The sequence below is a fragment of the Schistocerca gregaria genome, chromosome 9 (genome assembly GCF_023897955.1).
Source record: "Schistocerca gregaria isolate iqSchGreg1 chromosome 9, iqSchGreg1.2, whole genome shotgun sequence".
NCBI classification, from domain to species: domain Eukaryota; kingdom Metazoa; phylum Arthropoda; class Insecta; order Orthoptera; family Acrididae; genus Schistocerca; species Schistocerca gregaria.
Genome location: NC_064928.1, coordinates 115,630,030 through 115,918,387, shown reverse-complemented (window position 1 = coordinate 115,918,387; position 288,358 = coordinate 115,630,030). Strand labels below are relative to the sequence as shown.

Below are 288,358 nucleotides of genomic sequence, written 5' to 3'. Positions count from 1 at the left end.
CAAACTCTAGAAATTATTCTCAGTGCAAAACATGCTGAATTGAGTTTTTTGGATATGTATGTGACATGGTCTTTTCAGCTCAAGTGCTGATCAATGTATCTGCCCAAAAATTTTGTAGACCAGACTTTCTGTATTTTGTGGGCACTCAGTGATAAATGGTGATCATTCTTCTCATTTACTTTACCATACTGTATGTAATTTGTTTTATTTAAATTGAGTGTTAACTTATTAGTGTAAAAACACTGTTGCACACTTTTCAGAAACTTTTCAACTGTCGTGAATAAGGATATGCTGTCATCACTTATAATTATGCTTGTATCACCTGCAAATAACATAATTTTTGAAGATCTGTTGGGCCTTTTAATTTCATTTATATAGATTAGGAATAATAGGTGGCCAAGAACTCTACCCTGAGGGGCACCTATTTCCACTTTCTTAGCATCAGAAACCCACTTTATTTACTTTATTTTTTGCTTATTTTGAGATGTGAGTTCCACAACATGAGTTCTCTCTTGGAGATAGAAACTGGTACCACAATGGTAAAAGATGCAAGTTCATTTGTGGATTCATTTATTTTGCTGCCACAAAAGTCTTTGGGCACCTACCAAACAGCATCAAAAGCCTGACAGATAGCCAACTAACATTTAAAAATAAATTAAAAGAATTTCTAGATGACAACTCCTTCTACTCATTGGCTGAATTTTTAGATATAAACTAAGTAAAAAAAAATCATTAGTGTCATGCAATATTTTGTGTAATGTAATTTCTTGTACAGACATCTTTTATTAACCTGACACGTTCCACATCATTATGAAGTGTCGTATTTATGATCTATGGAACAAGTATTAATCTAATCTAATCTAATCTTGCTTCATGTACTAAACTTTTTGGTAATAAAGTTATTGTGCAATACTCTCTGATCTAATTTCAAAACAAAAAATAATATGGAAAAAGATATCCAGTATTTTTGGTGTAATGCAGTTTACTATGTACGCTGAGGTACCTGTGTTAAACACTTTGTACACAGATTATAGATTGTAAAATCTCAGTAAAGTAATTGGTGATAAGTGAAATTAAATGGAGATATTTTAGAAAAAGTCTGAATTTACACAACTGGTTTTGCTAAGAAAATATTGCCATCAGGCATTTGAGGAAGATTGTTCTTGTTCTGAAGGATCTCACACAAAATATATGATGATTGTGAGACAGTTAAGCTGCAAAGATAGGGAAAGTACAGGGGTCATACATACAGGAATTTCGTCCTTGCTCAGTAGACAAAGAGGGCAGCAAATAGCTGTTACTGGTTTAAAGTCCCCACTCCCACATACTGTGCTGTGGCTTGCTCTGTATGCATGAAGATGTAAGTGTAGGTTAATGGATTTCTATCTATCTGAAGACTGGTTTGTGGCAGTCCCTTGGTTTTGCCATAACCTGGTTTATAATTGTTTTGTGGGAATAATGTTGTTAACTTCACACATATTACTCTAGAAAACATGTAATTAAATTTGTATTGCAGTAAATAGCCGTGGTGAAAGCTTTGTCTCCCTTATCTGTCCATGTCAACTTAAGCAATGTGACTGGAACCTGCCCTCCTCACTATCTTGAAATGTGCAACTTTCCGCTCCCTCTTTTGTGACTACATTCTTGGCCAGCAGGGGGCTTCAGCCCTTCCTTTCTGTGCTGCAAGCCAGTCCTTCTACTACTCTTCATCCCCCCTCCCTCCTCCCACTCCCTGTCCCTATGTCTTTCCACTGGATGGTCTTGTAGCTGATCTCATCAGTACATAAGCAGCACTCAAAAAGTTTCTTTCCTTGATTTCTAGGAAAAATGTGTGTTTGTAGATATCATATCCAAAAATAACTGAAAACTGAGGAGTTTTCGCTATCATATCATCAATTTTGAGTCAGTTCTGCACAATGAATTTTAGGGAAGATTGCACTGAATTGCTGTTGGGAGGGGGAGGGATATTGATCTAAAATACCTTAGTCTTTCATTATGGGTTGTACATGAGCAACCTGTCAAATGAGCCAAATTGGTTGATCATATTTGAGGTGTTCCTCTTGTTAACACTCACAATTAAGTGAATCCAGGCGCACCCTTTAGATCTCCAATCACTGACACATTGACATTATTTCCATCACTGACTCAGTTCAATAAGTTTCTTGTACCGTGGTTAGTAACAGAACCCAGCAGGCAGCACAATTAAAAGCAAAAATGAATTGTGGATCAGTTTTCTGCTTTCACTTCAGGTGTGACATGCTGGTCTCGGTACATGAGTCCAATTTCCAGTTCAGATAAGTCTGATTATAAGTCTGATAGCAATGGACATCTCTGTCCATTCTTAGTCAGTCTCCCAGCCATTGTGTCCTATGACAGTGCATTGTCCTAAACTTCCAGCAGATTTTGTTGCAGCATTGTACCTTTTCAAATACAGTAAAATGTTAGCACAAGATACTCCTCTTCATCAATGGGCCTTGCCATTCTATTTTGTCTACACTGGCATTGTGCTATTGTTCCATTATACGTGATTTCAGCTACAGATGCACAAGAAATCTTAACAAAAATTTGTGAACATTTTATTATAATTAAAGCTATGTAAATCCTGAAATTACTGAAATAAAATATTACTCACATCAGGCGTATCTCAGATAATGATCAAAAAATGAAGGTGGCCGGAATCTGAGCAACATAATAAATATTATTCCAGACACTGAAAGGACGCATCACATATGACTTGTTCAATATTTTCACTACTAATCTTGTAATCCTTGTCAGTAATACGAGAGGTGGTATAAACCTGGAGCAGTGGTTTCTTCACTCTTACTAGTTAGGTTATGGACCAGTGTGCTCCTACTACGTTTTCTAACTATTTGGGCTGTGTATTCACCAAAAGTGACCAAAGATTTTAGATAAACTTACTCATGAACAGTTTTTTCCTGGCTATTTGAATGGATCTAATAAAGTGATTAAGAGTGAACTAAGTATTTAGGGGTAATTAAGAGAAGCAACGTCAAATAGAACAATTGTGTGCATCTTATGTTCCCAGAACCCTTCCAACAAATCTGCTTTTCTGATACCTAGTTTACTTCTATTTATGTTACCTAACAGAAATCGAATAGAAGAGATTAGTGCAGCCAGTTGTTGCAGTGTAATATGGGATTCTTTGGAATAACATGTTCCGTATTTATCCTCTTAGGCCAATGAAAGCTGTTGTGGAAACTGAAAATGTAGTTTAGGCTTGCTTATTCCTTGGACGTCATGGCTTGGCAGTGCCTTGGACGCTAAGGAGAAAAATGGTACATGCAACAACGTAAAGAGTAAAAAACAGTGGAAAAATCATTGCGAAAACTGTCATTGATGTGATAGCTCAGGTGGAAGCAAGCCATATATATGTTGTTATCTGCTATTAAGCTATAAAGTTACAGAAGATTTGACGCTGTCCAGTTTTAGTTAAATAGATGTATTCACCTGCTATTGTATTTTATGTGCACTATTATATTTGTACAATCTACTAAATGACATATACAGTTCAGATGAAAGCTCTCTTCCAGCACCCACACATCAAAACAAGATGAAAAAGACGAACAGCACAGGTGTGAAAACTTCTTGAAAAATCACAAATTCTCTCTCCTTTTGACGACAATAAGAGAAGAAGGTATGGTACTCCAAGCAACCGGAGTCAACAACCAAGCATCGCAAGTCAACAACGGAGAAGATACAGAAGGGCATGTGCACTGTTGTTGGCTAAAGCGATTTGATTAACCAAGAAGAAGAAAGTTTATTTTGTGCTGAAACTGACAAATCACTATTTAATATTACAAGTTTTGAAAAGAATATTTGTTGGCCATAGCAACGAGGTCAGTAGCAGTATATATTTGCATGCTAAGTGATCACGGACAGGGGTGATAAGATGAAATTTGTTGTCGACTTGGAAGAATCCCAAGTCGGGACCACGATACTACAGTTACAGCAGTGATCTCCGGCTGCATCTCTGAGACAGCTGACCATCAAGACCAGAATGCAGCATCGCCTCACAGTGCAGCTGGCTATGTGACGAGTACGCAGTGACTCACCTCTGCATCACTTTTCCCACACATCTGCAGAGCGGGCAGCTAGCTGTGCAATTAACTGGGTGAGATGTAAATATCAGAGATTTCAGACTGTCTTTGAAACAGTTCTGTAAAGAACTGTAGTGAACTAATTTACTGTGTGTGTGTGTGTGTGTGTGTGTGTACGTGTGTGTGTGTGTGTGTGTGTGTGTGTGTGTGTGTGTGTGTGTGTGTGTGTGTGTGTGTGTGTGTGCAGTAGTGTTTCAACTTAATATCTTCTCACTAGTGACTAAGTACATACTGTCTTCACTGTGTGCCCATCACCACACACAACAACATGAAATGTCTATTATTTTCGGCTAAACTGCTTTTTGTCTGATGTTTTTAATTTTTCTAATAGAAGTTTTAAAGCCCTTTAACTCAAGTTAAAGGGAAGGCCTCATTAGCATATATCCGTTTCTGCAGCAGTGGTGTCCTTCCTCATATGCAGCAACCCATTGAACAGTTTTCAAGCTCTCGGTCAGTGCTACCCTCGCACAAATCTGAAGGCTGTAAATTCAACTAAATACTTAATGATTACAATTACAAATAAACTAAATTTGAACGATCACATAGATAATGTGGGTAGAGCAAACCAAAGACTGTGATACTATGGCAGAATACATAGAAAGTGCAACAGGTCTACTAAAGAGACTGCTTACATCAAGCATGTCCACCCTGTTCTGGAGTATTGTTGTGTGGGGTGGGATCTATCAGGTGGGATGGATGGATGAAATCGGAAAAGTTCAAAGAAGGGCGGATTGCGGTGAGATAGTGCCACAGACATGATACGTGGATTGGAGTTGCATTCATTAAAGAAAAGGCATTTTTCGTTATGATGGGATCTTCTCATGAAATTTCAATCGCCAGTTTTCTCCTCTGATTGCGAAAACATTCTGTTGGCACCCACCTACATAGGGAGAAATGTTTCCCCAAGAAAGTAGTTAAATCTAATTATAAGAAACAATGCAAAAAAAACCGTGGCTTATTAAAGGAATAAAAATATCTTGTAACCACAAAAGGGAACTGTATCTAACAACAGGAAAGAGTAATGACCCAGAAACAGCAAAATATTATAAAAACGACTGTGCTACATTAAGTCCAGAAGCATGTGCATCATGCCTGGGATGAATAGCTCAGTTTTTTTTTTTTTTTTTTTTTTTTTTTTTTTTTTTTTTTTTTTTTATCAGTCTACTGACTGAATTGATGCGGCCCGCCACGAATTCCTTTCCTGTGCTAACCTCTTCATCTCAGAGTAGCACTTGCAACCTACATCCTCAATTATTTGCTTGAGGTACTCCAATCTCTGTTTTCCTTTACAGTTTTTGCCCTCTACAGTTCCCTCTAGTACCATGGAAGTCATTCCCTCATGTCTTAGCAGATGTCCTACCATCCTGTCCCGTCTCCTTATCAGTGTTTTCCACATATTCCTTTCCTCTCCGATTCTGCATAGAACCTCCTCATTCCTTACCTTATCAGTCCACCTAATTTTCAACATTCGTCTATAGCACCACATCTCAAATGCTTCGATTCTCTTCTGTTCCAGTTTTCCCACAGTCCATGTTTCACTACCATACAATGCTGTACTCCAGACGTACATCCTCAGAAATTTCTTCCTCAAATTAAGGCCGGTATTTGATATTAGTAGACTTGTCTTGGCCAGAAATGCCTTTTTGCCATAGCGAGTCTGCTTTTGATGTCTTCCTTGCTCCGTTCGTCATTGGTTATTTTACTGCCTAGGTAGCAGAATTCCTTAACTTCATTGACTTCGTGACCATCAATCCTGATGTTAAGTTTCTCACTGTTCTCATTTCTACTACTTCTCATTACCTTCGTCTTTCTCCGATCTACTCTCAAACCATACTGTGTACTCATTAGACTGTTCATTCCGTTCAGCAGATCATTTGATTCTTCTTCACTTTCACTCAGGATAGCAATGTCATCAGCGAATCGTATCATTGATATCCTTTCACCTTGTATTTTAAGTCCACTCCTGAACCTTTCTTTTATTTCCATTATTGCTTCCTCGATGTACAGATTGAAGAGTAGGGGCGAAAGGCTACAGCCTTGTCTTACACCCTTCTTAATACGAGCACTTCGTTCTTGATCGTCCACTCTTATTATTCCCTCTTGGTTGTTGTACATATTGTATATGACCTGTCTCTCCCTATAGCTTACCCCTACTTTTTTCAGAGTCTTGAACAGCTTCCACCATTTTATATTGTCGAACTCTTTTTCCAGGTCGACAAATCCTATGAACGTGTCTTGATTTTTCTTTAGCCTTGCTTCCATTATTAGCCGTAATGTCAAAATTGCCTCTCTCATGCCTTTACTTTTCCTAAAGCCAAACTGATGGTCACGTAGTGCATTCTCGATTTTCTTTTCAATTCTTCTGTATATTATTCTTGTAAGCAGATTCAATGCATGAGCTGTTAAGCTGATTGTGCGATAATTCTCGCACTTGTCAGCTCTTGCCGTCTTCGGAATTGTGTGGATGATGCTTTTCCGAAAGTCAGATAGTATGTCGCCAGACTCATATATTCTACACACCAACGTGAATAGTCGTTTTGTTGCCACTTCTCCTAATGATTTTAGAAATTCTGATGGAATGTTATCGATCCCTTCTGCCTAATTTGTCCGTAAGTCCTCCAAAGCTCTTTTAAATTCTGATTCTAATACTGGATCCCCTATCTCTTCTAAATCGACTCCTGTTTCTTCTTCTATCACATCAGACAAATCTTCACCCTTATAGAGGCTTTCAATGTATTCTTTACACCTATCTGCTCTCTCCTCTGCATTTAATAGTGGAATTCCCATTGCACCCTTAATGATACCACCGTTGCTTTTAATGTCACCAAAGGTTGTTTTGACTTTCCTGTATGCCGAGTCTGTCCTTCCGACAATCATATCTTTTTTGATGTCTTCACATTTTTCCTGCAGCCATTTCGTCTTAGCTTCCCTGCACTTTCTGTTTACTTCATTCCTCAGCGACTTGTATTTCTGTATTCCTGATTTTCCCGGAACATGTTTGTACTTCCTCCTTTCATCAATTAACTGAAGTATTTCTTCTGTTACCCATGGTTTCTTTGCAGCTACCTTCTTTGTACCTGTATTTTCCTTCCCAACTTCTGTGATGGCCCTTTTTAGAGATGTCCATTCCTCTTCAACTGTACTGCCTACTGTGCTATTCCTTATTGCTGTATCTATGGAGTTAGAGAACTGTAAACGTATCTCGTCATTCCTTAGAACTTCCGTATCCCACTTCTTAGCGTATTGATTCTTCCTGACTAATGTCTTGAACTTCAGCTTACTCTTCATCACCACTGTATTGTGATCTGAGTCTATATCTGCTCCTGGGTACGCCTTACAAACCAGTATCTGATTTTGGAATCTCTGTCTGACCATGATGTAATCTAATTGAAATCTTTCCGTATCTCCCGGCCTTTTCCAAGTATACCTCCTCCTCTTGTGATTCTTGAACATGGTATTCGCTATTACTAGCTGAAACTTGTTACAGAACTCAATTAGTCTTTCTCCACTTTCATTCCTTGCCCCAAGCCCATATTCTCCTGTAACCTTTTTTCTACTCCTTCCCCTACAACTGCATTCCAGTCGCCCATGACTATTAGATTTTCGTCCCCCTTTACATACTGCATTACCCTTTCAATATCCTCATACACTTTCTCTATCTGTTCATCTTCAGTTTGTGACATCGGCATGTATACCTGAACTATCGTTGTCGGTGTTGGTCTGCTGTCGATTCTGATTAGAACAACCCAGCCACTGAACTGTTCACAGTAACACACCCTCTGCCCTACCTTCCTATTCATAATGAATCCTACACCTGTTATACCATTTTCTGCTGTTGTTGATATTACCCGATACTCATCTGACCAGAAATCCTTGTCTTCCTTCCACTTCACTACACTGACCCCTACTATATCTAGATTGAGCCTTTGCATTTCCCTTTTCAGATTTTCTAGTTTCCCTACCACGTTCAAGCTTCTGACATTCCACGCCCCGACTCATAGAATGTTATCCTTTCGTTGATTATTCAATCATTTTCTCATGGTAACCTCCCCGTTGGCAGTCCCCTCCCGGAGATCCGAACGGGGGACTATTCCGGAATCTTTTGCCAATGGAGAGATCATCATGACACTTCTTCAACTACAGGCCACATGTCCTGTGGATACACGTTACGTGTCTTTAATGCAGTGGTTTCCATTGCCTTCTGCATCCTCATGTCGTTGATCATTGCTGATTCTTCCGCCTTTAGGGGCAATTTCCCACCCGTAGGACAAGAGAGTGCCCTGAATCTCTATCCGCTCCTCCGCCTTCTTTGACAAGGCCGTTGGCAGAATAAGGCTGACTTCTTATGCCGGAAGTCTTTGGCTGCCAATGCTGATTATTTATCAAAATTTAGGCAGTGGCGGGGATTGAACCCGGGACCGAAGACGTTTGGGTACATCATAATACCTCTGATAACAAACTCAAAACAATTTTGAATATTGTTTCACAGGAGACAGGACAATGAAAAGTACAGGATGATGGCATTACGATCCAAGTGAATGGGTATTTGACAAACAACAAGCCGGAAGTGGAAACATTTTGAATCATCATTGTTTGAATGTTGTAGAGAAAATAGAATCTAAATGTTGATTAGAAGAAGCAAGGCAATTAATGGAAGAGGCCTTATTCACACCATTTGATACAATTGAAATTCCACCCACCTGTTGATTGTGTAAATCATGGAATACTTCTAGATAAGCTCAAGTATTGTGGTATGAATGGGACAGCGCTAAAATGGTTTAAATCATACCTAACTGGAAGAGTGCAGGAAGCTGAAATAAGCAGTTCACATGATATGCAAAATGCTGGTGATTTCTCAAACTGGGGAACAATCAAGAATGGGGTGCCACAAGGTTCAGTCTTGGGTCCTCTGTTGTTCTTAATATACACTCCTGGAAATGGAAAAAAGAACACATTGACACCGGTGTGTCAGACCCACCATACTTGCTCCGGACACTGTGAGAGGGCTGTACAAGCAATGATCACACGCACGGCACAGCGGACACACCAGGTACCGTGGTGTTGGCTGTCGAATGGCGCTAGCTGCGCAGCATTTGTGCACCGCCGCCGTCAGTGTCAGCCAGTTTGCCGTGGCATACGGAGCTCCATCGCAGTCTTTAACACTGGTAGCATGCCGCGACAGTGTGGACGTGAACCGTATGTGCAGTTGACGGACTTTGAGTGAGGGCGTATAGTGGGCATGCGGGAGGCCGGGTGGGCGTACCGCCGAATTGCTCAACACGTGGGGCGTGAGGTCTCCACAGTACATCGATGTTGTCGCCAGTGGTCGGCGGGAGGTGCACGTGCCCGTCGACCTGGGACCAGACCGCAGCAATGCACAGATGCACGCCAAGACCATAGGATCCTACGCAGTGCCATAGGGGACCGCACCGCCACTTCCCAGCAAATTAGGGACACTGTTGCTCCTGAGGTATCGGCGACCATTCGCAACCGTCTCCATGAAGCTGGGCTACGGTCCCGTACACCGTTAGGCCGTCTTCCGCTCACGTCCCAACATCGCGCAGCCCGCCTCCAGTGGTGTCGCGACAGGCGTGAATGGAGGGACGAATGGAGACGTGTCGTCTTCAGCGATGAGAGTCGCTTCTGCCTTGGTGCCAATGATGGTCGTATGCGTGTTTGGAGCCGTGCAGGTGAGCGCCACAATCAGGACTGCATACGACCGAGGCACACAGGGCCAACACCCGGCATCATGGTGTGGGGAGCGATCTCCTACACTGGCCGTACACCTCTGGTGATCGTCGAGGGGACACTGAATAGTGCACGGTACATCCAAACCGTCATCGAACCCATCGTTCTACCATTCCTAGACCGGCAAGGGAACTTGTTGTTCCAACAGGACAATGCACGTCCGCATGTATCCCGTGCCACCCAACGTGCTCTAGAAGGTGTAAGTCAACTACCCTGGCCAGCAAGATCTCCGGATCTGTCCCCCATTGAGCATGTTTGGGACTGGATGAAGCGTCGTCTCACGCGGTCTGCACGTCCAGCACGAACGCTGGTCCAACTGAGGCGCCAGGTGGAAATGGCATGGCAAGCCGTTCCACAGGACTACATCCAGCATCTCTACGATCGTCTCCATGGGAGAATAGCAGCCTGCATTGCTGCGAAAGGTGGATATACACTGTACTAGTGCCGACATTGTGCATGCACTGTTGCCTGTGTCTATGTGCCTGTGGTTCTGTCAGTGTGATCATGTGATGTGTCTGACCCCAGGAATGTGTCAATAAAGTTTCCCCTTCCTGGGACAATGAATTCACAGTGTTCTTATTTCAATTTCCAGGAGTGTATATTAATGACTCATTCTGTATTCACAAAGATGCATAGCTGGTACTTTTTGCCGATGATACAAGTATAGCTATCACACCTAACAGACAAGAATTAACTGGTGAAATTGTAAATGATGTTTTTCAGAAAATCATTAAGTGGTTCTCTGCAAATGGGCTCTCATTAAACTTTGACAATACACTGTACATACAGTTTCACACAGTAAATGGAATGACACCATGAATAAATATGGACTTCGATCAGAACTCGGTAGCTAAGGTAGAATATTCAAAATTTCTAGGTGTAGCAACTGATGAGGGGTTGAACTAGAAAAACACACGGAGGATCTGGTGAAGCGTTTGAGGTCGGCTACTTATGCTATTAGGGTCATTGCAAATTTTGGCGATATACATCTCAGTAAATTAGCTTACCACACCTATTCTCATTCTCTGCTTTCGTATGAGAGAATGAACATAGGTGTGGTAAGCTAATGGGATAGCTCATCATTGAGTAAAAGAGTGTTCATTGCACAAAAGCGTGTAATCAGAATAACTGCTGGAGCTCATCCAAGATCATCCTGCAGACCACTTATTTAAAGAGCTAGAGATCTTCACTGTAGCCTCACAATATATATATATATATTCACTTATGAAACTTGTTATTAACAATCTGAACGAATTCAAAAGTAATAGCAGTGTAAATGGCTACAACACTAGGAGAAAGGATGATCTTCAGTAATCAAGATTAAATCTAACTTTGGCTCAGAAGAGGGTAAATTATGCTGCCACAAAAGTCTTTGGTCACTTACCTAATAGCATCAAAAGTATGACAGATAGCCATATAGCATTTAAAAGGAAATTCCGTAGAAATGTCGGAACACTTGAGGCAATACTGACCCCACGACTTCTTTTAGAGGAAAGATTAAGGAAAGGCAAACCTACGTTTCTAGCATTTGTAGACTTAGAGAAAGCTTTTGACAATGTTGACTGGAATACTCTCTTTCAAATTCTGAAGGTGGCTGGGGTAAAATATAGGGAGCGAAAGGCTATTTACAATTTGTACAGAAACCAGATGGCAGTTATAAGCGTCCAGGGAAGCAGTGATTGGGAAGGGAGTGAGACAGGGTTGTGGCCTGTCCCCGATGTTATTCAAAATGGTTCAAATGGCTCTGAGCACTATGAGACTCAACTGCTGTGGTCATCAGTCCCCTAGAACTTAGAACTACTTAAACCTAACTAACCTAAGGACATCACACACATCCATGCCTGAGGCAGGATTCGAACCTGCGACCGTAGCAGTCGCGCGGTTCCGGACTGCCCGCCTAGAACCGCGAGACCACCGCGGCCGGCCCGATGTTATTCAATCTATATATTGAGCTAGCAGTAAAAGAAACAAAAGAAAAATTCGAAGTAGGAATTGAAATCCATGGAGAAGAAATAAAAACTTTGAGGTTCGCCGATGACACTGTAATTCTGTCAGAGACAGCAAAGGACCTGGAAGAGCAGCTGAACGGAATGGACAGTGTCCTGAAAGGAGGATATGAGATGAACATCAACAAAAGCAAAACGAGGATAATGGAATGTAGTCGAATTAAATCGGAAGATGCTGCGGAAATTAGATTAAGAAATGTGACGCTTAAAGTAGTGAATGAGTATTGCTATTTGGGGAGCAAAATAACTGCTGATGGTCGAAGGAGAGAGGATATAAAATGTAGACTGACAATGGCGAGGGAAGCGTTTCTGAAGAAGAGAAATTTGTTAACGTCGAGTATAGATTTAAGTGTCAGGGAGTCGTTTCTGAAAGTATTTGTATCGAGTGTAGCCATGTACGGAAATGAAGCGTGGACGATAAATAGTGTAGACAAGAACAGAACAGAAGCTTTCGAAATACGGTGCTACAGAAGAACGCTGAAGATTAGATAGGTAGATTACATAATTAATGGCATTGGAGAGAAGAGAAATTTGAGGCACAGCTTGACTAGACGAAGGGATCGGTTTTTAGGGCATATACTGAGGCATCAAGGGATCGCCAATTTAGTATTAGAGGGCCGCGTGGAAGGTAGAAATTGTAGAGGGAGACCAAGAGATAGATACACTTAGCAGATTTAGAAGGAAGTAGGCTGCAGTACGTACTGGGAGATGAGGCAGCTTGCACAGTATGGAGAGCTGCATCAAACCAGTCTCTGAACTGAAGATCACAACAACAACATCTCAGAATGAACGAAAGTGGACTTGTACCACTATTGAAATAAGCCCTTCAACTGTTATTCAAGATAGAGAAATTTTATATCAACGAACTGTTTGTTTCACGTGCTTCCCACCTGTCACGATTGTAGTCTCGCACAACTGAAATGGATCGACGATTATCAGCAGAGGGACGTGAGAGCTCGTGTGGACCACTGACAAAAATGTGATTTCTGACAAAAATTCATAATTTAACTCGCTGGTAGGAGCTACGGAGTGTTTGTTTCTATCAAAAATTCGTTACAGATAAGGGTCCTGTCGAGGTATCATAAAATACAGCAGTTCACTGCTATCTTAATCTGACGCATATGTAAGATAGGGGCGAAAGCATTGTCACTTTAAGTCACGGTGTTCTGTGGTACGTACGGATAGGTATGCATTATTTCTCCGCCGTTGAGAGGAAAGAAAGGACCCTGATAACGTTGTTTCTCCAGATGAGGGCATACACTCCCAACTGCAGGCACTCTTGTCTCACGTTATGGTCGCTGCCATATTGTGGAAAGGTACACTGCTGCCCTTACACTGAATGAAAGAAAGAGCGTAAGGGATCTCGTGGGGTAAAAGCCTACATCTTCATTTGTAGCGGAGAACGGGGCATGTTCTCCAGTGTATAATATTTAATTTTTGATGAGGTAGTGTTTACTCTTAACTTTTCTGTCAGTGGTGTATCTCTTAATACACTGAGATGACAAAAGTCATAGGATACCTCCTCATATTGGGTCGGAACTCATTTGCCTGGCGTTAGTGCAGCAACTGGACGTGATATGGACTCAATAAGCAGTTGGAAGTCCCCTGAAGAAATACCGAGCCCTGCTGCCTCTATTGCCGTCCATATTTGCGAAAGTGTTGCCGGAGCAGGATTTTGTGCATGAACAGACTTCTCGGTCACGTCCCGTAACTGTTCTATGGGATTCATATCGTGGGATCTAGGTGGACAAATTGTTCGCTCGAATTGGCCAGAATGTTCTTCGTATCGATCACGGACAAGTGTGACCCGGCAACATGGTGCACCGTCATTCATAAAGAATCCATCGTTGTTTGGGAGCATGAAGTCCAAGAGTGGCTGCAAATGGTGTCCAAATAGCCGAACAAAACCGTTAGAAATCAACGATCGGTTCATTTGGATCATAGGACCCAGTCCATTCCATGTAAACCCAACCCACAACATTATGTGCCTCCTAAAAAATTCAGTGATACAAACAATCCCCAAAGCGAAAACGGCAAAAAGATGGTTCGATGCTGAATGCTAAAGCAAAAGGAACACTGTTCTAAGAACGCTCCACCGACTAAGAAACCAGCATGACGAGGAAACATACAAACTGTACGCAGAAGAGAGGAGAATCTACAAAACTCTGATAGAAGAGAAGAAAAAAGAATAGATAGAAAGAGAGGCAAAAAAAAAAACTGATGAAGCAGAGGAAGACGCATACATAGCAGCAAGACCAAGAAAAATGGCTCATACACCAAATATAGACATGAAGGAATGGGAAGACCACTTGAGTAAGATACTGAACAAACAAGGAATCAAAACACCCCCAAAGAAGAGAAACAACATCAAACTAAGGAAAAAGACAATATATGGGAACCTCTAAATGAAGAAGACGTGAAAGAAGTAATAAAAGCACTGAAGAACAAGAAAGAAGCAGGACCCAATAATATATACAATGAACATATAAGAGATGCAAAAGAGGCCCTCCAACACATATGGACCAAACTATGCCTGGAACTTGGAAGAATTCCGACACAATGAAGACACTCGACAATAAAAGTTCTCTACAAAGGTAGAGGAGACGCAATGGACCCAAACAAGTACAGAGGCATAGCCCTGGAAAATACTCAATTCAAGATGTTTTCAAAGATAATAACACAAAAAATTCAAGCCTCTGTGGACAGTCATCTCCCAGAAAGACAAATGGGTTTCAGATCTGGAAGATCAACGCTTACGGCAGTCAGGTTTCTTCCAAACGACATCGACGAAGCGCTACAAAAGAAACAAATGTTCTACTCAGTGTTCATAGACTTTACCAAAGCCTTTGAGCTATTGGAAAGAGATCTCATAGTCCGAAAACTGGGGAACACAATGGGAGAAGATAGCGTATGGGCAAGAATTAGCAAGTTAATCCTCGAATAAAACTTAATCACAATATCAGACAACCTCTCTTTTTAGAACCCCATCCTGCAATCGAACGGAGTCTTACAGGGTGACTCAATGAGCCCTTTGCTGTACATTCTTGCCACTGAAGAAGTACTCCGAATTGGAGAAAATGAAGAAGATGTGTATGTATATGCATACACTGACGACATAGCTGTAGGTTCAACAGATATACAAAAGCTGGAGAGAATCATTGAGAAAATATACAGATGGTGCAGTGAACACAAACTACACATAAACATAACAAAGACAGAAATGGTAATTTTCAGAAAAGGAGGCAAAACAACCAAGAATGCGAAAATCAGCATCAGAGGACGAAAAAAAATACTTTAAATACCTAGGAGTGACATTGCAACCAACAGCCAAATGCTTCACAAAACATACAACAGAACGTGCAGCCCAAGCAATAATAGCAATAAAGGACATCAGAAACATCCGCCTACTCAGTCTAGAAACTGCCATGAAATTATTCAACACAAAAATCTTGCCAATCCTGGCCTGTGGGATAGAGGTTATATGGGACCACCTGACAGAAAAAATTTAGAAACACTAGAAAAGCTAAAATCGACCTATCTAAAAAGACCACTAGGTCTCTCAAAGACAACAAGATCTAGACTAGTGTACCTGCTAGCGAGAGAGACATTTCCTAATTGGAGATATCAGACTTCGATATATGATGCCACACACCAGGGATTCCAGAAAGCAACTGAAGATCATGGAGGATAAAAGAGAAAAAGTATGGTCGGAGTTCTATGGCACCGAAGCAATGACGAACCGTTCATATACAGAACCAAACTGCGACCTGCGTTATGTCGTAAGTAGATTTTCTACTCACTGCTTTCACCATCTAATTTGCGAAAGCAAAACTTATCACGACCCAACCATAACATGTGTATGTGAACTGTGTAACGAAGCCTGTGAACAATATCACATAGAACTGTGCAGTAAAAGAGTGAAATCGATAAATGAATATGCAAAAATGTAAAATTATAAGAAAAGTAACTGTATATGGCTATTTGGATACAATTTCATTAAATTATGTGTCTTGCTGACAACTTGGGTCCATGGCTTCGTGGTGTCTGCGCCACATTCGAATCCTACCATCAGTATTTACCAACTGAAATGGGGATTCATCTGCCCAGCCCACGGTTTTCCAGTCGTGTTGGGTCCAACCAATACGGTCAAGAACTTAGGAGAGGAGCTGCAGTTGACGTCGTCCTGTTAGCAAAGCCATTCTCGTCGGTTGCCTGCTGCTATAGCCCATTAACGCCAAATTTCGCCGCGCTGTCCTTAACGATACGTTCGTCGTACGTAGAAAACTGATCTCTGCGATTATTTCACGCAGTGTGGCATGTCTGTTAGCACTGACAACTCTATGCAAATGCCGCTGCTCTCGGACGTCAATTGATGGTCGTGGGACGCTACGTTGTCCGTGTGCTGAAGCGGAGTTATTGAACGCAGTTTTCCGAAATTCCTTCAACAGGGAAGACAAATGGAATATTCCAGAATTTGAAACACGAACAGGTGCTAGCATGAGTTTCTTAGGGGTTGCGAAGCAACTCAAATCGCTTGATACGGGCAAGTCTTCAGGTCCAGATTGTATACCGATTAGATTCCTTTCAGATTACGCTGATACAATAGCTCCCTACTTAGTAATCATATACAACCGCTCGCTCACCTGTACCTATAGATTGTAAAATTGCGCAGGTAGCACCAGTGTTTAAGAAGGGTAGTAGGAGTAATCCATCGAACTGCAGAGCTATATCATTGACGTCGGTTTGCAGCAGGGTTTTGGAACATATACTGTATTCAGACGTTATGAATCACCTCTAAGGGAACGATCTATTGATACATAATCAGCATGGTTTCAGAAAACATCCTTCTTGTGCAACGCAGCTAGCTCTTTATTCGCACGTAATAATGGCCGCTATCGACAGGAGATCTCAGGCTGATTCCGTATTTCTGGATTTCCGGAAAGCTTTTGACACTGTCCCTCACAAGCGACTTCTAATCAAGCTGCGGGCCTATGGGGTATTGTCTCAGTTATGCGACTGGATTCGTGATTTCCTGTCAGGAAGGTCGCAGTTCGTAGAAATAGACGGCAAATCATCGAGTAAAACTGAAGTGGTATCGGGTGTTCCCCAGGGAAGCATCCTGGGACCTCTGGTGTTCCTGATCTATATAAATGACCTGGGTGACAATCAGAGCAGTTCTCTTAGGTTGTTAGCAGATGATGCTGTAATTTACCGTCTAGTAAGGTCACCCGAAGACCAGTATCAGTTGCAAAGCGATTTAGAAAAAATTGCTGTATGGTGTGGCAGGTGGCAGTTGACGCTAAATAACGAAAAGTGTGAGGTGATCCACATGAGTTCCAAAAGAAATCCGTTGGAATTCGATTACTCGATAAATAGTACAATTCTCAAGGCTGTCAATTCTACTAAGTACCTGGGTGTTAAAACTACGAACAACTTCAGTTGGGAAGATCACATAGATAATATTGTGGGGAAGGCGAGCCAAAGGTTGCGTTTCATTGGCAGGAAACTTAGAAGACGCAACAAGTCTACTAAAGAGACAGCTTACACTACACTCATTCGTCCTCTGTTAGAATATTGCTGCGCGGTGTGGGATCCTTGCCAGGTGGAGTTGACGCAGGACATCGAAAGGGTGCAAAAAAGGGCAGCTCGTTTTGTATTATCACGTAATAGGGGAGAGAGTGTTGCAGATATGATACGCGAGTTGGGATGGAAGTCATTAAAGCAAAGACGTTTTCCGTCGCGCCGAGATCTATTTACGAAATTTCAGTCACCAACTTTCTCTTCAGAATGCGAAAATATTTTGTTGAGCCCAACCTACATGGGTAGGATCGATCATCAAAATAAAATATGAGAAATCAAAGCTCGAGCAGAAAGGTTTAGGTGTTCGTTTTTCCCGCGCGCTGTTCGGGAGTGGAATGGTAGAGAGATAGTATGATTGTGGTTCGATGAACCCTCTGCCAAGCACTTAAATGTGAATTGCAGAGTAATCATGTAGATGTAGATGTAGAAGTTTGGTATTCTAGTAACACTCTTGACCCTGTGGATCTCGGATTACTGAATTCCCTAACGATTTCCGAAATGGAATGTCCTATGCATCTAGCTCCAACTGCCATTCCGCGTTCAAAGGCTGTTAATCCCCGTCGTGTGCCCATAATGGCGTTTGAAACCTTTTCACATCAATCAACTGAGAACAAATGACAGCTCCGCCAGTTCATTGCCCTTTTGTATCCCCGACGGTCTGTTGGTTGCGGAAGTCCTTGAAATTAGCTGTTATGGGTTGTAATTTATATGGCACTAAAGGCATTGGTGTATGTAAATATTGCTGCATTAAGAATAGAAAAATCAGTGATATTGATGACGCAGCAATACATATTTAAGACCAGTTTTGAAACTGAAATAATAATTTACGTAAATATTTAAGAAAATATTCTGTATTAGTACTTTCGAGCACCGTCTTATATACTCAGGTGTATAAAAGTTGTTTTTCCTTGCGGTGCATAATTCGTGCGCCACCTTCTTACATTCTATACACTGCATCCATTTTTTGTTGCTCTACTGTTAGCGGAAGTTCTGTCTGGCGTCTGCACTGAAGTACTGCTCTTTTCGTTCATGATACAAATTTTGTGTCTTCGAAAATAATGCTTTCAGAAGACTGTTGTCAGACTATTGGAAAAAAGAAAAAGAAGGAAAAGGAAAGGGGTTCCACAGTTGTTTGGTTGAAGCTAGAAGCTAAGAAAACCATCTCAAGTTTTCGTGACGAAAGAGTGAGTTGTCTTTTTTCTGTTTTTCTTTTAAAAAACGGCCATCCTGTCATCTTCGGCACGTCGATTATCCTACTACGATTCAGAACATTTGACCGAATTTGTCACGCAAATATCATAAGGCAATGTCTTGACTTCTTTAGGCATTAAATTGTAGTGAACTTCCGCTGTTAGAAGATCATGTTACTTTAATTCCTTCTCTCTGTCATTGGAATCTTTTTCTATTTGCAATATGTGGGCGCCAACAAGATACACTACCGCCCATTAAAATTGCTACACCAAGAAGAAATGCAGATGATGAATGGGTATTCATTGGACAAATATATCATACTAGAACTGACATGTGATTACATTTTCACACAATTTGGGTGCATAAATCCTGAGAAATCAGTACCCAGAACAACCACCTCTGGCCGTAATAACGGCCTTGATACGCCTGGCCATTGAGTCAAACAGAGCTTGGATGGCGTTTACAGGTACAGCTGCCTATGCAGCTTCAACACGATACCACAGTTCATCAAGAGTAGTGACTGGCGTATTGTGACGAGCCAGTTGCTCGGCCACCATTGACCAGACGTATTCAGCTGGTGAGAGATCTGGAGAATGTCCTGGCCAGGGCAGGAATCGAACATTTTCTGTATCCAGAAAGGCCAATACAGGACCTGCAACATGAGGCTGTGCATTATCCTGCTGAAGTGTAGGGTTTCACAGGGATCGAATGAAGGGTAGCGCCACGGATCGTTACACATCTGAATGTAACGTCCACTGCTCAAAGTGCCGTCAATGCGAACAAGAGGTGACCGAGACGTGTAACCAATGGCACCCCATACCATCGCGCCGGGTGATACGCCAGTATGGCGATGACGAATACACGCTTACAATGGGCATTCAGCGCGATGTCGCCAAACATGGAGGCGATCATCATGTTGTAAACAGAACCTGGATTCATGCGAAAAAATGACGTTTTGCCATTCGTGCATCCAGGTTCGTCGTTGAGTACACCACCGCAGGTGCTCCTGTTTGTGATGCAGCGTCAAGGGTAACCGCAGCCATGGCCACTGAGCTGATAGTCCGTGCTGCTGCAAACGTCGTCGAACTGTTCGTGGAGATGGTTGTTGTCTTGCAAACGTCCCCAGCTGTTGACTCAGGGATCGAGACGTGGCTGCACGGTCCGTTACAGCCATGCGGATAAGATGCCTGTCATCTCGACTGCTAGTGATACGAGGCCGTTGGGATCCAGCACGGCGTTCCGTATTACCCTCCTGAACCCACCGATTCCATATTCTGCTAACAGTCATTGGATCTCGACCAACAGGAGCAGCAATCTCGCGATACGGCGAACCGCAATCGCGATAGGTTACAATCCGACCTTTATCAAAGACGTAAACGTGATGGTACACATTTCTTCTCCTTACACGAGGCATCACAACAACGTTTCACCAGGCAACGCCGGTCAACTGCTGTTTGTGTATGAGAAATCGGTTGGAAACTTTCCTCATGTTGGCACGTTGTGGGTGTCGCCATCGGCACCAACCTTGTGTGAATGCTCTGAAAAGCTAATCATTTGCATATCACAAAATCTTATTCCTGTTGGTTAAATTTCGCGTCTGTAGCACGTCATCTTCGTGGTGTAGCAATTTTAATGGCCAGTAGTGTATTTTACAGGAGGACGTTGGTGATTATAAATTTCATGAGAAGATCCTGCCGCAACAAAGGACACCTTCGTTTTAATGATTGCCATCCCGATTCGCTTATCATAACTGCGGCACTATCTTCCCTTTACCTATGTCTTCCTTCGACCCTATTTGATGCCGATCCCATAACGTGCAGCAGTACTGCAGGACAGGACGCACAGTTGTTCGGTAGGTGACCTCTTTAGTAAACATATTGCCACTTCTAAGTATTCTCTTCTTGTCTAAACTATTTATCGTCCATGTTTCACTTCCATACATGACTATACTCCATACAAATAATTTCATAAACGACTTCCTGACATTTAAATCTATACTCGATGTTAACAAATTTTTCTTCTTCAGAAAAGAAGAAATTCTGAAGAAGACCAAAGGCTATCACGTTTCTTTTTTTTAATTTTTTGTCTTGAACATCTCTGTTCTAAGCTTCGACTGTCGCCTTCTTGCGATATAACTTCAGGGTTTTTTAAATTTTCATTCTGATGAAGACATCCTTACAGGTGTCGAAACGTAGGTAAATATATTAGACAATTATTTGCGAGCGTTTGGCTGTGTTGTTTCTCCATTGAAACATATACGGTTGCTGAAAGACAGACGTGTTCAAATACTTTACATATACAACCTCTGACAATAAAGTTCAGAGAATGAAGTCAGAACGGTCGATCAGGCAACACTGGCGACTCACAACGCTGCACCTGCGTAGCGGCCGGTGTTGGCAACCTGCTCCCACCGTAGTTCAGTTGAGCATCGTGAGTGTTTCGTGTTAGACCTGTTGGACGAAGCACTTCTTTAGTGCGTTGGTTCTAAACTGAGAACAGTATAATGAACCAGCAAAGGATCAATTTAAAGTTTGGTTTTAAGCTTGTCAAGACACCAAAAGAAACACATACAATGCTGGTACGCGTTTACAGGGATCAGGTTCTGTCCATGAAGTATATGTACGAGTGGTTTGCACGTTTCCGAGGACGCCGCAAAGTGTTTCTGACAATCACCGCAGCGGACGACCGGCGACCGCCGTCAGTGACGAAAACATTTTGAAAGTCAGGATATTAATCACGAACGACCGCCGATTAACTGTGCGCATGATAGCTGATGAACTGCAGATGAACCGTGAATCCGTGCGACAAATCCTTACCCAGAAATTAGAGAAGAGGAAAACGTGTTGTCGCCCCACATCACTTGACTGACGATCAGTAGCAGGCATGTTTAGAGGCTTCACAGGATTTTGTCGAAACGGTGGATGCGACACCCCATTTCTTGAACCGTATCGTCACTGAGGATGAAACCTGGTGCCTCCGGTACGACCCTGCAACGAAACGCAAAGCATGGAATGGCGTTCTCTGACATCATCTCGTCGGGAAATGGACAAAACAATGCTCACCACCTTTTTCGATAGTCAAGGCATTATCCACAAGGAATTTCTACCTGAGGGAACGACGTTGAACGCTGCACGGTACACTGAAATTTTGACATGTCATGCAACGTCTATGCATGGTATGACCCCAGTACCAGTAATAAGGTTCCTGGTTTTTTGTTCACGACAAGGCTCACGCACACACAGCCAATATCGTCAAACAGTTCCTCACAAAAAATGGGCTGGTGTTACTTGAACATCCAACATACTCGCCGCATCTCAATCCTCCAGGCTCCTTTCCACTTACTCGAATCAAACTCGCTTTGAAAGGAAAGAGATTTTACGATATTCCTGACATCCAACGAAACTTGACACGACTTTTGAATACCACCCCAAACGAAGACTTCCTGCAAAGTTTCCAGAACATGTATCACAGAGCTCAGCTGTGCATAGTTATGGGAGATGACTACTTCGAAGGACAGTAAGGTAATTGTAGTTCATAGTTGGTCTACATTAATGTATCACAGTCATTATTACATTTACTTACGGAAGATATCCAATACTGTGGTGTGCGTACTGTAAGACCTTCGGTACACACACCATCAGATTATTTGACTTGTCGCTCTAACAAAGTAGGCGAGCATCAGCAATGTGTCTCGTGGTCTTATCGTGGCGTGTTTATCTTCTGCTGTTAGGTCAGACGATAGAAATGCCACTTGCATGCTTAGAGTAGCAGATTGACAGTGACCAACTTTAAACAGAACTTGATTAATTTTCACACACATTTATTAAAACAACAACAAGCATAAAAATTACTGAACTTAGTTCTGGATGCTATTTACAATTGACAATCTGATGTTCCTTTGGTAATGGTACGTTAATCTTATTCTCACATATCTCTGATACTTGATAAAGTGTCTATTCATTTATCTTCATGGCTGTGTAGAGGAATATGATAATCTTATTAGGCACAGACTGAAACTTGACTATAGACTAATGCAGACTGACTAATCAGAGGTCTGTACACTCGCTATAATATCTCGATCGTTCAGGTATCACTGCGCAAGTGTGATCCGTGAGGAGAAAAGGTTCTACGTTAGCAGCAATCTCATTGGCTGTGTTACATATTAATACGCGGATTGGTGGAAGCAGAATTTGGTCCATCTCTAAGACAGCGCCATCTCGTAGTGTGGAGATGGACGAGCGCTGCGCCTGCGCTGTTGTGCTTAGTGGGGCGTGCTCTATTGGGAAAGTTGTGTACGCACTGACTATGTGGAACTATATACACAACAAATACTTCCTCAGTGTTCATCACTCATGGACATGCATCAGTGTCGTCCATTTAAATGACCATCTGTTACCCTGCTGTATGTCATCAGACTGTTTAAGGTTGAGAAAGGTCTCTCTGCAGCGCTGGTTGTTACAGGAAATGTGCTCGACAACTGACTCTGGCCACTGCAGCGCCTAGCTCTTTTATAGGCTTCTACTGGAGGCCTTACCATATTTTTGTTCATTTTCTGCCAAATTTTTAGCACTCGCTTCAAAGCTACATTACGAGGGAGGTCGTCTTTGTATGGTTCAGCACTTTGCAAAACATTCTCTATATCACTAAGCTTTTGCTAGAACAACTTTTGTAATGTCCGATTTTTTGTAGCTCAATTCTATTTAGAGAGTCTTAATGACAGTTCCTTTAACAAATGATAGGGAAAACGTATGAACACTGACAGGCATTAGTACTCTTCTACTGACTGTCTGAAAATATGGTCTGTTGGTCTGTTCAAAGCCCAGCTGTACACTGTCACGTAAACGGAGTGCTACCTGTAAGCATTTCCGAGAGTTCTCCATCGATTAGTAACAGTGTCCATTTATGTATTCAATTAGCTTTTACTCTCGGCTTCGTTCGCGTATCTGTAGTATTGTTATGATGAGCAAGTATCGGAGAGGCACAGCCAGCGACGTACGCCGCCCTCTTAGCTGCCCCATCGCTAGAAGTCAGGTGTTACAAGTTTGTCTTTGCATATCTATGGAATCACAGCACCGACGCGAATGCATCGATTTAAACGTAGCTGTTTTGTTTATCTGAAGCCTAGCTTAATCAGAATTGTCATGCCATATGTTCGATGAAAGTTTGCTCAGCTGCTTAAAGGTAATCTGCTACACTAAGGTAGCTGAGTGATAGCCGGCACAGTAGCTCAGTGTGTTCGGTCAGAGAGCTAGTTGGCCTCTGTAATAAAAAAAACTGAGTGAAACGATCAACAAACGAACTTAACTGGATGTCATGTGACGTCCATCCTAAGGGCCTGGGTTCGATTCCCAGCTGGCGCGGAGATTTTATCCATTCAGGGACTGGGTGTTGTCATGTTCTAATCATCATCATTTCATCCCCATCGACGCCCAAGTCGCCGAAGTGGCGTCAAATCGAAAGACTTGCACCAGGCGAGAGGTCTACCCGACTGGAGGCCCTCATCACATGACATTATTGCTAAGTAAGTAAAGAGCTTACCGGCAGCAACACAATGCAACTTCACGCTGTGTTCACAATCCGCAGAGTCTGAAGTAAATCAGGTGAAGAGTGACAGAATGAAATACGCCGGCCTCCGATGGGAACGTAGGACCAAGGAATTTGAAGTACTCTCCTGGGAGATAGAATTCCGGAAAAATTGGTCTTTGTGCAGACACTAACCTTGATAGGTGGCCTGGGAGGAGTTTAATAGCAGAAGTTGAGAGGAAGGGAGATTTTGTGGGAATTTGTTCACTTCCCATAGCAGGCATTGGTTGACGCTGGGAAGCAACACATAATTAACGCGACTTGCTCTGCAACTGGCGTAAGTGATTTTGCTGGAGGGGAAACCGAGGTGAAGAGCAGACTGGTAGAAGTCTCCATAGCGGTCTTCCGATCCCAGCTTTCCTACAGTGCAGATGTGGCGTTCTTTACTCAGCTTGTCTGAGAGAGAGTGAACATCTTTGCAGTTTAGGGCTTAGCAAATGGAACGAACGAGCTTGGAGATAGGAAGTTTTGGTTCAGCTATGTACTGAGCAAGATAGCTAGGAGTGAATAAATGAGCACAGCCTTGCAGCACCACGAGGGTCAGCCGACGTCTGCACAATGACACCGCTCCGTCACACTGAATTCGGTGATATTGTGCCCACTCTGGCCACTGATTAATTTGTTGTATCACGTCGGCAAAGTTTTCACGAGGGTTTCATGGGCCAGGTATTGTAGAATTCTTCTCTTACGCGTGGGTGAGTCGATAGGAATTACTTTCGATTTATCGCACTTTACTCCATGCAAACGCAATTTATTACCACTGCCTGTTAGGAGAGTCATGTAATGTAATGATTGAAGGTTGTGAGTTAAAATAAATCTGTGCTAATCGATTGCATCTGTTTTCAATCAAGTAGTTGAAATCCCAAGTCACTTTCTTAAATAATTTTATGTTCAACATTTGCATCTGGTGTTCAATAGATGAATATAACATCAATGTGCACCCCTTTTTAATTAAAAAGGATCAATTCTGAATCTATTAATGTCAACACTGCCACCGCAGTTCAATCAGGAGTCACAGGGCCTTATTATTTTCTTTGCGTTATCCGACATTGCGGCAGTTTTGTACTCTCTGTTGATCTGTTAGTCAATTACCTGGGGTGAACACACACCACAACCAGATAAGTGATGGGTGAGGTGTTACAGTTGAGGCCTGATGGTAGGCTAAGTGAGCACTCGACTTTAGAGTCCAAGATCAGTGGGCGACGAACTTTGTAACCCTCATAAAAAGAACCTCACAACTGAAACCACACGTGCACGCTGACAGCGGCCCCGGTCCGATTATGCACGACGGGGACGTCCTCGCTGCTCTGCACCAACCGACCGACCGCCACACACTACACACCCGGAAAATATATCCCCCACCCCAAAGATATTAAGGCAGTAGTAGTATCGATACACACTGCTGCTGCCACTCACGGAGAGAAGACAGCAAGGTTATTGCGGTAACCGAAGAAGAAATAAGATACGCAGGGACTGCAACCAATGATAATTTAAAAAAAGACATGACACGAGCCAGCCACAGCTCAGTGTGACCTGTGCAAATTACCACTCTTTAGATATTGAGTTTTCGTCGAGCAAGCGACTGTACAGGGCGAGGCAAATAAAAGTGGCCAAGACGACAATGCCAACATTTTGAAACAATTTTTGGCCACGTTAATGGATGAGGAAAACACTTACAGTTACTTCCAACACGATGGAGCACCTGCCTATACTGCCGGCCGAACCTTGGAACACATTTACACAATCTTCACGCTTGACAAAGACGTTAGCAGAGGTCAGTCTAGTCACGACCTACCATCTCAGGCAGGTCTCCTGATCCGTTAGTGCGCGATTACATTTTGTAGGGAGCTCCCAAGTCTAAGGCGTATCGCAAAACCCTCATAGTGTTCAAGAACTGCTACAGAACATATCGTATGAGACGGCAGCAGTATTAACAGTCGAACTTCCATCCACCTCCAGCAACTTACTAACCATGGCCCATAAGTACCAAGAGATGAATAGTGGTCAATTTCAACATGTGCTTCTGTCACGTTAGTACTGTATTTCCTTCGCTGTATTGCCTTCTACCCTGAAACTCTGAGAGCCGCTTTTATTTGCCGCGCCCTACATATATATAAAGGATCCTAATTGGTATAATGTCTATACTGGAACCCTTGACTTTATTAAGTAATTTGAGCTCTTTTGCTACACTCGTGATATCTACTTCTAAGTTTCTCATGTTGGCAGTTGTCCTTGATTATAATTCTGGAATATTTACTTCGTCTTCTCTGGTGAAGAAATTGCAGAAAACCGTGTTTAGCTAGTCTGCTTTAGTGGCACTGACACCAGTAACATCACCATTGTTATCGCGCAGTGAAGTTATTGACTGCGTCTTGCCACTGGCCTACTTTACATTCGACCAGGATCTCTTTGGGTTTTTTGCCAGATTCCTAGACAGCTTTCCGTGGTGCATCCTGAATCTGCACTGGGTTACGCAGCGGTGTGCGTGGCGACAACGCAGCGTCTGGCAAAATGCTTTGAGTATTGTGGTGGCCAGCTGCGTGGTACTGACCAGCTTTTCTCTCTAAATTCTCTCACACCCATGTTCAGAAATAACACAACACCTGGAACGACTGGAGATAGGACCTTCACTTTCGCAGGACATGTACATTAGCATATTCTGCAGAAGTGGTTAGAATTTCAGTCACCTCGGTTCACCATGTGTCCTGTTGCCTAGTAGGAGCAGGGTCCGCCATGAACCCCGATAACTTATTCTATGTATGATAGCATCGGCGAGTATAAGCCGCGGATGTCGTCTTGTGCTGCAGCGATCCATGCTGCATTAACCTACCTCGGAGGTTCGCCTGTGGTGGCTGGCATTGGTCAAAGTGTTGCGTCGTTTCACTATATCTCACACATTTTCGATTGGCCCATCCTGGTAACCTGACGGTCCAAGACAAAAGGCTGACATCGTGTGACACCGAGACGGCACGTGTTCGGACAGCAACATGTGGTCTGCATTGTCTTGCTGAAAAATGGCGTCTGGTGTGTTGTGCAGAAAGGGTGTGGCTACGTGTCGTAGTACGTCATTAACGTTGGTCACACTGGTCACAGTGCCCGGATACGTGGCAGCTGTGATTAGTGGTTGTACCCTGTTGTGTGCGTACTGTAAGACCTTCAGTACACACACCATCAGATTATTTGACTTGTCACTCTAACGAAGTAGGCAAGTGTCAGCAATATGTTCCGTGGTCTTACCGTGGCGAGTTTATCTTCTGCCGTTAGGTCAGACGATAGAAATGCCACTGGCACGCTTAGAGTAGCAGATCGACGGTGACCAACTTTAAACAGAACTTGATTAATTTTCACACAAATTTATTAAAATAACAACAAGCATAAAAATTACTTAACTTGGTTCTGGATGCTATTTACAATTGACAATCTGAATTTCCTTTGGTAATGGAACGTTAATCTTATACTCACATATATCTCTGATACTTGACAACAGTGTCTATACATTTATCTTCATGGGCTATGTACAGGAATATGGTAATCTCATTAGGCGCAGACTGAAATTTGACTATAGACTGGTACAGACAAAGGTAGAACTCGTACAGACTGGTACAGACTGATGCAGACTGGTACAGACTGATGCAGACTGGTACAGACTGGTGCAGACAAATGCAGACTGACTAATCGGAGGTCTGTACACTCGTTATAATACCTCGCGCATTCATGTATCACTGTGTGAGTGTGATCTGCGAGGAGAAAAGGTTCTACGTTAGCAGCAATCTTATTGGCTGCATTACATGTGTGGATGTAGTCACAGCCGAGTCTCACCACAAGGAAAAGACCTAGAATGAAGGACAAGCCGCCAAAGAGCAGTGGAGCAAGAGCATTTGACTGATGAATAGCTCTCATATTGTTGAGCACAGGCTATGTTGTGACATTATGGTCACCACTTGCTCGAGTGCTGTTTTGGGTGAAAACCTACAATTAATGCCAGGCAGCATATTTTTTACATTGCACACATCTTTTTCTGCGTTTACAGCGTAGGCAGATGCACAAACATCACTGTAAAGTGCTCCATTTATCTTGGCTGGCACATCTTCATTTTAATGCACACTACGAATTTATTACCAATTTCGAAATTTTCCGCCCCACAACTGATATTTTGCAGAATATGCCTCCATACCAATATCTTAGACTGTCCAAGTATCTTATTTCCGAATATTTACGATGTATATACAGTGTCTGTATCGCTTGTGGTATATACACCAGAACAGCTCGCGTGTGTGTGTGTGTGTGTGTGTGTGTGTGTGTGTGTGTGTGTGTGTGTGTGTGTGTGTGTGTGTGCGTGTGTATCTGTTTTCTGTTGTTGATTGATAGAGTTGAAAAAATACAAAAAAATGTATGGCATATTTATTTATATGTAATCATCAATTTACGACGGACAATTACAGTAATAGCCGGTAATTGTCATTCTATACTCTTCCTGATTGACTGATGGTCCGAACAAGCTCGATGTAGAAGGCTGCTACTGTGGTGTGTGGAACACCTCCGCGTTCTGGCCCAGCAGTGCATTTGGGGAGCTGTGCTACGACACAGTGGGACGACATCGTGTCTGATAGGCCAGGCAGACATCCTGAGGCACCGGTACGTCGCAGAACACAGCCATGTCCCCGTCTGTACCAAGCACAGCTGTGGAGAACTTCATCACTTAGCAGGAAGATGTGCATGATGTCACATGCCCGGCAATAGCCTCCGCGAGTCTCATTTACATCTGCATCTACATCTCCGTGATTACTCTGCTATTCGCAATAAAGTTCCTGGCAGAGGATTGAATGAACAACCTTCAAGCTGTCTCTCTACCGTTCCACTCTCGAACGGCGCACGGGACAAACCAGCACTTAAATTTTTCTGTGCGAGCTCTGATTTCTCTCATTTTATCATGATGATCATTTCACCCTATATAAGCGGCTGCCTATGTTTTCGCAATCGGAGGAAAAAACTGGTGATTGATATTTCATGAGAAGATCCCGCCGAAAGAAAAACGCCTTTGTTTTTAATGATTGCCACTCCAATTCACGTATCATGTCTGTGGCACTGTCTCCCCAATTTCGCGATAGGACAAAACGAGCCGCCCTTCTTTCAACTTTGTCGATGTCATCCGTCAGTCCCACCTGATGCGGATCCCACACCGGACAGCAATACTCCAGAATAGAGCTGACAATCGTGATGTAAGCAGTCTCTCTAGTAGACGTGTTACACCTTTTAAGTGTTCCGCCAATGAACCGCAGTCTTTGGTTTGCTATACCCACAACATTATCTGTTGTTGTTGTTGTTATTGTCCTCAGTCCTGGGACTGGTTTGATGCAGCTCTCCATGCTACTCTATCCTGTGCAAGCTTCTTCATCTCCCAGTATCTACTGCAACCTACATCCTTCTGAATCTGCTTAGTATATTCATCTCTTGGTCTCCCTCTACGATTTTTACCCTCCACACTGCCCTCCAATACTAAATTGGTGATCCTTGATGTCTCAGAACATGTCTACCAACCGATCCCTTCTCCTGGCCAAGTTGTGCCACAAACTTCTCTTCTCCCCAATCCTATTCAATACCTCCTCGTTAGTTATGTGATCTACCCATCTAATCTTGAGCATTCTTCTGTACCACCACATTTCGAAAGCTTCTATTCTCTTTTTGTCTAATTTATTTATCGTCCATGTTTCACTTCCATGCATGGCTACACTCCATACAAACACTTTCAGAAAAGACTTCCAGACACTTAAATCTATACTCGATGTTAACAAATTTCTCTTCTTCAGAAACGCTTTCCTTGCCATTGCCAGTCTACATTTTATGTCCTCTCTACTTCGACCATCATCAGTTATTTTGCTCCCCAAATAGCATAACTCCTTTACTACTTTAAGTGTCTCATTTCCTAATCTAATTCCCTCAGCATCACCAGAGTTAATTCAACTACATTCCATTATCCTCGTTTTGCTTTTGTTGATGTTCATCTTATACCCTCCTCTCAAGACACTGTCCATTCCATTCAACTGCTCTTCCAAGTCCTTTCCTGTCTCTGACAGAATTACAATGTCATCGGTGAACCTCAAAGTTTTTATTTCTTCTCCATGGATTTTAATACCTACACCGAATTTTTCTTTTGTTTCCTTCACTGCTTGCTCAATATACAGATTGAATAACATTGGGGAGAGACTACAACCCTGTCTCACTCCCTTCCTAACCACTGCTTCCCTTTCATGTCCCTCGACTCTTATAACTGCCATCTGGTTTCTGTACAAATTGTAAATAGCCTTTCGCTCCCTGTATTTTACCCCTGCTACCTTCAGAATTTGAAAGAGAGTATTCCAGTCAACATTGTCAAAAGCTTTCTCTAAGTCTACAAATGCTAGAAACGTAGGTTTGCCTTTCCTTAATCTCTCTTCTAAGATAAGTCGTAAGGTCAGTATTGCCTCACGTGTTCCAGTATTTCTACGGAATCCAAACTGATCTTCCCCGAGGTCGGCTTCTACTAGTTTTCCATTCGTCTGTAAAGAATTCGTTACTATTTTGCAGCTATGGCTTATTAAACTGATTGTTCGGTAATTTTCACATCTGTCAACACCTGCTTTCTTTGGGATTGGAATTATTATATTCTTCTTGAAGTCTGAGTTTATTTCACCTGTTTCATACATCTTGCTCACCAGCTGGTAGAGTTTTGTCAGGACTGGCTCTCCCAAGACCGTCAATAGTTCTAATGGAATATTGCCTACTCCTGGGGCCTTGTTTCGTCTTAGGTCTTTCAGTGCTCTGTCAAACTCTTCATGCAGTATCGTATCTCCCATTTCATCTTCATCTACATCCACTTCCATGACATTGTCCTCAAGTACATCGCCCTTGTATAGACCCTCTATATACTCCTTCCACCTTTCTGCTTAGAACTGGGTTTCCATCTGAGCTCTTGATGTTCATACAAGTGGTTCTCTTATCTCCAAAGGTCTCTTTAATTTTCCTGTAGGCAGTATCTATCTTACCCCTAGTGAGATAAGCCTCTACATCCTTACATTTGTCCTCTAGCCATCCCTGCTTAGCCATTTTGCACTTCCTGTCGATCTCATTTTTGAGACGGTTGTATTCCTTTTTGTCTGCTTCATTTATTGCATTTTTATATTTTCTCCTTTCATCAATTAAATTCAATATTTCTTCTGTTACCCAAGGATTTCTACAAGCCCTCGTCGTTTTACCTACTTGATCCTCTGCTGTCTTCATTACTTCATCCCTCAAAGCTACCCATTTTTCTTCTACTGCATTTCTTTCCCCCATTCCTGTCAAATGTTCCCTTATGCTCTCCCTGAAACTCTGTACAACCTCTGGTTCTTTCAGTTTATCCAGGTCCCATCTCCTTAAATTCCCACCTTTTTGATTCCTAAATCTCTGTCTTACAATTATATAATCTATCTGATACCTTTTAGTATCTCCAGGGTTCTTCCATGGATACAACCTTCTTTCATGATTCTTAAACCAAGTGCTAGCTATGATTACGTTGTGCTCTGTGCAAAATTCTACCAGGCGGCTTCCTCTTTCATTTCTTATCTCCAATCCATATCCACCTACTACGTTTCCTTCTCTCCCTTTTCCTACACTCGAATTCCAGTCACCTATGACTATTAAATTTTTATCTCCCTTCACTATCTGAATAATTTCTTTTGTTTCATCATACATTTCTTCAATTTCTTCGTCATCTGCAGAGCTAGTTGTCATATAAACTTGTACTACTGTAGTAGGTGTGGGCTTCGTATCTATCTTGGCCACAATAATGCGTTCACTATGCTGTTTGTAGTAGCTTACCTGCGTTCCTATTTTCCTATTCATTATTAAACCTACTCCTGCATTACCCCTATTTGATTTTGTATTTATAACCCTGTAGTCACCTGACCAGAAGTCTTGTTCCTCCTGCCACCGAACTTCACTAATTCTCACTATATCTAACTTTAACCTATCCATTTCCCTTTTTAAATTTTCTAACCTACCTGCCCGCTTAAGGGATCTGACATTCCACGCTCCTATCCGTAGAACGCCAGTTTTCTTTCTCCTGATAACGGCATCCTCTTGAGTAGTCCCCGCCCGGAGATCCGAATGGGGGACTAGTTTACCTCCGGAATATTTTACCCAAGAGGACGCCATCATCATTTAATCATACAGTAAAGCTGCATGCCCTTGTCTGGCCTCTCAACAGATACCCCTCCGTTGTGGTTGTACCTACGGGTCGGCTATCTGTATCGCTGAGGCACGCAAGCCTCCCCACCAACGGCAAGGTCCATGGTTCATGGGGAGGAACATTATCTATGTGATCGAATTTAGATTATTTGCAATTCTAATCCCTAAGCATAAAGTTGAATTTAGAGCCTTTAGATTTGTATTACTTATCGTGTAATCGAAATTCAGGGGATTTTTTTTTAGTACTCATGTGAATAACTTCACACTTTTCTTTATTCAGGATCTGTTGCCACTTTTCGCACCATACAGATATCTTACCTAAATCAATTTTCAAATCTGATTTTACCAAGACGGTAAATGACAGCATCATTTGCAAACAATATAATAGGGCTACTCAGATTGTCTCCTATGTCATCATTATAGGTCAATAACAATAGAGGGCTTATCATTACACCTCCTTGGGGAACGCCAGATATTACTTCTGTTTTACTTGATGACTGTTCCTCTATTACTACGAACTCCGACCTTTGTGATAGGAAAGCAAGAATCCAGTAGTACAACTGAGTCGATATTCCATAGGCACGCAGCTTGGTTAGAAGACGTTTGTGAGGAACGGTGTCGAAAGCCGTCTGGAAAGCTAAAAATATGGAATCAATTTGACATCCCTTGTCGACAGAACACATTATTTCATGAGTATAAAGAGCTAGTATTGTTTCACGAGAACGATATTTTCTGAACCCGTGCTCACTATGTGTCACTAAATCGTTTTCTTGCAGGTAGTTCATAATGATCGAACTTAGTATATGTTCCAAAACCCTACTGCAAATCGACGTTAGTGATATGGGACTGTAATTCAGCGAATTACTCCGACTTCCCTTGTTGGCTATTAGTGTGACTTGAGCAATTTTCCGTCTTTAGCTACGGATCTTTCTGTGAGCGAGCGGTTGTATATAACTGCTAAATACGGAGCTATTGCATCAGTATACTCGGAAAGGAACCTAACTGGTATACAATCTGCACCGTAGGCCTTGCCTCTATTAAGTGAATTAAGCTGCTTTGCTACACTGAGGATATCTACTACTATGTTTCTTATCTTGGCAGTTTGTTCTTGATTGGAATTCACGAATATTTACTTCGTCTTCTTTGGTGAAGGAGTTACGGAAAACCGTGTGCAATAACTATGCTTTATTGGCACTGTCATCAGTGACTTCACCGTTCTGAAGGTATTGGTTGTGTCCTGCTATTGGTGTGCTTCATGTATGACCAGAATCTCTTTCGGTTTTCTGCCAAATTCCGAGGCAGACTTTCGTTGTAGAAATTATTAAAAGTATCTCGCACTGAAGTACAAATCTTTGCAAACCTTTGGGATTTTGCGTTCTTTTAAATTTGGCATGCTTGATCCCAGCGCAAAGTAGCGAGCAATGAGTCTACATCCCGACGTACGTATGTTGTATACATGGCGTAATTCTGTCCTATAGGTCAGCGTTATGCCAGTATGATATTTTACACGATATACATAATGTGAGGCAGATAATTATTTACATTGCAGACATCTTTTTCTGCTTTTACCCAGTAGCCAGATACACGAACGTCCGCTCTAACAAGGGGAAGGCCTCAGAGACGGCCAACCGATTCGACACAGATTTGGCAGGTCGATTGTGAAGGAATCTAAAATATTTTGGGTCAACACCCCAACATTTTTGAGAAAATCACCCCTAAAGATTATGACGAGCGATCGACTCAAAATTGTCGGGGTCGATAGATAATTGTAAATAGAGCATTTTTCATCACGAGTATTGGGATCCGAAAACGCATACTCTTCCAGAAATCGAGGTAAGAAACTTTTACAACTGCCGCGTCTGTACCCACATGGTCAACGCTTTTCGCCGACAGCACCGATGGCGTAACGGCCTAGGTAACTGGCTGCGAATCTCGAACTGCCACTGTGACATTGGTGTGACACCGATGCTGCACTGATGTGACACCGCCAAATGGTTTGAATACTTCTGAGGGAAAAAGAAAGCTGTTATAACAAACGCCCAAGCACTGAGCTAGAAAGGAAAGCACATCGTTCAAAGGGAGTGGGAGCCCCCTCATTCTCTGGTACGGAGAGTGAAGAAATGATGGTGGTCTGCAGTCGATTATAAAAATTAAAATTTCATAGAGTGTGTGGCTGCGCTGGAGCACCATTGGTGCCCTGGAGCCCATCTGCGTTTCCGCAGGAACGCATAACGCCATTAACGACTGGCAAACGGGTTGAGGGGGGAGAGGGGAACTCCTGGGAATAATGGCGCTGTGTCTCGCCAGATGTGGAGTCAGCGAAGCGATTGTTGACTAAGCGCTGATGCTGATATCAGTTGCAGGAATGCTGATGCTGATATCAGCGACTTGAGGTCATATTGGAATTTATGCTCTACTCTCAGTGTTTCATTGGCATGGTTCTATTGGGTATAATGTGACACTTCATTATTTTGTTAGGGAATGAAGCTGGAAATTAAAGCTAAGAAAACCATGCCTCCTGCTTTCTGTGCCCCCGAGAAGAGAGACAGATATTACATACCATCATTCTCCTTGTGCAGAAGTAACTTTGTGCCAGGTTACTTTGAATGTAACCCCTTTAGAAACTGTAATTATTGGCAGTCGCCAAGGTGGTGGCGAACGTTAGAGAGGCTCATTGAATTGAAGAAGGGTGCCAGGAACACAGGTTCGGAAATAGTTGTCTGTTACGACCAGCCTGGTAGTACCAGGTTGAAACGTCCGCCCCCGTTAGCTGAGTGGTCAGCGCGACAGAATGTCAATCCTAACGGCCCGGGTTCGCTTCCCGGCTGGGTCGGAGATTTTCTCCACTCAGGGACTGGGTGTTGTGCTAATCATCATCATTTCATCCCCATCGACGCGCAAGTCGCCGAAGTGACGTCAAATCGAAAAACTTGCACCCGGCGAACGGTCTACCCGACGGGAGGCCTTAGTCACACGACATTATTACCAGTTTGAAACATCTGGAGACTTCCCTCGGAATGCGTTCGTACGACAGAAACAGCTTTTTGTAGGGAGACTGTTTAGGATAGTAGTTAAAAACGCAATTTCTACATTGAGAGGCGGCTGTATTCTTGTTGGGCCATGGTTTTAAATAGAACGCAGTGAGGTCACTCAGCCTCACATCCGCGACTGGCTGTCAACACGTACCAACCACATAGTCAGTGTTCGCAATGGTAGGCGAGGTGCCATGTTATCGGGGATAGTTTAGCGAGCAACCCCGTAATTTTCACAACAATAAACGTTGGCAGAGGTGAATGAAGTTATAAGAGACAGATAAAAATCCTAATACTGGTCGAGGACTGGAATGGGGATCCTTGGAACCATAATCTGTAACATTTTTCCTGGCGTGAACAATAGCGCATCATTATGTTGTCTGTACGGAATACCACAGTATTCTAAAAGTAACAAACATTCATTCTGTTTTTCCAATCTGTTTTCAAGTAACTAAGAGATTCACACTACTCCTGTAGTAATTATAATGCCTTAATTCTGGCTACGTGCGACCACCTGTCAAAAGGCTGCAAAAACCACCTTCTTCACTGCAGACCGCTGCGACACGTGCAGCTAGAGAGCCAGTGAGGTCCTGGGAAGTACCGACAGGGCTATGGAGCCTGATCGAGGTGGTCCCACAGCTTCTCGGTTAGGTTTAAACCTGGTGAGTATGGTGGAGAGCGAAGTATGTCAAACTCATCCTGATGCTTTTCGAGCCACGCACGTTAACTGCGAGCTGTGGGACATTTTGCGTTGCCATGTTGGTAGACGCCGTTGCCCTGAGGAAAAACAAACTGCGTGCACCGGTGGACACGCTCCCTAAGGATAGATGCTTACTTGCGCTGATCCAGAACGACGGGATCACCCAGGGAATGTAACGAAAACGTTCCCCAGACCATTGCACTCCCTCCTCCAGCCTGAATCCTTCTTCTGAATGTTGTGGGATGTTTGCTTTCAGGCACTTCACCCCACACACGTCAACGGACGTTTCATAAGGCCATCTGTCGCCAGGCAGTGGACGTCCAATTGAGGTACTGGTGTGCAAATTCCAGCCTTTGCCTCCCAAGAACAACAATCAAAATGGGTGGAAGAAGCAGACACCTACTGCTGAGATCTGTATGCAGAATCATTCACTGAACGGTCATTGAGAAGACTTCGTTGGTAGGCTCTTGGTTCATCTGAGTAGTCTCCCGTACACATCTCTGCCACTGTTGTTCACCTTTCACCTGTGTCATCTATGCCTGTTGTACACCATAATTGCCTCAGTGCCAGTTTGAGGTACCGCCTACTTGCCATGCACATTATACTTTAACTATGGTGGTATTCGAACAGTTTACAAGACTAGCCATTTCGTTTGGCTTGGTCTAAAAGCCAATGATACTGCCCTTTTGGATGCCAAGTAAATCGCTCCGTTTCCGTATTACGGTAATGTTGTCTACATAGTTCCACGTAGTCAGCGCGTACACAACTTTCCCACTACAGCGTAACAGTGTACACCTGGGCTTTGAACAGACCAACAGACCATATTTTCAGACAGTCAGTAGAAGAGTACTAATGCCTGTCAGTTTTCATACGTTTTCCCTATCATTTGTTAAACGAACTGTCATTAGGACTCTCTACAATAGAATTGAGCTGCAAAGAATCGGACATTACAAAAGTTGTTGTAGCAAAAGCTTAGTGATATAGAGAATGTTTTGCAAAGTGGTGAACCATACAAAGACGACCTCCCTCCTAATGTAGCTTTGAAGCGAGTGCTAAAAATTTGGCAGAAAATGAACGAAAATATGGAAAGGCCTCCAGTAGAAGCCTATAAAAGAGTTAGGCGCTGCAGTGGCCAGAGTCAGTTGTCGAGCACATTTCCTGTAACAACCAGCGCTGCAGAGAGACGTTTCTCAACCTTACACAGTCTGATGACATACAGCAGGGTAACAGATGGTCATTTAAATGGACGACACTGATGCATGTCCATGAGCGATGAACACTGACGAAGTATTTGTTGTGTATATAGTTCCACATAGTCAGTGCGTACACAACTTTCCCAATAGAGCACGCCCCACTAAGCACAACAGCGCAGGCGTAGCGCTGGTCCGTCTCCGCACTACGAGATGGCGCTGTCTTAGAGACGGACCAAATTCTGCTTCTGCCGATCCGCGTATTAATATGTAACGCAACCAATGAGATTGCTGCTAACGTAGAACCTTTTCTCCTCACAGATCACACTCGCGCAGTGATACCTGTACACTCAAGGTATTATAACGAGTGTACAGACCTCCGATTAGTCAGTCTGCATTTGTCTGCATTTGTCTGTAGTCAAGTTTCAGTCTGCGCCTAATAAGATTATCATATTCCTGTACATAGCCATGAATATAAATGAATAAACACTTTATCAAGTATCAGAGATATGTGAGAATAAGATTAACGTACCAAGACCAAAGGAACTTCAGATTGTCAATTGTAAATAGCATCCAGAATCAAGTTAAGTGATTTCTGTGCTTTTCATTATTTTAATAAATGTGTGTGAAAATTAATCAAGTTCTGTTTAAAGTTGGTCACCATTAATCTGCTACTCTAAGCACGCAAGTGGCATTTCTATAGTCTGACCTAACGACAGAAGATAAACACGCCACAGTAAGACCACGAGACATATTGCTGACACTCGCCAACTTCGTTAGAGCGACAAGTCAAATAATCTGATGATGTGTGTACCAAAGGTCTTACAGTACGCACACCACAGGTAACTACTCCTTCCTACCTCCCTCCTCCCTCCTCCCCCCCCCCCCCCCCCATCACATGTTTTGTGTACCCTCCAGTGTTTGCGCTGCCATCTGTCGTCTGTGAGTGGTCTCTGCACGTTGACGTTCAACGTAGGTAGTGAACACTTAAATATAACTGAGCAGTGTATGTACAGGATGATTTACGAAGAAATGCAAATATATTAATATACTATTCTGCAAGTAAAACTGAAGAAAAAAGATCATGTGAAGATAGGTCCGCAATTGCTTAGCTTCGGAGCTATGGCTAATAAAAGATTTTGCATGAAATTTAGCAACTTCTCTAACATGTAGCATGCACAAAACAGTACGAGGTTAAAGTAAAGCACGATTTCCATTTATTTTGTTGTTACTGGTCTGGTGATTCTAATAAAACGTGTCCCAGACGCGTATCTACAGTAGTTTTCCAGAACATCCAAAGAAGCAAACAATTTAATTTCGTAAAAGTTTTAATTTATTAACTACTTGGCCCGATTTGTTTTCTTTTAAATTCCAGACAATTGCACAAAGTTTTCAAAAGAACTGTAGAGAATTTAAATTTGGAAAAATAATGATAGTAAACACCATATCGATCTATTCCCGCGTCATAAATTTGAAAGGCACCCCTATTTCATAAATACACACAATAAAAAATGTTTGGCTTCACCTCTGTTCCTAGAGTTCCACAACCTATTGGAATAGAGATCAACATAAATATCACTTCCGCCACTTTTTATTGCTCACGAAAACTACATGTTGCCTGTTGTACCACGATACCGCGAGACATTCAGAGATGGTGGTCCAGATTGCTGTACACAATGATACCTCTAATACGCAGTAGCATATGCTCGTGCATTGATGCATCCCTGTATTCGTCGTGGCATACTGTCCACAAGTTCATCAAGGCCCTTTTCAATCCATCCCACACATGTTCGATAGGGTTCATGTCTGAAGAACATACTGGCCACTCTAGACGAGCGATGTCGTTATCCTGAAGGAAGTCATTCACAAGATTTGCACGATGGGGACGCAAATTGTCGTCCATGAAAACGAATGCCTCGCCAATATGCTGCCGATACGGTTGCACTGTCAGTCGGTGGATGGGATTCACGTGTCGTACAGCCGTTACGGCGCCTTCCATGACCTCCAGCGCCGTACGTCGGCCCCACATGATACCACCCCAAAACATCAGGAAACCTCCACGCTGCTGGACTCGCTGGACTGTGTGTCTAGGGCGTTGAGCCTGGCCGGGTTGCCTCCAAACAGTTCTCTAACGGTTGTCTGGTTGAAGTCATTGGTGATGAGAAGGTGATGCCAATCCTGAGCGGTCCATTCCGCATGTTGTTGGGGCCATCTGTACCGCATTGCATGCTGTCGTGGTTGCAAAGGTGGACCTCGCCATGGATGTCGGGAGTCAAGCTGCTAATCATGCAGTCTATTGCGCACGGTCTGAGTCGTAACACGACGTCCTGTGGCTGCACGAAAAGCATTGTTCAACATGGTGGCGTTGCTGTCAATGTTCCTCCGAGCCATAATCCGTATACAGCGGTCATCCACTGCAGTAGTAGCATTTTGGGGGCCTGAGCGAGGCATGTCATCGACAGTTTCTGCCCTTCTGTATCTCCTCCATGTCTGAACAACATCGCTTTGGTTCAGTCCGAGACGCCTCGACACTTCCCTTCTTGAGAGCCCTTGCTGGCACAAAGTAAGAATGCGAACGCGTTAGCACCCCGGTATTGATCGTCTAGACACGGTTGAACTACAGACAACACGAGCCGTACACCTCCTTCCTGGTGGAATGATTGGAATTAATCGGCCGTCGGACGCCCTCCGTGTAATAGGCGCTGCTCATGCATGGTTGTTTACATCTTTGGGAAGGTTTAGTGATATTTCTGAACAGTAAAAGGGACTGTGTCTGTGACACAACATCCATAGTCAACATCTATCTTCAGGAGTTCTGCGAACTGAGGTCATGCAAAACTTTCTTTGATGTGTGTAATCTTCCAACTACAACTGTTACTTTGTGGTTTCACTTAAATACACTGTAGTTATTAAGTTCTCTTATGAACAGTACAGAAATCCAACTCGTCTCAAGGAAACGACTGAAACAACTCACTAACGGTTGCTAACAATGCGAACTTAGTTAAGTGACACACTTGTTGATTTGTCAATGGTGCACTGCTCTAGATCTGTATTTCTTATTGTTTGAAGCCTTAACAAGATGTAACATCAGCAATGATCCAACAATGGATTGAAGGAACCAAGATGCAAGGTAAACATTCACTGGTAATAACCACAAGTGATACAATGATTGACAATTTGTATAGAAACGTGAATGATACCCAAATCAAATTACATCTTATATAGTGTGAACATATAAAATGAGAATACTGGAGAAGATTCCAGCACATTGCAGAAAATTCCGGAAGTTTCTTGTGCCTTATTATAAAACTGTTGTACCTGCATATAAGTTTCTGGAATCCATGCCTTGTTTTATAAAACAGACATACCTGCACATCAAATGTTCAGAAATTCCTGGAACACGTGCCTTGTTATAAAACAGTCATACTTGCATATCAAATTTTCAGAAGTTTCTGGAACCCATATATGAAACAGTTGTACCTGCACATCAGAGGAGCAAAAATATCATGGTGTAAATAATCTGTACTAACAAATCACATCACAAGTGTCTTGACGTTCTCCAGCACACCCACTGCCAACACGGTAATACATGCGGTAAGTGTAACAGCTTAGGTTTCTTTTAATCTATTTTAAACACCTTATATGGAAAATTACCATTCCACTTTTTCAAGCCACTTTCAGCAAAAAATGTGATCTTTTCAGTGGTGTCAATAAAAAGAAGATCAGCGTTGACAGCAATACAGAAAACAGATCCTGAAAAGTGCTAGACAATTTCAATTTTCAATTTGACACTTGAGACAAGGGTCAATAAAATCAGAACTATTTACTCATAAATGCTAATATTGGTGTAGTATAGTGAGCAGCTGGTTGTTGGCTAGCAACCCAAAAATCAATGTTCCAGCTGCTTTTCCCTCATAGTAAAGGATGGTTAAAGTAGGGCCTGAACCTTTCGCGATACATTTTGCAATTTCAGACCAAGTAGCATAATGGATAGTCATTCCTAAGGAATTTGAAAGCTTTATCTGGATTCAGCAACAAAAGTTGTACTAGGATACAAAAATTCAGAGGGATAGATATTACAGAAGATGCACAAAGGTATAACAAAGTTAACCAATTCTTCACACTCTGCACTTTGGGACTTGGTATAGGTTCAGTAAGTTGGCCATAGCTCTGGAACCACTATAACAATTGAGCCAAAATTTTGCACATTGACCTAACACATACACATATATGCAAAAACAAGTTTTGAATGGAATCTGATGTGATCGAGTGGGGACCATTTTTTATTTTAGGACATTTGACATGGAATGATCCTTCTTCCAGCTGTTCTTCCAGTAAAGCTACTTTTACTATGAAGGAGAACAGACATATACTGTGGACTAAATCTGGTTTATTGGGAAGACTATAACTCAGACTCAGTTTACAACTCAGATTACGACTTAGTCGTTTCACAAGAACATCTTGTCTGTCAAATTTCTATCGTCAGACTCTTCTTTTTTCTTCGTTCGATATACATAATTCTACGTTGATAAAAACTGTGGGACCTCGCCACAGAGGAGCTCCATTGCGGGAAGCACGGTGCTGCAGATTCTGAGGGACTGCTTGCGAGTGTTGAAACTCATGAAGCGGGTGTCTCTCGTCACCGCACGATGCCCCAGGAGCACCCAACGCCAAAAAAAACCCGAATCGTCTCAATACCTTAACTAACAATAATAACGGTGCCTAAAGTTAGCTGAATACCAATTATGAATGATTACTCAATTATACTAACTGCTAAGGGTAAAGCTGTTTCACAAAACCGGTGAAATACACTGACGGAAAAGAAATGGCTGTACCAAGAGATAATTACATAGAGTAATAAAATTTCGGGATTACTGTTGTCTAGGTATTATATTTAAGTGATTATCATTACAAGATCACCAGTTAACGTATGCGCGATTGCAAATGTGAAATGCTGGTACATTTATAACCGCCAGAGCATTGAATACAAGCATGCAAACGTGCTTGCACTGTATTGTACAGGTGCTGGATGTCAGTTTGTGGGATGGGGTTTCATAACTGTTGTATTTGGTAGGTCAAGACATGGTTGGTTAATGCTGTTTGTGGATGATGCTGGAGTTGTCGGCTTATGATGTCCGGTATGTGGTCAATTGGAGACAGATCTGGTGACTGAGTGGGCCAAGTCAGCACGTCGGCATGCTAGGTTACGAGAGAAGTTTGTGAGTGGGCATTAGCCTACTGGAAAACCCCCCCTGGAACGAGAAAATGGCCATCTTGCACAAGAAATACCAAGAACGGATGAAAATATCACGGGAGCAAAATTGCGGTGAGATTTCTACAGCACACGAAACCTTGTTGACTCTAAGCCAGCAGTAAAGAAGCACCCTACATTCGATAGCACTTGCTGTAACGCCAGTCCAATGAGTCAGTCGATGCCTTCTGTGATATGATCCGTCTGCCGCGACCATACAGGTATAAAGGAAAGGAGAAGCCGACTGATACTCAGGTCTGCCCGGAGAGTGTGGTCAGAAGACTCGTTTTCACCTGTACTACTGTGCAGAGCTGCAGATTTTTTACTTGATAATTCCGACTTGTATTCATAGTCATTCCACTCCAAACGGTGATATGGTACAGGATGGAAATCATCAAAAAACGATTCATGGTCAAAAACTTTAATGGCACATAGGAGCGCAATACAGCTGAAGAACTCATAATGGCATGCAGACACAAAGATGAAAAAGGAAGAGTCATAGATATACGATCAAAGATACACGATAGTGCTCCATTGGTCGATGGTCGCCATAGAGTCTCCCCTTCCCCTAGGAATTGCAGAGCACTGGCAGGTGCAGAGCAGACGATGCCATCTACGACAAAACCTCACATCCACTCAGATCGACAACTTGATGTCTCATGCGGAAGCTTGGTAGGTCATTGGCCGGAGTGATGTCGAATGGGGACGATGATAGACAGCTGTAAGAGAAAATTTTCGCTAAACTAAGATCCAGGTCGGCATAGGATGGAAACTCTAAAAAGTTGAGGAAGCGGACATGCATGGTGGAAGTATCGTCTCAATGTGGTGGTGAGATGATGATAAAAAGACTGCCCACTCCTGATCTCAATAGAGAGGTCGTTGACATTGACACCAGTGACATTAACACTGAACACAGCGGGAGTCGGGAGTGTAGTGGTTTTAGGAGGGAGGTTGACACACAGTACTTCACTATTGCTGCACACATCAGTCAAAACACTGGGGGACAAGGTGGAAACCTCAAGGGGGTATGACTCACTGTCAGAGCACATATTGTACATCATATGACGGAAAGACAAACCTGAGGCTGTGGAAAGAGGGGAGGGATTGTCGGATGTGTCGAGAGGGACAGTAGGTGTGGAATGAGTAAGGTCAATGGAGAGTGACCAGCTGGGTTTTAATTGATTCACCAAGACCATGTGACGTTTGCCTCTAAGTATGTTGTCGTAGCTGTTCTGTCTGTGAGTGAAGATTTTGTGAGGATCTGAGTAAGGAGGATGGAATGAAGCACAAACAGAGTCATCACAGAGCATTACATAATCACAAGTAGCTTGTTCTTTGTGGACAAAATCATGGGGTAGAGAAGGTGGCTGTGGAGGCGACATAAGGATGTGCTTGATGTTTGTCTGTGTATCCAGAAGCTCATCATTCTGTGGAGGAGTAACAGGGGCAATGGTTCACCACACAGGATGTTTGTGAGTGTCATCTGGAGATCCTGCTTGTAAACAGTGTATATACCTAAATGGCTCATGGTAGTGTTGCTGACCATGAACTGCTGTGGCACTTAAATGTCACCTGAAGTGTGCCATTGTTCATGAGAGCATTGCTCTGTGGGTAATGTGTTGTGAAAATGTGAACAGCGCGCAGTTCGAAAAGTTTTGAGAAGAGCAAGGACTCAAATTGGCGGCCCCAGTGAGTGGTAATTGAGGAAAGGCAACTGAAGTGGGCAATCCAGGCGTTAATAAAAGCATGGGTAACCATTTCAGTTGTAGTGTCAGAAAAGTGAATGGCTTCAGTCCACCACATAACTTGGCCAACGATAGAATACAGCGAAAACTATCTTGAGGCACTATTGATCCCACAATGTCAATACAAATGTGGTGTAGGTGACTCTTGGGGATGCTGAATTGTTCAAGAGGGGGCTGGGCAGGCCATCCCACTAGACTCCTCTGACATGGAATGCGTGTGTCTGTTTAAGCATGACATTCGTTTTTTTTATTCCTGGCAAAACGAAGCATTCTGCGATTATTTTCGTGGTAGTTTTGATACCCAGGTGGGGCTGTCCTTGCAGGGATATGAAGATCGTCTGGTGTAGAGGGGCAGTCACGACTGGGCTGTGCATGCTTCCCAAGATGTCATGCATGGTGGGTGTGGGGAACCCTAGAGGAGTTGACGCTTCAGCATTAAAGAGTATTTTGTGTCCACCACCATTTCAGCTACCTCAGCATTGTTTACCTGTGAGTGTGCCAACTCGTTCATGTCGAGCAGTTTCTAGATAATGTTTATGTCGGACAAATAGCCCATGACAAAGTAACTGGACCCACGTATATACTGTAAATTTGTGGAATACTGGCAGATGAGGTCCTGAGCCTTTGAGGAGGAATGTCCTTTCCAGGGTTGTGGATGGCGTCAGCCAGCAGATAGTTGTTTGAACAGATGGTGAATTTGCATCCCTCGAAATCATTGTGAAGGTGTTTAATTGCCTTATAGATGGCAAAAAGTTCTTGGTTGAATGTTGACGATTTATGGTGAGAGGGCGAAAGTTTCTCAGAAAATAACTGAAGAGGGTCAGTTGCTTCACCAGTATGCTGCTGCAGTACTGTGCCAATCGATGTGTCACTCGTACCTGCGGTAACTGAGATGTGACCTTCAGCCACTGGGTGAGCCAGTGTGACAGCATGAGTGAGGGCGATCTCGAATAACTCGAAAGTTGCGATCATGTCGTTTGTCCATGGCACCATCCTACTGCCTGAGGTGTTCTCACCAATGAGGGTGTTGTCAATAAGGGGGTCGTGGATAGAGGTGGCATGTGGGAGGTGGTGGCGGTAAAATACCGAGGAAACTATACAGTTTATGGTAGTTTGCAGGTAGAGATTGGTTGTGAATGAGCTCTACAAGGTCAGATATCAGTCGAATGCCGTCAAACAAAATGGTAAAACTCAGGAAGGTTACACTGTCACACGTTAGTTGTGACTTTTCATGATTGATTTCGACGCTGTTGCGGTGCAGCGTCACTTTGACCAGTGTGTGCTGTTCATACTCAGCAATGGAAGATGATAAAACTAAAATTTCACTAGGATAAGTGTATGCGAATGCAAGAGAGAGTCAATAAATCCCTGCCACGTTTTGAGGTCATAAGGCATGAAGCGGAATTTCTTAATCTTGAAGACGTGATCAGTGCGGTTTTTGGAATGTAATTAGCGAACATAGGTATTTGTGGTAAGCTTTGCAGCAGTCCAGAACACTAAGTACCCATGCAGTGTTAAGCAATTGAGCAGAGTCTTCAATGTGAGAGAATGAGTAGTTATCTATGACAGTTCGAGAGGTCAGGATCCAGTAACCACCGCATAGACGAAACAAGTCATCATTCTTCTGGACAAGATGGATCAGGGAAGACTAGTTGCTGTCTGATGAGCGATTGACTGTGGCGTCGATTAATTTGCTGATGATTGACTTGGAATGTCATAACTTTTGGGGGTTAAAAGGCAGTGCGCCTTATGACATGTGGATGGACCTTCTGTTGTATTAATTCTGTGGCGCATGCCATTAGAGATCGCTGCTGGGTTGATAGCATAGAGCACTCGGGGACGGATCGTGGGAGGGATCTTGTGTAAGCAGCATGGAAGGGGCAGTGCCGAACGAGCCTGGAATTAGTACGCCAGATGCTTGGTGTAGCAGTGAATGTAGGGAGAAAATCCGAAATATCTAAGGAAGTTGATGCTGAGCACCAGTTTGTTGACGTCAACAACATGAAATGTCTGTGGGAAACACAGTTCAGATGTGAGATAGATGTGGAGATCCACAGTGCTGAGGACTTTGATGCAGGAGTTGTTGATTGTGCACAGTGTCAGCTTGGTAGCGAATATTGGCACGTCCCGTGAGCGGTCTAGACGCCTAATGACATAAGAAAAGGGGAGGATGGTCCGTCCAGTTAAATACATGGAGAAGGCTAACAGGATGTTTTGAAGGAGTATGGAACTCGGTCGGAAATATACGAAGAAACAAACAGGGCTTGGATAACTGCAGTCTTTAATTGCTCGTTGGAGCAAAACTGAATGAATGATACACTAATCCTGTCCTTGCAAATACACCTATGGAGGGAGCTACGAGGCTAATTCAGAGATGCGAACAGAGCCAGAGCAAAACTACACAAGTCCCGAGCCTGACTTGCACGGAGTTCCCTCCTGGTCCGCTGTCAGAAGTTAAATTTTTTTTATTGATTTTCAATTCCCCCCGAAGGGGGGCGGGCTGGCAACAGCTTAGTACGCTGCTCTACAGCCTACAGACTTTTTGGTAAGAAAATGAAGAAGAAAGAAAACAAGGAAAAACAGGAGATAAAATGACGACTTAAAGTGAAAAACGGCGAAAAATGCGGAAAATTAAAACAGAAAGCAAAAGGGGTTGGCAATGTCAATAAAATACACTGGAATCGGACAAGTAACACAGTAGACACACAATTAAAAAAAAAAAAAAAAAAAAAACATGGCGACAATCTGATTTATGTTCGCAAGAAATAAAAAAAAAAATCACACACAGCGACAGTATGATGGCTGTTCGCTACACGTCCATAAACATTTGCTAGCTCAAATCCGACACAAGAACAGAGTGGAAGATCACCAGAAATCAGGCCACCAGGAGGCTGCTGAATCGTTTACAGAGAGAGCTAAGGGCAGCGCTCAATCAGCACAGAAACAAGCAATGACGAAACCGCCTCACAGCCCTCAATGTAGACCTTCACACTCTATGGGAAGGAACCATGCAATTCATCAAAAGATGCGCTAGGGCGCCGCCACTGCACGGGAAGCAGGATCTGGCCTGCAGCCATGCTGAAAAGGCCAACGCCCTCGCCGACACCTTTGAGAAGCAGTTTCAAGCAGGAGAACCCCAGGGTAATGAACACAAAGAGGTAGTCCGTCGTCAGCTGGCTGTCTTCCTCAATGCTAAGGAGGACCCAGAGGACGAACCCCCACTTTTCCCCCCCCAAAGACGTGGAAAAAGTAATTAGGCCCCTCTCTTGAAAAACAGCTAGTTAAAAACCTCCAGCTCTCGGCTATTCACCTCGCGAACGTCTTCAACGAGATTACTCGTACACGCGAGTTCCGAGCATACTGGAAAGAAGCAGAAGTGGCATCGATACACAAATCAGGGAAAGACCCTTTATTCCTGGAACACTACAGGCCAATTAGCCTCTTGCAAACTCTTAGCAAAATCTATGAGCACCTCCTGCTTGTTCCCATACGAGACCACATCACCAATCAGCGACTTCTGCCGGATTTGCAATTCAGATTCCGACAGAAGCACTCTGCCCCACAACAAATCATGAGCCTGGTGGGCGCAGCCACAGAGGGCTTCAACCACAGAGGCTACTGCAGGATAGTGCTACCTGATGTAGCCAAAGCCTTCGACTCAGTATGGCATAGAGGGCTACTCTACAAGTTATACACACAGGGGTTCCCTGGGGTCATAGTCAGGTTAATCCAAAGCTATCTCACGAACAGAACTTACTTTGTCAAGGTAGAAACAGCCACCTCCACCAAAAGGCATATTCGTGCTGGGGTGCCACAGGGATCGGTCCTGGGGCCCGTTTTGTACAGTCTGTACTGTACCCCCCTCCCCCTGGTGCACACCGCACAGTATCCTCATGACACAGCCTTTTACACTCGTAATGTGAATATGAATCTGGTCATTCATAGGCTACAAAGGGTTTTTAGATAACACAGAAACCTGGGCCCATCAATCCTGAAAAGACACAGGCTATGCTGCTCACCCGGAGACTCGGGAGACTTGGGCCTCCCTTAACGCCCCTTCCCCTTCACCTGCACCTACATGGATCCCGACTCCACTGGCGCAGATTGGCCAAGTATCTCGGCGTAACCTTGGACTCGAGACCAACATGGAAACCCCACATAGACGAGGTCCACAGGAAGTCTATGCAAGAATGTCCATCCTATACCCAGTCCTCAACAGAACCAGCTCCCTTCCCTGTTCTGTAGCAGTAAATGTCTATCATGCCCTTATACAGCCAGTAATGGTGTATGCGTGCCCTGTCTGGGGATACATGGCGATGCAGGATCTGGACAAACTCCAGAGGCTGCAGAACCGCGCCCTCAGGAGGGCACTGCATCTACTCATGTGATCCCCACCGACGATCTGCACGCTGCTGTCGAGATACCCCTCCTCAAAGAAATATTCCATGATCTGGCAAGGACTTTCTGCGAGAGCACTTCCAGATTTGGAAATAACCTCATCCACTCCTTAGGTCCGTATGACATGTCCTGTGATAAGCAAAACGCCCTATGACGATCTTTGATGACTAAGTCGAAGAGAAAAATCCTAAAATCTCCAAGTCCTAATACCAATCCTAAATCCTTAAATTAACCAACATCTCGCCAACCTCAGGCAAGTACAAGAAATCACCAGAGCACCACCACAATACACAGACAGCCAAACATTCAAAGATAATCACACACACACACACACACACACACACACATTGTGGAGTAAAAGCCAACAGGCTACAAACTCCTACATACATTTCCCCAAGGAGGGGAAAGTAAAAGGTTTGTGTGTGTGTGTGTGTGTGTGAGAGAGAGAGAGAGAGAGAGAGAGAGAGAGAGAGAGAGAGGTGACAGCAGTCTGACGTTGCGATGTGTTTAACTTCAGTATTCCTCGCTTGTGTAGTGCACAATAGCTCTGCAGTTATTTTCTGTTCACTATAATCTAACTCGCGAAATTCGGTTTTTCATTCTAGATCATCTTTCAGTTCCGAGGCTCAACAGTAAGAATTTGCAAGGCCTAATGAAGTTTTGCCGTACTGTTATTATGAAGGTACTCAGTCATCCATCACACAGATAAAAATATGCGATGTATCTACTATCGCTGTATTATCATAATCATTAATTGGTGTTGTCATGGTTATTATGGAATTATTAGGTTTGTGTCGTTTCACTTACCTGTTTCTTTCCCCTCACAGAATAACATTTGACTGCATGTTGCCAAATTACTTCATTCTGGAAGTGGATGTCAATAACGCTGTTTCCAAATTCACTGTAACCAAGATGATTAATTTATGAAATAAAAATTATTGGGTATACTTGTATATTGATGTAATCTGAGATCAACACTAAAATCTCTTTTTCTCGAGGTTCATAAAAAGACTTACATTGCTTTTTTTCCCCTGACCCTCCAATGCAAATGCTGCTAAACTCTCCCACCAATACGAAGGACAAATATCCTCAAGTGGAGTTCCTGATTTGTATTCAGAACCAGATCAACTGTTTAGTTACACTATAACATTCCCTCATTCTCGAAACTGCAAATTGTAATAAAATTTTACTCTTCTATTTTAGAATTTTTTCTTTAGTTGATACATTTTGGTTTTTCAACATTAACTAATAAAAGCAGCTAACAGTTGTTATCTCACCTCCAAAACAATATCACACATTTCAACAATAAACTTTTCATGTTCTCTACTTTGTATAAAACCATGTTTGTTCCCTAAGCGCCAATAACTATATTTCATTTGACAGAGCGTTTATAAAGCTGTCAAGCTATCAATGATGATACACATTTTCGGAATATGCAGCTCATGCTTACAATGTCTATAATCATTTATAATCGCAGAGTAGTGAAATTTCTTTCTTGCTGCAGTAATATCTTTGGTGAAGCTGCCAGTTGTTGGTGTCAGAAGTGTGTAGTCTTGTCAGCTGAGTGTATTTGTGTATTCGTCTTCATGTCGAGTGATGTTATTGTCGGTTAATTGATTGGTTCAGAGCCTGACTCCAGTAAAGGATAAACTGTTATGGATTTGTAATTATTGTGCTTGGAATGGTTTTTTTGTTTAGAAACATTGGTCTCCGATATGTGAATTATGTTTGAACAACTTGGAAGGTACCGTAGTATAAATTACGTCGGCTATTTGTATATGTATAGGGCATTTTTTTTGGATCCTCTTTTGACTGTCAGAATTTTTACGTAAGAAAACTTCAGATTCTAAATTAAGTGAAATTCATACTTCTCCTGGAATATTGTAAAATTGACACTGTAATACCTTTTTAGAACATAAGAAACTTCAAAATACTTGTAGCTAATAATCAAACTGATTTTTTTCTGTATAATAGCAACTGTTATCACCCACAGAGTAATATAGTATGGAAAATCAATGTCTTTTTTTTTTATTAATTTGTTCGCGTAAGGATCCGGTATTTCATGTAACAGTTTATTGATAATTCCCGGCGTTTCGTGAATACGTTAGTTTGACAGTTTCCTGCTGTCTTCAGCCCTTTACATATACTTTCCATACGTGATTGATATTTCGGATTTTGTATTTGTAAATTGGTAATCTTAAGGATGAATTCCCGGGTACCGTAAATTTCCCACACTGCAATTAATAGTAGTCTAGCCTTGTGTTAGAATGATGTGAACACTTTGATTGTTGTGACGATTTATGTTTGCGCTGAACTCCAGTCTGTAAAACAATATTTTAAGAGAATGTAAAAATATTGAAAGAGAAAATTACTCAGAATAATATGATTAACCCCAAATGGACACTGAGATATTATGTGTTTGTAACTATAGGAATGCTGTTTCCTCTATCAAATTACTGCCTGTTATACTGTCAACTAGTTTTCAAGTTTGCCATATTCCTATGGATCACCACTCGTTGTGAACACATTTACTGTTAAGTGTTAACCACTGTATGTCTCACACATAGTATTACGTTACGAAAGTGACAAAAGGTGTGATATTGTTTTGGAGGTGAGATAACAACTGTAACGTGCCTTGTATTAGATATTGTTGAAAAACCAAGCTGTATCAACTAAAGAAAAATTTCTAAAGAAAGAAGAGTAAAATTTTGATTACAATTTGCAGTTTTTAGAATGAGGGAATGTCATACTGTAATTTTGAAAAGCTCAGGAGTGGGGAATTCAGACAAACCATGTAGGACACAGAATCTCCATTAAACTAGACACACGTCTAATGATGAAAAGCATTATCTAAAATCTGATGCAAATCTATGTTGAAAGTGTTAAAAGATCATAATTCCAAACCACTGAAGAAGAAGAAAGAGTCACGAACCACATTTTTGTGTATTTGCTCTGTTAAAAACAAACTTCAAGTAGTATCTGAGAAAAACTAAGTTGTGAAATGCAATAAAATATTATTATATTTACAGACTTATTGCAAGGTTGACATTGGCATGAAAAGCTGCAAATGTGTGAAGAGATCAGTTGACAGTTTTTCCACGATACAAAAGAAACACTAAATGGAAATCCTCATTCCAAAATTAAGGCTTCTTTCATTTAGCTGAACTCCCCTTTCAAATTCAACCTAGTTATTGTGATCCTCAGTCTGAGGACTGGTTTGATCCAGTTCTACACACTAGTTTGTTCTGTACAAGTCTTCCTCTCTGAATAACTACTGCTACCTTCATCCTTTTGAACTTTCTTATGGTATTCATCTCTTGGTATCCCTCTATAATTCCCCTCCCCCCACCCCCTCTCTTCCCTGTGCTTATCTCCAGTACTGAGTTGGTCTCTCTCGATGTTTCAGAATATGTCTTACCAACCAATCCCTCCTTTTATTCAAGTTGTGAAACATATCTTTTCTCTCCCATTCTATTCAATACCTCCTCATCAGTTATATGATCTATCCTTTGATCTTCAGCATTTGAAAACCTTCTATGAACAGTTGATCATTCGTGTTTCACATCCATACAAGGCTACACTCCAAACAAATCCCTTCAGAAAAGGCTTCCTAAATGAATATTTGACATTAACAAATTTCCCTTTTTCAAAAATACTTTTCTTGCTGTTGCCAGTCTGCGTTTTATATCCTCTGTTCCGCCACCATCTGTTACATTGTTGCCCAGAATTGCAGATCAGTCCTATTTTGTCTCTCATTTCTTGATATTATTACCCCAGCTTTACTCATTTTAATTTGACAACATTCTTAACCTTTGTTTTGCTTGCATAGGTATTCATATTATAACTTATTTTCAAGGCATTCTTCACTCTCTTCAGGTGCTAGCCCAAGTCTCTTGCTGCCTCTGATGGAGAATTTTTATTCCAAATCTCTCCTTTATTTTCTTCGTGTTTGGTATATCTTGAATAAAATGACATTTTGATTGACATACTGAAGTTTACCTTCTTGTCACTTATGTTGACCAGTGAAGGCAAATTCCAGAGTAATTTCCTTGAAAATGTCACAAATTTCATTTGCCAATTGGGGCTAGGCTTCATCCACAGTTGTGACTTCGTTCATGGAATTTCAGTTCGTACCTTTCCAGATTGCCTCGCCATTGTTGGAATATGTGCCATAGGAGGCATCATGTTGAAAAGTATGAAAAAGTTTTCACAAGCTCTGAGACCAGCATTTGTGAAAATGGGTCATTTATGTTTTAAAGATTAGAAACTTGAGCATACCTGTAATCAGTGAATTTGAGCATTTCTTTCAGTAGTTAAAAAACATACTAAGTAATGTGCTTATTTTTGTAGTTATGGACAGTAGACGTAAGTAATGTGCTTAAAAAAAGTCTTAGTAAGTGCGCAGTAGTGCGGATAATTTATGCTCCTGACATTGATGGGTCAGTATTTATTATAAATATGTATAATGTAAACAGCACTAACAAATGTTTCTTTGAAGAGACTGCCTAAAATTTAAGATTCTTGTGCAAAGTATACATATAAAAAAAAAGTCAAGTCAAGCCTGTGGCACTCAGCCTGTGGACTGGCATTTGGCCAGAGAGTGTGCATAACACAGCCTTTTGTATGTCACGGCACTTGAGGAGGGGGGGGGGGGGGGTGAGTCCATCACTCCAGCTGCCTCTTACCTTCCCTGGGAAAGAGTGGCAGTATTCATTTTGATAGCAGTCAAGGTAGACCAGGGACCACCCTGGAAGTTCTAGAATTCATTCTCTCATCTGCTGAGCATTGAACCTGGTATCTCCATTGCCAGTATCAAGTACTGTACTCTATTTTCCAGACCACGGCCACCCATATTATAGATACCATGAAAAAATATGTAAAATTTGTGGATAAAGATCATGTAAGCATTGCTAAAATCTGCATAACTCCAGCGTGCTGTGTAGAGTGGGACAGCAACTCATTTTTAGATTGTTATGCAAAAAGAGATGCCTAGATTTGCAACTAAAATCGATGTTTATTTAGTCAGTGATCAGTTTCTGGCGACACCCATTCTTAAAGCAACCTATGTATGGAAGTCAAAATTACAATTCATCCAAACACATTGTTTAATTACTGCAAAGCATAAATGGATAGCATATCACAACCAATGCATTCCGATGTTTGCCAGGTAAAATGTCTTATCACAATAGCAGTAAACAGAATCCATACAGAAGCATATCGTCCTAACTAATGTTTGTTAACAAATTACACTAGTCAAGTCATAAGCTACTAGAAAACCTAGGGAAGATGGTGTCGTCTTCTAGCCATGGTCAAGGAAACCTAAGAGAGCTGGTGCCCTCTTTGGGCCATGATTCTTTTATTTCGGGAAAGGTTGTTTCCATAGCAATGCATAGTGTTCAAAAACAAGCAGCATACAAAACTATTACATAACATATGTGCCACATACATATATTTTGTATGTGTGCTTATGTACATGCACAAAATATGATGTAAATACTAAGCCTTAATTTAGAGATCCACAGAGGGTAAGGCCTGTATGCCATAAGGCATGAAAATGTCAATAGTCGTCATAGAATTATAATGCAGCATTGCTATATTGTAGCCTACATAGTATTGCCATTACGTATCACAGTTGTGGCCAAGTTGCCAAACATGAGCATAGATCACAAACAAAGTTTTACAAAACATGCCATGTAAAGACATGCACAAGCATAGTTATATTTTAAACTTTGGAATTAAAAATAGACCAATCTGTATCATGCATAGAGAGAGATACAACGATAAGATTATCTGCAGAATTAATTACATAAAATAAACAGTAATTATACAAACAGTAGCATCCGAGTATCCAATACAATGCCCAGGGTGTGATGAAAGGGTTTGAATGTGGCGGGCGAAACTCAGAAACAAGGGGGAAGGAAGGAGATGGGAAAAGGTGGCAAGGGGGAGTCTAAATTGAGGGTGCTAGCAAAGTAAGCTGCAATGTTTATTTCCAAATGCACAATCCACTGATAAATATACCATATAAAATATAAGCTATGCATTACCATAAATATTTTCCACAATTAATACGTAAAAATATTTTTGGAAAAACTGTATGCGTACCATGATGTAAAAATGACAAAACATAAAATGACTGGGACTTACCTCTTTCAGGCACAAGTTGCTCTCAAGGCATATAGGACAAACATTCCAAAAAGTATTGTGAATGCCCACAATGTTGAGTGAGTAAGCACACACATTTTTCTGGAAGGCATGGTCTTACCAAAAGTAGACTTAGTAAGAGGCACCCACATTACGCCGTTAGTGATTAAAAGTAAATAATTAAATTGTGTTGTTGTTGTGGTCTTCAGTCCTGAGACTGGTTTGCTGAAGCTCTCCATGCTACCCTATCCTGTGCAAGCTTCTTCATCTCCCAGTATTTACTGCAACCTACATCCAACTGAATCTGCTTAGTGTATTCATCTCTTGGTGTCCCTCTAAGATCTTTACCCTCCAATGCTAAATTTGTGATCCCTTGATGCCTCAGAACATGTCCTACCAACCGATCCCTTCTTCTTGTTAAGTTGTGCCACAAACTCCTCTTCTCCCCAATTCTATTCAATACCTCCTCATTAGTTATGTGATCTACCCATCTGATCTTCAGCATTCTTCTGTAGCTCCACATTTCGAAAGCTTCTATTCTCTTCGTGTCCAAACTATTTATTGTCCATGTTTCACTTCCATATATGGCTACACTCCATAGATATACTTTCAGAAACGACTACCTGACACTTAAATCTAGACTCTGTGTTAACAAATTTCTCTTCTTCAGAAACGCTTTCCTTGCCATTGCCAGTCTACATTTTATATCCTCTCCACTTCGAGTATCATCAGTTATTTTGCTCCCCAAATAGCAAAACTCCTTTGCTACTTTATGTGTCTCATTCCCTAACCTAATTCCCTCATCATCACCGGAGTTAATTCAACTACATTCCATTATCCTCATTTTGCTTTTGTTGATGTTCATCTTATATCCTCCTTTCAAGACACTGTCCATTCCGTTCAACTGCTCTTCCAAGTCCTTTGCTGTCTCTGACAGAATTACAATGTCATCGGCGAACCACAATGTTTTTATTCCTTCTCCATGGATTTTAATACCTACTCCGAACTTTTCTTTTGTTTCCTTCACTGCTTGCTCAATTTACAGGTTGAATAACATCGGGGAGAGGCTACAACCCTTTCTCACTCCCTTCCCAACCACTGCTTCCCTTTCATGTCCCTCGACTCTTATAACTGCCATCAGGTTTCTGTACAAATTGTAAATAGCCTTTCGCTCCCTGTGTTTTACCCCTGCCACCTTCAGAATTTGAAAGAGAGTATTCCAGTCAACATTGTCAAAAGCTTCTTCTAAGTATACAAATGCTAAAAATGTAGGTTTGCCTTTTCTTGATCTTTCTTCTGAGATAAGTCATAGAGTCAGTATTGCCACACGTGTTCCAACATTTCTACGGAATCCAACTGATCTTCCCCGAGGTCGGCTTTTACCAGTTTTTCCATTCATCTGTAAAGAATCCGCGTTAGTATTTTACAGCTGTGACTTATTAAACTGATAGTTCGGTAATTTTCACTCCTGTCAACACCTGCTTTCTTTGGGATTGGAATTATTATATTCTTCTTGAAGTCTGAGGGTATTTCACCTGTCTCATATATCTTGTACACAAGATGGTAGAGTATTGTCAGGACTGGCTCTCCCAAGGCCGTCAGTAGTTGTAATGGAATGTTGTCTGCTCCCGGGGCCTTGTTTTGACTCAAGTCTTTCAGTGCTCTGTCAAACTCTTCACGTAGAATCATATCTCCCATTTCATCTTCATCTACATTCTCTTCCATTTCCATAATATTTTCGTCAAGTACATCGCCCTTGTGTAGACCCTCTATATACTCCTTCCACCTTTCTGCTTTCCCTTCTTTGCTTAGAACTGGGTTTCCATCTGAGCTCTTGATATTCATACAAGTGGTTCTCTTTTCTCCAAAGGTCTCTTTAATTTTCCTGTAGGCAGTATCTATCTTACCCCTAGTGAGATAAGCCTCTACATCCTGACATTTGGCCTCCAGCCATCCCTGGTTAGCCCTTTTGCACTTCCTTTTGATCTCATCTTTGAGACATTTGTATTCCTTTTTGCCTGCTTCATTTACTGCATTTTTATATTTTCTCCTTTCATCAATTAAATTCAGTATTTCTTCTGTTACCCAAGGATTTCTATTAGCCCTCTCCTTTTTACCTTCTTGATTCTCTGCTGCCCTCACTACGTCATCCCTCAAGGCTACCCATTCTTCTACTACTGTATTTCTTTATCCCATTCCTGTCAATAGTTCCCTTATGCTCTCCCTGGAACTCTGTACAACCTCTGGTTTAGTCAGTTTATCCATATCCCATCTTCTTAAATTCCCACCTTTTTGCAGTTTCTTCAGTTTTAATCTACAGTTCATAACCAATAAATTGTGGTCAGAGTCCACATCTGCCCCTGGAAATGTCTTACAATTTAAAACCTGGTTCCTAAATCTCTGTCTTACCATTTTATAATCTATCTGATATCTTTTAGTATCTCCAGCATTCTTCCATGTATACAACCTTCTTTTATGATTCTTGAATGAAGTGTTAGCTATGATTAAGTTATGCTCTGTGCAAAATTCTACCAGACGGCTTCCTCTTTCATTTCTTACCCCCCAATCTATATTCACCAGTGGTTTTTTTTATTTTATTTTTTTTAATTTTCCTTTTCCTGTTGTCGAATTCCAGTCACCCATGACTATTAAATTTTTGTCTGTCCGCACTACCTGAATATTCTTTTATCTCATCATACATTTCATCAATTTCTTAATCATCTGCAGAGCTAATTGGCATATAAACTTGTACTACTGTAGTAGGTGTGGGCTTCGTATCTATCTTGGCCACAATAATGCGTTCACTATGCTGTTGGTAGTAGCTAACCCGCATTCCTATTTTTTTTTTATTCATTATTAAACCTACTCCTGCATTACCCCTATTTGATTTTGTATTTATAACCCTGTATTCACCTGACCAGAAGTCTTGTTCCTCCTGCAACTGAACTTCACTAATTCCCACTATATCTAACTTTAACTTATCCATTTCCCTTTTTAATTTTTTCTAAATTTATAAATGAGGAAAGGCATAGGGAGCAGATGGAGGGAGGCTAAAGTGCTAAAGACATCTAGGATGAAGATCATAGCTAAGTAAGGTGCAGTTAGTATTTAGACTATACAGGATATAAATGAGCATAAATTACAATTCGAATACAATTAAATAAAATACCCACTGTAGCAACTGGTATACAACCTCATGTGGGCGGACGCGCATTGTTGCATAATAATGGGAAGGAGGCAGGCATAGTCGGTGGAGAGTGAGGGCAGAGAGAAAAGATAATGGAGATCCTAAAGAAAGGACGGGAGAGGAGAATGAGAAACAGGAAGGCTGGGGAAATTGGGTTGCAGTTGGGGGGAAGGGGGGTTCATAATGAGAAGGAAAAGTTTTGGGAAATAGGACATATTGAAAGTGGGAACACAGGGGTAATAGGGAACCCATGGGGAGAGGGGGGTGGGAGACAAACATTCTAAATAATTGCAGAAAAATGGGTTACAGCATATTCATGAAGAGAGTAAAGAATCTGTTAAACTGAAAATCTACTTGTTCGTTTAGAATTTTGTCAGGTTCTTTTCTTTTGTTCTTAAAATTTCCAATTGTCACTGACAACCATCTGCATCCTCCTTGTTGCATAAGGCTTGACTTCTAAAGTACAATCTGTATTATCGATGGAAGGGTTCCCCTTTAGGAGATGCTAATTGAATGTGGCCTTATTGTTCGGTTTAAAATTCTCTTTATAACAGATGATAAAATTTCTACCTGTTTGGCCTGTGTAGTAGGTGATACACTTCAAGGAACCAAATTCAAATTGAACTTATAGACTTTTTGTTTAACAGATCCTTTGCTCTCTCTAGGAATGTGCTATAATCCATATTTCTGCAATAATACAGGGTGTACATAAAGTCTGGGAACACTTTCAATTATTTACTGCACAATAATCAAACATTGTACAGATATTATACATATGTCATTTTGAAGAGAAACCCTGAAAGCTTGTTTTCGTGTATACCGCCACAGCGTAGTTTGGTAATTTGCCGATAGTAAGCGCTAGTCGAAAACATGCTGAGTTCAAGTGTGGAGTGAGCTGTTTCATGAAATGGCTCCCCGATCACCAGCTCTCACTCCGTGTGACTTTTTTCTGTGGGGACTTATTAAATGTATCGCCTCTACCATGTGATGTAGCAGAGCTGCGCGAGAGAATATGGGAAACGACTGCCACAGTTGACGATGCCATGCTGGGAAGGGTATGGCAATAATTCGATTACTGTATTGACATGTGCCGGGTCACTCATGGTTTGCTTATCTAATTGAAAGGGTTCCCAGACTTTACGTACACCCTGAATAGAATGCCCCTCGTACATTCCGCGCCAACCACCACCTGCTGCCAATCACCCTTTGCACCCAGTTTCCCTTTCTACAACTTTTCCTTCTTGTTCCCCCACCCCCTGCCAGTTGCAACAGCAATTTCCTCACCCTTCCTACTTGTCCTTTGCTCACTTTTCCTTTCTCCCCATCTTAACACCACACCACAGCCCACTTCCTTAGAGCCCTTTGTTACCTTTGAAAACCTCCTGTGGATGTTGATTGTTGAATCAGTTTGCAGTAAGAAGTGTTTGAGGTGATCTAGTTTTCCAAGTGTCATTATGTTTTTAGCCTTGAGAATGGCTTATGCACGTTAGATTGTGTAGCAGTTGCTACAGTGTGCTATTTTATTCAGTTTGATGTATTCATTATATTCAGATTGTAATTTATGCTCATTTATATCCTGTTTAGTTTTGAATACTTATTGTACCCTAATAGTCTATATCTTCATCTTAGAAATCTTTTGCACTTTAGCCTCCCCTTTCTGCTCCCTATTTCTTTCCTTATTTATAATTTTGTTATTTACTTTAATCACTTAATTATATAGCTGTGATGTCTTATCTTTGGTAGGATTATACCTTCTTGAAAAGATTTGTGTTCTTACTCGCACAGTGTTGCGGGTATTTACAATGTAGTTTGAAATGTTTGTCCTGTATACAGTGAGAGCAGCCTATGCTTGACAGTGTTAAATTCCAGCCATTATGTTCAGTCATTTTATTTTATGGTACACTGTTTTTCTAAAAATAATTTTATGTATAGGGTTAAATTTTCAAACTGCTGTAGAAATAACACCACTGGTCTTAATGATGTCAAATTGCAACAGAATATTACCAGAGAAGGGGGAAATGTTTGACAGAAGAACAATAAATAGTTACAAAATGCAGCTATAGATGGTGCTGGAAGCATCATAATTTAATAGTGGTTGACTAAAAAGACAAATGAATCATACAACAATGTCTAAGGTGTACGTCTGACATTAAAAGGATTGTATTACTCAGTGTGCATGGGTGTGTAGATGTGATACTGTTAGCTATGCAAGCCCATCCACCATGGCTAGGTCATCTCTCATCAAATGGGAAAAACTCGGTTTTTAACTATCCTGAGGTAAAAAGATCACAAAAAGCATCACTCACATCAGTTTTTAATTGTCCTGATTCCAAAAACTACATAAAAAGCATCAATCAAATTGGATTATTAAATTCCATGTGACTGGTGCAAAACATGTTCTGTATGATGTCCACTGTTCACTGCAAAACGTTGAAATCGAGAAACAGCATGTTCCACAACTGATCAAAGTGTTTCTAGGGTCACATTCAGAATGTTTGCGCAATTTATGCCTTCAGTGCAGCTCAGTTTGCAAGCAGGACACTGACCACAACATATTTCAAATAGCCCCACAGCCAGAAGTCACAAGGATTAAGACAGGTGATCGGCACAGCCAGGCTATAGGGAAATGGTGGCTGGTAATTCTAGCATTTCCATAATGGCGCTACAGCAGCTGCTTAACTGGAGTTGCTATGTGCGGAGGTGTGCCATCTTGCATCAAAATGATCCCATCTATACATCCACGCTTTTAGAGAGCTGGAATTATGTGGTTGTGCGAAATACACTCATTGTGCTTACCAGTGACGGTACAGGTAACAGGACCAGAAGCACCTGTCTCTTCAAAAAAGTATGGCCCAATGATAAATGATGCCGTAAACCTGCACCACACAGTGGCCTTATCAGTATGAAGTGGTACTGGTTGATCTGCATGTGGATTTTCCTTTGCCCATATTCGGCAATTCTGTGTATTGACATATCCTGTCAAATGGAAGTGGGCTTTGTCTGTCCACAAAATCTTCCACAGCCAATCATTGTCCACTTCCATGCGAGCAAGGAATTCTAAAGCAAAGGTCTCTCTTGCTGGAAGCTCAGCAGGAAGCATCTTGTGCACATGACTAATTTTGAATGGATATCAAAGAAGAATGTTTCATAGGATTTTATGCACTGTGCTCACGGGTATGTCCAATGTTTAGGCAGTTCTCTGTGCACTACACATTTGCACACCACCACTCATCTCCTCCTGCGTTGCTGTGGCCACTGCTTCCACTGACATCAAATCAATTCGTTTCCTCCCTCTACCAGATTGCACACCAAAAGAACTCGTCTTTTCGAATTTCCGGATCTTTTTCTCTAGACCCATGGCAGTCATCAGACGAATGCCTTTTTTCAAACCCTTCAGTGTTCAGAACTTCTGCAGAGTGATGTGTGCACAGGCATCATTCTTGTAATACAGCTTTACAGATACAGCATGATCATGCATTGAGACAGTTATGGCAAATGTCACAGATGCAAAAGGAGGAAAAGCCATGTACTCAGTGTGTTTATACCAACTTTAATGGGTCTCTCGCATGACAGGTGTTTTCATTTACATATTCTGAAATGTACAGCACCATCTATTGATCAATTTTCACATTATTTTTTTTTTCTTCTGCTTATGTTTTCCCTCTCCTCCAATAATATTCCATTGCAATTTGACCTCATTGTGACCAGTGGTGTTATTACTAAAAATTTTAGCTTTAATTATAATCACCCCATATAACTGTGGAAAATGTTTATTGCACATTTGTAAATAAACGTTACACCTTACTTTGGTAGAATCCTCTCAATTTGGACTCCTTCTTGTCACCTTTTCCGGCTTTCCAGGCCGCCCCCCCCCCCCCCCATGCACACGCACACACCCTCTCCCCTCCGCTCCCGAGCTTTTCTTGCCCTATTTTAACCCTTTCAGCTCATCCACTTCGTTTCCATACTGCTTCTGCTTCCCTTTCCACCGCCTGCTTCCCTTTCCACCGCCTGCTTCCCTTTCCACCGCCTGCTTCCCTTTCCACCGCCTGCTTCCCTTTCCACCGCCTGCTTCCCTTTCCACCGCCTGCTTCCCTTTCCACCGCCTGCTTCCCTTTCCACCGCCTGCTTCCCTTTCCACCGCCTGCTTCCCTTTCCACCGCCTGCTTCCCTTTCCACCGCCTGCTTCCCTTTCCACCGCCTGCTTCCCTTTAATCCCCCTTCCTCCTTCCTCTCATGCTTCCTATCATAGGAATTGTATTGATTGCTCAGATGTTACTGTTTACTTTTTATTTCATGTAATTACTTCTGCATGTGATCTTACTGTTGTATTTCTCTTTATGCATGACATAGACAGGTCCATTTTTAATCTAAAAGTGTAAAAAAAATAACTAGGCTTGTAGATATCTTTTAGTGGCATGTTTTTTTAACTTTGATTAAACATTTGTTTGCGGTTTGCGCTCATGTTTGGCATCCTTGCCACAACTGTGCTATGGAATGGCAGCACTATGTAGGCTACAATGTAGCAATGCAGTGTTGTAATTTAATGAAGACATATTGACATTTTCATGCCTTATGGCTTGTAGATCTTACCCTCTTTGGATCTGTAAGTTGGACCTTAGTATTACATCATATTTTGTGTGTAGATAAGCACGTATACAAAGTGTATGTATGTACCACACACATTATGTAATCTGTTTCATACACTGCTTGTTTTGTAAGACTGTGAATTGCTATGGAAACAATCTTTCCCAAAATAAGATAATCACAGCCCAAAGAGCCCCCCTGCCCCCCTTCCTTAGGTTTCCTAGTAGCTTCCAGTTTGACCAGTATAATTCGTTAACAAATGTTACTTGGGACCATACGCATATGTATGCATTTCGTTTACTGCTATTTTGTCAGACATTTTATAGGGCAAACATTGGTATGTAGTGTCGTGATGTGCTGTCCATTTATGCTTTGCACTCATATTCAAAGCAAACATGTGTTTGGATAAATTGGAATTTTTACTTTTATACATAGGTTGGTTTGAGAATGGGCATAGCCCAAAACTGGTCAGCTACTAAACAAACACCCATATTAGTTGCAACTCTGACTGTCCCTTTTTTGCACCACAGTCACTAAAATTCCTTTATTGATTGATAGTTTCACCTCATTGTGGAGCCCTCTTCAGATTAAAAAGATAGTAAATAGCATATAAGAGGAGAACAATAGTGAAATTCCTTTGATATTTAAAGTTACATAATTTGATACGCACCAGTAAAAATTATTACTTAATTCTGTGTCTGTCTGCCACCAGACATTACACATTGTCGTAATGTGTTGAGCTGAATCGCTCTTATTGTCATGTACATACTGAAAAATGCATAGGTTGTGACAAAAATAAAGATGTGCCAAAGCATATTTGGATAAGTGGTATGTTCGTATTTTTGATCACGATCTAGAAAATTTTCCAGTGTGTACATGACAACAAGAACTATTCAGCTCAACAGGTGGTGGTGGTGGTGGTGGTGGTGGTGGTGGTGAAAATGCCTGGTGGCTGATACACACAGAATTAAGTAATAATTTTTATTGATATGTTTCATGTAATGGAAGTTTGAATATTAAATGTATTTTTCTATTGCTCATCTCTTATATGATATTCCATGTATTTGAGATCTGTCATTGAGCTGAAACTAGTACGGTAATTAATAAGGAATTTTAGCAAACTTGACCTAAGTTTTTTATCCACAAATTTTGACACTACGGATCACACTATTTGACAGTGGCAGATGACATAAAGTTATGCAAATAGTTTGTTACAAAATATAAAATGCAATGGCTGAAATTCAATAATTGTGGAACATATAGAATTACTAAAGAACTGCATGAGTACTTCACTGAGAACTATTTAAGCAAATAATTTGAATTAAATCCACTGAACTGAAATGGATGGAGACAAAAGCAATAACATCAGCGAAGATGCAGTGAATGAAGTGGTGTCAGTGAAATCTATTCAGAACTACTGAACATACAATTTAGTGAAAATGTGAGTAATGAAATTTTTTCCAGAGTTCCTGCTTCTCATGAATCATTAATTGCTGGTTGCTCCGGAAGTAGTGGAGAGATGCAGAGTGAAAATTCGTAAGACAGCAGTTTATATGCTGCAAATGCGGTTGATTTATTTTAAGTATGTTGTGTGTTGTACTTATTGGTAACACAGTTTTTTGTCTCCCAGGAATGTAAGGAGGTAATTGTTACTGAAATAGTGTAGTTAGTGGTATTGTTCTGAAATGTAAATAGCTGTACCAAGTGTTTATTTAATCTAGGTTAAAGTGTATTTACAGTAATTGGCAGTTCTTGTGTTGTGTGGTGATATTGGCAATTAACTGGTGGTGGTAGCAGGCAACCAGGTTATAGTGTACAGTAGTCAATGAGTAAGTCTGTATCTAATGACTGCTTTTGGCAGAAGATATGAATCAGTTAAGTTTGTTTTCAATATGGAGAGTGCCAAAAATAACTTTTACTGTATTTTTAGGTTGGTTACTGGTTTTTGCATTTAGCTACTGAATGGAATAAAACTATATGCTGACAGACTGACCAGTAGTAAGGACGAGCCAATTTTGGCTTGGGAAGTGGAAATTTGCCTGTCAGTTTGTGAAGCCAACGAATCTCAACATGAAAATAAGATTGCTGTAATATATGGATGTGTAGGGTAGCCCAAGATATATGTTCATCATTGCAGTAACTCCACGTATGTTGTATTTTCAGTTTTGCAATGATGTGATTAGATTCTGGTGTAATTGATCAAAATACTACCTAATTTTATTACGAACCATAAAGAATTATAAATGCACATTGTAATTTCATATTGACAACTGACTCGCAATTTGTTGTATTTACTTTCCACAACACATCACATCACACAAGTTGTTACTGTCATTAGCATGCAAGACAAGAGCCGTTTTACCCTTAATGTATCTACTGATGAACAATTTTTTAGTTTGTCCGGCTATTACTGCTTTGATTTCTTGATATAGGAATTTCTGTTTATTACTGCAATCTTGATGTGGGAACTCATATTGCTGTAAAGAATTTGTTACTTCTTTGTACTTTCCTGCAAGTCTCTTTGTCTCCAGCCCATTATTTCACTTGTTGCACTTGATCTAATACTATAAAAAATTAGTAATAATATATGTAAATATGTAAGTGATCAAGAATATCACTTCCTGGAGCAGAATACAGTACTAATAATTTAAAAACCACCAATATGAGTTATAAATTAAACTATCATAAATATATTCTGGGAAATTTAAAGTAAGCTGCATGGTAGATTTGCAGACAGTATACACTTATTCTTTAGCTTTATGCTAAGTTATTGGTCATTAATATGGGCATGCTGTTAACAGCTAACATTTTATTGATTATATACTGCAGGTCTTAAACTGCCAATATGAGACGGTATAGAGTCCAATATGGAACCTTAATACCGCAAGGGAATAAGAGGGGTATCTGTTCACGTGGCAGGATGTTCCGGTCTCGGTCCCCGGAGCAGCTGAAGACCAAGAAGACTGGGTCATGGTATCCATGTTCATCGAATTCCAAAGGCCTCGCAGCAGGTGATGTGGAAGTAAGTGTGACTGCTTTCAAATCATTCCTGGACATTACTGAGACTTCAGCACTGTTCCATAATTCTGCCTCTAGCAGAGTGTTTACACATGCCCAAAACCTACCTACACATATCTCTCTCCCTCTGTGTGTGTGTGTGTGTGTGTGTGTGTGTGTGTGTGTGTGTGTGTGTGCGCTAACGTGTGTGCGCGTGCGCTAACGTGTGTGCGCGTGCGCTAACGTGTGTGCGCGTGCGCTAACGTGTGTGCGCGTGCGCTAACGTGTGTGCGCGTGCGCTAACGTGTGTGCGCGTGCGCTAACGTGTGTGCGCGCGCGCTAACGTGTGCGTGCGTGCGCGCGCGCGCGAACGTGTGCGTGCGTGCGCGCGCGCGCGCGAACGTGTGCGTGCGCGCGCGCGAACGTGTGTGTGCGTGCGTGCGTGCGCGCGCGCGCGCGAACGTGTGTGTGCTTGCGTGCGCGCGCGCGAACGTGTGTGTGCGTGCGTGCGTGCGCGCGCGCGAACGTGTGCGTGCGTGCGTGCGTGCGCGCGCGCGCGCCAACGTGTGCGTGCGTGCGTGCGCGCGCGCCAACGTGTGCGTGCGTGCGTGCCAACGTGTGCGTGCGTGCGTGCGCGCGCGCGCGCCTGTGTTTGTGTGTCCGTCCATGCGTTTATATATGACAATAAGTAACAGTAGCAGATATTATTTCAAAAACAAATGTCTGCAGTTCTTCGATAAAAAATTATCCAAATTGGCCCTCAAATCTTCTATAATATTTTCAAACCTTCAACATACCGACTGTCTAAGTAAGGGCACATATTGCTGCATTGTCAATGGCAAAAATATTGATGGTCCCAAAATATTCTCAGTAATTTTCAATACATGCTGTGCTTGTGAGATTGGATATTGATGATTTGACAATATTCACATTTCAGATGGTAACAGAGCTTCATGAACCAGGCACATTGTATTAGTGTGAACTGTTGGTTTTCAGTTTGTCTTTATTCCTTGTTCTAGATGTAGGTGGTTCACTGCTCTACTTCTTAAAATGAGCATCGAGGTGATGCTTGAATTCATAGTGTGTCACTCAGAAACAAAGTCTCTGAGCAATTAAGTCTTCAAAGGAATACATATGAAATTTCTGCGTATGTGGAATTGAAAGACATGCACGCAAGACAATTTTATGTGCCTATGTGGGAGTAGCCATTATATTTATAATTGTAGGGTGGTCACTGAAGCGTTCATTGTGTCATGTCTTTAGTTATTTGAAAACATAATATTGTCTTGTTTAATTAAATGGCAGTGTGGAGAAGTACTTCCACTTCAAAAAGTACATCATATGCAATGATTAGTAAGATGTGTGTGAAATGCATGTCAGTTTCACCAGATAACTGAAGAATGTTTTAAGGTAATTACCTGAATATATTCTCCCTGAGCATAAATGTTTGCTGCATTTTCCATACCAATTTTCCTAATTGTGTTTGCTAATGTTACAGCACTAAACTTCGAGCATTTGATTGACTTACATGTTGCTAGAAATCTCAAAGTTGGCTCCTAATCTCTAGTCAAATGTGATTGCATCTCTCAGTATATTTTGCTTCATTGTTTTACATCTTATCAACAGCAATAATTCATCACACAACGCACTACTCATCCAAAAATAGTTTATGAAATATTTTTATTTATTTATTCATACAGGGATTAACTCCCAGTGATGGGACCATGTGCAATGAAAATATACACTGAGGGGACAAAAGTCATAATATAGTGATACGCTAATATGCAGATGGTGGTAGTACCGCATACACAAGGCACAAAAGGGAAGTGCATTGGCGGAGCTGTACTCAGATGAGTCATGTGAAGAATTTTCCGACATGATTACGGCCACACGGTGGGAATTAACAGACTTTGAACAAGGAATGGCAGTCGGAGCTAGACGCATGGGACACCCTATTTCAGGAATTGTTTGGGAATTCAATAGTCTGCAGTTCACAGTGTCAAGCGTGTGCCGAGAATACCAGATTCCAGGCGTTACCTCTCGTCACTGACCACAGACAATTCAATGGTCGACTGCTTTCACTTAACAAGTGAGAGCAGTGGCATTTGCGTAGAGTTGTCAGTGCTAACAGACAAGCAACATTGCATGAAGTAACTGTAGGAATCAATTTTGAATGTATGACAAACATGTCCACGAGGACAGTGCTGCAAAATGTGGCATTAATAGGCTACGGGAGTAGATGACCGATGCCAGTACCTTTGCTAACAGCACAGTGTTGCCTGAATTGCCTGTCCTGGGCTGGTGACCGTATTGGTTGGACCGTAGGTGGCTGGGAAATTGGGGCTGGTCAGGTGAGTCTTGATTTCAGTTGGTAAGAGCTGATGGTAGGGTCTGAGTGTGGCACAGAGCCCATGAAGTCAAGGACCCAAGTTGTTAACAATGCACGTTGCAAGCTGGTAGTGACTTTGTAATGGTGTGTACCGTATTTACTTAGAATGGATCCAACTGAATTGATCACTGACTGGAAATGGTTGTATTGGGCTAATTGGAGACTATTTGCAGCCATTCATGGACTTCCTGTTACCAAACAATACAGAACTTTTATAGGCGACAACGTACCATGACACTGTGCCATAATTGTTCGTGATTGGTTTGAAGAACATTCTGGGTAGTTCGAGTGAATGATTTGGTCACCAATTGAACATTTATGGGAAATAATCAAGAGGTCAGCTTGTGTACAAAATCCTGCACCGGCAACACTTTTGCAATAATGGACAGCTATAGAGGCAGCAAGGTTATATTTCTGCTGGGGACTTACTATGACTGGATGAGTCTGTGCCACATCGAATTTGTGCACTATAACGAGTATAAGGAGGTCTGATACAATATTAGGAGATATCCCATGACTTCTGTCGCTTTACTGTACACACAAATAGTATATATAAGTGTGTTTTTATGAGGATAGAACGGGTGATCAGCTAAGACCTTGCTGAAGGAACCATTTTGCCTGATATATATAGGAGAACCACTGAAAATTTCAATCACTGTGGCCAGACAGAGGTCATTGTCTGAACAACTGCACTGTCTCATTCACTTGGTTCCTATTGTACAATGTTCTCCTAATTGTCCCCAGTTTGCACCAGATAACTTATAATATGAAACCAAGTTTATCACAGCAAACACTGTTGATGTCTGCTGATGACACCTGTACCATGAACGTACTGCTATGCCACTTGCACTTACCCTAGTCAGTTCAAAAAACTGACTTCAGGCTGACAGACATGCAGCTACCTCCCATGCATGTCTTCATGTCCTTTCTTCAGTCTGAAAACTTGAGTCAGCATCACCCCCCCCCCCCCCCCCTATCCCCCATGATTAGTGATGTGGTAAGCTCGGGAGAATGACTAGATATTACTATCATGCACTATAGATCTTGGAACATGATTTTCTTGTAAAAGCATTACATTGTGCTTGTGTATTGTGATGTGATATGGTGATGCACATGCCCTTTCATTACTGACCATTACTGCGAGTCCTCTAAGTAATTTGTAATTTTGTAATATGCATAAGTTGTGCAGTGTGTTTTTAGCTGCATTTTTAAACAGTCGTATTTTAGTAATATTTTCCCTCTCCTTGGGCAATTTGTTATACAACTTTACTCCCTAATAGAAAATTCTATTTTTGAGTTATTTGCTTGTTTTTACATTGTAAATGTAAGCACAACTGGCTCATCCATGGTTATGTAAAGTACTGTAACTGAAATACTTGTGTTTTTCCCGACCTTTTAGGTCACTGGTTCTGATTTCAGTCACTAAATTAACATGTGACAAGTTGTTCCTTTTTTCTCAAACAGTGGAAACTCCAGGTAGGAATTCGAGCAAGCGAGCGCATGCATCTTGGACCGGAATGCAACTGGGAATGTTACTATCACATGAGAGGAAAGCAGCAATATGGAGGGGCAGGGAAGGGGAAGGGATAGTAGTGTACAACTGGGGAGAGAGAAAACACTGTCCAGTGGGGTGTGCAGGTACTACACTGCCAACAGGTGTAGCGTCAGGAGGTTGTGGGGCTGGGAGGAGGGGGAAAAAGGAGAATAGCAAAGAAAGCCAACAAAAAAGGAGGGAGATAAGAATGGGGAGGAGATAATAGGACAGAGGGGGTGGAAACTGTTCGATGGAGATTGTGGGAACAACGTGTTACCATAAGCAGAGGCTGGGATTATTATGGGAACGGAGATGTTGTAAGGCTAATTCACGTCTGTGCAAGTCAGAAAAGCAGCTGGTGGAGGGAAGGATCCAGGTGGTTTGGGTAGTGGAGCAGCAATTGACATCAAATGTGTCATGTTCAGGTACATGTTGTGCCACAGGTTGTTTTATTAGTTTAAATAGCGTGTGGTTGCTGATTTTTGTCTGTTCATTTATTATGTGTTTCTTCTCAATAGCGTCTGGTTGCTGATTTTTGTCTGTGTTCTCTATCATTGCTTTTTGAATTTGTAAGTTTTCTTGTAGGTGTAGGAGATGTTTCTTGTTGCTGAGGCTGACTGCTTTCATGACCTTTTCCATTGTGGTAGGTTGGTGGTTTTCTTGACGGAGGTGTCCTGCAAATTATGAATGGCTGGTGCCATATTTCCATGCTCTTTTGTGTTGCTTATACCTTAGCTCGAAAGTTCAGCTTGTGTGTCCTAGATACTGAGCATCACAGCATTTGTCTTCCCTTTTTAGACATTTCTGTAAAGAGTTGTTGCTTTGGTGTGCTATTTTTGTTTCTTGAGGCTGTTTCCAGTTCTGTGTGCCAGTTTGTTTCTGTATGCGAGTGTGTACCAGCTTGTCTGGTAAGTTTCTGTGTTGTTCTCTCATTCTGGAGTGGTGGCGATGTGTGTGTGTGTGTGTGTGTGTGTGTGTGTGTGTGTGTGTGTGTGTGTGTGTGGCGGGCACGCGCGCGTGTAGCGAGTGATGTCCATCTCTGGATTTGTGCATTTGTTTATTTGTTTCCTTTTTTGTATTTTTCTTTTCTCTGTTTTGTTGGTATGTCCAACTCCTTATTATAGTTGTGTCTGTCAAGTGGTAATGTGTTTAATCTTTGCGTCATATATCTGAGGGCAGATTCTTTTTGGACCTATGGGTGGTTAAATGATTGATGTAAGATTGTGTCTGTTGTGTTGTTTTTCCTGTAAATGATAAATGAGTGTCGATTAATTTTGTTTGTGATGAATACATCTAGGCCCGTTTGTTCTGTCCCTAAGGTGACTTTAAATGAGGGGAAAAAAAAAGTACTTTACAGGTTACAGAGAAGCCTCCCCCCTCCCCTCCCCCCCTTAAGGGCACACACATGCACACACACGTTTGTGTTCTCTCTCTCTCTCTCTCTCTCTCTCTCTCTCTCTCTCTCTCTCTCTCCCCCTCCCCCCATCTCCCCTCACCCCTCTTTCCCTCCCGCCCTTAAGCACCAGACTAAGAGATCGATAGCAGGCTCCTCGAGCACTATCAAAGCAAACAAAACACAAACACATCACACAATAACAAAACCAAATGTGCAAACTGATGATAGGACAATGCACAGAAGTGTAAATGTGTGAACTGGAGTGAAACTGTGTTTTGCAAAAGCAATGCAAATACTCAACACATACACATGGAAGATGAATAAGACTGGAATAGACAATAAAAAAAGTGAGCAACAGAAAGAACAAAAACTGTTTACAGTAATAAGTAAGGCATGTGAAATGTTAATGATCAAAACAAGCGAAGTCGTAAGAGACTGCTGAAGACACTTTAAAATAAAGTTAAATGCATCTGGTGTGAATGACTTTTTTATTAAAGTTGCTAAACACAGCAAAAATTTATACAGCTCCTAAAATATTTAAGCTTTCGGACGAAGTGCTTCTTCCGAAATAGAAAACACACATACATTCACAGAAGCACAACCCAAACACACACAACCACTTTCTCTGGGCCACAGCACCCAATTAATATTTATTATTATTATTATTATTATTATTGTAACTTGGCAAGATCAGGTAATAAAATTTTCAGGTGTGAAATTATTTAAAATTTCCATCTTTTGCCTGATGATATTGATGCACAGTTGGAGTTAGTCGACATTCAGGATTCAGTGAGCTTGTGTAACTTTTCGAGTTGTTCACCAAACATTCAAAATATTGCTGGAAAAAAGATTCTTCAGAAGACCATAGTTCCTTGCAAAGACAGGTAAAATCATCATGGTCTTTCAGTTTACAGTTGATATGATATAACCTTTTTCTTCACTTTCTCAAGGAGAATACAAAAAAAGTGACTGTCAATTGTCATCATTAATGCTAATTGCACAGTATCTGAGTCACTCTTAATGAGGACCATTTAACAACCATATCTCTAAGCCCTTCCCACATTCTGACTGCAGCAGGCAGTAGTATGTTCTGCTGGCCTGGACAGCCCACTCGGTTTGGCACTTAAGCTGAATTTCACAAATAAATTTTTAACAACAATGCATCTTGGAGTAACTATCTTCCACAATGCACTTTCTGCAGTACAGCCTATTATCTAAAGAAATTAATGCCATTATGGACTTTTAGTGTCATTAATTTAATAGTCGAACCTTATCCTATAAAAGTACACAGAAATTTTTTTCTATTTTAACCAGCCACAGATAGGAATACAAGTTTCCTAGCTTTGACTATTCATCTGAAACCATTATCTACACCTAATTTAATTTGTAATTGCTCTCATTATCAAAATTGGCATTATCTTTGGCAAGTTATTTTAAATGCACACTCTCATTGTACATATTAACTTAATGTTTCAAATGTCTCTTTGTATTCCAAAATTTTTAATGTATGTTTACTCAGCACCATACTAAATTCAAAAGATGTATGCCTGTGTGAAATGGAAGGCACTGCAGTGATATTGTTTTGTAACTAAAATTTATAAGAACAACTCCCAATTAGAGGATGAACAATAATACAAATGTTTAAGAGCTACAGGCTACAATTTTTGTAGCTGTAATTTTGGTTTTTGTTAAAAAATATGAGTTATGTCTTACATTTGTTACATTCCAGTTTTGTGTATTCGTTTTTGATTGGTAGTAAGTTCTATTCTTAACAGTAAAAGTAAAAAGAGTATTACAACTAATACGCAGGGATGCAATATTCAGCAGCTGAGCGCACAAATGAAAGTGTAGCATTGCATGCTGTATTAACATTTTATTCTCATTTCTTTCCAGCTATTTTGTGGAGTAAGTTTCATTGGTAGGTTCATGTCTGATCGGGGATGACACCAAGACTGTTAGGAAAGTAATTATGGGAAACTTCAACCTTATCAATGTATCAACTCTTGGTTTGCTCTTTATTGTTGGTATGGAACACAGTCATCTGTTTTACGTGGACTATTGCACAGAAACAAAAGATGTTTTTTAAGTAAAATGGACAAGGTGTGCCAGAAACACCTGACAATTTTTAAACTATCTTTCACGGACACATACTGTGCGGCACTATAATACTGTGTGCCATATTGGGCCCTGTTCTCTGGAATTCAGTTAACATGGAATGCTAACCTGGGAAACAACACATTGCGGCAGTAGAGGAGTTTATAAAGACGAAATTTATCACAACTGCATGATGCAACTTTTAACACAGGTCTAATCAACGTGATGACCGTAGTCACAGTACTCTGTTTGTATGAGTATTGAAATGGTGTCTAGATGGAACTGTGATGGACAGAAAAAGGTTCCGGATGTCCTCGTTCCATACATAGACCGGAAAGACTGTGGACGTGATCGTCCATAGTCTTTAATGATCAGGTCACGAGCAAGCTATCGCATTTAGGTTTGAGGATACCGGCATTCTCTGTATAATGCACGAAGATCTTCACTATCGTGAGTATGATACTTGAGTTGTCCATACGCTTACTGACAGGGAAAAGACCACAAGACATCATTTTTGTAATGGGTTCTGAAGAGCTGCAAAACGTATTGTGAACAGGTTACTGATGTCAGTTGAAGCACATTTCCACTTGACCGAGTATGTAAACAAATGGAACTGTTAATTCTGGGCTGCACATACTCCATGTGAATTGCTGGAATGTTCTATGCATAGTGCAGAAGCTATAGTATTGTGCAAAATTTTATCCATGCTTATTATCAGTCTTCTTTTTTATGAGCGAGCCACACTGTAGCAATAAATTCTGAGTGTCACGCAGCCCTTTTGTAAACATTTCAGAATTGTGAAGTAAATTACGTTCCAGCAAGATGGGGTAACAACCCATACTGTGGGTTTTCATATGGCAGTCCTGAATGAAATATTTCCAGGAATAGCCATTTCTCACCTAGTGGACATCAACTGGCTTGCTCATTTGGTCAACCTGATTTTGTGTGTGTGTGTGTGTGTGTGTGTGTGTGTGTGTGTGTGTGTGTGTGTTTGTTTGTTATCTTAAACAAAGAAAGTTTATGAGCAACTCTCAACCAGTATCGATGAACTGAAAGGTTGAATTCATGAGTGCATTTGGGAGGTCCCAAATAAAATGTAGCAGTGCATTATGTTATCTCTTCCAGACAGAGTACATGAACGTGTTACTCAGAATGATGGATATTTATCATATGTTATTCTCAGGATACAGTGATACTAATTCTCCATAAAAAAGAGAATGTATCTTTACCAAGAAATGTGTACACTTTTCCCTGATTGTTGTTTTTATTTTCAAAACCATCAGATATTTTGGCACTCCCTCCCCAGCAGTCAACCAGTTCTGCATGCGTGCGCACGCACACACACACACACACACACACACACACACACACACACACAAAAGTTTCCCCATCACCCCAGTTCCCACAACCCCCGAAGATAGATGTTGACTGTGGATACTGTATCACACACACAGTCCCTTTGACTGTTCAGAGATGTCACTAAACCCACACAAAGATGTTAACAACCATGCATGAGCAGCAACTATTATAAAGAGGTGGCAGACAGCCGATTGGTTCCAGTCATGCTACTGGGAAGGAGGTACACAGCTTGTATTGTCTGTTGTTCAACCATGCCTAGACAGTCAATACCGCAGTCCAATTGCGTGTGCATTGTTACTTTGTGCCAGGAAGGGCTCACCCCCTGCGGATTCGGGGGTTAGAATAGGCCCGCGGTATTCCTGCCTGTCTTAAGAGGCGACTAAAAGGAGTCTCAAACTTTTCGGCCTTGTATGATGGTCCCCTGTTGGGTTTGACCTCCATCTCTCAAAATTTTCCGAAGAGCGAGCCGATTGGGGAAGGGCGCCTTACTTGGTGCATTGTGTCCATCTTGCGATCAGACCTTTCGCCAGCTTATACACCGTTGAACTGCAGTCCTGTCCGCTCTCCATCTCTTGGGCATGACTCTTTTTCTGCGTGCCGATAACACCTTGCACTGTGCAGTGCCTCTTTCTGCACCGACGGCGACCATGGGCCACATGTTACCTAACATCCAGCATGGTAGCCAGTCCGTTGTGGTGGGGCCGCCATGTACCCTGTTGGTTGTAGCCCCCTGACAACACAGGGATCGCTCTACTGATGCCTGCGCCGTTAACTCCCCACGTATGCCAAGGAGTAGATGCCTATCCTCCTGGGGTATCGGGACTCCCGGCAATGGCCATCCTGCCAGGTGGCTCTTGCCGTGGCTGGGTGGCGCCCGTGGGGAGGGCCCTTGGTCGGAGTAGGTGGCATCAGGGCGGATGACCCGCAATGAAGCGTGGTACATCGTCTCGTCTCTCGCTGGTGGCCAGCCGCCAGCAGTCTCTAAGCATTCTCGGGCTCAGTTTAACGCTCAGAAGTACGATCCGAAAACATTCCCCTCCCTGGCCACACCGTGGGAGGAACATAAGTCTCAGGATGGCAGTAGCAGTTATTCACCCCGCTTCTTAGTTTGTACGAGGGTTGATGGGGAGTCTTTTCTCTCCACAAAGCCTCAGTTCTTCGTCGAGCATGTAGAGGACAAGTTTGGGGAGGTGGAGGGCTTGTCAAAAATGCTCTCTGGGTCAGTCCTGATACAAACGGCATCCTCTGCCCAGTCACGACGGTTACTCGCTTGTGACAAGTTGGGGGATGTTGCCGTTACGATCACACCCCTTAAGAGTTTAAATATGGTCCAGGGAGTTATTTACCATAGGGATCTTCTTTTGTAGTCTGATGAAGAGCTGCGCGCCAATTTAGAGCGCTGAGGTGTACATTTCGTCCGGCGCGTTCATAGGGGTCCAAAGGAAAATCAGATTGCTACCGGTGCCTTCATCTTGGCCTTCGAAGGGGATACATTACCGGAAAAAGTCAAGGTGATGGTCTACCGATGTGACGTTAAGCCCTATATCCCTCCCCCGATGCGGTGCTTTAAGTGCTGGTAGTTCGGCCATATGTCTTCTCGCTGCACTTCCAGCCTCACATGTCGAGATTGCGCACGCCCATCACATCCCAATACTCCATGTGCCCGGCCTCCCATCTGTGTCAACTGCGGGGAGCACCATTCACCTTGCTCGCCAGACTGCCGAATTTTCCAGAAAGAGCGTAAAATCATTGAATACAAGACCCTGGACCGACTAACCTATACTGAGGCCAAGTGGAAATACGACCGACTCCATCCTGTGAGAATGACATCTTCCTACGCTGCTGCTACAACACCTGTGCTAGCCCTGTATGTTTCTCCAATTGTGGCCGGATTGACGAGTAGTAAAACTCCTCCTGCCCCCTCGCCAGTGGGGGGCTCTACCCACCGGGTTGCTCCTGCGCCACCTACCTCAGGAGCAACACCATCCCACCCATCAGGGACATCTGTCCCCACATCTAAGCCGGAGTAGTGTCCAACTTCACGATCCTCCTCCGTCCCGGAGACTGAATCGGTGAAGCCCTCCCAGCCGGTGCGACTCAAGGAACGGCGTGAGAAACCCAAGAAGAGCTCTCAGCCCAAGGAACTCGCGGTGGCAGCCATCCCACCGCAACCTTCCAGCTCTGCGTCTGAGGATGCGGTGGAGATTCTGGCGTCCGCTGAGGACCTCGATCTCGCCGGTCCATCAGACGCCATGGAAAGCACTATCACAGGTGCTAAATCGGAGGCAGCAGGTGACCCAGCGGCGTAATCTCCCTTCGCAGTCCCGTCAAGCCTTTCTCAGCCATGGACAACACCATCCTCCAATGGAACTGCAGCGGTTTCTTCCACCATCTAGCTGAGCTCCGCCAACTTATCAGCCTTCATCCTTTCCTCTGCATTGCTCTGCAGGAAACTTGGTTTCCGGCAATGCGATCCCCTGCCCTCCATGGCTATCGGGGTTATTATAAGAACCGGGCAGCTTATGAAAGGGTGTCTGGTGGCATCTGCATCTATGTCCCGAACTCTCTTCACAGCGAGTCTGTACCTCTCCACACACCTTTAGAGGCTGTCGCTGTTCGAGTGTGGACGCCACAGGCTGTTACCGTCTGCAGTCTTTACCTTCCACCGGATGGTGACGTCGCGCAGCATGTCCTGGCTGCTCTGATAGCTCAATTGCCTCCACCTTTCCTGTTACTGGGCGACTTTAACGCCCATAACCATCTATGGGGTGGGTCAGTGGCAACAGGTCGAGGCGCCATCGTTGAGCATTTATTGGCGCAGCTCGATCTCTCGATCTTAAATGATGGTGCCTTCACACACTTCAGTGTGGTGCATGGCACATAGTCCACCATTGACCTTTCCATCTGTAGCCATAGCCTCTTACCGTCTGTCCAATGGAGAGTGCATGACGACCTGTGTGGTAGTGACCACTTTCCGATCTTTCTGTCACTGCCACAGCGTCAGTCTTCTGGGCGCCCTAGCAGATGGGCTATGAATCAGGCTGACTGGGACTTGTTCTCCTCCACTGCCGCTATTGAGCCTCTCTCTAACGATGCCATTGATGCAGTGGTTCAATCGGTCACCACCGGCATCGTTACTGCCGCCGAATCTGCCATTGCCCGTTCTTCTGGGTCCCTTCGGCGGCAGACTGTGCCTTGGTGGTCGCCTGAGATCGCTGAAGCGATTAAAGCTTGCCGGCGGGCGCTCCAGCGTCACAAGCGACATCCCTCAATCGACCACCTTATCGCCTTCAAACGGCTGCTTGCGCGAGCCCGCTGCATTATCCGCCAACGCAAGCAGGAGTGCTGGGAGCGGTATGTGTCCACCATTGGCCTCCATGTCACTCCATCGCAGGTCTGGGCCAAGATTCGCCGCCTCTATGGCTATCGGGCCCCTGTCAGTGTCCCTGCGCTCTCACTGATAGAGCAGTTTGTACTGACTCCGACGTCATTGCAAACCGCATGGCAGAGCACTTTGCTATGAATTCCGCTTCTGCCAACTACCCCTTGGGCTCTCGCTCCATTAAGGAGCGGATAGAACGTCGGAGTCTTTCTTTTCGCACTCACCATCCTGAATTGTACAATGTTCCATTCAGTGAGTGGGAATTTCGAAGTGCCCTCGCCGCTTGTCCTGATACCGCTCCTGGGCCAGATAGCATCCACTCTCAGATGCTGAAACACCTTTCAGTGGACTGCCAGCGACGCCTCCTTGATCTTTACAACCGCATTTGGGTCGAGGGTGAGTTTCCGTGCAATGGCGGGAAAGTCTTGTCCCCATTCTGAAACCAGGGAAGAACCCTTTGGAGGTGGACAGCTACCGTCCCATTAGCCTCAACGTTCTTTGCAAGTTGCTTGAACGGATGGTGAGCCAGCGCTTGAATTGGGTACTGGAGGCCTTCTGGCTTCGTCTCAGGGTGGGTTCCGTAAAGGCCGCTCCGCCGCCGACAATCTGGTGAGCCTGGAGTCGGCCATCCATACTGCCTTTGCCCGCCGTCAGCATCTGTTTGCTGTTCTTTTCGACATGTGGAAGGCGTATGATAAGACATGGCGTCATCACATCCTTTCTACGCTTCATGGATGGGGCCTTCGGGGCCCTCTGCTGATCTATATCCGCAATTTTCTGTCGTATCGTACCGTCCGCGTGCACGTCGCGGCCTCATATAGTTCCTGCCAAGTCCAGGACAATGGTGTGCCACAGGGTTCTCTTCTCAGTGTGTGTCTGTTTATAATAGCTATTAACGGGCTCGCTGCGGCCGTGGGAAATACTGTCTCCGCTTCCCTGTGTGTTGACGACTTCTGCCTTTACTACAGCTCTATTGGCATTGCAGCTGCTGAACGTCAGCTACAGGGCGCAATCCGCAAGGCGCAGTCTTGGGCTGTAGCACATGGTTTTCAGTTTTCCGCAGCCAAGACCTGCGTTATGCATTTCTGCCGGCGACACACTGTTCACCCGGAGCCGCGGCTTTATCTTGACGGCGAGCTTCTTAAAGTGGTGGAGTCACATAGGTTTTTGGGGATGGTTTTTGATGCCCGTTTGACTTGGCTGCCTCATATTCGGCAGCTTAAACAGGCGTGTTGGCGGCATCTAAATGCTATGCGATGCCTGAGCCACACCAGGTGGGGCGCCGACCGATCTACTCTCCTACGGCTTTACCAGGTGTTAATCCAGTCCTGTCTGGACTACGGGAGTCTGGCTTATGGCTCAGCATCCTCTTCTGCGTTGCGGGTGCTGGACCCAATCCTTCACAGCAGGATACGCCTTGCCACTGGTGCCTTCCGAACCAGCCCTGTGGACAGCATACTTCTGGAGGCAGGTGTCTCTCCACTGCGGTTAGGACACCAACAATTACTGGCTGCTTATGCTGCCCATGTTTTTAGCTTGCCCGGGCATCCAAATTATCATGTCCTCTTCCCGCAGTCAGTCGTTCATCTGCCAGAACGTCGGCCCCGGTTGGGTTGTCCGATCGCCGTACGTGTCAAACAGCTTCTTTCCTGGCTTGGGTGTTTCCCTGTTCCACCTCCTTTCCGGGCCCCTCTGCGTTCACCCCGTGGTGTGTGCCTCGCCCTTGCCTTCGGCTCGACTTGGCACATGGCCCGAAGGACTCAGTCCCTCCGGAGGCCTTCTGACGCCACTTTTATTCCATCCTGGCCACGTATCAGGGCTCTGGCGTTGTCTACACCGACGGTTTGATGGTTGCTGGTCTAGTCGGTTATGCACTAACTCTAGGGGACCATTCTGAACAACGTTCGTTGCCGGCTGGCTGCAGTGTTTACACTGCTGAGCTGGTCGCCATCTTTCGTGCCCTAGAGTATATCCGCTCCTGCTCAGGTGAGTCCTTAGTTATCTGTAGCGATTCTCTGAGTGGTTTACGAGCTCTCGATCAGTGTTTCCCTCGTTCTTGTCTGGTGATGGCTATTCAGGAGTCCCTGCATACTCTCGCCCGTATCGTCAGGTCTGTGGTCTGTCTTTGTTTGGACCCCAGGCCATGTTGGTATACCCGGCAATGAAACTGTTGACCGCCTGGCGAAAGAGGCCACCAGTGCGCCATCTCTGGAGATTGGCCTCCTGGTGGCTGATTTGCGGGCAGTCTTACGCCGCAAAGTTCTCTCGTTTTGGGATGCTGAATGGCGCGGTCTGACCACCCCTAACAAACTCCGTGCCGTCAAGGACACGACGACTGTGTGGCGGTCATCCATGCGAGCCAACCGCAGAGACTCAGTCGTCCTTTGTCGGCTCCGCATTGGCCACACCCGACTCACGCACAGTTATTTACTGTGTCGTGAGGATCCCCCTCTTTGTCGTTGTGGGGCGTCCTTGACAGTGGTCCATATTCTGTCGGAGTGCGCCCTTTTAACTGTGCTCAGGCAGGCTTTTGTAATGCCTGACACGCTTTCTGCTCTTTTATCAGATGACTCTGCCATGGTGGACTTGGTTTTGTGTTTTATTCGGGCAGGGGGTTTTTATCCTTTAATTTGAGTTTTTTTTTTTTGTGGCTTTTAGCCTCTGATTTTAAACTGAGTTTTTAAAGTGTTCTTGGTGGTTGGCCTTTCCTCTTTTTCTCTACGGTCGGCCAACCACCGTCACACTGTGTGTTTTAATTTGTTTTGTCTGGTCTCTGTCAGAGTATTTCATGTCCTGTTTCGTCTGCTGTCTTTCCTGTTGTTCGTTTTTTATTCTCTTCGGGTGGTTTTAGTTTTTATGGAACAAGGGACTGATGACCATAGTAGTCTGGTCCCTTTAATCCCACAAACTAACCAACCAGGAAGGGCTCTCAACAAGGGAAGTGTCCAGGCGTCTCGGAGTGATCTATGCTGAATCGCCATTGAGGAGTGGGACAATCCGGACCAACAGTTCCTTGATGGATATCATGCCACAGTGAATACAGCCGTGCATCAATGCAAAGGACATGCTGCTGGGTGTTAGAGGTACCGGTGTGTACAGCAGTCTGGACCACCACCTCTGAAGGTCTCGCTGTATGGTGGTACAACATGCAATGTGTCATTTTCATGAGTGATACAAAGGGCCAAAATGATGCTTATGTTGATCTCTATTCCAATTTTCTGTACAGGTTCCGGAACTCTTGGAACCGAAATGATGCAAAACTATTTTTTTTTATGTGTGTATATCGTGTGTCACCACGGCCTGGTGCAAGTTGAGCAATTGGACACCACTTTGTTGAATTGTGTGTCCTTAAAACCAACGGTGTACATTTTTCCCCTGACAGTCATCAATCCAAGTACTAGCCAAGCCCATAAACAAAGATCAGTGTGCTCACTCAGCACTAAAGACTCATCAGACATGTAATAAATAGCTGCTCTCATCCAAATTCAAATGATTAAATTTTGTTAATAATAATTAGAAACTGGTGATCAGTTTGATCCATTACAAGCTGTTTGTGGAATCCTGCAACTGTGTAAACAGGGGGTCGATATATAAATAACTTTTCAGGTACCAGACACAATTTTGTGTTATTTATATTTTACATGACCTGTTTTGGGAAATAATTCCCCTTTTTGATGTATGTTTCTTCTCTGTGTACTATGCCATTTTTACATAATGTCTTCTTTTTATGTAATGTTTTTTGATATATGAGGTTCTGCTTTGTTCTGTTGACTTTACTGCAATATATAAACAAAGATGCAATTTTTAGTTGCTTATCGATCTTTCCTCCCCCCATGAACCATGGACCTTGCCGTTGGTGGGGAGGCTTGCGTGCCTCAGCGATACAGATGGCCGTACCGTAGGTGCAACCACAACGGAGGGGTATCTGTTGAGAGGCCAGACAAACGTGTGGTTCCTGAAGAGGGGCAGCAGCCTTTTCAGTAGTTGCAGGGGCAACAGTCTGGATGATTGACTGATCTGGCCTTGCAACTTTAACCAAAACGGCCTTGCTGTGCTGGTACTGCGAACGGCTGAAAGCAAGGGGAAACTACAGCCGTAATTTTTCACGAGGACATGCAGCTTTACTGTATGATTAAATGATGATGGCATCCTCTTGGGTAAAATATTCCGGAGGTAAAATAGTCCCCCATTCGGATCTCCGGGCGGGGACTACTCAGGAGGATGTCGTTATCAGGAGAAAGAAAACTGGCGTTCTACGGATCGGAGCGTGGAATCTCAGATCCCTTAATCGGGCAGGTAGGTTAGAAAATTTAAAAAGGGAAATGGATAGGTTAAAGTTAGATATAGTGGGAATCAGTGAAGTTCGGTGGCAGGAGGAACAAGACTTCTGGCTGACCAGGGTTATAAACAGGGTTATAAACACAAAATGAAATAGGGGTAATGCAGGAGTAGGTTTAATAATGAATAGGAAAATAGGAATGCGGGTAAGCTACTACAAACAGCATAGTGAACGCATTATTGTGGCCAAGATAGATACAAAGCCCACACCTACTACAGTAGTACAAGTTTATATGCCAACTAGCTCTGCAGATGATGAAGAAATTGAAGAAATGTACGATGAAATAAAAGAAATTATTCAGATAGTGAAGGGAGACGAAAATTTAATAGTAATGGGTGACTGGAATTCGAGTGTAGGAAAAGGGAGAGAAGGAAACATAGTAGGTGAATATGGATTGGGGCTAAGAAATGAAAGAGGAAGCCGCCTAGTAGAATTTTGCACAGAGCACAACTTAATCATAGCTAACACTTGGTTAAAGAATCATGAAAGAAGGTTGTATACGTGGAAGAACCCTGGAGATACTAAAAGGTATCAGATAGATTATATAATGGTAAGACAAAGATTTAGGAACCAGGTTTTAAGTTGTAAGACATTTCCAGGGGCAGATGTGGACTCTGACCACAATCTATTGGTTATGACCTGTAGATTAAAACTGAAGAAACTGCAAAAATGTGGGAAATTAAGGAGATGGGACCTGGATAAACTGAAAGAACCAGAGGTTGTACAGAGTTTCAGAGAGAGCATAAGGGAACACATGACAGGAATAGGGGAAAGAAATACAGTAGAAGAAGAATGGGTAGCTCTGAGGGATGTAGTAGTGAAGGCAGCAGAGGACAAAGTAGGTACAAAGACGAGGGCTGCTAGAAATCCTTGGGTAACAGAAGAAATATTGAATTTAATTGATGAAAGGAGAAAATATAAAAATGCAGTAAATGAAGCAGGCAAAAAGGAATACAAACGTCTCAAAAATGATATTGACAGGAAGTGCAAAATGGCTAAACAGGGATGGCTAGAGGACAAATGTAAGGATGTAGAGACTTATCTCACTAGGGGTAAGATAGATACTGCCTACAGGAAAATTAAAGAGACCTTTGGAGAGAAGAGAACCACGTGTATGAATATCAAGAGCTCAGATGGCAGCCCAGTTCTAAGCAAAGAAGGGAAGGCAGAAAGGTGGAAGGAGTATATAGAAGGTTTATACAAGGGCGATGTACTTGAGGACAATATTATGGAAATAGAAGAGGATGTAGATGAAGACGAAATGGGAGATACGATACTGCGTGAAGAGTTTGACAGAGCACTGAAAGACCTGAGTCGAAAGAAGGCCCCCGGAGTAGACAACATTCCATTAGAACTACTGACGGCCTTGGGAGAGCCAGTCATGACAAAACTCTACCAGCTGGTGAGCAAGATGTATGAGACTGGCGAAATACCCTCAGACTTCAAGAAGAATATAATAATTCCAATCCCAAAGAAAGCAGGTGCTGACAGATGTGAAAATTACCGAACTATCAGTTTAATAAGCCACGGCTGCAAAATACTAACGCGAATTCTTTACAGACGAATGGAAAAACTGGTAGATGAAGACCTCGGGGAGGATCAGTTTGGATTCCGTCGAAATGTTGGAACACGTGAGGCAATACTGACCTTATGACTTATCTTAGAAGAAAGATTAAGAAAAGGCAAACCTACGTTTCTAGCATTTGTAGACTTAGAGAAAGCTTTTGACAATGTTGACTGGAATACTCTCTTTCAAATTCTAAAGGTGGCAGGGGTAAAATACAGGGAGCGAAAGGCTATTTATAATTTGTACAGAAACCAGATGGCAGTAATAAGAGTCGAGGGGCATGAAAGGGAAGCAGTGGTTGGGAAAGGAGTGAGACAGGGTTGTAGCCTCTCCCCGATGTTATTCAATCTGTATATTGAGCAAGCAGTAAAGGAAACAAAAGAAAAATTTGGAGTAGGTATTAAAATTCATGGAGACGAAGTAAAAACTTTGAGGTTCGCCGATGACATTGTAATTCTGTCAGAGACGGCAAAGGACTTGGAAGAGCAGTTGAACGGAATGGACAGTGTCTTGAAAGGAGGATATAAGATGAACATTAACAAAAGCAAAACAAGGATAATGGAATGTAGTCAAATTAAATCGGGTGATGCTGAGGGAATTAGATTAGGAAATGAGACACTTAAAGTAGTAAAGGAGTTTTGCTATTTAGGAAGTAAAATAACTGATGATGGTCGAAGTAGAGAGGATATAAAATGTAGACTGGCAATGGCAAGGAAAGCGTTTCTGAAGAAGAGAAATTTGTTAACATCGAATATAGATTTAAGTGTCAGGAAGTCGTTTCTGAAAGTATTTGTTTGGAGTGTAGCCATGTATGGAAGTGAAACATGGACGATAACTAGTTTGGACAAGAAGAGAATAGAAGCTTTCGAAATGTGGTGCTACAGAAGAATACTGAAGATAAGGTGGATAGATCACGTAACTAATGAGGAGGTATTGAATAGGATTGGGGAGAAGAGAAGTTTGTGGCACAACTTGACTAGAAGAAGGGATCGGTTGGTAGGACATGTTTTGAGGCATCAAGGGACCACAAATTTAGCATTGGAGGGCAGCGTGGAGGGTAAAAATCGTAGAGGGAGACCGAGAGATGAGTACACTAAGCAGATTCAGAAGGATGTAGGTTGCAGTAGGTACTGGGAGATGAAGCAGCTTGCACAGGATAGAGTAGCATGGACAGCTGCATCAAACCAGTCTCAGGACTGAAGACAACAACAACAACATCGATCTTTATAGGCAGTCAGTGGAGAAATTTGGGAGAACTTGTACCCACAATTTTCTTATTTGTGCTAATAAAATTTTGTAGACTGCCAAAGAACATTGTTAATTTAATAACAGTTTAGCCGATTACACGTTTTTTTTTTTCTCTCCATTATATCAGTTGTAATATAAACAGTAAAGAAAACGACTGTGTTGAAAATTTAAAAAAACTGACGAACAGGACTGAATCCAGTGATTAGAGGGCTTGAACGCTAACCACTTGGCTGCCGCCGCTTCATGGTAAAAATGACCACGCACAGGTATATATTTGACGACCGAAATTATCTTGTGATTTTCTCAATAACGCTTGAGAAGTACGCACTACTGCTTACACATTTTGTTGTCCTCATGGAGTACTAAAAGTGTACAAAGTTTACAGTAAAACCACGTTCCAAACATTGTGACCTCCCCTTGTTAGATGCGCTTGACAGAGATTATGTTATAGGTCTTCCATGAAGTAAGACATACCTTTGTATAAAGGATATTTTATCTTAACAATCAACATTTGATTGTATCCATTTCTGTGTGTTACTATTGAAGCGTCTGAAGAAACTCAGCGATTTACTTTCAAGTTTTTCATTTAATATTTTATTTTCATATTTTCTGTAATGTGAATATATCTCCAGTTCTTCCAACAAATCCATTTTATGCTCTTTGTTTACTTGGAGGCATCCTGTATTATGTAATTGTGTATGTCTGAGGCTTTTGCTGAGTGTGTGTGTGTGGGGGGGGGGGGGGGGGGGGGGCCATGTTGGCTTAAATGTGATGAGCTTACTTCGCCATTACATCTCCAGTATTTATTGGTGGTATATAGTATTATGTTAAGAAGCAATGATAGTTCCGCGGGACAGAGACAGAGACCACACTGGCACCACTGCAATGTATTCTCCGTATCTCTCTGCACAGAATCCATTGTGTAGCCAACCTCTCAAGAACACAACACAATAATAGAAAAATTACATGTTTCATAGTTATGTTGTGGTCATACATCAGCTAGTTATTTCTTTATCTACACCTATTGCTGTCAAGAGTAAGACAGTGCACTGGCACTTGTGGAAAGCCAATAGTCATTACCAGTATGCATTTTATATAATATAAGTGGTAGTGCAAAGAAACACTCAGCAATGTTTGTCAAGATGTCTTATACAGCCCATGTTAATGATGCACCTCTGGTGATTTTCAGTGTAACAATTAAGAAAACAAACTAATGTCTAGTTTAACAGTGGATGATGATATGTCATTTACATCCATTAAAAACAATGATGGAGCCAATATTTAAGTCTGTAGTGTTCCTGTAATGAAACAAAGAAAATATGGACTTGTGTACGCAATGGAATTGCTTAATATGACCTGCTGATTATTTCTCAAATATAAAGGAATCTGATTATTGATTGTTACTTTCTTGAAGTCCTAAGGTTTTTGTTTTGCATATTCCGAGAACTGGATAGCAAGGTTCTTTCTTTAGCAATATGCATTTTTTTTTTATGAACCTGACACTTCTAAACCGAACAGTCAGTATTTTTAACATATATTTTTTACTTTACTTTTGCCTCTGTGACATACACTAAACTGTGAGGGTTAAATTATACAAAGGGTGTATACGAGTGGGAAATCTGGGGAAAACCCAGGAATTTTTTCATCTGGCAGAAATCAAGGAAAAATGCAGGAATTTTTTTTAGAATTCCGGGACTTTTTGTTGTTTTAGTTTTCAGTTAAATTTTTGCAATTTTGACTTTTGAGAACTGATACTCTTAACAGAGAATTTGACTTTAGCCTGCTACTGCAGAATAATACTGCACAATAAAGCATAAACAAGAGAATAACACCAAAATAAAACTTCAGTTGCAAAGAAAATGCACCATTTACAACAACAAAACATAGTGCACACATCAGCATCTGCCGAGAGCAAAAGTGTCACAGACTATACAATACTTTGTAACAGCAAACTGCTCTCGATGCGTCTTTCTCGTGGGCCTCGTTTTGATGAGTGTGATGGCACAACGTTTACATTTCAAACAGGTGGTGGAAAGATATTGTGAATGGTGATTTGAGAAGTGTGACTTTAAAAGTAAATTTCCTTTGAAGTGAGATGAATTATGTTATGTACGAGAATGTGCTGTGAATTTCTTAAATCACGGAGTGTTAGACTTTCATTAAAAATTTAACACTGCGGACCAGGCCCCAAAAAAATTTTAGAGCCCAAAAGACCAGCCATTTATGCCAGTACTTAAAATTTTACTGTCACATTTGTGTCTCATATCTTAAAGGGTAAGACACGCTAAAAAGACAAAGTTTAAAGATTAAATTGTCATATTTCTTTTAATTCTTTCGTACTGATAAATATTATATCTGAAACCTTAGTTTTTCTTGTAGATATATGTATACACGTTAATTCAAGCCATTTACTTTTCTCATTTATGTGTTTGCACTGCTTACCAATGATGTTGATATTGGCTGACTACACCACATGTCCTATCGCTCTGAATATCTGCTGTCATTGTCTGGCGAGATCACTTGACATGAACTGCAATTGGCTGACAAAAGCACGTCACAATCTAAATCTCAGTGCTTCGGAAGCTGTTATGCTGTATTTGGTGGAATTCATGTTTATACTGTCTTAATACGAAAATATGCACTGTAAATCTTATCACACATCAAAGATCTTTACAAAACATGTTGATTCTTGCTGGGTTTTGTTTCCTAAAGTGCCAGGAATTTCAATGCCGATATATAAAAGCTTCACTATTCAAAGGATTGATAAGCTTCACAGTGTCGAGGGAAAGCATATTGTCACTTGAAACGGGAAAAATGTGCTTCATGCAGGAAAAAGTGAATTTTTACCGGGGAAAAAGCATATTTTTAACTGAGAAATCCTGGAATTATTATTTTTCCCCCCTCCTTGTCCGCATATGCTGTATACAGTGACCATTATAATTATCGTTTTTAAACCATGAATAAACCTTGAACCATTCTCTATTAAACTTGGCTTTAAATCTCAGCTTTCACTTCTTTCTCAATACTGGTAATTCACTATGTTACTGTCTGACAATGAGACCATTTGTAAAAACAATTCGTTAAGTGTAAAATGTACATGTGCTGGTTTACCAACTTTGCTTTCTGTGCGCTAAAAGCTGTATTTTTATTTCAGTTACATTTACAAGAATGCCTCTTAATTTAAACTCTAGTATAATGAACAGACTATGTTATACTCATTTCTGATGTTATCATGATTTTTACATATGCTGATAAAGTTAAATGGGTAGTCTTGTTATCATGAGGAAAATGAGAACAATTGTGCCTAAATCCAGATTGCTGGCTCTTATGTGTGACATTTTTAGTGATACAGTATGTTAGACAGGTCACAGAAAATTCCAGCGGCTGACATTTCTCACCAGAATTTTTCTAGTCTGTGATTATTGGTTTAATAAATAGTATTTTTTGGAGAAAGACCCCCCTTGGGCTTAAACTTTGTCGTAGTAGGTTATTCTTTTCTGAGATACACGTACCTTCTCAAGCACTACAAAGGAAGTATTGAAACATGGTAGTGATGTTTTTTGTTTTAAATTCTATTATTTGGAAATAATTTCATTAATGTGCAGTACACAGTTCTCCATACTTTCATCATGGCTACCATTAATTGTTTCATGTTAGGTGTAGAGGCAAAACTATGTCTAACAATGTATCTGTGGGGGTTTGTTCTTATGACACAATGCTTCACATTCCACCTCCAGATTTTCGTAAGAATTATGACATTTTCCTTCTTTGACACTATTCTTCTGGCTGATTTGATGTGATCCACAACTATTTCCTCTTGTCATGAAATGTGACAGCATTCATCTAATAGCAATTTGAATGCTAAATAGTAATAGTAGAGATAAGATGACTTTTCTGGTGTCAATCTTCTGACCCATTTCCTTTTCATTGTCAGTCTCATCGCTGAGTAGAGCTTATTCCTAATGCCCTTAATTATTATTTGAAGAAACCCAATATTTATCTTCCTCTACAGTACTTCCCCCCCCCCCCCCCCCCCCCAAAAAAGCAGCTTCCTGTATTATCGAGGAAGTTATTTCTTGTTGTCTTAACTAATGCCTTAGTGTCCTGTCCCTTCTTCTAACATATCTCTACCACATTATTCTTTCTTGACTTATTCTGTGGAAAGTTGCCTCGTTTTTCATCATCCTACCAGATATCTACATCCAAAAATAGAGTGAGGGGAAAAGACTGCCTATACACTTCTGTGCAAGTCTTAATATCTCGTATCTCATCTTTGTGATTCTTACAAAAAATGTATATTGCCAGCAGTCGAATTGCTGTGCAGTCAGTGTCAAATGCTGGCTCTCAAAAATTTTCTCAATAGTTTCATGTGAAAAGAATGTGGTCTTCCCTCCAGAGGTCCCACAAGTTCATGAAGCATCTAAGTAATACTTGTGTGCTGGGGATCCCAAACATTTGAGTAGTACTCAATAATAGGTTCCACTTAATGGTGTAAATTCCAGGGCATTTATAATTTATATTTTTAATAATATATAATCACTGACTCAGTCACTCACTCCTTTCCTCTTGTTCTTAGTCATAAAGGCAAGTGTAAACATTTATTAATCTTCAATATCAGAAGTATCTTCCAATTCCATTATTTTAATTGGTAAATTATACATTGTAGTAGTAAAAAGTTTGAAAAGTACTTTTTTTATATAAATGCACTGCTTTGGGCAAATTCTTATGCAAATTTCCATTTATAAATGTCCTGCACATTGGGCATTCATCTGGTCCACATCATTATTCCCATTACTGTTCTATAAGTACTCTCCTTTACAGGTGTGAACCGTACTTTCCCAAAATTTTCCCAATGAAACGAAATTGACCTACAACAACCCTTGTGCTCATTCCATTTCATATCCATCTGCAACATTACACATAGATATTTAGTAAACCTGACTGTGTCAAGCAGTACATACTGTAGCTGTATTTGAATATTAAGGGATTGTTTTTGCTGTTCGTCTTCATCAACTTATATTTTTCTCCATTTAGAGCAAGCTACCATTTATCAGACCAGCTATTTATTTTGTTTACCGAATGCCTATTCTTCATCACCAGTTTCATCCAATTTTATGGTATATGCAAGGCTTTGCTCTAAATGAAAGTGACAGAAATAGGAGATCCAGACTGCAAAATGTTAAGAAAAAAAATATCATTTTTTTGGCACACATCAGGCAAGGCATGAGCCACTTAAGCTACCATGGTTTCCTGGTAGCAGTTTGCATAACAGTAAAGTACAGAATTGCAATCTAAAGATCATGGGATTGAGTCCATATTTAGACTTTTTTTTAATTTCCGATTTTTGCATATTTTCGTTGCAAATACACTGAAATAATGCTCAGTGCATAAGAAACATGAAAAGGTAAGGGAAAGGAAAATTTGGGCTAGCAAGTAAATTTCCAAGAAAGGACTGTCATTTCATCATGCATGAGGATTCTACAAAAATATGTCCTAAAAAAGACTATGAGGCATACATGACAAGTTCACATATAAAATTGGATCCTTTTATTGTGCTATAGTTGATGATTTATGCATTCTGGGGCTGTACTCTTTGTGAAATGGGAAGCAGTCATCATCTCAGCATCATGCACATGTTATGAATGGCGCATTTCTGCAATTGCTTGGTTGTTTTAAGGTTTCTGTAGAAAACAAATTTGGTATACATTCCTCAAAGTTCCCTCTGATGATGCAAATTATGTGTAACACTCCTCAGAGGTTAATATGAAAGTAATGGAAAGTAAAGTCATGTACGCTTCAATTATACTCCTGTCTTGGAAAGTTATTTGCAGTCACTGTGGATACTGTAAATAAAATCCCTTCTTGAGATTTGCTGTCCCAAATTTTACTTTTTGTGTGTTTATGAAAATATTAAGAAATAAAATAATTTCCCTTCTTCTGGTCAAGTTGTGCCACAAACTTCTCTTCTCCCCAATCCGATTCAATACTTCCTCATTAGTTATGTGATCTACCCATCTAATCTTCAGCATTCTTCTGTAGCACCACATTTCGAAAGCTTCTATTCTCTTCTTGTCCAAACTATTTATCGTCCATGATTCACTTCCATACATGGCTACACTCCAAACAAATACTTTCAGAAATGACTTCCTGACACTTAAATCTATACTCGATGTTAACAAATTTCTCTTTTTCAGAAACGCTTTCCTTGCCATTGCCGGCCTACATTTTATATCTCCTCTACTTCGACCGTCATCAGTTATTTTGCTCCCCAAATAGCGAAACTCCTTTACTACTTTAAGTGTCTCACTGCCTAATCTAATTCCCTTTGCTTTTGTTGATGTTCATCTTATATCCTCCTTTCAAGACACTATCCATTCCGTTCAACTGCTCTTCCAAGTCCTTTGCTGTCTCTGACAGAATTATAATGTCATCAGCGAACCTCAACGTTTTTATTTCTTCTCCGTGGACTTTAATCCCCACTCCGAATTTTTCTTTTGTTACCTTCACTGCTTGCTCAATACACAGATTGAATAACATCGGGGAGAGACTACAGCCCTGTCTCACTCCCTTCCCAACCACTGCTTTCCTTTCATGCCCCTCGACTCGTGTAACTGCCATCTGGTTTCTGTACAAATTGTAAATAGTCTTTCACTCCCTTATTTTACCCCTGCCACCTTCAGAATTTGAAAGAGAGTATTCCAATCAACGTTGTCAAAAGCTTTTTCTAAGTCTACAAATGCTAGAAACATAGGTTTGCCCTTCCTTAATCTAGCTTCTAAGATAAGTCGTAGGGTCAGTATTGCCTCACGTGTTCCAACATTTCTACGGAATCCTAACTGATCTTCCCCGAGGTCGGCTTCTACTAGTTTTTCCATTCATCTGCAAAGAATTCGCATTAGTATTTTGCAGCTGTGAGTTATTAAAGTGATAGTTCGATAATTTTCACTTCTGTCAACACCTGCTTTCTTTGGTATTGGAATTATTATATTCTTCTTGAAGTCTGAGGGTATTTCGCCTGTCTCATACATCTTGCTCACCAGATGGTAGAGTATTGTCAGGACTGGTTTTCCCAAGGCTGTCAGTAGTTCTAATGGAATGTTGTCTACTCCTGGGGCCTAGTTTCGACTTAGGTCTTTCAGTGCTCTGTCAAACTCTTCACGCAGTATCACATCTCCCATTTCATCTTCATCTACATCCTCTTCCCTTTCCATAATATTGTCCTCAAGTACATTGCCCTTGTATAGACCCTCTATATACTCCTTCCACCTTTCTGCTTTCCCTTCTTTGCTTAGAACTGGGTTTCCATCTGAGCTCTTAATATTCAAACAAGTGGTCCTCTTTTATCCAAAGGTCTCTTTAATTTTCCTGTAGGCAGTATCTATCTTACCCCTAGTGAGATAAGCCTCTACATCCTTACATTTGCCCTCTAGCCATCCCTGCTTAGCCGTTTTGCACTTCCTGTCGATCTCATTTTTGAGACGTTAGTATTCCTTTTTGCCTGCTTCATTTACTGCATTTTTATATTTTCTCCTTTCATCAATTAAATTCAATATTTTTCCTGTTATCCAAGGATTTCTACTAGCCCTCGTCTTTTTACCTACTTGATCCTCTGCTGTCTTCACTACTTCATCCCTCAAAGCTACCCATTCTTCTTCTATTGTATTTCTTTCCCCCATTCCTGTCAATTGCTCCCTTATGCTCTCCTTGAAACTCTGGTTCTTTTAGTTTATCTAGGTCCCATCTTCTTAAATTCCCACCTTTTTGCAGTTTCTTCAGTTTTAATCTACAGGTCATAACCAATAGATGGTGGTTAGAGTCCACATCTGCCCCTGGAAATGTCTTACATTTTAAAACCTTTTTCCTAAATCTCTGTCGTACCATTATATAATCTATCTGAAACCTGTCAGTATCTCCAGGTTTCTTCCATGTATACAGCCTTCATTTATGATTCTTGAACCAAGTGTTAGTTATGATTAAGTTGTGCTCTGTGCAAAATTCTACGATGCGGCTTCCTCTTTCATTTCTTTGCCCCAGTCCGTATTCACCTACTATGTTTCCTTCTCTCCCTTTCCCTACTACCGAATTCTAGTCACCCATGACTATTAAATTTTCATCAATTTTCACTATCTGAATAATTTCTTTTATTTGATCATACATTTCTTCAATTTCTTCGTCATCTGCAGAGCTAGTTGGCATATAAACTTGTACTACTGTAGTAGGTGTGGGCTTCGTATCTATCTTGGCCACAATAATGCGTTCACTATGTTGTTTGTAGCAGGTTACTGCATTCCTATTTTCCTATTCATTATTGGACCTACTCCTGCGGTACGCCTATTTGATTTTGTGTTTATAACCCTGTAGTCACCTGACCAGAAGTCTTGTTCCTCCTGCCACCGAACTTCACTAATTCCCACTATATCTAACTTTAACCTATCCATTTCCCTTTTTAAATTTTCTAACCTACCTGTCCGATTAAGGGATCTGACATACCACGCTCCGATCCGTAGAACGCCAGTTTTCTTTCTCCTGTTAATGACGTCCTTTTGAGTAGTCTCCGCCCGGAGATCCGAATTGGGGACTATTTTACCTCCGGAATATTTTACCCAAGAGGACACCATCATCATTTAATCATACAGTAAAGCTGCATGCCCTCGGGAAAAATTACAGCTGTAGTTTCCCCTTGCTTTCAGCCGTTCGCAGTACCAGCACAGCAAAGCCGTTTTGGTTATTGTTACAAGGCCACATCAGTCAATCATCCAGACTGTTGCCCCTGCAACTACTGAAAAAGCTGCTGCCCCTCTTCAGGAACCACACGTTTGTCTGGCCTCTCAACAGATACCCTTCGTTGTGGTTGCACCTGCGGTACGGCTATCTGTATCGCTGAGGCACGCAAGCCTCCCCACCAACGGCAAGGTTCATGGGGGATGGGGGGGGGGGGGGTAAAAATACTATTGCACTAAAATATGGATAGATAAAAAAATCTACTCACCAAGCGGCAGCAGGAAAAAGTACAAAATTTATGGTATTAAACAAGTGTTCGGATCCAGTGGCTCCTCCTCCTGTCAGAACGGTTGAAGGAAAAGGAAGTGTGAAGAGAAAGAACTGATGAGGTTTAGGAAATGGCGAAAGTTATAGAAAAATCATCCAGAAGAATGCTAACTTTTTATGAAACAGCCTACGTTTGTTTCATTTCTGCGTACGTGACATTTTTGAACTTGTATGCCAATGTAATGTGATACAAACTCTGTTGCTATAAATGTTGTCCTACTTGTGTTCCTGGAAAGTAATTTTGTGGTGTTAATATTTGTGCACTTTTCTCATATTTTAGGTGGATAACTCTAACACTGTGCTGGAGAAGTTGTCGACACTGTACGCAGAGCACCTCATGAGCGATGTGACTCTCGTGGTGTCAGGAGTTGAGTATCCAGCTCACAGGCTCATACTGTGTGCATCCAGTGAAGTTTTCCAGGTACGTAGTTATTGGTCAAGGTCTAGCAGCTGACAATTAACGTTCTATTTTTAAACATGTCACCAAACAAAAAACTGCATCAGAGTTAAAGCTGCCCTATGATCATTTTTCATTTAATATACTAACTTGGTACTTCTTACAATGGCTAATGGAATTGGAGATAACTGCACCTACTCTCCACAAACCACTTCGAAATATTGGCAAAAGCTAATTCCCGTTGTATCAGTTATTAGGGCTTCTTCCAGTTCCATTCATTATGGAGCACGGGAAGAATGATTTAAACTCCTGCATGCTGTAATTTGTCTGATCTTGTGTTTGTGATCGATAAGGGAACAATGCATAGGGGTCATAGTACAGGGTGTTTCAAAAAGAACATATTTATTTTGAATGCATATACTAGTGTGGCTTGATAAGTATGGTACAGTTCCAAGAAATAATGGAACATTTTTATTGTGCTTCAATGTTTGGTAAGCCTGAGTATTCCAAGAATCATATCAAGGATTTCAATTATGTACAGTGCATTGTTGACAGCTGTCTGAATTTGCGAATGTGTTAACTGCAGTTGAAAATGTAGAAAACAGTGTTTTGTGGTGTTGTTAAACATTTTCATTTGAATCGTAGGACTACAACACAAATCAAAGCAGAATTGGATGAAGGTCACAATTACTCTGCTCCATCATTGAAGACAGTTTACTTTCGGATTAATGAATTCAAACATGGGTGGAGTTTAACTGTGGGCATCTTATCTGAGTGAGTGCATAATACCCTGTACGGAGAACTGGCTGTGAAAAAGCTGTGTGTGAGGTGGGTCTCATGATTGCTCACAATTGGGCAAAAGCGTATCTGGTATATTTCATAATCACAATCAGCAAGACTTCGTGTGTTGATTTGTGTGACTGTTGATGAAACCTGGATCCATCATTATACACCAGAGTCAAAATGGCAGATAAAACAAATGGACAAAGGCTGGTGAAAGTGCACCGAAGAAGACAAAGACCATTTTGTCAGCTGGTAATGTGAAGGGCACAGTTTTTTTGCAATTCCCAAGGAATAATCTTGATAGATTATTTGGAAAAAGGCAGAACCATGATTGATCATTGTTAGATTGTTTGAAACTTGAGTTGGCTGAGAAAGACCAATGTATGCAAACAAAAACATTCTCTTTCCACCTCACACATCAGTGATATCTATGGCAAAAGTGCACAAATTGGGTTTGAATTGGTTCCTCATTCACCCTGTTCACCAAACTGGGGCCCAATTTACTTCGTGTTCCCTAACTATAAACTTTGGTTTACTGGGAAGAACTTTTCATCAAATGACCAAATGTTGGTTGCAGTCAATGAGTATTTCACAGAACTTGACAGAACCTATTTTTCTGGTGGAATGAAAAAGCTGGAGAATTGTTGAACCAGGTGTACGTCCTGCAGAGGAGACTGTCGAAAAGTAGGGTGATTTTTTTTTTATGAAACATACATTTTTCCTTGCTATTTCATGAGTTATCAATCTGCCTTTGTATTATTAAACTGTAAGATGTACAAGTATGAAACTTGGAACACATATTTACAAATCTCCCAAATTTAGGTTACAGATGTTCAGAATGTCCCCCGCTAATATCACCACCTTGATTCTTGAACTCCTCCCATACTTGGGTTAGCACATCCATCGTCACTGACATTATATCAGTACAGATCTGGTTCTTCAACTCTTCTAGGATCTTTGGTAGTGTTGGCCTTAATGAAACTCCACAGGAAGAAGTCATAGATCACCAACAAATCTGATAACTGTGGAGGCTAGCTGAGAAGTGCTAAGTCACTGACTGTTTGGTGACCACTCCAGCAGCTCAGTAGTGTTTCATTCACATGCCCTGTCTTGTTGAAAAGTGAAGTTGTGCTCGTTCAGCCCCAGAAACAACCAGTTTTCTAACACAGCAAGACACTGCTAACCATTAACCGTGTTTCCATCAAAGAAGAATGTGCTTGAGATACTGCACAAAATGCATTGACTTTGGATGAAACTTGTACACATTGAATGTCTGGATGTGGGTTTCTGTAGACCCGAAATTTGAACATTGTGTTTGTTTAATTTCCCACCAAGGTTCACAGTTGCTTCATCACTGAACATGATGCAGTGTGAGAAAGTGTTATAATTGTCAGTAGCACTCAAGCTTGTCACAAAATGCCACACACTTGTGTTTGTTGTTATGACCTAGAGCTTGTAACAGCTGTCACTTGGAGGGCTTCATAACCAACCGACATCTCAAAACGCACGAAATTGTTGTTTTAGCCAGTCGTATCTCCCAGCTGGCACAAGAAGTTGATTTTGTAGGACTACGGTGGAAAGTGGTTTGAATTTATGCAACATTTTTGTCATTAACACTAGGACAGCCCAGACTCTTTCCTTTATGTACATATCTAGTGTCTAAAAATGGTCAATACCATCTCCAAATGTCCCATCCATTCAGAGGGTCAGTTTGGTTCTTCACCATGAAACTGCTTTGTACTGTACTCTTGGAATTACTTCAAACTGGAGAAAACACAACAATTTCTGATGAGGAGTAGCCGTTTTGGAACCTTTGACAGTAAACAACAGAAGACAGCTGACATGTAGTGGAAATGAATAGAAATGTCACAGCATATTTGTTTCTCCAGTAACTGAACTGTGGCACAATGATCAATAGTTTTGACAGTATAATAATTGTGTAATACTTGTATTCTTTTTTAAAGGCTCTGTGTATTCCAAAATTCCTCATTTAATTCTATTTCATGGAACTTTGTAAGTAGACTTTCATGGGATAATTTGCTTCTATCTTCAAGTGCCAAAAAGTTGAATTTTTCCAGCTTCAGTGTGATGTTCTCCCATGGTTCAAGCAAATATATGATCATTCATGCTGTTCTTCTTTGTGTACTTTCAATACTCCCTGTTAGTCCTATTTGATACAGATCCCTTAAATTTGAGCAATATTCTAGGATGGCTCGCACCATTGTTTTCATAAGCAATCTCCTTTGTAGTCTACTATTTGGCTTGTATGCTGCAACAGCTGTAGTTACGACTCTTTTCTAATTGAAATTCATGTAGATGTGGTTAGCCACTAATGTATATAAAACTATGTTCCATCTGCTTTTGCTACAAACTGATGTGCAGTGGCTTGTGTATGATTTTAATTATTTTAATAAAGTCTTTGTTTACTTGAAGCTCTCTTTTAGTGAATATTCACATTCAAACTTGACTCATGGTCTGTTTGGAATTGATTCATTTCAAAATTGCACTCAAACCTGATTACAAAATGGCAGTCTGTAGAAATGAATTCAATCTGAAAAGCAATTGCACTTCTTTTGTAAAATCCCACAGATTCTATTGTTTCCATTGTTTTTTGCTGGCATCCATCAAAATTAATTCACGTGACAAATCCACTGCAGCATGTCAAATGCAAATTCTTCGACTGTGATTAAATTGTAGCTTGTCAGTGCACACTAGTCGCATGGGGAATGCTCAGATAATGGCCAGAGTGGGGAGAATATAGATTGTAGACTGCCAATAACAAGTAAAGCGTTTCTTAAAAAGAGAAATTTTTTAACATCAAAGATAAAATGTTAGGAAATATTTTCTGAAAGTATTTGTCTGAATTGTAGCTTTATATGGAAGTGAAATGTGAGCGAAAAGCAGTTTAGACAAGGAGACACCACAAGATTTTGGCATATGGTGCCACAGAAGAATGCCGAAAATTACTGGGGTAGATCAAATACTAGGTTGGGGCATAAGTTTGTAGCATTTTTGTTTTGCCTGTTGGTATTCTGCTATGGGTTTTTATTTGTACCAGTCTCTGTTTGAGTTTGTGTGTTGTCATTTGGAGATAGTGAGTGGAGCTGTGGATACTAGAAAATGGAATGCTAAGTGGAGAAATCAGAACATCCATATCATCCTGTTTGAGTCCAGTAGAGGGGTGACAGCAGCAGACGCAGCCAGAAATATTTATCATGAATGACAATAATGCCATCGGACAGAACACAGCAAGCAAATGGTATTCTTGTTTTAAGATGGATAGTTTTGACATTAGCAGATCTCCACATTCAGGAAGGCTTTTGGAGTTCGATGAAGATTGTTTAAACTGATTAATCCACAGTGGTCGAGTCATTGTACCCGGGAACCGACAGATGTGATGAACTGTGATTATTCCACTATTGTGCGACATTTCATTTGTTGGGAAAGGTTCAAAATATGGGTGTATGGGTACTGTGTGCTCTAAGCCAAAATGACAGAAATCAGGAGATTGCTTGTGAACAACACTGGCTATTTCTGTAATTTATTGTTACTTTTGATGAGAAATGATGTCTTTATGTCAACATAAGGAAAAGAAAGGACTGATGAGCCAAAAGAAAGCAGCAGCTCCCCATACAAAGACCTGCATGCATATACAAAAGATAATGTTATACATCTGGTGGAACAGCAACTTATTGTCTTTCCAAGGTGTAACCGTCACTGCTGAAATTTATCATCAACAACTGAGATGTCTTGCAGAAGCAGTCCAAGAACAGCGAACAGCAAGACTGCATGAGGTGATGCTACTCTACGATAATACCCGCCCGCGCTCTGCTAGGCTGACAAAGAATGTTATACAGGGGTGGGTTGGGAAGTCATTGTGCACCCACCTTATTGACCTGATCTTGTGCCCTAATATTTTCACCTTTTCCGCTCTCTGTCAAACAACCTTTAAGGAACTTTTCCAGATGAAAATGCATGCGGAACAGGGCTTGACGTGTTCTCCACACAAAACCACTGAGTTCTACAGTTGCAGAATTGAAGAATTAACCCAGCATTGGTGGACTGTTGTAAATAGTGAAGGAGAATATGGTACTGATGACTGAAATATCTGTTATGTTTGTTAAACTTTTGGAAAAATTTATGTATGTTTGCAGGTGGGTATGTTCAGCCACCAAATAATTGTTAAAATTCTTGGTGAACCTACAGCTGTTCTTTATTTTGCACAATTCGCGTCACTACTAGTTTCGGTCAAATGACCACAATCAAACATAAGTTGGCATAAATGGCTGGAAAGAATACCTTACAAGAGTAGTGTGCTCTTTTGAGCCACTCATAGTAGTAAAAAAAAGTACAATAATAGTTGTGTGCAATAGTTTTCGTGAAGAAGCAAAGTCTTCATCAACAGCTGGTGACACATGTCATTTGACCAAAACTAGTAGTGAAGCAAATTGTGCAAAATAAAGGACAGCTGAAGGTTCACCATGTATTCAAATAACTAAGGAAAAATGTTATGAACTTGTGCACCAGCCCAATAACTTTTGAAGTACTTAACCGAATTGGGGGGGGGAATAAATGTTTGCCACAAATTGACTAAAAAAAGGTCATTTATAGGACACATCCTGAGGCATCCAGGAATTGTCAATCTGGTAACGGAAGGAAGTGTGGAAGGTAAAAATCGTAGAGGGAGGAAAACAATAAATTAGAGTAAGAAGATTCAAGTGTAAGTAGGTTGCAATAGCTGTGCAGGGATGAAGAGGCTTTCACTAGATAGGATAGCATGAAAAGCTGCATCGAAGCAGTCATCGGACAGAAGACCACAACACCCCACCACCACCACCAACAACAACAACAACAACGATAATAATAGTCTGGCAACTGAGTTCATCATCATCAGCAGCATATTACCTTGTTGTCTTTAGTTAGTAATTAATTTACACTGTCTTTAATGATATTTGTGTATTAATGGCTTCCATTTGTTTTGCTTGATAAGGAGCACATTCTTTCCACCCTCTTGTAAAATTAGCCATGATGTTTGTGTCATTTACAGAGTAACTTACTTTTGGTTTGGAATACCTTGTGCCCAGGTGATGCTGATGAAACGAGAGTGGAGTGAGTCGCAGGAGCGTCGCGTCCGCTTGCAGGAGAGTCCGGCCTGTGCAGCAGTGTTCGCTAGCTTCATGCGTTACTTCTATACTGGCCAGATACGCATCAACCACAGTGTGGTTATGCCTATCCTCGCACTGGCTGACAAGTACAATGTCAAGGTACAGTTTCTTACATTTTCTCAATACTCATTTCTGCACAGTTGTTGTAATAATTTTCGTTTGCGCTACGTGTGAACTAGAGATTGTGGCCAGAGCTGTATTGTTAATTCCCTTTTGCACAAGGTACTTTTTCGTTTCAAACGACTGCTTGCAGCAAGTGAGTGTACTGCAGTGCCCCAAGCCTGTACCGAGACTGGGTTGTCAAGAGTTCCCGTTTGTCGAATTTCCTTGTATAGGTGCTAAAATTGTGTGTTTACACAGAGGTTGTAGTGGTACCCCCTTGTCAGTCTCCATCTGCGATTAACTGCTCTTGGCTCATTGATTTCTTCAACTTACTGGGTCTGTATGACAAGTCGAAATAATTGTAGAAAATACGGTCTCCTTTATAAGTCATCAGTGTTCTGACTGGTTTGACGCATCCCGTTCTGAATTCCTGTCTTGTGCCAGCCTCTTCATCCCATAGTACCATTTGCAACCTACTCCCACAGTTATTTGCTCCATTTATCCCAATCTCTGCTTTCCTTCACAGTTTTTACCCTCTGCAGCTCCCTCTAGTACCATAGAGATTATTTCCAGATGTCATAATAGGTGTTCTATCATACTGTCCCTTCCTCTTTTCAGTATTTTTCTATATTCCTTTCCTTGCCAATTCTGCGGAGAAACTCCTCATTCCTTACCTTCTCACTCCACCTAAATTTCAACATTCTTCTGTAGGACCACATCTGAAATGCTTCAGTTCTCTTTTGTTCCACTTTTCTCTCGGTCACCGTTTCACTACTGAACAATGCTCTGCTCCAGATGTACATTCTCAGAAATTTCTTCCTGAAATTAAGGTCTATGATTAACTACACATCCAAAAAAACAGCATTAGAAATTCAATATAAATAATATAATACGGCCAAGAATGTGTAATATGGTCCCTGACAGCTCACAGCTCTTGCCAGTTTTCAACTGAGGATGCTAATGGCTGCAGGCGAAAACAGTAGCCGTCTACAGATTATAACGGTTCTTTCACTATAGCTTACCCCTACATTTTTTCAGAATTTCAAACTACTTGCACCATACAGTCACCAGATTAATATTACTCAACGGATCCTTTGAAAGATTAACCGTACACCTTAATCGAAGTAAGTGCTCTGGCTCGATGAGCGTTGGCTTGGCCTTCTGTGCAGGCTCGAACAGCAATTTTGTGACTGGATCGATTCCGTAGCTGGTATAGCAACACATGATCTGTCATTTGGGTTGATCATGCAAAAGAACCAATGGACACAGGAATTGTGGTAAAAACTGCATATATTATACAGGGGCTTAAGTCAACTGTCACTCATTTAAGGGCAATGCCTGTACATGGCTATCTTTATTGACATTGTTATGGTTTATGATGCAAATGTGATTGCAGTAGTTGAGTTGATACCTGAGGTGCAGTGAGCTGGCCACAACAGCTCCGCAGGCCTATCTCAGCCAGTAACATAATGTGATTTCGTAAAAGTGTTTTCGGCAATGCCTCAGTCGTGTTACAGCTCTGTAGACGGCTACGGTTTTCGCCTGCAGCCATTAGCATCCTCAGTTGAAAACTGGCAAGTGATGTGAGCTATCAGGGACCATATAACACAGTCTTGGCCGCATTATATTATTATATTATTTATATTGAATTTATAATGCTATTTTTTGGATGTGTAGTTAATCATTAGAAGCTGGGAACTAATGACTTAAAAATATATGTAACAGATAACTGAACTTGCACACACCTTCTTAACAAAATTAACATTATTTTGATTGCATACATTACAATATTTATATTTCACAATACTAATGCATAACTGTCCAAAGATAGTCAGTGTTTGACAGACCATTCATTCATCTCAGCTCTTGTTCTTTATAGGCCACTTCAGAATTTTTCCATAGAAGGAGAGATGTTCGGCAGCAGATAGCGTTGGGAGTTTTCCAAGGCCATGATTTTATTGGACTTAACTGGAATCTTTCCAGATGGGTCAGACATTTGTCTGCTTGTGTCTGTGTATGTGCGGATGGATATGTGTGTGGGGGTGTGCGAGTGTACACCTGCCTTTTTTTCCCCCTAAGGTAAGTCTTTCCGCTCCCGGGATTGGGATGACTCCTTACCCTCTCCCTTAAAACCCACATCCTTTCGTCTTTCCCTCTCCTTCCCTCTTTCCTGAAGAAGCAACCGTTGGTTGCGAAAGCTAGAATTTTGTGTGTATGTTTGTGTTTGTTTGTGTGTCTATCGACCTGCCAGCGGTTTTGTTTGGTAAGTCACATCATCTTTGTTTTTAGATATATTTTTCCCACATGGAATGTTTCCCTCTATTATATTCATGAAATTATATTCGTTTACAACTAATAGTAATCAAATGCAAAATGTAGTTGTACTTAAGAACACTTACAGAAATACTTAGAAACGAAGCAAAATTTGTTTCTTAAACTTATTTACAGTCTCAATGTGAAAAATATATTGTCGTTATAACTCACCTAATCCCTATACATACTCTATCCAAAATAAATAATTCTGTCGGTAATGTCAGGACGCGAAACCCACTGCTTGGTGCAACATTTGTCGGTAAATGAACTGATTATATTTCAAAGACGTTGAGAAGATTTTGAAAGCTTTCTAGTGTTAGCCTGCACGTGGAGATCTTTTTTACCACATTAATTCGTGTCAGAAGAGCTGTATAACAAAGAGGAAATAGACAACATGGAAGGCGAGTGTAAATCCTATCCGACTGCAATACAGTCTGCATTTCGACAGTAACTCGCGAGAAACGTTTGTGTGTGATTTTTCATTTATTTCATTTTGCATATGATTTTGAGAAGTATCCCTACAGTAGAAATAAACTTGGTTTGTAGAATTACAGGAGCTAATCTACATTCTTCGATTCACACAACTGAGAACCAAATACCGAAATTGTCATCCAAACATTTAAAACACATCATTCATTCGCTCAAGAATAGATATACATACAAACTCATCAGACAACATTTAGAAGGCTGTACATTGCACCTTTTTCTTTATTCTTTATATCATTGATTTCTATCTAAATACCAAATAGAATCAAAGAACTTTAGTAGACTGTTGAAACAACTTTTATTAATAAAACATTTTTTATGTATTTACGTTCTTATTTATGCACAGTGTAGGCTTTTTCCTTTGTACAGGTATTGTAAAACCTGTAGGAAAACTCTGATATGAAAAATATCATGTCCTGATACAGCCTTTGCAATGTATCACAAAAACAAAGCATAAGTGTCAAGAGACAATTTTTTGAGATACAGTACAACCCCACTTTACGTTTCAGGAATTAACATTTTCCTGTTGTTTGCAACCTATTTTAATGCTCTGTGTCAAATTTCCTATGTTCATAACATTAATTTGCACCCATTTTTGCATTAATATACATGTAATTTTCCCACAATTTATACTTTATGAAACAATGTTCATGGAGAAGGAACTGATGTAATTGACAGAAAATTATGCTGACTTTCAAGTAGTATTTATAAATGTTCAAGTGATTAAAGATATCGCAATCTGTCACAACAGTTTTCAAACTGTCTATAGTGCATGTGTCACTTTGTGATCATCATAATACCTTCGCAAGTTTTTTTGTTTAGCCACTAATACTGCTAGTTGACACTGCTGCTCTCCTTCGTGCTGCTTAAATGTTTATGATTTAAATAATGAAGCACTTGCACCAGTTATGTATTTTTCCATGTTTAGCGCAATGCATTTGAAGAATATATTCTCCTCCCCCCATGAACCGTGGACCTTGCCGTTGGTGGGGAGGCTTGCGTGCCTCAACGATACAGATAGCCGTACCGTAGGTGCAACCACAACAGAGGGGTATCTGTTGAGAGGCCAGACAAATGTGTGGTTCCTGAAGAGGGGCAGCAGCCTTTTTAGTAGTTGCAGGGGCAACAGTCTGGATGATTGACTGATCTGGCCCTGTAACACTAACTAAGACGGCCTTGATGTGCTGGTACTGCGAATAGATGAAAGCCAGGGGAAACTACAGCCGTAATTTTTCCCGAGGGCATGCAGCTTTACTGTATGAAGAAGCTTGCACAGGATAGAGTAGCGTGGAGAGCTGCATCAAACCAGTCTCAGGACTGAAGACCACAACAACACAGTCAATATGTCAGTAGCAAACAGTAAGGACGGCTGCAACTAATACTACTGCAAGGTGACGCTTTGTCAAGAAAATCTTGTACTCCCCGTTTTCCGCAGTTTGTACGTATTTGTACACCGTGAAAACATTTAACTGCCAGCACTGCGCTGGTATATGACATGGCTGTTTTCACATGTGGCCCCGCTTCTGACAGGGTTTGTATGTCTGTGACAGGACTGGAATAGGAAATACTGTGTGTGGGTGGATTGGGCAGGTCTTGCACCTGGGTTTTCCGTAGAGATATTATCCATGTGGTAAGCGTTTCATGTTGGGAGTGGCATATAGTTGGACTAGGATGTTGTGGAGGTTGGATGGGTGATGGAGCAGCGCTTCAGAAGGGATGGGAAGGATCATGAGTAGGAAGTCCCTCATTTGAGGGCATGATGTTCCAGACTGGAGTGATGTTGGGCAACGAAAGAGGTACTCCGTTGTAGCTGGTGCTTGGGGATGATACGAGGATTGGGGGCTGTGAAAATGTAACTAGGAAATTCTGTTTGCTGAGTAGGTTTGGGAGATAATGCCTGTATGTGAAGGTGTTTGTGAGACATTCCGCGTAATGGGCAAGAGAGTTCTTGTCACTGCAGGTACATCATTCCCAGATGACCACATTGTTTGGGAGGAATTTTTTGGTGTAGAAGGGATTACAGCTAGCTATGAAAATTCAGGCACTGCTGGTGGATTTAGTGTGGACAGAGGTGTGGATGTAGTCATCAGAGAGGTGGTGGTCAACTTCCAGGGATGGGGTACACTGGCTGGAGGAGGACCGGGTGAAGCGAATAGGAGGGAACATGTTGAGGTTGTGAAGGAATGAGGAAGATGTCTCGACCCAGAGTCCAGAGTATGAATATGTCATCAATGAAACTGAAACTGAACCAGACCGACTTTGTGGTTTTGGGAGGCTTGAAGGTTTCCTCTAGATAGCCAATTGACATGTTGGCATAGGAGTGTGCCTACAGGTGTGCAGGGCTGTGCTACAGATTTGTTTGTATACCTTCCCTTCAAAGAGTAGTAATTTTGTATTAGAATACAATTAGTAAGGTGTATGAGGAATGAGGTAGAGAGTTTGGAGTTTCTAGGATGTTGGGGGTAGTAGTGCTCAATAGGTGCAAGACCGTGGCCACGAGGTATGTCTGTGTAAAGGAAGTGGTGTAAATAGTTACTAGTAGGGATCCAGGAGGTTTAGGGGGTGCGGATGGCGGAGAGTAGGTGGAGGAAGTGGTTGGTATCTTTGGTGTGAGAGCTCATCTGGAATCATCACTCCACTACCAGTTTTTCTCAACTACACGGATAGGAGTTATGTTATCAACACATTCTCATGTAACCATCCCAGTGTCAACTTATGGTAAACTACTCTCTCAATATGCCTCCAGTTAACAGTGTCTGCCTTCTGTCGTATCAGTGCCTCTCAATTCTCCTTACCCTCATTGTGTGCCACTTGTTACCAATGCACTCACCAGACTTTTCCCCTCCTCAGTGTTTCTCTTTGTCTACTTGGCGACCTCCTCTCACCCCACCCACCCTCTTTTCTTCCACCTAGTCTCCCAGTGCTACACCTTGCAGCCTTGTCCTGCCATCATCTAGTCCCTGTGTGCTCTTCCAGAGAGCACTGACTTTTCTACCCCAAAGCCTATGCTGCTATCCCTTCCCCACCCAACTATGAATTTCTGCTTCCATTCGGCTACACAGTTGGATTCTTGCCAGAGAATGCAGTCATGTGGGCATAAGGTGTGTGTGTGTGTGTGTGTGTGTGTGTGTGTGTGTGTGTGTGTGTGTGTGTGTGTTTTTTCCTATCTGCAGAAGGCATTGACTGAAAGCTCAAATGCATAACAGTCTTTTCATTGTACCTGTCTGCAGCTCATCGTGTCATCTTTACGGTGAGTAGCAATGTAATGTTTTCATAATTTACATCAAAAGCTATTCAAGTTAACTTAAGTCATAATTACTAATCATACACCATCTTCCCCAGACATTATGAGACTGATTTTTTCCTGGTGTATAAGCAATGTTTGTGAAATAACTATGGTGGCAGCTTGAACTGACAATTGTAAGCAGCAGATGTGCATTCAACCAGCCAGTTGTGAGTGGGCAGTGTTATGTAGTGCACATGTGGACATAGTATGTCAACATTGTTATGTCGCAGCATCTCTGAATCGTGTGTTAAAGACATTGTCCAGAATGTTTTGATAAAGAGAAAAGTGTGTGTAAAGTCTGACCATCATCAAAGAAGGACTTTTCTGACAGCTTCAGGTGGTTGCATGAACATTTGTGCACATTGTACTCAGGTGGGGGGAGACTGGGTACAACATCTGAAGCTTAAAACCACCATCTTAACTTTTTTGTCAATGTTACTAGGGCAGCAAAAATTATGAGTCATAATCTATAATTAAAAAAAAAAAATTGTGACTACCAACCACTTAGGCTATAGGTGAGTGATGTGCAGTGTACAATATGTATAACAGTGCATAGAGGTTGCTAGCTTTTGAGCACAACTCTATTTCTAGTTTAAGTATAGTATCTCCCACATCCAAGCATACAGACAATTATAAATAGCCTTCATAGGTTTGCCGCCGGATGACATTGTCTAAATTTAACAATATTTCCTCAGAGTAACTGTCAGACATTTTCAAGTGGTTCAACCTCACTGGTGGCTAGGTGCGACTGACAGTATCCGCACGTTGATGCCCTGTATATAGAACACGCGTGCAAAGAATGCGAAGGCGATGAAATTGCGCATGCACTATGATTTGCAGATGGCATCATACGAAAATGCCCCATGCCAAAATTCTTGGTGAAAATTCCACAATATTTCTTCAGGGCAACTGTCCAGCATCTTCAGGTGGTTAACGTGTCGCACCTAGCAACCAGCAAGGTTGAACCACCTGAAGGCAGATGCTCCAAGAAAATATTGTGGTATTTGCACATCATCATCCGACGGCAAACGTGGAGACTATTTATAACAAATTTGCCATGAAAGCTTGAAAAGTCACACACGGCAATTGGTCAGCAAATATCACAACCCCAGCCAGATATCAGCTAGCTATGGCTTGGTGGTTACCTTTCCTCGTGTTTGTTCGTTGATTCCAAGTTGTAAAGTGAATGCTCTCCTTCCTCCCCCCCTCCCCCCTCCCCACCCACCTACCACACTTCGACTCGCCTCACCTCACCTCACTCCTCACCTCTTCGTTGTGATTACATTATTGAGATAGTATTGTTTATAAGTAACTGTGTATGCCTGTTTCAGGATCTGGTTGGACTGTGCACCAGTTATATGTGCACTCACACAGCACTTGCCGCAACGAACAATCATCTTGTCTCTTGGCTGCAGTATGCCCTGAATGTGGGTCACTATCGAGTTGCACAGGTACATTTGCTTTTTAGTCCATAATTGTGTCTGTTTCTATCTTTTCTTCTGTTAATGTTTAGTCTGCATCTCTTCTAAGGGCAGCCTACGTTACAAACTAGTTAATTACATTGGAAGGTGAATTCACTGGAGAAAACTGTGAAGTTACAGTTAGTGAGAGTGACTTGCCAGTGCTTCCTTCCAGGAAACTAATTTCCAGTTCCCAATACCATCATCAGTTACATTAAAAGTAGAATACAAAACTATTTCCTTCTCGATGGAGAAAAGAGGGTTGGATTTGAGGAGGAGAGGCAGGTCACTCACAAGAGGTTTTTGAAACCACTTGTACAGTGGTGCAAAGTAGGTTAGGGTCCCAGGTACCACACTCTTTTCCAATTGACCTTGGTGGGCCCTCATTTGTGAGTAATGACAGAAGATAAGTTCTCATAGTCCACTAGATGGCATGGTTTTTCAAAATGGTGTCACAGACGAGTATAAAATACCGAGCGATTGTGCTTAATGTTGTGGATTTTTAGTTTAGTTGGGGGATAGTCTTCCCCGAAATGAGTGTGATCATTATTTAATTCAGTTGATTGTTTTTATCTACTTTTTTATATTCAGTTTCTTTAATCATCATATTAACTATTAATTGGATCTCATTTTTTCTTTCTTTTATTCTTTTTTCATTTGGAATTTTTGTCTATGTGATTTTAATTTTTTTTAAATACACCTTAGTAGTTTCAGCTTTTTTACTAGTGCACATCTGTACCAGTCAAGGTATCAGCTGATTCAGTTTTTGACACACATTGGAGAGTGTAGCCACTGTGGCGCAAATGGTCTCAAAATTGCACAATGAAGACAACCTTTGAGTGGGCAGGGACTGTTAAGTCTCCAGGCCAGTCACGAGAAGATAACACTTGAAATCCACACAGTGTATTTCTAAGTGGAAATGACACTGTCTTATTTGGAACCAGGTGGGAAGATCTGGAAGAATTACTGAACACTACTATTGAAGAGAGCAATGTCTTGGGTCTATGTTTAAACATCAGTGAGGCAAAATTGGTGGTTGTCAGCACAAGGAGATATGAAATTGGGTACTCTTTACTCGGTAATGATAGGTCTTAAGAGTGCCAAAATATATGTATTTTGGTTGTCAAATCAATGAAAGTTAGCAAATATTACAGTTCGCACTCAACTACTTTGTTGCTACATGGTCGGTATCCTAATTGTGGAGTAGATTCAAATGGCTCTAAGCACTATGGGACTTATGATCTCAAGTCATCAGTCCCCTAGACTTAGAACTACTTAAACCTAACTAACCTAAGGACATCACACACATCCATGCCCGAGGCAGGATTCGAACCTGCGACCATAGCAGCAGCGCGGTTCCAGACTGAAGTGCCTAGAACCGCTCAGCCACCGCAGCCAGCCAGTTGTGGAGTAGAGTCGTGAACACTTTCTGCAGTGTAGGGTAAGAAACTGGAGGCAGTTGAAATGTGAGTGTAAGAACGGATACTGTGACAGATAGTCACAAATGTAGCATATTGCAGGGTATGAACAATTATTTAAAAATTCTCCATACAATTGAAAGAAGAAAACTCAAATTTTTTGGACATTTAATGTGCAAACAACAAATACAACCTATTGAAACAAATAACTTCGAGGAAATATTCATGGCAGACATGGTCCGGAACATAGAAGTTATCCTGTCTAAAGAACTTAAGCCTGTGGTTTGGATCGAGCACAGAACCACTGTCGATTGTGCTGCCAATCGCCAATGTCTTGGAGGACGAGGCACTTAAAGAGGAAGACAGTAATATTTAAATATTTGAAAATAATGATCTATTGGTAAAAAAAAGAGACAAAATAATGTATTTAATTGGCTGTGCAGTGGTGTCAAAAACTTAATAGATGGACATTATATTGAAGATAATCATTATACTGTCATTTAAAACATAAATTCTTTTCGCACTGTGGACATAATGAAAATAATAAAGATGAAGATTTTATAAATAAAATCTGAGCAAGGTAAGTAATACTATTAACTATTACAATAACAAGAAAAAAATATAAAATGATGAAAATGGAGAAATGGAATTGATGTATGAACATAAAAGTAATTAAAACCACATGGGCAGAGATTCCGGATGAAAAAAGAATAAAAGGAAGAAAAAGATGAGAGCAAGTAAAAATCTAATACAGCGATGAATATGGTGCAGCCAAGGTTTAGAAATGGATATAATGATGTTTAAAACAGTTAATTGAATGAAAAGAGCCAAAGCAGCCATTTCAGTAAGTATGTAAAAAAAATAGATGGCAGCCCATATCCTTCAGCGTATCATCAGATAACTTAATCCTTAGGTAAAAATCTTGAATGCTCGGAGCTCCGCACCTCCCGGATGTTCATTGAAAGACATCTTCTACAGAACACAAGCTTCAATTACACACTTCTATAGCAGTACACACTTATCAGTTAATACGACAGGATCTGAAATAGGTCCTATAACATAGTACACAGTTTTTCATGAATGTCAAGTTTTTGGCATTGACAGGTCTTGATACTATTTGACATAACTGTTGTATAAAATAAACATAAAATTTGACTGCAATAACACCATGACAAACTGCATAGTATGTTATAAGACATATTTCAGATCTTGTTGTGTTAACTGACAAGCATGTAATGGCTATAGACGTGTATAATTGCAGCTCATGGTGTGTAGAAGCAGTCTTTTAATATTAGTCCTTAGGCTACTGTGCCACTTCAAGTATTGGCATTAATATCAGAGCAGTAGTGGGTCACGAGAAATATGGTATTGTCGATTACTCACAAACTAGGCCCCACCAGGGTGTCTGCATGCAGCAAGGTCTGATATCTGGGTCCATAACCTACACTATCATATAGGTAGGTTCAAAAAGTTGAAAAAGTCAGTCTCATCCCTGGAGCCCTCTCCTTCTTCGGCCTCATGTTTAGATTAACTCAACTGTTAAGAGGATGAGGGAAGTCGGGGACTTAGATGGAGGGGCAAGCAGAGACAGCTGAGAGTGCGTGAGATCAGACACAGGAAAGATCCAAAGATGATGGGGCAAAGTGGGGAGAAAGATAGATTGAAGGGAAAAGGAAAGCATTTTTTCATCTTTTAATGTCTCTGTCGGCAGTACTGGATTTGCCCCATGATGTAAGTATAGGCGAGCTATTTGTCTCCTAATATGGGTTGATAATTTTGTGTGGGAAACTTCAAAAGTCTGGCATTCTGAGAGAAATTAAATTCACACTTCATAACTATTGAAACACACAGTTTGTCAACAGAAAGTAATATTACGATTTGCACTTGAAATTGCTTTGGAAACAATTGGCAGGGGAGTCACAAAATGAAAGGTGAAAAAGGTATTTAATTGTTGTAATCCATTTTGCTAACTCTGTCAGACTCATTAACCTCAGGAATCTTCATAATGGTCGTGTGTTCTCGGACTCCATCCTGGTGCATGATTTTGAGCACGATCTAGTGTTAATATGTGCATCAGAATGTCACACATAATTGTGATTAGATTTTCATACAAAAAGAAAGATGGATTTTGTAATTATACAGAAAAAATGGATCTGTATTTGGACACATGTTTTTTGTAGGTCAGCATTAAATATGCAAGCTTCACTTCTTTTTTACTAATTTCATTGTAAAGCAGCACTTGCTAATTTTCTAGGGGTATCATATCGAGTCAGCAGTGCCCATAGTGTGAAGAATGTACAGTTCTGAATGTAATGTTACCTTTGCTATCAAAGTCTGTTGATACTAAACTCCAGAAATGATAAAACATCAAATCTCCAATGTTGCTGGGGCTGGAAAGAGATCCTCCAAGAACAGGACCAACAACGACTGAAGAGAATTGTTCAACATGACAGAAGTACAGCCCTTCCGGAAATTGCATTGCTGCAGATTTCAGTGCTGGGCCATCAACAAGTGTCAACGTGCGAACTATTCAATGAAACATCATCTATATGAGCTTTCGGAGCTAAAGGTTCAGTCATGTACCAGTGATGAATGCTCAACACGTAGCTTTATGCCTCGCCTGGGCCCATCAACACCGACATTGGACTGTTGATGACTGGAAACATGTTGCCTGGTCAGACAAGTCATGTTTCAAATTTTATCGAACAGATGGACGTGTACAGGTATGGAGACAACCTCATGAATCCATGGACCCTGCATGGCAGCAGTGGACTGTTCAAGCTGATGGAGGCTCTGTAATGGTCTGGGGTGTGAGCAGAATGAGTGGTATGGGACCCCTGATACGTCTAGATACGACTCTGATAGGCAACACGCACATAAGCACCCTGTCTGATCACCTGCATCCATTCATATCCATTGTGCATTCTTATGACTTCGCCAATTCCAGGAGGACAATGTGATATCTTACATGTCCAGAATTGCTACAGAATGACTCCAGGAACACAACACTTCCACTGGCTACCAAACTCCTCAGAAATGAACATTATTGAGCATATCTGGGATACCTTACAATGTGCATTTCAGAAGAGAGATGTCCACCCCCTTGTACTCTTACGGATTTATTGGTAGCCCTCCATCACTACTTCAGACATTAGTCGAGTCCATGCCACATTGTGTAGGAACACTTCTGCGTGATCACAGGGCCCCTACAAGATATTAGGCAGGTGTACCAGTTTCTTTGGCTCTTGTATTTTCCCCTAGTTAAAGTGTTATTCTTCACATCAATAAATATCGTACACTATGCACTTTCTAAACGTACCTCTGTTCTTCCTCAGGGTTCAAGCTGCCTCCTTGCCAAACTTCATTGAAATTGGTTCAGCACATTAGTCATGAAAATGTAACAGGCAGTTACTTTTGCATTCATAATATTAGTATGGATAAAACTTTCAACTATTTGACTGCAAAAACACCTTGTACATTCATCTAGTATTTTTGGAGAAGCACGTTCAAACCTACAGACATGACAGTTTTACAGATTTATTTGCTTCTTTGTGGAAAAATATTGCATCAGCATAACTGGTGGTACTTAATAATGACTTGGCCTATCATTGTGAGCACCAGTATTAGAAGTGGTGCTTACAGACTGGCCCTTTTCAATTTCCGTTGTATGAACCTATCAAGATTTCTAAATATTGTTGAGTACAGAACATTTCTTGTAATTTACTAAACCACCAGTAGATCAGTACATAGTGATAAGTCTTGCCTGGTTCTGTTCTCGCTGATATCACTTTTTGTAACTTGAGTTCTACATATATTGTCAAGCGAAATGTGAATTAACAAATAAGACACCTAGTATCAAAACCAGCCACATCACAAAATTTACAAATATGAGTTATCATTTTAGGGAAAAAATATATCATCAGAACATGCTTCAAAATTGGCCATGTCTTTGTGTTAAAAGAGTGGTGTATTCTTGGTCGTTCAGATGAGTGGGTGGAAGACATTGAATTCATAACTGTCCAGGTTAAAGGATGGGCAACAATCGCCAGGTCATAGCATTTGTGTTTCAGATCTTGTGTCGTTAGATTACTCAACAATGTTACCGCAGTAGTAGGCAAAATAAGTCCTTATAGCGTATATTGTTTGAAGTCATATTTCGTATGTACATTGGCAACACCAGTCTTCTGCACTAATTTCAACATTGCAGGCTTCTTACAATAACTGGTGCAAAAGTTATCCTATTTCCTGTGTGCTTTTATTTTTTCATTATTGTGTAGTGTAACATGAAATGCCCGATATAATATAAATGAGAGAAAATTGAAGACTTAAAGCAACAATATCTATCAGTATGTGCGAACAGTATCTATCATAACAATGATTTGATTAACATACTATATTATTTGCAGATCATTTTCGTTTTGTAGTGTTAAAGATCTAAGTGAACAACAAACTTTTAGTGAGAGAAATCATAATTTTTCTCATCAGCTTTCATATGTTCTTCTTGATATGTTATCCAGTTCTGTTGAAATGCCTCTTTTATTGCTATAATGAAAAGTAATTGCAATGTCTCCATATTTTCATTTAATTGCTTTTTTTAGAAGATTTTGGAATTTAAAAAGTGTAAAGTCTTATGAATAAAAAGTAAAATTATATAAAATTGCACCAAAAACAGCAAAATCAAAACTTAAATTAACAAAGAAATCGGTTCATTTTAAAGCAGATTTCACAAAACAATGGAGTTTTAATATTAAGTCATTAAGGATGTAGCTATGAAAGAAAAACTACATCTACATCTACATCTTCATCCATACTGCGCAAGCCACCTGACGATGTGTGGCGGAGGGTACCCTGAGTACCTCTATCGGTTCTCCCTTCTATTCCAGTGTCGTATTGTTTGTGGTAAGAAGGATTGTTGGTATGCTTCTGTGTGGGCTCTAATCTCGGTGATTTTATCCTCGTGGTCTCTTCGCGAGATATACGTAGGAGGGAGCAATATACTGCTTGACTCTTCGGTGAAGGTATGTTCTCGAAACTTTAACAAAAGCCCGTACCTAGCTACTGAGCGTCTCTCCTGCAGAGTCTTCCACTGGAGTTTATCTATCATCTCCGTAACGCTTTCGCGATTACTAAATGATCCTGTAACGAAGCGCGCTGCTCTCCGTTGGATCTTCTCTATCTCTTCTATCAACCCTATCTGGTACGGATCCCACACTGTTGAGCAGTATTCAAGCAGTGGGCGAACAAGCGTACTGTAACGTTTGTGATCATAGTTGTTTTGTCTGTAGAGGTGTTTCATACTATACGAGGTCTGTTCAAAAAATTCTGGAACTTCGTCCACAAAATTTTTCAGCACATACCTTTTATTTATTGTGCGTGTTCTCCTCTGAAATACTCTCCTTCACAATACATACACTGCTCCCAATGCCATTACCACTTCCGAATGCAGTCTTGGTAGGTCCCTTGCTGGACCACGCAAAGCACTGTCTGCGAATTTTCTTTTATCTTATCTCATCTCGTGTTGTTGACCTTCATCCTTTTAAAGGGGTTGTCAACTTTGGAAATTAAAGTAAGTCCTTAGGTGCCAGGTCTGGAAAATAAGGAGGATGAGGCAGCACAGTGATTTCATTTTTTATGCAATAGTCACGCACCAACAGGTTTGAAAATGTGGCTGCATTATTGTGATGCAAGAGCCATGAATTGTTTCACTCACATTTCAAGCTGTTTCTTTCTCAGGATTTCACAACATGATCCAACTGAAATTTTACATTCTTCCGCAATCTCTTTAACAGTCTGTCTTCGATTGGCATGCACCATTTCATCGACATTCCTGACATGAGCGTCGTTGGTAGATGTTGAACAGTGTCTTGAATGAGTGTCACCTTTAATGCCCATCCTACCATTTTAAACTGTGTTAACATCCGTAACACCGAGTAGGCTTAAGCACTTATCACCTTAGGTTTCCAGCACCATTTGATGTGTCTCTGTAAAAATTTTCTTGGGAGTAATGCAAAATTTAATGAAGATGTGTTGCACCTCTAACTGTGCCATCTTGAAATTCACAAACCGTGCGAGACATCATCATACTCAATACAGCACTGAACAGTAACTAACAGACGAACAACTGTGAAACTTCCAACAGTTACACATTAAACACAGATGTGTGCATGGATGTCGCACACCATTGGGAATTTTTTGAACAGGCCTTGCACACCTTAAATAGTGAATCATAATTTTTTTAAATAAAAATGTCATTTTATTTTCAGTTATTAATCACAAAAAATGCAAGTATTCATGATAAATTCAACTTTACCACAAAAAATAAATTAGAAAATAAAGATATATTAAAAACAAAGATTCCAAGACTTACCAAGCGGGAAAGCGCCAGTAGATAGGCACAATAAATAAAACACACAAACACACACACAGAATTTCTAGCTTTCGCAACCGACGGTTGCTTCTTTAGGAAAGAGGGAAGGAGAGGGAAAGAAGAAAGGATGCGGGTTTTAAGGGAGAGGGTAAGGAGTCATTCCAATCCCAGGAGCGGAAAGACTTACCTTAGGGGGAAAAAAGGACAGGTGTACACTCGCGCGCGCACACACACACATATCCATCCGCACATACACAGACACAAGTAGACATTAGAAAATAAAGATGTTCACATTTTGTTTGCAAAGAGGGCAATGCAAAAAGGCAAGGTATTGAAAATTAAAATATTTCACAACATGCTCTTATTTTCAGTGCAGAAAAGTCATCATCCATCCCTGCCCAAAATTCAAAAAGTGATATATTCCAAAATTGTATTTTGATTTGACTAATTGTTGAGGGTGTTGGAACAAGGGGTGGAGGAAAATTATGATTGAAAATTGGGTTGCAAATACTGAATGATTGAGAAATACTGTATTAGATGATATCAGCCGTAATCAAATATTTTTACTTACCACAGCTTCTCATGCCCATACCCACCCCTATTGTCCCTTTCATAATGATTGAACCCTGACTTTGATCTCTCACTCTGATCATATTGCTTATGAACAATATGATAAACCTTGCCGGAACCGTGGAAATGTCTACTTTTATCTAGTGTATGATGTTACATCTAAGTTGAAAGGCGGGCGACATATGTGGTAATTTTGAAGAGAAATTGTGCTTTTTCTAGCAATTTCAAGAATCCATAAGAATCGGACCAAAATTAGGAGAAAAATTTCCTTTGCGCAGTTTAAATACACAACCTTGTTCTATTTACAGGCTGGTTTTTGTTGTATTCTGATTACTCACTTCATCACTATAATGTCAAATGCAAGATGCTGTGGTTGAGCTTACTGTTGGAGCTGTTGTGATGGTACTCCTCGTGTTTGTTAGTTAAGAGTTTTTTAAGCAATAGTGTTAGTAGCTGTGATATGTGCGAATCTGTGGTGGAAGGCAGTTTTCACACCACCATTGCAATGCCCAATAAGCGCCTGTTCATCAGCAAAGAATGGTAACTTGGTTGTCGCATTTCAATACAGCATACAGTATTGCCATGTTCAGTTTTTGTTGTGAGTGGAGCGAAATAATACGGGAAATAGCAAATAAATGTTTGATATGCAAGTAGCTCACAATAAATGAGCATTTGTATAGCACTTTCCAACAGTAAATGGAAAAATCGATCATCTCAAATAAATTTTGCAGTAAAGAATGATGACTGAAATGAAACCTACCTTAATAGCTTTCGCTGCTGGCTGAGGTATCGCTTTTCCTATTTCAGTTGTCTGCTTGGATCAACAGTGGTTCTATTGCTATCTCAATACTTTGGGCTCTATGTGCATAACTGTTGTCAAATTTGTATACATGACTCACTGAGTTTCTCCAGAGACTTTGGGGAACACTTTCCAGAGCACAGTAACACAACTGTGAAGTATCATTTATTTTAAAATTCTTCTTCTCCTTTGTTACCTTGTTCTTAACAAATGCCCAAATAAATTCAGTGGTGTTCAAATGGCAATGCACTACAGGCAGCCGCACATGTTTAATTTCATCATCCACTGATCGCAGTATACTTTCCAAAAGGTATTCCTGCACCCTGAATTGCGGTCGCACTTATTCCACTAGGCCAGCTTCAGTATATTCCTCATATGATGGAGGTTGGAAGCTCTGCATTATTGCTTTCCAGCCATTCAATAATATAATTGTTTCTCCACTTTGTAGATGGCTTTCGTGATGTTGGATTCATCGTGTGACATGGAGCCTGATCTAAAACAGATCTGTTTGGTAATTTTCAGAGAACTCTCCTAAACCACTATTTGGTAGTGTCTGGCATTCATTTCAGAATGATGATCTGCACCTCCCTTTTTCACAGTAAAACATAAACCAGCATTTTCCACAAACCCATTTTCATTCCCAGTGTGTCAGAATCAGACAATGTTTGAATTCCTCCTTTCCTGCCATTCCACTCTTTAACACTTCCTCTGTGATTACCTTATACGTTTTCTGATTCATAAGACATATTTTGTTCTTGCACACCAACAAACCTCGTTGAATGATTTGCATCATGCAAAAGCTCATCAGTTTAATAAATAATCCATCCAGTGTTGCGCAAATGTTTTATTTCCCCACAAGCACTCATCTATTTTTCCTGCTACTTGGTTATTTTCCATCAGCATAGGTTTTTTGTTGAACTTTTTGTGTCTGCAGTCCAATTTTCGAATAGCACGCCAAAGGGTTGTTTCACTCAATCTGGAAAATCTTCCATGTCGGTCTCTTAACTTTTCCAGTAAAGCTGCCACTGTTGGAAACCGTTTTTCAACGTGGAAGTCATGGATTTTTCTTCTATGACTCCCTTGTAAACTCATCTAATACAGACGTCTGTCACCTACCAAAACTCGTTTTGTTATACAAGACAAGAAGTTTGTCTGTATTCTCTCAGAATTCACTTCACTGTACTTTCACTAATATCGAGACATTCAGAAATTCTCTTCACTCGCTGTGATACAGAACTGCTTGCGTGCTTATCATAGACTTTTTACAAATTCATAAATGATGCATGGTTTCACAGAAAAAATAAATTAATTAAAGATTCAATATTAGTAATCTTCCTGAATTTATCAGCATAAAAACATAACAGCTGTGTAAGGCAACAACAGAGCTTGCATTTACACATTTTGTCCTGTTAATAAGTATCACCATTCGGCAAATTGCAGCAATCTATGCCTATCTTTGCTAGGACAAAACAACAATTGGAAAGTAACAACACATCATCTGGAAGTTGAGTAGTGTGTGGTCGTATCTTTAAACTGTACAAAGAAAATTTTTCTCCTAACTGCGGTCAGACTTCTATAACTCCTCAAATTTGACACTCACCAAGAAATGATAGAAAAAGTACATTTTCTCTTAAATATTAAACATATGCCACCATCTTTTCAACTAAAATGTAATAGTCATACACCAAATAAAAGTAGACATTTCCATTTTCCAGCAAGGTATAACACGTGGATATTCGTCATGCTCTATGACCAGAACATGAGCCTGTGCATGAATGGATAATAGGGGTTGTTTGTAGGGGTATATTGCCCACATAGTATTTTTATAAAAATAATATATATAATAGTCATGTATATGGAAAATTTTGTTGAAATTGCTGCAGACATTCCTGAGGTATGCTTCTATGCCAGCCCCAACAGCTTATAAGGCAAGCAGTTCTTACTCACAGTGTTCTTCTTTCCAGATAGTAGATAAGTGTACAAAGCTCAGTCAAAATTGATCCAATAGGCGCAATAGACCGTACATTCATTTTTATAATATGCACTGTTCAAAAGAATTAGGGGAACACGTATCGGCATCCAGTTTATTAAATCCTTTTCATACAGGCAACCGTTGTCCGGAGAGGCCGAGCAGTTCTAGGCGCTACAGTCTGGAACCACGCGATTGCTACGGTTGCAGGTTCAAATCCTTCCTCAGGCATGGATGTGTGTGATGTCCTTAGGTTAGTTAGGTTTAAGTAGTTCTAAGTTCTAGGGGACTGATGACCTTAGAAGTTAAGTCCCATAGTGCTCAGAGCCATACAGGCAATACCTCTGGTTATATTACATGGCTTTAGATCTTCACTTTCAGTGTAGGCAAAAATTAAAATCATTCACCATCTGTTGGATGTGTTATGTGGTTACTGTGTTGTTACAGTGTCACGTGACCTTTCAGAAGGAAGTGAATACCTGTGTCCTAGTGTTTTCTTGTGAGGTACACAGGTGTCAGTTGTTATTTGTGGATGTTGTGTTTGACCAAGCTCATAGATTGTGACATCTTAATGTAGTGCAAGTTGCAAGGCGGTCTGTTTGATCCAAAAAGGATGGACTTCTGGTTGTGTTGCTGCAGATACCATTGCCTCTCCATGGGTCATCCATGGGTTGTGCCCACATTACAGAGAGACAGGTCAGTACACAAGGCAAGTTGGACAAGGTCGCCGACACATGACAATCCCACATGAAGACCGATATCTGGCCATCTCTGCTTTGTGGCATCGTCTGGTTATTGCCAGAGTGCTGCAAGATGGTCTCAGAATGGTCATTGGAGGCACTGTTTCCAATCAGATTTTAATGAACAAGTTACGAGAAAGGACTTTGGACTCCAGATACCGTGTTTGAGGAGCGTGCTTGACATATCATCTTGCAGCTCTACTTCAGTTCTGCCATTCCAGTGTCAACTGACAACTGCATCACTGGCAAAACATGTTATTCACACAAGAGTCCAGATATCCTCTGATGGAGGGCAATGGCCGTGTTTGTGTGTGGAGAACCACAGTAAGCCGTAACTGCCAAATGCTATTGAGGAAAGCAAAGATTTCCAGTGTTTTGTGATGTGGTGTGGAAGCATTATTGATGACAGCCCTACAGATCTCGCCATTGTCCATGGTCACCCTATCACAGGCAGTACATCAAACAGGTCCTGTTGGACCATATGGTGGCTGCTGTCCCTGAATTCCTTTTAATGCCAGATCCCGCGTGCCGAGCTTTGTCAGAGATGTCCTGCGAAGTGTGGACATTGAAGTAACGGAATGACCAATGGTGAGTCCGGACCTAAACCCCATCGTGCACATGTGAAACATGCTTGACAGACATGTTTGTGGTAGTCCTGCTCCAACACAGACTGTCCATGAGCTCTCATGGGCTCTAATTGAAGAATGGGAATGGATACCACCAGGCGACCTTCATAGACACATATGGAACATGCTGTATAGATATCAGACAGTGATAAATGCTCACGGAGGGCATCCACATTATTGAAGCTCTGAGAGTCCAGTGAAAAACATGTAGGATGATGGGATGGAGGATTGCTTCCACTTTGTTTTTGAAACCTGTTGAACTGGACATTTCAGTTCTTTTCATGTAAATGGTCGAGGATGTGATGGTGTTCATTGTGTCCCAGTGTTTTCTGGTGAGGTAATATACACAGGTAGCAGTTGTCATTTGTGGACATTGTATTCAAGCACACGCAGCGCGATGTCTTAATGCAGTGTGAGTTGAGGGTGGCCTGTTTAATCCACAAAGAATGAAAATATAGAGGTATAATTTGGTAACGTACCTCAATTATTGCTCAATGGGATATAGCAAAGCCGTGTTCGCCTATTTCTTTAGAGTAATGCATATGGATTATGATTCATTACTCATTCTTGAGCATGAAAATGCTGTTGCAGAAATTTTCTACAGTTATGTTGTCATTCTACATAATGTCTGAGAACCACTGAAGCAAGATTTTTAATGATTTCCAAATTAGCATATGATTTTCTTCTTTTTACAGATTTGTCAGAATTTTGTCAAGTGGAACATGGAACTTGTTGCTCGGTACTCTGACTTTGGCTCTTTTGAACCAGAAATCCTACAGCTTCTGCTGCAACAGAATGACATAGTAGCACATGATGAAATGGCAGTATACAAGTAAGATTTTAATTTAGATACAGTACCGTGATAAGTAGCTTAATGAATGGGAGCAGCCAGCAAGGCACAGATGTTGGGGCTGTGGACAGAAATATTTTTATACCTACCATAAATCAGAAGCTAGATTGCTCCCCCCCCCCCCTCTCTCTCTCTCTCTCTATCTATCTATCTATCTATCTATCTATCTCTATCTCTTTTACAAGCATCACAAGCTATGCAAGTTTCCAGGTCCAAGAGATCTACGTCCTTGAGGCCATTCTGTACGTACTTGGTTCATTTTCTTCTCTTCAGGGGATTGAAGCATTTATGTTAGTTTTCCCTATTCTGTTGTGTTATCATGAATCCTGCCAAATGTCTTTCTCAAAATTTTCCTTTCAAAGATTTTTTGTTTCAGTTTTTCTGATTGTGTTAAAATCCAAATCTCATGAACATATATTAGAAAAAATGTGATAAGAGTTTAATGTTTGTGGATTTTTTTAATTTCTTAAGATAAGTGTACTTTTTATTTTACTCAGAAATGCACGATTCCATGTATTTTATTTTTCTACATTATTTATTTGTTCTTTGATATTTTTGTATGTTGTTAAATTGTTTTCAGGGTAAGTAAACTGATACTCTTATTTGCGGCACTAGGCTAGTTTTCTGTCACTCAATTGAGCATAAAATTGTGTTGCTCCATGGTGGGTTTATTCCTTTTGTCCTTGAACAGTTTGTTTTAAAATATGGTGATGTAACATGAATTGTCTGAATATTTTGGCATACTAGGCAATAAAAAATAATAATCAATGCTTTCTTTGAAAATTCAATGAGGAAAACATTTGTAAAATCACGTGTGTCATGTATTATTTCATGTGGATTGTCTTCTGATTTACTACAACATACTTGATGTCATGAGAAACAGTAATGAATAAAAGCTTGTTCTTATTTTACTTTTATCTGGTAGAAATGCTAGCAAAATGTCGTGGAGCTTGCGCCTCATATTTTATGGTTTAAAAATGGAATAATAACTATTGAAATACGAAGAATTGGTGCAGACTATTTCACTTTTTGTGTAAAAAGACAGTCTTTTTCCACTTGCACAACATAGGTTGTGGGTGCATTTTATGCACTTTTAGTTCTTCTGTTGCAGTGCTCATATTGACTTATTCATGGTGGCAAAATATGAGTCACTTTGGACCAGTGATCATATCCATTTTATCACTTGTCCAGACTTGATTTTTGCAATTTTGTATATTTTGTCCCTTTTTGAGGTGACTAGCTCATTTTCTAACAGTGCCTCATGCTCTTTTGTTGTCTTTGTGTGGAATGAGACAAAAGAGCTTCTGACAGAGACATCCAAAATTTAGGAAGATCCATAATGCACTATTTCACAATGTGCTTTTAACACCATAGAAACCAGCAGTTGACAAATGAAATGCCTACATACTTCAGTAAACACTGGTGAAAAACCTCTCAAATCATATCCCTCTAACAGAGAATGAATCTGATCTTCTATTATACCTGCATACAACACAACTCCTCCCCCCATGAACCATGGACCTTGCCATTGGTGGGGAGGCTTGCGTGCCTCAGCGATACAGAGAGCCATACCGTAGGTGCAACCACAACGGAGGGGTATCTGTTGAGAGGCCAGACAAACGCGTGGTTCCTGAGGAGGGGCAGCAGCCTTTTCAGTAGTTGCAGGGGCAACAGTCTGGATGATTGACTGATCTGGCCTTGTAACACTAACCAGAACAGCCTCGCTGTGCTGGTACTGCGAACGGTTGAAAGCAAGGGGAAACTACAGCCGTTATTATTCCCGAGGGCATGCAGCTTTACTGTATGGTTAATGATGATGGCGTCCTCTTGGGTAAAACATTCCGGAGGTAAAATAGTCCCCCATTCGGATCTCCGGGCGGAGACTACTCAAAAGGACGTCATTATCAGGAGAAAGAAAACTGGCGTTCTACGGATCGGAGCGTGGTATGTCAGATCCCTTAATCGGACAGGTAGGTTAGAAAATTTAAAAAGGGAAATGGATAGGTTAAAGTTAGATATAGTGGGAATTAGTGAAGTTCGGTGGCAGGAGGAACAAGACTTCTGGTCAGGCGAATACAGGGTTATAAATACAAAATCAAATAGGGGTAATGCTGGAGTCGGTTTAATAATGAATAAGAAAATAGGAGTACGGGTAAGCTACTACAAACAGCATAGTAAACGCATTATTGTGGCCAAGATAGACACGAAGTCCACGCCTACTACCGTAGTACAAGTTTATATGCCAACTAGCTCTGCAGATGACGAAGAAATTGAAGAAATGTATGATCAAATAAAAGAAATTATTCAGATAGTGAAGGTTGATGAAAATTTAATAGTCATGGGTGACTAGAATTCGGTAGTAGGGAAAGGGAGAGAAGGAAACATAGTAGGTGAATACGGACTGGGGCAAAGAAATGAAAGAGGAAGCCGTCTGGTCGAATTTTGCACAGAGCATAACTTAATCATAGCTAACACTTCGTTCGAGAATCATAAAAGATGGTTGTACACATGGAAGAATCCTGGAGATACTAAAAGGTATCAGATACATTATATAAAGGTAAGACAGAGATTTAGGAACCAGGTTTTAAATTGTAAGACATTTCCAGGGGCAGATGTGGACTCTGACCACAATCTATTGGTTATGAACTGTAGATTAGAACTGAAGAAACTGCAAAAAGGTGGGAACTTAAGGAGATGGGACCTGGATAAACTGACTAAACCAGAGGTTGTTCAGAGTTTCAGGGAGAGTGTAAGGGAACCAATGGCAGGAATGGGGGAAAGAAATACAGTAGAAGAAGAATGGGTAGCCTTGAGGGATGAAGTAGTGAAGGCAGCAGAGGATCAAGTAGGTAAAAAGATGAGGGCTAGTAGAAATCCATGGGTAACAGAAGAAATGTTGAATTTAATTGATGAAAGGAGAAAATATAAAAATGCAGTAAATGAAGCAGGCAAAAAGGAATACAAACATCTCAAAAATAAGATCGACAGGAAGTGCAAAATGGCTAAGCAGGGATGGCTAGAGGACAAATGTAAGGATGTAGAGGCTTATCTCACTAGCGGTAAGATAGACACTGCCTACAGGAAAATTAAAGAGACCTTTGGAGAAAAGAGAACCACTTGTATGAATATTAAGAGCTCAGATGGAAACCCAGTTCTAAGCAAAGAAGGGAAAGCAGGAAGGTGGAAGGAGTATATAGAGGGTCTATACAAGGGCAATGTACTTGAGGACAATATTATGGAAAGGGAAGAGGATGTAGATGAAGATGAAATGGGAGATGTGATACTTCGTGAAGAGTTTGACAGAGCACTGTAAGACCTAAGTCGAAACAAGGCCCCGGGAGTAGACAACATTCCATTAGAACTACAGACGGCCTTGGGAGAGCCAGTCCTGACAAAACTCTACCATCTGGTGAGCATGATGTATGAGACAGACGAAATACTTTCAGATTTCAAGAAGAATATAATAATTCCAATTCAAAGAAAGCAGGTATTGACAGATGTGAAAACTACCGAACTATCAGCTTAATAAGTCACAGCTGCAAAATACTAACGCGAATTCTTTACAGACGAATGGAAAAACTAGTAGAAGCCGACCTAGGGGAAGATCAGTTCGGATTCCATAGAAATATTGGTACACGTGAGGCGATACTGACCCTACGACTTATCTTAGAAGCTAGATTAACGAAATGCAAAGCTACGTTTCTAGCATTTGTAGACCTAGAGAAAGCTTTTTGACAATGTTGACTGGAACACCCTGTTTCAAATTCTGAAGGTGCCAGGGGTAAAATACAGGGAGCGAAAGGCTATTTACAATTTGCATAGAAACCAGGTGGCAGTTATAAGAATCGAGGGGCATGAAAGGGAAGCAGTGGTTGGGAAGGGAGTGAGACAGGGTTGTAGCCTCTCCCAGATGTTATTCGATCTGTATATTGAGCAAGCAGTGAAGGAAACAAAAGAAAAATTTGGAGTAGGAATTAAAATTCATGGAGAAGAAGTAAAAACTTTGAGGTTCGCCGATGACATTGTAATTCTGTCAGAGACAGCAAAGTACTTGGAAGAGCAGTTGAACGGAATGGATAGTGTCTTGAAAGGAGGATATAAGATGAACATCAACAAAATCAAAACGAGGATAATGGAATGTAGTCGAATTAAGTCGGGTGATGATGAGGGAATTAGATTAGGAAATGACACACTTAAAGTAGCAAAGGAGTTTTGCTATATGGGGAGCAAAATAACTGATGATGGTCGAAGTAGAGAGGATATAAAATGTAGACTAGCAATGGGAAGGAAAGGGTTTCTGAAGAAGAGAAATTTAACATCGAGTATAGATTTAAGTGTCAGGAAGTCGTTTCTGAAAGTATTTGTATGGAGTGTAGCCATGTATGGAAGTGAAACAAGGACTATAACTAGTTTGGACAAGAAGAGAATAGAAGCTTTAGAAATGTGGTGCTACAGAAGAATGCTGAATATCAGATGGATAAATCACATAACTAATGACGAGGTATTGAATAGTATTGGGGAGAAGAGAACTTGGTGGTGCAACGTGACCAGAAGAAGGGATCAGTTGGTAGGACATGTTCTGAGGCATCAAGGGATCACCAATTTCGTATTGGAGGGCAGCTTATAGGGTAAAAATCGTAGAGGGAGACGAAGAGATGAATACCATAAACAGATTGAGAAGGTTGTAGGTTGCAGTAGGTACTGGGAAATGAAGCTTGCACAGGATAGAGTAGCATGGAGAGCTGCATCAAACTAGTCTCAGGACTGAAGACCACAACAACAACAACAACAACAACAACATAACACAACTAATGTGCATCAAAGCTCTCCAATAAAAAAAAATGTACAAAAAGCTGTGCTAGAGCAAATGTACCGTGTAACATTACAGGATATATTGGGACATATTGAAGTATTCGATACTGTAGACTTTTAGGGGATGTCGATACAGATATGCAAAACGTAAAGGGAAACTTTGAATATGTTTAAATATTGTACTGTGTCAATATTAGGACATTTTGCACAGAAAGAACAAAAGTAGAATTAATGTAAATATATATTAGTGTTAGTAACCTATTTTCATTCAATTTTGTAATTATATTTCATTTTGTAAAAGAAAGACTCACTGTTTGCTGCAGCTCTGATTAATTGTATAAATTATCAGTTTTGAGCTAAATTATTTCGTATAATATGGACAAGATACTTTTAAAAACTCACCAGCTAAAGAGAAAGTCTGTAAATGAACATTTAATGCACACTTCTGGAACTTTCTATGGAGAAATTCTATATTATGATTGCAAAAATACGAAAACTTGTGAAAACTGTTTCATAACCTAATTTCGAAAGACGATTTGTATCAAGAAATATTGCTAAAAAGATTTATTTACATTTTGAAACACGATTTAAATCTTTTTACATATAAATAGTTGTTCTAAATCACTCAAGAAATGTCCAGAATCAAATGTCAAGATATTTCTGGAAACATCAGTACAAACCTGGTGAAGGTTATCCAGAAGCTGGTAGAAAAATGTTATAAAATCTATTTGGAAATTATGCTTGTAAGAATTTATATGTACTGATCCTTTTACTTACTTTAATCTGTACTAAAATTCTGTAATGTCTAATTTAGTTTTAAGTCGTGAATTGCTATCGTATTGTAAACAAAACATTGTCAAAGACTCTCATTGTTTGGAAAGATATTAATACACCTAGGAGTTGTCAGTTGCCAGTTCGGATATGCAGTGCGGTTAGCTCTGAGAGTCAGTTGTTGAGTCTGTGAAGTCTGTCAGTTCTTTTTGTAAATAAACGTCTGTAATGAAGAATTACTTGTTGTCGTCAATATGAACTCAAGACCTTTTGCACGAAGCAGACACCTCCTAATGCAACGTTTTAATTTGGCTGAGGAAGCTGGGATCGCTATAAGTGCAAACAAATTGAAGTGGAACGTGTTAATTTGGTGTTAAAGGAGCTGAAATGTTATAACCGCTTTGTCCGTTATGGTCTAAAGTTGTGCAGGAAACACCTAATTTTCATTATCGTGCTAGTACAAATTTAAAGCAAAACTATGTTTCGACGTGAGATTACTGATAATTGCCAGCAGTACAACATTATATACTCTTGCAAAACAGTATTACACACCAAATCAATGAAATGTCACAGTTCAACACACTTTCAAGCTACTAGAGCTGGCAGCTGGTATGGTACTCTCACCTTGACAAAACACATATATGTTTGGCATGATATGTTGGAACTGAATGGCAGCTTAAATGAGAGAAGTGGGTAGTGTAGAAAATGCACAATTGTTGCAGGTCAGTTAGAAGCAGTGCGAGAGACTCAGTCCGGTAGGGGGGGAGGGGATCAAACCCACACAGTCATGTGGGTTTGGTTTGAGTGGAAAGGGTTAGCCACGATGAGGTTTTGAAACTTGTCAACTCCATCTCCGAGGGTCCATGTCTGGTTGCCTGTCAAGTCTGGCCGAGTGTGGGTCCCTCTCCCAGTTTTGCAGTGGGTGTCCTAACTGAGGAACCCAGGCCTCTGTGTGTATCTTATTGGTTCCACCGCTATACTGCAAAAACAAAACACCTATTTTGCAACAGATTAAACTGGTTGTCCCCATTTTGGACAACCGCAGCTGGAAAACTATGTTGTAGTAGCAGATGCAGGAAGAGTTGCCAAAATATTTCCGCCTTGGAACAATGGAGCTTCACAAGAAAAACATTAGCCATTGTCTCTGGTTCTGCAACCACTAATGTTTCATGTTCTGTGGCGATGTGTCTTGTTAATGCATTTTGTGGCAAATATATTTTCTAAGACTGTTGCATTGAGGAAAAGTGACAACGAAATGAAATGAGACTTACATTTCTTTTAATGTTCTGATGAAACAAAGAACTTGAGGGACCTAAGAACAAAACATGAATAAATTAAGGTTGCGGTCCTGAAACTGTAGTATATATTTTGGCAAAATTCACATTGAATTTGTTTCTGTTTGTAAATGATTAGACATGCAAATTTAAAAGGTTGTAGCACTGTGTGCCTGAGACAGTCATAGAGCTTAGAAATTGTTTGTTATGGAAGATTGTTGGGTGCTTTCTAACTGGAGTGTTTGCTTTTGCAAAAACCTCAGCAGTTTTTCCCAGAATGATCTTTATATTTTTTTTTTTTTTTTGCTCTATTTATGCTGGCAACAAATCCTTGTTTCTCTAAAGAAGCAGCAGGATTTTTCTGGTGGTGAACAGAGTGCTTCTCTGATTTAAGGTAATTTGTGAGATTATTTTCCTTTTCGCACCCAAGTTGATGATTACAGAATCACAAAATATTGATTTGGACCTGTTGTTGCCAATTGATAGCCGTCTGATAAGTATGTGACAGTGATACAGATAGAACCGACATTGCTGTTGTGCAAGAAACTAACTATGTTCACACATTAGAGGAAATTCTTTTGCATGTTCGAAATACATTGACAGGTTTTGTTTTCCAGTCGCAGTAGTGCAGAGTGTGAGTACCGTGAATTGGATGTCGAGCACAAGTGTAAAAACCGCTGAGGGGTGGTGAGTGGTGCCATGAAAAATGCCCTACCCCGATCTCGGAGAGCAGCAAGCCTACACCTATGTCCTGTGTTTCTCTGGAAGCAGAACTGACACTCAATTGCAGGGATCGCCAATCCCTCCTGCTGTGTGAGGGTCATTATCTAACTTTGTGATGGACCAGGGTTAGTCTCTTCACTAAATTCGAAAATAGGAAAACAATAAGCAACACTGGCAGTGTCGTAAATGAGGTAGTTCAGGACCAAACTCTACCAGTATTTGACACAACTACAATTCAAAAGATTGGCTGTCCTAAACTGCCACGTAAATGCGTTTGCGTTATACCAACTTCTGAACTTTAGCTAGCTAACAAACATATGTGTTTCTTTGCCTTAAGATCCTGTTTCTCATGGCTGAGGCCTAAGTTGAATCACCCAGTGTGTTTATTGTGGGGACTGTTGAGCCACCCACAATTGATGTGGAACCAGAGCATCAAGCGGACCTATACATCATAGCATTTGTCCACTTCTTATTTTGCAAACATGTTCTTCCACACACTGTCTTTCCAAATTGGGGTTTGCCAGATGATTGGATATATGTTCAATATTTGTATACAGAATATAAAGCTATTTCAATCTGGCATTGGTGGTGGTGGTGGTGGTGGTGGTGGTGGTGGTCTGTCCGAAGACTGATTCAATGCAGGTCTCCATGCTACTGTATCCTGAACAAGCCTCTTCACCTCCAAATAACTTCTGAAATACACATCCTTCAGAATCTGCTCACTGTATTCATCTCTTTGTTTCCCCTCTACATTTCTACTCAGCACACTTCCCTCCAGTACTAAATTGATGATCCCTTGATATCTCAGAATGTGTCTTATCAACTAATCCCATCTCCTAGTCAGGTTGTGCCGCAGGTTTCTTTTCTCCCCAATTCTATTCAGTATGACCTCTTTAGTTATGTGATCTACCTGTCTAATCTTCAGTATTATTTTGTAGCACCACCTTTCAAAAGCCTCTAGTGTCCTCTTGTCTAAACTGTTTATCATCCATGTTTCACCTCATTACATGGCTGCATTCCATACATATACTTTCGGGAAGAACTTCCTATATTCGACATTCACAAATTTCTCTTCACCAGAAACCCTTTTCCTGCCCTTGCCAGTCTAGATTTTATATCCCCACCATTTCAACTATCTTCAGTTATTTTACTGCCCAAATAGCAAAACTCATCTAGTACTTTTAGTATCTCGTTTTGTAATCTAATCCCCTCAGCATCAACTTATTTAATGTGACTACATTCCACTATCGTCGTTTCGCCTGTATTTATGGTCATTGTATATCATCCTTTCAAGTCACTGTCCGTTCTGTTCAACGGTTCTTCCAAGTCCTTTACTGTCTCTTACAGAATTATGTATCATCAGCAAACTTCAAAGCCTTTATTTATCCTCTCTGAATTTTAATTCCTACTCCAAATTTTTATTTGATTTCCTTTAATGCTTGCTGAATGTATAGATTGAACAATGTTGGGGTTAGGCTATGACCCTTACTCAGTCCCTTCTCAACCTTTGCCTCCTTTTTATGTCCATCGACTCTGAATAACTGCTGTCTGATTTCTGTACAAGTTTTAAATAACCTTTCGCTCCCTGTAATTTACCCTGATACCTCTGGTATATCAGAGAGAGTATTCCAGTCAATATTGTCAAAAGATTTCTCTAAGTGTACAAATGCTATAAACATATGTTTCCCTTTGCATGTTCGTAAATTTCTCCAGAGTCCAAACTGGTCTTTGCCGAGGTTGGCTTCTACCAGTTTTCTCATTCTTCTGTAAAGTATTTGCGTTAGTATTTTGCAACGAAGACTTGTTGAACTGATAGTTCAGTAATATTCACACTAGTCAGTACCTGCTTTCTTTTGAATTGGAATTATTACATTCTTCTTGAAGTCTGAAGATATTTCACCACTCTCATGAGCTGTGCACTCCCAGGTGGAATAGTTTTGTCATGGCTGGTTCTCCCAGGGCTGTTAGTAGTTCTGACAGAATGTTGTCTGACCTCAGGACTCTTGTTTTGACTTAGGTCTATCATACTATCTTTAATAAGATAGTTCATGTAGGTACAGTTCGCTGTGAAGTAACATATATGAGGTAATTTCACATTTTTGTATTTTGAGGCACAATTCACTTCTATATTTGTATTTATTGCAGATGCGAATTTTTCAGGTTCATAGTTATAATCGATGCAACCACACAGTGAGCTTTGTTTTCAGGTGATGTTTGAATCGAATCGGCTTGTTTTTCTTCACAATTTTATTCACATATTCAACATAAAAACCTCTCGAGGTTAATAGATACTCTTTTTCTTGCTCTTTGCATATCATTTGCGAGGTTTGCTTTGATAGTTGCAATGACTTGTTTGTCTCAGGTGTGGCTATTGCCCTGATTGCATCAGTCGTTCCTTCTGTTGGTCTCTCGGGTGATTTCTATCATCGGGGTGGTGATCTTGGGTCGTATCCTCGGCGTGGACTTCTGGTTCGTGTGCGTTTTGAGCTGGTGCGCTGGTTGGTCCACAGTTTGTGGAGGGGATGCAATCCCAGTTTGTCAAGTTAATACACTGCTTTAAGTAGAGTTCCCCCTTCCCACTCCCCACCCACTGCATGGGCTGTAAAAATATCGAGAGTATCCGCTCCACCGAATATGCTGCAACTTCCTGAGCTCTTCGTAGCGTAGCTAATGTTGGGTATGTCAAGAGGTATTTTAAGTACTCAGGTTGACACGAAGTTTCGATTTTAGAATTAAAGATTTGTTGCTTCAACTGGTACACGCACAAAAACCTGTTACAAAACTGGCTCTCTCATGGCTTATTTGCCACTGCTTAGATATCGGTTCAATAATTAGAGGTAACATCATCCGACATTGCAGACTGAAAATTTTAAGATTACAATCAAAATCATGTTGGCATTCACAAACAGGATATTAAAAAAATAATTTGTTGTTTTTATTTTGGAATGATAAGTATTCCTTGGTTCTTCATTTCATAGTAAAACATTACAAATACATTCACACAATCAATTTGTTTTACAAATGACCCTTATAGTGAAAGTTATTGGCAGGAAATATTCCTAACATATACATAAGTTCTTCATATAAATGCACATGAGAAGGTAGTTCATCTTGTGTAACATATTCTAGAATTACAAAATGAGAATTGTTTATGATTTATATTAAGTGTTGATTAGTCGAACCAGAACAGAGGTATTTTTGCACACGATAAAACTGAAATGAAGTAGTGAAAAAATATGAAGCATTATAATAAGTTGAGTTTTAAAATGACCAGGTAAATGAAACAAGAATGTTACAAAAACTGTATAGTTTGTAAATGTGGTAGCTTGGACTACACAATCTTCTCATTGCATAGCTGAGGCAGTCCTCTCAGAAGTGCTTTGGCTATCATCTTCATCTTCTGCAGCATTTTCTCCAGTGCAGGTGTGACATGCTCATCCAGTGAAGGTGAGAGAGCCTTATAGTTGGACCAGTTGTCCAGTCAGAGTTCCTGAAGGATGTCATTGTCGATACAGGTAATGCTGACTTCACCTTTCACTGTGCCCTCTAGCAGCAACCCCCCCCCCCCCCCCCCCTCCTTGTATCAGATTTATAATGGGAGAATCGGCTCGTCTGGCAGTGAGCTGCTCTCCCTGGGACCTCGTGGTCAGCAGTCAGCTGCAGTTCTTCTTCTGCAGGACAGGAGGTGTCGATTATGTCAGCAAAGTATTCACTAGCAGCACAGCCCTGTCCAGCTTAAAAGTTTGCATGCTCAATTGACTCTCCAGGCAGCCTCCCCAAGTCACAGTCTGCCAGTCGGACTCTTTTCCGCTTCCCGAAGTGTCTGCCCTAACCATTGTGATCATAAGCAACACAACAATTTGCTGTATTCGAGTCTCCCGTGGACAGTTGTTCTCAGCTTATCAGTAGCACACTTGGTGATACCAGTCTGCTCATTAAGGCTGCCTGAGAGGAACTGTGCCAGGGTTGCCACAAGGTCTGGAACTCAGGGAATATCAAACATGTCAGGGAAATAAGGGAAAACGCTGGAAAAAATCTCATTTTTGACACAGTAGATGAAATGGTTTGTTTATTGAGATGTCACTGGCTGAGTGCAGCTGAGTATGTGTGTCACTTCCCTACTCCCTCATTCTTACTGCTTTCCCCTTCTTACCACTCCCCTTAGCTTGCAGTCAGTGTTGCCACCACTTCTTGCCACTAGCCTAGCAGAAACAAAGAGTCAGGGAGGCAGGAGGAGCAGTTTGTTTGATTCTGATTCTCAGAGATTGTTGACGCAGGGGTCAGAGATGGCTGTCATGTACGCATGAGTTGTGAGTGTCTGTGTGACCTTGTTTTATGACAAAGGCTATGGCTGATAATTTAGTTGTGAGAGTGTCGTCGTCTTTTCGACGTGCCCGTTTGGGGCTCAGCGATCATCTTTACAGTGAGTTGCTACGTATCCTTATTAGTATTGATTCTCAGAGTATTTGTGCAAGTTATCTGTTGATTGGATTGATCAACACAGTCTCATTTCATCAACATGGTGTGTGCGACACGTAAATAGCTCTTGCATGATAGGCCAAAACCGCAGGCTATTTCTGTGGGTATCTCTAACAGATCGGGCCTGCCGATCTGAAGCCCATCAATTCCCACTAATGTGCAAGCCCTGCCCTTCAGATCTAGTCTCACCAATCTGCCTGCAGTCCAAGTCTGTTTGTGTGTGGTGTGATGCAGTGGATTTTCATGGTTTATCCGAGGAGCCAGGACTGCGTTGCTCCTCGGCTGGCCAGAGGCTAGGGGCGATGGATTTTAGGAATTGCAACGATATCGCTGCAAGTAGTTTGTACAGTGCTACATTTTATAGACATTTTATTTATTGTAGTACATTTTGGCACTTAGAAAATAATTTATATATTAAAAAGTACCTCCCCCCCATGAACCATGGACCTTGCCGTTGGTGGGGAGGCTTGCGTGCCTCAGCGATACAGATGGCCGTACCGTAGGTGCAACCACAACGGAGGGGTATCTGTTGAGAGGCCAGACAAACGTGTGGTTCCTGAAGAGGGGCAGCAGCCTTTTCAGTAGTTGCAGGGGCAACAGTCTGGATGATTAACTGATCTGGCCTTGTAACAATAACCAAAACGGCCTTGCTGCTGTGGTACTGCGAACGGCTGAAAGCAAGGGGAAACTACAGCCGTAATTTTTCCCGAGGGCATGCAGCTTTACTGTATGATTAAATGATGATGGCATCCTCTTGGGTAAAATATTCCGGAGGTAAAATAGTCCCCCATTCGGATCTCCGGGCGGGGACTACTCAGGAGGATGTCGTTATCAGGAGAAAGAAAACTGGCGTTCTACGGATCGGAGCGTGGAATGTCAGATCCCTTAATCGGGCAGGTAGGTTAGAAAATTTAAAAAGGGAAATGGATAGGTTAAAGTTAGATATAGTGGGAATTAGTGAAGTTCGGTGGCAGGAGGAACAAGACTTCTGGTCAGGTGATTACAGGGTTATAAACACAAAATCAAATAGGGGTAATGCAGGAGTAGGTTTAATAATGAATAGGAAAATAGGAATGCGGGTAAGCTACTACAAACAGCATAGTGAACGCATTATTGTGGCCAAGATAGATACGAAGCCCACACCTACTACAGTAGTACAAGTTTATATGCCAACTAGCTCTGCAGGTGACGAAGAAATTGAAGAAATGTACGATGAAATAAAAGAAATTATTCAGATAGTGAAGGGAGACGAAAATTTAATAGTAATGGGTGACTGGAATTCGAGTGTAGGAAAAGGGAGAAAAGGAAACATAGTAGGTGAATATGGATTGGGGCTAAGAAATGAAAGAGGAAGCCGCCTAGTAGAATTTTGCACAGAGCACAACTTAATCATAGCTAACACTTGGTTAAAGAATCATGAAAGAAGGTTGTATACGTGGAAGAACCCTGGAGATACTAAAAGGTATCAGGTAGATTATATAATGGTAAGACAGAGATTTAGGAACCAGGTTTTAAGTTGTAAGACATTTCCAGGGGCAGATGTGGACTCTGACCACAATCTATTGGTTATGACCTGTAGATTAAAACTGAAGAAACTGCAAAAATGTGGGAAATTAAGGAGATGGGACCTGGATAAACTGAAAGAACCAGAGGTTGTACAGAGTTTCAGGGAGAGCATAAGGGAACAATTGACAGGAATAGGGGAAAGAAATACAGTAGAAGAAGAATGGGTAGCTCTGAGGGATGAAGTAGTGAAGGCAGCAGAGGATAAAGTAGGTAAAAAGACGAGGGCTGCTAGAAATCCTTGGGTAACAGAAGAAATATTGAATTTAATTGATGAAAGGAGAAAATATAAAAATGCAGTAAATGAAGCAGGCAAAAAGGAATACAAACGTCTCAAAAATGAGATCGACAGGAAGTGCAAAATGGCTAAACAGGGATGGCTAGAGGACAAATGTAAGGATGTAGAGGCTTATCTCACTAGGGGTAAGATAGATACTGCCTACAGGAAAATTAAAGAGACCTTTGGAGAGAAGAGAACCACGTGTATGAATATCAAGAGCTCAGATGGCAGCCCAGTTCTAAGCAAAGAAGGGAAGGCAGAAAGGTGGAAGGAGTATATAGAAGGTTTATACAAGGGTGATGTACTTGAGGACAATATTATGGAAATGGAAGAGGATGTAGATGAAGACGAAATGGGTGATACGATACTGCGTGAAGAGTTTGACAGAGCACTGAAAGACCTGAGTCGAAACAAGGCCCCCGGAGTAGACAACATTCCATTAGAACTACTGACGGCCTTGGGAGAGCCAGTCATGACAAAACTCTACCAGCTGGTGAGCAAGATGTATGAGACTGGCGAAATACCCTCAGACTTCAAGAAGAATATAATAATTCCAATCCCAAAGAAAGCAGGTGCTGACAGATGTGAAAATTACCGAACTATCAGTTTAATAAGCCACGGCTGCAAAATACTAACGCGAATTCTTTACAGACGAATGGAAAAACTGGTAGATGAAGACCTCGGGGAGGATCAGTTTGGATTCCGTCGAAATGTTGGAACACGTGAGGCAATACTGACCTTACGACTTATCTTAGAAGAAAGATTAAGAAAAGGGAAACCTACATTTCTAGCATTTGTAGACTTAGAGAAAGCTTTTGACAATGTTGACTGGAATACTCTTTTTTCAAATTCTAAAGGTGGCAGGGGTAAAATACAGGGAGCGAAAGGCTATTTACAATTTGTACAGAAACCAGATGGCAGTCATAAGAGTCGAGGGGCATGAAAGGGAAGCAGTGGTTGGGAAAGGAGTGAGACAGGGTTGTAGCCTCTCCCCGATGTTATTCAATCTGTATATTGAGCAAGCAGTAAAGGAAACAAAAGAAAAATTTGGAGTAGGTATTAAAATTCATGGAGACGAAGTAAAAACTTTGAGGTTCGCCGATGACATTGTAATTCTGTCAGAGACGGCAAAGGACTTGGAAGAGCAGTTGAATGGAATGGACAGTGTCTTGAAAGGAGGATATAAGATGAACATCAACAAAAGCAAAACGAGGATAATGGAATGTAGTCCAATTAAATCGGGTGATGCTGAGGGAATTAGATTAGGAAATGAGACACTTAAAGTAGTAAAGGAGTTTTGCTATTTAGGAAGTAAAAAAACTGATGATGGTCGAAGTAGAGAGGATATAATATGTAGACTGGCAATGGCAAGGAAAGCGTTTCTGAAGAAGAGAAATTTGTTAACATCGAATATAGATTTAAGTGTCAGGAAGTCATTTCTGAAAATATTTGTTTGGAGTGTAGCCATGTATGGAAGTGAAACATGGACGATAACTAGTTTGGACAAGAAGAGAATAGAAGCTTTCGAAATGTGGTGCTACAGAAGAATACTGAAGATAAGGTGGATAGATCACATAACTAATGAGGAGGTATTGAATAGGATTGGGGAGAAGAGAAGTTTGTGGCACAACTTGACTAGAAGAAGGGATCGGTTGGTAGGACAGGTTTTGAGGCATCAAGGGATCACAAATTTAGCATTGGAGGGCAGTGTGGAGGGTAAAAATCGTAGAGGGAGACCGAGAGATGAGTACACTAAGCAGATTCAGAAGGATGTAGGTTGCAGTAGGTACTGGGAGATGAAGAAGCTTGCACAAGATAGAGTAGCATGGAGAGCTGCATCAAACCAGTCTCAGGACTGAAGACCACAACAACAACAACAACAACAATTAAAAAGTATGGACTAGAAGAAGAAGAAGAAGAAAACTGTGGCAGTCACTATGTACTCATATATTTTGCAAGAGAAAAATCATGCAGTACCTGTAAAATAATAGACATAACACAGTGATTAATAACAGACAATAATGAACTTAGTAGAACCAACATTGTATTTTTGGTCATCCCCAGAGTTGGTTTACACAACTTTCTTGCCTTCTATACTGTGGCTGCAAGGAAATACATACTTTTGTCACAAATGTGTTTCATTTTCTTGAAATAAAATACCAAGAGTGGTCTTAATGAAACACATATACCATTTGTCTTGCTTTCTTCGTCTAAAAGCAGTTCATTACAAAAGATGTTCATGTTAGTACTTAAGATTTTTGCTCACATAAGGGAGAAATCAACCACGGGGCCTCAGCCTTTGCAGCGTCTTGTCCCTGCCATGCAGCATGTCTATCATCTTGATATTCTTTTTCCCCTCCCTTGAAGAACATGTCTGGGGTGTTTTGGGGTATGTTCCACACTGTCTGTAGCTGACATAAGGACATCCTTACCACTGTTTTATGTTCCTTTTTCCTTTCTTCGTTCACCTTCTCCTATCCTTCCTCCGCTTCGGTGTTTCAGGGGACTCTTTTTTTTTTTTTTTTTTCTTCTTCCTCCCTTGTGCATACCTGAAGGGCAGCCCACGCATCTGATGCGTGACTTTGTAATGTGTATTTCCCAGCCTCGGATCAACCGGTAAGGTTCACACGTACCCCCTCGTACAGGACAGGTCCAGGAAGGAGTGGTTTCCAGAGCTGCTACCTTCCCAAACTGTTGATTGGCCCCTCTGTCAGATTTTCAGGAGGTATGACCTCAAGTGTGAACAACCACCTAAGGCGGGTGCACCTTGTTGTGAAGGGGGCCCCCAGTTGGAAGGAGCATGCATCGGAGACACTGGCAATTGTGGGATATTTTCTCACAATGAGCCAATCATCTTCACAATCCACGTCTACGAGACGTAAATGGAATGAGGCTAACAATACAAAGACCCTTCCCGCTGCACCACAGTTCCTCATGGTTTTGCATACTGAAGATGGTCAGTCCTTCGCAATGGTAAATCCATTTATTATTCAGAAAGATGATGCAATTGCTGGCCATGTGAAATCCTGCTCTCATTTATGAAATGATACTTCGTTTTTGGAGACTGCTTCTGATTTTCAAGCACAATTGCTTGCTACTTCGCTTCTCCACATCTATCCTGTTTGTGTTGAGGTCCATAGAACTCTGAATTCTTCCCACAGTGTTATTTACACTAGGCTGCTCAGCAGTCTGACCGAGGCCGAAATGCAAATATACCTCTCTAATCAGGGTGTCATTGCCATCCATCAAGTGATTAAAAAGGTAGATGCCTCCTTACTGCCCACACACACTCTCTTTCTCACCTTTGATAGAGTGGTGCTTCTGTCCAAGATCAAAGCAGGCTATGAGGTTCTCACAGTCAGACTGTACATTCCGAAGTCAATATGCTGCTACCGTTATCATTGTTTCAATCACACTCGAATGTCTTGTCAAGATCTGGCTAAATGTGTAACCTGGGGTAGGGATGCACACTAAGGCAATTGTCCGTCTCCTCGTCCCTGATGTATCAACTGCAATGGTGACCATGCCACCTCCTCTTGAGACTGTCCCATATAGTCGCAAACCACGTGTTCTACTGTGTGGCACTTATAGTACTGTTCCTGCTGTATCTCGTTCCAAGAAGTACGTAGCCACACAGACATGCGACCTCAGATTCAGCTCTGAGGTTGTGAAATCTCTCACTGTAATGGTAACATCGGCGAAGTCACTAGCTAGACAACTGGCAGGTTGGAAAGTACAGAAGGAATACTCATGTGAGGATTTCATACATCCCTCCAGCCAACCAACACCTGAGTCTTCCTCTGCTAACCTGGAAGGCTCAAAGGTATCCAACAAAGGCAAATGATCTTCTCCTTCGCCGACTCGAAGATCCTCTTCGACGGTGTCGGCACGTGATACCTTCACCCAGTCGGTCTCCTTGTTACCAGTGCGCACCACCAACCGTATTTTTGCATTGCACTCTGCAGACCGACAGCAGAAGAAAGCAGACATTTCTGTGAACCTTGCGGAGTGAGATCCTCCTGCCTCTGTGCCCTGTAGGGGCAAGTCTTCACAGGCAGCCACTGGGGTGACACTCCTTCATTTTTTCCTCATCATGACTCTCCTCCAGTGGAGTGCTCATGGCCTTCGATCCAACAAAGAGGATTTACAGATGATTTTAGAATCACAGTGTCCACTTGTACTCTGCCTTCAGGAAACAAAATTGCATCCGCACAACCGCTTTGAGCTTTTGCATTTCTACCTGGTCCGTTTCGATCTTCTGCCAGAGGTCGGCTTCCAACTCGTGGGGGAGTCTTGTTACTCATACGGTATGACGTTCGTAGTCAACCTGTCTTTTTCCTTCCTCACTTGATCTTTTTACTTTGCACCACTTACATCCCTCTGTCATTTGATGTATCCAGCGCCAGCTTCCTTCAGCTTATTGGGCAGCTACCTCACCCATTTCCACTGCTGTGACTTTAATGCACACCATCCCATTTGAGGTTCTTCCAGAACCTGTCCAAGAGGTACCCTCTTGGCTGACCTTCTGAATAAACTTAACCTTTTCTGTCTTAACACAGGAGCAGCCCCCATTCCTTTCAGACTCCTTGCACACCTATTCCCATTTGGACCTGTCCTTCTGCACTCTCCATCTTGCCCATCGCCTTGAGTGATCAGTTCTTTCTGACACCTACTCGAGAAACCATTTCTCTGTGCTATCCGTTTGCTGACTCCATCCCCACCGTTGTGCACACCCAAATGGCAGCTTACTAAGGCCGGCAGGAGACTCAACTCCTTCCTGGCGACCTTTGATGAACACGATTTCCCCAGTGGTGATGACGAGGTCAAATACCTTACAAACATTACCCATACCGCTGCAGAATCTTCATTTCCTTGCATTTCCTCTTTACCACGCCTTGTCCCGATCCCTTGGTGGACTGAGGCGTGCCGCAATGCAATTCATGCATGGAGATGTGCTCTCCCTGTTTTTAACCATCATTCTATGATGGCAAACTGCATACATTATAAACAGATGCATACACAGTGTTGTCATGTTCTTCAGGATATTAAAAAAAAGCTGGATTTCATTCACTAGTTCTTTTAATAGTTCCAGTTCTTTTAACAGTTCCACCCCTCTCTTCCATCATGTTGACCAACATACAATGGGTCTCTGGAACCTAGATCCATTCCACAATTACCGGCCTGACAGTAGCAGACGATGTCATCATGAACCCTGTTGCTATCTCCAACACCTTGGGCTGCCATTCTGTGGAAATTTTAAACTCCTCGTCCTGTGACTGTGTCTTCCTCCATTGGAAACGAGCTTAGGAGGCTCGGGCGATACCCTCCTCTTCTCAGAATTGAGAGTGTTACAATGCCACCTTTACTTTGAGGGAGCTAGATCATGCTGTCACTTCATCCCGATCCTCCGTCCCAGGACCGGACACTGTTCACATTCAGATGTTGCACCACCTTTCTCTTGTTGGCAAACATTTCTGCTTAATATGTACAACCACATATGGACAGAGGGCACATTTCCCAGATGTTGGCGCGAAGCCACTGTCATATCCATACCTAAGCACGGTAAGGACATACACCTTCCTTCTAGCTACCACCCCATCTCTTTTACCAACTGTTTGCAGGGTGATGGAACATATGAATGATGCCCGGCTCGTGTGGTAGCTCAAGTCTCACCATTTACTAACAACTGCACAGTGTGGATTTTGAGCATGTCTTCTACAGTTGACCATCTCGTCACTTTGTCCACCCATGTCATGTATGGTGCCATTAATGGTTTCCAGCGGAAATCCCAACATGTGGCCATGTTTTTCGATTTGGAGAAAGCCTACGACACCCGCTGGAGGACTGGTGTCCTCTGTACTCGCTACATGTAGCGCTTCCATGGCTGCCTCCTCTGTTTCCTTAAGAAATTTTTAAAAGACTGGGTTTTCAAGGCACATTTGGTTTCTGTCTTGTCGGGAACTTTCATCTAAAAAAATGGTGTGCCTCAGGGTTCCATGCTGAGTGTCATTCTCCCGACTGGCATCACCAGCTCCCTTTTTGTTGACGATTTTGCCATCTATTGCAGTTCTTCACAGACCTGCCTCATTGAATGGTGTCTTCAGTGATGTTGCGATCGTCTTTACTCGTGGACATTCGTTTTACTGCTGACGAAACCGTTTGTATGAATCCCTGGCAGCGCAGTGGGTTCCTACCACCATCTTTACATCTTGAGGGCTCCTGCCCAAGAGGAAACTCCCTTGGTCCTCCCACATGTCTTACCTGGCAGTCCACTACACACTGTCGGTCAATGTCCTACTTGTGCTTAATGGTACTTCCTGGGGTGCAGATCGAACCACCCTCCTCCGTTTGAAACTAGACTATGGGTGCTTTGTTTATGCTTTTGCACGTCTGTCCCTCTTACACCGTCTCAAAACTATCCACCACCATGGCATCTGTTTTGCCACTGGCACCTTACACTATCCCGTGTCTGTATGCAAAGCTGCTGAACTACTGCTGTCTTACTGCTGAGTTTCTCCACAGGAAATATGCATTCCGTTTGTCTGCCGTTCATAGCCACCCATTCTATACTGCTTCCTTTGATGACTCCTTTGATCACCAGTATGGGGTTTATCCATCTTCTTTGTCACCTTGTGGAGTTCACTTTCGTCTCTTGCTCCTGCAGATTAACTCCATGCTCCCTGCAACCTTCCTGGTGGATGTGAACTCTTCACCAGCTTGGCTTCGTGCGACGGCCTGTGTTCACTTGGCCTTCATTCGCTTCCCAATGGCACTACACTAGCCTTGCTCTATCACCTTCTGTTTCACAAACTTCACATGGAATTTCACTATAGTACCTTTGTGTACAGTGGTGGCTCTCAGACTGATTGTAGTGTTGGGTGTTCCTTTGTTGCCGGGCGCTGGTGGCCAAGCGGTTGTAGGCGCTTCAGTCTGGAACCGCACAACCGCTACGATTACAGGTTCGAATCCTGCCTCGGGCATGGATGTGTTCGATGTACTTAGGTTAGTTAGGTTTAAGTAGTTCTAAGTTCTAGGGGACTGATGACCTGAGATGTTAAGTCCCATAGTGCTCAGAGCCATTTTGTTCCTTCGTTGTTGGTGCAGACGCTTTTCAGTATCGGCTTCCAGCACACTGCTCAGTATTTACAGCAAAGCTATTCGCCCTGTATCAGGCCACAGAGGACATCCAGTGACATAGGCTTTTCAATTGTGTCATCTGCTCAGACTCTCTTAGTGCTCTTCAAAGCCTCTGTGCACTTTACACCATCCATTCCTTAGAGCAACGAGTCCAGGAAAGCTTTCACTTGCTCGCTCTTGATGGAGCCGCTGTGATGTTTACGTGGGTCTGACAGGAAACAAGGCTGCTGCCAAGGCTGCAGTCCTCATACCTCAGCCCACTATTTATTAAATTCCCTCTGATGATCTCTATGTTGTCATCTGCCAGGAGGTGGTGTCACTATGGCATTGCCGCTGGTCCTCCATTCCAGGGAATAAGTTCTGGGTTATTAAGTCAATCCCAGCAGCTTGGACGACCTCCTCTCGACCTTCCTGCTGCAAGGAGGTCGTTAACTATGTTGCGTGTGGGGCACTGCCTTGTTAGCCATCACCATTTGCTGGGTGGCGCCCCCACACCACTTTATGCACATTGCACCAAGTTTTAACTGTCCACTATTTCCCAGCGGAATGCCCTCTGACAACCATACCTCCATCCTTGCTACCCTCCCTGTTTTCCTTTCCCTGTTGCTTCATAACCTGGGTTGTGAGTAACTAAATCCACTTTCCCCTCTTCCCTTTCTTTCCCCTCTCTCCTCCCTGACGAAGGAACATTTATTCCCAAAGCTAGCAACGTAAATTTTCGGTTGTTTTTTGTGTATCTATCGGCTGTACTGAGCTGAGGTAAGTACTGTCCAGCCCCTCTATCTCTTCGTTAGTATTTGTTACAAATGTAATTTATACTACTTTGGTGCTCGCCACCCAAAGGATCAAGTTCCACACTAAAATGGAATGGTGGGTTGTGTTCTTCATCAAAATGAGTGTGATGCAATGTCCAGTTTCATTACTACATTGAATCCTAATCTTGCTTTCTTCCTGAAGTGGAGGGAAGGCCCCTCTGCTTTCCAGACTTACAGTAATTTTCAGTTTTTTCATTTCCTTTTTTAGTGAAGTGGTAATATGAGAATGTGTTGCAGCTGTGTCGTTCGCTGGCTGGATCTACAGGAGCAACGCCTTGCCGGCGAAGAGTCAAAGGATGCGCATATGGAGCAGCTGGTGGTGGCCATGATGTCACATGTGCGCTTTCCTATGATGTCGCCTCGTCAGTTGGCAGAGCTCCTGCTGTCCCCCCTTACCAAGAAGCACAAGGAGTTCTTCATGGAGAGGATGGCAATTGGAATGGCTTTCCATTCAGGTTACTATCGTCATGGTCATGACTATTACTACACTAATGGATGAAAGATCACTACCCTGAGCCGCTATTCACACATGTATTTATGTACTAGCTGAGCATGTGTAGCCTGGGCATGTATTTGTTCCAATCTTCTATTAGTCCATGTCTTCCCCCCCCCCCCCCCCCCTCCTTTTCCATCTCCTTTTCTATCACCCCACTGTCCATTTCTTCCCTGCCCCCCCCTCCTTTTCCATCTCCTCTTCTATCACCCCACTGTCCATTTCTTTCCTGACCCCCCTCCCTCTCCCCTCCTCCATCTCTTCCTTTATTTCTTTCTCTGTCCTGTCTGTGTTTGTCTCCTCTTCTTTCCTTTCTCTGTTGTCTGTTCTCCTTCACTGTCTTTCCATATGCTCCTTCACCCTCTTTCCATCTCTTCCCCCCTCCCCCCCCCCCCCTGTCTTTTCTCTTTTGTATCTCTATTTCTTGCCCCCACTTCTCTGTCCATCTTCTCCTCTTCCCTTTCTCTGCCCATTTCCTGCTTCCTCTCTCTGTCCATCTCCTCATCCCCCCTTGGTCTGTACATCAGCTTCTCCCCCTTCTTTGTCCACATTATCACCATCTCTACAATAGCAAGTCGTTATTTTTTTCCCCACAGTATATATTTCCAGTTAGTAAGAATGTGTGTACCAAGTTTGGCTGAAATTGATAAATCGATCCAGGCATTTAGGAGGAACTTTTTACATGTGGTTTTGCCCATGTGCGCACTTTTCACCTATGTTTAACATATTTCCGCTGTATCATTTATTGAATTTAACACTGCAGTTTTGTTTTCTTGCAGTTCAGTGTTTGTGACACCATATTTCCTGAACTATGTGTCATACAGATGTTTTTGCAAATGCATTCAGTGGTACATGTTAATACTGTCTGCAAAATGTGTTGCAAATAACATTAGTAGTGAAAAAGTAATAAATTAAAAGATCATGCCAGATATGGCAATTTTACTGCATGAACAGCAAAAACATAGTAAGTGATAAACATATTCTTTCCATCATTTTGTGGGAGGTGCTGGCGAGAAAGTCTCATAAAAGTTTTGAAATTATGTGAAAAGTTGTTCCAAGTCTCTAAGTGCTTTCATTCTCCAATATTGGATGACTATAGTATTGGTGTTTGTGCATCGTCACCTTAATCACCCACACCCCTTTGATTGGGGGAGGGGGTCAGTTCTTTCCCTCATAGTGCTTCTTTCTAGACGGAAAGTGGCATGTGCACCAAGGTTGGTAGAAACTGATCTGTAGTTTAGGAGGAAGTGTGGAACGTAACATATATACAGAGTGATAATTATTGAATTATACGGAAAAAAATGTAAATTAGTTACAAACCGCAGTGTGCACACACTTGATTCATCATGTAAACATCACTACAGATATTCGGATTTATGTTATGACTTGTTCGATATGCCTGCCATCATTACCAATGATGTGGCGCAGATGAATAGCGAAATTCTGCATGGCCTGCTGAAGTGTCAGAACATTGATCCTGTCTATGACCTCCCAAATAGTTGTTTTCATCTCAGCAATGGTTTTGGGGTTATTGCTGTACACAATGTCTTTAATATAGCCCCACAAAAAGAATCGCATGTGTTCAGATCTGGAGAATGTGGCTACCAATCAAGGACCATGCAGTGACATCTGTATACATGAGAGCCAGAATGCAGTCCCCAAAGTGCTCCTCCAGGACATCATACATTCTCCTGCTTCAATGGGACAAGCTCCATCTTGCAAGAGCCACATCTTGTCGAAATAAGGATCATTTCTGATAATGAAGATGAAATAATCTTCCAAATCCTTCATGTACAGTTAAGGTAGTCACCGTGACATCAAGGAATGTTGTACCGATTATTGTGTGACTGGACATTCCACATCGCACAGTCACCGGTTGAGGGTTTAGAGGCTTCTCGATCGCAAAATGCCGATTCTCAGTCCCTCAAATGTGCCAATTTTTCTTATTGACTAACCTATCCAAATGAAAGTGGACTTTGTTGCTAAAACAAACCATACAGCGCATACTAACTTCTACCATTCCCCATGGCCAACCGTGCAGTTTGAACATCCTAAAGCAAGCCGTTTAGAAGTTATGATGATTTTATTTTCAATGTCACCCTATATATAAATAAAATAGAAAGAAACTTCCACATGGGAAAAATATATTAAAAACAAAGATTCCAAGACTTACCAAGCGGGAAAGCGCCGGCAGACAGGCACATGAACAAAACACACAAACACACACACAGAATTACGAGCTTTCGCAACTGGCAGTTGCTTCGTCAGGAAAGAGGGAAGGAGTGGGAAAAATGAAAGGATGTGGGTTTTAAGGGAGAGGGTAAGCAGTCATTCCAATCCCGGGAGCGGAAAGACTTCCCTTAGGGGAAAAAAAAGAACAGGTGTACACACACACACACACACACACACACACACACACACACACACACACACACACATATCCATCCGCACATACACAGACACAAGCAGACATATTTAAAGGCAAAGAGTAAGGGCAGAGATGTCAGTCGAGGCGGAAGTACAGAGGCAAAGAAGTTGTTGAAAGACAGGTGAAGTATGAGCGGCGGCAACTTGAAATTAGCGGAGGTTGAGGCTTGGCGGATATCGAGAAGAGAGGATATACTGAAGGGCGAGATCCCATCTCCGGAGTTCGGATAGGTTGATGTTGGTGGGAAATATCCAGATAACTCGGACGGTGTAACACTGTGCCAAGATGTGCTGGCCGTGCATCAAGGCATGTTTAGCCACAGGGTGATCCTCGTTACCAACAAACACTGTCTGCCTGTGTCCATTCATGCGAATGGACAGTTTGTTGCAGGTCATTCCCACATAGAAAGCGTCACAGTGCAGGCAGGTCAGTTGGTAAATCACGTGGGTGCTTTCACATGTGGCTCTCCCTTTGATCGTGTACACCTTCCGGGTTACAGGACTGGAGTAGTTGGTGGTGGGAGGGTGCATAGGACAGGTTTTACACCGGGGGTCGGTTGCAAGGGTAGGAGCCAGAGGGTAGGGAAGGTGGTTTCGGGATTTCATAGGGATGAACCAAGAGGTTATGAAGGTTAGGTGGACGGCGGAAAGACACTCTTGGTGGAGTGGGGAGGATTTCATGAAGGATGGATCTAATTTCGGGGCAGGATTTTAGGAAGTCGTATCCCTGCTGGAGAGCCACATTCAAGGTCTGATCCAGTCCCGGGAAGTATTCTGTCACAAGTGGGGCACTTTTGGGGTTCTTCTGTGAGAGGTTCTGGGTTTGAGGGGATGAGGAAGTGGCTCTGGTTATCTGCTTCTGTACCAGGTTGGGAGAGTAGTTGCGGGATGCGAAAGCTGTTTTCAGGTTGTTGGTGTAATGGTCGAGGGATTCAGGACTGGAGCAGATTCGTTTGCCACGAAGGCCTAGGCTGTAGGGAAGGGACCGTTTGATATGGAATGGGTGGCAGCTGTCATAATGGAGGTACTGTTGCTTGTTGGTGGGTTTGATGTGGACGGATGTGTGCAGCTGGCCATTGGACAGATGGAGGTCAACGTCTAGGAAAGTGGCATGGGATTTGGAGTAGGACAAGGTGAATCTGATAGAACCAAAGGAGTTGAGGTTGGAGAGGAAATTCTGGAGTTGTTCTTCACTGTGAGTCCAGATCATGAAGATGTCATCAATAAATCTGTACCAAACTTTGGGTTGGCAGGCTTGGGTAACCAAGAAGGCTTCCTCTAAGCGACCCATAAATAGGTTGGCATACGAGGGGGCCATCCTGGTACCTGTGGCTGTTCCCTTTAATTGTTGGTATGTCTGGCCTTCAAAAGTGAAGAAGTTGTGGGTCAGGATGAAGCTGGCTAAGGTGACGAGGAAAGAGGTTTTAGGTGGGGTGGCAGGTGATCGGCGTGAAAGGAAGTGCTCCATTGCAGCGAGGCCCTGGACGTGCGGGATATTCGTGTATAGGGAAGTGGCATCAATGGTTACAAGGATGGTTTCCGGGGGTAACAGACTGGGTACGGATTCCAGGCGTTCGAGAAAGTGGTTGGTGTCTTTGATGAAGGATGGGAGACTGCATGTAATGGGTTGAAGGTGTTGATCTACGTAGGCAGAGATACGTTCTGTGGGGGCTTGGTAACCAGCTACAATGGGGCGGCCAGGATGTTTGGGTTTGTGAATTTTAGGAAGTAGGTAGAAGATTGATGACATCTTCATGATCTGGACTCACAGTGAAGAACAACTCCAGAATTTCCTCTCCAACCTCAACACCTTTGGTTCCATCAGATTCACCTTGTCCTACTCCAAATCATATGCCACTTTCCTAGACGTTGACCTCCATCTGTCCAATGGCCAGCTGCACACATCCATCCACATCAAACCCACCAACAAGCAACAGTACCTCCATTATGACAGCTGCCACCCATTCCATACCAAACGGTCCCTTCCCTACAGCCTAGGCAAACGAATCTGCTCCAGTCCTGAATCCCTCGACCATTACACCAACAACCTGAAAACAGCTTTCGCATCCCTCAACTACCCTCCCAACCTGGTACAGAAGCAGATAACCAGAGCCACTTCCTCATCCCCTCAAACCCAGAACCTCTCACAGAAGAACCCCAAAAGTGCCCCACTTGTGACAGAATACTTCCCGGGACTGGATCAGACCTTGAATGTGGCTCTCCAGCAGGGATACGACTTCCTAAAATCCTGCCCCGAAATTAGATCCATCCTTCATGAAATCCTCCCCACTCCACCAAGAGTGTCTTTCCGCCGTCCACCTAACCTTCGTAACCTCCTGGTTCATCCCTATGAAATCCCGAAACCACCTTCCCTACCCTCTGGCTCCTACCCTTGCAACTGCCCCCGGTGTAAAACCTGTCCTATGCACCCTCCCACCACCACCTACTCCAGTCCTGTAACCCGGAAGGTGTACACGATCAAAGGGAGAGCCACATGTGAAAGCACCCAAGTGATTTACCAACTGACCTGCCTGCACTGTGACGCTTTCTATGTGGGAATGACCAGCAACAAACTGTCCATTCGCATGAATGCACACAGGCAGACAGTGTTTGTTGGTAATGAGGATCACCCTGTGGCTAAACATGCCTTGATGCACGGCCAGCACATCTTGGCACAGTGTTACACCGTCCGAGTTATCTGGATACTTCCCACCAACACCAACCTATCCGAACTCCGGAGATGGGAACTCGCCCTTCAGTATATCCTCACTTCTCGATATCCGCCAGGCCTCAACCTCCGCTAATTTCAAGTTGCCGCCGCTCATACCTCACCTGTCTTTCAACAACTTCTTTGCCTCTGTACTTCTGCCTCGACTGACATCTCTGCCCTTACTCTTTGCCTTTAAATATGTCTGCTTGTGTCTGTGTATGTGCGGATGGATATGTGTTTTAAATATGTCTGCTTGTGTCTGTGTATGTGCGGATGGATGTGTGTGTGTGTGTGTGTGTGTGTGTGTGTGTGTGTGTGTGTGTGTGTGTGTGTGTGTACACCTGTCCTTTTTTTTTCCCCTAAGGGAAGTCTTTCCGCTCCCGGGATTGGAATGACTGCTTACCCTCTCCCTTAAAACCCACATCCTTTCATTTTTCCCTCTCCTTCCCTCTTTCCTGACGAAGCAACTGCCAGTTGCGAAAGCTCGTAATTCTGTGTGTGTGTTTGTGTGTTTTGTTCATGTGCCTGTCTGCCGGCACTTTCCCGCTTGGTAAGTCTTGGAATCTTTGTTTTTAATATATTTCACCCTATATATATACACACATCTTTATAATGTGTACAGATTATGCTGCCTTGTGCACTGTAAGCATCACATCACATAGACAGATTGCTTTTGGCAATTTCATTCTCTTGTAAGTCCTTCATAGTGCAATCCTGCTCTCATCCATGGCAATGAATAGAGAGCTGTAAGTGGTATTGTGATGTGCCACAACCTTAGTGGATGCAGCTCTGATAATGATACCAGCCAGGGTAGTCAACGAACATCTCAGGGAGCTGATTGGTTTATATGAGAAATGTGTTGTTGGGCATAGTCCTTGTGGGCTACATTAGGATTGAGATGAATGGCGCATTGTTCAGTGTTTGCATCAAAGGCAGATTCAATCAAGAAATCTAATAAATTATGAGGCAGAGTTGATAGCCAGGACTTTATTCCGGAGGCAAAATGTTTGGTGCTGCTGGTACACATGTTTGAAAGTAAAATTGATGACATTATTGAAATTGTTACATGGTTCATACGCCTCCTTATAATCCTTAAAAAGTCCATATTTCAGCTACTAAATTTGAAGGGTCCATAAAAACTCCTTATTTTTGTCTGTCTTCCAAAAATTACTATTGTTCAATGCCTCATTTTGTGGAATAATTTACGTATACCCATTTTATTTTATTACTTCTGAAAATGACAATTTGGTGTGTCAGGTCTACATAGTATGCGAGTAGCATGATGTCATTTTAAGCTACCATACAAAAAAACTATACACACTATGTGATATCACTACAAATGTTGTAGTACTTGTTACGAAATTTTGAGTTAAAGGACTCCATCAGCATGTACAATGACTTCTATGTAAACACAGCTCATCAGTTCTATTGCAGGTGAAGATTGTGCCGGGTGCTATGAATTTTGTTTTATCAGTAAGCTGGGTTGTAAGGTTTTGGTAATATACAGGGTGTCCCATTTATCTTGACTTCCCTAAATAACTGTATAGATGCAAATTACAAAATGTTTCAAGCCAATGTTCTTTGGCCATCAGGGGGACATCAATCAGCATGATTTGCCTTTGTTGTAGCTTTGTCTTTTACAAAGATATGAACAGCGGTATGACTTTTTTAAATGGCACCCTGTACTTTTTATTTGGTAATTCATTTCCTCTCCTAAAGACCTATTCAAAAATGTATCACAGTGTACCATTCACTGAAACACAACATTGTTAATTACACAACACAACATTGATGTTGACACTCCCAGCACTTAGTGCAGGTACTCGGGATAATGGATCACATCCACGTGCTGACGTTGACAGACGACAAATGTAAACATAAGTAGAATGTACACCAACGAAGAGAAGGTAGTAATGCTACTCACCTACGGGGAATGTAAGTTAGCAGGACAGTAATTGCAATACTGTTTTCTTATGTCTACTGCATCGACATAATGTTTCTTTTATTGTTGTTGTTGTTGTTGAAGGTAGGCAAATTGCTACGCAGGCAGCGGAACTGTACAGAGAACGATAACCTGACAAGAACCCATCTTCGCAACTGACATTTTCTCGTATTGTTGTGGCACTTCAGGAAACGGGAAGTTTCAATCCACGACAAGGCAATCGTCATAGCACTCACGCAAATGAAGCTGCCGAAGCTACTGTTCTCACTTCTGTTGCTATGAATCCACATGTGAGCACATGACAACTTGAACACGAGATTGGCATGCCTAAAACCAGTGTCCATCGTATTCTTACCTGTCAGTGGTTCCATCCTTACCATGTGCACCTACGTCAAGAATTGCATGGGAATGATTTCCAGAATTGTGTACAATTATGATTACGGGAATACATTTGTGTAGGTGACATATTTAAGTGATTAAAATTGCAGGATCTCAGTTTAAAGTAAATGTGATACATGCCATTACTAATGTGAAATACTGTTACATTAATAACCATTGTAACTGCCAGAATGTTGAATGCAAATGTGTATGCATTGTGTTGTACAGGTGCCAGATGTCTGTCCGTGGGATGGAGTTTCATGCATGTTGCACATAGTCAGTCAGTACAGGGACAGCTAACACTGTTTGCGGATAGTGCTGGAGTTGTCATCCGATGATGTCCCATATGTGCGTGATCAGAGACAGATTTGGTTATTAAGCAGGCCAAGGCAACATGTCAAATCTCTGTAGAGCATGTTGGGATACAATAGCAGCAGTATGTTGCAAAACACCCACTGGTGTGTTGTTCATGAATGGCAGCACAGGATCAAATCACCAGACTGACGAACAGATTTGCATTCCAGGTGCATGGGATAACCAAAAGAGTGCTCGTGCTGTCGTACAAAATCGCAGCCCAGACCATAATTCCGGCTGTAGGGTTAGTGTATCTAACAAGCAGACAGTTTGGTTGGCCCTCAACTGGCCTCCTTCTAACTAACACAGGACTATCACTGGCACTGAGGCAGAACCAGCTTTCATCAGAAAACACAACAAACCTCCATCCTGCCCTCCAGTGAGCTCTTGCTTGATACCACTGAAGTTACTGGCCATGGTTTGGGGTCATTGGAATGCACGCTACAGGACATTTGGCTCAGAGCTGTTCTCGAAGTAAGTGATTTATAACAGCTCGTTGTGTCCTGTGGTGCCAACCGCTGCTCAGATTACTGCTGCAGCGCAGTACGATGCACAGGAGCCTTACACCGAACACGGTGGTCTTCTCTCTCGTTAGTGCCACTTGGCTGTTTGGAGCCTGGTCTTGCAATCGAACATTCATGTGACCACTGCTGCCAGCAATCGTGCACAGTGGCTACATTCCTGCCAAGTCTTTCTGCAGTATCACAGAAGGAACATCGAGCAGCTTCTTATAGCCCTATTGTGCAACCTCATTGAAACTCAGTGAAGTGTTGATAATGGTGTCTGAGGTGTCAGGTCATAGGGGTGTTATGAGCATGATTTCGACACAAGGCAGCTCAATAGGCTGTAGAGTGGAAGGTGTAGACTAGCAATAGAACAGTGCATCACCATTGACTAGACACTCATTTATTGAACACATAAGTCAGGTATTACTCAAAAGGAACAATCAGTACAAATTACAAAATAATATTCTTTTCCTTTAAGTCACTCAAACATTTAAACAGGCAAGTAGCAATCATTTAACTAAAAGCCTTTTAAGAGAGCAAGACTAGAAAATTTGAATGATGAGTTAAAATAATATTTAAATAGGCTCTGACCGAGCACATATTTTAAAATGAAATACTTCCTTTAAGGAACCAGTGATCAAAATTAATTACGTAATCCTCAACAACCGTGTTACATCCAAGACATTTAAGATTAAACAGTAATATATAACATCAGAGAGCTGCAGTCCCAAGTTTTAAGCAGCACATTGCAGATGTACTGCAGTGCAATACAAGTCCGTCACAGTATCTCCCCACACAGGAAGTTATTGCCGCAATCGGCAAAATATCATCATTATACCATGTACAGACCTAAAACAAACTAAAAGCTCTCTTAAGTTTGGTACAGTTAATTCCCTTGCAACATAACATACATCACAAGTGTAGCCCTAGGACGGCACTGACACCCCGCAATTTAGCACGCGAAAAACTACAGCGATGCACTCATCACATATCCTTACAAAATCCAAGAACAGAGCACCGGCTTCCCAATAGCGGAACATTTAACCACGTGCAGCATGCGGGTTTGCGGGATGCTGATCTCGCCCTTTACCTCAACACCATTTCAAATTCTAGTCAGCCTACAATCTTGAACCACCATACACATTCCTTAAGTTACTGCATAGAAAGCCAATGTGATAGGCAAACAGACCAGTGTATGATAAAAGCTTAAGCAATTTCCTTACTAGACAACGCTTATGAATAACAGCCGTAATTTTGAGTTAGCACACCCACAATCAAAAGACAAACAAAGCCAATCATAAGGACAGTAGCACATAAGCAAGAAGCAATGGTAACTTCCGCTTAGATTGGTTACAAATCAGCGCTTGATTTAACACACGAACATAACCATCAATACAATAGCAAATTACTCACACGTGTACTCCCCTACGATTTCGATTCACAAAGCCATAGACACAATTTGGAGAATGCATCACTTGGACCAACATAATGGTGCTCCCTCAGTTACCCCAAATAACTGTCTCCCTTAGTTGCACAGCAAAGAACCAGACCTAATGAAACCACCACAGTTTTCGCCTCTAAATTGTCACAGTACAAGTGAGACTCAACCACAAATGTAATATTACATTACCAGTTCCCGTATAGTCAGTACAAGCGACCGATTTTCACCCGTTTATAACGGCAGGCAGCAACATCATACGGAAAAGAGCGTAGACACAAGCTCTTATCAATTCTCTTCTCCGAAAGCAGCCACCGCAACTCTCGGGCACCACTGGGACATCCAATGCAAAAATCGTTACTCCTTCACACAAATTACAGGACACCCGCTTCCCACTGCTTGCTATGGCGCCTTCTGTTCAGAGCCAACTTGTATATCTCCAAGCAATATGTCCGGTCCCACACTCGCTGAGTCAACCCAAAAACCGTCTTCCACCACGTCCCGGAGCACACCCCCCCACAGCACCTCACCTCGTTACTCCTCGTGTAGGCCCCAGAGGGCGCTGCTTACGGCCCTGACCGTGGCAGGAAAGATAAACCACCAGAGTGGCACTATCAATATGAGCCACCATGGCTCAGTGTCTTTGTGACCTGAAAGATATTCTTTACTAACACTTAAGTCATCACATCCAGTCTCAAAGGTAACACGCTCACAGCTCGAAGGTAACTAACACTAACAACTGTTACAGCCTGCATTTAAAGCAAACCTGATTTGCATCCTCGTAGCAGTGTTACTAGCGCAACTCTCATGTGAATGGCACAAAATTTTCATAGACATCACGTTTTAGGTGTAGAAATATGCCTGCAAACTTTCATTTGTGTTGCACCGCTTCTTCTTGGTGTTGTGATTTTATTTTTGTCGGTGTATTTGGTTAAAAACTTAAGTTTTTCACATCTTATGTATTCACGTTGTAGCTTGCATTTATTTAGTGGGCTTAGTTAGTATGATGTTTTGAAATTAAGAAACATACACCAGTTAATTCACAGAGCTTTCGATAAAAGATGTATTCGCTTTACGTACAGTGGACTTTAGGTCTTATGAAACTTGAAACTTCGTGGCAGATTAAAACTGTGTGCCCGACCGAGACTCGAACTCGGGGCCTTTGCCTTTCACGGGCAAGTGCCCTACCATCTGAGCTGCCGAAGCACGACTCACGCCCAGTACTCACAGCTTTACTTCTGCCAGTATCTTGTCTCCTACCTTCCAAACTTTACAGAAGCTCTCCTGCGAACCTTGCAGAACTAGCACTCCTGAAAGAGGTCTTATGTTACTATACATGAAATGCAGCCCACATACCGAAATTGTTCTTATGGTTGAAGGAGTGCCAAATCTCTCTGTGGTATGGAGTAAATAATGTTTACGTTGTGTCAAAGTTGTCCCTGCTCACTATGCCGAATTCGTTTGTGCTTTTCTGTTTCTTATGCAATTCATCAGATTAATCTCATCCACAGTCTTAAGTTGGCATTACAGTTACAGTGTACTCAACATGATCAAATGAAATGAAATTGTTGTCTGTGTGGCAGATTAGTGCAAGAGTAAAGCACTGGACCAGTAAAAGAAAGATTGCGAGTTCTAATTCATATTTAAACTTTTTTTAAGTTTATGTGTATTTTTCTCTTAGAAAACTGTTTTCTCATAGTATTCGAGCCATAAAATTATTGGCTCTCATTTTAATTAGTATTAACTCTTTGCTCATTATAACAAACTGCATGTCTTATTACCTTATTTCTGCTTGTTAGAATGTAAAACACAGAGTATGTAAATCACTGGTTTTAGTTGCTGATTAATATATTACAAGGCAATAGAGATTTGTCTCAGCTAAAAGCATACAGAATTGGAATCTGTAAATTTTTTTCTGTAGCCTTTGTTGATATCAAAGGAAAAGACATTTAATTTTATAGTAATATCAACTACATGGAAGAGTTCCCTTGGTACCAAGTCGTCAGGGACTATTAATAGACATTTAATAAGGCATATTCCTACTGGTAAATTAGGTGAACTGTGTATTAGAGTCAAAACTTTCAGAGGAATTACTCTAATAGACTAATTCTGGAAATGGAAAAGAAGCAGAATTTTGTTTAAGAGTCAGTAGGATGTAGACTGTTACAGTCGGATGTAGACTGTTAAGGCCTCACAGATAGGCTTTGGTTTTGCTAATGGTTTTCACAGTAAGAGCCTGCTGGTTTGGGTGTATTTTCTAGCACCATAAGGAAAGTCCGGGGTAATTTCACCTCCTCGCCCCCTTGTCTCCCACACCTTGCTGCGTCCTTTGGTTTGCCAGAGCTGATACCTATCAATTTATAGCTGTTATATATGGGTGTCTGAGGAAGGGACATGGAAATCATCTTTGAAACTGCATTTACTGTAGTATGGTTGCTTTCAAAACCCTGCAACCTGGGAGAGAAGAAAAACACTTGTGGCTACAAACTGAGCTTTGCTCCACACTCGAAACGTACATTGGTTGTGTAACAGTTACTCTGTGCATTGCTGCAGACTGAGTTGTGTGAAATTTGTGAGACTTACTTCGATTCAAAATATTTCAGTGTCATAAGGAAAGAGGGAGAAGACATCCAAGGGTACGTGCTGTGCAAGAGAAGTTTTTATGTGGTCAGGGCACCAAAATTAGAGGGCAGGCTTGTTGACTACTGCAATAACGTTGGGAAGACTTGCTGCCTATCACTAAAGTATAGACTGTGGATGAATTAAAAATTCACAAAAACACTGTTGTGAGGATAGAGAAGTAAAAGTTCAGAGCTGAAGAAAATCAAGCTGTACCATCTCAACTAAACACTTCAGGAATAGAGAGAGAATTTGAGAAGCGTTTGACAAGTATGGATGATTTTCAGGCAAATGCAAATCGACATCATATTTACAATTAGTATTTGAGAAAATAACATCCAACCTTCAATAAACTGAAAGCTTCCTGAGAAGAAGCAGAACTTCATGGAGGCAACAGATTGTCGGTGGGAAATGTAGTGCATAAAAAAAATTGGCAGAAGAAAGCTCATAATGGAGAGAGATGATATTGCTGCATGGTGGTGCTGATTTTTGAAGACAGTATCAAAAGAAAACTTTGACTGGAACTTGCTGGCAGATTAAAACTGTGTGCCAGACCAAGACTCGAACTCGGGATCTTTGCCTTCCACGGGCAAGTGCTCTTCTGACTAATCTACCCAAGCACAACTCACAGCCCATACTTGCCAGTAGCTCGTCTCATACCTTCCAAACTTCGCAAAAGTAACTTTCAAGACTAGTTCTCTTGGAAGAGAGGATATTGCGGAGACATGGCTTAGCCAGAATGTGGAGGATGTTTACAGAATGAAATATTCACTCTGCAATGGAGTGTGAGGATAGGTTGTGAGTCATGCTTGGGTAGTTCAGTTGGTACAGCATTTGCCCATAAAAGGCAGAGGTCCCAAGTTCGATCTCCATCCAGCAGACAGTTTTAATCTGCCAGGAAGTTCCTTATCAGCGGATGCACCACTAGTGTGAAAATTTCGTTCCAGGAACATCCCCCAAGTTGTGGCTAAGCCACGTCTTTGCAGTGTACTTTCTTTCAGGAGTGCTACTATTGCAAGTTTTGCTGGAAAACGTTTGTGATGTTTGGAAGATAGGAGACATACTGGTGGAAGTAAAGCTGTGAGGATGGGTTGTGAGTCAAATTTTTGGGTTGCTCAGTCAATAGAGCATTTGCCCGCAAAAGGCAAAGGTCCTGAGTTCAAATCTCAGTCCGGTACACAGTTGTAATGTGCCAGGAAGTTCCATATCAGTTCACACTCCGCTGCAGAGTTAAAATTTCATTATTGTTTGACGATGTTGGTTGGCTTGACGAAACATTGGTAAAGGCAAGCCCTTCAAGTACAAGTACAGGCTGGACACATGATTCAGTAACTGTCACCTGCCATAACCGTCTGGAAAGAGTAGTAGATTAACTCTTCTCCATGCATGTAGATCTGCTGTATTCGTGAAAATCTGTATGTTGTTATTTAGATTTAAAAGAATAGAATTGCTGAGAAATGAGCAGAGTCACATTTCATTGGTGGTTTAAAAATTCACTTTGAAGAAACTTGGGCAAGCCTTCAGTGATAATTATAGGCAATGCTTTGTATCATTCGACTGTCCTTGCTAATGTGCATACAGTAGTCTATAGAAAATGTTATTGACTGGCTACAGTGAAAAAACATTCCCGTACTATATGATTGTAGAAAGGGTGAATTACTGGATCTTGTGGCTCAGAATAAAAAATGGCAAAAGAAATATGACCATAGGGTCCTCAGAATGCCACCATACCAATGCCACTTCAATTCCTTTGGAGCCATATGGGGCCAAGTTGTAGGTTGTGTGTCATAAAGAAAGAGTTGTTAGCCGAAGTGAACCTTGTCATGAGACTGGCATAATGTTGTGACACACACGGAGGGAGCAATAATGAAAGTATGGGAAAATGTATAATGAATATGACACTGAACAGTTTCTTGTTTCATTACATTCTAAACGCTGTTCTAGTGACTACACAGACAAAATAGTGAAAGTATTTCAGTTACAGATGGCGTGCAGCTGTTAGTGGAATAGTGTGTTACAGGGCGTGCGCGCGCATGTGAGTGAGTGAGAGTGAGAGGGAGAGGGAGAGGGGGGGGGGGGGGGAGAGAGGGGGGGGGGGGGAGAGGGCACATGCACACAACTGTCGATTGCATGAGCTTGTGGCGTGTTGTGTACGAGCCAGTAAGTCTGCTCCCAACCTCTGCCTTTTGTCAGTTACAAAGTAATTTTAAACAGATTGGCATTTTGATGCTTATTTTTCCAGCACTTTTTTCTAAGTGTTTGGTTTGAAATGAAAGTGTACCTATCAGTCTAAATACCAAACGACGAACTCAGGGCACTGCCACCTAACTGTGGTTGCTGATCACCTGTCTGACAGTTTTATTTTCGTTATTTCATACAATTATTGACCAAATCTCAAAAGTTAAAATGTTGTCAAAGTCTACTCAGGCAGAGATATAATTTTGACATTAAGGGTTTAACATGTGAACTTTGGATGCGTCTTGAGGCAGCATAGCTCACAGCATGCAAATACCCAATGTTTGATAATCAGAGAACCTAAAAATGTCTAACAAACTTTACACGTAATTTCAAAGATTTTTGAAACTTTTTCTCTGACAGCCCCCACAAAATGAGAAAACAAATGTTTTTTGCTTACTACAGTGAAACCCGTAATTTACGTTTTCATGCGGTCCAGACTTAAAAAATACAAAATTGATGAAAATGCAGAATGGAGGAAAATATTTTTAAAAACCCAAAAAGTAAGCAAAAACACATGTAATTGGTTTACATGACTAAAATCGCAATCTCCAATTCATTGTATAAAATCTAAGTGAAGGAAATTAAATGTACAATACAATGTTTATACAATAATTTGTGGCAATGAATATAATCAGTTCTTAAAAATTACAGATGTGTAAGAGCAAGTAAAAACCAATCAAAAAATTGAAATTGGTATCTAGATACACGGTCATCGAGCTATCTGAGATGCTATGACCACAGATTATATGTTAAAGACACGTGATTTTGAGAGATCGACCTTTGTCCTTTCCCAGAAAAAAGCAAAAATTGATGAACATCTCAAATTAAACCAAAAATATCACAGCAGCTAAGTATTTAAGCCATAAGCATAAATACAGACATCTGCTTAATAACAAACTTTGTCACCATTGCTGTTAGTATTTAATGCTTTTCTTATGAGCTGCACTTCATATGCTCACCGCTGTTTAAGTGTTATTTTGGGCTTGATGAGAGAAACAGAGATGAAAAACTAAGTTTACTTCCCCAGTTGACATTACAAGCTTATTAGAACTTGGCCCAGAGAAATTCTGTACACTGTGTAAAATGTAAATTTGAAAGAAAGCTCAGGTGCTACAGTTTTGCTTCATGCCCTCTATCACCGCTGGCAAACTTTACGATCTACAGTGTGTGGTGCAAAGTATATAGGTGAGTAGTGTATGTAGTTGTTGCAACTGTATCACGTCAGATTTGAACATGAACGTGCTTAAAATAACACATCGCAAAACCATTCTTAGTTTCTGTGTGACATCTCTGTCGTGTTAAATCATTTGCATGAAAAGTATATTTTCAGCTCTTCACAAAATGCTTTCACCCCTACCTGCACTCCCGTCATTAAAGGGCCACTTCATCTCTCCATGCATCCAGTAGACGAGCTCATTATGTGTGTGTTAGTGTGGTGTGGTGGCTACTGGCTATTGGGTGACTTACAAAGTCACCATCCAATTAGAGTTCACTAGCTGAAAATGGGTGACAGTTCCTTCCTTATGACTGAGCATATTCTTCGAGACTCAGCATTTGAATGTAAAACGTTGACAACTGACATTGTTGCTGAATGCAGTACATCAGAAATACATGTAAAAAGATGAGGCAGAGTTATAAGGGCACAAGAGAAGGTGGTGGCTCGTTCCGAAACACTTCACATTGATTATCTTGGTTTTCCATGGCGCAGCAACCTAACAATAGTAGTATCATTATTGCACGATGAAGCTAAATTGTTGCAAGTTGTTGTGTCTCTATAACAGCCTAAAATATTCTTTTAACTCCGCCACCACCTCTGTTGCTAACCATCTGCCTTTTGTGCCACTTATAACTTGTTCAGTCATGTCGATAGGAAGTAAACGGGACAAAGTCAAGTGAAACACCAAGTAAGAACTTCGAATCGAGGTAAACATTTCTAGGACGAAATGTGAAATTGGGGCATTTTAGCATTATCTTATGGGTCTTTCACATGGGCTATGAATTTTTGGTGTAGAATTGCAAAAAATATAAAACCTGAGAATATAAAATTGAAGTTCCAGTGCATATTTTTGCTGTTCGTGCGATAAAACTTCAGTATCGAGCATAATGTTTTGTTTCTTCTTTACTATTAACTCTATTTGCAACACATTTTGCAGGCAGTATCCACATATACCACTGGCTGTACCTGCAATATTATATTAGTACTTCTAATTCAGGAGATATGAAATCATAAACGATGAGATGCTTGAAAAATAAACCATTAATTATCGAGACTATAGTCATCTGGTGTTCGTTAAAGAGGGCACTTCCAACAAACTTTAAACATAATTTCAAACATTTTAGAAGTATCTTTCTCTCTTATGCTTAATGTCAAATAGTCATTTGTAAACTAGTCAGGAATTTGAAGCTGTTTTGTACACAGAATTTGATTCTTCAAAGATCGGTAGTTTACTGGTTAGATTATATTTATTGACAGTCAGATACTACAATGTGGTTTGCAGAGTATACATGTGTATATGTAGTAGAATTTTCTCAAAATTCTTGGTAGATTTATTTGTAGTTCAGGTTGTTCATATAGGACGTTCCGTAGTTGTTTGTCTGATAAGGTTAATATTTTGGTTTATTGTATCCCCTTTCTCTGCCCCTTGAAGAATTGTACATAATGTTTCTCTGCCTAATGAGTGCAGAAGAGTTGCTTTCACTTTTATTACTTGTGTTCTGTGTCTTATATTTGTTTCCTGTTTGTGCAGGTGCCACTTGACAATTAGCACAGTTTGGAATTAATAATCAAAACAAAGAGAATACAGTTTCAGTGTTTGGTGGAATTACATTTTCCAAGCAAATTGAAAAAGATGAATTGGAGCTAAGGTAAAAACTCCGTGATTAACAGAGTCATTGATTTTGAGCTGGAGTGTGCACCCTCGCTCTCTCCTACCTCCCCCGACCCACACACACACACACACACACACACACACACGGCTAGCAAAGTTTTCTGTGCCTGTCAATGACTCAGCATCTCTACTATTCAGCGAGTTGTTACTTCTACTGCAAAAAATGTTTTTCTATTCTTTCAGTACTTTCCATTACCAAATTAAAAAAGCTCTACACAAGCACAATATGCAAAACTTTTCAGAGTTGACGAATATACCTCATGCACCTCGTAGATGGTAGGTAGGTAGGTAGAATAACAGTATTTGCATCAACTAAGCCTGTTACATGTACATCCTACAGGCCAGCAAGACAGAGTGCACGAAGTTGTGAAGATGGAGGACGGCCGCATGCTCTTCACTCCACGGTTGTACACTGCTGACACGTGGAGCACCCCGCTCTGTGTGGACAACTTCCATGCCTTGCCCCCATACCACGCACGCACACTCGTCTTCTCGTCGCGAGCGTCGACTGCGGAGCATGCCGGTTCGCGTACGTCGGAGTGGGTAGTGGACCTATACCCGAAGGGAGTCTGGTTCAAGAAATGTTACCTAATTGTCTGGCAAGGGACTGTGGAAGTACCTGAGCAAGTGCTCAGGACAATTCGTGTGTCGGTAAGTTTGATGACGTTGCCACTGTTCCTGTTTCTTCATCTCGCATATTCGATGGCATCTGTTAGTGACATACAACTTAGTTTCATTGGTAGGAAATGCCGTCCCCTTCAGTTGAATTATTTCACACATTTGGCGAACTTGGCTTTTGGGGAAAAGACAATGGTCTAAGGCATAGTTTTGTGCCCAAATTTTCATCTTGTGCTGAGGAGACATCTTCGAGGGTTATGGAAGGTATACTGTTTTTACCTGAGTGTAAGACAAGTCAGAATTACAAGCTGTTTCACTAACATTAAGTACCTACCTAAAAGTCTACATTTTCATAAAACAGGGAGTGTCTACCAGTGAAAGCTGACTTTGCATCTCTATGATGTTTTTGTCCTTATTAAATTAATGTGTAATGAAATGTGCTGCTCTGTTGTGGATCTTCACTATTTTCTCTGTAAATCATGTCTGTTAAAGGTCCCAGACTGATGAGTAGTATCCGAGTATTGGTCAAACAAAGTTTTTGTAAGCTACCTCATTTGTGAGTGGACTAAATTTCCAGAGGATTCTTTCAATGAATGTGTGTGGCCTCTGCCCCACCTGCAATTAGTTTTAAGTGGTCATTCCACTTCATATCGAGGTATTTCATACATGTGTGACTGCTTTCACTGATAGTTCTGCAATCAGATGACCATAGGATAGTGCGTGTCTCTGTCTATTTATGTGCAATATGTTACATTTGCTTATGTTGAGGGTCAACCAACTGCCAATTGCTTTACCAAGCATCAGGCGTCTGGAGGTCTTGCAAAAAATATAAAACCTGAGAATATAAAATTGAAGTTCCGCTGCGGAGGAACGAACTGAGCTCAGTTTCACACAGTTGCTTTTTTCTGAACATGCATTGCTTCCTACAGAGGAGATGTCATAATGCACGAGTATAAAACCTGTCCCAAAAGTCCTCCCTAGGGCAGTGTCAGAGATATAGGCCTATAGTATTGTGTGTCCATTCAATGACACTCCTTGAAAAGAGGAATAACCTATGCTTCTTTCGAACCATTAGGAATGCTTCATTCTTCCAGCGACAGTTGGTAAACTGCTGCTAAAAGAGGCGCAACTTCTTTCCCTTTATCTGTGTAGAATCATATTGGTGTCGCATCAGATCTAGTGGCCTTTCCCCCGTTGAGCTAGTTCAGTTGCTTTTCTATCCCACGGTCATTTATTTCGATATCTGTCATTTTTATGTTTTGTCTGTCAGCTCCGAGAAGGAACTGCTGTATAATCTTCCTAAGTGAAACAGTTTTGGGAGAAGATGCATAGTATTTCAGCGTATCCCGTGTCATCCTTCATTTTTGTGCCATAATGGTTATAAGGGTGTCTGGACAGATGGCTTTACCCCATTTACTAATTTAACACAAGACCAAAACATTTAGGGTTTTTGTCAAGTTGTAGGTAGAATTTTACTTTCAAATTCTTTTAACACTTCACATATGGCTCTCCTTACGCTACCTTTTGTTTCGTTAATGTTTTTGCCTGTGAGGCTTTGACTATGTTTAAGTTTGAAGCAAAGCTCATCTTGCTTTCATAGCAGCATTGTATCACGGCTGTCGAATCCTAGTGGGTCTTTCCTGCCTCCGTTTAAAGCTTATTGTATACTAAATCTTAACTTTGTCCATTGATTATCTGCATTGTCAATGGTTATCTACACACTATTGGGCCAGCATTTACCTGGATAAACAGGTCCTTGCTGTTGTTGATACCTCATTGTAAACTCCCTCAGTTATCAAAACTTTCTGTTTGTATTTGCACAATGGCAGACTCCTGACTTCTCACTGATGGCGAAGATCACAATGTTCTGCCGACATATATTATGGAGCTTGTATAACAGAACATGTGGTGCTATTTTCTTTATTTGATACTGAGGCATGCAAATTATCTAATTTCAGTCCTGCTCCCCATTTTCTGTTAAAATTTATTTTATATGTTTGAATTTCTGTGGCATTTTTATAAATGCTATAATCATTGGGCCTTGATACAACCATAGTGTCAGTTAATTGAATTTCATGTTCCCTGGTGTCACTGCTTGATCTGCACTTGTTGATTTATCAGTGTTGCCCAGGTGGCAATTGAAGGCAAATGGGAAATGTTGTAGTAGCCAAAAAAAATTGTATTTTCATTTTTTGCCTGTAAACCACTCAGCATGCCGTGGCTAATAACTTGTGATAGGTTGAAAGTAATGGGTAAGCCTCTTTGTACTTCAATATATCTCCACTAGAGTTAGCATTCTGTAAAGCTGGGTTCATACACACAACTAAAGTGACACCACAGATAGTGGCTTCCTGCAGTGGCACCACAGCCGAACGTGTGAAGATCCAGTGTTCAGTATCGTCACTCATGAGATCCAGCCTTTGCCAAGTTAAAAAAAGTTCAGCACAGATGTGTTATGTGACGTCACTTACTTTCCCCACCACTGAACATCATCATTGAACTGTTCCCTGATTACTGTATTTTGAAACACCAACATTCTGATGTAGTTATATTGGATTAATTACTGCTGTACTCCATTTAATTTCAGTGTGTTTTCATTTTCTTACTGCAGAAAACATGAAACATTAGTCTGCAGGTACACTACTGCAGCTTCTGAAACTGCAAGAGCAACAACGTGATATTACTGTTACAGTATTATAAAAAGGACAATTGCTGTGCACCTTACAGTACTAGAGATGCTGTGTTACAGATAGGCACAACAAAAAGACCTGCTCACTTTCTGACTGTCTCTTTGTTGTGCCTCTCTGCGACTCGGCATCTCCACTATATGGTGACTAGCAACTATCCTTTTCATAATATTCCATCATTGCAAATTTGCCATAGCAGGCAGCAGTTTTGCCTTCAAGTATTATTTGTTTAATAAATGTATTTGTTGCCCCTACTTTATTTCTGCATGAAATCTAGTTTCGGGTCCAACATTCATGTTTCATTTTCCTTGTCTTTAATTCTTGACACAATTCTGATGCCAGGCAGCAGGAGATCAAGTAGGTAAAAAGACTAAGGCTAGTAGAAATCCTTGGGTAACAGAAGAAATATTGAATTTAATTGATGAAAGGAGAATGCAGTAAATGAAGCAGGCAAAAAGGAATACAGATGTCTCAAAAATGAGATCAACAGGAAGTGCAAAATGGCTTAGCAGGGATGGCTAGAGGACAAATGTAAGTATGTAGAAGCTTATCTCACTAGGGGTAAGATAGATACTGCCTACAGGAAAATTAAAGAGACCTTTGGAGATAAAAGAACCACTTGTATGAACATCAAGAGCTCAGATGGAAACACAGTTCTAAGCAAAGAAGGGAAAGCAGAAAGGTGGAGTGAGTATATAGAGGGTCTATAAAAGGGTGATGTACTTGAGGACAATATTATGGAAATGGAAGAGGATGTAGATGAAGATGAAATGGGAGATGTGATACTGCGTGAAGAGTTTGACAGAGCACTGAAAGATCTGAGTCGAAACAAGGCCCCCGGAGTAGACAACATTCCATTGGAACTACTGACGGCCATGGGAGAGCCAGTCCTGACAAAACTCTACCATCTGGTGAGCAAGATGTATGAGACAGGCGAAATACCCTCAGACTTCAAGAAGAAAATAATAATTCCAATCCCAAAGAAAGCAGGTGGTGACAGATGTGAAAATTACTCAACTATTAGTTTAATAAGTCACAGCTGCAAAATAATAACGCAAATTCTTTACAGACGAATGGAAAAACTAGTAGAAGCCGACCTCGGGGAAGATCAGTTTGGATTCCGTAGAAATGTTGGAACATGTGAGGCAATACTGACCCCACGACTTATCTTAGAAGCTAGATTAAGGAAGGGCAAACCTACGTTTCTAGCATTTGTAGACTTAGAGAAAGCTTTTGACAATGTTGATTGGAATACTCTCTTTCAAATTCTGAAGGTAACAGGGGTAAAATACAGGGAGCGAAAGGCTATTTACAATTTGTACAGAAACCAGATGGCAGTTATAAAAGTCGAGGGACATGAAAGGGAAGCAGTGGTTTGGAAGGGAGTGAGACAGGGTTGTAGTCTCTCCCCGATGTTATTCAATCTGTATATTGAGCAAGCAGTGAAGGAAACGAAAGAAAAATTTGGAGTAGGTATTAAAATCCACGGTGAAGAAATAAAAACCTTAAGGTTTGCCGATGACATTGTAATTCTGTCAGAGACAGCAAAGGACTTGGAAGAGCAGTCTCAGGACTGAAGACAACAACAACAACAACAACCTGCATTACAACATTAATATTTGCTCATATTATTTCAGTTGACACCAATGTGCAATTAGCTGGAATTTGTTGTATCCTATGTGAACTGAAGCTCACAGTGTTACTACAGAATGCCATGAGCTGTGGCATCAGTGTAGTTGCAGGTATCAACCCGGATTAAGTCCGTACAAATAAAAGTCATGTGATCGTTAGCAAAACCAGCTCTCTGCAACCGCTTTAGATATCTTCAGTGCCTTGAAAATTGTTGCCCTTCAGGAGTTCTTCCATGTTGGTTCAGAAACAGATAATAGTTCTAGGGGGCTAGGCTCGCAAGTAGGGAGGCTGGTTGACTTCTTCGAAGTCCAGGGTTGTCAATTTGACAGCCACAACTTTGTAAGAGTGTTGTTGCTGTGCAACAAAAGAAGCCCTATGGCCGACTTTCCTCGGTATTTGTTTTCAATTGCCTCCTTCAGTTCTAGTACCAGGTTAGTATAATATTGTCATCTTGTAGTAGGTCCACGAGATATAGTCCACCAAACAGAAAGCCATCTTTGTCCCAGAAAAAGAACTCTGTCACTTTTTGGCCAATTTTTAGGTGTAGAGCTCCTTTGACCTTGTCTTGATTTCACAATCATAAATGTAAAGTCAGGTTTCATCCTCAGTTACTGACTTTGCCAAACGGTTTCTGGATCAAAATGAGGCAAACTGGCTTTCAATGTATCAGTGTGGTCTTTCTGCTTATCACAGTTCAGACATTTAGGCACCCATTTTGCTGAAAGCTAAAGTTGTGTTGACAATGAAACCAACACGTTCCCAGGAGATGCCCAGTATCTGAGCTATCTTTTTGTCAAATATTAGTTGGTCCTAAAGAATCATCTCACGAACAGCATCATGTGTTCCAGTGGTGGTTGCAATTTGATGGTGACCACTGCCAGACTCGTCTTCAACAGTGAAACTGCCAGTCATGAAGTGAGATAATTAAGTTTTCACTGTGCTCTATGAAACACACTTCTCTTCCAGTGTTTGTGGACATTTCAGTGTGAATTTTATTTGCGGACTTTCCCTGGAGAAACAAAACGTTTGTGATGGCTGCAAACCCACTGAGGAGAAACTTGCGTGTGGCTTTGCCATGTCAACTATCACCTGCGACAGAGCAATTAGTACAAATAGTGAACACTTGTTATTTACAGTTACATGTTAAGATTTCAAACTTACAAATGAGTACCCATGCCCTTTCTCTTTCTTTTCGTGCCCCCCCCCCCCCCCCCCCCCCCAATATAAGAAAACAAAGCCAGGAACTTTTCAGTAGTGCCTTTGTGTCTCAGCATCTTACTATTCAGTGGTGCACTTGAATATCATCCCTTCCAATTCTATCACACATTTATCCACCAAGATGGATCAAAAATTTCAAAGGGAAAAATATTTGCACCAAAGTTTTCTATAAGCCTTCCTTTGTGCATTACTACGGCAAGGCTACCAACACAAACATACATGGAACAACTCTTTGGACTGACTCTATAGTAACACTAGGTTGGTTAACCCTTTTGCTGCTGCACATGTGCTGTCTGCACTTTGTGCTAAGGCTGGCTTTTGTTATGGCTGTACTGCTTGGCAAATGCTGATGCCTGTGCTGGGAGATGGGCTTCTGACTAATATGAAATACTTATCCGATTTTTCGAAAACTATTTGGTGAAAAAATTTGGTTTTTGCACATCTTACAGTCTGATACCTTCACTTGACAAAGAACTGTGGTGCATCAAAGAAGTAAACATTGCACGAACTTTGTAAAAATTCACAGAGGTAAAAATGCATTGCGTAAACTTTATGTATACGTATAATTGATTTTAGCTCTTACATTGCAGTGAATGAAATGTTGGTAAGATATACCAATTTTATTTAAAACAGAGAGCAGAAGGATATCTCATTTCGTTGCTCAAGTGATTGCATTTTATATCCAAAGGAAAGTGGTGCGCAACTTGCCCATTCACATCCTTGCGCATCGCGAATTGTGTGGTCAACAATCATCACTTTTCACATACAATTCAAGATATTGAAACAAGGTTTATTGCAAATGAAAGCATGCAATGAGGCACACATGCTTTATGATAAATACTTGAAGCTTTTTTATTCATCGAGATAAGGAAGTAACTCTTTCACATTCATTGTGAAGGATAGACTCAAGACATTGCCAGTGGAACCCAAGCCACCTGTTGTAACAGTCTTCACACGAGAATTCAGACTCAATCAGAAAAGAGAAGACAGTTTACCTAAAGCGGAACACCAAAATGGAAGTTCACTGGTGGTCCAAGTCAGTGACCTTGTCCATCTGCAGGAAGTAGTTACCTTACGGCAAGAGTGCAGGAGCTGAAACAAAGCAGAAATGAAGTCCCTCATGCTGCCATTTTTGTCACTGCCAATGGAAGTCACCTCAACAGGCCTGTGCAGCTGATCGTACCCCTCTAGGCAGACTGTGGTGAGAAGGGTATGGGGGTAACCAAACAGCATCTCTGATTTGTATTTGTATTTCTGGGTGTGTACTTAAAGGCATTATGTAACTACATTGATCAATATTTTCATCTGGGAGAAAACCGGGAAAAGCCCGGGAATTATTTAGAATTCCGGGAACTTTTCATTGTTTTAGTTTTCAGTTAAATTTTTGTGATTTTGACTGGTAAGAACCAATACTCTAACAAAGGATGTTATTGTATCCCACTACTGCAGAATAATACTACAGCAACAAAACTTGAATGGGGTGGGGGGGAGGGGGGGGGGGACTTAAGTTACAAAGGAAATCCGCCGTATACAACAAAAAAACAGTGCTCATACAAGTGTCTGCCAACAGTAAAGTGTGTCAAACGCTTTAGGAACACTATAGAATGCTTTATAACAACAAATTGCCTCCTCTGATGAGCATGATGTGACAACTGTTTGAATTAGATTCGTTTGAGCAGTTGCAGGCGGGCTCGTGCACATGCGCAGTTGAGTCACGTATTAGTAGTACCTCTCCCGCTTCTGGTTACGGATGTGTGGCTGGGCGCCACTACTTAATATTGCCCCAGTTCGGAAATATCATAGATCCGGGGCTGATGCACAGAGCAGTCTGAGTAGTAGTGGGGAGGTGGGTCGTCTCCACGTGACCTGTGTTCACGTTCAGTGATTTTGTTGTTTCCTCTTCGTTTATTGCTCTCGCGTTAAATGATAACAAAACGGATTTTTGTGGCCGGTAGCTATCAAAGGAATTAAAATACGTTCGCATAATTACGGCAGCCTAAAATATGTCAATAGTTTCAGATTTTATTTGCACCTTTGACAGTCAAGCATTAATCGCCTTAGAACAATGAAGTTATTTTTGTCGGTTTGCTAAAGAGATTTGGCTTTTATTAACCCTTTCTCCTGAGGCAGTCAATGTATTTTAAACGAAGTGTTTAATTTCACACTATTGGCTAGTTTCAACTGTTCGCTGGATTTCAAGTGCATGTATGGCATTATGCTATATTAAAGAACGAAACATGAGTACTGGTACTCCTAGGAAATTTACATACGGATGTGCATTTTAAGCCAAATTATGCGAAATCCCGACACTCTTGAAAGTATCCTTTGATGTCTTGTTTCTTTTATTACATAATGTAAGATCTTTAAATATTTTACACATACAAACATGTGGGCTTCCTGCGTCATTGTAGGTGCGCAAGCGCGGTGACGCCAATTATCTGGCGCTTTCTTGCAACTTCTGAAACAAACCTATTTGTAACAGTTCGCGGGAAAATATTGGGAATGGTGGTTTGAAACGTATTACATTTAAAGCAGATTTCCTTTTACACAAGATGAACTATGTGCAAGACTGTACGATGAATTTCTTAAATCACAAAGCGTTTGACTCTCATTGAAAAATCACATCTTTGAGGACGACCATTTAGAAGAATTTCGAGCCCAGATCAGACATTTGCCTCGTTATTAAAAATTTTACTGGCACATTTGTGTGATGTATCTTAAAGTGTAACACACGCAAAAAGATCATCATCATATGTGGAAGCTTAGCTTCCCTTCCAAATTATCAATCTTCGAGACCAATATTATATGTGAACACTATGTATATTATTTTAAGCCATCAACGTATCTTATTTGTGTATTCGCGCTACTTAAGAGTGATCTTGCTATTGGCTGACTACATCACGTGTCCTATTGCTATCATCAGCTGGCGAGATCACGTGAATGAGCTAAGATGCTTACAAAAGCGCATTGCAACTCGATTTCAATGCTTCAGAAAGTGACATGCGTTGTTTGGTGGAATTCAAATTTATACTTTCGTAATACGAAAATATGCAGCGTACATGTTGCTGCACATGAAAGGTCTTTAGAAACTTGTTTTTTCCCCTGAGTTTCGCTTTCTAAAGTGCCGGAAAATTCTACGTTGGTATATAAAACCATAAACATTCAAAGTATTGATGACTTTTACAGTGCCGAGGAAGAGTATATTGTCACTTAATACGAGAAAAGTGTATTTTCTCCCGGGAGGAAGTGTATTTTTAACCAGGAAATCCGGGAATGTTTTTTCCTTGTCCACATTTGCACACTGCAGAAGAACTATGTAAATAAGGCAGTTTGTTGACTGATGTTAAATCAGTTTCTAATTTCTTCCACAGCAACGATTACGATTGTTGAACATGATTATAAATTATTCCTCTTCGCTAAGAAAGTCCTTGACTTAATTTTTAGACTATTTTATATTCTTTGTGTTCATTGAGTTTGATATTTGTGAAATATTTGTTTGAAAACTAAGTTTCATATTTGTTGCATTTATAAGTAATTGTCACTATTAACATCTTACAAAAGTTACAACTTCTAACATACCCTTAACAACTTTGGGGAACCACTACTACCGCTCTTTGGCCCGACACTGGGCCTTACATAGATCCTTGAGAGTCAACACTTTTTATGATGTTGTTGTAATTACAATTCCTTATGACATTCAATGTGAAGAACTTTGTTCAAGTTGATATAAAAGTGGTAACAAATTCAGCACCAAATAACAACATATTTTGAATAAATTGTACTGTAAAATGCAAAGCTTTACAATGCGAAATTTCAAAAAATGATTAGTTTCAACAGTTATTGTTGAAATATATAAATTTCACGAAAGTGCATTAAATATTTTATTTCCCTACAATACTGGCAACTCCAATGCTATAGTATTATTATTTTATATGAACGTCATTATTTCAAGTTACACTGAATATTAACGATATCTTAAATATTTACATTTTGATCATTCGATGATATCATTTTGTAAGGATTGGTCATAAATTCTGTGAAAGTATTTTCTACTGTAGATTGTAGATTGCTTCAAATGTTGTTAAAGAATGTTTAGTATAAGTTGAAAAACAAAATGCGATCATAAGTATACAAGTCAGGTAACAAGTATTATGGTGTACCATGTTGTTTAGTAAACAGATGCATTGTACAGCTCTGTAGAAGAATCTGTCTGTCAGTTTAAACTATGTTTCGCACTGTTTGCAGGTGACATGCCGTGACACATGTCCGACACGCGTTTTGGTTGGCGTGCTTGTGCGGGGCCAACAGGACGGGATTGAACACGTGACATCCGTCTCGCAGCGTTACCACCGCTTCTTGGATGAAGAGCGCGTTCTCAATTTCGACAACCTGTTGCCTTTTGACTCTCTCAACCCTGGTGCGACAGCTCATATTGGTACTCCTTGTCCAGCAGCTAAGGTGACATCTACCAGCTCGGCTCCAAACGCGACTTCTGCCAGTGCGGCTGCTAATGCAGCTTCTACCAGCACTGGTTCAAATGCGGCCTCTACCAGCTCTGCCACAAATGCGTCTTCTTCCAGGTCGGCCGCAAATGCTGGTTCTAGCAGGTCGGCCGCAAATGCTGGTTCTAGCAGGTCGACCCCAAATGCTTCTTCCAGCAGGTCAACGGCAAATGCATCTTCTAGCAGGTCAGGCGCAAATTCAGCTCCTACCGGTTCAGCCGCAAGTGCGGCTTCCACCAGTGGGGCTAAAAGAGTGCCTCCCGGCCATGGAGTTACATACTTTTACCCCTGCAGCCACCGTATGGCCACATCACCGTACTTGATCGGCCCAGATCGCGACAATTTCAAGGTGCACATAAGTATTGCTCCTCTGTCGGACGTCAGTTGCCTTACTCCTCCACCCTTCCCAGGAGGCCGTGGATTTGCTTCATGGGCTTCTGACTCCTAGCCCGACCCGATACTCTACTGGATAAGGTCACCGTGGTGGTGCACCTTGGACCATGTGTTGGACTGTAACAGGTTGAACTGAGGGCTCTCTTTATTTCTTATGAAAAATGGGAAAAGGGGTTGGGGGGGAGGGGTGAGGACAGCAAATTGATATCCATATGGGATGGGAGCACACAAAGTTATTATCCCTCACTGGTGTGTTGTTTGAAATGAATCCCTTCCAGAACAGTAATAAAGACATTAAGTGTTACTGTGAACTCCTATTAAGCTTAGTGTTTGTGAATTACATACCAGAAGGGTCAAGAAGGGAAAGAGAGTACAAATATGTGATTGCTGCTGTGTGGAAACCTTGTAACTGCATTTGAGGGGATTATTGATTTAAGAAAGAAGGCACTGTTGTAGAGAATAGTGCATCACTAATTATAGTGTAGTCCAGGGCAGATGAAATTAAAAAACTTTGTGATTCTACAATGTTGTATTTTGACAGAATGCTACAGACATTTTGCATTCGTGTGGGGTAAGAAATAATAGATTGATGTGGTATTGCTTGTGTGTAGAAACACACAGTCTGCAGCTACGCTACATGGTTACATTTTGGTTGGTTATTTTAATGTTGTTTTTAACACAAACGTGTGTTAAGTTGTGTAATTGTGTCTTACAGCAAATGTAGCACTCATTTTCCATGTGTTACATAAATCAAAAATCTGAGGAGGAGTTTTCATTGTTACAAAGTCAACACTATGCTTCTGGTAGCCATTGCTGCATTTTGTTGCGCTTATCAAAGGTCAGGCAGAAAGTCGTGCACAATCAATCATTCTTCTGTGAGAGATAATCTGCTAGGGCTGGAGAAATGTTCTATTCATGGCCTAGCACTGCTTCTTTTGTAATGTTGATACAATGCCATGTGGCCATCTTTCTTTCCAAAGCATTAATATGTGGTTGTAAAACTTCGTTGGCCATTATTTTTCCATGCATACGAAGTAATCTTCATAATCTCAAAACCATTTTTCATGCAAATAATTGTTCCATCATCCAGGTGGATAACAATCTCATGTAGCTTGCTTATTATTGTAGGGGAGATGTGACACCACTGCCCATCGCTCATCAGCAGTCCACAGTCGTTTGTGGCAAATGTTGACAGTTGGCATTGAATGTGTTGCTGCTGCCTTGCCAAAACCTCCAGTGTCATCAAAATATTTTCCTTTGATTGACTGCATTACACACATGGACTGTCAACGGCATGCTGAGTAACCCCCAGATCTGTAGAGAAATTCAGTCTCTGCACATCAGCAGGTGCCACATTGTGTGGTGGCTTTCTCCAGGAGCAGAAAATAGATATAAGGCAAAGGTGTTTGGTGGGAATAGCCAATGATTAGTAGTTGCAATGTTTCTTTTTGTAGTGCTTCTCGTTACAGGATTACATTGGATTGTCCGTTACTTTCACATACCTTGGTGTATTTATTGTTCTAGCTGTCTTACCTCAGTGATTGTAGTATTGAAAATGGTCATTTACTATTGATTTTTCAAAATATTGTCTTGAACAGAAGGTAAAATAATTTCTGTAAATGAGTTTTATGTGCAATGTATATATTTTTCTGAGATAATTTCAGCAAAATATTATTTAGTTTAACAAATGTGAATGTCAAATGTAAAGGTATTATAAAAACTGTGTTAATTTGCTTGCAGCCATAATGTTATTTATTGTTCTTTTTAAAAAAATCTTGCCAAGGATTTGTGACAGTTCGTAACTGTTTTGACATGAAGATCACAACTGGTAACTGTTCATTCTGCAAGTGTTGCAGAATGAGGCGAGCCATTTGTTGACTCGTGGACTCTCACAGACCTTCAGTCTGCGGTGAAGTGTGACCCCGTTTGTTTTGGTTATTTTCTGGGTGGCACATTCTGTTCAGAAACATAATTATTGTTGTAAGTGTCAGCAGAGCTTTATGAATATATTTCTTGGATCACATTGTTTGGTGTCATTTGTCTATACAATTTAGCAACTGGCCAAAAGGTATATTTTTTGGGCATGAAATTAATTTTAAACGTGTTGTGACCAGTATGAGACTATTATCAGGAATTTCTTATGGAAGCAGTTCACATAACAAGGACCAGTGTCTGTGCGGCCCTGCCTATATCCTTTGAATTTGTTCTAGATGTCTCACACCTGTTCTTCACACGATTTGGACCTTCAGTCCTGTTAGCACGGTTTTTGCTTTTAAAAATTATTATCAGGTGTTATAATCTTGTGCTTTGTGTTAAGAGTGTAACATGATTATATCTTGTATAACTGTTAAATTGTTTAGAGAAATGTGTCTCATCAAAGTTGGGCCTGCATATGCAGTGTTGCCTGAAGGCTACACATCGTTCAAGTGTGCCCTTACACACAAAAATATGAGGCTACCATAAAAGTAACAAAATTTTGACATCAGCAGATGTTCACTCTCCAGAAAGTAGGGGAAAAAAGAGAGTCCTCTGTGTTGTGTTATCGGTGTATTGTATTGTCCTACACTTTCCTTCTGTTTGCTACCAGTTTGTTTGAGGACAAATTAAACACTACATTAAGAAGTCTAAAATTAATTTTCATGAGTGATTTTAGCAGAAGTTGGTAGTTGCCGGGGAACATTTGTACAGATATGTCAGTAATTGATCTACTTCTGAACAACTTAGTCAGAATTGAGAAACTTATCCAAGCTTTTCTATTGTCATTTTGATGGCTGAAAATGTTGACCAGAGCCGAATTCCTTTACGAGTAACTTCTCCTTTTGTTCTCAACCGTAGATTTGCAAGCAGCAGTTCTTGTTCTCCATTTGTCCCAATCTTCTGCAAGTCTCTTCAGTTCAGAGCATGTTGTTAGTTTCAGATCTTGTTTTTATCTGCCTAGGTACTAAAGCTTTGGTCTCCTCGGCGCATTCTTCTCGGGCATTTTTCCTTCAATTGATTTCACATTGAAGGGACAATTTATATGAGTCCAACAAACTGGTTCCTTGACAGTCCTCCCCAATGACCTTCCTCTCCCTATTTTCATTGGTCATTCTCTCTGCCCGTGAAATTTTTAGCATTCATACATGACATGATGCATCAAAAGCCTTTTCCCTTATGGCTCCCCTACTGTTGATGTCAGTGACGCACGCAGGGTTACACTCCAAACAAAAATTTTTGCATATGATATCTTGATGTTTAGACCAACATTTTTCCGTGTTATTAGCTTCTCTTTCTTGTTGAATGCTGTTTTAGCCTGTGCTATTCTGCATTTAATCTCGCTTCATAATATACCATCTTATTCTACCCTACTGTCATCATTATTTCTCTGCTCCAATTTCCTGGGTGTGATGTACACATCCTGTCATCGTAGACCTCCTCTTCCAGACATCTTCCCACTGGAATCTTCTCTGATTTCACTGTATGTATTCAGCATTTTCTGGGCATTCCACAAAGTCTTTTCCTTTTGACATTTATTCTGAAATATTTCCTGGCTGGTCTTCCATCATCAATTCTTGTAATGTGTCCACACCACCGCAGTCTGTGTTTCTTAATTTCACTTGTAATAGGGTCTTCGGCTACATTCCTCGTCACCTCACATACAATCTTGTCCTATTTAGTAGTTTGGTTCATAGTTCCTGTGAATCTCATTTGAGTCTGTAAGTGCTCCTGAAGTCTCCTCCCCCCCCCCCCCCCCCCAAATAGGGTACATCCCTCTAAACCATAAGTGAGAATTGGCACAAATTACGTGTGGCACATACGGTCCCGTAGAAGGTTTCTGATTTACATTTCCTGGTTAATAGTGTTGTCCTTGGAAGCTTTGCTTCATAATGGGAAAACTAATTCTAATTCCGCCCTTTTCCAAATGTAAGTTCGAGCTTGTTACTTCCCTGTTGTTTCTAAGGTCTTGGTATAGCTTATCTTCAGGCCAAAATTTTTAAATATACGGTTTCATTCTGTCAGCTTTTTTTACACCTCATCTTCTGTTTCGTCAGCAAATACTAGGGTATTGGATTTATGGTCCATTTAATCTTGTCCATTACTATTTGAACAAGAGTGGCAATAGGGCAGTTTCTTGCTGGACATCTCCTTGTCTCGGACCATTTACAATTGTGCACTGTGTGTCTGGACACAGCTGTAGCAATTTTGGTTACTTTTTCAGTTAAGTACTTTGGCAGCTTGAGAGCTTCCAGACTTTCTCAGATCTTGTTTTGAAGAACACTATTGTAGATTTTTTCATTGTCCAAAAATGCAGTCAAAAACTCATTTCATGTTCACAATACTCTTGTCAACATCTGTACTGCAAAAATGAGATCCGTGGTTCTGTGATTCTTCCTGAACCCATATTGCTCCTACTTGAGTAGAGCTACATCTCTATTCTTAAGTCCTTTTTTTCCATCGTCTTTTCTAATAGCTTTAGGATATGTGACAGTAGTGTTATGCCCCTGAACAGTGGAGTGATGAATCATTTTGTCCAGTCTTCTGGGATTATGTTTTCTTTCCACATTACTGAGAGCACTGTACATAGCCAATTTAAGCCTGTTACTCCAGCTGCCTTTATCATTTCCAAGCTTAGATCAACATAACCTGGTTACTTACAAATATATATGTTTTTTAGTCCAGTTTCAACTTCAAGCCAAGTTAGGTGGTGTTCATCATTTTACGTGTCTTTTACTGCAGGGTCAGTTGTGGATGGGTAGCTCCCATCTCTGTTCAGCAACATATGAAAATATCTCTCTTTATTTCATCTCCCATTCCTTCCTCTGTTCTTATTAAGCTTCCATTGTCTTGTTTCCAGTGCAAAGATATTTACATATTCACTTCCTTTATTCTACTACTTAGGTACTTAAACCTGGTGACTTGCTTCAGATTCTCTCCATCCAGGTGTAGTTTTGCTACTACTGGCTCTATACTTGAGGGTGTTTTAAATGTTTTGACGATTTCAAATTTGACTAAGACATAAGCTAATAGCAAAACAAAGTTGAACCATTTACACCAGATAGAATATTTGTCCAAGTTTACTTATGAAATGCTACATCAGACAAATTACAACCATGCACAAATATACAATATTCAAGGTGTTTCACCCAGGTTTTTGGACACACATCTCATAACTGCTGAAGAAATTCTGGAAACGTTATTGTGAATTTGACCTCTTAACTGTTGTAAGCTTCTTGGTTGTTCTGAATACACTGTGCCTTCAACTAACCCCATAGCTAAAAGCCTGGCACCAAGTTCAAACCGGTTTCCGAGGGCTGGTTGACTTTAGATTTAATGTACTGCCAGTTGCACAGAAACTTCTTACTAATTTCAATATTGTTCCACAAGCAGGAATTTGAGATGGAAGTTGAATCTTGAAATTCTTATGAGAGGCATGTTGCATGACAGATTTGCTGTAGCAAAAATAACACTCCACCACAAATGCACTCTACCATTACGATATGATTATTTACCTGTGCATGGAATGAAACTTCGACACTATGCTCTACTTATAGATGGCGCCACCATCATTGTATCTTGTTTTCAGATTAGAAGTTTGACACCTGTTGTGTTATGGTTGTAAAGCTGTTAGATTATTTCGCTGCTGTTGACATTCAACTTAATGGACATTAAACTTTCCATCGTTTTAGTCCAGTCTATATCATCGGAAGCCTTTTCTGAGTTATTAAACTGTGGAAATTGATGTGAACAAGGTCATTGCCATGAGATATACAATCAGACAGCTCCTAGCACAAAATCTGCAGAAAATATGTTGTGCACTGCGCTTTTCTGTGGATCAGCACAGTTCCTTCACAGAGTGGTTGTGTGTCTTCATCAGTGTGCCATATTCTACCTTTCAGGGTCATCACAACAGCCCCATTAGATCATCGGTAAAAAATTCCCAGTGTGTGTGGTCTTTATTGTGCATATTTTCACAACTTCATAAAATTGCCTGCACTGGCAATGTGACATCTGTTTGCTCAAGATGTCGGGACCAAACTGAATAGAGACGGTGATAACTTTTTATTGTTGCTGTTATTTGCACTTAAAGATACCACTGCAGATTAACATCACAGTTGATAAAAGACAATCACAGGCACCCTATTGAATGAATAATAATTCTCTGCTACAGCAAGTTGGTTTAGTTGTGTTGGTATACGCATCCAGAGTTCTTGATTATGGCAATTCAAATTTCATTTGTATTGATATGCACATGCCTGAAGATGAAGTTACTGTCCTCTGAAATCAATAGCAAACAAATCAAAACAATAAACACAGCTGACTGCAAAAAATAAGAGTAAGAAAATAGCCTTTGTTCATTATAACAAAATGTTGTTAGTAGTTCTCAGTAATGTGGCTTTAACCAAAGCCACTATCTCACATTTAAAAGTGCCAAAAATAGTAATAATGAGTAATTTAGGCTCAGTGGAAGCCATCATCTTTTAATTAAAAGACTCGTAAATATTTTTTTCAAATGTTCCTGCAACTTGAGATGTTAGCAGATATGAGATGCACTTTGTGAAACTGGAACAAAGGATAGATGAACCGTGACTAACATTTCAGTTTCATTCGGTGTCATATGGTGGTTTCTGATATTGTTGTTTCAAGAGTAGCTGTGTGAGCAAGACAAATGTGCACGAGCTGGATAATGAGCTTACATTTCTGAAGCTTTCTGACAGCTGCACTGCACTCATTCGTTGCTGTGAGCAATGGTGTTTATCATTCCAACCTTCATTCTTTTATACAGAATGATTTACTTTACGTTCATAAATTGTTTAAGGTATTGGAACAAACTTTTCAGCAAATAATAGCACACACAGGAGCACGTAATATTGTTTTATGAGAGGGAATACCCTTATCTTTTGTGTCAACCAAGATATTGTAGCAGATATTTTCATATGTGAAATCTATCGACTTTAGGGTGTTACAACATTATTTATTGTGTTTGCAGTTTCAACACGAGGTCTTTTTCAAGTGCTGTGGAATGTTATAACTCTCTCTCTAATATGAAGCTGTGATATGTGTGTAAGAGTAGCTGCATTTGGTGGTGCGAATGTGTCTGCTGTACCATGTACCACGTACACATTAGGAAGCTTGTGAAATAATTATATGAATACTTATGTTTAAATTCATGTAGTAGCCATGGTAAATGTACCAAGGAAAGTTATTGTGGTCCATTTACCACACCTGCTACACGAGATTTAAACTGAAATGTTTATATCATTATTTCACCGGCTTTCTAATGTGTATACAATATTGAACAACACTAAATTCACTCTGCCATGCAACTGCTTGTGCACAGCATGTCACAGCTTTACATTGTTGAGTGGGTTGCAACATCCCAGAATAATTTAAAATGACCACCTGTTGAAATTGCAGTGGCAGTAAATAATGTTTTAACAGAATAAACTGAAACGATTTTTAATTTCACAGAGGCTTTCGAACCAGTCATCATTAAACTTCTAAATATTTCCTAATGAAACTATATACTTTTCTATTGACATTCAAAAGCTTTTGAATACAGTGTTGCAACACTTGTTAATGTCGACTTTGAAACTTCGTAAAAGTATCAGAGAAATGTACCAAAATTGAAAGGTGATGTGACAGGAATTGGCTATTGTAGTATAAACACTGCGGTGTGGGGCTCATGTGCAAAAAGTTTTATATCACTGTACTCCCAGAGACACTCCCCCTCCTTCTTCTTCTTCTTCTTCTTCTTCTTCTTCTTCATGTTGATCCTGTCTAGTACATGCTCTGCTACATTCAAGACTTTGGAAATTTATTTTATTAAACATTGTAGTTGGATGGGCTCCCTGTCACACCAGTCGTCAGTTATCTGAGGGAGGAAGGCTGCGTGCACCACCTCTCTTCGAAAAATGTACCTGTCTCTGAAAAATGTGAGCTTTACTATGTGTGTGATGGGATTTTTACCATTTCCCTATTGTACTTCTTGAGGTGGAAATTGGTTACCAGTGCAGCTTTTGCCTGAATGAGCTTGGGAAACTGCCTAAAAACAAAACTGCCCAGTGGACCAGCCACGATTGTTAATCCATCACACAGATTCAGTCTGGGTCTGGATCACTTTAGTGTCTCAGTAGCTACCACTGGTGCACATTATATTTTATGTGCACGGTTTTCAAAAGCTTCTGAATACCATTAAAAAAAGTATGAAGTTCAATTTTTAAAAAGTATTTGCTTCAGTATCTCAGTTGACGCAGAGTATAAAACATACAAGAAGTTACATGCTCCTCCTGCATACTGACATTTGCCAAAAACCTAGTTTCAGTATCTTGAACCAGTTAATAAAGTATTATATCTTACACTGCTCGCCCTGTATATTGCAGTGAATGTTTCATACCCTCATTGTAAAAAATCGTATAGAAAGCAGTTCTTGTTTGGTCTGAATTCTCAAGCATCCATCTCTTTACATCATAGTATTACATTGATCTTCCACCACTCTTAGTGTATTATTTGTAACAAACATTATCATTTAGGAAGTAAGGATACAATTTAATTTGGAGTTTAAGATCTGGTACAGGTAAAATCTCTTGAAGTACATATTATTTCACCTACATTTGGTTATGCAACATGTTTCCATCATTCATGGATGGCTGTTTATTGACCCAAGTCTAGAGTTCTACACATTCTTATCCATTTATCACAAAACTGCACAAATCACTGACAATTACAGCTCATCTTCACATGTCTCTCATAGTTTGTAGAGACCATCAGTACTCAAAAAGTTCTGTCTCTTTTGTTGTCTTAGGGTAATCTCTCTTTTTCTTAGTGTCACCTAACTCAACAAATGCAATAAAGTTGATGGACAGATTTAATTAGCAGTGTTTATGTTTCAGATAATTTATATCACTTGCAGATAGTCATTTTACTTGAAGGGACGTGTTTGTATATTGATAAAACTCTGAGTTTGCGGCTTCCAAATTGTAATGGCATTCTTAAAATTGAATTGTTCAAAAGGTTTCAACACAAGAAGTAGTCTTTAAAATTTATTCAATTACCAGACACTATATCACTCCCATTCTTAGATAGGTGCTCCTCAAACATACTGGTGACATTTGTATGCAAGATTGTGTGCAAGTGTCTGTCTCTTCAGTAGTGCCATATTATGATTGTAACATTTTGTACAGAACGTGAGGTGTAGATAAAACTTTAAATGTGACCCATTAGAAGTAATTGTCTGTATCTGTTTTAGAGTAACAAAGGTCTTTTCTTAGGCAACAAGTACCGTGTTTGTGTTTATATGTAGTAGTTTTACATTCTAGTCCATTACCAGCTAGCCCTTCTTTTCTTATCAGTGTGTCACTGAAGGAAGCAGCAAATGTACCTGTTCACTACTCTTACCCACTGGTTGTGGGTTTCAGCTGATTTTATAACTGAAGTCATCTGTTACTGCTCAGTGCAACTACAGTGTTAACTTGCTTTATGCCTTGTATAATGATGAACTGTTTTAACTTTAAACCATATTGATAAAAACCTTGTTTTCAGCATCACTTGCATGATTCTTCTGTTTCAGGTGCTAAACGTTTTATAGACATGCACATTGTTTTGAGTTTAAATGAGCTTTTTTTATATAATCATACATATGTATAATCAATAAGAAAATATTTTAATCCTGCCGTTGGCAGTAAATGTTTAATAAATGTTGTTGATGTGTATTGCTTGAGTTTTTTGTCACATTATGCTCGTAAACTTCCACGTTTCGCACTGATTCAATGCATTTTATACTGATACAGCAAGAAAGAGGAGCAGTGTTTCTTCATGAGCTATAAGGAGCAGTCATACGAAAACGAGACTGAGAGGGGAAAAAAGTAAGCAACTTTTTATTAACAGTGTCCAGTTACATCGATGTGACCACCCGTCAAAAATCCTGAATAACCACATTCTGCACTGTGGGTTGCTGCAGCACATACAGGAACAGTGTCACTGAAGTTATGGAAGGTACCGACAGGGATGTGGAGCAATGCCAACTCCAGTGCTGTGGCCAGCTGTGCTAAGTTTATCAGATGTAGACCCAAGCTGTAAACAGCCCGGTTGAGGTGGTGGTCCCATAGATAGGTTCCTATTGCTCCTTGAGCCAAGCACATACACTGCAAGCTGTGTGTCACACTGCATTGTCCGTCTGGAGTGAGGACTCATGTTCATGGGGAAGTGTGGTCACCGGTTCTGCCACATCTTGTCCAGTGTAAAAAAGTGTGTGATTAATGTTAACCTGCAAAAGGAATGGAAATTTTTGAAATTCTGTAATGACAGTAACAATGAATGGGTTTATTGTACACAATGTAGTGGAGAATTTTCTGCTGCACATAAACGAAAGGGCAATATTAAACAGCATGTGAAAACAGCTAAGTATAGGACTGTTGCTAATGCTACAGCTTCACTGAATGTAAGAGACTTTTTTAGGTGGCATGGCAATAACAGTGATCTGGAGTCTACTGCTTTCCATATCACACTGCTAGACACAAACTCAGTTTCAGAACATCAAACTCCATATTTAAAATGGTTATGACCCAAAATTTTCATCTGATGAAACAAAAACTGAGGCAGTTATTGTTAACAGTACTTCACCATTTATACTTGATAAAGTGTTGCGTTCTTTGTAAAATGTGAATAGCTCAAACAGAAGTTGAAGTTAAACTTCTAAATTTTGATAAAGTACCATATGAAACTACTCAAATTTTGACACAGAGTCTTTTGCAGTCTGTGAAAAAAATACAAATTTTTTAAAAAAAGTTCGGTCATATAAAGAGAAAAGAGACTGAGAATGTATTCAGGAAAGTTCAAAGTGATTTAGATAGATCTGTTTTATGTCTAGTTGCTCACAATTCACTACAAACACCATGTGATTCTGTACCACTGGAAACTTAATGCATTCTGTGAATGTTGGTAACAGATAACAAAAAAGTTGTTGTAGCAGCACAATGTTCCTTAGTTTGTTACGTACAACAGAAAGAATTTATACCGTTGTTAATGGCCTAAAACCGCGCTTCTTATCATGTAACAAATTCCCAAATTTATTATTTGATTTTTTGCAAATTTCGACAATTTGAATTTTTTTGAAATTTTTACATGTTACACTACAATCATTTGATAATGTAGTTCTGAAATCGGAAGCTGATTCCACCACAGGAACAGAAGCCCTTCAAATGCATTCTGAATTCATGTGTCAATTAAGGAAAGAAAAATTCACAAAAATGGACACTTAGTCTTAAACTCAAAAATTTAAGAAAAACTTTTAACAAAGAACTATATGTGTTTTATTGTAAAACATGATTCAAAACTGTGTTTCTCAACTCCTGTGAAGAGGTCGTGGGTCCTGAATAAGCGCAATATTGGCACTAAATCCAGTGTTCTTCTAACTTAGATCTGAAAATATTTCTTTGCAATACATGCACTCTCTTTATTTTCTAGGGCTCGGTTTCCTTTTTCTTTTTACTTAAGTTTTTCCACCAACACACAGTTACCAGGAGCCATTGCTAAGATGGCCACCTTGGCTGCATTGAAGCCAATAAATACACAAACTGACCACTTACCTTACATCAGGATAACTAAAATCCACAAGAAATGTTATAACTCTGAGGAGCGACACAGCAAACAGGTTAGACTTAATGATGTGATTGGACCCTCCAGAGAAAAGAAGTTAAAGCATTTCCCACGTCAAGCCAGCATCTTATAGCCCCTAGAACCCCTGAATGGCTGCCTCGCCCAGCTATTCCCTACCCCAGTCAAATGTGGCATGTAACCACATTTTCACTAACATCTCATTTGCCAACCCATTTTTAGCATAGTATATGTGCTTGTGTTATTGTATACTTTCAACCACATAATTTTTCATTATTATGATACACACTATAAAAACATATAGAAAATGAAAACAGCACCTTAAACTGGGCAAACGTTCACCCCACTTATTCTGGTTTTTCAAGATAACAGTTTATTATGTCCTTCATTTTCCCTTCCAAAAATGCAAAACAATTCTGGCATAAAAGTGATGGTTTTCTCAGTACGTTTTGACACAGTGCATAATTATTGCTTGGAAAAATAGCTTTTAAAAAAATGAAGCCAATGTTGCACCATTGTAGGCCAACATGAGCCTATTTGCAGTTTTATGTTTTGGAAAATATTTTTTGATTGGTTAGTCAATATTGTACATAATTCTTGAATAAATATTGCAGGTTCAGTAAGATAATGTAATGCATAAAAAAGGCAGTTCAAATTACTCACTGATAATGTTATTGATTGAAAATGTTACACATGGGAGTGTAACGCAAACAGGGGAAGTATATTTATGAAATCGGAAAAGAATGATGTTAGTTCCAAAACAGAATAATACCCTCTGGTATAGGCACACTTATTCTCATTTTATATCTGAAAATCATTGATCATAACATCATCTTCTCTTCTACTGGCCACTTCCAGAATTTCATAGTTTTCTCCACTCTAAATTTCCTGGCCCCATCGTGTGTGACAAAGCCCATAACTTTGCCTGAATAGAATTATCAGTTATAACTCACTGCAATATAGTTACCATATTTTCTTTCAGATCTTCTTTTCATATGCAGAGATAACTCCTCTTCCAAGCTCCACATTTATTAATTTTGTGTTTCTTTGTACAACATGTGTAGCCTTTTGTTGTGTGCATAGTTCCGCATAGTCAGCGCGTACACAACTTTCCCACTAGAGCGCGCCCCACTAAGCACAACAGTGCAGGCGCAGCGCTCGTCCGTCTCTGCACTACGAGATGGCGCTGTCTTAGAGACAGACCAAATTCTGTTTCCGCTGATCCGCGTATTAATATGTAACGCAGCCAGTGAGAACGTAGAACCTTTTCTCCTCGCGGATCACACTCGCGCAGTGATACCTGAACGCGTGAGGTATTATAATGAGTGTACAGACCTTCAATTAGTCAGTCTGCATTAGTCTGTAGTCAAGTTTCATTGTGCGCCTAATAAGATTACCATATTCCTGTAAATAGCCATGAAGATAAATGTGTAGACACTTTGTCAAGTATCAGAGATACGTGAGAATAAGATTAACGTACCAAGACCAAAGGAACTTCAGATTGTCAATTGTAAACAGCATCCAGAATTAAGTTGCGTAATATCTATGATTTTTATTATTCTGTTTAAAGTTGGTCGCCGTCAGGATTCTGTCACTAGCTTCTTCAGCCATCTTGAAAAAACATCCTCAGGCAGTCTTAAATTTTTCTCGATCTGTAGTTTTGCGCAGTTCATATTGTATACTCTATGGAACAATATCATGAGTATTTAATTGAAACTGGTGCGACTTGAACCACAAAGTAGTCCTATATAATTTATATTGCAACACCAATTGTAATATCGAAACACTGTAATAAAGTATGGCACAGAGAAATTAACCTTTATTGATGAGGTAAAGTTATTTAATACTAAATAATATAAACAAACTGAAGCTTGAATTTGAAAGACGAAGTAAAAATTAACAGAGAAGAGCGCAGCTAAACTGTTTCACCACGACCAGAAAAGGGAATCCCTTGTAATAATGCTTCCAACATGAAAGTGAAGCTGGAAACCAGTGTGACCAACTTAGACATACCATATATAGTTTCAAAGAGTATAGATCACTTCGCTGTTAAGACAGACATACAGTGCATGTATGCGATTTCCAGTATAATCTCTGGAGGAAAATATTTTATATTTTTCCTGTAAGTGATCCAAAGACACCACAAAGGATCAAAGTTCGCTCAGTTTACTGTACTTTTAATTTCTTTAAGGTATAGAAGAAAAAATGTGAAGGACTGATGTCTTAAAGAGGTAAAACAATAAAACCATAGAATCAGGACAGTTTGTTAAAAAGAAATGGAAATAAGTATTTTGATAGCCAGTTTTTCGAAAAATCGGACTGATCATCGTAGTACAATTGGCAACATACCAGCAAAATGGAAGCCATTAATAGCGAAACTGCCCTCTCAGAAACAACCCACCGAAACAAACTGCAGAAATTGACACCCAAGAAACTAGTTACTGTACGCAACGCACTCGTACCTATTCTATGAAATAATAAAAGAAGGAAATTATGGTAGAAGCAAGAAATTAAAAACTTTACGAAGTTTCTTCAAAAAATTCTGGAGCTGTCAACAAAATTTTTGTACACTTACCCTTTACTTATTGTGCATGGTCTCCTTTGAAATACTCTCCTCCACAACTGATAAAACTCTCCTAACGCCATTTCCACTTACGAAAGCAGTCATGATACAGCTCATTCTAGATTTCGCGAAGCGTCATCTGCGAATTTTCTGTTGTCTTTAGTTGCAACTCTTCGTTCTTCCAACAGCGTTTCCAACTTTGGAAAGAAAAAAGTTAGCAGGTGCTAGGTTCGCAGAATGTGGAGGAAGAAACAGCACAGGGATTTTGGTTTTTAGTCACGCACTAACAGGGATAAACATGCGGGTGCGTTATCGTAATGCAAGAGTCATGAAAGTCTTGTCCTCATTTCAGTCCGCTTTCTTCTCAGGATTTTATGACATGATCCAACTGAAGTGTTAAAATTCTTCTGCAGCCTCTTGGACAGTTAGTCTTGGATTGGCACGCACAATTTCGTTGATGTTCCTGACATGAGCATGGTCAGTAGATGTGGAAGCACGTCCTGAACGAGGGCCATCATTCCGGCAATTTTTAATCTGTGTGAACCATCCGTAACACCGAGTACGGCTTAAGCACTCATCATCGTAGGCTTTTTGCATCATTTAGTGTGTTCCTGTGAAAGTTTTATCGAGTGTCACGCAAAATTTAATGCAGACGCGTTGCCCCTGTAGCTCTGGCAAGTCAACATGCCCAAATTGTGTGACACAATACAGCACTACGCAATACAGCACTGAACATACAACAATGAAACTTCCGGCAGTTACACATTAAAGACAGGCGTGTGCAGGGATTCCATCAACATTTCGCTCCAACACTCCGTTGGCACGAAATTACGAATGCTCCGGAATTTTTTCAACAGACCCTGTGCAGTAAATATAGAATGTTGCTGATCTGCCTGTGTAAACATAATATGCCTTTATCTGCAGGTAGCCCTTGACAACAGACAAATTAGCACAAAAATAAAGTTATTCACCCTCGATTTTTACCCTTAAGCGTTGACTGTTTGTAATGGTCCCCGATTATACCATGATTTCCGAGCAGTTTCAAAAAATTAGAATCGATAGGAGAACAGCGGTGACTTTTGTAGTATTCAACCGCTTACAACATTTCGAGAAAAGCGATGAACAGAGAACGGATTAAGTTTTCTTTTATTTTCCTATTTAATTTCATATTTTGATTCCTTGTATCTTGAAACTCAGAGACATTCAAATTTTTTTCCATTTTTGCTTGATTTATACCTTTATTACAGCAAGTAGCGTTAATGTCTACAGGACAATGTAAGCTTGTAGAAGCATATATCATTAGGGGTAAGAGAGGTACTGCCTAAAGAAAAATTAGAGAGATCTTTGCAGAAAAGACATGTTGTTGTTGTTGTCTTCAGTCCTGAGACTGGTTTGATGCAGCTCTCCATGCTACTCTATCCTGTGCAAGCTTCTTCATCTCCCAGTACCTACTGCAACCTACATCCTTCTCAATCTGATTAGTGTAGTCATCTCTTGGTCTCCCTCTACGATTTTTACCCTCCGCGCTGCCCTCCAATGCTAAATTTGTGATCCCTTGATGCCTCAAAACATGTCCTACCAACTGATCCCTTCTTCTGGTCAAGTTGTGCCACAAACTTCTCTTCTCCCCAATCCTATTCAATACCTCCTCATTAGTTGCATGATCTATCCACCTTATCTTCAGCATTCTTCTGTAGCACCACATTTCGAAAGCTTCTATTCTCTTCTTGTCCAAACCAGTTATCGTCCATATTTCACTTCCATACATGGCTACACTCCAAACAAATACTTTCAGAAACGACTTCCTGACACATAAATCTATATTCGATGTTAACAAATTTCTCTTCTTCAGAAACGCTTTCCTTGCCATTGCCAGTCTACATTTTATATCCTCTCTACTTCGACCATCATCAGTTATTTTGCTCCCCAAATAGCAAAACTCCTTTACTACTTTAAGTGGCTCATTTCCTAATCTAATTTCCTCCGCATCACTCGATTTAATTTCACTACATTCCATTATCCTCGTTTTGCTTTTGTTGATGTTCATCTTGTATCCTCCTTTCAAGACACTGTCCATTCTGTTCAACTGCTCTTCCAAGTCCTTTGCCAACTAGCTCTGCAGATGATGAAGAAATTGATGAAATGTATGATCAGATAAAAGAAATTGTTCAGATAATCAAAGGAGGTGAAAATTTAATAGTCATGGGTGACTAAAATTCGAATGTGGGAAAAGGGAGAGAAGGAAACGTATTAGGTGGATATGGATTGGGGCTAACAAATGAAAGAGGAAGCCGCTTGGTAGAATTTTGCACAGAGCACAACTTAATCATAGCTAACACTTGGTTCATAAAAGAAGGTTGTATACATGGAAGAATCCTGGAGATACTAAAAGGTATCAGATAGATTATATTATGGTAAGGCAGAGATTTAGGAATCAGGTTTTAAATTGTAGGACATTTCCAGGGGCAGAAGTGGACTCTGACCACAATCTATTGGTTATGACCTGTAGGTTAAAACTGAAGAAACTACGAAAAGGTGGGAATTTAAGGACATGGGATCTGGATAAGCTGAAAGAACCAGAGGTTGTACAGAGTTTCAAGGAGAGCATAAGGGAACAATTGACAGGAATGGGGGAAAGAAACACAGTAGAAGAAGAATGGGTACCTCTGATGGATGAAGTCGTGAAGACAGCAGAGGATAAAGTAGTTAAAATGACGAGGGCTGCTAGAAATCCTTGGGTAACAGAAGAAATATTGAATTTAATTGATGAAAGGAGAAAATATAAAAATGCAGTCAATGAAGCAGGCAAAAAGGAATACAAACGTCTCAAAATAGAGATCGACAGGAAGTGCAAAATGGCTAAGCAGGGATGGCTAGAGGACAAATGTAAGGATGTAGAGGCTTATCTCACTAGGGGTAAGATAGATACTGCCATGTATGAATATCAAGAGCTCAGATGGCAACCCAGTTCTAAGAAAAGAAGGGAAGGCAGATAGGTGGAAGGAGTATACAGAAGGTTTATACAGGGGCGATGTATTTGAGGACAATATTATGGAAATGGAAGAGGATGTAGATGAAGACGAAATGGGAGATAAGATACTGCATGAAGAGTTTGACAGAGCACTGAAAGACCTGATTCGAAACAAGGCCCCCGGAGTAGACAACATTCCATTAGAACTACTGACGGCCTCGGGAGAACCAGTCATGACAAAACTCTACCAGCTGGTGAGCAAGATGTATGAGACAGACGAAATACCCTCAGACTTCAAGAAGAATATAATAATTCCAATCCCAAAGAAAGCAGGTTCTGACAGATGTGAAAATTACCGAACTATGAGTTTAATAAGTCACAGCTGCAAAATACTAGATGCGGACGTCGGGGAGGATCAGTTTGGATTCCGTAGAAATGTTGGAACATGTGAGACAATACAGACCTTACGACTTACCTTAGAAGAAAGATCAAGAAAAGACAAACCTTCGTTTCTAGCATTTGTAGACTTAGAGAAAGCTTTTGACAATGTTGATTGGAATACTCTCTTTCAAATTCTGAAGGTGGCAGGGGTAAAATACAGGGAGCGAAAGGCTATTTACAATTTGTACAGAAAAGACATCACTCCTGTAATATGAATATCAAGAGCTCAGATGGAAAACCAGTCCTAAGCAAAGAAGGGAAAGCAGAAATATGGAAGGAGTATATAGAGGGTGTTTTTAAGGGAGATGTATTTGAGGGAAACATTATGAAAATGGAAGATGATGTAGATGAAGATGAGAAGGGAGACATGATACTGGGTGAAGAATTTGACAAAGCACTGAAAGACTTGGGTCATAACAAGGCCACAGGAGTAGAGAACATTCCGTTGCAGCTACTGATAGCTTTGGGAAAGTCAGCTATGACATAACTCTTCTATTTGGTGAGTAAGATGTACGAATCAGGCGAAATACTCTCAGACTTCAAGAAGAATATATAGTTCTAATTCCAAAGAAGGCAGGCGCTGACATATATGAAAATTACCTAATTATCAGTTTATTAAGTCACGGTTGCAAAATACTAACACGAATCCTTTACGCAACAATGGAAAAACTTGTAGAAGCTGGCCTTGGGGAAGATTAGTTTCGATTCCGACGAAATGTAGGAACACGTGAGGCAATACTGACCCTACGACTTCTCATAGAAGACAGATTATGGAAAGAAAAACCTACGTTTACAGTATTTGCAGACCTAGAGAAAGCCTTTGACAATGTTGACTGGAATATTCTCTTTCAAATTCTAAAGGTGGCAGAGGTAAAATGCAGGGAGTGAAAGGCTGTACAGAAACCAAGTGGCAGTTATAAGAATCGACAAGCACGAAAGGGAAGCAGTGGTGGTTGGGAAGGGAGTGAGACAGGGTTTTAGCCTATCGCCGACGTTATTCAATCTGTATATTGAGCAAGCAGTAAAGGAAACAAAGGAAAATTCAGAGTAGGAATTAAAGTCCAGGGAGAAGAAATAAAATCTTTGTGGTTTGTAATTCTGTCAGAGACAGCAAAGGACCTGGAAGAGCAGCTGAACAGAATGGACAGTGTCTTGAAAGGAGGAAATAAGATGAACATCAACAAAAGCAAAACGAGGATTATGGAATGTAGTTGAATTTGCTATTTGGAAAGCAAAATAACTGTCGAAGTAGGAAGAATATAAAATGTAGACTGGCAATCACAAGAAACGCGTTTGTGAAGAGAGAAATTTGTTGAGTATAGCTTTAAGTGTCAGGAAGTCTTTCTGAAAGTATTTCTATGGAAGTGAAACATGGACCTTTAGACAAGAAGAGAGTAGAAGCTTCTGAAATACGGTACTACAGAAGAATGCTGAAGAGAAGATTAGGTGGGTAGATCATGTAAATGATGAAGAGGTGCTGATATAACTGGGGAGGAAAGAAATTTGTGGTACAACCTGATTACAAGAAGGGATTAGTTGGTAGGACACATTCTGGGGCATCAATGGATCTCCAATTTAGTACTGGTGGGAAGCATGGGGGGTTAAAATCGTAGAGGGGGATCAAGAGATGAATACAGTAAGCGGATTCAGGAGAATGTATGTTGTTTCGGCGGTAACTGTCACTCCTAGACTACTCGAGCCGTGCTGAGGCTAGTCATCCCTTGAGCCACAAGCCTTTGATATCGGAAGACTTTACTGACAATTCACAGGAGTGAGGTCTCTGAATCGTGTTTCAAACGACGTGATGAGCTGCTTTAACTTTGCTTGGTAATCGCCGAAAGTAGTACCTTCAGGTAGTTTTAAAGAAGCAAGACGATCGAAGAATGTTAAATGTCCATTACTCATCTGCCTCTCAAATAAACGTGACTTTTCCATGAACGCTTTGATCTGGTCGTGTATGTCAACGGTTAGCTGCCCTTTGCCCTGCAATGACAGATTTAAATTATTCAGATGCATAGTTATGTCAGCTAGTAACGCCAGGTCTGATATCAATTTTATGCACTCCTAGAAATGGAAAAAAGAACACATTGACACCGGTGTGTCAGACCCACCATACTTGCTCCGGACACTGCGAGAGGGCTGTACAAGCAATGATCACATGCACGGCACAGCGGACACACCAGGAACCGTGGTGTTGGCCGTCGAATGGCGCTAGCTGCACAGCATTTGTGCACCGCCGCCGTCAGTGTCAGCCAGTTTGCCGTGGCATACAGAGCTCCATCGCAGTCTTTAACACTGGTAGCATGCCGCAACAGCGTGGACGTGAACCGTATGTGCAGTTGACGGACTTTGAGCGAGGGCGTATAGTGGGCATGCGGAAGGCCGGGTGGACGTACCGCCGAATTACTCAACACGTGGGGCGTGAGGTCTCCACATTACATCGATGTTGTCGCCAGTGGTCGGCGGAAGGTGCACGTGCCCGTCGACCTGCGACCGGACCGCAGCGACGCACGGACGCACGCCAAGACCATAGGATCCTACGCAGTGCCGTAGGGGACCGCACCGCCACTTCCCAGCAAATTAGGGACACTGTTGCTCCTGGGGTATCGGCGAGGACCATTTGCAACTGTCTCCATGAAGCTGGGCTACGGTCCCGCACACCGTTAGGCCGTCTTCTGCTCATGCCCCAACACCGTGCAGCCCGCCTCCAGTGGTGTCACGACAGGCGTGAATGGAGGGACGAATGGAGACGTGTCGTCTTCAGCGATGAGAGTCGCTTCTGCCTTGGTGCCAATGATGGTCGTATGCGTGTTTGGCGCCGTGCAGGTGAGCGCCACAATCAGGACTGCATACGACCGAGGCACACAGGGCCAACACCCGGCATCATGGTGTGGGGAGCGATCTCCTATACTGGCCGTACACCTCTGGTGATCGTCGAGGAGACACTTGAATAGTGCACGGTACATCGAAACCGTCATCGAACCCATCGTTCTACCATTCCTAGACCGGCAAGGGAACTTGTTGTTCCAACAGGACAATGCACGTCCGCATGTATCCCGTGCCACCCAACGTGCTCTAGAAGGTGTAAGTCAACTACCCTGGCCAGCAAGATCTCCGGATCTGTCCCCCATTGCGGATGTTTGGGACTGGATATAGCGTCGTCCCACGCGGTCTGCACGTCCAGCTCGAGCGCTGGTCCAACTGAGGCGCCAGGTTGAAATGGCATGGCAAGCCGTTCCACAGGACTACATCCAGCATCTCTACGATTGTCTCAATAGGAGAATAGCAGCCTGCATTGCTGCGAAAGGTGGATATACACTGTGCTAGTGCCGACATTGTGCATGCTCTGTTGCCTGTGTCTATGTGCCTGTGGTTCTGTCAATGTGATCATGTGATGTATCTGACCCCAGGAGTGTGTCAATAAAGTTCCCCTTCCAGGGACAATGAATTTACGGTGTTCTTATTTCAATTTCCAGGAGTGTATCTTTCAGACAACGCATTTCTTCCCCTTTCATTTCCAGAAAAAGGGATATTTCCTCACGAATGGCAAAGAGAAGGTCAAAAACTTTTCCCCGACTCAACCAACGAACTATACTACAGTAAGGTATATCCCCATACTACGCTTCCATATCTTTCAGGAATCCTTTGAATTGGCGATGATTCATACCGTGACGCCGCACAAAATTCACACACTTCACGACATCTTTCATTACCCCACCTAACTCTACTGTTTCAACACACAGTGCCTCTTGGTGAATAAAACAATGAAGAGTCAAAATGTCTTCCCGAATTCGTCGCTGAGTTTATTTTTCAAACGGGAAGCGAAATCTTGGTGACGCCCGATCATTTGTGGTGCACCGTCTGTTGCTACAGAATGGAGCTTATCCCACGGCAAATTCATATTGTCCACTGATTCACAAACAGCTTCAAAAATGTCACGTCCTGTTGTGTTGTAGTCGAGTGGTACCACATCCGAGACTCCTTCAGTTACTTGCAGCTCCATGTCGACACCGCGCACAAAGACTGCAAGCTCAACACAGTCTGATATGTCGGAACTTTCGTCAAGTGCTTAGCGAAAATGCAACAAAGCTCTCCGCCTTTTTCCTGAGCTGTGTCTCTAAATCCGCTGCCATGTCCAGGATTCGACGAGACATTGTTTGCTTCGGCAGGCAAACCCCCTGCAATTGCCTGCACCTCCCTTGGCAACAAACATTCTGCAACTGCTACCATGCACGATTTTACCAGTGGTCCCACCGAAAACGGCTTGCCGCTCGTCGCAATGATGTGAGCGACCCTGTAGCTTGCTCGAATTGCAGATTCAGTAGTGTTTTCTCCGGTCTCATTCACCTGAAAATTATAAACGCATTACAGAACACGAACTATGTTGCATGTTTTGATACCCTCCGTATTACGAAACCGTTTTTAAGCTTATGTCTCCTGGTACGTCGTTCTTAAGCCTGGCCGCCAGTTCTCTGCGTGCAACGCCTTCTACCTGATCGTAGTGCGCTGCGTGAAGACGTGTATAATGTCGTTGTATATTGTTCCTCTTCGCAGAATTAAATACTTTATAACATACAAGACACTGCGGACGATCAATGAATAGAAAGGTATCGTCCAATAGAGGTACAGGGCTCTCGCGGCTAGTCATAGCTGTCATTGAACACGGATTATTGCGTCAGTTGCGGCTGCATGCGACCAGGTCAGTGAGTTCGCTTTCCCCCTTCACGCGGGCTCCGAGCTGCCGCTGTGAGCGCTCGGGCTCCCTGCAGCTCGGTTGGAACCAACACCGACTCAAAGGAAGGCCCTGGCGCTACGTCATCAGTCGTTAGTGACGTCACAACGGCTAGGCACGCCACGTGGTGTAAGGTCGTGAGTGTTTGCTGTGCAGTGCCGTTCCTTTTGTGTAACTTATTGTGTTTTTTCCACTACAGCAGTTATAGTGAGAGTTTTCACCATGGTGTACAATTGCTGTGTTTCTCGCTGTAACGGGAATTATCCGAATGGACCTAAGGTCCGTGTGTTTTCTTTTCTAACGACGAAAACCTACGTCGTAAGTGGATTGCCGCCATTCACAGGGATTAATTTTCACATACCAAGTATTTCAAAGTAAGTAAATCCGATAGTGTTCCATGTTTTCAGTTTTTTATAGTTCTATATTCTTTATTTATACCTTTTGAAGACCTGTACGATATTGTACCCAGGCACCACTACTGGTTTGTGTCTTCAGTCTTACGTAGTAAACGAATTTTGACCGGTAAGTTCAGAAACTAGTATTCACACTTGAATAGACGAAATCGAGTTTTCTACATTATTTTTTTATTTACTCGAAGACACGATTTATTTGACCTGCATGGAGGCAAAGACTGCTTTTCAGAGTAAAGATCATACAGTTAGCTGTGTTGTGAAAAGACAGGTTGTAGCAAAGATTTTCATTGAAAATAATTGTACAATGTGTATGAGCTCTAACACAATCGAATTAGTCTTCAATTTCAGTCATTATTTTCGAAATTATTTTCAGGTATGTGAACTACATTTTCCAGAAGAGTATGTTCTGAAATATACAGTGCTTCCATGAGAAAACTGGACGGAAAATAGTGGCTCCATTCTACACACCGCAACTTAGAGCTCGGTCTGTGCCATCAATTTTTCCCAACTGTCCTCAATACCTGACAGTGATACAGAATAAACGAGAAGACCCAGAGCCAACAAGAATAAGATTGGACAACAGCGCTGTGTCTGCTGCAATATCTGAATCCTTGTGTACATATAAAATGTTTGAGGAAAGGAGAAGATTCACAACATTTAGCGAATTTATTGACTGTTTGGAACGTGAAACATTTAGTGAGTGTTGGACTGTGCTGAAGAAAAAAGAATGTGTATTATTAGTTTTTATTGACACTTCGAATTTTGTGCCATTTTTACCAGTGTCCGCTTGTATAACTTGTGACTTAGAGATAAATGTTTTTAAAAAAACAAACAGCCAAAAACTGTAGGGAGTCACATTTTCCCCGAAAAAGATTCAGGATATTGGTCAAGTGAATGATATTTTGGAACTACTTCTGTTAATAAGTGCCAATGTTCAAAGTACACAGCACAACATTAATATGATCTGTGATGTGTTGCAAAACATTAGTAAAGTTACAGAAGGAAAAGAGAGAAATATAGAATTTCTAATGGAACAAGTTAGGCTGTTGACTGTAGCCCAAGAACGGTTGAGGTATTCTCCTTAATTTTTTGGTTTCTGTGCCATATTATTTTCTATTTCCCCACATGCATATAGGTTTATGAGAAAGTCTCATTACACGTCTGTGCCACATCCTCGTACACTTCAGTAGATATGTTTAAAGTTTGGCGCAAGCCCTCAGAAGGAACAGGTGGAAGATAACTTTCTTGCTTATGTTAAACAGAGGTTTAGTTATTTAAAGACAGAGGACCATGTTGTCTCATTAATGATAGATGAGATGCACATCAAATCATACGTGGAATGTAAGAGAGGCAATATTTTAGGGACTGCATTCAATGGTACCACTGCAGCTAGCTCTGTATATGTTTTTATGATCCAGAGACTTTTGTCTTCATTTAAAGAAGTTGTACATATACTTCCTGTAAACACTCTTCAGGCATGTGATCTTTTTACATATGTCAAAAATGTTATAACAGGCTAGCACAGTATTGGTTTTATAGTGATTTGTGTTGTGACTGATAACAATTACATAAACAGAAAATGTATGGCATATTTCTCAACACCATCAAAAAAAGTGTGTGGTTTATCCCCATCCTTTATACCCTCGTTCACCATTATTTTTTATCATTGATAGTGTGCATGTGTTGAAATGCATTTGGAACAATTGGATCAACCAGAAAGATGCCCAGCAGGTCACATATCCCAATTTTGAAAACATGGACAAAACTTTGACATTAAAAGTTGCTTCATTTTCTACTCTGAAGAAACTCCATTCCATGGAAAGTAAAACGATCATTAAGTACTCCTATGGCTTGTGTATGAAATCTCTCTGTCCATCAAATTTTGAATGGCAGAATGTAAAATATGCATTAAATGTTTTCAATCCATATGTTGAACAGGGGCTTCTCAAATTAGGTGAGGAACACAACCTATATGAATTTCAGAGTACTGCAGATTTTATTACTTTAATTGAAAACTGGTGGTCAGTGGTGAATGTACAAACAAAATACAAAGGTGAATGTTTGAAAAATTCACTTCAGCATCCTCTGACTGTAACAGGAGATGAGGATAAGTTCTTGTTTCTGAATAAGTTTTTGAACTGGCTAGATGTTGGGGACTAGATAGGGTTAAAGTACAACTGCCTTACATGAAACACCCACTGGGCACAATCAAACACCACTCATGGTCTAATTAAAATGGACAAGTACTGTATTAATGAACTTGGCCTCAAGTACTTTTTGTCAGGTAAAATACAGGCAGATGCTCTTGATGCAAGGTTTGGCAATTAGAGAACATATGCAGGTTCATAATACTTAGCATCACTGAGACAAGTCTTTGAAACTGAATGCAAGATAAGACTTCAACACCTTCTTCCATTGCGATCCAGTTTCTTTGGGAATGAAACTGTTTCTCTTGCAGATACCGATGAACAAAATCTCCCTACATTTCCAGTTGATCTGCAAGCCAGTACTGGATCATCTATGTTTATTGTTAGTGACACAATTCACATTGAATATTGACCTACATATGCAAAGGAGATGGAGAAACTGCTTCCTCTTCTTACATATTTATCTGGATATTGTACTCAGATTGCTCTAAAGAGACTTAAGTGTGAATTTTGTGTTTGTCATGGTTTTGGACAGGGGAGCATTGCCTGAAGGCAGTGTTTGTAGTAATACCTTAATAGCAGCTATGGATAGGGGAGGCCTGCTGTACCCACATATGGATATGGCGAATGCTGTCATGTAAAACTATGTAACAGTACAGAAGCTAATTGAAAGTAGCAAGGAGACAGCAATCAGAGAGAGCTAGTAATTTATTTGACAACTAACAGTGTAAACACATTAGGTTTCTTCCTACCACACTTCATTTGTAAAAAAGGACACTGTAAAGATAGAGTACTAAGTGAGCTGTTACTTGTTTCTACAAATATTCTCCTCAATGATTATGTGAACAAATTTAACGAATGTTGTAATGCTGAAAAGAAGAGGAAAATACAGACTTTAAGTTAAGAAATATATGAATGTAATAGTGTTATTATTATTATTAAAACAAAAGGAAATTGCTTGTAGTTTTTTTTCTAAACTCTTACCACTCAGGACCCTGAAAATGTCATACATGGATAGAAGATTCTGTTAAATATTGGCAAATGAATGGTAGGTCAAAAGTTGAAATTTATTTGAAGTACTAGGAAAACAAATTTCTGCTTCTGTTTTACAGTAATGATTATGGTCCTCCCTGACTATAAAATGAAATTAATGCTGTACTACACCATAAGTTTTCAACACATACTGTTCAAGTGACTTACACAAGCACTACAGTATGTAATTCATTAAATCCCTTGTCAAAGCATGTATTGCAATGCTTAAATTTCACAGTCCAACACCAGCAAAGCTGTTGCTGTTTATACATTATTAAAACATTTTATAAGGAAGTCAGTGTACACTGCATTGCTTCTGCAACACACTATGGGCACAATTGGGCTCTTCTGAAGGTTTTTCGGTTGAGCTAAAATCCATAATTCATCACACTTATTAGCAAAGCATATACTGCTGTACTTGAATGTCACTTTTAGATTGTTGCACAGTCAGTGTATATTCTACAGTCCCTTTATCACTGAGGGATCTGAAAATGTGTTACATGCATAGTGGGTTTCATAGCTAGTCTTTCTTATTAGTGAAAGAATAGTATGTAAAAAATTTAAATGTGTATGAAGCCTTAGCACCTGGGACTACTTTTATTATACTCATAATGGTGGTTTCTCCCTGACACAGGAAAATGTGAAACTATTGATGGTAGTTGACCAACACACATTGTTCTGAGAGATTTCTGCAATCAATTAATTGTGCATTACACTTCGTAACAAATAGTGTACTCCTGAACTTAAATTTCCACCTGTTTTAAGGACTGACATACAAAAACAACTTCATGGTCCAGCAGACTTTGTGCTCATTTACCTTATTTGTAAATCTGAGGAAGTTACGTTTGTACAGGGTTGCTTTTACAAGAAATTGTGAACATATTGGTGCTATTCTTTAGGTATCTTGGTTGACTATGGGTTGAGGAGCACTGAATGTTAATGAAATATCTTGTGATTGTACGCGTTGAGGGAGGGCGTGGGGGACAGAAGGAGAGGCAAGAGAGATATACTTGTTTTATCAAATAAATTTTTTTTATCCTATAAACTTTCTCCTTTCAGTTACAAGAGGGGAATATTTATCTTTTCTAATGTGCGTGTTTAAAAATGTTTAAGCTCAACAGTATTTTCGATGTATGAAGCTGTTTTGGTTCCTGTTTAGAATTCCTTTAATTGAAAATGATTGTAATCTAATGACTGGCAACAGTTGGACATTTAAACATGTAAATTAGTTCACATTTCCAGTGATGATGTCAAACGAAAATAAATAAATAAGAGAAACGAATTCATTGTAATGGGGTTGGGTTAAGTTTTGATAACAAAATATATTAAGTAATTATAGTTACTTGAATGTAAAACTTCTGAAGCTTGCAATGGGGCAAAAGCATCTTCTCATATTGATCTACATTTGCTTCGACAGGATTCAGTAATACAGAACTATGATCTTCATTTGTAGCTTTACAATAGTAAGAAATTCTTTCATCTAAATAAAACTGCGGAATCCAAAACAATACCTAACATTTTGTCCGAAAATAAGAGATTTATAGTGATAAGGACACCCAGGCGTTTCTGCCTGCAACAGACCTGGTGTTCGCCATGCCTAGCTGACGTGATGTCATGAACAAGCACTGAGGCCTTCTTTTGAGTCGGTGTTGTCCGTGAGCCACTTCTCGGTTGGAACAGCCCGCTCTATGGGATTCAAATAGAGAGAGAGAGAGCAGGTCACACTAGTGCATGCAATATCTTCCGTTTCCAAGAAAACATCAACCACCTGTGCTCTATGAGGTGGAGCATTATCGTCCCTCAATAAGTCTTCTGGCTCCACAGCAACTCGCAACAACCACGGATGAGGTCCCAAGATGTCATACAATAGCCAACAGCAATAAAACCTTGTAAATTCACCCATACAATTTCATGAATAGAGGATCGAGTGGTAAACATAATCCCTGCTCACACCATTAGGGATCCTCCTCGATCTTGGTCTCTTTCCACAGTGTTTGGGTCCCAAAATCATGTGGAGATGGACGACTTATTGAGGGACGATAATGCTTCACCTCATAGGGCACAGGTGGTTGATGTTTTCTTGGAAACGAAATATATTGCACACACCGGTGTGGCCTGCTGTCTCTCCCGATTTGAATCCCATAGAGCAGGCTGTTCCAACCGAGAAGCAGCTCGCGGGCCCCGAGGAATCATGTTGCACGTTTCATCCAGATTTGAAGCTGTAGAGAATCACTCTCCAGACTAAATTGGGACTCATCTGTGAAAGCAACACTGGCCCATTGTTTGCCCACCCACATGGCATGTTGATGCCTCGACGTTCCCTTCTGTGAAGACACATCAGAGGTAAATGCACAGCATGTCTCTGAGAATAAGGCCACTCTGCCGAAACCTTCTGCACTCAGCTTGTCTCAATACAACATATCCAGTGGTTGCTGCGAGCTCACATGCCAGTTGCCGTGCAGTACTAAGGCGGTAATGTCGTGCCCTTACAGCCAAATAACGGTCCTCTCTTCTGAAGTCACACATGGTTGGCCCTGCCGCAGTCTTGAGGATACAGTTTTGGTCTCTATAAACAGTCACCATATCCGAGAAACAATAAAACAATTCACATTAAGTCATCGTGACAAATCAGTTTGCGACTGTCCTGCTTCCTTTCTTTCTGTGGCCCTCCACCGCAGAGTGTCTGGTAGACATCTTCTCTGTGCCATACTGCCCCGTCTGTGACTGTGTACATAGCGATTGGGAATGTGGGGCTCACCATCACACACAGCCTCATTTCATAGGTGCCCTGACGTCATCATTGACATGGTTGTCTGTTGACCAAAATGCCATCTTCCGTGCAGAACACAATCGTACGGACATCTGGTTGTCAGTTTGTATGATTATATTGTGAATTAGACACAGGAAGGGGAAATAGCTGCTTGTTGCTTTCAATTTTGACACTTGTAGGCATACTTAATTTAATTTCAAATTCATTGCTACAAATAAGTACCACACATGATCATGGGCGTCTTTGAAATGAGCTTTCACTAAATTTTGTAACTTCTGTGTGACATTAATGTCACATTAGATAATCGTTGTCACGCAATATAGATTGTTAGGCCTGTCACAATTGGTTACCTCTCCCCCCCCCCTCCCCTCACCATCAATAAAGTTAATGTTGCTGAACTGAAGGTCTTTATTCTTCTGAATCACATTAAGGAAACGTCGGACAGCCACCAGTTTAGCTAGACCCGAGAAATGGTGACCCCAATCCAAGCAGAAACCGACGTGATTAAGAAGAAGCAGGCCGTCTCCAGCATTGCAGTCCGTTTGCCGTCATTCTGGCCCGACAACCTGGTACTCTGGTTCACGCAGGCAGACACAAGTTTTAGCTGCGCTGGAATAACGGTCGAAGCAACTAAATTTGCGCTGATTGTGAGCCAGCTCGACCAACGTTATGCATCCAGGGTGCAGGACATAATCACAGCACCGCCCAAGACTGGAGCTTATGCCAGGCTAAAATCAGAGTTGATCCGATGGCTGGCTGCGTCACAAGAGGACCAGATACGTCAGGTTCTGACACAGGAAGAAATTGGCGACAGGAAGCCTTATCAGTACCTGAGACATCTACGCAGCAAAGTTGACACCGTTACTGTGCCAGAAAGTCTGCTCAGAACGCTGTGGAGCTGTAGGTTGCCGTCGCAAATAAAAGCCATAATCGCCTCACAAATGGACATGCCGCTAGATAACGTGGCGGAGCTAGCAGACCGGATTCAGGACGCGATCACACCAGCTCAGGTCAGCCCAGTCACGGGGTTGGGCAACAGTACAAACAGTACCGCATCTGTAGCATGGGCCGACCATGATTCACTCACGGCCAAGGTTGAGCTTTTGTGTGGCCAGGTCATTGCACTGCTGGCATGTGACAACGACAACAATAGAAGAAGCCGATACAGACAATGGCGTTTGAGAAGCAGATCTTCCGGCGGTACTACCACTCCGCAATGCGAGGTACCGTTGTGCTGGTACCACCAGTGATTCGGCGATCAGGAAAGGAAGTGCACATCGCCATGCTCCCACCCAAACGCCACTGGCGGTCGACAATAGGCGCAACCGACTGCCAGTTATCCTCCAAGCGCCTGTTTGTTACCGATAGGAGTTCTGGTGTAAAATTTTTAATTGACACTGGGTCAGACCAGAGTATCATACCATGAATAGCCATACATCGTTGCCGGCCGCCAACTGCCCTCCGTCTGACAGCTGCCTACAATTCTTCCATCGCAACATATGGCACAAAGAGGATGGAGTTTAATCTCGGCCTATGTTGCACGTACGAGTGGAATTTGACAGTGGCTGACTTCACAGTGGCGATCGTCGGGTTGACCTCCTAGCGCACGCTTGGTAGACAGTGTCACTGGCTTAGCAGTCACGGGTTTCCGTCGCAACACCGCAACACACAGTGCCAAGTTGGTTCATGCTATGGAGGGTGAGTACACTGAATTACTGCTTAACTACCCGAACTTGACCAGGCATCCCGGCACTCCCAGGTTCATACCACATGACACGGTACATCACATTCAAATGACTGATAGTCCCTCAGTAGCATGCCGACCTAGGTGTCTTGCTCCGGACTGATTGAAGATAGTGAAGGCAGAATTTGACACCATGATTCGTGAGGGCATAATACGGCCATTTAACAGCCCGTGGTCCTCCGCATTACATCTTGTTCCAAAGAAGGGTGGAGCTTGGTGCCTATGCGGTGACTACCGTGCGCTTAACGCGCGAACAGTGCTGGACAGATATCCCATTCTGTTATTGAGGGATTATAATCACGCTTTACATGGTGCCACAGTGTTCACAGTTCTGGACTGCGCTAAAGCATATACACTGATTCCGGTGGGCAATGATGACTTTCCAAAGACTGCAATAATAACACCTTTCGGATTATTTGAAAGCAAATTTATGACTTTCAGTTTAGCAATGCCGCTCAGACCTGGCATAGGTTTATAGACTCGGTTCTCCAGGGGCTGCCGTTTTGTTTCGCCTACCTGAACGATGTGTTAGTGTTCTCTGTTGACCATGAACAACACCGATAACATCTGCGAGAGATTTTCGAGCGATTGGAGCGTTACGGTGTCGTCTTCAACTTGGACAAGTGTGTTTTTGGGCAGTCAGAGGTGACATTTCTTGGCCATAAGATTTCTGCTGAAGGCTCTCTTCCTCTGTTCGAGAAGGTGGACGCTATCTTGCAGCTACCCCGACCAACTACGATCAAAGAATTACGTCGTTTTTTGGGGATGCTCAATTTTTATCGTCAACACCTTCCTCACACTGTGGAGCGGCAGGAACCTTTGACGGCGGCATTATCAGTCCCTAAAGTAAATAGCAAGTGTCTGATACAGTGGACAGAGGACATGTGTTCTGCATTCGAGGCAACAAAGAAGAGCATGGCCGACGCGGCACTTCTCGCACCCCCGGCTCAACACGCCATTAGCAATTGTCGTAGACACGAGCCAGACGGCGATCGGGGCCGCGTTACAACAATGGTCGGACATTGCATGGCAGCTACCCCGACCAACTACGATCAAAGAATTACGTCGTTTTTTGGGGATGCTCAAATTTTATCGTCAACACCTTCCTCACACTGTGGAGTGGCAGGAACCTTTGACGGCGGCATTACCAGGCCCTAAAGTAAATAGCAAGTCTGTGATTCTGATACAGTGGACAGAGGACATGTGTTCTGCATTCGAGGCAACAAAGAAGAGCATGGCCGACGCGGCACTTCTCGCACCCCCCGGCTCGACACGCCATTAGCAATTGTCGTAGACGCGAGCCAGACGGCGATCGGAGCCGCGTTACAACAATGGTCGGACAACGCATGGCAGCCACTGGCGTATTATTCCCACAAGCTTTCGCCTGCACAGAGAAAATGGAGCACATATGACCGTGAGCTCCTGGCAGTATACCAAGCAGTGAAATATTTCCGCCCCCAAGTGGAAGCATGAACTTTCACGATATATGCAGACCACAAACCACTCATGTTCACCTTCCGTCGGAATAGTGTCAACTGCTCTCCCCATCAATTTCATCACCTTGAGTTCGTGGCCCAGTTTACTACCGACATTAGACATATTTCTGGGATCGACAACATTGTTGTGGATTGCCTATCACAGATCAGCAGTGTTTTCCTGCACTGGCACAGGCGCAGAGAGATGATGAAGAACTCCTTGCCTATGTTAAAGATACGGCTTCCGCATTGCAACTGAAACTCGTTGACTTTCTGGAGGAAGATACACAGCTATACTGCGACGTTTCTCGCGGCCGACCTTGTCCCTTTCTGACGCCGGCTTTTAGAAGACAAGCCTTTGATGCAGTACATGGATTGTGCCATCCAGGGGTACGCCCGACAATCCACCTAGTATGGCAACGTTTTGTGTGGCCAGGCATGCAAAAAGACTACTGCGAGTGGGTCCAATCTTGTCTTCAGTGCCAACGCTGCCAGATTAACCGCCATGTACACGCACCGATCGGCGATTTTCCTGATACCACTGCCCGCTATGTCCACGTTCATTTGGATATAGTCTGACCACTTCCACCTTCGAATGGACAAAGTTATCTATTTACAATGATTGACCGTTTTACACGTTGGCCGGAGGCAGTGCCAGTGGACTCAAAAGCTTCCGCTTTTGCAATGACTTGGTTGGCAAGACTTGGGTGCCCACTACATATTACCAATGACCGTGGACGGCAATTTGAATCAGACCTGTTCTCACAGCTGGCCAAGTTCTGTGGTTACACCCACCATGAGACCACAAGTTATCATCCAGCAAGCAACGGAATGATCGAACGCTGGCACCATTGTTTGCAGGCTGCACTGATGTGCCATGAAGAAACCTGGACAACCGCACTACCAGTGATCTTGTTAGGCTTACGGACGACTTTCAAACCAGATCTGGGGTCGGCAGAACTGGTTTATGGAGAATTACTGCGGCTTCCTGGTGACTTTGTAGACGCTGATGCCACAGAGGCAGTTGCTACTGGCCAGACGGATTTCTTGCGACGCTTGAGGAACCAGATATCAAAGATTCGCCCTCCGAAAGCCACACGTCATGACAAGCCGGCCACTTTCGTGCACCAGGACCTGAAACAATGTCGTCACGTCATGCTCCGCACTGAGGGCGTCAAACCGCCTCTACAAGCTCCTTATTCTGGTCCATATGATGTGCTACGGCGCAGTGCCCACACGATAGATATCCTAGTGAATGGCAAAACAACGACTGTTGCGTTGAATGGCAAAACCACAACAGTTGCGTTGAATCGGGTTAAACCTGCGTATGTTTTTCCTGACACCCCACTAGTGGCACCTCGTCGTAGGCATCCACCTACCACTGTTCCAGACACTGACGCCACATCTCCGGCGCTGGCTCTTCAACATCCGCCGCTCAACGCAGCACAACATCCGCCTCCTGACGCTGTTCCTCCGACGCGGACGACTCGTTCCGGACGTCGGGTGCACTTACCGATGCGGGGGGCTGATGTAGTGACACTGCCGTGCGCTAATTCAAGCTCGCCGGTGTGTGTGTGTGTGTCAGTGCAGTGCTGTGCAGTCGTAATTACTGTACCCGACCTCTGTGTAGTTCCGTCCCCAACCTCTAGATGCGCTCTGTTTTCTAGCTTTTATATACATTCTGTTTATTAATATTATTATTCTTTGTTTTTTGAGTTAATGAGAGGTTCCATGCCTCCTGGCTTGTGTGGACGAGTACTGTTTTCTCTCTAATAACCACGGAACTTTTCCCAGGATTAAGGATCCTTCTGTAGAGGCCAGAAGCAAATTTTGTATCTCCGATCGGTCCATGCATGCCGGGCGTCGTCAGATACACGCTCGTAGTAAAGTTATTGTTGCTGAACTGAAGGTCTTTATTCTTCTGAATCATGTTAAGCAAAGGTCGGACAGGCACCAGTTTAGCTGGACCCGACAAGGTCATAGTGGGAAGTTCAAATTTTGGCTGGAAAATACGTTAATTAAGCTATGTCCACTAACGGAAGCCCCTTTTTCCCCCTCCATTCCCCTCCCCAAGAAACTGGTGGGAAAATTTTTGTGGGAAATTAGCTCAATAGGGCTACCTCCACTAACCTAAATCATTAAACCGAATTGGTGCAAAAAGGACTCAGTCTGTGCTGGGCTCCTGGATAGGATGGATGCAAGTCTTTATTTAGCATGTATTGTTCATTTATACAATTTGAGTTGGAGTAGGCAGTATTCTATCCATTGTGTTCAGCATGAGGCCAGGAGTCCAACTGACCTAGTGTACAGTACCACGACCAGAGAGCGCAATCATCCCTCCACCTCCCCCCTCCCATGACGTAACCCAAGATGGCGGTCTGGGAGAAAATGGCGGGAAAATAACTCAGTCTGTGTCTGGCTGCTGGAAACGAAAGAGTGTACTTTATTTTCAGTGGGAAGCTGGTACAGTTTATTTAGGGATGAATTTCAGATAGTTTATTTATCACACTGATACAAAACACTGGTCGCAACGTGCTTGGGGTCACAAAAAATAGCTTACAGACCAGCAAACTCCTTGTAAATTACCGAAATAATGTAGTACACTGATGTACAGACACGTAAACAACTAGTAAATTATCAAAATAATGCACGTAAAACGCTCTGCAAACACACTCACTAATTATAAATTGTCGAAATAGTGCAGTGCACAGCCTACAGATATGATCACAAGATAAAGCAATTTACTGATATACTGATTTCACTAAGTGTAAAATAGGCAAAATAATACATATATAACCCTCTAAAAACTCGATGACCACGCAGTGCACAAACACTCATTGCATATAAAAACACTTTTGAACTACGTTAAGAAATTCGACCACAATGTATTAGCTATCTGTTCCCTACAGATTTTTAAGGTGGAATGATGACTGGACATGTTGGGCATGCATGCTGGTCCAACCTGCCCCATATGTGACATGCCTCTGGGCTCACATGTGTTTACCTGACCGCCACTGTGGCCAGTGCACTGACGCATTGCCTTCATACCTGCAAGTCCTGCGCCAGACTAATTGCTGAGTGAGATGTTTGCCTAGCGGCCCACCCTCACAGGTGCAGCTACAAGGTTGTCAGTGTTATACTGACATCTCATGTCTATGTAAATAAAAGGTAAGTCTCCCTCTAAATGCACTACAGAAATCTTTTGCAATGCTCTCAGAAACTGTTTACGAAAAATCCAAGAATAACACAGGATGCATTCTTCCTGGCGATCCTAATGGGACAGCCCATCCATTACCTGTGACTCCTTCCCAGAAATCATAAAGTGCCACAGAAACAGTTAACGGTCCCTTTTGTTGTAGGGGCTTTCACGAAGTCTCAGCTTATCTGAGTGGAAATTCTTGTTCTAACACAACCTGTTTATGAAAAAATCCCAGAACAACACTGAATGCGTTCTTCCTGATGGTCCTAACAAGGTACCCCGTCCATCATGTGTTACCCTTCCTGGATATCTTTACATCCTGCTTTCAACATATGTCTCAGGAGCGATGAACATTTTCACCATATCTCTGCATGCTTGTGAATACATCGTTAATCATAAAATCATTCTTCTTGTTTGGATAGAGAGCACTGTCTAACCACAGGTGGGAAAATTAGAACAATTACACAAACAGCACTCGAAGCACTGTGCTACAGAAAAGAAAAATGGCTTCAATTTTCAGTGTCCAACGGCTGCTGGTCTACATATATCCTAATTCCACAATAGAGCAGGAGGGACAGCATTCCATCAGGTCCCCTTAACTTGCCTTTGAACACTTGACCAAAGAAGACATCGTATGACTCTCAGAACTTTCCATAGATACCTTTCCCCCATCTTAGTCGAACCAGTCTGTAGAGGCTCTTATGCCCAGCACAGAGGATATCTTGTGAACGAGTGGAGCATTGCGATCGGCTCTTACTTAATTTACCCACCAAACAGCTGTTGCTGCCTGTGTGGGAGCAATGTCCGCCATTTTTTCTGCATACGAGACTTTCAGCAGCAAAGCTGTGTTGTACAGATCGCCATATTGCACTGACGGTTAAACCCTGCAGAAGTGGCCTACAGATCGTCAAATACGAAAAGCCACAACTTCAATTACACTGCTCTGCTACTGTTGAGCAAATCTAAAGTTTCTCGGTGTGAAACCCACCAAACGACTGCTGCTGTTGTGGGAGCACTGTCTGCCATTTTCTGCAGACGAGACTTCCAGCAGCAAAAAGATTGGCATATCACACTGGCAGTTAAACGTTGCAAAAGTGGTCTACAGGTCATGAAATACAGAAAGAAACTTCCTCAATTACACTGTTCTGCCACTGTCGAGGAAATCTTGAATATGTCAGTGTGAAACCGATCTCCAACCCGGCTATATCAGCATATATCATTTCTTTGTAGTAAACACACAATTCGTATCCTGTGCCATACAAAATCACCACTTCTGCATCCTGCATGTATAGCTATTGACCACTATATATCAGTACATATACCACGAAGACAGGTAGCATATTTCCCACGAGGTCGGGCAGTCATCCATCTCAGCCGACGGTCAGACACTGGCCTGTCATGAGACCAGAGCACGCTGAGTGGACCGAGGTCACTCTCTGAACTGTCGTACAAAGTCTGGGTCGGTTCCCCTTGGCAGAAAGGAGTTAGTGTTTCTGACCCTGACTGGCTTGCTTGCTTGCTTTCTACACCCATCTCCTGACTCTGGGATTACAAGAACATGTGTATTTTCACATGGTTTACCAGAATATCATACATTAACATGATACTTCTCGATATCAAGCACATAGCAATATCGTTTCATTAGCAGTATTGCTTGCACATTATAATTCCGAAGATATAGACTGAAAATTATTTCTCTAGAAACGCATAACTTTAGCGACATGCAACGAGGTGGAATGTGCTGTAAGCCACGGAGAACCAGAAGCTTATCTCCTCTGCAAAGACCTTTATGTGAAAACTCGGAAATAATAGAGGAAACTGATAATTCCAACGGAAATACCTATGACGGTGATATAACAGTTTCCAAATCATCCTTATAATTTACAAAGTCATATAAAGTGTCTCTCACGTCTAGAGAACCAGCAAACATATCTTCCACCGGTCTTTCACCTGTCAGATGCACACTACACACACCACAATCGATATTTTCCCAATGAAATAAAGACGGCAAATGTGAAGAACCAGTCAACTGCACAGTTTACATGGGAGGCAATGACGCTCCATGGCAAACTAACGTCCATATTGAATCTTCTCAAAGTTCCACAGAGAACACACGTGATTAAAAAAAAGGGCCTTCCATCGGGTAGACAGCTCGCCTGGTGCAAGACTTTCGATTTGACGCCTATTTGGCGACTTGCGCGTTGATGGGGATGAAATGATGATGATTATGACGACACAACACCCAGTCCCTGAGTGGAGAAAATCTCCGACCCAGCCAGGAATCGAACCCTGGCCCTTAGGATTGACAGTCTGTCGTCCTGACCACTTTTTTTTTTGTAAATAATACGTCTTTTGTAGTGGGCGTCGCTCTACTGCAGTGCCACACATAACGAATAAATAGGAAAACAGTAGAACGTCTGTGTAGGGCCATGTTTTTACCTACAGTGTCACCTGGCTGAATGTGTATAAGCATCTGTGGCATCACTCCTTCGCAGCCAAATTGCCACACTAGCTGTGTATCTCTAACAAAGTTGACGTATGTCTTCACCTCGGTGAGGGAAAAAAGGATTTCGTCCCCGGTTGGGCTCGAACCACCAACCTTTCGGTTAACAGCCGAACGCGCTAGCCGATTTTTTTTCTTTTTTTGTGTTTTTTTGGAACTAAAAAAAAGAACCAAGTGCCGCCGCCACTTTTCATCCTATAACAAAAAAAATCTGGTGCACTTCAGGCGTTGGCTCCTGACTAAACCTACCCCAGAGATCTGCCTATATACCAGGGCAGATATAGGAAATCAAGGTTAGGGCTATCCTTACAAACAAAACAAAATCGTCCTTTTTCTGAATTTTATTTTTATTTTTATTGTTGTTATGGTATTACTATTTTTTGTTTTTGTTTAGTTTTGTTGTGTAATTGATCAGAGGCCTTCTGCCCCCCGCTGGTAATATGTTGAGTCACGTCTTTTCGAAGTTGATGTGTTCTGTTCAACTGTTCAGAAATGTTCATTGGTTCAAACAGGAAACGTTCTTCTCTCTTGGCTTAACACATTCCAGCTGCGAGGCGGAATCGTGGAAAGCACTCCCAAGGAAGTTCGAGAAAAATTGTCTGTATTTTGGGTGACGGACAACGACATAATGACAGTCATTGAGATATGTCCAAAAATCGAGTACAGAGTCTACAGTTTGTCCAAATAGGTAGTGAATGGCATGTCCGCGAATCCAATTCACAGCATTGGTCTTTGTCCGAGGAAAATATTCACGATCCGGGAATAATAATGAAAGGGGAGTAATCCGATCCGGAATCATTGTCTGGCACTCCACACGTGGAACAGAGAGGTGATTGGGCGAGGTGGATACGATGAAGGCGAGATTGATTGATTTGCTTACCATTGACAGTTAGGTACCAGACAGATTGAACATTCGTGTCACGGTAACGGGCGAAAACCGCGCGCCATACATGACGCCAGTCAACCTGGGGGAACTTTTGTTCAATCGGGTTAGGTGGACGACCTAATTGGAGGACATTGTATACTGCCTTTGTCTTGAGTAAAAGCTGTCTTGGTAAGGTGAGGCGTAGATAACTGAGTTCAAGAAAGAAGTATCGTATATAATGGAACTGGGCCGGAACGTCCGAGACCATCACTGGGGCTGACAGTGAGACCGGCGTATATGCCGACAGAAGGAGACCAGTGAGGCTCGTTGGGCATCGTGTCCATACCGTCATCTGGGAACTGACAAATAGGGCGTGAGCTCTATCCGGCACGTGAAACAGACCTATCCCACCTCGTTCACGGGGAAGAGTGAGGGTTGCATAGTTAACTTTGAACAACAGCCCAGAGCTGACGAAAGATGCCATCGCTGCCAACATGCGACATGCCACAGTAAGCAGGAAAGGTAGAACTTGCGCTACATGGGGAACTCGGGATGCGATATATATATTGACATATCGAGCTCGTTGGAGAATATCTAGGGATTGAAGGCGATGGTCCATAAGATCTGCTCTGATCATTAAAAGGAGGCGTCATCAGTTGATGGCGGCTGAACGCCGGAGATCAGATGAAAAGTCTATTCCCAAATATCGAATGGTATCAACGGTGGTGACAGGGGTAACACACTCCACAGGGAGTCCCGTGCCAATGAACATAACTTGTGACTTACATACGTTTAAAGAGCTACCCAATGCCTCACAATAAGTCGCTACCCACGTCAAAACAGCTCGAACCTCGTCGGCATTACGTAAACAGATGACTACATCTTCAGCATAGGCCGTGCAACAGAATCGGTATCGATCTATGGACAACCCTATCAAACGTTGTCTGAGTCCACATAGCAAGGATTCCAAGGAATGCGTACAAAATCGCTGATAGGGAGCAACCTTGCCGTACGGATCGACCTATTTTTATCGGAGGAGTGAGTCTGCCATTGTACATTATCCTGGAAGAGGCACCCCGCAGAAGGCGCATCACTACCGTGGTAACGGCAACTGGGAAACCCATATGGTGGAGAACGGCCATAAGAAACGAATGGTCAACCCTATCAAAAGCTTGACTAAAGTCCAAAGACGCAACTGCCCCAGAGAGGCGTTGTGCCTTGGTAACGGCGATCATATCCCTGTAGCGGCATAAAGCCGTGCGGATATTATTATCTCCTCCCAAAGATGCTTGGTCTGGCGACACAACATATCGGGCAACGTTTTTAAGTCGTGCCGCCAAAAGGGGAGTGAAGATTTTCATATCACTGTTAAGGAGGGTGAGGGGCCGATAATCACTGATATTTTGCCACCATGCGGTTTATGTACAGGAATAATAATTTCTTCCATGAAAGCGTCCGGCACAGGTACTTCTGGAGACATCAGTTCCCGACAAATGGAGGTGAAGGTGGACTCTAACAAATCACGGAAGGTGCGATAAAATTCGAGGGGAAGACCGTCGGTTCCTGGGGAGCGATTGATGGTTCCTGCTCGGATCGCATCGCGGACTTCATCATCAGTCACCTCTGACACCAAGTCAATCGACGCATCTCCTGGGTGACCACCGAAGTTGAGCTGTGAGACTTTCTCGATCAACTCTGGGGAATGTGGAATTGCGGCGTAGAGCTGCTCGTAGTGGGCGTGAAGCACATTCCCTATTGCAGATTGGGTTACGTAGCGACGCCCTTCTTGGTCTATTAGGACGGGAATAAATTTTCGGCGTCGATGTTGGCGTTCTTGGATGATATGGTACATGGATGGATGTTCATGAGGCATGCGATCAGCAGTACGAGATCGTACTATCGCTCCTTCCAAATGCCTTCGCATGAGATTGGAGATTTGGGCCTTAGCATGGTTCATCCTTGTATGGCGCTCAGGCGAGGCTGGCATCGTGGAGCATTCTCGTAGGATCCTGTAGTAAAAGTCCATAGTGCTCTTCCTCCAGGCGACAACATCTTTGCCATACCGGATCAAAGTTTTTCGAAGAGCAAGTTTTGCACACTGGATCCACCAGGATATGGTAGACGGATACGTGGGACGGCGTCTATTACATGTGATCCAAGTGTCTTCTATTAGAAGTCGACAGTCAGGTGAATTAAGAAGTGCCGTGTTCAGTTTCCATAAACCGCGTCCGTGCCATACTGCCTGTCTTGTGAGAACAACGTCACAGAAGTAAGACTCATGATCTGAGAAAGCAACGCCAGATTTCAGCCTGTCGTGTGTGTTGAATTATGGATCGCGAGATGTAGATGCGATCCAGTCGGCTAGAGGAGTGCGCAGTGTAGTACGTAAAGCCCAAACGATCACCGTGAACATGTCTCCACGTGTCGACAAATTGTAGCCGCGTCACGACTGTTTCCAGAGCTGCGCATGGTGAGTGACGCGGCAATTGATCCTGAGGTCGCTGGGTGCAGTTGAAGTCTCCACCCATGACCCAGTCATCGTGTGATCCCATAAAAAGGGGTGTAACTTCATCTGCGAAGAAGGCATTGCGTTCACGACGGTAGCTGGAGCCCGACGGCGCGTAAATGTTGACGATGCGTACACCAAAGAGAGTAAGGGCCATACCTCTGCCGTTAGGGAGGTATAGGACATCTTCGGCAGGAAGACCTTCTCGTAAGATGATGGCAACACCACTACCGGTGTCCGAAGCGGGAGAAAGATGTGCCGTGAAGCCATGTGGTGGTGAAAAATCGACGACATGCACTTCCTGAAAAAGCGCAATATCAATGTCCGCATCATAAATCATATCGCGGAGCAGCGCTAGTTTGTGGGGCGCACGAATGGTCGCGAGGTTAATCGTTGCGACACGATAATGCTGGTGTTGGAGTCCCACTGGCACAGGTGGGGCTGCTTCTTCAGGAGCGAGAGGTCTCCGATTTTGCCGGTCCGCCGAAGGGGTTGCTATTGTGGAGAGTTTGCGGGCGAGGGGGCAACCGATGGGGGCGCCCCATCATCAGCACCGTCCACCTCAGTCCCTTTGATCTCCACATCGTCTGCCCAGGAGACTGATACTGCGGTAGGATACCGACTGTGTACATCATCCATGTGGAGAGGAGACGTAGTTTTCGGCTCAGCATATAGACTTTCTTCGACTTCGACTTGTGGGGGCGACGGCGCCTGTAAGGAGGGGTGATCGTTGCCAGTGTCGCTTGTGGCGGGTCGTTCGCATCAGACTTTTGGACATCATAGAGCGGTTTGTCGTCCATCTTCGGTTCTGCATCTCTGGCATCCATCCGTAGAATGGATTCATCAGGGGGTGTACGGCTACTCTTCTTTCTCTTTCGTGTCAACCCTTGTTTTCGAACAGGTCGTTCCGAGTCTGATTGCGGGTGGCCTTCATCTGACTCCGGACCAGTCTGAAGGAAAGCAGAAGTAGGTACCACTCCCGGATCAACGTCCATCTCAGCAGCATTTTCAGTCACAGTGCTGTGATGATGTGGAAGGTAGGGATCTGGCGTCTGTGGCACCTCAGAAGGAATCTCTGTAGCGGTTGCATCTGCCTGATCAGACGACGTCAACAGAGCAGGAAGACCCTGTGTAGAGGTGCTACCTTCCTGGGCAACCTTGGCATATGTGACAGGGATCTGAGTGATCACCGCTGGGGACGCTTCCTCGCCGACCGGCGTCTGGATCAGGCGGCGTCGCATGCAGGCGGATCTGACGTGGCCTTCTTGGCCACAACCCGCACATGTTCGGGGTTGGCCGTCGTACATGACAATGGCTCGCACACCGCCAATTGTCAGGTATGATGGTATATGTTTTTTCAGTTCAATTTTTACCTGATACACACCATTAAGGACATGGTAGGTCGTGAATGTTTGCCATTTTTCCTCTACGTAACTGATGACGTTACCGTATGGTTGTAACGCAGAGACAACTACGTCCTTCGCCACTTCAAATGGTAGTTCAAACACCCTAATCGTGCGTTGACCGTACTCTGCGAGTTCAAGTGTTACTGCTCCGGCGTGACCATCAGAGTATTTGAACTTAAGTCCATTGGTATGGCGGCGAATAACATCTTCACACACCTCGGTGTTTGTCATTTTAATATGAACGACACTACTCGTGATCGAAAAATGGATTCCGATAACGTGGTTAGGATCTAAACGAACTTCTTCACGTAGGAACGTTTCAACTTCATGTGCACGAGGTCGCGCATGTTCAGCTGGGAAGGAAACTTTAAGGGTCGCACAGCGGTAAACGCTCGACATGTTGTTCACGGTGGACGGACCCAAGCCTTAGGATTCCGATAATGTGGTTAGGATCTAAACGAACTTCTTCACGTAGGAACGTTTCAACTTCATGTGCACGAGGTCGCGCATGTTCAGCTGGGAAGGAAACTTTAAGGGTCGCACAGCGGTAAACGCTCGACATGTTGTTCACGGTGGACGGACCCAAGCCTTAAAGCTACGACGCGGAAGTAAACAAACCTGCAGCGGAGCACGGGGCCGGCGCGCGGGGCCGTCCGCACGCTGCCACGGCTGAGAGCCGACTGTGTCCACTCAGCTACTGGGGGCGGACAACACACGTGATCATGAAGGCTATTACTTCGCTATTCAGCTCTATATAGGGCGACACGGTTAGGTCAGCAATATTCCTGTACCCCTGCCGGCCTTTCCATTCTAATAGCTCCTGCCATTAGCTAGAAACGTGGAATCATTCCCGCCACAGGCCACTGCCAACGCATGCTAAGCACACCCAGACAGAGTCGACCTAGGAAACCGACCACATATATATTAGAACGCTGTACTTACAATTAAATAATGCGATTGCAGCCTCAATCGGAAGACATTCAACAATGAATGAATTATCGGGAACACCCCCTCCCGACGACTGTGACTCTGGAAATAGAAGCATCTGTACCGTTCTTGACATAAGCAGTATTCCACATCAAATCCATACCTTCCCTTATTACACGACGTAGTCATTTTCTTTGCCCATGATGGAACACACACACATACACACACACACACACACACACACACACACACACACACTTCATAAACCTGAGGCTCAAGGCGAAAACTATCATGCATCTCCTACTGCTAAGCATAATACTTCTCTAATAACTGAATGCTGGCAGTATGAAACAGTACTGAGCGAAAACCAGCAATGGGTGGACATGTTTCTTAAGTTTTTCTTCCAAATGGTACCACCATGTCTTATAGAGAGAAATGTAGTCGTCTTACAATCCGCCAGATGTTAAAACACGATCGCAACGACTGTGTTACTGTTACAATCGGTCTTGGTTCTACAGGTTCACACAGGCATCGTCACTGATATCCATGTAAAAAACTATACTGGCTTTATAAATCGAAGTATGATATTGCTTCCAAATGAAGTGGTTTTTCCACATAAATACTGTGACACTGAATATACACTCCTGGAAATGGAAAAAAGAACACATTGACACCGGTGTGTCAGACCCACCATACTTGCTACGGACACTGCGAGAGGGCTGTACAAGCAATGATCACACGCACGGCACAGCGGACACACCAGGAACCGCGGTGTTGGCCGTCGAATGGCGCTAGCTGCGCAGCATTTGTGCACCGCCGCCGTCAGTGTCAGCCAGTTTGCCGTGGCATACGGAGCTCCATCGCAGTCTTTAACACTGGTAGCATGCCGCGACAGCGTGGACGTGAACCGTATGTGCAGTTGACGGACTTTGAGCGAGGGCGTATAGTGGGCATGAGGAAGGCCGGATGGATGTACCGCCGAATTACTCAACACGTGGGGCGTGAGGTCTCCACAGTACATCGATGTTGTCGCCAGTGGTCGACGGAAGGTGCACGTGCCCGTCGACCTGCGACCGGACCGCAGCGACACACGGATGCACGCCAAGACTGTAGGATCCTACGCAGTGCCGTAAGGGACCGCACCGCCACTTCCCAGCAAATTAGGGACACTGTTGCTCCTGGGGTATCGGCGAGGACCATTCGCAACCGTCTCCATGAAGCTGGGCTACGGTCCCGCACACCGTTAGGCCGTCTTCCGCTCACGCCCCAACATCGTGCAGCCCGCCTCCAGTGGTGTCGCGACAGGCGTGAATGGAGGGACGAATGGAGACGTGTCGTCTTCAGCAATGAGAGTCGCTTCTGCCTTGGTGCCAATGATGGCCGTATGCGTGTTTGGCGCCGTGCAGGTGAGCGCCACAATCATGACTGCATACAACCGAGGCACACAGGACCAACACCCGGCATCATGGTGTGGGGAGCGATCTCCTACACTGGCCATACACCTCTGGTGATCGTCGAGGGGACACTGAATAGTGCACGGTACATCCAAACCGTCATCGAACCCATCGTTCTACCATTCCTAGACCGGCAAGGGAACTTGCTGTTCCAACAGGACAATGCACGTCCGCATGTATCCCGTGCCACCCAACGTGCTCTAGAAGGTGTAAGTCAACTACCCTGGCCAGCAAGGTCTCCAGATCTGTCCCCCATTGAGCATGTTTGGGACTGGATGAAGCGTCGTCTCACGCGGTCTGCACATCCAGCACGAACGCTGGTCCAACTGAGGCGCCAGGTGGAAATGGCATGGCAAGCCGTTCCACAGGACTACATCCAGCATCTCTACGATCGTCTCCTTGGGAGAATAGCAGCCTGCATTGCTGCGAAAGGTGGATATACACTGTACTAGTGCCGACATTGTGCATGCTCTGTTGCCTGTGTCTATGTGCCTGTGGTTCTGTCAGTGTGATCATGTGATGTATCTGACCCCAGGAATGTGTCAATAAAGTTTCCCCTTCCTGGGACAATGAATTCACGGTGTTCTTATTTCAATTTCCAGGAGTGTAGATGGTGATTGCCGGAGTGTGTATTAACAGACCGAAAGTGCGGTTACACATCGCCGATGGTGTAAGTTTGTAATAAAATCACCGAATTTAGAAAGTGATTCTGCTAAGGAGCGTGGTATGATGCCCATATTTGCAACCCTCTCACGCAGCTGCTAGATATTTATCCAGTATTTGTAACGTATTCTGTCTTGATACCACATCAGAGGTTCTGCGATATATCCTCTGGGCTACAGGTGCTGGTTGCTTGAGGATGATCACATACAGAAGAAGGTGTGATGATTGCTGTCGTAAGTAATATACACAAGGTTTTCAGATCTGTAGTGTTATTCTTTCTGGTAGAAATGCTGTCTGCGATTTGAAATCAAGTCTTTCCAGTCAACCACATACCTCAATTGGAGAAGTCTTTTAATTATTAAAGCCACTAGTGAATCATATTCGTGGCACTCTCATACCTCGAAACAAGACACCTTTTTCGAAACATATAAGCAATAATGAAATTCCAACGTGGTTTTAGGTAGTCCTTATGCATCTTGCAACGGCTCCTCAGACTCTGCCCTGTCATCCCTGCAGCTTTGCACATGTGATAGTTCCAACTTAGGTGTGAACTGTGTAGAAGTCAGAGGTAGCTATATTTACCACATTCTGCTACCAGGTAGATACAGATTAACATGAGTTAGTGCGACAGGACCGTGTTTGGGCCATTCGGTGAAAAACAAAACAATGGCGCAAGAAGCAATGGCGTGACAGAGACAAACCAAATGAATCCAAGATGTCCACTAGTAATGAAAACAATAGTAATAAGAAAGGTAAGCACACTGTCTGTTGTCGAGGCGATATGTCAAGATGACAATGATTAGACTCACTGGCTGAGCGAGAGGCAGACGCTTAAATACATGATCGAGGGGGGCCACTATTGGCCGCTGGGACCACATGTTCGACTGTGGTGCCCCACATTAAATGTGGGCCACGAGGCGCGCACTACCACGGCTTACAGCACAATGGTGCAGAGACCTCTAGGGGTCTTCAATATCCATGCCGTCTGGCGCATATTCCAAATCCGCGGCGCTCGGTACCAGAATTTCTGTGAAGGAATGATATGTAATGGATGGGCTGTCCAATTAGGATCGCTGGAAAGAATGAATCCTGTGTTATTCTGGTATATTTTCGTAAACAGTTTCTGAGAGCATTGCAAAAGATTTCTGTAGCGCTTGCAGAGGGAGACTTAATTGTTATTTACAAAGACATCAGATGTCAGTATAACACTGACAACCTCTTAGCTGCTCCTGCGAGGATGGGTTGCTAATCCCACTCAGCAATTAGGTCGGCACTGGACCTGCAGGTATAAAGGTGATGTGACAGCCCACCACCGATGGTGGCAGCCAGCTAAACATGTGCATGCCCAGAGTTGTCACATGTGGGGCAGGCTGGACTGTCATGTGCACCTGAAACATTCGATCATCATTCTGCCTTGGACCTCTGTGGTCGAATTTCTTAACAATTGTTCAAAAGTGTTTTTACAAGAACATGCAGTGATGGTTTGTTCCCTGTAAAGTCTCAGCTGTTAAACCCTTGTGAGCGTGATTGTCGAGCATTATGCATGTGTTATTTTTCCAATTTCGCACTTAGTCAACGTGTCTGTATATCAGTGAACTGCTTTATTTTGAGATCATGTCTGTAGACTGTGCGCTGCATTATTTCGACAATTTATAATTAGTGAGTGTGTTTGCAAAGCGTTTTATATGTGTTATTTTGATAATTTACGAGTTGTTTACATGTCTGTGCATACGTGTACTACATTATTTCGGTAATTTCCAAGTAGTTTTCTAGTCTATAAGCTATTTTTTGTGATTCCAAGCACACTGGGGCCAGTGTTTTGTGGAGTGAATGTAAAGCACAAAACTGAATGTGTGACAAATAAACTATCTGAAATCCATCCTTAAATAAACTGTTCGAGCTTCCCACTGCAAACAAAGTACACTCTTTCCTCTCCAGCAGCCAGACACAGAGTCCTTTTCCTGCCATTTTTCCCCAGACCGCCATCTTGGATTATGTCATGGGAGGGGGGAGATGGAGGAACGATAGTGCCCTCTGGTGACAGCGCTGTGTACTAGGTCAGTTGGACTCTGGAGCTCATCGAGAAAACAACAGATGGAATACTGTCTGCAACAACTCAAATTGTTTAAATAAATAATACATGCAAAGTAAGGACAGGCCGAGTCCTTTCCCTGCCAATTCCAATGAAGAGATGGTGGTTTAATGACTTAGGTTAGTGGAGGTAGCCCCATTTAGCTATTTTTCTGCCTAAATTTTCCCATTTTCTTGGTGAGGGGATGGGCGGAATAGCGAGGGGGGAGGGGAGAGTAGGGTAGAGAGTGAGGTTAGTGGAGGTAGCTTACTTGACTTATTTTCTCTCTAAAGTTAGAACCTCCTTCTGTAATGTTATTGCGAAATCGCCACACCTATCGCTGCCGTATTGGATCCACCATCTTGAATAAATTTGGCAACAATGCAGAGTGGGACCATGCTCTCTTTGCCCTACTACTTACAAAGACTCTTCCACTGGGTTAAATATTTTGGTAGATTGATGAAAATAAAGTAACTATAACGACCTAAGCAATATTTTATACGTAAAAAAACAGCTGGAGGAAATTAAAGGAAAATAAAATTCCTCATATGACAATAGAAATGACTTGGGTAGGGATTCGAAATGAAATTAAAAAATAATTACGTTTAAAACCAAATTACACAGATAAAAATAAAGACCACAACCATTTAGATTAATATTATTATAAAAAAAATCACTGATATTGAATCCAGGGCCTGCAGTTTACGAGTGCAGAGCTTTCATCACATTTTTGAAATGAAATTTCTTCGAGTGTGAATAAAATTTCAAGCTCGTGACGTTTTTTTACACAAGCATTACTTGCAAGATGGAATACATAGGGGTGTAATGGACTGTTGCATAGATCTTTTTGAGATCTACAATTTTATATATAATTTACACAAGGGAACACAACAAATGAACTTTGGCGATGTAAATGAAGGATTTTGGAGAAAATTTGCCGTCTGTGCACTATTTCACAAGAAATACATCAAAATTACGAAGTATCGAAAATATATAATTCAAAGATATGTACATAAAACACCGCATTAGCACATGTTTATCTTAGACCCTTCACCCACATTCGCCAGTTTTGTGCTTTGTATTCACTCCACCATCGACTTCAAACAACGAAAATGGTTGTAAACTGTAAAATACATTGCCAGAACAAAAAAATAGCATACCTGCAAAGATGACGTGGATTTTGGTCCGATAATGGCATATTCCACCTGAGGGAAAGTAGCTGTACTGAGAATGGTTTCAATATTGTCCTCCAGCAGATGGTGTAGTGGCGTTGGCAAGCAGAGCGCCATCTGTGTCCACCCTTTAACCTGCCAGTGGTTTGGCCTTATGCTAGTCGTATACGGAAGTGTAGTACACCCCATTTTATATATTTTGACTATTTTAACACCTTCATAAACATCATTTATCCCCATTACAATCAGAGGAAGGCAATGCTAGTCTGCTGTGCAGGTCTCCCGCACCATTCCCTACGCTCCTTGGAGTATGGTACCTCATCATCATCATCATCATCATCAACAACAACAACAACATTGAAATTGGTGGTTTAATCAATTGTAAGTTATTACTATAGGTCAATATTATTGCATATTATTAATATACATTGACAGCAATAAAATGGAATTTTATTTATTAATTATTAGTCATGTGGAAACATTCATTGTGATATACATCGCTGATGTATGTTTCATATTGATATTAATGTGGTCTTAACTTCCAAGCGGTAGAAATGTGTACTTTTTACTGTGTAAATATTAATGCAATAAAGCATTATCATCATTCTGTACCATGACGCACCTCATTTATATTGCACCTCCACCACATTCTCGCTACATTCACATACAGGTTGAGTCACACAATATTGGAATAAATGTTTTGTGTCCAACGCTATTGTGACGAAAGAACTGAGGTTACAATCAACAAAATATGTTTTATGTATAGACACTACCATAACTAATTAATTTCACAAAAAACATTTCCATGTTTCACATACCTCTTTACTGATATGGGTCTTTGTTTACTCGTTTCATCTTTCCCAGGTAATAATTATCACTGGCACCATCTTCATCGTTTTCCTCTCCTTCTTGTTCTGATGTGTTGTGATCAATGACAATAACAGCATCTCCTTCATCTCCACTATCAGAATCAGTTGGCCACTCGTCAAGTACATCACAATGAATGCTCACGGTTGGTCCCCTTCTGGTCCATATGGATCCATCTATATAAATATTTGCTATTAATTATACAATGAAATATCATACCTCATGCAACATGTGCACAACATATCAGTTAAGTAACTACTTTGACTTTTTCTTTTTACAAGATGAGAGTGGTGAACATTCTTGCATCCATAGATAAGTTTTCGTATCTCCAGATAGAACAGATCGTCGTATTGCAAGGGCAGCAATGGCTGATCGTACAGCTACCACAGCACAGATAAGAGGGCTTGTGAGCACAGACATGCCAACACGAACTGTTGCAAACCAGTGGGTCTACAGGAACATACACCTCTAGCCCTTTTTCCACTTATGCTGCAGCATTGATGTGCACAGCTCGAATGGTGCCGTCAGCAGATCACTTGGAAGATGGAATGGTGCCCCGTGGTCTTCAACAATGAAAGCAGTATCTGCCTGCACGCATGTGATGGTCGTTTCCGTTTACGACGTAGACCTGGTAAACGCAGTGTCACAGAGTGCATTTGTCCAAGACACACTGGCCCCACTCGGGTTTGAGGTGTGATAAGCTACAATGCTCTTTCACGTTTGGTGTTTCTGGAGGGGATGCTAACAAGCAGAATGTTGTCAGCCCACTCTTTTCTCGTTTTTGCCACAGGAAGGGGATGTGTTGTTACAACGGGATATCGCGCGTCCACGCACTTCCAGTGAAACTCAATGTGCTGTGCAAGACGTGCAGCAACTTCCCTGGCCAGCATGACCTCCGGACTTGTCTCCAATCGAGTACATGTGGTACATGATGGAACAAGAAGTGACTCATGCGACTCATCAACCGACAACTCTTACAGAACTACTTGGACAAGTCGAGCAGGCGTGGCATAACATATACCAGAATAGTATCCACCATCTGTAAGATCGACTGGATGCCAGTATCAGCGCCTGCCTTGCCGCCTGTGGAGCATACACCTTTATCTATTATGGGTGTTTCGGCATGGGTCGATAGCTGTTACCTGAGAACTGCTTGAGCCGTTGAAGTGTACATATAATCATTTCATGCACCCCAAATGCACTGTTGCAAAAATGATTCTTGAGTGAACTGGAAACCTCTAAAAGGGTATACTAATTTTTTTATCCAGCAGTGTATAACAATTGTTATCGATGTGTTATGTACAGTACTTGTTTTTTGGGTACATGTCAACACAGCCATGGCTCTGCTAGTACATCCCAAGGAGTGGGTTACTACTATGTTCAGGTGTAGAAGAAGATTAATTAATTAATTTTTGAAGGGTTTACTTTTTGGTTCTTTAAAAACATACTGACACTTGTTTTTGTAACTTTATGTGCTTTCTTCTCATGCAAAGAACTTGATTAATATCTGTGAATGTTAATATCTGCTTTCTTTGCAAGGACGTTGTTCAACGAATGTAGTAGAATTCCATTTTTTAATTTATTTTCCCTTCTCTGCAAACCGAGGTAGCCAACTTGCGAAAGAAGCCTAGATGTATGCACCGACGCTACTCACTCGGAAGTGCAAAGTGTAAAGCAAAAGATGGAAAAGAAGGGAAAACAAAACTATTACTTGAAAACCAAGTATGTAGAGTATTTTTATTTTCATAATGATGTCGCTGCATCTAAAATAAACTGAAACAGAAAATATAGAAGTTGCACCTCATTGTACAGACGATGGCAGTAGACCTGCTAAAAAATAATATTACCGATGCTGCCAGATTTTGCAAGTGATACTGTGGTCGAATGGATAGCAAGTCCTCCCATTCAACCACATTGTCTTCCAATTAAAGACAAGTTAAACGCTCAGTATACTCTCTCGCCCTTGAATCATCTTATTCAACCCGAAGAGAAGTGGATAGCATTTACATGCTTCTAATGTTATTACATATTCTTTAAGCCAGAAACGAAACGAAAGTAAATTGTACAGCAATGACATTGGTGAATGGCTGAGTAACTTTGACTGAGATTATTGGGTTGCAAATGGAAATTGCGAAATGCAACATATGTTGTTTGTTGTAGTCTTCAGTCCTGAAACTGGTTTGATGCAGCTCTCCATGCTACTCTATGCTGTGCAAGCTTCTTCATCTCCCAGTACCTACTGCAACCTACATCCTTCTGAATCTGCTTAGTGTAGTCATCTCTTGGTCTCCCTCTACGTTTTTTACCCTCCACGCTGCCCTCCAATACTAAATTGCCTCAGAACATGTCCTACCAACCGATCCCTTCTTCTGGTCAAGTTGTGCCACTAACTTCTATTCTCCCCAATCCGTTTCAATACTTCCTCATTAGTTATGCGATCTACCCATATAATCTTCAGCATTCTTCTGTAGCACCACATTTCGAAACCTTCTATTCTCTTCTTGTCCAAACTATTTATCGTCCATGATTCACTTCCATACATGGCTACACTCCATACAAATACTTTCAGAAATGACTTCCTGACACTTAAATCTATATCTGATGTTAACAAATTTCTCTTCTTCAGAAACGCTTTGCTTGCCACTGCCAGTCTACATTTTATATCCTCTCTACTTTGACCATCATCAGTTGTTTTGCTCCCCAAATAGCAAAACTCCTTTACTACTTTAAGTGTCTCATTTCCTAATCTAATTCCCTCAGCATCACCCGATATAATTTGACTACATTCCATTATCCTCGTTTTGCTTTTGTTAATGTTCATCTTATATCCTCCTTTCAAGACACTATCCATTCCGTTCAACTGCTCTTCCAAGTCCTTTGCTGTCTCTGACAGAATTACGATGTCATCGGCGAACCTCAAAGTTTTCATTTCTTCTCAATGGACTTTAATACCTACTCCGAATTTTTCTTTTGTTTCCTTCACTGCTTGCTCAATATACAGATTGAATAACATCGGGGATAGACTACAGCCCTGTCTCACTCCCTTCCCAACCACTGCTTCCCTTTCATGTCCCTCGACTCTTATAACTGCCATCTGGTTTCTGTACAAATTGTAAATAGCCTTTCTCTCCCTGTATTTTACCCCTGCCACCTTCAGAATTTGAAAGAGAGTATTCCAGTCAACATTGTCAAAAGCTTTCTCTAAGTCTACAAATGCTAGAAACGTAGGTTTGCCCTTCCTTAATCTAGCTTCTAAGATAAGTCGTGGGGTCAGTATTGCCTCACATGTTCCAACATTTCTACCGAATCCAAACATCTTCCCCGAGGTCGGCTTCTACTAGTTTTTCCATTCGTCTGTAAAGAACTCGCGATAGTATTTTGCAGCTGTGACTTATTAAACTGATAGTTCGGTAAATTTCACATCTGTCAACACCTGCTTTCTTTGGGATTGGAATTATTATATTCTTCTTTAAGTCTGAGGGTATTTCGCCTGTCTCATACATCTTGCTCACCAGATGTTAGAGTTTTGTCAGGACTGGCTCTCCCACGGCCGTCAGTAGTTCCAATGGGATGTTGTCTACTCCAGGGGCCTTGTTTCGACTCAGGTCTTTCAGTGCTCTGTCAAACTCTTCACGCAGTATCGTATCTCCCATTTCATCTTCATCTACAATCTCTTCCATTTCCATGCAACATATAAACAGTAATTTTTTGACTTCAGAGAAAATATACGATAAAGAAAACAAACCACTATTCAGTCAAAAGTTATTTTTAATATATAGACATAAAGTAACGAATAAAACCCATGTGAAAGATTATTCACGTTATTCAAAATCTAAAGGAAAACTCTGATTTCTTTCCAAAGTTACGATTTCAGGCGGTTCGTCGCAGCATGCAAAAAATGGATCAGACGTCTGGAAGCACGTGAATACTTTGTTGGAAAGGCATGAGGAAAGCATTTCACGCAGGAAAGCATTAATTTCGTAGTTATTTCGCAAAAAACAGGGATGCTTGTGTCGATTCTCATTTTGTGAAGCAAACTGAGGCCGAACAAAAATATTGGCGGCCACTCTTAGATTGAACTATTGCAGCTATAAGCTTCAGCAGAACGAGGTCTTTCGTTTTGGTGGACTGAATTAGTGGACCACCTTACAATGGAAAACATTTACATTTATTATAATTAATACCCAAATTTGATATTTTTCTTACCCATTGCATACAGATTCACACAAATGAAGAAAATGGACATAATTATATAATATTCGTCCAAAACATCATATTATTTGTGAAACTAAAAGATGTAATATTATTATATTTCATTGGATTCCACCCTAGATATACTGCACGTAGGCTAACTGATCCTGATAGTGCATTATGTTCTGCCATTTGGACCAGTGGACAGATTTGTTAGGTTCTTGGACATAGAATGCCGCTATGCAAGTCGCCTAAAGCTAACAAGATTTTTAAAACTAGACTGACCTGACATCTAAGATAGTCGTGGGCAAAGCTACGACAATGCTGGTAAAATTAATGGGAAGTGCATCGACAAATAAAGAAATTACAGAAAATACATTCCCTGATCTGTGCATTCATTATATTTGAGTTTCAAGTGTACTGCAGAATGCCGTACAAAAACGCCTTTTTCTTCCACTTCTGCTTACCAATGAGGTCTTCGTTTAAAAACATTGAAAGAAATTAGTTGAAAAATTCCAATTTCGAAAAGATTATCGGACATTATGTGGTCAGCCTGAGTGGACACTACAAGGGACATGTATGTCGTTTTAACACTATCAAACAAGTTTTGGAAGAGATATCTGATGATATGAATCAGAAGGCAGAGTGTTGTACTAAGGCTTATGAAGTAGTTTTGAAGATGGATAAGTTGGAAGCAGGAACACTGGAATACTTGCAAGTGACTATCGCTTCACTGGAGTTGGCTGGTCAATAACATATCATGGGATACACTCTTTGTAAATCGTTCAATGGGTAGGTCCATGCAGTGCAGCCCACGTTATCGGATATTGAAGCAAAAGCTAAAGTGATGACCAACTGTGGAGAATATAATCAATAGACATCAGGACAATGCAAGTGAAAAAAAAGTCCGTCCATCTCAGCGACTCTACTACACTTGATGAAGTTGGAAAAAATCTATATTTTTGGACAATATTTTGAAAATAAGGTGTTTATTGTCATAATTGATAATACTGTCTACATTACCTAAACTTATGGAAACAAACATCAAGTGACTAGTGACTTTGGAGTAACAAATTTTCAGAGTTCGAAGTGCTCCTGAAAAGCAGCGAAGCTTCCATAATACTATTCACAGAAAGTTGGTTGCACCCTGAAATTTATAGTAGTGAGAGTTTTGGAAAAATTTAATTGTATATTAAGAGGATAGGCTAATGGGAAATGGAGGTGGTGTATTTGTAGCAATAGACAAAAAACTCAAACTCACCAAGCTGTGAAACTGCATGTGATTTTGGCAAGACTGATTATCAGTGGTGGGCATAAAATGATAACTGGATCGTCCTTTCACCCACCAGATTCATTTCCTAATGTAACCAAAAATTTAGAGAAAACCTTAGTTTACTTTTACGTAAGTTCCCCATTCATTCTGTAATCATAGGTGGAGACTAATTATCCAACGATCAATTGGGAACATTATAGTTTTGTTAGTGGTGGGTGTGGTAAGACATCCTGTGAAACATTACTAAATGCCTTCTCTGAAAATTACCTAAACCATATAGTTCAGAACCCCACTCACGATGGAAGTATATTGGGTCTAAAGGCAAGAAATAGAACTGATCCCTTTGATGATGTCCACATTGAAACTATTATCAGTACCCATGAGTTGTGGCAACAATGATGACCAAAGTACAAAACACAACTAAAACAAGCAGAAAGATATAAAAGATGTTCAGTAAACTAGATGAAAAATCAGTAGTGTCATATCTTAGTGAGGAAATTGAAACTTTCAGCACAGGACAGAGGCATGTAGAGGAACTATCGCTCAGATTTAAAAGAACAGTTGACCATGCACCTGATCGATATGTACCCACTACAACAGTTCCGGAGCCTTCAATGAATACTATAGCAAAATACTGTCAAATGATCTTTCACTAAACCCAAAGAAATTCTGGTCATATGTAAAGGCTGTTAGTGGCACCAAAGTTAGTGTCCGGTCCCTAGTGAACTGAAGGTGACAAACCAAAACTGTAAAGCTTAACTCTGTTTTCAAATGTTGATTTACAAAGGAAAACCCAGGAGAATTTCGCCAATTTAATCTTTGTACCACTGAAAAGATGAGTGAAATCAGGAGTAGTGACAGTGAAGTTGAAGAACAACTGAAATTGTCAAAATTGAACAAAGCTTTAGAGCCTGATAGAACCACTATCAGATAGTATGCTGAATTTGCGGTTGAGTTAGCCCCTCTTCTAACTACAGTCTATCGTAGAACCCTCGAACAGAAAACTGTGCCTAGCAGTTCGAAGAGAACACAAGTCATGCCCATCGCCAAGAAGTGACCCACAAAGCTACCGTCCAATGTCCTTGACATCGATTTGTTGTAGAATCGTAGATAATATTATGATCTCAAACATAATGAGGTAGCCGGCCGGAGTGGGCGTGCGGTTCTAGGCCCTACAGTCTGGAACCGCGCGAACGCTACGGTCGCAGGTTCGAATCCTGTCTCGGGCATGGATGTGTGTGATGTCCTTAGGTTAGTTAGGTTTAAGTAGTTCTAAGTTCTAGGGGACTGATGACCTCAGCAGTTAAGTCCCATAGTGCTGAGAGCCATTTGAACAATAATAAGGTACTTTGAACAGAATGGCCTCCATAATGCCAATCAGCATGAATTCCGAAAACATCGATCATATGAATCTCAACTCTCACTTTTCTCACATGACTGCCTTAATTCAAGGCTTTCAGTATTACTTGATTCCCCAAAAGTTTTTGACTTGGTACCATGACTACACTTGTTGTCAAATGTTTGGTGATATGGATATCAAGTGAGATTTGTAACTGGATTGAGGACTTTTTGACAGAGAGGATACAACATGTTACACTATGTGATCAAAAGTATCCTGACATCTCGCTGAAGATAATTTACAAGTTCGTAGCGCCCTCCATTGTTAATGCTGGAATTCAATATGGTGTTGACCCATCCTTAGCCTTGATGACAGCTTCCACTCTCGCAAGCATACGTTCAATCAGGTGCGGGAAGATTTCTTTGGGAATGGCAGCCCATTCTTCACGGTGTGTTCCACTGAGGAGAGGTATCTATGTCGGTCGGTGAGGCCTGGCACGAAGTCGGCTTTCCAAAACATCCCAAAAGTTTTCTATAGGATTCAGGTCAGGACTCTGTGCAGGCCAGTCCATTACAGGGATGTTACTGTCGTGTAACCACTCCGCCACAGGCCGTGCATTATAAACAGGTGCTCGATCGTGAAAGATGCAATCGTCATCCCCGAATTGATCTTCAACAGTGGGAAGCAAAAAGGTGCTTAAAACCTCAGTGTAGGTTTGTGCTGTGACACTGCTACGCAAAACAACAAGGGATGCAAGCCCCTTTCATAAGAAACACGACCATACCATAACACCACCGCATCCGAATTTTACTGTTGGCACTACACATGCTGGCAGATGACGTTTACTGGGCATTCGCCATACCCGCACCCTGCCATCGAATCGCCACATTGTGTACCGTGATTCGTCACTCCACACAACGTTTTTCCACTGTTCAATCGGCTAATGTTTACGCTCCTTACACCAAGCGAGGCGTCGCTTGGCATTTACCGGTGTGTTGTGTGGCTTATGAGCAGCCGCTCGACCATGAAATGCAAGTTTGCTCACCTACCATCTAACTCTCATAGTACCTGCAGTGGATCCTGGGCAGTTTGGAATTCCTGCGTGGTTAGATGCCTGCCTAGTTCTCTTAGGTTGTTCGCAGATGATACTGTAATTTACCGTCTAGTAAGGTCATCCGAAGACCAGTATCAGTTGCAAAGCGATTTAGAAAAGATTGCTGTATGGTGTGGCATGTGGCAGTTGACGCTAAATAACGAAAAGTGTGAGGTCATCCAATGAGTTCCAGAAGAGATCCGTTGGAATTCGATTACCCGATAAACAGTACAATTCTCAAGGCTGTCAATTCAACTAAGTACCTGGGTGTTAAAATTACGAACAACTTCAGTTGGAAAGACCACATAGATAATATTGTGGGGAAGGCGAGCCAAAGGTTGCGTTTAATTGGCAGGACACTTAGAAGATGCAACAAGTCCACTAAAGAGACATCTTACACTACACTCGTTCGTCCTCTGTTAGAATATTGCTGCGCGGTGTGGGATCCTTACCAGGTGGGATTGACGGAGGACGTCGAAAGGGTGCAAAATAGGGCAGCTCGTTTTGTATTATCACGTAATAGGGGAGAGAGTGTGGCAGATATTATACACGAATTGGCGATGGAAGTCATTAAAGCGAAGACGTTTTTCGTCGCGGCGAGATCTATTTGCGAAATTTCGGTCACCAACTTTCTCTTCCGAATGCGAAAATATTTTTTTGAGCCCAACCTCCACAGGTAGAAACGATCACCAAAATGAAATAAGAGAAATCAGAGCTCGAACAGAAAGGTTTAGGTGTTCGTTTTTCCCACGCGTTGTTCGGGAGTGGAATGGTAGAAAGATAGTATGATTGTGGTTCGATGAACCCTCTGCCAAGCACTTAAAAGAATTGCAGAGTAATCATGTACATTTAGATGTAGATGACCCTCTTTAACTGTCGGCGGACTGTGTAAGTCACGAGAAGAGGTCGGCCTTTACGCATTTATGCTGTACGTGCCCCTTCATGTTTCCACTTCATTATCACATCGGAAACAGGGATGCTTAGGAGTGTGGGAATCTCACGTACAGGCGTATGACACAATTGACACCCAATCACCAGACCACGTTCGAAGTCTGTGAGTTGCGCGAAGCGCCCCTTTCTGCTCTCTCACGATGTCTAATGGCTACTGAGGTCGCTAACAGGAACCACCTGGCAGTAGGTAGCAGCACAATGCACCTAATATGGAAAACGTATTTTTTGGGGGGTGTCTGAACACTTTTGATCACAGAGTGTATCTTAGATGGAGAATGATCGTTAGATATAAAAGTAACTTCAGATTTACCCCAGGGAAGGGTGTTGGGACCCTTGCTGTTCATATTGTATATTAATAACCTTCCAGACAGTATTAATAATAACTTCAGACTGTTTGTATATGATACAGTTATCCATAAAGAAGCACTGTCTGAAAGAGGCTGCAGAAATAATCAGTCAGATCTTGATACGATTTCAAAGAAGAACAAAGGTTGGTGACTTGCTTTAAGTGTGCAGAAATGTAAAATTGTGCCCTTTACAGAACGAAAAAACGTAGTACCCTATGAGCATAATATCAGTGAGGCACAGCTGGAATCGGGTAACTGATACAAATATCTGTGTGTAACACTTTGCAGGGATATAAAATGGAATGATCACATAGGCTCAGTAGTGGGTAAAGCAGCTGGTAGAGTTCACTATATTGTTAGAATACTGGTAAACTACAACCAGTCTACAAAGGAGATTGATTACAAATCACTTGAACGACCCACTCCGTACCAAATAAGGCTAACAGGAGATATTAACGTTACAGAGAAGGAGATCACTAATGATCACAGGTTTGTTTGACCCATGGCAAAATGTACGTATTCAGTCAGTGTTCCTTATGTTATTTCACTACTCTCTGTGAAAAATGGAAAGTTCTCTCGATATCAAGAACCACAGGCGATCATACGAGAACGTGTTCTAGCTATGAATGGCAATACTGCTCTGCATAAACAGTTGGATATAGGGTTGTTTCCAAGAACCGTTGCCTATGAAACGTGCGGTCTCCTAACCATATATATCGAATAATGAATCACATCGAGCGCACGGCTGTCGTGGAGGGAGACATGGAAAGTGTTTAAAGCATTGCCAAAAGGGAATCGTGCAACGTTTGGCGTTGTGAATAGGAATGAGTGAAGCCGCTGTAATCCCGAGTCATGGTTCTCCTACCTGGCGAAACTTAATTCGTCCTTTGTGTAGAACTCAATCTCTTTCAGATTTCTGTTGGGATCGCTGCCAAATTACGATTTCAAGAATTACATGGACTATTGAAACTAAGCAAAAAAATGCTGATGCTGACTTCCCATTTCATTTAGACTGCGCGCGGTGTCTTTAAAAGACATCGATAAAGAAAAACATACATTTCGACAACAAGTGTAAGTTGACTATTGAAAAGAGCATTAGTTCAGTCGCTCGTCGAGTAGGAGATTATACCCTACAAGAGACCGCTTCGGAAGCTGAGTTATCGACAAACACCTTTTGTAAACTGGTATGGATTCTGTTGGGAAGTCGGCAATGTGATAATCATGAATGACAGTGTTCATATCAGTGGACAAAACGAGATGGTTGGAATGGACGAATCGCGAAGAGTCACTCGGAAATACAAGAAAGGACAACCACTAAAAAATGAAATTGTGCACATATGGATCTTTGGAGCCACCGAAAGGGAATCCTGGAAACGCTTTATAGTTCGAGAGACAAAAATACCTAAGTGTCTCTCAGAAAACACTTAATCTTATCAGAGACCAAAGTTACATCAGATGCCTTTAAGCCCTACAACACCTTGAAGAAAGAAGGAATTTATAAGTCATTCTGTGGAATTTGTCTCCTCAGACGATCCATATGCCCATACACAGAATATGGAGTACTTGTGGAAATCTGTCAAATCGTGGATCAAAAGTTAAAGCCGACAAGGAGACAGGGACGAACTGTACCTCTTACAGTAATATTCGCTCAAACTAAGTTGATATTCGGCGTGATGGCTGATGGAAGCGGACGGTAAATGGGAAATACCTTTACGATCGCTTGCATCAGACACTGCGTCGAGTGTCAACTTAGTTAACTCGTGTAGTAACTGTATTTCCACAATCCTCTGTTGCGTAGGAACGTTCAACCTTCACTGTACTATATGTAGAACTGGGCTTATGTAGGTGGTCTTGCTAGAGTGTACGCTGCTTACGGGAAACAAGGATTGCTTACTGCGACGTATACAATCTGTAGAGTACCCAATGGAGAAGACATGGTTGACGAGGCAAGTAAGTGAAGTTACTAGTTTCGTTTTTAATTAATTTTACATTTGCTTTAAGTCGTCGCCCTAACCATCACAATAAATAGTATCCATATTTATCGCCACGAGAGTGGGTGGTCGATATATATCGTTCGATGCACGAGTTACGTTATAGCCGCGTACGGGCTACGTGTGGCATCACTGCTCTGCGTGAACAATTGAATATAGACTTCGACAGCTTTGTTTTCGTAATCACGTAGTGCCAACTGCGCAGAATGCAAGCAAACATGATGTGGTGTGTAGAGCGTGCATAGCACGTGGGCTGCGGTATTCTGTTAGTTTTTATAATGTTTGTAGTTATGTAATTGTGATTGTAGTACCAATGTTGGATTGTTTGTTCATTGCTAATTAGTCGTGTGCCATTAAGTGTAAACTTTTGTTCGCGTGAATTTCTATATTAGCTTGGGAGACATGTCACCTACTTTAGCTCAAAGTAAAACGGAAGAACGACGAAAACACAAACTTCTCAAGAAAGTTCGTAAACAGGAAAAATTGTTGAAACTTGCGAAGAAATGTAACGAAGAGAAGAACGCGCCACCTGACAAAGACAAGCTAGCGGAAGATGATAAAATATCATTATCGTTGATTGAGTTGCCTACTGTTAGCATAGCTGTGCCAGGTACTATTTTGGAAAATGCTCAGAGTCAAGAACTGAGAACATATTTAGCCGGTCAGATAGCAAGAGCAGCATGTATATACAGAATCGATGAGGTTAGTTACATTAAATTATCTTTAAAGACTAGGTTTTTTTGGTATTATTACCATGTTGTGATACTTGGCCCAGAGAGAAATCATGTTTGTACAAGAGAAGTTCCAGTATCTCTTGATGCCAGATGTATCACTCTTTATGGCCTAACCTATGCTGATATTACACGCATTATAGTAAGCATTCTACTTTATTTAGTTTTTCTTGTTTTCAGTATTATATAAAAAAGTTGTTCATGTATGTGTAATTCCTAATTTCGTCCTCAAAGAAATAAGAACCTGAAGCAAACATTTATATAAGGAAGGTTTTGCCCCCCTGTAGGAGTCACCCCTCTGCCCCCTACAAAAACATGTAACAATGAGGTGCATTTACAATAAAACTTGCGAATGATGTGTATCTGCAGTATGCCATGTGTGTGCAAACATTAGGACCAATGTTAACGTCAAGGTGTCTAGTGACACGAAGTGCAAAACAGAATTTAAAAGATGTCCTTTTAACTCTTAATTGCAGGGCTTCTTAGAAGGAACTTGCCTGGGTCGACCAAAGTGTCCGATCCCACCCGTTGGCTTTGACTTCTGATGAACATCAGATGGTTGGTAGTGTAGCCCATACAAAAGTAACACTATGTGCAAAGTTTATGAATGGTTACATGAAATTCATAATAATTGGGGCAAATAGTCATCCAGACAAAGCGACGTTTGTATACAGTAACATTTCATGATCTGGTCTGAAATGTGTTGTGTTGTAGGTAAACTTGTCCGTATGAAGCACAGTAACATGAGAAAACAAAGAGGCCCTACTGTAGCCCAAATAAACTTCCTGCCATGAAACACACGCAATCAAATAATGGCATAATATGAACAAACTTAGTAATTATAGGATTATAATTAAAATATCAAAGAATTTTTTTAAGTGGACATGAATGCAGTTTGTTAAAAGCTTTGAGATTATCGGAATTTGTAGAAAACATTTCAACACAAAATTCTTTCAGATCTATGGATGGGACACTGTGTCCTCCATGCAACATTGTGCTTCAGTTACGGCTTTTAGTTCCTTGTGTTATAATATCTTAGGCAACTATAGTTGTTTTCAAAATTCTTTTATTCTGTTTTTCAGCTCCAGGTCACACAAATGGTATGAAACGATCAAGCAGAAAACAAAAATTTCAGCAGTTCCATGCATAACAGAGTGACAGTCAATTAAGATTTTTTTTCATTTAAAAATAAAGATTAAGAAACTTTATAAGGGCAAATGGTTTTATTGTACTGTCTAGAGTTAAGCAATGAAATATAATTTTCTTACCAAAACAGGTTATTTCTTTCATATAGTGAGAGTTGTGTATTTAAAATAAATATATAAAAATCTGCTATCAGAATTACGTAATTCAGATATGCATTTTGTTCTTATGTGTATGGAAAATAAATGCATTAAACATATATTTCACTAATGAAATTATTAAAAAAAGTTCAGTAATGAAATGACACCTCCTAGTAACTGGATGATATCACTTGAAAAATTACTAGTTTCATTCTGAATTGCTGTTATGTGTGAAAAGTTGTACTTGTTCCTCTGGTCTACAGAAATTGAAGCCTATTTCTCTACAATTTGGTATTTTTTCCACCCAGTCTTTCTCTTCTTTGAGGGAAATGTCATCATCTTCAACATAAATCACCTGCTCTGCAAAAAGTCTTGACTTTTTTTCTGGCATAGGCAAGCAGAGCAAAATCCCCTTGGAGCAAGACACTATGATTAATCAGGTCTTACAGATTTGTTGTGACTAAAGCTTGCTTTTTGAAATGGTGTGCAAACCTCGGGGGGGGGGGGGGGGGGGGGGATAGTGAGTAATATTGGTACTCAATAATAAAAGAAGAAATAGGTGTAACAACACAGATAGTTTTCATCTGCTGTGCTGGGACTATTCACATCCATATTTGATCTAATTCCTCTTTATTCTCTGCATTTTGCTGGTCAGAGAGAAAAACGGTTATGCTGCAATTTTTGCAAAGTCTTGAGCGGCAGATAGTATGTATTTCCTTACTTTGCAGATATTCAAGACTGCAGACTTTACAGTTCCACCAATCCCATCCATGACGCCTTTGCAGTGTGATGTGGTGGAGAACTGTTTGTTCCCTAGCATTCTCTGAAAAAAATGTCAATTTGGCATTGAGGAAACACTGCTTAAATTGATGGGTGTACCATCACTATAGTAAGTTTCTAACAGTGCAATACATAAAAATGCCTCTATCATTTTGGCCTAACTCACAGCAACCTTCAAAGGTAGCCAACATTCTTTTGCACTAAATAGGAAATTAAACTTTTTTTTACTATATTGAGTTTATTTGTAATTTGGCATTTTCAGTGTTTCCTGCAGAAAGTAATTAGTTAGCTCAAGGTATGGGAAAAGAAAGACTTTTTTTCAAAATAAATACCCATGTTCTACATGTAGAACACATTCATCAACTCATTTCATTGTAAATTTGTAGTAAACAGGATTATTAGTTCACCTTTCTGCAGTCACTCCTCAGACAGGCTGTATAAATGTCATTCCATTTGATGTTTTATTACTGCATGTGTGTCATTCTCTTTCCATTATCAAATTATGTTAAAATGAACACTTTTTGCTCCTGCTGTGAGATTTCTGTTTATCTCATAAATTATATTGCATGTGTATTTTCAGCCTTCCCTAAAATTACTTCGGTACTGAAAAACAACTTTTAGGTTTAAAAAAATCATGCTGGCGACCTTACTAATTAAATCAGTTCAGTAAAAATTATTGAAATGGGCTGGTTTAAGATATTAGATGTACTTCAGACATATTTACCTAATAAAGTTTTGTTAAGTTGCTTTAAGAAATTAATTTTTCAGGGTAACTATAAGCTGCAATTTCGGACAGTTCCAGCGCTTATTAACATAAATATGGAACTTCAAATTTAGAAAATGTTTCAGCTAATAGAAGAACTAGTAATCAGATTTGTAATAAAGAAAATTTTTGTTCTTATGGTTTATGTCAGTGTTCTCCTGGAAGGAACAGATTACATGTTTACATTGCAAGTACCTCTTCACCCTGGTGAGTTACGTAGTAATATATTCAAATACATGTAGTTGCGTAAAAAGTCGGTTAAAATTTTTTAATTTAATTTACTAGTATTTTTACTGTTGTCATTGTTTTCCTTTTTAAACAGAGTTGTCGATGACTTGGTAAGAATAAGAAGTCAAAACTGTTCGTGATACCGTTTGCGTGAGCCTAGTGTGAAGAATGCAATAAAATAATTTTATTTACAAGACTGCCGCTGTGTTCCCCCGTGGCCAAAATGCCAGGCCAGTTTATACTTGTAGTTGTTCAAGGCTTGTTTACACTGGTCAGGAATGACACACAAGGCTGCTGATTTTCTTTAAAAGTGCATCCTGGAGTCAGATCAAGCAATACAGGACTGTGATCAGAGTGGTGGCTTTCCATTTAATAGATAAATTGATATGACATACTGAAAGCCTTGGGTCGAGGCAGTATGCTAGATGCGTTATTTCTCAATTTCCAGTAACTATTTGATCCAGTACCACATCTATGCTTATTGTCAAAAGTACAATTGTATGGGGTATTGAGTGAAATTTGTAACTGGATTGGTTTTTTTTTTTTTTTAAAATAGGGATTGCGCAACAAGTTATCCTTGTTGGAGAGTCATCAGCAGATGTAGAAGTAGCTGCAGGTCTGGCCCAGGGAAGTGAGTTGGGATCCTGGCTGTTCATGTTGTATGTTCATTGGCTATTTTTTAGGAGGACTGCATTTTCACCTTTGACTTTTGGTTTTACTTCAATAAAATCTTGTAATTTTAAAAGCCGTGACACTTCAAACAAAACACTTGAACTTTCAATAGCTGTGTTTGCCATCTTCATCAGGAGCTACAATCTCTGACTGCCTTTTAGGGAAGCAGGAGTGGCAGTTTCAGATGTGGCACCAATTAGCACATTGGCTACATTTATAAGTGTGTAGCAGAAGATATTTATTGATTTGAAGAATACAGGGTGTACATAAAGTCTGGAAACACTTTCAGTTATTTATTTTACACGAACTAAACATTGTACAGATGTCATACATATTGCATTTTGAAGAGACACTCTGAAAGGTTTTTTTTTTTTACAAACATTCAATATGCGAACCATGAGTGACCCAGCAGACGCAATACAATAATCGAATTCTTGCCATACCCGTCCCAGGATGGCATCATTGACTGCGGCAGTCACTTCCTGTATTCTATCTCGGAGCTCTGCTACATCACATGGTAGAGGCGATATGTACACCAGATCTTTAATGGGTCCCCACAGAAAAAAGTTATACGAAGTGAGATCTGGTGATTGGAGAGGCCATTTATGAAACAGCTGTCCCGCTCTGTAGCACAGCCGACCCATCAATCCAGCAGCTCCATGTTCAGATACTCACGAACTTCACGATGAAAATGGAGCCCCATCCTGTTGAAAGATGAAGAAAGAGTCCAATTGCATTTGAGGCATTAGCCATTGCTGCAACATGTCGAAATGGGAATATCCGGAGACAGTGCTCTCAGCGAAGAAGGATGGCCCGTACAGTTTTTGACGTGGCAAGGTGCAACCTGTGGGGAATCGCACTCAATTTCAGTGCATTCGTGTGGATGCCTTTTACCCAGATTCGACAGTTATGACTGTTCACTTTGCAATTAGTGTGAAAAGTGGCTTTGTCACTAAAAATTAAGCGATTAACAAGGCCATCCCCATTCAATTGTTGCAACTGCGAACAAAACTCAAAACGCCTTTGTCGTTGTCATTGAGCTTCTGCACTAGCTCCAATTTGAATGGTTTCGTAGACAGCGTCTGTCAGAGGACTTCCCACACTGTCATTGGAGCCATTTTGAGTTCACAGGATGCAAGACACACCGATTTCTTTGGACTCCTTATGAATGTCTCTCCTATGCACTCAACATTCACGTCACACACACTGGGACATCCACTTCTCTTTGCCACACACAAGCAACCTGTAACGAATTTGTTGTGCCAGTGGTAAATGGCCTTCCTCGTTGATGGCTTCTTACCGTATTTGGTTCTAAACATCCATTGAACAGCTGTAGCACACTTGTTTTTGTCCAACTCTAACACACGGACAGCTTGCTGCGCACCTAAACTAGCCATGTTTGCAACTAGCGCTGACTATTGGCAAATTACCCAACTATGCTGTGGTGGTATACATGAGAAAATAACTTCAGGTTTTCTCTTCAAAATGGCATATGTACAACATTTGTACGTTTAGTTCTTGTGCAATAACTAATTCAAAGTGTTCCCAGACTTTATGTAAACCCTGTTTAATGAAATGTAGAACAATAATTACTCATAGAAAAAGCTAAATCTAAGTGACTTAATTACAGACCACTGATGGTGCTTTACCTCAATGAAGTGAAAAATGTCTGGTGAAAAAAATCATGCTTTTTTTTTTGTAGTTGCGACGACAGAACATAAATACCCATAAGAAATGTAAGCAGCTATGGGCAAATGGCAACCCAAGTGAAGAAAAAACTATTTACTCTTTGACTGTTGAACTGTTGGCAGTACTGAAGCATCCAATTCCACCTGTCTGCTTTCACCCATGAAATCATCAATATGGCGGAAACTTGTACTTCCAGCACCTCCATACACGTGACAACAAATGCGAAAACAAATATAAATAACACAATAACATCTCACTCCAAAAATAAAATGAAACTAATGGGACAATCACGGGGAACTAGGGGCTTAGGACAGGGACAAGGTAAATAAGAATAAAATAATCACCACTTGATTTGAAAACAACGAAAAAAATTTACTGCATTCCGCTACACCAACAAAAAACACTGCACTGGGACACTTCCCTTAACCTATATAGCTCAACTGCAACTGTCAGTACCAAAAAACCAACCCCTACAATTACGAAAAATGTAGCCAATACCTCAACAGCCCAAAAATCGGACATCACTACATAAAGTAAGACACAATCAATCTACCATAAACACACAAAACATTGCAACTCATGTAGAATAAACTGAAAACAGAAATCACTTACCATCATCAAATTCTGGCGATAAAATCTAAATTGGCCACTCCAACCACACACACGCAAGAATGCAACCAAAACATAAACAAGAAAGACTCCCAAACCACCCATTAACTAATCCCAAACCACCCATTTCATAACCCCCCCTCCCCCAAAAAAGCTGCCAATAAATAAAAAAAAAACAATCGATCACACCTTACAAATCAACAAAAACTGCAATGAAACAGGTCCTATACAACATAATCATAAAGCTCACCCACAACCCATCCCCTTAAGTCCACAATCAATCCCCCCCCCCCTCACACACACACAAACCCAACTCTCTCAACAGAACACGAAAAATGCAATAATCCCCAGGGATGCTCTTTGCACCAGCAGCACTCACCTAAATGAGATTGCAGGTTAGAAGAGTGCCTCTTTCTCCTTCCTATGACTAATCTAACCCGATCCCTCTAAGACACCTTTATCATATTAATGCACAGCCCAGTTTCATAATTTTTGAACTCAAGATTCTGGTTGACAACCCCTATATGACAAAAATGTGTCTACAATAATAGTACTCCCCTCCTCAATATATTCTTCAATATAGCCAACCAATTCTCTCTTAGTACAGTCCTCCTAAACCCTAAAAACACCGTCAGCATACTCACCCCCAAAAGAACAGCCCCCTACACCTATAGACCAATCTGAAAAGTACCACTCCCAAACTTCCTCTCCCCAAACTAAGACTCATCGATCGCAACTGCCATGCCTCGCCCACTTAACTCATCCCTACACTTAATGTACTCAGAACAAACTGCTCTACAAAAAGAAAATGAACATAACATTGTTCTCTCTCTTACTCCAGTCTCATGCGCGCAAAAACTAATAGGGGACCTATAATAAAAATAACACGTCAGCAAAACAGTCTCCCTCATGGCCAACCTAGATTTCTTGAACCCCAGGTACCACGTGTAATGAACCGCCAGACTTTATCACACTGAACTGCCACATACATGCATCCCTTGTCCGAGACGCCATATCTTTCATTAGCCCTATATTTTCACCACAAATACTACATCTGACAATCTCTGCAAAAAAGACCAAATAACTGCAAGAACTTAATAACTGATATCATCTTCTCCCCCAACTCGGCACGCAATGTAGCACTAATACATTTTAGAATCATATCCATCATCGAGCGAGGTGGCGCAGTGGTTAGACCTTGGACTCGCATTCGGGAGGACGGCGGTTCAATCCCACGTCCGGCCATCCCGATTTATGTTTTCCGTGATTTCCCTAAATCGCTCCAGGCAAATGCTGGGATGGTTCCTTTCAAAGGGCACGGCTGACTTCCTTCCCCGTCCTTCCCTAATCCGATGAGACCGATGACCTCGCTGTCTGGTCTCTTTCCCCAAACAAACCAAAACAAAAAAAGGATCATATCCATACCTAACAACAGAAACCACGCAGTGAATTAAACTTCCTGCTGCACAACAAACACCAAACCAATAGACCTAACAAAAACACATAAACAAACAAAAATCGTTACTAATCGCTGAAAGCAGTTTCAACACATGATAACATGATGAACAGCTAACAGTCCCAGCAATGTTGCACTGTCAACACGAAATCTCAAATGAACCCAATACAGCATGTTACACTCAGTACATAAACATACACCACCAGCGGTCACCAGCAAACACATCTACGAACACAACCAACTCAAAAACTCTGCGTCGTAACGATACCGCACACCACAACACCACAGGTCGAAGCATATGGGTGGAATCGGGTGCTTCTATTTGACCCAAACTGTATTGTGTTTGTGAAAAAGCTTTTATTCATTAATATGTCCTTTGAAATACGATTCAGCATAATGAATACAATGCTTATACAGTCCTTATACTTCCGTACAAGCTTTCTGATTGTAGCCATTGATTGTCAGGCTTAATGTGGTAGGATTTTTGGGATTGATTATGGCATGTAAGCATATCTGCTGGTAACGAGCACATACGTGAGGACAGTTGATGTTGTTGCACATACAAATATTAGAAAATTTGCACTGAACAAGAAATTGCTTATTTTCTTTCTTCATTGAGTTAGTATATTTGTTACTCCTTCATGCTGAAGAGGTTGGACAATTTGGATGAACTTTGGAATGTAGATACCCTCTACCCTGAATTAACACAAAGACTACTTTTACTCTGAAGAAAATCACTATTCCTGTGGGATGGTCAACGTGAATGCTGTTCCCAAATGATGGGTAATGTCACTAAAACATCATCCAGAAAGTTAAATGCAAAGGAATGCATTAAGGTTAACATAGAGATTAGTTTTTAAATGTTTCGACAAATGCAATAAGTAAGTGCATAAACCAGGACAGTAAAAATATTCCTGTAGGATCATCATTAAACTCTGTAACAATGTAACATATGTGAGTGAAAATATTTCTAAGCACCTGGATGCACCAAGATTGTGCAGTGGCACTAGCTTATCCATCACAGACTTAGAAGGCATATCATTCAGGCCACCATTGTCACTGGTGGATCCAAAGGAGAGACAGGATTGATATGACAAATTCTTATCATTCCAACAAACTTGTGTTTCTGTCCAGTTTCAACCAATGCAGTTCCCTTCAAAAGTGACCTCCTTGATAAATAAGAATTGAGAACAAATGTTAAAAATGGCAAGTATTTCTCTGGACAAACCATGTTTTTCTCCACAGATAGATGTGCTTTGGATGCCCACATGCATTGAGAACCATAAATTTCTACATGTACGGAAAGAGCAAGAAATCTCAGAATATTTTTTACAGTGATGTTACAGCAGATTTCTTGCTCTGCATACACACTAAGACAATTATGATCTTCTCAGTGCTAGGCATGTCACAAACACTCATGAAATTATTTACTCCTTTTCATGGCGCATTTTAAATTTGCTACTCAATTGCGTAGAACTTTTTTCTTTAAGTAATGGAGTGAGTTGTAAGCAGCATGTATTCTGTCAGATTCTTCCATCATTTCATTATTTGATGCCTTTTTTTTCCAATGTTGCGTGGTTTGCTAGGCCACAAGCGGCTCATGGTTCAATACCTCTAAGAGATAACTTTTTGATGGTGCATACACGAGGACAGTGAGTTTCGACATTAACATTCCTTTATAAATAACTGTTTAATTGTAGGCAACATCACAGGGTACATCTAGTATACCCATAAATACCGCATGAAAATTCTTACTCTAAGTGTGTTTGAATGCAACATAAGTTTGTATTGTGGTGCACTGTTTCCTTGTGTGTTTCATGAAATTGCAAATTTTTAGAAAAGATACAGCTTGTTGTGGCTAATTCGTAACGTCTCCAGTACCTCTTGCTTTTGCACCATTCAAGTTGGATGACAAAATTGTTTGAGGAGGCTCAATACTATATTGAGTGCTGTTGCTAATTGAGAAATGTTTGAGCCCATTTGAATGTGAATACTGATTGTCGGGCCTCACTAAAAAGTACTACTGAAGTACCAGTGAGTTTACACTGTCAAGATCAGTTGGTATTGCATAACATTTGTATTTATAGCTTGGGTAAATGCCCTTGTACCAAGAGGTGTGAGTACTACTGAACAACCAGTTTCATATAGACAAATTAATTACAGAAGAGTGGAAAAACTAGTAGAACCCAACCTCAGTGAACATCAGTTTGTATTCCAAAGAAGTGAAGAGACGGTGAGGAAATACTTGACGCTGTGTCTTGTCTTAGAAGATAGGTTACAGAATGGCGAAACAACATTTACTGCATTTTTGGATTTGGAGAAAGCTTCCAACAGTGTTGATGGGACTATACTACTTGAAATTTTTAAGACAGAATATAAAATACAGGGAGCAACTTGAACAGAAACAAGAATGCAATTATAAGAGTCTGGGGACATATAAGTGAAGCAGTAGTTGGGAAAGGAGTGAGACAAGATTGTAGCCTAACCCCAGTATTAATAAATCTCTACTGTGAGAAAACAGTAAAGGAAACCAATGAAATCTTGGGAAGGGAATAAAACTTCATTGACAAGAAATAAAAACTTTTTGATTGTGATGCAAAAAGAGACGGCCAGAGTTGCAACTAAAATGGTTGTTCATTTGGCCCTTGACTGGTTTCAGGCTATGCCCATTCACAAACCAACCAGCATTTGTCTAAAATGTCGATCCAAAATAGCAGTAAACAAAGTGTGTACTTATTTTGGTTGGACTTTTTCTTGGCAAACATTGGTTGGTTTGGGAATGGGCTTAGCGCGAAACCAGTCGCTAACTGACTAAGCATCCATTTTAGGTGCAGCTCTGGCTGTCTTTGTGATTTGCTATCCTACTACATGCAGCAAGCTGGAGCTATGCAAAAACTTTGAGGTTTGCTGGTGACATTGTTATTCTGTACAAGAAGGCAAAGGATTTAGAAGAGTAATTGAAAAGAATTAATGTAGTTAGCTACTTTCATGTTTCATGAATCTTTTTCACAATAAATTGTAATCATGTGGAATGAGTAATTTTTTTATTCTGAAGTACATTTTGTTCTTTACAGATTATAGTTTTTGATGATATTTGTGTCGGGGATGAAACGAAATGCGAAACTGTGCCAGAAGCGGATGGCATCAAGATGACCCGCCGGAGCTGCACCCAGCTGGCGAGGATCCTGCAGTACCTGGAGTGCCCCCAGTACCTCCGAAGGTTCTTCTTCCCCCTGCACAAAGACCTCGAGTACGCCGGGCTTGTGAACCCCCTCGATGCCCCTCACCACCTGCGGAAGGATGAAGATTTTCCATTCAGGTAATCGGCGTGTAAAGAATAATTTTTAATGGTGTTTTTCAATGCAGCCTGCTGTCTCACACATTTATGTTCAAAGTGTTTCTTGAAATTTTTGAGACTGATCGAATATTCCATCATCTTTTGGGTATGCATTGGAAATGTTAGTAATTATTGGTCTGATATGTTGGCTGACAACCTTGGGGCCATTCTCGAGGCGATTTTTGGACAGCAGCGATACACCCGCCTTCTGCAGCCCAATGAATTGGAAGAGGCCAAATCTTGTTTTTCCACTGCTCATTCCACGGATAATGGTAATGTTAAGACACTGGTCACAAACTCAGCCAAGTGGGATTCTGTGGTCAAGGAAGCTGTGGAAATACAACCTACAATCTGCTCAACTGAGATGAGGGTTTCAAGCTTGACAAATTGGGGAAACCTCATTTCACATCAGAACTCTCAAAGAAAATATTGTTCTAAGTGTTCATTGCCTGCCATTGCCACCCATAATAATGAACCACATGCTGTATTTTGTAAGCAGTGTGGATTCACTGACTGTGCTTGCTTTTCTTTATTGTGAGATGTGTAAAGTTGTATGTTTCACTGACACTTGTGTTACGAACAGTATTAACTCTTAAATATGTGTGTTTGCTCCACAGTATTGTATAGAGTGATTTAAAAATCTTGCAAATGACTTACTTGTAGAATGTCAATAAGGCTGTCAACTGAAGTATAGGAACAAGAATTAATAATATCCTGGATGCATGCCTCAAAGATGATGGAATATTGATGTACAAAATTGTTGTGGTTTTTGTGGCCACTTGTTGATATATTACCTGTTAGCTTCTGTCTCAGCATCTTTGGATGATGTTTATTTTAACTGTTTTCCTGATGTTTCGCCAACACAAGTTTTTAGGCTGCCACCAGCAGTGTAAGGTGAATCTGGCAGCACATCAAGAAAACATGAGTGAACAGGCAGTAGTTAAACATTGACATAACTATTTTTTTTTGGTGGGGGGGGGGGGGGGGGAGTGAGAAAAACAAAATGTGTAACTGTTTCAAGAATTCATTGTGTGTGTGTCTGTGTGTGTGCGCGCGCATGAGCAGGAGAGAGAGAGAGAGAAAAAGATAACGAATGTATCTAGATTACCTTCCCACGGTGGTGACCTGTCTGGAAAATCTGAAGAATTGGCGGTTCTCATGGAACTTTAATTTACTGGAAAAGATGAAAAAATCTCAGGGAATTCTGAGAGACTGTGGGTGGAGTTGAATTCCATATTCATGGGAATAAGTATAGGAGTCATTTGATTACAAATCATTCTGAGATTCCACTTCAGAAACAATTAATCATGGAGTCCTGTAAGGAAAGGTGAAAAAAGTGCTCTGTACCATTGAAAATTTTGTTATTTGATTGTTGCTGCCTCCAACACACTTGCTGACCTCAAGAATCTTCATAATTGTCTATAGATTTTCAGAATGTAGGTCTGTTTCCCACTGCACTATTGGAAGCACAACAAAGTGTAACATATGTGTGAAATTATGTCATCAATCTGCAATTCACCAGTCAAACAAAAGCAAAGGTTTATTTTGAATTTTACAAAAAATGTGAATCCAGATCTGTGTTTGAATTTGTGTATTTACATTAGCATTGAATATTCAGGCTTAAGACCATTTTTTGCTCATTTCAGTGCAGAGTAGTACTTGGCCACCTTCCTCACAGTGTGCTTCAATTGGACTGTGACCATAGTGTGAAGAGCATCTGATCTGAAACACGATGCAATATTGTCAAAGTCTGTTGATATTAAATTCCAAAGGGGGTATTCCTAAGCATGTCCCAGTGAGTATTTCTTGTATTCTTGAGAATATCGCACAGTTGCTTGACGTGGCACACAGTGGTGATAGGCTATGGTCAATTTCATCTACATCATGTTATCAATTCTAGCACAACTTGGAATAAGTGATGTACATGGCAACTCAAAAAAGTGTTGGCTGTGAAATCTAGTGAAGTAAAACTTGCACTCTCTCACAACAAAAATTAGTTCACGAAAATTGTAATTTCAACCTGAAAATGTTGGGGAGATGTCTTATCGAAAAAAATCACTAGCCTCATTCCATGTGAATGTCGAGAATGTAATCTCTTCAGAAGGCGATATCAACATTGGCATGTCACAAGATTCAGTACTTGTATCGATCCTCTATGCTCTTTTCTCATGTGACCTAATAAAGGCAGACTGCATGCAGCTTGTGATTGTTGCAGATGACACAACAGTCCTCAGACACACAGATGCCAGGTGCTTAGGCTGATGACTCTGAGGTGCAGTGGGTTGCATAACCACCTGAACTGTGAAGTGACAAAAGCCAAACCACTATCTGTGCCTGATATTAATAATAAACTCAGTCTTTCACAGGTGATGCACTTATTTGTAATGAAGTACTATCTGAAGAAAAACTACACACACTTTCAGTCAGATCTTAACATGTTATCAAAATGATGCAAAGATTCACAACTCGTAAATATTAGGAATGTAAAACTGTGCATGTCAGACATTGTCCAAATGTTTCTTGTGACTACAATATCATTGTGTTACTATTGGAATCAGTCAACTCACAGAAGTACTGGAGAGTAAAAATATTTGTGAATGTGAGATGGGGAATGATCATGTAGCCTCACACATAGGTAAAGCAACTGGCAGATTAGGTTCAGTGGTAGAATACTGGGTAAATGCGGAGTACAGAGGAGTATGTGCTGTTCTAAAACTGTTTTCATGAACAAAATTATGTCAACAATGTAATTGTTGTAACTATGACTGACATGTAGACGTTCAAGTGATGTAAACACAGGGCTACTGTAAATGATTTATTTATTTTTCAAAGTTATGCATTTTCCAAAGTATTTTTGTACAAATATTATCTATGCATGAGTAGAACCATGAACTCACCGAGTTTAAATTGTGCCCAGCAGTTGGTGTTAGAGTGCGGGGTCTTGACAAAATGACAACAGAATGAGAAAAGTGTTTTGATATGTTGGAATATGTAAGATATTTATACATTACAACAGTGCAGCATACATTCAGAAGGAATTACGGGAAAGAATCGCTATGAAACAGAGAGCTGTGTGTTGATATCAACAATTTAGGGACACTTGTTTATCGTTTAACCAAGTGTGACAGGTGCAACTGTGAGGCGTGTGTTTGTATGTAGTCAAAAAAAAAAAATCTATGCTTGATGCAAGCCACAAACTTGGAAACTGCAGTGAACTGTGAGGAAGATTTTGTGGTGGCTGTTACATTTGAGAAAGAAATGCCGTGGCATGCACAGCCACACAAATGCAATGGTCGGCTACCGCCGCAGAGTTAAGCGGTGCCTGTAACTTAGTGTTGGCACGTTCCGCCAGCCGGCGCTAGAGGCGTTCCTGCCAAGTATTCAATCAACTGTGAACTACGCACACGCATGAGCCTTTTTCCGGTGCGGATGGTCACACTATGATATCACCATCCACCAGTCAGGGATCGCCAATCATCACTGTGGAATCAGCGGAGGAAGACTGGTGCCGCCATATTAAATAGCCGGAAGAAAGGGAAATAGGCGTCTTTCAACCTGCCACTGACTGCCGCCCGGAAGATACTTCGATGTAGCCCGAACATCCAGGAGCAACGTCTTCGCTATGCCGGGCCATTGACCCCGGACTCTGTGCCTGTCTACTTCCTCGGCATCTGCCGGAAAGCGTCGAGAGAAAACCCAACAAAGGAACGTAAATTCAGTTCAGTTGCTAAACTTTCACTTTAATAAGGTGGCATATTCTTTGTCATGTTATAAAATTTTGATTGGAGAACAAGCCTTTTGTTTTTGAAGAAAGTTTAACTTTTTGTAAAATTAAGCGGTGGCCTTGCTCCACCTAATAAAAATTTTTCTTCACACGTGGGTGTTAATCTGTGGATATAACAGGCACCATCTATGCTTGTACGACACTTAAAAATGAAAGATTGTGGTCAGTACCTTCAATTTTGCATTGCAATGGAGAAACCTTCTGAGGATGAACATGTCACCTCCAAGGTGATATTTGTCGAAACAACTGTCCATTTATTTGCAAAAGTTAATCACCACAATGTGAGTGTGTCGGGCACTGAACATCCTCATGAAATTATGGCTCACAAATGAGATTTGACAGAGGGTAGTGTTTAGTGCGCAGTGCACAGACAATTCTGTATGGGCTGTTTTTCTTCTGCCAGAAGACCACAATGAGTACCTCTTACATTTGTATGTTTCAGTTGTGATTGTGTCCACAACTGACTGCTGATTCCCAGAATTTCAACTTCGAACAAGATGGAATGTCCCCTCATTGGAGCATTGAAGTTCATCACTACATAAACAATGTATTGAATGTAGTGGTGAAGATAATGTGGCTCTGTTTTCTTGGCTCCCTAGTATGGCGGACCTAACACCATGTGACTTTTTTCTTGGGAGTTTGTAAATGACCTTATATTCATATTTCCAATTGTTTTGGTTCACCAATCAATTTTAACACAGGATTTGGACATGCAAAAAGTGTAATCATTGAATAATACAGCTGCTTCTTCATCTCTCTGCAGGGAAGGAGTGACGGTGAAGCGGCCAGGGAAACCTGGCAGGTGTGTGGTCAACGTCGGGCTGCAGCGAGATGTGATTGCTGACCGTGCACTTGTGCCTGGCCTCAGAGTTACCGTGCGCCTCCTGCCGCCGTCCCACAAGGAGGCGAAGCGGACGCGAGCTGCCATTGTATCCCCAGTGACACCGCGCGCTGAGATGGGCGTCTACTGGGGGTACACTGTCAGAGTGGCGTCTTCCCTGAGTGCCGTGTTCACACAGTGCCCCTTTGAGGGTGGTTACGACCTCACCATTGGGACCTCTGACAAGGGTACACCAGCTTCTCAGCTGAAAAGGAAACAACTGTCTGGGTAAGCAGCAGCTAGATACAAGAGCTGTCTTTTGAGAGCAGAGCTGTGTGTCTCGAAGCGGAAAAATGTATTTTAGAAGCAAATCGAGAACTTTAGTTTTATTTGGTCTAAAATCGAGAACTTTAGTTTTATTTGGTCTACTCTATTGCATGTGGAGTAGGTGACTGCATTATACAATATGTGTGAAGAAAGTAATGAGACTGGCAACACGGTGAGTGATGTAGTAATGCTTTGTTGTTAGGCTTATGCAGATCAATGTGTTCATCCCTTTCACCTTTGCTGGATGGCGTCCATTTTTATTTGTAGGCGTGTGACGATTTTTCAGTCTGTAGACGTAATGAAAATTTTAATCTCTCTGCACTGGGTTAAGTTACAACATTGCAGTTGACATAATCGTTTTTGGAAGTGTCCTCTGCAACATTGTCTGTTACACAAAATACCCTAAATTAAAATATAACTAGTCAAAATGACCTCCAAAGTTTGGTATCCACATTTTCAAAAATCCACTTTTTAGGCCGAGAAATAACAAACAAGGAGTGATTTATGAGAGTCTATTTTTCTCCTATAGTTAGATATCCTACACTGCTAGCCTCTTGTAGAGCAAGAACACGTTCAAATGTTTCCTTAATTTTTTATGAATTTTTGAAATTTGAAATTTTTTGTTTTTTGTGGAGTTTGGGGCTAGTTGTCTCGAGTGGGACTAAATATAAAAATATGATTTTTGCACAGTTTGTACATGTATATGATAGCAACATACTGTAAATATTTCAACATAGATATCTGACTGTGAACAACGATATGAATTTTTGAAAATGTGGAGATAATTCACGTTACTCTTCAACTGATCTTATGGCTGTTGCCTATTTAAATGGTTTATTGTTTCATTGTAATAAAATGTAATTGTGACATATATTTATTTAACACTATCACCCAATATTCATTTAGTTTACTTATTTTTAATAATGCAATATTAAACAATAGGAGCTTTCGCTTTTGTTTTATGGTAATAAAAATGCCCATTTACATTTAGGTTTATTGTCAATAAAGAAGTACGTTATTGTTGGGTGTGGCATTGTAGAAGTACATTATTGCTGTGTGTGGGATTGTTGTAGTCAGTCTGTTGTGAAACCTCTGTTAGAGTGGATGTGCATACTTCATCGAGAGTGTAGAATGTATTATGTGCTTTGTTCTGCATGTAATGTGTAATTAATTTTGAGAGATTAAATGGAGTGCGGTAACATGAATGAAAAGTGCTCTGTTGGACAGATAGCAAGTTAAGTGTGCCAGAAAACAGTTTATGGTTGTTTCAAAAAACTTGAAAAATGTCAATGACTGTGAAGAAATTAGACAAACGTTGTTTCAATTACAAATAAGTTGTGTGAGTATCATGAGAAGAAATATATTCTGAAGTACAACCACATTTTTGGAAGAAAGTGCTGTGATCCACTTTAAGTTCACAAGAAGGCTATTACTAAAGGTTTCAGGAAAATAAAACTTGAACATTTGTTCTTGTTGTGTGAGAGTGAACCACAATTGATTCCTGGAAATTCCCTGTGCCCAAATTGTTACTCAAAAATATTTGTTGTGAATCCAGAACCAGAATCATGTAACAGCCTGGGGGATGTTTCCAGAATGAGATTTCCACTCAGCAGCGGAGTGTGCGCTGATAAAGTTTGGAAGGTAGGAGACGAGATACTGGCAGAAGTAAAGCTGTGAGGACCGGGCGTGAGTCGTGCTTCAGTAGCTCAGATGGTAGAGCATTGCCCGCAAAAGGTAAAGGTCCTGAGTTCGAGTCTCGGTCAGGCACACAGTCTTAATCTGCCAGGAAGTTTCATATCAGCGCACACTCCGCTGCAGAGTGAAAATTTCATTCTGGAAACATCCCCCAGGCTGTGGCTATGCCATGTGTCCACAGTATCCTTTCTTTCAGGAGTGCTAGTTCTGCAAGGTCAGCAGGAGAGCTTCTGTAAAGTTTGGAAGGTAGGAGACAAGATACTGGCAGAAGTAAAGCTGTGAGGACCAGGCGTGATTCGTGCTTCGGTAGCTCAGATGGTAGAGCACTTGCCCGCGAATGGCAAAGGTCCTGAGTTCGAGTCTCGGTCGGGCACACAGTTTTAATCTGCCAGGAAGGTTCGAACTTCATCTTGTCATCTGAGGCTCCAGGTGATAAGGTGAACTTTAGCTGGTCCGTCTCAACCTTTTAGGGTAATTCCCTTTACATTTATTTATAGTTGCAATCCAGAGACGACGTCATCCTTGTCCATTTATGGTATGCACATGGGCATATTAGAAGCTGTCTGTTATTTCTTTTTAATTCCTTCTTGTGAAGAACATGCCATTTTCCCATGTCACGTGTCCATAAATAAATTTCCAAGGTGTCTTCTCAGGTCAGACATGTTTTATCATATCTATTTAACAATAGCCTTTATATCTAAAAACAGAGATGATGTGACTTACCAAACAAAAGCGCTGGCAGGTCGATAGACACACAAACATACACACAAAATTCTAGCTTTTTTCAGGAAAGAGGGAATGACGAAAGGATGTGGGTCTTTCCCTCTTCTTCCTTCTTCCCTGAAGAAGCAACCGTTGGTTGCGAAAGCTAGGATTTTCTGTGTGTGTTTGTGTGTGTATCGACCTGCCAGCACTTTTGTTTGGTAAGGCACATCATCTTTGTTTTTAGATATATTTTTCCCACGTGGAATGTTTCCCTCTATTATATTCATAACAATAGCCTTTGATATAAGAGGCAATAATTCTCTTTTGTAGCACGTAGGCCGGCCGGCGTGGCCGTCTGGTTCTAGGCGCTTCAGTCTGGAACCGTGTGACCGCTACGGTCGCAGGTTCGAATCCTGCCTCGGTCATGGATGTTTGTGATGTCCTTAGGTTAGTTAGGTTTAAGTAGTTCTAAGTTCTAGGGGACTGATGACCACAGATGTTAAGTCCCATAGTGCTCAGAGCCATATTTTTGTAGCACGTAGTGAAATTGACCTCTGTCGGTCGATAGAGTATAAGGGCAATGAAAGGGTGTTGCACGTCCATTCCAGATACCATGTATTCTACACATAAAACACAATTTGACCTATACTGGTTGATTGCTATTACATAGCGATGAAGTGGCGTTGTTCATCCACTCACGTGTTGTCTTTGGTAATAAGATACAAAATTAATCTTGATAATATTCTTCATTCAGTGCATGTCAGCAATAAGAAGTATATTTACATTAACTGATAAAAACACCTACTCGATCATATGTGTACAGGTTATCCAAAATTATTTGCATTTTAGCATTTACATACTACACTTTCGCTGTTTTATGTCATATTTCATTAATAACGGTGGTAGCGTTATGTTGCATTCGTTGTGAAAGGGCCGATATTTTTTAATAGTGTAAGTTGGGGTAGTGTGTTTGCACTCATATAAATCCATGCATAGTGTGTTACATTTCAGTCAAAACCTGGTGCAGAGGCTTTATATTTCAGAGTTTCAACCATTCTGTAAGTTATTTGTTTCAACGTATAACTACGTTGGGTTTTTATCTTTGGCAGTCTTGGTCTCAGTTAGACATGCCCAATGTTCCCCACCATGTTGATATGCAGTACGTCATCTAGGTCTACTTAGTTTCACGTGAGCTCCCGAGGCCCACCGCACGGCGTCCATGGAGACAAGGTGCTCCCCGGAGCTTAAGTTAAGTCTTGGAGGTGACTTAGTACCTATGTACCGCATTTTTAAAATGTGATTATTCCTATTTAGGCTCTTTTGTTTTATTTCTAGACCATGCCCTCATAAACATATTACAGAATCAGATTTATCTTCTGAAGAAGGCTCAATTACTTGGGCTGAAACCTAGGTAAAGGTTGGTTTCATTACCGCAATCGAGGCTGATAGTTTCTTATATACTCTGAACTATGGCTAGATGTTTTCATGAGTGCATCGTACAAGAAACTCTGAACAATTTTTGCAATAAAATATCAACATCAGTTGTTTTTTAGGCACTGATTTCTTTGACCCTGTGGAGGCCACGTGTGCTCCATGCCCATCACTCGCCACCTTGTGCAGCAAATGACTGCACCTAGCAGGTAGCAGCACCAGGCTGTGGTCCTCATCACTGATAGCACAGGACTGGTATAACTCCGATCTGCACAAACCATCAAAACCTCCCGAATGTGGCATGCTTCCCACATACTGATACTTTAACCCATGAATATCTTTCAATGGCCAATAGAAATTGAGGACATGGAACATCTCATTGTACAAATAACATGCTACACCTCATAGTCAGCCCTTAAAAAAGTGGACTGATAAGTTTAGAGCACTGTTTATGGTGTAGAACTGGCACCACTTGGTATTGTATCCCTCCACTGCAGACATTATATCGTTAGCAGTGTGTGTACCAGGTGGTTATATGGAAATAACACAGTCTGGTTGATGGGGAGACGTGACAGAATGACAGAGGAGCAGTTGTATCTGGATTTGCCCTTGAATGGCATTGCCCAATTTGTTGCTGTATCAAGATGGAATAGCCAATATGTCTACAAGGAATGGTGTATCTCTCACAGCCACGTGTATTTACAGTAAATAAAATTTCATTGCAATTTTGACGACCAGTAATGTATATAATAGTAATTTTTTCCCTTCCTTTTAATTGATCTTTTCTTTAGATGTTTTATTCTGATGAGTAATGTACCTACTTTACAGGTACCGCCATGCACTTATAGTATTTGGTGGTCTCCAGGGGTTGGAGGCTGCTCTGGAAAACGACGAACAGTTGAATGTCGAGCAGCCCAGCCTCTTGTTTGACCACTACGTGAACACCTGCCCTTCCCAGGGCACCCGCACGTTACGCACAGAAGAGGCGTTGCTGATTTCACTGGCAGTGCTGCAGAAGAAACTGAAAACAAAGGCAGTGCCTGTGCAGAGTCAAGCTGGTGCAACAGAAGAGGAAACAAATGAGGAGGAGGTATGCTTATTAATTTAAACTCAAATGGAAATACAGGGCTAATTCTCACCTAAGGAATGAAAATCTAGACTGCAAGTAGAAAATATTGAAAGCATATTATTGTAAAATTTGAAGAAGAGTATATTCCAATTATAGAGTCATCATAATGACTGACTCGTATAGGTAATACAGTTTTCCATTTTCTTGAAATTTTATTCAGTTTGGACATCCATTTCAGTGACAAAAGCTTATTGTGCACTTCGGAATGTAATATTTTCTCGTGGATGAGATTCATAAATTATGACACGCTGGTAGACCATAGTAATGTGCTGTTAAAATATATTAATTAAATGAGCAGTTTAAGTCGATGAGCATTGTCTGGCCACACTTTACCAGACAGCATACATTTGTAAAGGAGTGGCAGAAGTATCATTTGTGTCATCCAGTTGTGATCTGCAGAGTACTGTACAGTGCTCAGTTTGCTTATTTCTGACATTTGGCAGCTGAAACAGCATTGCAACACACATACTCCCATTGCACTGTGCCCAATTACACGGGCCCATTGAGAATTTTCAAAAGTCATGTGAACGTAAAAAGTCTTCCCTAAAGCATTCACAAACTCATTACATATCATGAGGTCAGATGAAGGCATACCTCGTCTACACCTATGTACTTATTAGGCAAGCCGCCACACCCCAGTGTATTTTGTCTTAGCAGCCCTTAAACAAAATATATGTTGGTGACAGCAGGACAGTTCTACAGTGTGTAATAAAAGTCATGCATACATCAGCTGGTGTGACGACTGTGGTTTTTTATATGACATACATTAATTTTGTCTTTCAAATATTCAACTACCATCTAGAATAGATGTCCTGATTGTGGTGTGTTATATAACTGGAACCAGTAAATTGGACATGAACTTACAGCTGATTGCAAAAGAAGAAGTCTTGCGATCAGGCCCTGAAAGCCATGTCATCCTCAGTCATTCATCCTCAGATGTGGTATGGAGGTGAAGTGTTTCAGGTTGGCTTGGGCTGCATGGTGGTTTGTTATACTTGGCCTCATGCACCAAACACTTAAAGAAGTTGCCACCTGTACACTCCGTGTATATACAACGAATGTTGTTTATTGAGTGGCCAGTCATTGTTAAGTATTATTAATCAGGGTCCAGCTATTCTGTGCCCTGAATCCATGTGCCGCCTCCTTCCAAATTGGCCCAGACTTCGCCTCCTTACAGGCTGCTGGAAATTAACTTCACATTCTCATTCACTCCACCACATAATTAAGAAGTGAGGTTCAATTCACCTTCTTATATTATCTTCAAAATTACGACTCAATACATGATAAATTAGGGCAGCTACCATTTCGTATACTGCCTCTCTGTACTATTTACAGAGCAGATCTGATATTCAACTTGATAATTGACAGTTACAATACAGTTATTATCTTTGACATGCCATGTTCTTAGATTTCGTGGAGTTCTTTCTTCTGAACTGCTCGGTCCGTGGAACTCCTGTCACCATCTCAGCAGGTAGCGTCACTTGACTGCTACCCATTTCTGTACAGTCACTGGATCATTAGCTCTGGTATCAGCACCAACAATTCAAAACTTGACTATTGCAGTCACGAACATCTTTTCTTTGACATAATTACTTAAAGACATGATACCTCTTATTCAAGGAATGGAATGTATTGCTAAATATCTCTCCACTAAGGGAAAAATGGTCAACTTTAATTATTATGCAAGTGTTGCATAAATAGACACGAAAGGTTTGCTATGACTTTCAGGATTATTATTATTATTATTATTATTATAATTATAAGTATATCGGTGCAATAAGTATTTCTGTGTGTTTGGTTTTACCATTAACACACATTTCATTATACCTTTTCACAAAAATCTCTCTTTCTTGGAAAAGGTAAATGTTATCTGTAATTCTAGGATCAAACTTCAGAGCACTCTGAGATTACATAGTGTCTTTGGAAACAGGCAAATTAAACGTTAATAATTTTATTTAATCAGTCTAGAGGTAATGCTCTCTTATGCAAGGTATCTACCCTTAAGCAAATAATAGTACTCGTAAATATTTCTTAACATTGCTCCTCCAGGTATTAAGTACACTTTCCTCTAACTTTGTACCATGTATCTCTCTTACCATAAACTGATTGGTGTTCTCCCTTACTTGGGTGCACCTGAACCTGGTATAAGTGCCCTTCTGTTGGGCAGCTTACCCATCAACCCCGACAAAGTGGATGGGGTCCTTCCTTTCTTAGGTCCACCTGAACCTGATGTAAATTCCCATCTCTGGAGTAACTTACCCATGAACTCCCATAATATGCATTACATGGATTCTTTACTATTACTTCAGCATGCCTCCCTTCTGTTTTTCTTTTTCCCATCTCTAAATCCCCCACTAAACTCCTATAGCCTCCTGATATTTTCCAGTCAGTCCTCCTGCCTGATTGCTCTTCCTAGCGCTACTGTCCTCCAAAACCCTTTTCGTTCTACATGTTAGCGTGTCATTCTTGGTTTGTTATGACACTTGGTCCCCTTTATTCCTCTCCTTGAAAATGTGACCAGAGTATTTTCATTCCTATGAATTCCTCTCCTTGAAAATGTGACCAGAGTATTTTCATTCCTATGATGATGTTTCCCATATCTGCTTGAGATCATATGCATGATTGTACACTGTTTGCACGTGTGTGTGTGTGTGTGTGTGTGTGTGTGTGTGTGTGTGTGTGTGTGTGTGAGAGAGAGAGAGAGAGAGAGAGAGAGAGAGAGAGAGAGAGACACTTGACTTGTAATGTCTGTAAATCCCACATCTCTTGTAGAACACGCAACAAAATCATTAAACATAAAAGTTAAAAAAGAATACCTAATGCAAATGCACATTGCTCAGAGTGAAAAACAATGGTTGACTGGGTTTACAGTTGGATACTTTATTGTTTAAATTTCTCTACCACCTCCATGTTGTAAAGTTCTTTATCTTTTCTTGTAGTTGGGTCTACTAGAAATAATGCTTTTGGATGGGGAACTGCCTCAACTCTGTAGGATCCAGCATACTTAGGAAAACATTTACTGATCCTTTTCTTAATATTTGAGCTCATGTGATGATCATTGATTAACACTAGGTCTCCAATATTAAACTGAGGTACTTGCGCTTGCTCATTGGACTCGTAGATCCATGCTGTCTATTAGGATTTTTGTTACTTATCATTGTATTTCTTCTATTGGCAAGGTTTCGTGTTTTGGCCAACTAAACAATTTTAACAAAGGTTGTCCTATCAACTGTTTGTCCATTAGTTCAGTAGGTGATAGGCCTGTTGTTAGATGTGGCAGTTCATTAATAAAGATTTGAAACTCAGGAATCAGTTGTGCCCAATCTATATGTTGCTTCGAACAGTAGGTTCTACAAATTTGAGCAATTTCCTTCATTATTCATTCGCAAGGGTTACTTTTCGGGTGGTATTTTGAAGTAGCAATGTGTTTAATATTTTCCCATCCTAGAAATTCTTTAAAGGCTTGACTGGTAAACTGTGGTCAAAAGACTGTCAGTATCATACGAGGTTTTGCTATATCAATGAAATATTCCATTAAACACCTAATTATTGTTTCACTGTTAGCTTGTTTGATTGAATAGAGCTCGACATACTTTGACCAGTATGAATATGTAAGTCATTCCTTCCCTACTGGTGTCTTTCATGCTTTGGCATACTTCACAAGCTCTTATTATTGGCAATACTTTTTGACCTAAGTTTTTAAAATAGTAAAATTTAATCGTGTGTTTTGTACATTTGCATACTCCAAAATGTTCCTGCCCTCTGTGAACAAAATTAACTAAATCGAACACTGCTGTTTGTGGTATGCATAGTCTCCATTTCAGTCTAACTTTCTTGGTTCTCGAAAATAATGTTCTTCTCTGGTTCAGTGTTGTCCATTTATCACCGTGTACTGTCAATGGGGGAATACTGGTTCATTTCTCCTTAACAGAGTTCTTCTTCCTTTTTCACTCAATTTTATTATTTGTTTCTGATTCAGTTTGACATCATTACTGTTCAGAATATCTTGATGTTTTATTCCCATTGCCCTTGGCAATGTGTTTGCTTCTCTGTGCCTGAATCCCTGTGCCTTCTTCCTCCTTACAGGCTGCAGATAAAGGTGCTGAAAATTAACTTCCTGTTCTCATTCACTCCACAACAAAATTAAGAATTGAGATTCAGTTCACCTTCTTACATTACCTTCAAAAGTACAACTCAGTACATGATAAATGAGGATAGCTACCAAGTCGTATACTGCCCCTTTATATTACTTACATAACATATGAAATATTCAACTTGATAATTAACAATTACTGTACATTTGTTATCTTTGCATGTCTCGTTCTTAGATTTCATGGAGCTCTTTCTTCTGTACCACCCACTCCATGGAACTTCTATATCCCCTCAGCATGTAGGGTCATCTGACTGCTACCCACTTCCATACAGTCACTGGATTGTTGGCTCTTTTATCAGCACCTACTATTTGAACACCTCCCAACAGTGAGGTGCTCATCGCTTATCGGCTACCATGTCATGAACATCTCTTCTCTGACATATGTATTTAATGATGTGCTATCTCTCATTCAAGGAATGGGCTGTATCACTACAGAGAGATATTGGCTGAGCACACTGCATTCACTTCTGTTGTTGACGTTTCTACCTTGAAGCTACTACATCTCCATCAGGTAACTCCTTAGTTGGCATCATAAGGCTGAGTGCACCCTGGTCAAGTCCTCCCAAGAAAAAATTCCTGGCAGTGCCAGTAATCAACCTGAATGCCTCGCTTGAGGGTCTGTCACGTTGACCACTCAGCTTTAGAAGCAGACTAAAACTGGCACCTTTCTGATATTTATTATACACACATTGGCCGCTGTCCTGCCACCCAACAGACCAAGGATTGATGCACCTTAGTTCTTCAATGTGCATTAATTTTTGTTCTCTAAACTTTCTCAGTAGTGTTTCATGAAAACCGTTTTCTAGCCTCCAGAGATTCCCATTTGAGTTTGTGGAGCACTTCTGTAATACTTACGTGTTGATCAAACCTATTGGTAATAAATCTAGCAGCATAGATCTGTATTGTTTTGATGTCTTCATGTAATTGGAGTTAGTGGGGACCCAGACCGTCAAGCGGTACTCAAGAATAGGTTTCGCAATCTACTTTGTAGATCAGCTACACTTTCCTAAAATTCTCCCAGTAAATTGGAAGTCAGCCATTTGCTGCCACACAACTGACCTTAAGTGCTCGTTCCATTTCACGTCACTTTGTAACGTAACATTGAGATATTTGACAATGAGACTATTTGGAGCAACACATCACTAATATTGTATTTGCATATTACAGAATTGTTTTTTTTTCTTTACTCATCTGCATTAACTTACATTTTTCCGCCAACTCCAATAGATAGGTTCATAACTAATAAACCAGTGCAGTTTTCAAATCAACCTTCCAGTTAATGATGGCTTCACTTTTATTGTAACCTGTTCAAATTTAAATATAATACGTGGATGATAAAAGCAACTCTGCATCAGTATATACACATTCCACCATAACAAAACATAATCAGCTAGTATTCTTAAAAATTGTGAAAACTGTAACAATGAAAACATGTTAAAAATGGCAGCACTGTGCCTGTGTGCATTTTTGTGTTTATGGAATGACATTCTATTCCCTTTTCACAAAATTGTAACATCAGTTGAGTGAGTACTCCAACATACTTTTTCCTTCAGTTGTTTCAAGGTTATTGTCATATAGTGTTCCATTTAAATATCCTTGTCATTAGAAATCACGTGCAGACATGTCTGACAGATGAGGTGGCGACAAACATTTGCTCATTGTGAATTGTTCAGTGAAGACTTTACAGATATGGAACAGCAACTGACAAAATCTGTGATATGTAACATCTAGCTTTATCTTGGCGGGGCAAAGCAGTACTGCATTCCTTTGACTCATTATCTAAATTCTCAAAAATTTGAAGATAAATGTCTGTTGTCAGTGGTTTCAAATACAGTCAGGCCAGTAATTTGTCTGCTAGAAATCTCACACCAGAGTTCAATTTTATTATTGTGAAAAAGAATTTGATAACCACTTTGAGGATTTTCAATGAACCAGCAAGAATTAGTCATCCTATTGACTTGGCCTAAAAGGTGAAACAATAACAATAACAACTAATAAAATACAGTGCCGGGCCAAGTTCACCATCCAAAATCCTTCTAAACCAACAACTCGCAGTATTTAATCCTCTTTTCTTAACCAGCAGGACATAATGCCTGCCTGCATGAAACACAGTAAAGCTATAGCTCTGAGGTCCTCAGTATATAATAACAAGATGCACATTTAATAGGTGTCTGTTGCAAAAGTTTCCAGACAGATTTTTGCAGACTAGCAGTAATTTGCTTCAAAATATTACTGGAGTTGTAACAGAAGGCTTGTGGTTAGGCTTATAATTAGGGACTTTGTCAGTTGGATCATCATCATTTCATTATCAACTTCTGAACACTACTTTTTGCAAAAACACTGGAGTTTGGCAATCATACAGGGCAGGGGGCTGCCTTTGCCCAGAGCAGCAGGTTTCTGTGGGTGGCAAAAGCTTAAATTTTATTATGGTTCCAAAAGAATGAGTTGAACAAGACAATAAAAGCTTGGCAACAATTGTGACAATAAGTTGGAAATACAAATCGTTCATAATATGTAGTGTATTACTGGAAATTATGTATGAAACTGTGAAACAGATGACTGGAGTCGGTCACCTTTGGTGCATCAAAATAGCAAAGCTTGCTAGTGAGATTGCCACCTCAATTTCTACCACACGCCTACACAACACTTGAAATGTGCCTATTTGCTTAAAAGCTCCTACAGAAGTGAAACACACTATAATAAAGAAAGAAAAATAAATGTCAGCATATGATGGCCACAGCAGCTAGAGGTAGCAGCCATACGTGTGTGTGTGTGTGTGTGTGTGTGTGTGTGTGTGTGTGTATATTATTTTAAACAAAGGCTTTAGCCAAAAGCTTTTCTGTCACTGTCTTTTCATTGTGTCTGTCTGCAACTTAATGTGTTGTATCTATTGGTAGTAGCAATCGGTTCTTTTCATAATATTATAGATTGTTCCATTTGATACTCCTGTGTATTGTTATTTGCAGGTGTTTGTAAAAGTTAACTGATTCCAGTTGTGCCTCGCTGAGATTGTAGTCAAAGGATACTACACTTTTGTTTGTTTTGTGAAGTGCAAAATTTTTCCATTTCTGATTGTTTGAAGCAAGTTATGTCTTTGTGCCCCTTCGAAAATTTATCAGAGTCTGACAATATTTGTGCTGCTTTTTTATGTAATCATACTTTTGTTAATAAAAATTGTCTTGACACAGAGTCAGTACTTTTTGGGTGCTAAAAATACTGTGTGTTCTTTCATGTATGGATTTCACTATATAATGTGAGAAAAGTTGATTTTGGAATCCATCCTGGTTGGCATGGAAGTCATTCTCCTCTAAATCCACACGTTACACCTCCTTCTCATCGATTGTGTATCTACCTTACACTGATTCAGTGCTCTGCCATTCTTTTTCTTGTATTTGCTGCATGTCTACAACACATATTTTATCTAAATTGTTAGTAATTTCCACCACAACAATCTAATTTAATTTATTTAGTCTTCTCATTCCACTATTTCATGTTGTGTAGTGGCCATGATGCTGATGACACACCAAATAAACTAAGAATTTTTATTTCAGTGTTCAGTGCACTTACGTTTAGTCGGCTGCACTATATCGTGAAAGAGGAAATCAAGTACCAAGCTATGTGGCTTGGAAACTAGCCCCCCTTCCCCAACTTAGCCTGAAACATTGAATTTGTCTCTTACAATTAAGGGTGGGTGAGAGGGGGGGGGGGGGGGGGAGAGAGAGAGAGAGAGAGAGAGAGAGAGAGAGAGAGAGAGAGAGAGATGCTGTCTAATGATAGCACACGGCATTAGAATGTGGCGGATTACCTTAGTGGCAGCACGGAGGCACCGGTGGTCTGGATGTGAGGCACTGGTGGTCCGGATGTGATCATAATTAGACTTGGCATCATAATTCCTGGCGATCTGATTGTCACAACTAGCAGCAACGAGATCATTAATTTGACAATCTTTTATTGATCATTTGGTGTCTGTAGCACTCAGTTAAACTGTTTCAATATGGCACCTGAGCAGTTGGAGCACAAGCTCTGAAGACTGTCTGTACCAACCACTGAAGACTCATCTTGACAGCAGAACAACTTGGGTCCCAGTGAGGCATAGCTCTAGGTATGAAGAGTATTTACAACATTGGTTTTCAAAGAAAATGGCCAACTAAGGGGTCATATGCTTCACCGTCATTTGCATGGTTTTTGGCAGGCTGCTCACAGTAAGTTATGTTAGGTTACCAGACATTGACTTCTTCTAATAGACAGAATTGTGTTCTGGCACCTTCTTGATGAATTTGTACAGAAAGGACCATTCAGCTGTTCAAAAAGGAAAAATCCATGTTCGTGAAAATTATTAACTTTTGAATTAATTGTAATTATGACCAGCAAGCATTGTGTACATTATATCTATACTGGGGCATCATTACTGGTATCCTTTATCCTCCCTTGCGACACACACGAAGTCACAAATCACTTTAAAATCAAAATTAATATCTTGTATAGAACTATCATTGCTATTTCAAAGTCTTGCTAACATATCTCTCATAAACCAACTTCTGATATGATAATAGTTTGCCACCCATGAAGTACAGTGTAATTGTGAGAGATGCATGATATTAGATTTCTTGCATTGGAATCTGAGCAAGGACAACAGCTACAGCCTGTCATGCATGGAGTGTAGAAGAAGAAAAAAATTTCACCGAACAGCTAACTCACTTTGTGATACAAAGCTCCAGTTTGCCAGTCTGTTTCAAAGGACAACAAAAATTTAATTTTCAGTATTTCATAAAATTGAGCATATTTAAAAATTTAAATGCTGTCATAACTTACTCATTATGAGGTATAATCTTGTGTTAAAGGTTTAACACAGTAAAACAAGTATTACCAATAGAAACTGTGTACACAATATGACGTAGTGTAGCTGGAAGTGCACAAATTACCCGAACTAGATTAGTGATTCCAAGAAATTATGAACATAACTTCAAACCTTTTCTGAACCTTTTGTGAACTTTTTCTTACTTACATGCTCATTGTGAGATATTCAATGTGTTAACTCACTTGTAAAGTAATCAGATGTTTGAAATGAAAAACTTGGTGGGAGACTGCAAATCCAGCGGTTTGAAGTGTAACCCCCTACCAGTTCTAATAGCACTTCTTTCGCCTGTGGCAGTGGATTGGAGTACAGATTGAACTCTATCTCCCCTTGTGACTGATTCTGTTCCTTCAAAAGGTTGGAAGGAAGTGTCATAGGACCATACCCAGTAAATCACAAGAGATATTCCAACCAACCTTGGGTTGATGACAGACTTGCTTTACTGACTTAGCTGAGCATTGATTATTGAATAAATAGTTCTAAAAATGAATGTGTGCGTGTGTGTGCTTATTTGGGAGTGAATTGCAATTATGTGAAAGCATTTTCCTGATCTGACAAGGAGAGGTCCCCAGCAGTGGGTTTGACTTTTTGAAACTATCTATATGGAGATGCAGGTTAATATCCCAAGTATCACACCCTACAGCCATTCACCCTAGTTGGCCCTCATTTGCGAGTAACTGACGAAAAAAGAAAATTAGAAATTTGGATGACATTCAATACCATTAAAAAAGTAGCAACAATAGACTGGTTGCTTGGTGTAATGGTCAGAGTACTGCCTTCACATGCAGAAGGTTCTGGGTTCAAACCTGGCAAGGTGATTTAAACTTTTCTTTATTTTTAAATATTTGTCCAAATGACTTTGACCATCATTTTTATTCAGTTCATCATCTCTATGGAACATATGCCTCTCTATCCTCTTCTGTCTTGCCACCATCTCTCTGTCTTCATCTTGGTCCAGCCTTCTCCTTTCTTCTACACACATTCCTCTACTCCTTTCAGCCATCTGTCTCTCGGTCCTACTCTCTCTCTTTCTTACCAGTTTCATCTTGTGTATCCTCCTGAGTATCCTCTTCTCCTCCATTCTCTTAATGTGTCCATACCATCTCAGCCTTGATTTCTCTATCTCCTCCTGTAATGGTACCTCCTTCATTAACTCTCCGATACTCTCATTTCTTAACCTGTCTATCTTTGTCACTCTAATATTGTTTCTCAAAAATGTCATCTCACTAGCTTGTATTTAGCTTTTCTCTCTTCCTCCATAACCCAGGTTTCTGATGCATATGTCAGGATCGGGACAAAGTATGACTAGTATATAACCTTTTTTCTGATTTGGGGTACATGCTTGCTCCTTATCAGGCTTCTGACACTCTTCCGAAATGCTTCTGCTTTTCTCCCCCACTCATTTATTCCTGTGTTGTTTTTTTTTCCATCTTCTTGTATCAGGCTTCCCAGGTGCTTGAAACTCTCCACTCTCCTCAGTCGTTCCCCACCAATTGTTATTCCCATTGTTCCTCTCTTCTTCTTTCTTGTTGTGATAATCATTTCACTCTTACTTATACTAAATTCACCCCATATTCTTGTACTGTTTGTTCCCAAACGTCCAACTGCTCTTGTACTTCCTCCTCCTTATTTCCCCAAATCATCAGATCATCTGCAAACACCATAGCTTTCATCTTCCTTTCACCAATTACTTGTGCTACAGAACTCATTATATCATTCATCACTACAATGAAGAGTAATGGTGAAAGTGCACTTCCCTGCCTCCAGCCCTTCCTCTGTTCAGTCCAAGCTGATCTCTCTCCTCCCACTTTGAGACAGCTCACACTTCCACGTTATATAACCCTTATCCTGCAAATAATCTGTTTTGCTACTCCTCTATTCTCCAGGGCTTTTCCACACTTTGCTTCTATGTACACTATCATACGCTTTTTCAATGTCCAGGAAGGTCTTTAGTAGATCTATTCCATATTCATAGTGCTGTTCCTGCAGTTGTCTTACAGCAAAAATTAGACTCACCATGGACCTTCATGTTTTGAAGCCATGTTGCTCTTCTCTCATTCTTCCTTCTAATTTTTCCTGAATTCATGCTTCCAAAATTTTCTCAAATTTTTGCACAGTGACTCATCAATGTTATTCCCCGATAGTTCTTGCACTCTTTTCTATTTCCCTTCTTGAAGATCGGGACAGTTATTCCCTTCTTCCACTCTTCTGAGATCACCTTCTGTCTCCACACAATTTTCATTACTCGATATAGCCATTGTATCCCCACGCCTGTCCTGCTGCTCTCACCATCTCTACACTTAGCTCATCCAGACCTGCTGACTTCCCTCCTTTCATCTTGCCCAATGCCTCTTCCACTTCTTCCATTGTAAGGTCTTTTTCTATTTGCTGTTCCTCCTCTCCCCCCCCCCCCCCCCCCTCCCGAATTGTACCTCCTCGTCCAGGTCTCCATTCGGATTCAGGAGTTCTTCAAAATACTCCTTCCACATATTCTTGAGTTCCTCCTTATTTTGTACATCTTGTCCACATTTGTTCACCATTTGAGCATAATCTGTCGCACCATTCTTCCTCTTACTTCCCATATAACACCTTTTTTGAATCTCCACTATCCTCCTCCATCATTCTGGTCCAATGTTCCATCCACTTTCTTCTTTCCTCCTCCTCCTCCTCCTCCTCCACCACCACCACCACCACCACCACCACCACCACTCTTTTCACTTCTTTCTTGCTTGGCTGATACTCTTCTCTTGTCTCTACTGGAACCATACCCGAAAGGCTCTATTCTTCTTCTGTATTATATCCTTTGTTTTATCATTCCACCGGGGTGTTTCTTTCCATCTCTTTTTGTTGCTTGTCCTCCCACATATTGCTTCTGCCACACTCACTAATGTTCCCTTGAATCTACCCCATACCTCTTCTACCATTTTTGGTACATCTGTTGGGGTGCTTTAAGTGTTGACTGTGCCAGGTAATCTCGTGGCTCTCACTTTACCTGAACCAAGCGTTTCACTTAAGTAGTTTAAATCTAATTTTACATTTCTATTACATTGTACATTATTTTGATGATTGTATCAACTTCTTCATTTGCCCTCATTTTTCTTCCTGTCATTATTTTCCCACTTGGAATTTTTGTGAATGTGAATTTAATTATATTTACCTGTTGTTGTTGTTGTTGTTGTTGTTGTTGTGGTGGTGGTGGTCTTCAGCCCTTAGACTGGTTTGATGCAGCTCTCCATGCTGCACTATCCTGTGTAAGCTTCTTCATGTCCCAGTACCTACTACAACCTACATCCTTCTGAATCTGCTTAGTGTATTCATCTCTTGGTCTCCCCCTACGATTTTCACCCTCCATGCTGCCCTCCAATACTAAACTGGTGATCCATTGATGCCTCTGAACATGTCCTACCAACCGATCCCTTCTTCTAGTCAAGTTATTCCACAAATTTCTCTTCTCCCCAATCCTATTCAACACCTCCTCATTAGTTATGTGATCTACCCATCTAATATTGAGCATTTCAAAACCTTCTATCCTCTTCTTGTATAAACTATTTATCGTCCACGTTTCACTTCCATACATGGCTACACTCCATACAAATACTTTCAGAAATGACTTCCTGACACTTAAACCCATACTCGATGTTAACAAATTTCTCTTCTTCAGAAATGCTTTCCTTGCCATTGCCAGTCTACATTTTATATCCTCTCTACTTAGACCATCATCAGTTATTTTGCTCCACAAATAGCAAAACTCCATTACTACTTTAAGTGTTTCATTTCCTAATCTAATTCCCTCAGCATCACCCGACTTAATTAGACTACATTCCATTATCCTTGTTTTGATTTTGTTGATGTTCATCTTATATCCTCCTTTCAAGACACTATCCATTCCTTTCAACTGCTCTTCCAAGTCCTTTGCTGTCTCTGACAGAATTACAATGTCATCGGCAAACCTTAAGGTTTGTATTTCTTCACCATGAATTTTAATACCTACTCCAAATTTTTCTTTCATTTCCTTTACTGCTTGCTCAATATACAGATTGAACAACATCGGGGAGAGGCTTAAACCCTGTCTCACTCCTTTGCCAACCACTGCTTCCCTTTGATGTCCCTCGACTCTTATAACTGCCATCTGTTTTCTGTACAAATTGTAAATAGCTTTTCGCTCTCTATGTTTTACCCCTGCAACCTTCAGAATTTAAAAGAGAGTATTCCAATCAACATTGTCAAAAGCTTTCTCTAAGTCTACAAATGCTAGAAACGTAGGTTTGCCTTTCCTTAATCTTTCTTCTAAGATAAGTCGTAAGGTCAGTATTGCCTCACGTGTTCCAATATTTCTACGGAATCCAAACTGATCTTCCTGAGGTTGGCTTCTACTAGTTTTTCCATTCGTCTGTAAAGAATTCACGTTAGTATTTTGCAGCTGTGACTTATTAAACTGATAGTTCGGTAATTTTCACATCTGTCAACACCTGCTTTCTTTGGGATTGGAATTATTATATTCTTCTTGAAGTCTGAGGGTATTTCGCCTGTCTCATACATCTTGCTCACCAGATGGTAGAGTTTTGTCAGGACTGGCTCTCCCAAGGCTATCAGTAGTTCTAATGGAATGTTGCCTACTCCCGGAGCTTTGATGCGACTCAGGTCTTTCAGTGCTCTGTCAAACTCTTCATGCAGTATCATATCTCCCATTTCATCTTCATCTACATCCTCTTCCATTTCCATAATATTGTCCTCAAGACCATCGCCCTTGTATGGACCCTCTATATACTCCTTCCTCCTTTCTGGTTTCCCTTGTTTGCTTTGAACTGGGTTTCCATCTGAGCTCTTGATATTCATACAAGTGGTTCTTTTTTCTCCAAACGTCTCTTTAATTTTCCTGTAGGCAGTATCTATCTTACCCCTAGTGAGATAAACCTCTACATCCTTACATTTGTCCTCTAGTCATCCCTGCTTAGCCATATTGCACTTCCTATCGATCTTATTTTTGAGATGTTTGTATTCATTTTTGCCTGCTTCATTTACTGCATTTTTATACTTTCTTCTTTCATCAATTAAATTCAATATTTCTTCTGTTACCCAAGGATTTCTACTGGCCCTCGTCTTTTTACCTAATTGCTCCTCTGCTGCCTTCACCACTTCATCCCTCAAAGCTACCCATTCTTCTTCTACTGTATTTCTTTCCCCCATTCCTGTCAATTGTTCCCTTATGCTCTCCCTGAAACTATGTACAAGCTCTGGTTCTTTCAGTATATCCAGGTCCCATCTCCTTAAATTCCCACCTTTTTTGCAGTTTCTTCAGTTTTAATCTACATTTATCTGTTATAAAATTGAAAATGCTGTTCTATCAATTAAATGAACAAAAGATGAAACAATATATTTATATTGACCGTGTAATGGTGCCAAAAATGTATTTTTTGTTACTAGTTGTGTATTTCTCATGGTAATCGTTATAATAAACATTTAAAACATAGGCTAAATTCCTGTTGCACTATCGACAAAGTAACACAGATGAAGATTTAAAGAAATTAAATCAAAATTAATTTAAAAAAAAATTAAAATCACACAAACAAATATCTCAAGTGAAAAAGAGTTACAGGAAGAAAAATGAGGGCAAATGAATTAGTTGATATGATCATCAGAATGACATGACAAAGGAATATAAATATAAAATTACATTCAAATCACTTAATTGAACAAAATGAATGATCAGAATCATTTTGATAAAGATTTAAAAATAAATTTATATCACCTGACGGACGAGGTTTGAACCCACAACCTTCTATATATGAAGGCATTACTCTGCCCATTACACCCCGCAACAAGTCTGTACACAACAAATTTTTTTAATGCTGTTGAATGTCAAGCAAAATTCCAATTTTTAATCGTTTACTCACAAACGAGGGCCAATCAGGGTGAATGGTTGTAGCCTGTAGGCCTGAAATCTTAACCTACATCACTGTACATATGGTTTGAAAAAGTTGATCCCACCACTGGGGGACCTCTTCTTGTATGTGTATATATATTTATCACAGTTATGATGTAAATCAAATAGAAAGAAACTTCCACATGGGAAAAATATGGTCTGCTTGTGTCTGTGTATGTATGTATGGATGGATATGTGTGTGTGCGCGAGTATATACCTATCCTTTTTTCCCCCTAAGGTAAGTCTTTCCGCTCCCGGGATTGGAATGACTCCTTACCCTCTCCCTTAAAACCCACATCTTTTCATCTTTCCTTTTTCTTCCCTCTTTCCTGATGAAGCAGCCGCCGGTTGCGAAAGCTCGAAATTTTGTGTGTGTGTGTGTGTGTGTGTGTGTGTGTGTGTGTGTGTGTGTGTGTGTGTGTGTATTTTATTGTGCCTGTCTACCGGCGCTTTCCCGCTTGGCAAGTCTTGGAATCTTATTTATCACAGTTAATTGTAGTTACGAAGCAACATAACGGAGATCTGATATCTTCTGTTCTTACGTGTTGTAGTGACTTATCAAATCTGATTTAAAATATCAGTAATTGTTTCTGTTGCATGTTTGTCATATTTGAAAGTGCAAATTGTAACATATGTTTTTGATTAACACAGATGCAGATCGAGCAGTGACTTCAGGTGTTAGAAGAGGAAGAAGATGATAGGATTGGGAAAGGCAGAATCCTGATCAGTCGTGAAGTGTAAAGTGCTGTACAAACCATAATACCTCTGATGTTAAGTGGAGGTTATCACTTTATTGTGTTTATTTACTGGATGATGGAGAGTTTTGTTTTGAGATTGATGAACTGATGGTGTAACTGCCAGATTTTATCAAGAAATTGATTAAAAATTTTACAGTTTAATTTATGTCTCCCCATGAACATGTGGCATAGATATTATGGGTACAGTGACTGAGAACTTGAGAAACAGTTTTTCTTGTGGTGGTTCCAACAATGACAAATTTGATTTGTTATTTTTATATGAAATAAATATTTATGAAACTTAATTGCAATTTTTCTCCTAATCATTTTTCCTTCTTTGACTAATGTTGTTTTTTTGTGTTTCTGTGTTATTTCTTCATAAAGGATGGCAAACCCCGTGGCACTTCCTACAAGCACACTTTAAGGACACGTAGTGCAAGATGGTTAATGGGAATGACTAATCTAATAGAAATCATCTGACTGTGGCCGGTGTTGACAACTTTTTGGTTACTGCCAATTTTAGCTACCAGTGACATTATTGTTGCTGTTTATACCATTGAGGTAAATGAGACTTATGGAAATTTCATTGCACGCCTTTTAGCAATCATTAAGTATGATCTCTGCTTTTGTAGACATAAATACACTACACAGCTTCTGCTAGGTGAAGTTGGCAATGTCCCAAAAGCAAATTCTGCTTTATAAATTTACTGAACTGCCAATTATATTCTTAGTCTTATTCTTCCCAAAAACACAAGGGCCATTTTTTTCCCCTTCTTCTTCTTTTTCCAACATCCGATCACTTAGTATACAGGCTACACGAGTTGCAGGATGTGGACATGAGCTGCTGGCTACTTCACAAATCTCGCAACCCACCATAGCTGACCTCAAGGCATCAGTCTGCATTGCACTACACTCACGTAAACATGGCTGGCGTCATTGTTGCTCCTGCCAAGTGTGAATTACAAAGTGTAATTCTGTTTCTGCAAGCAGAAGGGAATAGTGCAGCAGAAATTCATCAGAGAATGAGCCAAGTGTACTTGCATTCAGGCCCAGGCGAGTTCAATCTATGGAGCAGAATGAAGATACAAAGACACCTTCCACTTTGGCCTTTTTGCCGTATTTTGGTGCCATGTCGTCAAGAATCAGAAGAGTTCTTGGGAGATATGTAATTAAGTGTGTTTTTCAACCATCTGCAAAACTGGGAAACCGTTGGTCTCGGTTAAGGGTGACCTTGGACTGTGTACAAGATTCCTTGTCAGTGTGGGGCAGCGTATATAGGCCAGACATGCTGCACAGTACAAGAATGCTGCAATGAACATCAGCGTCTCGAATGCCTTTTATCAACCAGAGTCACACATGCCTTTTATCAACTAGAAAAGTTGGCAATTGCGGAACACTGCCTGAATACAGGACATCATATGACTTATGAAAAGACAGAAGTTTTATCCCCGGCATCATCTTTCTGGGACTGCGTCATTAAGGAAACAATACATATCCATACAGCTGATAATCTGATCAACAAGGATACGGGATTTCAACTGAGCACAGCCTGGAATCCTGCATGGCTGATATTAAATCACGACATGAAAATCGAGATTCTTCAGTAACAGGCCCGTCATAACACTGGCCTTGTACGGCTGTTGGTGAGTAACGTCTGGCTGCACTTGACAAACACTGCGTACAGAGCATGCGCAGTAAAGCCTCTCTGCGATTGTTGGCGGATGGAGTTTGAATATGGCAAATCACTGCGCATGCACGAGTTCCGCAGCTGCGCATTCTTCACGCGTGTGTTATAAAAACAGGGCGTTGGTGTGCAGATACCGTCAGTTGTACCAAGCCACGAGCAAGGTTGAACCATCTGAAGATGTCCGACAGTTGCTCCGAGGAAATATTGAGGAATTTGTACAACATGATCCGGTGGCAAAACCGTGCAGACTATTTACAAATTAAAAGTAGACTTTAATTTACCTGCTCATTGCTAACAAAACACACCTCAGTCTTATAATATAAGGTTCACTATTGAAGAGCAGAAGAGTCTTAACGTTGTGTTGAATAACTTATAAGATTAAATGGGTTCAAATCTTTTTTTATGTTTGCTTGTCTGGGATTCAGTCTGAAGACTGGTTTGATGCAACTCTCCATGCTACTCTATACTGTATGAACCTCTTCATCTCTGAATAGCTACTGCAACCTATAGCTTTCCAAATCTGCTTACTGTATTCACCTTTTGGTCTCCTTCTATGATTCCCCCCCCCCCCCCCCCCCCCCCCCGCACTTCCTTCAAATACTAAAATGGTGATCCCTTGATGTCTCAGAATGTGCCCTATCAACCAAGCCCTCGTTTGCTCAAGCTGTGCCTCAAATCTCTTGTCTCTCCAATTCTGTTCTGTACTTCCTCATTAATTACGTGATCGACCTATCTAATCTTCAGCAGTTATATGTAGCACCACATTTTAAAAGCTTCTATTCTGTCTTTAGATAAACTGTTCATCATCCTGTGTTTCACTTCCATACGTGGCTACACTCCAGACAAATACCTTCAGAATAGACCTTAACATTGAAACGTATATTCAGTGTTAGCAGATTTCTCTTCTTCAGAAATGCTTTCCTTACAGTTGTCAGTCTAGATTTTATATCCTCTCTACTTTGGCCATCATTAGTTATTTTGTTGCCCAAAACTACTACTTTGTGTCTTGTTTCCTAATCTGATTCCCTTAACATTTAATTTCACTACATTCCATTATCCTTGTTTTGCTTTTGTTGATGGTCATCATGTGTCCTCTTTTCAAAACACTGTCCATTCCGTTCAGCTACTCTTCCAAGTCCTTTGTTGTCTCTGACAGAATCACAATGTCATTGGGAAACCTCAACATTTTTATTTCTTCTCTCTGAATTTTAATTCCTACTCCAACTTTTTCTTTGGTTTCCTTTATTGCTTACTGAATGTACAGATTGAATAACAAGGGATAGGGTGCAATCATGTCTCACTCCCTTCTCAATCACTGCTTCCCTTTCATGCCCCTTGACTCTTATTACTACTGTCTGGTTTCTGTACAAGCAGTTAATTGCCTTTCATTCCTTCTATTTTACCCCTGCTACCTTCAGAATTTCAAAGAGAGTATTCCAGTGAGCATAGTTAAAAGCTTTCTGTACATCTACAAATGCTATAAATGTAGGTTTGTCTTTCCTTTACCTATCTTCTACCATACATCGTAGAGTCAGTAATCACTCGCTTGTTCTCACATTTCTCTGGAATCCAAACTGGTCTTCCCCAATGTCTGCTTCTACTAGTTTTTCCATTCTTCTGTAAAGAATTCGTCTTTGTACCTTGCAACCAAGAGTTATTAAACTGATAGTTCAGTAATATTCACACCTGTCACCAACTGCTTTCTTTGGAATTGGAGTTACCACATTCTTCTTGAAGTCTGAGGGTATTTCGCCTATCTCATATATCTTGCTCACCAGACAGAAGAATTGTGTCATAGCTGTCTCTCCCAAGGCTATCAGTAGTAGTGATGGAATACCATCTACTCCCAGGGCCTTGTTTCTGCTTCGATCTTTCAGAACTTTGTCAAATTCGTCTAGCAGTGTCATATCTCCCATCTCATCTTCATATACGTCCACTTCCCTATTTGTTATTTTTCTTTAAATTTCATTCCCTTGTATAGATCCTCTATATACTCCTTCCACCTTTTAGTGTTCTCTTCTTTGCTTAGGACTGGTTTACCATCTGAGCACTTGATATTCATACAGTTGCTTCTCTTTTCCCCAAAGGCCTCTTTAATTTTCCTTTAGGCAGTATCTATCTTACCCTTAGTGAAATAGGCTTCTAAATCCTTACATTTGTCCCCAAGCCATTTCTGTTTTAACAATTTTACACTGCCTGTCAATCTCATGTTTTAGACGTTTGTGTTCCCTTTTGCCTGCTTCTTTTTTAAATTTTATCCTTTCATCAATTCAATTCTATATCTCGTGTTATTCAAGGATTCTTACTAGGCCATGTATATTTACCTATTTGATCTTCCTCTGCCTTAAAGCTATCTATTTGTCTTCTACTGTATTCCCTTCGCCTGTTATAGTCAACCATTGCCTTATGCTCCCTCTGAAGCTTTGAACAACCTCTGGTTCTTTCAACGTATTCAGGTCCCTCCTCCGTAAGTTCCTACCTTTTTCCAATTTTTTCAGTTTTAATTTACAGTTCATAACCAATAAATTGTGCTCAGAGTCCACGTCTGCCCCTGGTAAAGTCTTAGACTTTGAAATCTGGTTCCTAATTCTCTACCTACCCATTATATAGTCAATCTGAAAACTTCTCGTATCACTGGGTCTCTTCCACATATACAACCTTGTTTTATGATTCTTAAATCAAGTGTTAGCAATGATTAAATTATGCTCCGTGCAAAACCCTACCAGGCAGCTTCCTCTTTTATTCCTTTCCCTCCAGGCCACATTCACCTACTATTTTTCCTTCTCTTCCTTTTCCTACTATCAAATTCCAGTCCCCCATGACTATTAAATTTTTGTCTCCCTCAACTATCTGAATAATTTCTTTTACCTCATCACACATTTTTTCGATCTCATCAACATCTGCAGAACTAGTTGGCATGTAAACTTGTACTATTGTGGTAGATGTGGGCTTCAAGTCTATCTTGTCTACAATATTGCTGTTCATAGTAGCTTACTCACATTCCTATTTTCTTTTTCTTTATTAAGACCACTCCTGCATTCTCCTATTTGATTATAATCCCATTTTCACCTGACCAGAGGTCCTGTTCCTCCTGCCACCGGACTTCACTAATACCCACTACATCTAACTTCAACCTATCCATTTCCATTTTTAAATTTTCCGGTCTACCTGCCTGAAAAGGGATTTAACATTCCACACTCTGTTATGTAGAATGCCTGTTTTGTTTCTCCTGATGACATCCTCCTGAGTAGTCCTTGTCCAGAGATCCAAATGGGGTCTATGTTACCTCCCGAATATTTTACCCAAGTCAACACAAACCTTATTTAACTATTTACTAGAGCTGCATGTCCTCAGGAAAAATTATGGCTGTAGTTTCCCCCTGCTTTCAGCTGTTCACAGTACTAGTACAGCAAGGCCATTTTGGTTGACCTTACAAGGTCCTATCCGTCAATCAGCCTGACTGTTGCCCCTGCAACTACTCTTCTGTAACGACACATTTGTCTGGCCTCTCAACAGATACCCCTCTGTTGTGTTTGCACCTACAGTACAGCTATCTGTATTGGTGAGGTGTGCAAGCCAAGGTCCATGGTTCATGGGGTGTCTCTTTTTATGATGGCTATCTTTCTCCTACAACTTTGTATTTAAATTTACGATTTATCTAAAACAAAGTCAGAATTTATTGAGCACATCAAAACATCACAAGTTCCTCTATTAAGTCTAAAATTTTATTAAAGTATCTTTCATTTCATCAATATTCTCCAATTACCCAAAGTGACAAGAACATTTTCTAAATTATTGTTTTAATCCAAATTTATTTCTAAACAAAATGGAATACACAGGTATTATGAGCTATAGTTTTGGGATCTTAACATTGATTCATGCATTAATTTCAGCTTGGCTTCTAATGTATACGAACTCATATTTGAGTTTGTATTCACCCTTGGTAATATGGTTATATAGCTTTTGATGCTAACAACCTCCTCTATGATGTACAACACACATTATCATTTATATGATGTTTATATACAAATATATTAAGAGTTGTGACAGTTGGACTCTCTGATCCAAGGATATTACAAATTAGAACATTGTTCTCTTAGTAAAACTGGGAAGCATGATACAAAGCCATCCGCAAATGAGATATCATAAATATATACAGAAAGATAGTACAAAATGACATTCGCTAGCCACCTTCCAATGTAAATGTGGCTTTTAGTGTCAGGAGAGGCTGCATATTTAAGGGAACTGGGATCTGGCTCTTCCATTTCACTAATTTTTTTCTATACATGGGATTAGACACACCTTGCGAGCAACTGACACTATAGTGAGATGCGAACGTAAAGGAATGTAACTCTCATCCTCATTGGCCAGAACCAGGAGCTGGAGTTCCCATTACAGCTAACAGTATTCATAGGAGAGGGGAATTCGGAAACAGTAAGGGACTGGCTGTAGCCTATAGTAAGAGATTAACCCTGGCATCTGCCTAAATTGAAACTGGGAATCCATAGGCGGGTGTATTTGAACCATGTTGCCTCCAGAATCCAGGGATTGGTAATTCAGCACCTCAAGGCGTAGAGTTACCCCGGTCAGTGGAGAATGAAAAAAAAAAAACTAATAGTTGTAGACTGTAATACTGGTGGTTGTGCATGTTTCATCTTTTGACAGTGCATGAACACAAACATTTTAAGATTTAATTCTACAGAGAACTCGGAGCTTCAGTTATTATAGTATTAAAAGAACATAAATAGATTTCTGACGAGAGAGGGCAGGGAGAATACAACGTACAGCCAGTTCGGACGAATTCAAGCAGCTTTTAGAAATGAATGACTTATAGAAAGTGTTGTCATAACTTACCTCTTCTGCTCTCTACAAAGCCCTCCCTAGCGTTCCATACCGGAACTGGTGTTCATAATTGAGTACTGCCCAGATGACCAGATTTGGGCTAATAATGACAGAATTTTCGGCAAATGTTTTAAAGAAGTGTAACTATTGTCATTTGAACGAGAGTTTTGTTCATCTACGACATTTTTGGGAGATACACGAAAACCCAGGTGTATTTTTACGCACTGGTTATAGTTTTATGTTATTTATGATGCTGTTTACTGCTCCGATGCCTTGTGAAATACAGAAATATTTCCACTTCTAAGTTCTACCAGTCTCCAAATAATGGCCCCTGTGCTAATGTTAAACTGCTGCTGATGGGTAATTAGGTTATTATAGCAGTACCTACATATTTTTAGCTTATCATAACGCTCATGGGCCGAATCACAATTTTTTTTTTCTTTCTTGTAAAAACTTATCTGTAATCAGGAACTATCAGAACACCACAAAAATAAGAAACGGCTGCACTTACATTGAATTAACAGCAAGTAAGAACTGAACTGGTCAACAAAACAAAAACTGAGCTCAAGTAAGGCAAACAACGTACTATGGTTGATTTGGCAAAAGTAGGGATAGGTGTAAGCCGATAATGCTATTGATATAGCAGTAGTTTAAATCTATTAAATCTGTCGATCGACATGTTGCCTATCGATGTGCGTGCCGTGTTTCCATCGTACGACTGAAAATCAAAATATAAAGCGCGATAAAAAAAATGCCACTTAAACAAAATCGCCGGGGGAGGGGGGGGTTGAGGCTCATCCCAGCAACGCACCAGATTGCAGATACCAGTTTGGTAAAATACGGTGTCCTGCTACGTGAGGGAGTCCATAACTGCCTGCAGCACATCATTGTCCGACAGGAATAGTCAATGCTTCAAGGCGTTTGTTGAGGAACCGATGTGTGATAATTGTATGGAGAGAGATCAGGACTCGATGGGTGCTCGAGTGTCTCCCACTTGAGTTGGCGTAACCTCTGCGTTACGACATTTGCGACAAGGGAAGCGCTTCATCATGAAGCAGTGGCACATCACTCTACAACGGTGGTTTTCGAGAGATATGCTGTCCCTTACACAATTTTCGTTCTCCGATGATGTCTACCGTTACCTACCTGCCTGTTAGCAGCTTAGGAAACAATGAGCACGTTGGTCGTACTTGGACGCAGTTGGTAATATCGTCGCCAAAGTTCACATTTGCCACACGTACGTTGACAAGACACGAATGTCAGACTAATCCTTTGCCGACACGTCGGTGCTTATATACCCACACCGGAGTTACACTACATTGCATATACACTGCAAATGGAAACTTTTGCGTTCTCCCCTTATATCTTGCAAAACGCATTACACGGTTACTAGGTTTCATTTGGGTGTGAGGAAGTGAGGGGAGGGGGGATGGGGGGACCCTTGCCGGAACCTCTTTGGCTACGTCTTATAGCTGAGGTGGTCACTCGTTTCCAGCCAGGTAACTTTGCAAAATTTTTGCTTTTCGGCCCTGAGACGATTCCTAACACATCCGTGGTCTTCAGAATAGATTACTAACCTTCACTGAATATAAGTACAGCTACACTGAAGAGCCAAGGAAACCGGTACACCTCCGCGAGAGAAGTGCCACAACACGACGACGTGACGTGGGCTCAACTAATGTCTGAAGTAGTGCTGGAGGGAACTGACACCATGAATCTTGCAGGGCTATCCATAAATCCGTAGGCAGGGGTTTGAGATCCCTTCTGAACAGCACGTTGCAAGGCATCCCAAATGTGCTCAATAACGTTCATGTCTGGGGAGTTTGGTGGCCAACTGAAGTGCTTAAACGCAGAAGAGTGTTCCTGGAGCCACTATATAGCAATTCTGGACGTGTGAGGACGTCGCATTGTCCCGTTAGAATTGCCGAAGTCCGTCGGAATGCACAACAGACATGAATGGATCCAAGTGATCAGACAGGATGCTTACGTATGTGCCACCTGTCAGAGTCATATCTAGATGTATCAGGGGTCCCATATCACTCCAACCGCACACGCCGCACACCACCACCAACTTGTACAGTCCCCTGCCAACATGCAAGGTCCATGGATTCATGAGGTTATCACCATACCCGTGCACGTCCATCGGCTCAATACAATTTCAAATGAGACTCGTCCGACCAGGCAACATGCTTCCAGTCATCAACAGTCCAATGTCGGTGTTGACGGATACAGGCGAGGCATAAAGCTTTGTGTCGCGCATTCATCAAGGGTACACGAGCGGGTCTTTGGATCCGAGAGCCCATTTCGATGATGTTTCGTTGAATGGTTCACACGCTGACAGTTGCTGGTGGCCCAGCATTGAAATCTGTAGCAATTCGAGCAAGGGTTGCGATTTGTCACGTTGAACGATTCTCTTTCGTCGTTGTCGGTCCCATTCTTGCAGGTCCTTTTTCCGACGGTAGTGATGTCGGAGATTTGATGTTCTTTCGGATTCCTGATATTTACAGCACACTCGTGAAATAGTTGTGCGGAAAAATCCCCACTTTATTGCTATCTCAGAGATGCTGTGTCCCATCGCTCTTGCGCCGACTATTACACTTTTACACATCTCTGTCTTTGAATAGGCATATCTATGCCAGTTCCTTCGGCACTTCACTGTATATATGCTGCTATTTCGACAGTTGTTACTCCACAATCAAGATGTTTCTTTACCAGTTTCCAATTGCACCAATTCAGACTGTCTTTACCATTTTGCTTATTGGTACCGGTGCATCTTTTCGCAGATCTTCAATGGACAGAAATTCGTATACTGGGAGAATCTTTTATTGAACTAATTCATTGCGTGCCTACAGCTGTCTATATTTCGATCGGCCCCACAATTCCATTGAACACGCTGTAGCATCTAAAATACTTTCGATATCGAAAAATTCCTTTTCCAGGCATAAACTGCATACTTCAGGCATGCAAATTATTTTTTAAAAAATCAATTTTTCTACTTTCTCGACCAGAACCTGCCGGCAAGTACACAATATTATCTCAACCTGGGAAGTAATAGTGTAATGTTACATCATGTCCTCTGAATACTCTTGCGTCACTTACCTTTACTTCTACATTTCTGTCGATTACACTATACACTATCTGATCAAAAGTGTCCAGAAAACTACTGGTGGACATAAATGCAGGATGTATCAAAAAGAATAATCCAATATGGCATGTCTATATTTCTGAAACTAATCAACATATACGATGAAATTTGTTTTCTGGTGAACGGGAAACTCAAAAAGTTTTTTCTCATACCTTTTCATACCTCGAGATGCACGGCATGTCAATCAGGTATTCAAATCGTTCCCACACTGCAAATGGTTCAAATGGCTCTAAGCATTATGGGACTCAACTGCTGTGGTCATCAGTCCCCTAGAACTTAGAACTACTTAAACCTAACTAATCTAAGGACATCACATACATCCATGCCCGAGGCAGGATTCGAACCTGCGACCGTAGCGGTCGCGCTGTTCCAGACTGTAGCGCCTAGAACCGCTCGGCCACCGCGGCCGGCCCGACACTGCAGCGAGCACGTCTTAAGTTAACAGCTTCCACAGCTGCTGTTGTGTGATGTCTCAGTTCATTCATTGTTGTGGGTAGTGGCGGCACATAAAAAGTCTTTTATAAAAGAAAAGAAATAATCATGCACACGTCCGGCGGCCTTGAAGGCCAGTATTGTAAAGCTGAATCATTTGGCCCAGTGTGACCAATCCATCATTTAGTAATCGTTTGATTTAAAAATTCCCACACTTCCAGATGCCAGTGTGACGATGCTCCATCCTGTTGGTAAATGAAGTCGTTCGTATCAGTCTCCAACTGTGGGAAAAGAAAGTTCTCAAGCATATCGAGATATGTGCTTCCTGGAACAGTGTTCTTGACAAAGAAAAATGGACAATACACCTTTTACATGAAACTGCACAAAACACATTAAATTTTGGAGAGTCTCCCTCAGGCTGTACGACTTCATAAGGCACCAACGGCTGCTGCAAAGAGATACGAAATAGCTGGTTGGAAGATAATAAAATAGGCTTTAAATAGAATATGTGGAAAGCGGAACTTCTGGAATTAGTGAAACGATACAAGTCACAGAAGACACATTATGTGATTGATACATTAGCAGAGAAGTATGGCTACAAAGTTATACGTCTTCCACCGTACCACTGCCAACTCATCTGGGCTCAAATAAAAGCAGATGTTGCGGAGCGAAACAAAACATTTACGTTGCGAGACACACAAAGGCTGGTAAATGAGGCTATCACACGGATAACGCCAGAAAATTGGAAGAACGTCGTAAACCACGCGTAGAAAGAGATTACAAGGTCAAACACAGAAGAAGGTGTAAGAGAAGAATCCGTTCATAATATAGTAATTTCTTTATCAGACGATGAGGGCAGCAGTTGCGCAGGTATGAGGTCGTTACGAGAAATGCCCAATCAGATGACGACGATCTTGGGGCTTTCGTTCTCCCTCATGAAAAACAAAGGTAACGTCCTTATTCGATATTTTACACGTCCCATTTGTGCAATTTGCTTTACCTTATTAATGTTGAAAATCTGATTGCGTGTAATTTTTATTCTGGTTGGAACCATACGCATGGTAACTTTTTTTAATGATGTTACCGCCTTTCGACGGTAATATTTTTTATTTTATTGTTATATGATCCAAAGTTCGGCCATAGGCCATTTTCAAGTACAGAAGCTTATTTTATGCCAAAAGATATTAGACTGGTATGAAATACAGCGAAATCTGAATCGTATCGCAATAAAATAAAAACTGTTGCAGTCAGATGACTGCAGAGTCATTAAAGAAAATATTTATGTGTGTATTTGTGTAACGTGACAAACACTTGTAGCCCATGTGAAAAAATATTCCATCAAGGAACGTACAGGTCAGCAGAATGCTGCCCTTGCAGGAATGCTGCAATGAATGACGCGGCATTGTTAGGTTCCAAGGATCCTAGAGTTGCCGCGGGCCGAAGGGTGAGATGGGAAGGTTTGTCACCCTGCTGCATCGCTGACTCGCTGCCCGTCTGTGTCGAATACTGAACCACGTGTAGCAGGAACCATGTAAAACTAGAGAGTTATCTCTTTCCATTGTATCTCGTTCACACACATATCTCAAATAGCATAACAGTAATGATTTTTTAAAAATCGAATGATTCTTTTTGATAGACCCTGTATTACCTGTATTCTTCCTTCGCCTTTATAACAGCCTGAATTTCACTGGTGACACGTCCTGTGAGTTGACTGAATTACTATGGAGGAATGGCAGTCCATTGCTGCTCAAGACTCGAAATGTGAGAAACTAATGATGGTGAGTGCGGGGGGGGGGGGGGGGGGGGGGGGGGAGGGGGGGGGTCTGAAGTCGATGTTTTAACTCATCCAAAAGGTACCCCTTTGGGTTTAGCTCAGGATTCTGTGCAGTCCAGTCCACATTAGGAACGTTATTGTCTGTAAACCACTGCCTAACAGTCTGTCACACTGATAGAAACAGCCATAACCTCAGAAGTATATCTCCATTGTCCATAGTAACAGTACTGTAAAATGTGTTCATATCCTTCCGTATTTAGTATTTTCTCAAGCGCAAGAAGGGGATCACATCATAACGATGAAAAATACCCTCATACTGTGACACTCCTCCTTCATTGTTGGCACTACAAACGATGGCAGGTAACATTCTCCAGGCATTCGCCACACCAAAATCCTTCCATCGGATTTCCCACTTCAAGCATCGCTTAGCAGTGACAACGAAAAGTTTGGCTTACACCGAGGTGACAAAGGTCGTGGAATACCTCCTAATATCGTGTTGCGCCTCCTCTAGCCTGACATAGCGCACCAACTCGACCTGGCATGGACTCAACAAGTCTTTGGAAGTCCCCTGGTGAAATAATGAACCAAGCTTCCTTTATATCCATCTGTAACTGCGAAAGTGTTCCTGGTGCAGGATTTTGTGCGCGAAACAACCTCTCGATTATGTCCCACAACTGTTCGATGGGATTAATGTCGGGTGATCTTGGTGGCCAGATCATTTGCTCAAACTTTCCAGTATGTTCTTCAAACAGTTATGATGCGATGACATAGCGAATTGTCACATGTACACCTGTACAGAGTCTCAGGGAGAGCATTAGGGAACAATCGACAGGAAAGGGGAAAATAAATACAGTAGAAGAAGAATGGGTAGCTTTGAGAGATGAAATAGTGAAGGCAGCAGAGGAGCAAGTAGGTAAAAAGACGAGGGCCAGTAGAAATCCTTGGGTAACAGAAGAGATATTGAATTTAATTGATGAAAGGAGAAAATATAAAAACGCAGTAAATGAAGCAGGCAAAAATGAATAAAAGCATCTCAAAAATGAGATCGCCAGGAAGTGCAAAATGGCGAAGCAGAGATGGCTAGAGGACAAATGTAAGGATGTAGAGGCATGTATCGCTAAGGGTAAGATAGATACTCCCTACAAGAAAATTAATGAGACCTTTGGAGAAAAGAGAACCACTTGTATGAATATCAAAAGCTCAGATGGAAACCCAGGTCTAAGCAAAGAAGGGAAAGCAGAAAGGTGGAAGGAGTATATAGAGGGTGTATACAAGGGTGATGTACTTAAGGACAATATTATGGAAATGGAAGAGGATGTAGATGAAGATGAAATGGGAGATACAATACTGCATGAAGAGTTTGACAGATCGCAAAGACCTAATTCGAAACAAGGCCCCAGGAGTAGACAACATTCCATTACAACTACTCACGGCCTTGGGGGAGCCAGTCCCGACAAAACTCTACCATCTGGTGAGCAAGATGTATGAGATAGGCGAAATACCCTCAGACTTCAAGAAGAATATAATAATTCCAATCCCAAAGAAAGCAGGTGTTGACAGATGTGAAAATTACTGATCTATCAATTTAATAAGTCACAGCTGAAAAATAATAACGCGAATTCTTTACAGACGAATGGAAAAACTGGTAGAAGCCGACCTCGGAGAAGATCAGTTTGGATTCTATAGTAATGTTGGAACACGTTAGGCAATACTGACCTTACGACTTATCTTAGAAGAAAGATTATGGAAAGGCAAACCTACGTTTCTAGCATTTGTAGACTTAGAGAAAGCTTTTGACAATGTTGACTGGAGAACTCTCTTTCAAATTCTAAAGGTGGTAGGGGTAAAAGGCTATTTACAATTTGTACAGAAAACAGATGGCAGTTATAAGAGGCGATGGACATGAAAGGGAAGCAGTGGTTGGGAAAGGAATGAGACAGGGTTGTAGCCTCTCCCCGATGTTATTCAATCTGTATATTGAGCAAGCAGTAAAGGAAACAAAAGGAAAATTCGGAGTAGGTATTAAAAACCATGGAGAAGAATTAAAAACTTTGAGGTTCTCCAATGACATTGTAATTCTGTCAGACAGCAAAGGACTTGGAAGAGCAGTTGAACGGAATGGACAGTGTCTTGAAAGGAGGATATAAGATGAACATCAACGAAAGCAAAACGAGGATAAGGGAATGTAGTCGAATTAAGTCGGGTGATTCTGAGGGAATTACATTAAGAAATGAGACACTTAAATTAGTAAAGGAGTTTTTCTATTTGGGGAGCAAAATAACTGATGATGGTCGAAGTAGAGAGGATGTAAAATGTAGACTGGCAATGGCAAGGAAAGCGTTTCTGAAGAAGAGAAATTTGTTAACATCGAGTATAGATTTAAGTGTCAGGAAGTCGTTTCTGAAAGTATTTGTATGGAGCGTAGCCATGTATGGAAGTGAAACGTGGACGATAAATAAATTAGACAAAAAGAGAATAGAAGCTTTCGAAATGTGGTGGTACAGAAGAATGCTCAAGATTAGATGGGTAGATCACATAACTAATGAGGAGGAGAAAAGGAGTTTGTGGGACAACTTGACTAGAAGAGGGGACCGGTTGGTGGGACATGTTCTGAGGCATCAAGGGATCACGAATTTAGCATTGTAGGGCAGCATGGTAGGTAAAAATTGTAGAGGGAGTCCAAGAGATGAATACACTAAACAGATTCAGAAGGATGTAGGTTGCAGTAAGTACTGGGAGACGAAGAAGCTTCCACAGGATAGAGTAGTATGGAGAGCTGCATCAAACCAGTCTCAGGACTGAAGACTACAACAACAACAACAACAACAACAACTGTAAAAAGTCGGAACATGAAGTCAATGACTGGCTGATGGTCTTCAAGTACATAAACATAATCAGGACCACACCACTATGGAGCCAACACCATCTTGCACAGGGCCTTGTTGACAACTTGGGTTCATGGCTTCATGGGGTTGCGCCACATGCGACTGCTGTCGTCAGTTCTTACCGAATGAAATCGGGACTCATGTGACCAGGCCACGCTTTTTCGGTTGTCTAGAGTCTAACCGAAATGGTCATGAGCCCAGCAGAGGCACTTCAAGCAGTGCCAAGCTAATAGCAAAGGCACTTGCGTCGGTCGTCTGCTGCTATAACCATTAACGCCAGATTTCGTCGCACTGTCCTAAAGGATATGTACGTCGTACTTCCCACATTAATTTCTGCAGTTATTTCACGCAGTGTTGCTTGTCTGTTAGACTGACAACTCTGCGCTAACGCTGCTGTTCTCGATCATTAGGTGAAGGCCGTTGGCCTCTATGATGTGCGTGATGAGAGGTAATGCCTGAAATCTGTTATTCCCGGTACACTTTTGACAGTGTGGATCTCGGAATATTGAATTCCCTAACGATTGCCATAATGGAATGTCTCATGAGTCTAGTTGCAACCATTGTTTCGCATTCAAAGTCTGTTAATTACAATCGTGTGGTCGTAATCATGTAGCAAAACGTTTTCACTTGAATCAACTGAGTACAGAGGACAGCTCCGTTACCGCAATGCCGTTTTATATCTTATGTACACTATACGAGGTTTCCACAATAAGACTCCAACATTTTAATATCCTATATCTTTCTCATTTCAGATGGTGGACCTGTGAATCCTGAAGGGGCAGACTGAGCAGCTCAACAAGTTTGTGGTGTGCAAATTTGATACGCCAAGTGGCCGTAGTGGAGCTGCAATCAATTGTTTTAGCAAAATAGAGGGTATGGAGGAGCGTGCACAAGCGCTCTGGTGCTATGCAGAGACAAAATCGGCGACCCTAGTGCAAAGGAACTTGTGTCGAGCTTACAACAAAGCGCCCCCGTCGTCCAAGACTATAAAGAAGTGGTGTGATCAGTTTTTGGCTACTTGGAGTGTTGCGAAAGGCCATCGTGGTGGTAAGCCTGGTATCATGTGCGGCGGTCATTCGAATCAATTCCACAGAAGTCAGTGCAACAGGCAGCACGAGAACTTCGTATGAAACGTTCAACAGTGCACAAAGTGCTTCATCAGCGATTACGTTTGGACGAATATAAAGTGCAGGTTGCACAAGAAATCAAGCCTGATGATCGACCAAAGCGAGAAGAATTAGCATGTGTCATGTTAGATCGCATTGCATCGGACGAGATATTTTAATCACACGTGATGTTTACTGACGAGACAACCTTTCACGTGTCAGGGGCTGTCAATCGTCACAATGTGCGCATCTGGAGGTCCGAAAATCCACATGCACCTAGGAAACACATGTGTGAGAGTCCGAAAGTTAATGTGTGGTGTGGTTTGATGATAAATCGCATTGTTGGGCCGTTTGTCTTTCAGGAGCCGACTGTGGATGGAGCCATCTACCTGGACACATTGGAACAATTTGCCGTGTCACAGGTAACAGGCCTGCAGCCAAATGTGACGTTTCAACAGGACGGTGCACCACCCCATTGGAGCCTTGATGTCCAAAGATTTTTAAATGACACATTCCTGCAATAGTGATGGGGAGGTCGTGAATGAGTCGTTCAAATGAAGACTTCACTCCACTGAAGTGTGAACTAACCACTCAATTTCAATGAACTTGTACTTCAAACTCTTCACAGTTAGCACACTCCACACTTTTTTCTAGTTCACTCACTGTCTTCCCCTCTCCCTTTCCCACTACATCGGCGCTACGTTACTCACCCTCCCTTCACTTCACTCCTCCCTCTACTGCCTGTCGACGAATCGCGCGGTGTTTGTGGGGAATGATAGGTTTATGACGGTTGGGGTTGGGTGGTGAGGGGCGAGGGGAAGGCAGCGTCAGCTGTTTTCTGCAGTGCTGACATCATTACCTGTGACTATTTGTGCAGTTAAACTTCGCGTCTACGGGTAATCTACCGTTGGCAGCTCTTGCAGACATATGAATATTAAAGATACAGACGAAGAGGCTGGCTGTGTGAACACGCACAGCCAACATGAAAGTAAAAGGTTTGTTAACAACACTGAAAGAGGGATTTTACCTGAAAGCGTAGCAATGACTACAGGTGACAGTTTACGTTTTGAATCTGGAGGGTTATCATTCTCAACAAAAATAAAATCTACAGGAAAACTTCTGAATAATTACTTAACATATGTATATAGACTTTGTGACAGTGGTAAACATACTCATTCTATTTTGGATTAAATTTTAAAAGGAACATAAAATTGGACTGCATTTCGTTGGTAGCCCTAGTTTTCAGTCCATGAATACAACAAATAATGTTTCATTTGGCAGATAAAGACTTTTTTGGGCGCTTCATGAGAAAATGTCGAGCAAGATTAAATGTAATACCTTCTTTATATGTGACGGGCTTCTCTGTTTATCTTTCCTTTGTCCCCTTCGACCATGCTCTATTTAACTCAGACGCTGTAAGGGCGTAAAACGTTGCGTGCACGTTACTGCATAATTCGGCCATCTGTTGGTAAAATTATGAAGTATTAGGAAGCTTTACTGTACGAGCGAGGTGAAGCGAGCGTAGCCGCGGCTGAACGGCAAACTAGGCATCTTCGCCAGGCTTCCGTACTTAATGAATGAACTACTTCATTTGAACGCTTCACGGCAAAGAGTGAAATGAATGAAGTAGTTCACGGGAATGAACGAGTTCGACTCATCTCTATCCTGCAACGATGGATTGGCCATGGAGGCCTAATTCCTTGGCCGCCACTTTCGCCCGACATAACCCCCCTCGATTATGTGCGATTATGTGAAAGACCGGGTATACGCTACACCAGTAAAGGACCTGCAATACTTGAAACAGTGCATAAGAATTGTCATCAACTCTGTCACAGAACAGATGCTCCGCAACACATGGCACGAAATCGATTATAAAAATGGGCTCTGGGTACTATGGGACTCAACTTCTGAGGCTATTAGTCCCCTAGAACTTAGAACTAGTTAAACCTAACTAACCTAAGGACATCACACACATCTATGCTCGAGGCAGGATTCGAACCTGCGACCGTAGCGGTCTCGCGGTTCCAGACTGCAGCGAAATCGATTATAGACTTGATATTCTTCGCACTACCCGTGGCGCCCATGTTCAAATATACTGAACCGTTCACCTGTGTATGAAAGCTTGATGAGCTGCTGTATGATTTCCCTGTATTTGTTCGTCAATAAATTGTGTTTCCTCTCCGATTGTATGAATTCAAATGTTGGAGTCTCATTGTAGACACCCTGTACTTCAAGCCACTATGAGGATAGGTACGAAACTCATCAAAATGTTGTGACATGATGGTATCATCACTCGGCTAATCACCCGAGAAGGTTTCATCAACCGAATAACTAGTCCATTGTTGTTGTTGTTGTCTTCAGTCCTGAGACTGGTTTGATGCAGCTCTCCATGCTACTCTATCCTGTGCAAGCTTCTTCATCTCCCAGTACCTACTG

General features: G+C 41.3%; 2 protein-coding genes across 6 annotated transcripts; both read left to right on the top strand.

Annotated features, from left to right (window-relative positions):
• The first annotated feature begins 50,276 nt into the window (after positions 1–50,276).
• Positions 50,277–178,151, top strand: LOC126291575 (BTB/POZ domain-containing protein 17). 5 transcript variants are annotated; one of them, XM_049985107.1, is made up of 10 exons: positions 50,277–50,491; positions 64,596–64,811; positions 65,495–65,687; positions 94,299–94,439; positions 100,283–100,462; positions 107,882–108,001; positions 121,195–121,331; positions 143,441–143,658; positions 161,537–161,847; positions 171,597–178,151. In XM_049985107.1, the coding sequence occupies exons 3-10, from the start codon at positions 65,511–65,513 to the stop codon at positions 172,299–172,301; spliced, it is 1,989 nt and encodes a 662-aa protein (XP_049841064.1). In that variant the 5' UTR covers positions 50,277–50,491; positions 64,596–64,811; positions 65,495–65,510; the 3' UTR covers positions 172,302–178,151. The 5 variants fall into 5 exon arrangements, with proteins under 5 accessions (XP_049841064.1, XP_049841065.1, XP_049841066.1 ...); XM_049985108.1 differs by lacking the exon at positions 64,596–64,811 and adding an exon at positions 54,904–54,971; XM_049985109.1 differs by lacking the exon at positions 64,596–64,811 and having other exon boundaries at positions 65,585–65,687.
• A 54,916-nt stretch (positions 178,152–233,067) lies between these two features.
• On the top strand, positions 233,068–270,356 carry LOC126291573 (putative methyltransferase C9orf114). Its single transcript, XM_049985105.1, has 5 exons — positions 233,068–233,646; positions 244,230–244,474; positions 249,040–249,384; positions 254,083–254,344; positions 269,966–270,356. Exons 1-5 carry the CDS (start codon positions 233,347–233,349, stop codon positions 269,981–269,983), a joined length of 1,170 nt encoding a protein of 389 aa, XP_049841062.1. The 5' UTR covers positions 233,068–233,346; the 3' UTR covers positions 269,984–270,356.
• The last annotated feature ends 18,002 nt before the right edge of the window (positions 270,357–288,358 follow it).

Bases quoted from the DNA above. Each gene is read 5' to 3' on its own strand.
- LOC126291575 (XM_049985106.1), top strand. From the start codon at position 65,511: ATGAGACGGTATAGAGTCCAATATGGAACCTTAATACCGCAAGGGAAT. The intron at 65,688-94,298 runs GTAAGTGTGACT...CTCATATTTTAG, and splicing joins TCGCAGCAGGTGATGTGGAA to GTGGATAACTCTAACACTGT. The intron at 121,332-143,440 runs GTAAGATTTTAA...AATGTGTTGCAG, and splicing joins GATGAAATGGCAGTATACAA to CTGTGTCGTTCGCTGGCTGG.
- LOC126291573 (XM_049985105.1), top strand. From the start codon at position 233,347: ATGTCACCTACTTTAGCTCAAAGTAAAACGGAAGAACGACGAAAACAC. The intron at 233,647-244,229 runs GTTAGTTACATT...TGTTCTTTACAG, and splicing joins GTATATACAGAATCGATGAG to ATTATAGTTTTTGATGATAT. The intron at 249,385-254,082 runs GTAAGCAGCAGC...CCTACTTTACAG, and splicing joins AAAAGGAAACAACTGTCTGG to GTACCGCCATGCACTTATAG.